At 44.4% G+C, this 288,358-nt stretch overlaps 2 protein-coding genes across 2 annotated transcripts; both read left to right on the forward strand.

Moving 5' to 3' along the window:
• Nucleotides 1-6,941: 6,941 nt before the first annotated feature.
• Nucleotides 6,942-216,184, forward strand: COL26A1 (collagen type XXVI alpha 1 chain). Its single transcript, XM_065418468.1, has 14 exons — nt 6,942-7,093; nt 39,389-39,511; nt 60,995-61,098; nt 166,192-166,253; nt 180,924-181,077; nt 188,005-188,121; nt 190,460-190,612; nt 198,619-198,711; nt 199,657-199,718; nt 203,954-204,016; nt 208,101-208,145; nt 210,087-210,131; nt 211,290-211,374; nt 216,018-216,184. The coding sequence occupies exons 1-14, from the start codon at nt 6,942-6,944 to the stop codon at nt 216,182-216,184; spliced, it is 1,425 nt and encodes a 474-aa protein (XP_065274540.1).
• Nucleotides 216,185-224,757: 8,573 nt separating this feature from the next.
• Nucleotides 224,758-241,326, forward strand: LOC135890698 (3 beta-hydroxysteroid dehydrogenase type 7-like). Its single transcript, XM_065418097.1, has 6 exons — nt 224,758-224,905; nt 228,674-228,829; nt 232,626-232,734; nt 236,791-236,890; nt 238,844-239,006; nt 240,887-241,326. The coding sequence occupies exons 1-6, from the start codon at nt 224,758-224,760 to the stop codon at nt 241,324-241,326; spliced, it is 1,116 nt and encodes a 371-aa protein (XP_065274169.1).
• The last annotated feature ends 47,032 nt before the right edge of the window (nt 241,327-288,358 follow it).

Here is a 288,358-nt window from a genome sequence, read left to right on the forward strand (position 1 = left end):
AAAAATACTAACCAAATCAGTGCCAAAGTCTATATGTAATACATTTTTAAGATCAGAAGGGACCATGATGATCTAGTCTTCACTCAGTGATTCCTGCATCAAGCCCATAACTTCTGGTTGAACTAGAGCAGATTTTTTAGAAAAACAACCAGTCTTGAATTTAAAGATTTCAAGTGACAGAATACGCAACATCCCTAGGTAAATTATTCCAATGTTTAATTACATTCAGTGTTAAAAACATATGCTTTATTTGTACTCTGAATTTGTCCAATTTCAGTTTCCAGCCATTGGATATTTACCTTCAGGTATAAAGAATCTTAATATTAATGAGCGAGAAGTATGCAATACAGCACTGCAGTATTATAAGGAAGTTTAGTACAGTAACACAGCAGGTAATCTTATTTTAAAAGAATGGGAACACAGAAACAGCCACACCCAATGAGACCAGTCATCTTTCTAGTTCAGTATCCTCTCTGACAGGGGCTGGTATCACGTAGTTCAAACAAAGGTGGCTGGATTCCTGTAGTGGACACCTATGGAACAATTTACCCATAACAGAAGTTTCTTCCTAATTGTAGAGAGACAAGGCAGGGGAGGTAATATATTTTATTGGAGCCACTGCTATTTGGTGAAAGAGACAAGCTTTCGAGCTCCAGAGTGCTCGTCTTCTCTCAGTCCTGGTCCTGAAAGGAAACCTGCGCAACACCTTCAAATAGGGTGACCAGACAGCAAATGTGAAAAATCGGGACAGGGGGTGAGGAATAATAGGAGCCTATATAAGAAAAAGACCCAAAAATCGGGACTGTCCCTATAAAATCGGGACATATGGTCACCCTACCTTCAAAAGGCGAGCCTAGGAGCTTAAGTATATAACTCTGCTAGAGACCAGAAATCATGGACCCTGGTTTTAGGTCTCATTACAACAATCTGTAACCCACTAACTCTCCTGTGCCCTATGACTGCAGGGGTATCAATTGTCCACTTCATTTTGAACGGTTTCTTGCAACATGTGTCAACTCCTTATGCTTAACAATCTCTTCCACCTTGTTTTTAGCTGTCACGCTCTGAGTACCCTGTCCAGACCTGAAGAAGAGCGCTGTGGATTTTGAAAGCTTGTCTCTCTCACCAACAGAATTTGGTCCAATAAAAGATATTATCTCACCCACCACATAACTCTCACCTCCTGAGACCAACAGAGGTACAGCATTCCTCATTCCACACAGTTAGTGGCCGGTTTATGACCTGAAACATTAGTTTATAACTTGGGTAGTTGTGCTGCTGAGTTTATGCTGGGAATTGAGAGGGGGTAAATATCCCTAATATACATCCACAGAAATGCTGAAGTCATTGGGACACTTGGGTGTAAGCATTATGCTCTGTTAGTACACATTTGCAGCATTTGATTTTGGCTGTAAGGTTTTCGGGACAGAGACCTCTTGTTCATGTCTACACAAATAATAAATACTCAGAAGCGATGCTATTTAGTACCAGATTCTTAGTCTTAACACAAAGACCAGTTCCACTGTGCTGCAGCTGAGGTAGATTTCAACAGGCAATATTTTGAGGCTTTTCTTCAACCAGTGGAAGGAAGTTTATTGAGACTCGCATTCAACAGCCTTGCCAATGTGCAATAAAATTGTAAGGTGCTTGATCAGAAGCAAATCATGAAGGTGCTTCACAAAAATCTCTATTTTAAACAGGAAAGGACTGTAGAGAAGAAACATTCCAAGTTTCTCAGGCACTTAGATTTTGAAGTAGTGCTTCCCTACCCCAAAAGACAGGCACGGTACAAATGAGCATATCCACCTGAAAAAAACTTACAGCTGGCCATTAATCTCACAATTTTTTGAAGTGTGGATGGAGGGCGTCTAACACCCTGGGACTAGGGCACCTGAGCCACTGAAAATGAGACAGCAGGTCTGGATAAAAGCTGGGTTCTCCCAAGCTCTCAAATCTTGCTTCCTACATGGAGACCAAGTTGAACTACTCCAACTTCACCTAAAAAGCCCAGATCCCAAGGCATCCTGATTCAACAGTGCTGCAAAAACCTTGTTTGATCCCCTGCCTCTGGCAGGTTCCTTGCACCATGATTCATGGGGATTTGGATTATCCTGGTGTGGACAAGGAAAATAATGTTATGGTGGGTGTGTGGGGGGGAGAGGGCTTGCATTCAGAAATTAGCTGGATCCAGCAGGGTACAGATACCAAATCTGAGATCTTGCAGTTTCCTTGTATCCGGGTGTGCTTGGGGTCCTGACCTCTCTGGAGGAATATTAGAAGCAACACTTGCTCTGTACTCTGAGGGCACAAGCTGGGTTTTCAGCTAAAACTTGGCAGGATCCAGGTTCCGAATCAAAGGGATGTGTTTGTTTTTTGCTCTGCTGGGGAGCGTTAGAGTCCAGATGATTAAAGTACAGGACTGGCTACCCTATTCTTCGCTCAGACAGAAGTTTGGACGAAGGACTGTGACCACACATTGTTGGTATCAAGGTGCCAGACCCAGAGTTTTGTGGTTTGGGGTGTGTGTGTGTGCCCATGCACTTGTTCTCTGTTTAAGCATCAGAATTTGGGTACTTGGGGACACAAATTGGCCGGATCTGTGTTTTTGTGATACTGTTGCCGGGGGCGGGGGGGGTAGGTTTTTTGATGCAACAGGGCTAGCTGGGCTTGTTCTCCGTTTAGGCAGTGAAAATGTGAGGGGTTGGGTACAAAAATAATCAGGTCCAAACAGGGGTGAAAGTAACTTAAAGGACTTACCGGTACTCCAGAGTCCTGCAGAGGGGGGCGGGGCCTCAACTGGAAGAGGCGTGGCCTCTACCAGAAGAGGTGGGGCCTTTAAATCCTGGGGCTTTTAAATCAGGATTTAAAGGGCTCGGGGATCCGGCTGAAGCTAGGAGCCCCGGGCCCTTTAAATCACCCCCGGAGCTACCAGTTGCAGAGGCAGCTGGGAGCCCTGGGGTTTGGGCAGGGGTGAAAGTAATTTACATTTCTTACCCATATGGTCCAATCGCAAGCAAGCAACCTACCTCTCCTACGTACTTCATGGATCCCTCCCATTGCATGACATAGATATAGGAAATAAAGCTGCTACTACTACTAAAAATACTGTCTGTAATAAAACTTTAATATTGGAATAAGCCTGAAAAAGTGAAAACTCACTGTCACATTTTTCTCCATGTCTTCCCTCCTTCTCCAGCCAGGCTGCTGACGCTAGGCCGTGCTTTCCCCCTTCCTGGCACTCAGCAGCAGCTGCACGGACTCCCCTCTAGCTTGCAGCAGGGAGCAAGGAGACTGGCTGAGGGAGGGAGAAGCCTGCCTCCTGCATGAGAACAGTTTAAACTCAGCTGTTCCCTGAGCGGTTCAGCCCCCGGGGTTAGGAGCTGTTTCTGGCATCCTTGTTAATTTCACTCACAGTTGTTGCGGGGGCGAGGGTGTGTGTGACCATGGCAGGGGCAGTTCTTTTCTGCCCCCGGGATGAGGGGATCTCCAATACTAATATACACAACAAATACAAGCATTTGGCTGCACAGCTTAAATCCAGAGCTAATAAAAGCAGGTGGAAGGGGAAAACTCACTGTCACCTTGGTTTCTCGTCTCCTCCCTCCTCCTCCAGCCAGGCTGCAGACAGTAAGGCTCTGCGTTCCTCCCCCACCCCCCACTCAGCAGGGGATCTCCTCTAGGCTCTAGCTTGCAGTGAGCAGGGAGACTGGCTGAGAGATGCCTGCTGCTGCTGCCTGCATAAGAATAGTTAAACTCAGCTGTTCCCTGAGCGGTTCAGCCCCCGGGGTTAGGAGCCGTTTCTGGCATCCTTGTTAATTTCACTCCCAGTTGTTGTTGGGGGGGGGGGGGAGGTGTGTGTGACCATGGTAGGGGCAGTTCTTTTCTGCCCCCTGGATGAGGGGATCTCCAATACTACTATAATACAATAGTAGGGGCCAGTTGCTGGGGTCGGGGCAGTCGGTAGCAGGCTGCAGCTGCATTGTTTGTGACACACACATTCATACACATACATACTGTATGTATTACTGTCCTGTGGGGAAGGTGCTAGTGCCCTTTTAAGGGGTGGTGGTGGGGAGACGAGTGTTTCTGGGCTAACACACCTCAGGAACTTCTGCTTAATATGTGCTGCTTAATGGAGTCCGTCCTTCCCCAGGGGGCTGTTTGTTGGTCCAACTCCTACACTGAAGTGCTATCTTTTTTGAGAGCTCCATCCATACTGTACATATACATTTAGAATATACCTGGATCAGAGTAGATTTAGATCTGTGAAGCAAGACAAGAAGATTTTGTTTTCCCAGGAAGACATTCATGTGGCTGTTCCAAAGTTAGCTTTTGAGTGCCATACGGTACCCCCACATGGTAATCGCGCGGGCTTGCTATTTACAACTGCCTCAAACAAAGCCGATCAAAGCACACGTGAAGAAAGGTCTTCCAATTATAAGAACTTAATTAACAATTTGTCAGTTTTGAATCCCGAAAAATGGCAAGAGAATCCAGAGAATCCCCATTTCGGAGAAAAGGAAAGAAGAGCATTGTCTGATCAACTGAGGGATTTGTTGAATTCAAGGCTTTTGGAGGAAAAAAGATTCCTGGTAAACTTAAAAAACTCGTCCTTGCAGTGGACACCCTTGCTGCAAGCGATGCTGACTGCGAAAGGGGATTCAGTGCGATGAACAACATCATTACAGTGAAACGGACTGCACTTACCACTCGGCATGTGGCGGACTTGCTATTCATTTCATGTGTGGGACCTCCTTATACTCAGTGGAATCCCATGCCATATGTGAAATTGTGGCTTGGAAAGGGCCGACGTGCAACACATTCATCTCGAGGTATGGCACGACAACAGGGAGAGCAGCCAGAGCAGCTGTATGGCCCAGTGTGGGAGTTGCTATAAGGATGCTTTGCTCCATCCAGTCCTTCCCATGGATGCCCCTTTCTTGCCCCCGCTGGGCTGGCCCACTCACACCTTCCACGTGCCAGGACTGAGCCGGGGGCTGGGGCGGCTTTGCTGTGGGTAGTGGTTCCCGTTGGAGCTGCAGCCCCCACCTGCCTCCCCCTATTGCTTGTGTTGTTGCTGCCGCATGCCGCCCAGACCTCCGTCTCCTCCCCGGCTCCCTCCCACAGCCTGGAAGAGAGAACAGCAGCTGCTGAGGCTGGAAGTTTTCCTGGGGACACCACTAAGCAGCAACCCAAAAGCTGGGTGCCCACAGATGCGCTGGCAGTGCCCAGCCAGACCTTGCCTCTTACAGAAGTTCCTGAAGTGTGAGCAGCAGAAATACTGTCTCCCCTGTCCCCCCACCCCTCAAAAGGGCACCAGCGCCCTCCCCACGGGATAGTAATACATACAGTATGTATGTGTATGAATGTGTCACAAACAATGCAGCTGCACCCTGCCGCCGACCTGCAGCGACCCCAGCAACCGGCCCCTGTGGGCTGCTGCTGCCTGCAGAGAGCCAGCAGATGCCGCTGGGCTGGGTCTGCCAAGGAGTAAGTAACCAAGGCAAGCACCATAGCCAGCCAGCCAGGGAGGGAGCCAGGGGGGCAAGGGACTGCGTTGCCCCATGCCCACCAGTGCCCCACTTTCCCTAGATCCTCCCTATTTCCTAGCAAGTCAGATATCAAGGATTTTTTAATCTCCCTTCCAGGCACATAAAAGAGTGCAGGGGGCACACCAATGGGTGGCTAGTAGTAGGGGAAGGCAGGGGTGAATGAAGGACAACTGGAATAGCCTTCATGAAATATACAAGATATTTAGAGAAAGTTTTGTCAATTTCAGCCCCTGCACTCTGCAGGCAGGACAAAACAAAAAGAGATCTGAGATTGCGCCCTATGTCCTAGGGACATTTCAGGTGTTTAAATCAATATATAAAGAGGGTGGAATGAAAACTACTATTTCTTTCAAAGGAGGCACAACAATTTCCCTGAATATCCAGTTTTCCCCTCCAATCTCTGTGTGGTTTTGTCTATGGGGGTATTTGCTTTCCCTGTGAATCTTTAGTTGCTTTAGCAAAATTGCTTTGCCCAAAATAAACCCTGATCATCATGACACATCTTCCCACCATGTTCTCCATGTTTTTTTTTTTTTTTTAAACAGTAACATTTCAAAGAGGATCTGCAAGCAGTTTGGACATCACAACCATGTTACTCTGCTGGGGAGGGAATAGGATAGATTTGAACTTGGAAATGGTTCCTGATTTTGATTGTATTTTTGTGTATAGGAGATCCCCTCATCCCGTAAACTGCCCCTGCCATGGTCACACACACCGTTCCCCTCCCCCCAGCAACTGTGAGTGAAATTAACAAGCATGCCAGAAACTGCTCCTAACCCCCAGGGCTCAGGGAACAGCTGAGTTTAAACCTTTCTTATGCAGGGGGCAGGCTTCTCCCTCCCTCAACCAGTCTCCTTTTCTTACCGGTCCTCCGGCCCCTACCGGCTTACTTTCACCTCTGGGTCCAAGTGGATCCATCTGTTCTCTCTTTCCCTTGCAAGGCTCAATTTCACAGTGATCCTCAGCACGTGTGAAGCCCTGCAGCCGTCTCTCACACGGGAAGCGCCGGAGCAGTGGGGGTCTCTGGCCACGTCTTCGAAGGGTTAATAGAGAAACCCCACGCCCCCTTTGACGGAACTGAACCAACCTCACCAAATTTGAAAAGGCATCCGGAGCTGCGTGTGCGCCCCGGGCTCAGAGAGCCAGCGCCGGACACGGGGTCCCCCTTGCTATGGGAGCAGCAGTAGCCAGGGCTTAGCTTGCGGAGAGGACTTGACTTCCCTTTCAAAGCCAAGAGCAGACAGCAATCGGTGCCCTGCAGGGAGATCCTGCCCCTCTAATCCCAAACTCTCACGGGGAACCCCCTCTCGTCTAGTCGCATGTCACTGTGACTCCCAGGCAGCCTCTTGGTGCAGTGTGGTTTCAGCAAAAGTATTTGTAGCTGTAAAGATGAACCGGGCTCTTTTCTCGCTCTGGTGCTGCTGTTTCTATGGATGTACTTTAGGGACCGGTTTCCTCTATCAATTCCCAGCCTCAACTCTACAGCACAACTACCCCGAGCAGAGTTCAGGGTCTCCGGGCAGCGGATTCGCCAACCGCCGGTGAGTAAATCCAGATCCAGTCCGTCTCTTCCAGCATCCAGCCCAGTGGCTTTTGCCTTGTCCCCTACTTAGCAGCAGGACTGTAACAGCCCCCTTATCTCTACCAGTGAAATGTGAGCCCCGTTGGATGGAAACTTTCCCCAGTAACTGTAACCACTACCGTGGGGAAGCGCAGACTTTTATAACGCGTGCACAGTAAGGGATTATCTCCCCTCCCGCTGGTCATTTAGAAATTGCTGCTTTTGGTGTCTTCCCCAGCATGCTGATGAATTGGGAGTAGAAACTCTTGTGTTAAAAAGCCTTTCCCCCCCTCGGACTAGCCAGTAGGAGGCAGCCCATCCCAGAGGGAGCCCGCGAGGTTCCTCTCCTAGTCACTGGAGACCCGAGAAGCCGAGCCATTTAGTTGATCTGATCGGCATCATTCAACATGAACCAGAAAAGCCAAGTTCTTGTTAAAATCAGCCCTGCTAAACTGCCCAAAGAGACCTGGTTTAAATGGCCAAGGAAAACAGGAGATTCTCTAGGGCTAACTTGACTCATCCTGTCCTGCAAAAGCGCATTGTGCATTTGTATGCAACCTAAGAAATGTCATATCGGTTGGAATCCATTAGCCTTTGTTTAGGAAGCACTAATTAAATTGAGGACTTGATCACTGTCAATAAGACTCCCTGCCTTCCTCAAACCAGGTATTGGGGAATTCTGAATGAACACAGAACCCCAAAAGGGTTTGGAACCAACCACAATCTTCTGATATCCCCAGACTGTGTCCACTAGGCTACACAGAACCTTAGCTTTGAAAATGACTGAAATGTAACATGCTATGCCAGTAGAGGGAACCATTATAGTCCAGGGAATGCAACTAAAGGTTGTTCAGCTCAACAAAGAAAAAACCTAATTACAGGTTTTATACAAGGGCTACAGCGTTCAAAAGGGAACCAGTCTCCGGTAAAATCGGTTTCACACGAATTTAATGTAAATCACCCTTAATTTATTACCTCTTGCTGCTTTAACAGAGAAAACAATTTAGATCTGTGTCCCCCTCCCCCTTTCTCCCTGAACTTCTCTAGAAGTAAAACAGCTGTTCAAATGAATGAGTAGCTCTGTACAGTAACACAAAGTGGCTTAGGGGTCTTTCAAAAGTATCTTGATCTTAAATCACTTTTTAAAATTCACTGTTGTATCTATTGACCCCCTTAAAATCAGAGCGTGAGTGGTAAACATTCAGCATTTGTAAACCCTGCTTTTCTCTTTTCTGTGCCAGTGCAAATCCCTAGAGCAGGGGTAGGCAACCTATGGCACATGTGCCAAAAGTGGCACGCGAGCTGATTTTCAGTGGCACTCACACTGCCCGGGTTCTGGCCACTGGTCCGGGGGCTCTGTATTTTAATTTAATTTTAAATGAAGCTTCTTAAACATTTTAAAAACCTTATTTACTTTACATACAACTATAGTTTAGTTATATATTACAGACTTATAGAAAGAGACCTTCTAAAAACATTAAAATGTATGACTGGCACGCAAAACCTTAAATCAGAGTGAATTAATGAAGACGCGGCACACCACTTCTGAAAGGTTGCCGATCCCTGCCTAGTGGATGAGTTAACACCTGTGTAGAAAGGAGCTCATACCAGTGTCTTTTATCCTGGTTTTAAAACAGAGTAGACTGCACCAGTGCAACAATGTCTCTATATTATAGGTTTGCATCAGTGCCCCCCCCCCCAAAGTGTTAACACGCATGACTGTAAGCATGTCAGGGCAGGGAACATGTCTTACTCTGTGTTTGTAAATGTAAAATTACAGGACTAATATTAGGGAACTAATGTAAGAGACATGTTGTTGCTCCACAACATGACCCTCTAATATCATAGGACCAACACGACTGTAACTACAGGGCATAGAACTAATATAAATGTTTCTCAATAATGTTATGTGGGACTGTTCCAGAAATGGAGTATTCATCCAATGAGAAACTTTTACACTTCAAAACTAGTTCCTGTTGGAAATAGGAACAAAGAGTCACAATATCAAACCATTTCATGCATTAAAAAAGTTTCAAATCTGAAATGTCAATTCATTTTGATCGAAAAAAAATGTTGGTTTTTTTCCCCTCGACATTTTGAAATTAGACTTCTCATTTAGCATCTCCCTTTGGAAAATAACTCTCTTGTTGAAATTGACATTGTACTATGGAAAGCGTCCGCTCAGACAAAACTACCTTTTCCAGTGGGAAAAATTCCAATGATCTCTAATGTTGGGGTTGTTTTGGGAGATGATTTCTTAATGTGAAACTTAGGTTGGGATAGCTGTGGTCTAGTGGATCAACATGTTGGGGGGACTTGTGATGTAGGTTCATTCCTGACTGTCAACCCATCTATCTGGGTTTTTATAGTGTCTCCATTGCTGTGTTGTCTGAGACCCTCCAGTCATTCAGCAGTCGGGGTCTCTACTAAGACTGCTACATTTGTGGTGATATGTTTGTAGTCTGAATGCACAGCCACTCAGGGACTGGAGTATAGCCCCCAAGAGCCTTGTGCTGAGCAACTGCAGATCACAGGGACTGCATCTCTCAGGAGGTGGCAAATATCCATCATGTGGCAAGAGCTGTTGGCCACAAACTACTTGGTTGATATTCAAACAAGTAACCAAGCGGTAAAAGGGACCTTTAGCTTATTGCCAAGCAATTAAACCCTCCTGTGCTCAGGGCTGGTGCAAGGAAGTTTCGCGCCCTAGGCGAAACTTCCATCTTGCGCGCCCCCCCCCCCCCCAGCTCCCCACCCCAGCTCATCTCTGCTCCGCCTCCTCCCCGAGCACGCCGCCCCCGCTCTAATTCTCCTCCCCTCCCAGGCTTGCGGCACCAAACAGCTGATTGGCGCCGCAAGCCTGGGAGGTGGGAGAAGTGGAGCGGCGACTGCGCGCTCGGGGAGGGGGCGTAGGAACGCTGTAAAAAAAAAAATTGGGGGCACCGCTTTTTGGCGCCAAATCTTGACGCCCTAGGCAACCGCCTAGTTTGCCTAAATGGTAGCACCGGCCCTGCCTATGCTAGTTTCCTGTATCAGTACAACATAACATGGCAACTTTAGCCTTCCTCTGACTTTTGTATTCCGTGCTGGGGCTTTGTTACGTGGAAGATGACTAAAATGGTCTAACAAATGTAACTGCAAGAGCATGGACATGTAGGAAGGGCATTGAAATTCCAGACATTGTTTTTCCTTTTGTTATTCCACTAAATCATGTTCATTTAGGAAAACTCCTACTGTCTTGGCTTTCTAATTGTTTGATGAATAACTTCCTTCCGTGTACATTTCATTCTCCAGCACTAAGGAAAAGGCATTGGAGCAGCAGAAACACGTATGGGCAGGGGGGGAGGAGATGGGGCACTCCTGCTTTTCTGAACGAAAATAATAGGCCTGTCTTGCCTTTTCAATCACCTTTATTTGTTCGTTTTCTGAAAACTGCATTTGTTGGTATTTGAAGCCTACAAATACTAACAAATGGCATTAGAGATTTAAAAACAGCAGTGATAAGAGAAGTGCTGAGTCACTAGATCATAGCCTAAAATAAAGAACAGTACAACATTAAATAATGTGACTGATGCATTGCTCCAGAATTAGATGTGTGCAAAAGTGCATGGGAGAAAAGCTATATTTAGGTTCCAGTTCGACAGCCATTCAAGCATTTGTCCAAGTCTATCCCTCTTCAATAAAGCACTCAGGCATGTACGTAATCTGTTCAGTTGGGCCTTGCTAGGGTGAAGAAAAAGATAAAAGATGTCTCTTTGGGTCTAACTATCCTTTCAGAATAGGCAATGGAAGGGCGTCTTAAGTGAGTATGGTTTATTAGTTGGTGGTGGGTTTTAGTGGTTAGAGTAGGACACCGGATTCTGGGACTCCTGGGTTCTAGTCCAAGCTCTAGACACATTGTGTCTTGGTAAAGACACTTCAACCTTTTTGTTCCTCAGTTTTCCCCATCTGTCAAATAGCCCTTACCTCATGCACAGGGTGTTGTGACAATTAAGGGACTTCCTCATGAGAGGTGATGAAATCCTCCAACTCTCACTTTTACGTGAGCGGATGGCGCTTAGAGCCTCTTCCGCTCAGGCCTGATGTTTGGGTTGAGCTTCTGGGATAAAGGTGCTAGGCAGTGTGTATATGGATCGTATGAAGCGTCTAACTATCAATACACAGCACAAAATTTTACAACACCTAAAGCTAGCAACCGAGGCCTAGTTATCTCTAAAATCTCAAATCTGGTCTAATCAGCAGGAACTATCTTTTACTACAGATTTACACAATGCCTTGCACAGTGGAGCCACCATCTGATTTAGGGCCTTTAGGTGCTACTATAAACTGAAGATGATGGTTGTGGTTGTTTGTTTTACCATAGCACCTAAGAGTAGCAGTAAAAACACTTCCCCCCCCCCCCCGGGCCAGCTATAGGGGCAGGTGACTGCCTGGAATGCCAGGCCAGGGGGGCACAGACTTGGAGATTTACAGATCCTAGCATGCAAATTTATCATCTTGTATGGCAGATAAATCATGCATGCAAATTGTGCGTTGAAATCATGAAAAGGGCTACAAATGCAATAAAAATAAGATATTCAAAAGTTTAACAAATGGGGGAGGGAGGAGGAGGAGCCTTGCCTGGGGCGCCATTTGGTCTAGGATTGTCCCTGGCTGTCCCTTATCATTTTTTTTATCATAGTAGGAAGAAATTAGCCCTCCTGGTCACAACTTATGAAATTGAATAATGTACTTGAGAAGTTCTGGTTTGATTGGTATTAATTTTTTTCTACTATTAAAATGAATATACACATAGAAGCAAAGGAACAGAACTAGATGAAGGTGTAACTTGTGCAGTGATTTTAGGCCTGAATATCTGAAAGTGGCCACTGATTTTTGGGTGCCTAATGTGAAACACCTTTTGAGCCTACTTTTCAGAGATGTCGAGCATCCCCCAGCTTTAAAAATGAAGGGAAACAATTATTTTCCTTCAAGAAGGACTTTTTCCGCAGAGGCCCACAGGACGGATGGTGTTGAGGCATCTATCGGAGGCAGCTGTGTGATGTTTGGGATAGGCAGATCTCTTTTCCATGTCCCCAGGGTCGGCATTAGACTTGCTGGGGCATAGGGAAGAAACTTAGGAGCTACAGCCCAATCATATAACAGTTTGCAGGCCTCCTGTCATGTGGGGACCCAGGCAATTGCCCTGCTTGCTACCTGCTAATGCCAGCCCTGCATGTCCCATAAACTATTGAATGAAGCCATGGGGCATTAGTTGAAAAGGTTTGAGAAGGTCAGTTTGAATATCCTAACAGCCAGCTTTCAAAACTCATAGTATTCTACCCCTGCAGCAAACTCTTTGAGGGAGACGAACAGATAATCTATAGGCTGAGCACTACTCTTACCATCTATAGACTGCAGCCGGTGTGTGCGTTCTGAGGGAGCTAGACATGACTCAGTTTTGCTGGGGGCAAAGGAATATAGCTGAATAACTATACTTTTTTTTTTTTTTTTTTTTTTTTTAATGTTAGTGTAAAGTACCCTGGGGCTGCTACATGCTATCGTATGGAAATGTATATTTTCAGTTCTAATCTTGGCTATGCACAATCAGGGCTCCAGTGTGTGTGTAACCAGTTCCTAGCTTCTCCTGCTTCCAGGAGACGGGGTTGAGGAGTTATTTCTTTGCAATATTCATACTTGATGCTTCTCTACAGCGCTAGCCTTTCATCAGGCTCTCCAAGCATGTCACAAACAATAGACTGACTATTGCCTAATGGCTGTGAAGTAGGTGAGTAGTACTGGGCATGCATAGAGATTGCATAACCTTCCTTGTAACACGATCACCTGGTGACTCTGTGGCAGGGCCTGGGATAGAACCCAGATCTTCAGAGTCCCATTCTTGTGCGCTTCAGCCCTCGAGTTGTTCTTTCACAGGTAGGGAGAGAGGAACCTTGGGCTTGGTGTCTTTCTTTCTGAATGGGGTCACAAGAATGTCACAAGAAGGATACTATAGAAATTATGAGCCAATAATAAGAGGGAAACACAAATAACCAAGTTACAGGAGCAGCAGAATTAATAACTTTGAGAATGGCTATAGTGTAGGATATTATGATGTTTCAATAACCCTAAAATAGCTGCTAAACACACACCAGTACAAAAATAACTTGTATCTCTGTTGCTGGTATGATATTTTCACCTGCTGTGGTGGACATCTTTTTGGGGACTGAATAGATAATATTGAAGTTCACTTGGTCCTGGGGTGTGTCTGATTGTTCATCCCTGGTCCAAACCCATGGCAGTCCATGTCATTACACTAGGAAGGAACTTGGTTAATTGTTTCTTCTCATGTGAAGAAACTCTGGGCTGGATTCTGCAAACAGGGAGAGGGAGGTATAAGAACAGGGCATACAGGATGTCTACAGGGCTGCTCCACACCATGGGGGTGGTAGGTGATTGTCCACTCCAAGCATCTGGTTATCTGTGGGGTAGCACACTGGCTTTACTTCAGCTTGGGCAGTAGGAACGGACTCCCCTCTCACTCACTTCATAAAATGGCCCCATGGAGTCTTATTTAGATTCTGAGACTAGATGCTGAGCCCCTCAAGGAAGCCGCAGTGACCGCCAACTAAGTAACGTTTGCCCAGAGATTGGAGAGCTCTTGTCACCCAGTACTGCATATCTCTGGGCAAACGTTACTTAGTTGGCGGTCACTACGGGGGAATCTTTACACTGTTGTTTTAACGAATTTAAGGCTGACACTGCAGGGACCCTGTGAACTGAGCTGTCAGCTTGTCTGACACTGACAACATAGGGGGAACATCTGATACACTTAGGCGTCAGTGTTTCAACATGGAAAACCCCACTAACCTAGACACTAATGAGGAGGGAGTTAAATTCCTTGGTTAACCTAATCTCAAATACATTTGTTAGTTTCTAAGGTGCCACAAGTACTCCTGTTCTTTTTGCTAATCTCAGTATTTTGTTTTAACATGCAATACTGCTAAAGTCTAAGAACAGGGCTTAATTTGTGCCAGCGTTGAGCCCTGGCACCTCTAGGCTTGGCAGTTCTTAGCCCCGGACCTCTGGACTTGCTGCATCCGTTGTGAAAGTAAAAAAAAATTGCTTGAGCCCTGGCCCCAGCACCTCTTTCATTACAAATGAAGCGCTGTCTAAGAGGCATTGTGACAATGCCTAGTTGGCCAAATTACCTTGGCTTTTGTGAATGGCGAAGGAGTTTGGATTTTCACACACAAGAGCTAAACTGACCTGAGTCTTTTTTGCCATTTATCCAGTCAACTAGGTGATCAATGAGACTTCACGTTTTTTCTGCCCATCTGGCGGATAATGGGCTCTCATAAATATCCAACACAGTGGCTGTCACAGAAGTCTGGGAATCAGGATTTCCCCTCGGTCTTGGTTACCCCATATATACAATTGGAATCCTTCATTCTAGGCATGGCTATGAGGGTTAATTCATTCAGGTGTCATAAGATTGTTGGCTGGAAGCCATTAGGTCCTAAGGGGTGTGTGTGTGTGTTATATATATATATATATATATATATATATATATATATATATATATATATATATATATATATATATATATATATATATATATAATATAAATTCCATGGTATAATTAATATATTAAACTGTTTCTATAATAGGTGTCAGCATACTCCTTGTTCCCTTTCCTCCATCTGTGCCTGGCAAACTGGAGGACTTGTGGGGGAACCTCTTTTTCTTTCCTCCCCAGTCTCTTGATGTGGTTTATATTTTGGGAGTTAGTCTTTCCAGCTGACCTATGCACAGAAGGCTTCAGTTAGTAGGTCAAGCAGAGAGATCCAGCGGAGAAAGAGGAGAAAAACCAGGAGGTGCTGACTGGGGAGGACTCTGGCTGGAGTGATCCAGGGAAGAGGATGGCACAGGGGAATTTCTGCCAGCTGTGGAAGCGGTACAGAAGCATGAGAACCAGTGTGAGTTGTGGCAATCCTTCTAAAGTCTATCATGCACCTGGGAAACCTCTGTGTTACATGCTGATGGAAGCTGACTCTTGGCAGCAGAGTGCTGAGTGAAAGCGTATCACCTTTGCATTAAAGTATGCCACAAAATGATACGCAGTCCTGCATTGGCTGCCTTAGTTGAATCTGGAACAGATGAGAATTAGTTTTGGTATGTGGAGCCATGTGAAGTCAAACATATTTTTTGCAAGGTTCCCTTGTGTTGTAACATGTTGGGGGGAGGGGGGAAGCACATATGGGGCAATTTGGTCTGGCAGGATGTTGCAGTATTTGGCCCCGTGCTGCTGTAAATTAACATAACTTGCAACAAACTATAGTCTCACTGTAGTGTATTGCAGTATGCAGCATGGCATTGCAGCCAATCAGGTTAATCTGAATTGCAATGCATTGTCTCACTGTCTTGTTGGCTCATGTTACTGTAAATCACTAATGTATATCAAACAGTACTTTTCTATAACTCTAAGTGCAAATCCCTTAGACTTGTAACCCTACAGATATATTTTTGAACGACTATACAGCCCAAATATTTTGGTTCTGTTAGTGTAATTAAAAAGCCTGCTAAAATCTCTTCTGAAGATCTGCAAGGGGTAGACCCGTTGGAAGCTGTTACAAAAACTACAGCAACATATCGATTTGCTTGGGTAAAGCCCTTTGCAACAATCAAAGACTCTATAATTACATCTGTGAGCCCATTCCAAGTGGTTATTGGCATCTGTGAGGCTTTCAAAGCAGCTCCTAGATATGACCATACAATTTGGCTGAAGTTTGATTTCCAGCTCAAAGGTGCAGGGCCAGCTCCAGGCACCAGCTTGTCAAACAGGTGCTTGGGGCGGCCGCTCCGGAGAGGGGCGGCACGTCCAGGTATTCGGCGGCAATTCGGTGGACGGTCCCTCACTCCGCCTCGGAGCGAAGGACTTGCAGCCGCAGATCGTGATCGCGGCTTTTTTTTTTGGCTGCTTGGGGCGGCCAAAACCCTGGAGCCGGCCCTGGAAGGGTGACTGTGGAAGAGCTGACTTTCCTAATGGGAAGGTGGAAATGCTGTAGGAAAAGAACTTGGATACATCCTAGCTTCTCTCTGAATGCCAGTTCATGAGCTGAAAGCAACCAGAAGCCAAGCTGCTTGGTACCAAACGCTTCTGCTAACTTGTGGATTAGGCCAGCCTGAGAATTTGATGTCTTTAATTTAGTACACTTTGGTTTATGTATTTGCTCTGCATCTGAGTTTTCATCCTGTGGGCTCAGGAGCCAAAATCCACTTTGTGGGGGCATTTACATTAGCTGTGCTGTACCTGATGTTGGAAATTAAACACTAGCATTTGGTTTGAATTCCATGTTCCCCACATTGTTTATGAGGCTAGTACTAACAGAGAGCCACAGGAACTGATTATGCTAAAAGAAAGAAAAACCTCTTTCAGCCTGCACCTGTTCTCAGATTTTGTTTGGCAAAGCTTTATTCTATTATGCTTCTACGTATGGGGTCTGCACTATATGATCGGGGAGGGGGCAGGGGAAGAGAAATTTCCCATTTGTTACAGCATAGGCTGTGTTACAGCCTATCACAACCACTAATTTATGTTCAACACTAATATTACTTAGTGACAAATACTAACTCGGCTGTTCTGCAGTTTCAGTTGGGTATGGCAGGCTTTTTCTTTTCCTTTCCTAAACTGCTTGTAGTATTGCTTTGAGCTGTTAAACGGCTGCTCTGTTTGCCATAGAGGTTGCTGAATTTTGCTTCACTCACTACTGATATATATATTCCATGCAAAAAACAACCTCCAAAAACCTACATGAAAAGACTATTAAGGTTTTAAGTGAAGTATTCAAAAGTCAGCAACCTGCATGGCTAAGTTTTCATGTGCAACCTTATCAAAATCCTAGAATATCCTAGAATATCAGGGTTGGAAGGGACTTCAGGAGGTCATCTAGTCCAACCCGTTGCTTAAAGCAGGACCAATCCCCAACTAAATCAAATCTCTGGCCTTGTGCAGCATAGTCTTTAACATGATAGTATTTTATTTCAGAAGGGCTCTGGCTCATTCAGCATGTTGAATGGATCATGCACAGTAAACAGGGCTGGCACCAGCGCAACAAGCAGGTGCTTGGGGCGGCCAACGGAAAGGGGCAGCATGTCCGGCTCTTCGGTGGCAATTCGGCGGCGGGTCCCTCAGTCCCTCTCAGAGGGAAGGACCTGCTGCTGAAAAATGAAGCGGCAGTGGTAAAGCTATCGCCGAATTGCTGCAGATCGCGGCTTTTTATTTTGTTTTTTTCCTGCCTCTTGGGGCGGCAAAAACGCTGGAGCCGGCCCTGACGGTAAATGAGGCAAGGGTGTGACATTTTAAAAACAAACCTGTGGCAAGGCAAAGTGAAGTGGAAGGGTGCACAAAGAAAAATTACTACTTGGCAATCAACGTTAAAATCCAAACTAACTTATTAAATATATTTTTAAAATTCTGTTCTCCTCGCTGTTAAATGAGTGCCCTCATCTCATTCACTGTACACTGTCAAGGCTATTCACTGAAGACTGAATTCTGATTTCAGATACATCAGTGTAAACTTGGAATAAATCCACTGACTTGAATGGATTTACTCTACATTTACAACAGGTGCAATTGCAAATAGTATTTGGCCCAGAATGAGACCTGGATCTCACCCTGCCTCTTTCAGTGTACGTTGTGTCCAGCCAGCCCACAGACTGAGATGGTCTTCTGTGGCAATAACTGTATATGATCATACAGCGGCACCGAGAGGCAGAGTTGAGGGTTCTCTGCAGCCTTTACTTGGACACGTCCTGCAATTTGAATGCTTCACTTTGCAACCTTAATCTTCTTTTAACTTGGTTATTTGTATGGAATTGCCTGCTGTTTTTTAATAAAAAAAAAAAAAAAAAAAAAAAAAAAAGCAAGCAAACTTGAATTCATTATTTGCTAACACAAAAAAGCAGCCTAAAACAATAAAAAAATGTAAAGGGTTTTGTTCCACCTTACAATAGCCCACTGAGTGAGGCAGGGATTCTCTGCTCCACTGCCCTACCTCAACCACTGGTGCCATCTCTTTGGCTCCTTGTTTTTTCCCCTCCCCATCCAGTTGATCACATGAATAATTGGGAGATGTTTCAAAACAGTGTTGTTAAAAAATCTGCTGTGCATGCAGTGGCTACATATTTTTCAACTGTTATCACTTGGCCAAATGAAACTCAGTTTCCACCAGATCTCCTTCCTAAAGACTGACTTCCTCACCCAAACCACTGAGGGTCTCGAGGTGTTTAAAAATTTTTTTTTCTTTTAAATAGTGGAAAAGGTGTTTTTTTTGTTTTTACTCTCTCTTTTCTCAAATGGCTGAACTGGGTTTGCTGCTTTTGTTTGTTTTGTTTTAAAATCACCATTGGCCAGAAACCTGGGCTGGAAAATTTCATCCCAATAGGTTGAAAGTTTTTGGAATAGGGTGACCAGACAGCAAGTGTGAAAAATCGGGACGGGGGTGGGGGGGTAATAGGAGCCTATATAAGAAAAAGACCCAAAAATCAGGACTGTCCCTATAAAATCGGGACATATGGTCACACTATTTTGGAAGCCTATAATCTGAAAAGGCCTTTAATTGCAGCTTTTAGCGAGCCTTATCTGTAACTATCCCAACACCCTCCAGCTATAGGGGATGGATTCTATTTTATTCCCATTCACACCGGGTAAGGGAGTCCACAGATGTCAAGTGTTATGTTGGTATAAATGAAAGGAGACTCAAGCCCCTAATATACAGTATAACTCTGAATCTGATAGCGTGGTAGAAGGGTTTTACTGGCATGAGTTTGGGACTGTTGTAGGTCAGCCCCTCTGAATGCAATTTTTTGTGGAATTATAACCAATGCAGTATCCCAAGGATAAGAGCAGGACTACTCTGTACACAGAGAGGTGAGAAGTGGGCTGCTGGTGGGGTACAGCCACATATGCATCTAATTACTGACAAGTACAAAGGAAGTTGTCGTAATTGCATTACAGTTACATGGCGTTTTGATTGAGGTTTTTTTTTTTCTCGCTGTGGATAAAGGGCTAAATCTTTATTAAAATCACATTTGTAACTCAGTGGCTACTAGACCTCACTCCTTTATTAAAATGGGGTCCTGGAATGAAGTACTTGTGTCAGACAGAGATGCTACAAAAGAGATGGAGTCTCTTAGCCTTCCTCATTGGAGCGGGGACACGGTTGCAAAGGGTGTTGCTGTGATTACTGCAGTAATGCTGCTGCTGTTTGAAAGCATCTGTTCTTGCCACTAGAAATGGATTAACCTCAAAGTTACAGAAACAGCCGTCCCGTTCTTTATAGTAGCTCCCCTACTCTGAGTACTCTGCAGAATGTGGCCCTTGACTTGGGTCAAAACAATGACCGTTCTGTCAGAGGGCAAAACTCTGCTCTGTGATCCTACAACAGATTGCAACCCCGATACTCCAGTTTCCCTGCACATGAAACTCCACTGGGTGTGACTGGAACAAAACTTTGTTTTTTCCAAATTATTACTGTAGCACCTACGGTCCCCACTCATGCACTAGGGACCCCACTGTGCTGGATGCTGCACAAGCACAGACTAAAAAGATGGTCCCTGCCTGCAATGATTATTAAGCTAAGTAGTAAATGATATATAGATCTAGCGTCTCAGGGGTGGCTAGTGATTTTGGGTGCCCAATTTGACACCTACAGGGACACCTGATTGTTCAGAGGGGGTGTTCAGCTCTTTCTAACATTGGACCCTGTAAAGTATCTGAAGTTAGGCACCGACAACACTAGTCACTTCTGGAAAATTTAGGTAACATTGTCTGCTGACAAGAGAGGGAGACTGGGTGTCAGAGCTGGGTTCCATTCCTGGCTGTGCAGCAAATTTACTGTGCTGTTTGGGCAAGTTAATTCTCTGCCTCAGTTGTCCCCGTCTGGAGAAAAGTACTTCACATGACTTTTGCAGGGCTTAATTTATTAATGTATGTAAGCCACATCCACTCAGAGATGGTGCTCTGTGTCCTCTCTTGCTGTTTCGTCCACATATAGAGAGAGACTCAGCTTGCTACAGTCTTGGCTAAGAGAGCTGGCTTTTAGCTTGGCAGTAGAGGCTCATGCTTTTAGATTCAAAAGTCACAGGTTCAGTCCCTTCTGCTGATGGTCGATTCAGGGGTGCTGTATTTGTCTCAATGCTTTATTAATCTTATAGCAATGCAAAGTATTAATTGCTATAGTCATCACAGCAACTGGCAGGTCACTGAAGTGTCCCTTGCACTAGTTTGGGATCTGGCTACGTTTTGGGCCACTGCACTTTGTAAGCAGGGAGCATTATGACAAAGGTTCTGAATATTCATTTGAATTTACAATACATCCTTGCTGGAGATTCATAATTTTCCCTCTTCGCTTGACTCATTGCAAGGATTGCACTCTAGGTCATGTCTTGTTTTTGAACATGTGCTCAGCCTCCTCCTATAATCAAGACCTTATGATACATTGTAACTAGAGCCGGGTGAACTATGTGTAGCAAACAAAGTATTTGTCGAATGCAGCATTTTTCTGATTGTGAATTGTCCAGGAGCAGATCTCTGTGTCAATAGACTTGTTTGCTGTTCACTGTTGTTGAACTGTTTTGACGTGACTCTTTGACATGAGCTTTTGATATTCACAAACTAAAATTCCAGCTGGTCTGATTAGACACATTGGTCACATGGTATATTTGTCTGCCCTGATTGGACCAGTGAGGGATTTGGCTAGCCCATGCAATGGGTGCCTGCTCCCTGGGCACTTCAGAAACCAGGGATGTGGGGGTGGAGAAGGTGGATCTGGCACTCTGTGGTTTGACTGGCCATTCACCCTATGTGGTGGCATGGGTGGACACAGGTGCTGTAGACTTGAGGCTTGAGAGGCACCATGGAACAATACACTGCTCTGCAACCTGGAAGGAGAATTCCTCCCTCCCTTGGTCCCTGAGGAATTCCCCAATCTGCGGCTTGGGGTAGCATTTGGGCTTAATGGCAAATGTAACCCCCTTTTTTGTGTGTGTGCATGTCTGTCCGTCTGTCCCCATCCTTCAGTGCCTGACCCACAGAGGGTTATGGGTCTCTGTTACAGCTTTTACCTACCAAGCCTGGATCCCTAACTCAAGCTATGGAGACTCATGGTTTTAGTTCTGGAGGTCCCTGGTTCAGTCCCTGGAATTCGCCAAAATGGTGGCTATCGTACAAGCATTGCATATTGATGTGGTTTTAAAGTAGACTGAAACAGTCAGGAAGCTCTCCCTGGCCCAAGTGAGGACGAGGAGCTGTAGGGGAGCATTGCTTACTCAAGCCAGGAAGAGGATTTACTCTCTCTGCTTTTAGCAGAAGAAAGAGCTGGGGGTCTACCTCCCCTTTCTGGCTATATGTAAAAGTGAGTGTGAATTCTACACAGATCAACACTCATGTTGCTCAATTTCTCTTTGGTAAGATGTGGCCCCACCTCCATCTTGGACTGTTATGCCACCCGATACAAACCAAACACTGTACTGAGTGCTCAACTAGGGTGGCAATGTTTTAAGAGGCTGATCATCAGGAATGGTAGAATAAATGGGATTTAAAGCCATTTGTCTTTGTTAATTCCACTCTGTTTAGGAGAACTGGATTGTACACATGGACTCACTTTGACATGGAAACTAACCAGTAACTGGTTTCACCAAGCTTCTGAAAATACATTCAGGATTTGGCAAATCAATGTGGTGTTAAACTTAATGTAGAGTTCATCTCTATTGCAGCAGCTTAACTTAATGTCATGGTCCAAATGAAATAGACAATGGATCTTGCCTAAGTCTTGCTGCCTTTATTTTGAACCCGAGAGACATGCCCTTAAAACAAACACACACACTTGGCTCCTATATGTAGCTCAGTGATGCATTTTCCCCTTCATTTTGCATCTAGCCTTATTTATTGGGTAACAATATTAGGTGACTCTCGTAAGTTCTCTAAAACTACACACGGAACAGGTGCTGCATTTCTTTCAGCAGCAGCCATCTTTAGCCAGGGCTTTTCTGGACCTCAGACTGAGGGCTAATTGGACTCTAATTGCCATGCTAAATGCTGCTGGGTAAGTCACTACATAAAAAGGTGAAAGATCACTTGTTCATTAATCAGCACACGCTAAAGTGGATGGAATCCGTCTCGAGAATGGAGATGGACTTTATTTTCAGTGTTTAATTTTCTAGCTGTGGTGCAACAGCCCAGAGCTTTCAGTAGACAGTGCCTCTAAATGTCTGCCATCTGGTGGGATAATTAGCTCCTTGAAGAAGGCAGGTGTGTATGTGAATGCAGGGTGGATGAGATGTATCATTTGGCTGGTGCTATGAAAAACACCAGTGTATTAAGTGCTGGTTAGAAGGCAGCAGGGTTCTCTGTACCACTTGTATTTGATCAAAAGGCAACAATTAAAATACTTCCCTACATATTTCATACGTACTTTGGAACACTTAAAGATCCTGGTGACATACAAGGTATTACCAGACTATTCTGCCAAAGCACAGAAAAGGCACTGAATTACTGTGTGGTTAACATTGTTTCTGATGGTGTTAGCAGTGGTGGGAACATTTGTCATATTTGGAAATCAGGCTTTTCGAATGATCGGGTCATCTCAAGTAGGTCACTGTATGCCGAGAATAAAGATTCTTCACCCCAAGCCCTGAGGACTCAATGTGGAGGAGGAAACCTCACAAACGAAGTCTTGCAATGGGTTTTGCGTAGCAAAATGCCCTTTAATGATGTTGCATGGGGACTAGAGGTTACTACTGTGGCCAGTGTCGTCTTTGTCCACAGTATGAATCTGTAAAAACACTGCTCAGTGTTTTACATTAACACCAAGAACAACCCTTGTGTATTCTTTAAAGTAGATGCGATATTCTCTCCTTGGGATTTCTATTCTTGGAGCCACAGCTTTCGAAGCTGAAATACTGCTGTATATATAAATGGCTCTAACGAGTAGAAACTAGTGAGGTGCTACTTCTTATAAGACCAAACAACTGGGGAGTCCCAATGTAAAATGACTGAATTTTGTTCATTGGGTCAGTTTGTTTACTTGCCCATGAGCTTGGGGAAAGCAATGATTTTACTTTTGTTTCTTTCGCTATTGTAGTCTAGTTTTGATTATTCAGAGGTACTTCGTGAATAGGATTGTGTATGCTGTAGTGCATCTTGTACAGGGAATGGCATCAACCTCACAACAGAGCTCTGCAGTTTTAAACCTCTGCTAAGAAATGGGGACGAGTCCAATAGTTTTGTGTCTTGCTGATAAGAGAAGCTCTGTGGCAGGACTCTCCAGTGTAACCTTTCAAGAGGGTTGTGCTAAATGCAATAGCCAAGATTTTAAAATGGGGGCCTAAAGTTTGGTTCCTAGGGCCATATTTAGGCGCTTAAATATGTGACCTGATTTTAGTGGGTTGTTTTATTTAATAATAATAATAATAAAAAAAAAAGCCCGGAGCACCTCATAGCTGCCTCTGAGTTTAAGGGTAGTATTCAGGATAATTTTTCTGCATATGCAGGCAAAATATATTACATGAAACAGTACAGCCCCCTTCCAGGGCAAAGTTCCACCACTGAACATGATCTCCATTGGCATCAACAGAGGCATAAGCCTTGCATCAGAAGGCAGAACCGGAGTCTCAGTGCTACATGTTAACCTGTGGGGCTACTTGTGTGAGGAAAGAGGCTGCAGGAATAGGCCCTGTATCCTTAATGACTATCTATTAAGGCATACAAATGCAAACCATGTGTTGTAGACTACCAGGTGCCAGATCCTGATCTGAGGGAGGATATTTTACCAGAATCTAATTAAATTCCATTTTAGGATGTTTATACTCCGAGGATTGTGTGCATAGGTAACTGATTAGCAATTCCTATTTTCAGAGGTCAAAGAGATTGCTTTGCTTAGTCTTGTTAGTGCTTTATCGCAGGAGGTGTATTTATAGGTTGGAGACCAAGATATTTCTATTGATAATATCAAATACTGCACAGTACTGTTTAAATTTATATAGCCTGATTCTGATCTCAGTTGCTCTCATGTTAAGTCCAGAGTAAGTCCACTGAAATCAATAGCTACCCTGGTATAAAACTGGTGTGAGAGAGAATTGGGCTCTTTGCATTTAGTTTCAACAGTTCTCGATCATGGATTCTAGAGCAGGAACAAACAGCCAAGTTCAGAGGCAAGTGTTGATTGTGTTCTTCAGAAACAAAAGTATATTTTAAACAAATACTTAAATGGTGTTTTGCCCTCCAGTTCCAGCCCTGCAGCTTTAACCGGTGTCTCTCTAGAAAATCTGACCTTGAAATGAAAAGGGAAAATTCTATGAACGAACAAACCAGTCCTGTGAATGTACTGGAAATATGAAGACAGGAGGCTAGTCTGCAAGTGAGTATCCAACTGTGCAAAAATGTTTAGGCTCAGGTTTTTCTTTCTTTTTAAATGGAGAGCTATCAGGTTTGCAAAAATGACATACTTGGTTGTAATTGTGCGCGATTTCCATACTGCATGGATATCAAATGCCAAATTCCAACCAGTCAGTCAACTTCAGCAAAGTTGAATTCCATGGATATTTTTGTGTTTTCTTCCCTTCCCTCTGCCCCCAAAGTGAATGCCGGAAACCACTGTCCCCTCATTGATTACAACTCTCCCATATTGCTGCAAAGTACTGGAATGCTTATAACAATAAGTCTTCAGGAAGAGGACTCTCAAAGAAATGAAAGCCACTGTCAGCTGTTGAGAACTTAAAGCCATGGAATAGCTCCCTTCATTTTCATGATGATGGACCTGGTTCAGGCAGACAATTGATAGGCTTTGATTCAGTCATAACATGTCACTGGCAAGATGAGGGGAATCAGACATCCTATAGATAAATAACAAGACCCTTCTGGCTCTGCCAGACAAACTCATCCCCCCTCATGTCCTATATCTAATACCCCACACACAAAGCTGCCTTAAAAAGAATGTTGTTAAGATTGCAAAATCAAGCACTGAAAATTTAGGAAATGCCAGATTAAGGTTGCCTGTGCAACCTTAATTCTGCCCTTTTGTGTGTATGCATTATGATCGTCTTTTTAATTACATGATCACATACTATTTTTTCCCCCCACACAGAACCCCTGCCTCATTCACTGCTCTGTCCCAGTGCTCACACAACCTTTAATTCTGGCATTTCTTAACTTTTGAGTGCTTGACTTTTGCAACCTTAAGGTCCTTTCACATATTTTGTGTGTATAATTTTCTAGGGCTTTTAAAAAAGCAAACTGAAAATAGAAATGCCAACAAGTGGCATCATATTGACACCTACATGGCTTATTAGCAGGGTCGAACCCTTCAGATGCACCCCACAGACCACTGCCACTTGAGCGAACAGAGCACATGATAGCAGTAGTAGGTTGGCATCCTCTATGTGGACCAGCACTGAAAGAGGATGAGACACTTTGCCAGTGGGTTTCACAGATATTTACTGACATCACAGGAATGGTGAGACTTGGGAATCTTGGGTTCCATTCCAGGCTCTGGATGGGAGTGTTGGGCAAAGTTCCAATCCTGTCTCTTTCTCACCCCTTGCTCTTTATCCCAGTCCCATTCATTTCACCTAGCCCATCCAGTCTCTGCTCCCAGGCTTCTCATCCCAGTCTCCTTGCCCAGCCAATCCCAGTTTCTCCCATCCCCACAACCCAGCTCCTCATCAGATCTGTCTGCCCTCCAGTCCCAGGCTTCCCTCTGGTTTATCCTCAAATCTCAGTCTCCCCTTTTTCCATCCTGGCTCCCAGTCTCCTCCCCTAGGTCTGGCTCTTGTCTCTTGGGCAGTCAATTCAAGCAATGTTGTCCTCCATGATGCGTTGACCTAATAGACGGGGCGTTGAGAGCACAGGAGAGGCAAGCTCCCTGCTCTAAGTTCTGGTGCCCAGACCTGGATGCAATAAGGCCTGGTGCAGCTGGGAGATGAAATTGCAGGGAAAGTCCTGCTCATGCCCCTGCAGCCCTGAGCTCGAACCTGCTCAGTGCAGGTGGAATCTTCAGGAAAGCGCTGCAAAGCTAAGCATGTCTCTGCTGAGCATGTGCAAACAGCAGCTTTTCCCAAGGCTTATAACTTGACCAAATTTGGGCAGACTTTCACAGGGAAGGCTCAAGCGATAGCTCTGAAACTAAAGCCACCCACCTGCCGAAGTTCAAGTCCCAATCCCAAGGCACGGAGGTGCTAGAGCTTCTCAACGAAAAGGTTGTCCGACTCTGTTAACATGGGCAATACAATGTGTTTGTCCTTGGCCTTGTTCCCGTAACCGTTCCCTGAACTGTTTTGGCTGAAATTTTCCAAAAAGAGCTCTGCCTGAGGGAGAGAGACATCCAGCATGGAAAACTTCACCCTAAATGGTTAGCTTGGCAATGGTACAAGCAGGGAAGTGTAAGGCAACCCTAATAATAGATGTGACCAGCTCTGCCTATAAATTGAGGCTTCCTGTGGATACGTCTGAGCTACTTATGTGCTACTCTTGCTTATTAGAACATCCAGAGCCTATTGAACCAAAGATAAGCTGTCTTCTGCCTTTACAGGAGAGCAGTTCTATTTTATCCATAGAATGGATCCTACTTACTTATTGAGGAACGCCTGCCACTCCCTCTGCCTCTCTGATTTGTTTTCCGAGCATTCAGTCTGTGTTCCTTAGTGCCTGGTACATGGGGCTTGTGCTGTGGAGAACATTCTATATCCAGGTCACATGGAGCAGGAGCAGCTGCAGAATAAAGCTATTGTGGAGACTGTTACCAGATCCTGGCCCACTTTTTGTTTAGCTAGTTAATCTACAGAAGGAATTTGGAACATAATTGGTCAAAACCTGCATCAAATACTTAATTTACACCATTTTAACACAATCATGAAGTTCTCTCTACTGCTGTGTTTCTATACAGAAACTTCTGTCCTCCGAGCAGATATGTTCTGGTGGGATGAAATAAGACTGTAGATGCCACAGTCAGCGCCGTATTATTGCCTAGGCCGGCAAATTTGCAGGGGCGGAAGCTCCCCTCCGCGCCCCGCACCCCTGCTCCAGCTCACCTCCGCCTCCTCTGCAAGCGCGCCGACACGTCCTGTTTCTCTCCCCTCCCAGCGCTTGCGCCGCGAAACACCTGTTTCGCGGGGCAGGGAGGGAGGGGGAGGAGGGGGAACGCCGCACGCTGGGGGAAGAGGCGGTGGCGGGGATTTGGGGAAGGGATCCAATAGGGGAAGGGAGGGGGCGGAGTTGGGGCGGGGACTTTGGGGAGGGGGTTGGAATGGGGGCGGGGAAAGGGCGGAGTCGGGGGCGGGGCCAGGGCGGCAATTATTTCCCGGCCTAGGGGCGGCAAAATTATTAATCCACCACTGGCCACAGTCCAAATGTTGCTGGTGGTGTTAATACCAAAACTTGTGATTAAGGGAGATTAGATCCATTCTTCTTAACATGGTTTTTATTACCCAGGGGCTCATTCTGTTCTCACTGCTAAAGATTGTGCTGTTTCTAGGCTCTTAATTACTATAACGTTTTTTTCCCTTAACTAGGTAATTTCATTTATTGCAGGGGAATAAGGTTCAACTTTGTGTAATTTCTTATGAATGTTAATAAGTTCAACCCTGGGAGTAATGGCGTAGGAAAATCAGCTGCCACATTACAAACCCAGCAAATCACAGTTAAGAACACTTGGCCTCAGGAGCAGCTGAAGAGTACAGCCAGGGTGGAGAGTGAGTTAATTTTCACTGCTAAAGTAGAGGATTCCTCTAGGAGTAATGGCCGTTCTGACAACACACCAGGTGTTGTCAGGCCTGTGCCAAATGTTCTTAATTCTCTGATTGACAAAACAGAGAGAGAGAGTTGAAATCCCTCACTCCTTTCCTCTCCAGATGGCTCCATTCCTTTACCTGGATAAATAATGCTGCTCATCTTCCAAAGGTTTCCTACCGCTCTCGCGGTGCCTGGGCAGCAATTGACTGCTCTGAAGATCTTCTGCCGCTTTTCCTTCCTCCAGAGCTGATATCCATGATCGTAACAGCCTTTTTCTAGGCATAACCTCTTTTCTTCTGAGTATAAATAATAGCTATTCTCTCCCTTGATCAGTTTTGGCCTCCCTTGCCCACCTCAAATGCTAATGCTTAAAGATTAGTTTTTTCACCTTTGCTTTCTGTAGAACAGTTTCATGGTTCCAGTACCCCCAAGGACGGAACTGGTTGTTTTGCCTTTCTGGCTTTCCAATGCACCCATCACTGTAATTTCTAGGCATAGAGCTATGTGAGCTTCGTATGTCATTACAAACAGGACAGCATGTTGCAAGTCTTTATGAAGGTTAGGAAGTATAAACTAGCGGGTAGGCCACTGGGACTGCGGTGATCTGGGTTCAGTGCCTTCACTCAGCCATGTACTTCCTGTGTGACCTTGGGCAAATCCCTTAATTTACTCCGTGCTTCAGTGTCTCATCTGTAAAAATGGTGACCCTGTCTCCTTCCTCACAGGAGTGAAGATACAATCCATTAATGAGTGTGAGGTGCTGGGATGTTGAGGTTGTGATGCAGGCAGACCAAGGCCCCGGGCTCAATCAATGTGTAGCTGGAAACCAGTCTTGCTTACCTGTGTCTTAGCATTATCAAAATAGATATTAGACCTTAAGTTGATAAGAATGTGTTTAGTGTTTCATAAAATGCTTGTGGGAGGCTGCATGTATTGTTCTCACTCAACAATACCCAATGTTCTAAACCGAGAGCAAGCATTTGCCTTGTAAACCTCTGTGACTAGGTAACTCACGAAACCGGGGGAACAAGCCTTGTGGAATGCAAATGATGGTCTCTAACAAGAAGATGTTAAATCCTGTTCGTTAAATGCAAACGAGCCATTGTGCGAGATCAAGGATCAAAGCCTTTAAGTGCATTCCTCCCCTGACCCCATGAAGGAGGGACCTGCATGGAAACTTGCTATCAGCTTTATTTCTGAGGGAAGAACATATAAAAATGCCTCGTAAGGAAAAATGATCATCTCTTTGCTGTTAGAACTCTCTGAGCCAGAGACTCTAAACCAGTGGTCCCCAAACTTTTCCATGGGGTGGGCGCCGGATGACTACCCGCCGAGGACCGTGGCCGCTGGACAAGCAGCCGCCGAAATGCCACCGTGAAGCACCGTCATCAAGAGGCGTCACCGCGGCGGTAGCACTTCTTGCCGTTGCCGCTTCACGGCGGCATTTCGGCGGCTGCTTGTCCGGCGCCCAGTAGGTGGGCACATGTGGATGCTCCAGTGGGCGCCATGGCACCCGTGGGCACCGCATCGGGGACCCCTGCTCTAAACTAAAGCGAAACATCCCCCAGGGATATCCCTGAGTTTGCCCTCAAAGACATTTTGAATTGACAGATCACTACAGCTCTATCACTCTTAGGATTTAGATTGACGCTCCTTTGTGTTTATATGCTTGCTTGCTTTAACCTGTAAATAAGACTGCTTTTTCTTAGTTAATAAAGCTTTAATTAGTTTTTATTGCAGAATTGGCTACAGGTATTGTCTTTGTGAGATCTAAGGTACAAAAGTTATTGGTCTCTTGGGACTGGGAACAACCTGAATATTTTGTGATTTTTTTTTTTTTTTTTTTTTGTGTGTGTGGAAGTGGCCATTTATTGCCAAGTCCAGCTTGCCTGGGTATCCAGATAAACTGGAGCCTGAGGGGACTGACTCCATGGTAAGACTGTTATTAGTGTTTCAGGAGTTCACATTTCTTACTGGGTTGGTGAACACACCACATTATAGAACATACCACCAGTTTGGGATGTCTGCCCTGTTTTGACAGTCTGCCTGGAGGCAGGCATTCACAGTCGCGAGCCACTCCAGATAGCGTGACAGTGGTGGTAAGGGCCAGGTACATATCTACATGCTAGAGATGGACCTAAACAACCCCCCAGATCTGAGCATCCCTGAACTTTGGACAAATTGGCACCCAGTTCTGAACTTTCCTTGAAACAGCTGAACTGTAACCCTGGATCTAGACACCTCTCAACGCGGGGGAAAGTTCAGCTCTGTCTTGTGAATTGTTTAAAGAGGGGATCAAGCTCATCTCTATCCCGCTTAGAACCATTCTCGCTAGTGGAACACGTTGAACTCTTTTCAGTCAGGTCACAGTATTCAAGACAGCAATACAGGCACGGCCTAATGATGGAGGGTAGGGAGAAAGTGTATGTCTGTGAATAAGAGGGGAATAGTGTGTGGCTATGTGTGAAGAGAAATTCTAGGTGCCTGGCAGCCTTCAGGTCAGAGATTTCTTGGCATGCACAGGAGCAGCTTCTGCTGCCAGTCTCGGGGATATATAAATAACTGACTCCTTCCAACTGTAGGCTTTGCAGTGCAATGTATGGATTGCTGTTCTGGCAAGGCAAGTAGGACACTGTGCTATTTACAAAGAGAATAGGGCATGGTTTACTTTCGTTGAGTCAATCAGCATCTTTTTCTCACTAAAAGTCAGCGACCTTTGATTTTTATTGAAATTCCTTTCCAGTATTGCAGGGAAATTGATCGCGCCAGTGAAAAATGTTATGAGGAAAATCGCTCTACTTCTCAAAACACTCCTACTGTTTTCTGCGCCCTAAATGTTGATCTATGCTAAGTATAACATACAGTCTGTTATCCTTATGAAAACAAAAAGATAATTCAGTGCAGTTGTTTACACAGCTAAAAGCTATAGGGCAAACTACAAGCAATAGAAACACCAACTTTGTAGCAGAGTCTCAGTAGGGTGCAATCAACTTTTGTCCAAATTCATGAGACAGGTGTTGGTAAAAACCACCCTTTTAGAACAGCTACAATTCCAAGATAGTTTGCTGCTTTCCTCTGTCTCAGCCCAGTTCAGTCTAGTGGACTGATCACTAGTGACTGACTTCTTGTACTGCATGTGCCATGTATGTGCTGCTTCTGGGTGGGTGGCACAGAAGCCATGATATCTCCTTTCAGTTGGCTCTGCACCAAGGTAAATGGCCTAGCTTCTAGGACTGTTTGAAAGTGCAGTGCATTGGACTAGTGTGAACTTGGCACGGAGCTTGTGTCTACATTATCCAGTTTGCTGAGTACATGAGACAGAAGGTCCTGAATACTGCATACTGTAGTCTTTTTTTCTTTTATTTTTTTTAAAGGGACATGGTACTATTTCAGTTTTCAATTCTGAAATTGAAGCATGGTCCCCCAGCGAAAAGGGGGACTAAGTAAGAATGTAACTGCTTTCATTTCTAAGCTGTAGCCTTTTGACTAAAACCTGAGGCTGGATTAAGCTCAGAGGCTGAGCTCGTATTGTTTCATAGACTAAACCAATCTACATTTGCTGCTGTGGACAGGACTTCTTGTTTGCTTTAGCCATACAGTCTTTAGTTGTGCTTAAAATGGAAAAAGTTAAGTATTTGCAAATATTTATTCTAGGGCAGTGGGTTTAAAAAACTGTATATTTGCAAACCTCCTTGCTTTTTTTTTTTTTTTTTTTTGTATTGTTCATTTGTCTCTCTCCTATCTGTCTTCACTCCCTTTCCCCCAGTGAAATAGCTTTTTGGTTACTCCAAGCCAACACAATTAAACTAGTCGTTAATTTGCTGTTGAGAGCTGGGTATATGGCCTCTTTTGGAGGTTAGAATGTTTTAGACAGCTGCACTTGTGTTACCTCTGATTTCCCCTCCCTCTGTTGTCCCTTCTGTTCTCTCTTATTGCAGGATTGCCGGCTGTGCAGAAATTTTAGGAAGAAATATGACCCTAGAGACTCTTGCTTGAGTTTATTTTCATCCAAATGGGGGTTCTAAAGAGATGGCTTTCCCAACCTGCTCTATGCCAAGGTCAAAAGCTTACCCCCTGCCTAGTGTCTGGCTTTATTAATACAGAAATTGACAATAATGAAGTGCAGCTCAAGCCTTCTGTCCAGGGTTGGCTGCTCTTTGAGTTCCTCCCTCAGGACTGCTCAGCCCACACCCTAGATAGTCAGTCAGCCTCTCTGTCATCTCCCTTATGTCCAGGTGGGGTAATGAGTCATCTGCCTCAGTGAGACAATATAATCCATTTAACCCTTTCTGGACATCTGCTAACAGGGCGTGTTAGGCAAAAGCCTCCAGCCTGTTAACACTGTCATAGTAGCAGTTGCTGAGAACCTCCTAGCAGGTCTCTGCCCAAACAGGCTTGAACAGAGTTGAGTTCGCTACCACTTGACATCCTGGAATGTCCGAGCTAACACGTTTGTAGCCCTCCCTCATCTTCCCACTCTACACCGTAAATCTCCTAAGTATCAGAGGGGTAGCCGTGTTAGTCTGTATCCACAAAAACAACGAGGAGTCCGGTGGCACCTTAAAGACTAACGGATTTATTTGGGCCATAAGCTTTCGTGGGTAAAAAATCCACTTCTTCAAATGCATGGAGTGAAAATTAGATACTGGCATAGATACTGGCACACTTATAGGAGAGTAGGGGAACACTTCAATCTCCCTGGACATTCAATAACAGATTTAAAAGTAGCCATCCTTCAACAAAAAAACTTCAAAAACAGACTTCAAAGAGCAACCGCAGAGCTACAACTCATTTGCAAACTTGACACCATTGATTTGAGCTTGAATAGGGACTGGGAGTGGCTGGCTCACTACAAAAGCAACTTTCCCCTCTTGGTATTGACACCTCCTCATCATTATTGGAAGTGGATCACATCCACCCTGACTGAATTGGCCTTGTCAACACTGGTTCTCCACTTGTAAGGTAACTCCTTTCTCTTCATGTGCTAGTATATCTATGCCTGTATCTGTAATTTTCACTCCATGCATCTGAAGAAGTGGGTTTTTTCCCCACAAAAGTTTATGCCCAAATAAATGTTACATCTTTTTAAGATGTCACCGTGCTTATGGTTGTTTTTTTTGTACATCTCCTAGGATGTCTAATGGCGTCTCTATGTTGTTTCTCAATCCTAGCTGACAACATTACTCTACAGCTCCAAGCTTGAGTTTTCTAATTCAATGGCTAACAAACTACAGTCTGCAGTTCCCCAACGGTCCATGGAAGCCTTCCTGGTGGTCTGCAGAATGGAACATTTTTCAAGAATTAAATTGGGGTGGGTGGAGAGTATTTCTCGTGAAGTGGCGTGCAGAATGGAAAAGCTGGAGAGCCACTTCTCTAAACTATTCAGTGGAGTGTAAATTCTGTAAGGCATTTGCTAAACATCTAGACGATGGACACATTTAAGATCTAGCAGCTCCAACGTTTAAGGAGCTGTAATTTGGGTCATTACATTTACTTGGCTGGAGTCTCCTCCTTGCATAAGCAATAACACGTTCTCTGTCATCCTGGACCTGTGCCAGTAATACTCCTAGACCTTTCTTACTAGCATCTGTCTATAATGTAAAGTTTCATTTATCGTCTGTGTGTAAGCAAAGACGGGGGTCTTTCATCACTTTTAGTCTGAGGCACTGCAATGCCTGCTCACACTCTGGGGACTGTTCCTACTGAGATTGTGGCTTTAGCACATGGCCCCTAAATTCTAGATGTTATCATCCTGGTAGGCCCGACAGTGATCTAGATGGGTTCTTGTCATTTTATCGTGACTCTCTTCTTCTAGTCCACGGTAGAATACTCGGGGATAAACATTTTCTCTTTTTAACTGATACGCTTGAGCCCACCAGGACCGGCTCCAGGCACCAGCAAAGGAAGCAGGTGCTTGGGGTGGCCAATGAAAAGGGGCGGCACATCCAGGTCTTCTGCGGCGGGTCCCTCAGTTCCTCTCTTCCTCTTTGAGCTGCCTCCGAAGTGCCGTGGAAGAGGAAGATTGGGAATGAAGGATGAAGCGGTGGGGGTAGAGCTGCCGCCGAAGTGCCGCCAATCGGGTTTATGGTTTTGTTTTGTTTTTTTCTTCGCCGCTTGGGGCAGCAAAACAGCTGGAGCCGGCCCTGGAACCCACATAGATCAACTTGCTTAATGGGAAAATAATTCTTAATTGAAAAGCTCTTCCAGGCACCAATCCACTTTGCGGTAAGTTAATGCAAGTGATCCCATTCCAATTCCCATGAAAGCACAGGCCTTTATCACTGGAGTTCAATGACTAAGCCGATCAGCTGTAAGCAGTGTCAGGTTACTCTCCCTTTATGTGGGCCGGTCACTAAAGGGGAACAAACACCCTTGCCCAGGTTTTCATGGGCACCAGTGATGATTCAAAGCCAAATTCCCATTGACCTGGGTAAGTACCAAGCTGCCATTCATGCATGAAAATCTCCCCCCAAAAGCAAGCGCGCGCACACACACTATTCTCTCTCCCGTGCGTGTGTGTGTGTGTGTGTGTGTGTGTGTGTGCGCGTGCATGTGTGGGAAACGCACTTTAATTGCAGCCATTTTTGATTCTTCCACAAGAAGTGCCCTGAATACAGACTAGGGCTCTCCACTGTATTCTTAAAGACCTGGCCCATAGAAAACAGCTTTACTTCACAAGACGCATCTAGTAGCGTTTGATGGTGGCAATCCACCCATTGCCACCTAGCTGTGCTAAATATTTTAGTTCCTAAAGTAAGGGGACGATCTTCATTAGAGGGGCCCAAAATGCAGCGTTTGGGTCTGGCTATAAACTAGCCAAAGGCAGAAAGCAATATTGGTTGGTCTTTAATCTCTTTTTAAATGACCGATCCAAATGGCTGCTGTTGCTTTTTGCACCAAGGTGGCCTAGTACCACCTCCTCTCTAGCATGTTATGCATCCATTTCCAGAGCCTGCGTTTTTTTCTCCACCCATGTTGTGCCCTCTGGAATAGCAAGATCCCATGCTGTCATCTGATATATTGGCTTTCAGTGTCCATGAAGTCATGAGCTTGTCTGGTGTGCTACAGAGAAACACTTTGTCCAGGCAAGTGAAAAAGAGAAACAAAGGGAGTTGGATTTGTTTCTCCGAGAGTGAAACAGGAGTAAGTCCACTGAAGTCAGAGTTATAGTAGCATAAAAGCAGTGTGGGGAGAATCAAACTCACTGTAGTTTCAGTTAAACATCTCCGCAGCGTAACAGAAGCATTTTTCTCTTCCAATCTGTTCTTCTGCGCCCATTGAAATCAATAGAAGAAAGTTCTGAGGGAACAGGCTGGGGGCATACGTCTGCAGTTTATAACTATAGGGATATTGCCTATAATGGGGAGTAGTCCATTCAATGAGCCTTTATTGGAAGGGCAAACTAGAAAAGTGTGGTCAAAGTCTAAGGAGAAACCCTGAGCTATGGGAGGTATGTGATAAGTAAGATCTGCCCAGGATAAGGCTACATAGTGTGTTTTGGTTTGTTCCATTTGTCAGTAGTGTCCATTCATCTGTTGCAGATTGCTGCGTCGTTCAATGTCTCCTTTCTCCCAGGGCTAGGAATAATTTTTCCTTGTTGCATATTAATGAGAAGCCTTTTATGGTGCCTGATGATTTGGGGGAAATATATATTTTTTCTTCTTTCGTTCCCTCCTTATATTTTGCACGCTTGGCACTTGCTTTGCATGACATGAAGTGTGTGTGCATATAGTGGTTTGGACAGCTGTGTGTGGGGATTGTACGATTAACTGCAAGTGCTGTGCTAAACATGTACATTGGGGAAGCACTATACAGCCATACCTTTCTTGCACTCAAATGGAAACTCTTGGTGCTTTGCTGTACATGTGATGATAATGCCCCAGAACAGAGAGCCCTATCCTGCAGTCCTTAAGCAAATCCTCCCATTAAGGCTGAGAGCTGAAATGGAGCTAACCACAGTATAATGTGTATTTTCTAGTCCAATCTGAAACCAACTCCTTTCTCCAGTCCTCTCCCCACCCCATCTTTGTTACATTCTCCCTCTCTTTCTCCTTAATCTTAACTCATGGAAGCTGTTTACAGCCCATTAAAGGATCAAATATCTTCAGAGGATGATTTGAGCTTTCACTAACATTTTTCCATCTTGCAGCTCAATTCCCTGACTTAAAGCATGATTCAGAGGGTAGCAATGACATTTGGATATTATGGAGTTTGGATCCAGAGCCCAGATATTAGTATTATGTATTTGTACGAAACAGGATGTCTATTATCCCCAGACATTCACTGGAATTCATTTGGAACATCATCTTTGTAAGCTACATGCTTTGTATCTTTAAACATTACAGCCCAATGTGGTCAAAGCTGAGTTGCTCCTTAATGAGATATGGCATATGAATAAATGACACAGCACTGATAATGTTTTATTGCCATCAAATCTTCATCCTGTGATGTGGGATTGTATAGCATATGGCAATGCAAACAAGTATTATCTCTTCATTTAAATCTTTAACATAGTTTCCTACTTAGCTTCTCCTGATTCCTCTTCCCAAGGTTGCCTGGCAAGAATCCCCCAAAGTGACAGCTGGAGCAGCGAAACCACTCTAGGCCTTTTCCCACAGTGGAGTCCTGCAGCGTCAACCGTTTTCCAGCCTCTAGAGAGAGGGCCCAATGGCACGAGGTCACATTAATACCCATCTGAGTCAAGCGATAAAAATAGGCCTGAAAAATACTGCAGAATATTAATAAACCTCTGAGAGAAATGGCTCTCCAATTCCTGCACATCACTTACAGGCCTGGGAAATACTTGGGGATGTGACTGTAACACGGGGGTGTGATGGGTTGGACCCCTTAAGGTGCCACCTGATGTGTTGGGATATCACTGAGCTCGCCTGTTCTGCCAGCCAGGGCACCCTTTTTACCTGTCTTGCTGAGCCAGGCTATTAAGCCTCCTCCAGCACACATGCAGGCAGGGCCACACCCAGCTGCAGATCGACACAGATACTGAGATCAGTGCTGGGAAGCCTCAGCTTAAGAGACTTGCCCCAGCATTCAGGTGTCCACCTCCCTTGGAGTGCTGCAGACCCAACGGTATATTATGAAATCTGCCTCCTCCCTCAATGTGGAGGAAGGTATGCACAGCCTCTTACCCTCCCCCCCAATTATGAATTGCACAAATGGGGTTATACTATAAACAAGAAATAAGTTTAGACTCTTAAAATTCACCTTTTGTAGTTAATAAAGAGACCCATGTTTCTGCAGGGCTGTAGGAGCCATTACTTGTAGGCTGTCTGGAGCGTCCACAGGAAGATTAAGCTCTTTCACAGTCCATTGTCTTTGCTAATGAGCTGGTTGGGGGTGACACCCAAAGTAGCATAGCTGAAATACAAATACATAGTCTATATTCTTAACTTCAGATACAGAAATGATACAGGCATACACATAGGATAATCACATTCAGTAAATCATAACCTTTCCAATGATCTCTTACATGAACCATCTTGCATAAAGTACATCTCAGTTATGTCATATTCATATCATAAGCATATTTTCATAAAGAATATGGAGTGAAATGTCACAGTGGGTTCCCTTGAGGTGCGGGGAGGGTGACCAGATAGCAAGTGTGGAAAAATTGGGACAGGGATGAAGGGGGGGTAATAGGTGCCTATATGAGACAAAGCCCCGAATATCAGGACTGTCCCTATAAAATCAGGACATCTGGTCACCCTAAGAGGGGGTGGCATGCTAGTCCAGAGTCAATGGGAGCAACATCGACCAGAAAAGCTGCGTGGGTTTTGGATCGCTGCTGTTAATGGGCTCCCATGGCTGCAGGTGAAGCAATGGCAGGTATTTGAAAGCCGCTCCCTTCCTTCCCTGTTCCCGCAGCAGCTGCCAGCCCGGTTTGTAGCTGTGGGGTCAGACGACTGATTCTCTGCTCTGATCCCACAGCACTTGACGTAGCTGTTCGAATGCATTCATCCCAGCCCTGTGGAGCTACAGGTGCGAGTCTCCCCCTCGCTTTGAAGATCATGGAGCCTCCTGGGGAGATGGCAGGAGAATCAACAAAAGGAAATAAATTAGAAAGCAGAGAAGGGGGGGAAAGAACAGAAGCTGAAAAGGACAAAGGAAAGGCAGGCGAGAGAGAATGGCCAGAGAATGGGAACAGGGAAGAGTAGGTTGGAGGAGGGAGTGCACCTATGTGCACAGGGGTAGGGCAATTCAAGCAAATGGGGTTGGGGACCCTTGCCGTACCCACAGAATGAAGGATTGGCTACACTGGGTGTCTTTGCTTTGGTGTAGTTGTACAGGTGCTGATCTTGCACTAGGGTTTGAAACCTGGGTAAGCCATGCTGGGAGAAGTCTCGCTTTACATCAGCGGAGCACATCTACTTTAAGTGTTTGCATCAGTACAACTATGTTGGTGTAGTGACAACACTGCAACCCCCCCAGGGTAAAACATCCGAAGGCACCATCCTTCTTGTTCCTCAAAAGCTGATGGCCGTGAACAATATATTTTCTGAAGGGCACCTGCTACCTTAAATACTGAGGCCCAGGATCCTTTTGTGGGCGTCTTGTGCCTGCAAAGCTCCCTCCTGTATTTTGAGCATGAAGGTTACCTTTAGGCTCAATTTGGATGCCTCCCACTGCTCTCCCTGATTTTTGCACTCCGGACAGGTAGGAACGCCAGGACTCATCCGCTGCCTCTGTTCAGATACAAGAGCAAAAATGTGGGCACAGGTTTGGTGAGTGTAGATTGTGTTTGCAAAAGGGAGGCTGCCTGGTTGGATCTAAACACCCCTTAATGAGTTTTTTTTTTCTTTGAGTGGGGATTATTTGAATAACAATTATATTCACTAAGATTAAAAGCAATTATCTAGAAGACAGGAAGGATGCTCTTATCAAACCACTAGACTGGGACTTGGGAGCCCCGGTTTCAATTCCTGGCTATGCCACAGGCTTTCTATATGACTTAATCTCTCTGTGCCTCAGTTTCCCATCTTTAAAGTGGTATCATGCTACCTTTGTCTTGCCTCTTTAGATTGTACACTCTTTGGGGTCAGCAACAGTGTCTGTACAGCACCTTGCAGAAAGTTATTAATAGTAAACCCACAATTATCTGAAAATGTTAAACACCCGAAGTGTAAGGAATTGTTCAGAGTGGAAGGGAGTCAGGGGGAATAATGCCAGAAGTAATGGGATGAAATTAAGGCAAGTAAAATTTAGGCTGAATCTTTGGGAGACTATTGGAAAGACCGTCCTGAGTCTCATCACTTATGATGTCTGAAAGGAGACCAGATAATGCACTGTAGGAAATTCTGGCCTCTGGGGAACAGACAAGATGGTGTATTAGGTTTCTTCTCTCTCTAATTTCTTTGATTAGCTGGCGCAGAAGATCTCCTTGAGACGACGTTTTGAGGATTGCAAATATTTGGGTAAACATAGCTAGCAGTAGACTGATGTATGCTACTAAGCTTGCTGCACTACTGGGATTTAAAGTGTCCTTTTTCTTTGCAGGCACTGGTGTCACTACACAGTTACACGGACAGTCTCCTGTCAAGTGCAGAATGGCTCGGAGACCGTGATCCAGAGGGTTTATCAGAGCTGCCGGTGGCCAGGACCTTGTGCCAACTTAGTGAGGTAAAAGCCCTTAACATCTCGTGTTGTATATTCAAACTGCGGACTGGGCCTTGCACTTCTGATTCAGTTAATGGGTATCTGGGCTAAGCAAAACATGTAGGATTGGGCCGTATGGGGCTGGATTCTGATCTTAGTTAACCCAGAATAAATTGGAAGTAACTCATTGAAGTTAAAGGAGTTGCTCCTGATTTATACTGGTATAACTGAAATCAGTACCCCACCCTATGTCTGTAGCTTTGCTCTGTGTGGCATTTAGCTGTGCAAGCTTCCTCATACAGTTTTATTGAGGCACCTGGCATTACTGACCTGAAATACCACTACTCTGGCTCTCCAAGAACCCCAAGTGCTCTGACCTGCGGTGGGGCTTTTTGATGTGCACCAGAGCCAATGAGGGACTAAGATAAGGCCACCAAACTCATTGTCACGTGAGACCTGTGCCAGGATTGGATTTCATCCTGGTAGGTTCCCAGAGATTATGGGCTAATGCAGGGATGATAAAAGTACTTGATGCTGGGAGCCAGATCTTGCAAGGTGCTCAGAGTTCTTAATTCCCATTGACTTCAGAGCACCTTACAAATTTGAGCTCTCATAAGGTACTCTTCATCCACAGGTCTCCGTGACCTTTACAGAGGTGTGATGTCCAATATCCCCACTTCACAGATCAGAAACCTCAGCACAGAGGTCGTGACTTGCCTAAGGCTTCTTGACTTCCAGGCCTTTGTCCTACCTGCTTGACAATTCTAGTAATCTATTGTGCTGCCTGGCCATCTGCAGCCTTAAATTAGCCAACAAAGTGAATGGAATTATTTATCGCCACTTTGTTACCAACAGCTACAGAACAGGGTTTGAGATAATCTCAAACTTAGTAAAGAAATGTCTTGATGGTAATGTAGGCAGAATATAGTTCCACCCTCTTCAAAAAGCATCCATCAAATACTGAGCTTCACCGATGATAGTATTCGTTGGGAATTTTAATTTTTCACCTTGCTGTTAATGCTCTTGGTTCTCCGTTTTCATTTGGCCACTGGTCAGTCTTACTCAATTTTCATTTATGTGGTTTGGTGTTTGTTTGGTCTTATTTCAACGACTGCCTTATGTGGGACATTTTATATTTTACATTCTTGTGACCAAACTTCTGCTGAGGTTTTAAAATTTCCCAGACCTACCTTTTTTTTTTTTTTGGTGCTCCATTCCTCTTACGAGTGCATGTTAACCTTTAAATACAGTTTTAAAAAAACTTGCCAAATTCTTGCCCATTCTTTTTAAAATGTGAATGAAGCTACACTGCTAACAAATAATCAATCATGTTATTGGATCAACATCCTATCTACATACTTGTAAAGCTACTAATTAAGTAGGCATATTCACTGAAAAGAAAAATGGTATAAAATTGATGTTTATCTATGAAAATTCTAGCAACTATAAACCCAGAGTTTTTTTGTTTTTGGTTTTTTGGTGTTCAGTTTTGTGACATTCTAACTTGGCTGGATGGTTTTCTGTCTTAAGTAATTTTTCTAATAGCCTGAAGACTATTAGCCTGAATTGTTCTGGCTGCTTTATTTGAGGACAGTGAAGAATAGCAATGGAATGATTGGCAAGAGAAAAGCTTAAATTAAAAATGCATAAATTTAAAAATGAGACAAGGTGGGTGAGGTAATGCCTTTTATTGGACCAACTTCGGTTGGTGAGAGAGACAAGGTTTTGAGCTTACACAGAGCTCTTCTTCATGTCACTAAAGACTGAAGAGACCTGAAGGTCTCTGTGTAAGCTCAAAAGCTTGTCTCTCTCACCAACAGAAGTTGGTCCAATATTACCTCACCCACCTTGTGTCTCTAATGTCCGGGGACCCACACCACTACAACACTACATTTAAAAATGTCAGAAGTCTTGGCACTGAAATAGTTTGAGGTTACTGACACTTAAGGTCTCAGTTGGGAGCTGCCTCTCTGGGATGTAACTGCCCAATAGGATTGCCAGGCATCCGATTTTCGACTGGAACGCCTGGTTGAAAAGGTTAGCACCGCTGACCAGGCCATTAAAAGTCCGGTCGGCGGTGCATCAGGGCTAAGGCAGGCTCCATGCATGCCCTGGCTCCCGGAAGCAGCCGGCATGTCCCTGCGGCCCCTAGGCGCAGGGGCGATCAACGAAACTCCGTGCGCTGCCCACACCCTGAGCACTGGCTCCACAGCTCCCATTGGCTGGGAACCGTGGACAATAGGAGCTGCAGGGGTGGCGCCTGTGGGCTCAGACAGCGTGCACTGTGCAGAGCTACCTGGCTGTCCCTGCGCCTAGGAGCCGGACATGCCATCTGCTTCCGGGAGCCACGCGGAGCCAGGTCAGACAGGGAGCCCGCCTTATCCGTGCGGCGCTGTGGATCGGGAGGCGCCTGAGGTAAGCGCCGCCTGGCTGGAGCCCGAACCCCCTCCTGCACCCCAACCCCCTCCCAAGGTTGGAACCCCTTCCTGCACTCAAACTCCCTCCCAGAGCCTGCACTCCCTCCCACACCCCAATCCCAGCCCTGAGCCCCTTCTTGTACCCAAACTTTCTCCCAGAGCCTGTACTCCCTCCTGCACCCCAACCTCAGCCCTGAGCCCCCTCCTGGAGCCCACACCCCAACCCTCTGCCCCAGCCCTGAGCCCACTCCCACACTCTGAACCCCTCTGCTTCAGCCTGGAGCCCCTTCCTGCACCCCAGAGCCTGCACCCCCAGCCCAGAGCCCCCTCCCGCATCCTAACCCTTCATTTCTGGCCCCACCCTGGAGCCCACAACCCCAGCTGGAGACTCTCACCCCATTCCAACCCCCCGCCCCAGCCCAATGAAAGTGAGTGAGGGTGGGGGAGAGAGAGTGAGTGGGGGTGGGGCCTCGGAGAGGGGGTGGGGCAAGGGCAGGGCCTCAGGGAAGGGGCAGGGCACGGGGGTAGGGTGTCAGTTTTCTGCAATTAGAAAGTTGGTAACCCTACTGCCCAATTGCTGGCCTGTGCTCCCAGGACATGGACTAGAACACAAGAAAACTCTCTGTCCAGATTGGTCTTGAGCCATGCTACCTATTGCTTTTTAATTAAGGCAATTTCATGAAATTGTTATCAGGCAGAGATTCCTCCAGGTAGAAACGGACCAGAAGATATATTCTGACATGAACACTGAAATGCTACCCCCCCATCTCTACTGCAATTTGGGGAGAATGCTAGATTCCAAACTGAGTGGCTGGCATGCTTCTTAGGTCACCGCGATACCCTCTGCACTAGGTCATACATCATACCCACCCAGTTTCAATCATACTGGAGGCACAAAAGACACCTAAATGAACCTGAGGCTGTACCAGGCTCTCTGTTTCTTGAGGACCTCCAGAAGGGGGCTGACAGAAGGGACATGAGCCTACCCAGTTATTGACAATGGAAAAACAGGACTAGCACACACCTGCTCCAGGTGGCACATTGTATTCTCAGTTGAAGAGGTCACTGCAGAAAAGGAACGGTTTTGAGAACAAGTGCCATGTCGGCAAAGCCCCTGAGATTCAGAGATGGTAGCTGATTGAGAGGTATCCATTATCTCCATCCGAGGTGCCTCTATTTATTTAATTGGTTGCATTACTTTGATTTTTTTTTTTTTTTTTTGGTGGAGGGTGGGATGATCTCTTATTTACATTTTGATTTTTCACAAGGAGGTAAAAGTAGCCCCTGGAATCAATGGATGCTGACCATTGCCATGAGACAAGAGTGCAACCTTTTGTAACCCAAGCCCAAGAAATGAAGATCAGCTTCTTACAGCTCTCCCTGGGTCACCTGTGTTACGCTGCCTGTCCCTTCAGTTGACCGGAATTCATGATGTCTATAATAGCACCATCTTGTGACTCCCAATAGCATAATTTCCAAGGCAGTTCTTAGTGCTGGCTGAATTTGTGACCTTTTTAGCTGGACAGCCTCATCAGGCAAACAGGCTGGCCTTTGGCCAGGACGTCTCTCAGATTGGGAGTGCTCAAGTCATATGACTGGCGCATCCATCTCTGGCTATCTTGTATAGACTCAGATTTCCTCTCGAACCCGGCCCTGGTAAACTTCTGTGCATCAGTATTGAGACTACGCAGTTGGAGGGCACTCATTCATCTTCTGGTGGCTCTTGTGTTGTGGAACACTATTTAACATGGGCAGACTCAGGCCCCTGCACACTCGAGCGGCCCCCAAGCCCTTTCTTTGTGGCTTGACAGCTCAGCTTGATTTCACAAAGAGACAGATCTGAATCCCAGAGAAAGCTGCTGTGAAGAGCTGCATGTTTGAGCGTGAGCTTTGCTCGATGCGAAAGTGTCCGGACATCTGGGAGTAGAGTGCAGGCCAGTGGTTTCCAGTTGTTTTTGATGAGATCCCATTTATCCTGGTTGGTGGTCTTTCCAGTAGCGGAGTCTCTCTTAAAGTTGCTCTCTCTCTCTCCATAAAATATCTGAAACAGTTTGATGCCCAAGGACTTAATCAGTAATGATGGCCTTTGCTTCACTGCAGGTTTAATTTGTACGGCGACTGTTTTCTTGAACAGCCCGTGTTGAGTTCCCTATCCCTGTTTGCTTTCTATTGTTCCTGTATCTCTCTGCTGCGTTGATTCTTTCTTTCTTTCTTTCTTTCTTTCTTTCTTTCTTTCTTTCTTTCTTTCTTTCTTTCTTTCTTTCTTTCTTTCTTTCTTTCTTTCTTTCTTTCTTTCTTTCTTTCTTTCTTTCTTTCTTTCTTTCTTTCTTTCTTTCTTTCTTTCTTTCTTTCTTTCTTTCTTTCTTTCTTCCCTCCCTCCCTCCCTCCCTCCCTCCCTCCCTCTGCTATTATTTAACACTGTAATCTGCAGGGTACATTCATCACCCTTAGTGATGCTCCTACTGGAGCAGCACCAGTCCACATTCCTGGCTAATGCATGGGGCTGATCACACTCTGCAGGCTAGCTGTATGGAATCTCAGCAACTAGACTGGCCGCAGTACTGTGTTGTGGGAAGTACTGTGTTGTGTGGGAAGTGTCATTCTTTCGGATGAGACATCAAAGAAAGATCTCTTTTGTTGTGCCTGGCAGGTGTCTAGGTGGGGAGGGGGGGAATAATCTTTCTGATTTAACCACTATTGTAGTGCTAAGAAGATCCTCACATCCATGGTACTGTGTGAAGGATCCTTGTTTGTATTGGCAGCTCAGTTTGGTCTCACGATCGTTGTGCTGCCCATAGAGTGCTTCGAGAGACCTTTTCCAAGAAGGAACTTTTATAAATGAATTAATAATGAACTAAAGGGGGTTAATGTAATTAATGCAAATCATCAGGGGGTTATGGAAAATAGATCCTGTCTAACTAACTTGATTTTTTTTTAATGAGATTACAAGTTTGGTTGATAAAGGTATTGACATAAATATGTAGACTTGGCTAAGGCTTTTGACTTGGTACCATGTGACATTTTAATTTAAAAAAACTAGAATGATCTAAAATTAACATGGCGCACATTAAATGGATTAAAAACTGGCTAACTGATAGGTCTCAAAATGTAACTGTAAAATGGGGAATCCTCATCGAACAGGTCTGTTTCCAGTGGGTCCCGTAGGGATCGGTTCTTGGCCCTGTGCTATTTAACATTTTTATCAATGACCTGAAAGAAAACATAAAGTCATCACTGATAACATTTGCATATGACACACAAATTGGGGGAGTGGTAAATAATGAAGAAAGGCCATGGATTCAGAGCAATCTGGGTTGCTTGATAAACAGGGTGCAAGCAAACGATGTGTTTTAGTACGGCTAAATGTGAACATATACATCTAGGTACAAGGAATAAGGGCCATACTTGCGCGATGGGAGACTCTGACCTGGGAAGCGGTGACTCTGAAAAAGATTTGGGGGTTGTAGCGGCTAATAAGCTGAAAATGAGCTTCCAGTGTGATGCTGTGGCCAAGAGAGCTAATGTGATCCTGGGATGCATAAATAGGGGAATCTCACGTAGGAGTTAAGGGGGGGTTATTTTACCTCTGTATTTGGCACTGGCGCAACCACTGCTGGAATACAGTGTCCAGTTCTGGTGCCCGCAATTCAAAAAGGATGTTGTTAAATTGGAGAGGGGGTCAGAGAAGAGCCAGGAGAATGATTATAAGGCGTGTTTTCTAATCCTTTAGCGATAGACTCAAAAGCTCAATTTATTTAGCTTAAAAAAGAGAAGGTTAAGGGGTGACTTAATTACAGCTTATATGTACCTATATAGGGAATACATATTTAATAATGGGCTCTTCAGTGTAGCAGAGAAAGGTCTAACACAATGCAATGGTTAGAAGTTGAAGCTAGACAAATTCAGACTGGAAATAAGGCGTATATTTTTACACTGAGAATAATTAACCATTTGAACAGCTTGCCAAGGGTCATAGTGGACTCCTCATCACTGACCATTTTAAATCGGGATTGGATGTTTTTCTAACATCCTGCTCTAGGAGTTATTGTGGGGAAGGTCTATGGCCTGTGTTATAAAGGACATCAGACTAGATGATCAGAATGGCCCCTTTTGGTCTGAAAATCTGTGAATCTGACAATACTGGACTCCGTCATTCACACCCCTGCTGACTGACATCTCCTCCTTGGTCTTTCGGCTTCTTCCCAGTGATCCCTGGCTTCAGCCTTGTGCAGTACACCTTAATGGTAGAGACACCTCTGTCTTTGCCCTGTCTGAGACCGTGAGGATGGAATGAGGCTCCAGAAACTCTGTATCCTTTAGTACCATTCTCTGGAGGTTGAGGGATTCTTGTCTCTTTTGGGATGCTCTGTGCAAAATTATCCAATACAGCAGGAGTCTTCTTAAACAGAGAAAACAGTAAAGAAACTGTCTGCATATCACACTACTGTGAATACTAGGCAGAGCCCAGTGAGGTAGGCTCCCCTTAGTTTAGTTACAGAGGAAAAACAAAGGCAATCTAGAAATAAATCCCCTCTGTTTCCTGGTCCGCCTCTCCCTGCTGCGTAGAGAAGTCTCTCTATCCCTCCTCTGACCTGCTTATCCAATTCTAGTTGTCAGAGCTCATTACCCTATCAGTGAGAAGTTATATCATTTCCATAGGAGTATTTGATCAAGAATACCATCTGGGGCAAAGCCCACAGTCTTTGTGCCGCATACAAAGACTATTGTCTCCCGTTACCCCTGGGAGGTTTCCCCACCTCCTGGTCTCAGGCATCTAGCACTTCAGAAGCCATTTTCACCTCCACCTCCCTAGACACGTGTTGCCAGTCAAGGTGACTTGACTCCCGATTTGCATGTACATTGGTTTTGGTTGTAGGAGTTAGATGGTGCCCTCGTGCTGAATTGTATCCAGTTTGTCTCAGTGGCCATAGAGGTAGCATGGATTTATCCATTTTCCCTTGCCATGAATAATAAATTGATGTAAAAGGAGTGTAACAGCAGCCCAAGGAGTGATGGGGACCCATCTCTAGTTATAAGGAGGAAGCATGGGTAGATTTGATTGGAGTGATGATAGGGGAATGGAGAAAACCATTAAGCAGATAGCAGCACAGCTCTGGCTTTTTTTCTATTTCTCACAGCTGTGTCTTGATACAACCATTTCATCTTCTTGTTTACAAGTAATGAGCCAAATCTGGCCAAGCTTTCATTCCCTCTATGTCCATGATGGGGAGGTTCACTAGCAAAAACAACTCCTGCCAAAGAAGAAGGCGTCTCTCAATTCTTCAGTGACAGCTGAGGGGGGCATTTCATTAGCGATCCTGCTTCCAAACAGATGTCAGTGTGGCCAGACGGAGGTTTAATCCGTTTCCTGTCACCCGTTCAGATGCTACATTTCTTTTCCTTCTTGCACAAGTTTGGGACCAGTGCCCAGCATTTGACAGGGAAGTATCTGTAGGATCCCCAGTATAGCAGCTCGGGGCGTGTTGCTTCTTGCTATCTACTCGCTTGCTCCTAGGAAGCTGGCAGCTGTGTTTCTTTTGCGTGAGCGTTGTCATCTTGGCTCGGATGGGATGAGCTACTCTGTTCCCACCTCTACCCTAGACTCTCTATTTAGCTTGGAGGCCTGCATTGCTTTGGTGCTGTCTTTGCTGTTGGCTTTTCTCTCAGCAGAGCTCTCTGCTATAAACTTTCTCCATCTGAGCCATGCCATTTGCATTTATGCGTGTCACTGCGGGTGCCTAGATGTTGTGACACCAAAGGGCAGATGGGCCTGGTGGGCGCACCTGATGTGCATATCCATTAATATCCCATGCATCTCTCTTGAGAAGTGAATAAAGTTGCCTGCTTGGGTTGCGTCAGTAAACGATTCCCTGGGGTCCAGCCATCCCATCAGCTGTGCACAACTCCCATCGAAGCCGGTGGCACCTGATGTTTGGCCCTCCCCCTGTGTGACGCATGTGTTAGGGCTCCAAGGGCTGCACTAGGTTGATCGCTTCAGAGCAGTCAGTGCCCTAACTAGGACAGGCTCTCCCCAAAGGCTGATAGAGAAGGATGGTCTCGTGGTTAAGGCACTGGATGGAGACTTGGGAGATCCTGGCTCTGGCACTGACTTCCTGTGTGACCCTGGGCAAATGGCTTTAACCTCAGTTACTCCATGGTAAAATGGAGTAATACTTCCTGGGTCTTGTTTATGTTGTAAGTAAGAGACAGTCTCAAACCACTATGTGCATGTACAGGGCCAAGTGCAGCAGGGTCCTGATCTCGGTTGGGGCCTCCTTGGGTATATCTACACTGCACTGTAAGCCCTGGTGCTGACTCCGGTTTTAGCCCAAGCCCCTTCCATCCACACAGAAAATAGTTTGACTTGGGCCAAGAACCCCCTGGATTTGGGCCTGCTAAGGGGGAGATTCTGAACCGGGTCAGAACCCAGGCATTTTGCAGTATGGATACAGCTCAACTCTGGGTCGGCAGACTCGGGTCTGGAGAGTCGGCCAATGCTATCCCACAGTCCCTTGGGGCTGTTTCCCAACCTTTCAATTCCAGAACTTGCCACTCACTTCCCAGGATCCGGAAGCAACCAGCGGTGCTAGAACAATGTTTATAGAGGGGAGGGGAGCTGAAGGCGGAAATCATGTACTTGGGCTGTGTAGCGGGGTAAACACCCGCTCCAGCCCTGAAGGGGTTGGAAAAGCCCTGCAGAGGGCTGGGGCTGTGTAAAGGGGCAAAACCCCGGCTGATTGGGGAAGTGGCTGTAGCTGGGGCCACGCCCCAAACTGAGCCACTTAGCCTTATAAGAAAGCCAGGCTAGCCAGAGCAGAGGAGTCTTCCTCTGACAGGAGAGAGAGACAGGCCTGGCTGCAGGGAACTCACCGGGGACCTAGAGTGAGGCAGGCCTGGGGAAAGGCCTTGGGGGCTGGGAAGCCCTAGGCCAGCAACTCCCCAGGCTGCAGGGCCTGGTCCTAGGCCCATATAGATATTGGGGTTGCAGAGGGGCAACCTGAGGGTGGGTAAAGGCAGCCAGTCCAAACCCCTTGTTGCCTGTGATGATTGGCTGATAGACTGCAGTCTGCCCCAGGGCGCGGGGGCTAGATGGTGACTGTCAGTAGCCATGACTGAGGCGACATTGGGATAAGGGGTGGGAGTTCCCCTGGGTGGGGAGACCCAGAGAGAGAGTGGGGTACTGCCAGGGGGTCAGTACCTAAGCCAAGGGCACTGGGGTCCGGGAGGGACACGGGGGGCCAACGACAGGCGGGCCACCTGGCCTGCCGAGGGCGCGCCGGTTGCTGGTGAGCTAATTCCCGAGATGACCAGCAGGAGGCGCCGCAGGGGTGAGTCCACGCCTGATTACAGGCTGTTATTACTACTTCAAGCTGAGGGGTGCTGCTGCACCCCTCGTTCCAGCACCTATGGAAGCAATCCCCTGGTTCAAATGCAGCTGCTCATCATTTAGCCCTTCATTTCAACTGGAAACACAGATGCCACAGTACTGCCACTGCTAAAGCCAAGTGCTTGCAAGGTGGTGAGCGGCACAGAGCAAGTCAAATGACCTCGGAGGCCTGGGCGAATACTGGCGAGGCTGGTGTTTGCTATTGCTCATTCAGCAAGGGATACATCGGCCGTTCTAGCTCTCGAGTAGCGCAGCGTATCCTTGTCAAGTGCACAGCAGATACTGGGGGTATAGTGCATCTGGGAAGCCAAGAGGTTTTAGACAGTGGCAGGACAGTCTGCCTTTCCTACAGCTACTTCACTATCCCAGCAAACGTTTCCAAAATGTACAGTTTAGTCCTACTAGTCCCTCCCCCCATGACTGAGCAGCATCGTCTGTCAGGTGTCCTGCTTCTGGGGAATGCAGTTGCAGCAGCCTTGCATCACAGCAGATCGTATAGCTCAGGCTGAGAAGATGGGCCCTTTGACATTGCAGGGGGCATTTAAGTGCCAGAATGAAAGTACCTGTTTTTTTTAGAGTTTAGCAAGGACCGTGGGGCCCAAGCCCTTGTGAAAAGTGCTGTTAACCCATTGACGAGAGCTTTACTTCTACCTCCGCCCCCCTGCACCGCACCCAACCCTGGGGGCAGGGAAGCACCGCTTCCAACACGATGTCTGGTGATGCCATGCTGGGACATGATTTCAGACTGACCTCTATTGATGCCTTTTCTGTAGCACGTCAGGGGTTTTGTGGGATGTCAAGAACAAATTCTGTCAGGCCAACCGAATATCCTTTTTTGACAGGGTAACAAGCCTTGTGGATGGGGGGGAAGCGATAGATGTGATGTATCTCGACTTGAATAAGACTTTTCATACTATCTCATGTGGCCTTCCCATAAACAAACTAGAAAAATATAGCCTAGATGAACCTACTATAAGGCGGGTGGACCACTGGTTGGAAAAGCATACTCAGAGACTAGTTATCAATGGTTCACAGTCAAGCTGGAAGGGCATATTGAGAAGGGTCCTGCAGGGAGCTGTCGTGGGTCCGATTTGATTCAATACCTTCATAAATGATTTGGATAATGGCAGACAGAGTACGCTTATAAAGTTTGTAGATGATTCCAAGCTGGGAGGGGTTGCTAATACTTGGCAGGACAGGATTAGAATTCAAAATGTTCTTGACAAACTGGAGACAATGCAAAGTACTGTACTTAAGAGGGAATAATCAACTACACAAATACAAACTGGGAAATGACTGCCTACGAAGGAGTACTGCAGAAAAGGATGTGGGGGTTACAGTGGAGCACAAACTTTGAGTCAACGGTGTAATACTGTTTTGGAAAAAAAGCGAACGTAATTTGGTGATGTATTAGCAAGAGTATTGTAAGCAAGACATGAGAAGTAATTCTTCCACTCTACTCGGCACTGATAAGGCCTCAACTGAAGTATGGTGTCCAGTTCTGGGTGCCACACTTCTGGAAAGATGTGGAGAAATTGGAAAAAGTCCAGAGGAGAGCAAAGGTCCAGAAAACATGACCTATGAATAAAGATTGAAAAAATTGAGTTTGCTTAGTCTGGAGAGGAGAAGACTGAGGGGAGGCCGATGACAGTCCTCAAGTATGTAAAAGGTTGTTACAAAGAGGAGGGTGATAAATTTCTCCTTAACCACTGTGGACAGAACAAGAAGTAATAGGCTTAAATAGCAGCTAGGGAGATTTAGGTTCAACATTACGAAAAACTTCCTAACTGTTTAAGGTAGTTAAGCAATGGAACAAATTACCTAGGGAGGTTGTGGAATCTTCATTGTTGGGGTTTTTTTAAGAACGGGTTAGATAAATGCTTGTCAGGGTGGGTCTAGGTAATAGTTAGTCCTGCTGCAGTGCGGGGGACTGGACTAGATGACCTCTTGAGGTTCCTTCCAGTCCTAAGATTCTATAATTCTAGGTCTTCTATTCCGATACAGACACAGACCAGGCCTGACTCTGCTTGTCCCATTGTACATGACATGACCACAGACATAGGCGGTATCTTCAATATCTTACTTTAAATGCAACTTCCATAGCTTGCTGATCAATGCAGATCATTCTTGCTATTCAGTAATCTTGAACTCATGCATTTTTTTTTTTAATGTAGCAACTCCTTTTCCACCCAAAATGGGGGACACCATCTTGGTGAATAACAAGATTATCTATTTTAGATATGTGAGTGTGTGTAGCATGTGCCTCAGTTTCTCCATCTGTAAAATCATAGAATCATAGAATATCAGGGTTGGAAGGGACCTCAGGAGGTCATCTAGTCCAACCCCCTGCTCAAAGCAGGACCAATTTCCAACTAAATCATCCCAGCCAGGGCTTTGTCAAGCCGGGCCTTAAAAACCTCCAAGGAAGGAGATTCCACCACCTCCCTAGATAGCACATTCCAGTGTTTCACCACCCTCCTAGTGAAATAGTGTTTCCTCATATCCAACCTAGACCTCCCCCACTGCAACTTGAGACCATTGCTCCTTGTTCTGTCATCTGCCACCACTGAACAGCTGAGCTCCATCCTCTTTGGAACCCCCCTTCAGGTAGTTGAAAGCAGCTATCAAATCCCCGCTCATTCTTCTCTTCTGGAGACTAAACAATCCCAGTTCCCTCAGCCTCTCCTCATAAGTCATGTGCTCCATGGTGGTGATAATGACACTGACCTCCCTTTGTAAAGTGCTTTCCACTCTATTGATGAAGAGTATAGAACAGCTGGGTATCTATCATTATTTTCTATATAAAGAATCTGTTGCTATGTGATCAATAGAGTTGTGGGTGTACATCACGAAAGAATTTGGCCCATACTTTAGTGCTTATGCTCAGTCAACAATGTTTCTCTAGCTGGCATTGCCTCTTCTGAAACTGGGAACCCCTCTGTCTCCTTTCTTTGCCTGTTCAACTGAATAACTCCTATGGACTGATTCAGTGCTTAGAATTGCTATTTGAAGTCCCTTTAGACAGGAAACGCTGATTATGTGTTAGTCCCATTATTTCTCTGGAGGCTGTTAGGTCACATACTTGGAAATAGACCCCCCCTTTCCCCTCCACATACATGTTACAGCAGGATGAGCAGTTCCCGGAGAGCGCGATCAAGGCTTTGAGTGTCTAAGTGATTAAAGCCCGGACGTAAAGGCATATCCCTGGGTTTGTGAAGGGGGCAGGCTGTCGTGTGGGGAATTGGTCTCTGTGTATTACCACATGCAGTGCTGGCCAGCTGTTTTCAGAGTGAAAGGGCCAGCTGTTACACCTGTGAAAAGCACATAACTATTTAGACCAGTAATTGAGTAAATTATCTTGGGGTCTGCACACTGACTGAGCTGGAGTCTGACTGGGATAGATCTTTTGGCCAACAACAACTGGGAAGAGCAAAGCTGATATACTGTTGTCCCTGGGTTAATTCTAGTCTGAATCTTGCTACAGAGCAGAGAGGAGCTGTGGGAAAGAGCAGATTTGGGGAGCTGGCTGACTTTTCTCTGGGTCTCCGAATGCTTGGGTCCCTTTTTCCTGGGGCTAATAGATATTAAAGCTCTCTAGATGGGTCCCCTACAGAGACTCAGCAATGTAGAGACCCTCATTCTGTGATCTCAGGCCTTCGCTGTGTGGTGCAAGCCAGGCAAGCTCAGCAGGTTAAATGGGGAAGGCAGAGCACGTGCCCGTCTTTCAGGAGAGCCTCTCGCAGCTCCAGCTTTGTTTGACTGGGAATTGTTTGGCCTTTGTGCCAGGTCAGCTGGAGTAAGCAGGGGGGATAGTGAAGCTCGAATGCTTTGTGGAGGGGTGGTTTGTTTTCCAGAAGAGGAGATGAAAACAAAAATGTCCAGCTAGCCCCTGAAACATTCATTAGTGAAAACCACCATCGTAGACTCTCTGACTGGTGTCCACAGTGGCACTGGGGAGGGGGCAGCTCGTTGATGATCCTTCATATAGGGCAGGCTGCCAGGTGGCAATCCGGGCTGTCTGGGTGGGTGGGGGGTTAAACGCATGCTTGGTAGCTCCTGTGGGAAGGGCGACCAGTCATTTCCAAACAAGACCTTCCGATATCATGATTTTCTCTTCAGTCTCCTTTCCCTATCCCACCCATCACCATCCTGGCCAAGCTCTGAAGGCCAACCTTGTTTTTTGGGTGGGGCGCATCTGGAAAATTTAGTCCTGACTTTTTCTTTTCCTCTAATACTTAGCTGAACACTAGTTGTTATAACTAAGGGAGCCAATCATCTCCCAAGTATATCTGATGCGGCTTAATGAGATGGACCAATCGTATCTCAGAAATATGAATGATTGGCAGTCTGATTTGAGTGTTTGATTGTTTCCTAGAGCTTTGCTATGCTCCCAGGAGAAGCTGGACACTAGGAAAACACAACAGCTCCCACAGCGCACATCTGCTTGCTGCGCGTGGTGGGTCTTACAAAGCTACTGACTCTTTCACAAAACACCTGTTTCTGAGCTTGTGGGTTCATCACTGAATTGCCGACTGACTTTTTGCCTTCTTGAATTGTGAGGTTGTAGGGAAGCAGTTTTAAAGAAGCAGATGCAAAGGGAAACTTCCATTGGAAACTACAGTAGAACTTCAGAATTACAAACACCAGAGTTGCGAAATGACCAGTCAACCACACGCCTCATTGGGAACTGGAAGTACACAATCGGGCCACAGCAGAGCCAAAAAAATTTTTCTTCTCCATAATGAAATTTCAAAGCTGTATTAAGTCAATGTTCAGTTGTAAACTTTTGAAAGAACCATCATAATGTTTTGTTCAGAGTTATGAACATTACAGAGTTGCAAACAATCTCCATTCCCGAGGTGTTCGTAACTCTGAGGTTCTATTGTATTGCTCAGTGATGGTCTAATTCTGCCAAGAGCTGAGCCCCATCCACTATGGACTTTTCAGACATTCAACTCCATGGAGACTCGGGCCCTATACTTGTTACTGGAACTTGCAGCTAATCTGTTGGGTCACAGTTGAATCTTTTGACATTTTACTATAGGTCCTTATTTTTCATTCTCTCAGTTCTCCTTACTGATCTACCAATTTCCCTGTCTGGCTGGCTTTAGTGCTGCTGTCTGGTGCATTTGACCATGATCCCCATTGATCCTTCTCTGTTGATAAAGATTTGGCTCTTCCTTGTAGCTTTTGCCCAAAATTTTCAAAAGTGACTAATGAATTTTGATTTTTCAGAAAGGGTAGAGCACCCACCTCTGAAAACCAGGCCCCTTCAATCACTAGTCTCTTCTGAAAAATGTAGGCCTCTGCTCTTAACCACACCGAGAAGCAGCCTGCTGGAAAGGTTTGTTGAAGTCGGGGAAGAATTTCTACCTAGTGCTTGTCAGGGTAATCTAGGGAGAAGGGACAATTACCATGTGGCCATGTTGCCACTGACTGGTGCACGTGTGCTAGCCAAGAGCATGTGCTGCTCTTTATTGCAACAGTGTGTAGTCCCCTGAGCATTCCTCTCCTCCCAACCCTCCCAGTTCAATCCCGCCTGGGATCCTCGGAGCCCAGGACAGAGCAGGCACCATCTGAAGATATAAATGTCCTCTCCTCCTAATAGGGACTTGCTCCTGCCCCTAATCATCCCCTAGGCAAAGAGCAAAATTTGCTATGGTGAGCTCCAGGGATTACAATGCTATGTGGATCTAATTTACCTGTTAGCACATAGGACAATAACTCTGATAGAATAATGCTAGGCAGGTCCCTGCTTCATCTCCCAGCACTTGCTGCGCTAGAATTTGGCTCATCCCTTCTGTATGCAATGTCTGCTACACCTTCATAATGCTGGCAGTCTGGGAAACGTCAATGTTTAAAAAGGGTTATGCTTGCCTGTGGCTGGCTGATTCTTTCTAAAACCACCCCCATCCATCTACTCCATCTTAACTGTTTTGGCCTCTCAGTCCCGTACACCAACTGCTTTGCCAGCCTTAAGTTGTCAAGTTACTTCACATGCTTCCAGCTTCTTCACAGTTCTTGCTTGAAATTCTGTTGTAGGCCAGATTCTGACCTCAGTTAAAGTGGTATAAAACCAAGGAAAAACTGTACCAACTTCATGGGAGTGACCCTGGATTTTCACCAGTGGGACTAAGCAATTTGGGATAGGGACTGTCAATTACCATGCGTCTGTACGGGGCTTAGCACAATGGGGCTCTGACCTGGTTGAAACCTATTGGCCCTACCGCAATGTAGATGTAATGCTAAAGAGAATGGAGTCCTGGATTTCTTGTTTTTTCAGACAGTTTGCTAATTTGAGAAGCTAAGTTAGTTCACATCATTACTTTGAATCTGTCTAGTAAGTGACATTGGAGCCTCTTAGTTTTGGGACTTGAAGATGAATGAATTAGTCCTTGAAGGATTTCTGTGCTCTCCTTTGGCACGACTCAGAATGGCTGAGAAAGTAATGCTAACAAAGACTGCTTAGCTTGTGATATGGAAGCAAGTTTGACCCCCCCCCCCCCCGGCCGGTTAGGCCAGTTATGTACAAACAGTTTTGTTTATATGTGTAAAAAATAAATAAAGCCAAACAAACGGGAAAGGTATTTCCTGTGTGTGAAAGGCTGTTCTGTTTATGCCACAGCAGTGACCGTCACTCCTCTTTGACCCGATTGCTGACGATCAGATTCAAGCAAGTTACACACTCTCCTTTCTTGTGTCATGACTGGCTGTTGTACTCAGCAACGCTTCTTTATGAGCAAGAGGAATGTGCCTGTACTGGGACGTGAGACCTGCTGTGGGAATACTCCACTCGTATCCTCTTAATAGCTTGAACCTCCAGTATTAAGAGCTCCGCTACCCACAGCCAATTGGTTGATCATCCTCCCTGTATTCCCAATCATAATTTTCTTCAGATTCTCTTACTCATGTATCCAGATCCACTGGTTCCCAAACCTCGATCACACACTGGGAAGTGCTGTGGTCTACTAGTAAGAGGTTGACACTGGCCACTCTTGGAGACAGGACAGTGGGCTAGATAGACCACGGGTTTGATCTAGTCTTCCAATTGCTAGCATTGTTAGTCTTTGGGTTCTCTTCCAAATCCTGCCACTAACTTGCTGTGTTATGGACAAGTTGCTAAACTTTGCCCGGTTTACCCTACTATAAGTTACCTGCATCCCTTGCAGGTGAGTTGTGAAGCTTGGCAACTGATTATCTGTAAAGTGCTCTGAGAGCCTTCACTTAAAGGAGTTATGCAAGTGCTATGTTAACGTTTTGATGTTCGCTTGCGTTGGCAGTGCCAATGAATGCTGATGGTGGCACATGCGTTATTGACACATGAGGGCAAAGCTTTTACTGTGCTTTCCTTGAAGCATTCCAGGGGGACGTGGCTGGATTGATGTGGGGAAAACCCACTGTAAATAGCTTACAGCATGGTCTAAGGCAGGGGTCGGCAACCTCTGGCATGCGGCTCGCCAGGGTAAGCACCAGGGCAGGTTTGTTTACCTGCCGCATCCACAGGTTCGGCCGATCGCGGCTCCCACTGGCTGCGGTTCGCTGCTCCAGGCCAATGGGAGCTGTTGGAAGCCGCGGCCAGCACATCTCTCGGCCCGCGCCGCTTCCTGCAGCCCCCATTGGCCTGGAACGGTGAACCGCGGCCAGTGGGAGCCGTGATCGTCTGATCCTGCGGACGCGGCAGGTAAACAAACCTGTGCGGCCCACCAGGGTGCTTACCCTGGCGAGCCGCGTGCCAGAGGTTGCCAACCCCTGGTCTAAGGAATCGTGCATAGGACTGGAACTTGAGACTTGGGTTCCAATCCACTCTGCCACTGACCTGCTGTGTGACCTTGGGCAAGTTCCCCTTCTGTGCCTCCCACCCTTTTGTCTTGTCTATTTCAATGATATGCTCTTCAAGTTTAAGGCAGTCTCTTGTAATGGATACATATATTTCTTAGCACGATGGGGTCTCTATCTTGATTGGTTACCTCTAGTCACTACTGTAATACAAATAACTAGTGCCTATACTGGGTCCTGACTTGCTTACTGTGACAAGGACAGGATTTGACCCAATGTATTCTACTCTCAACTTAAAATAAAGCAGCACTATCTGAGGTTTACCAGTTTGGAGAACACAAGACTTGAGTTGGCATTGAACTGGTGAGCTAGAGGGGAAAGGCTCCCTAGACAATGACCAGTCCCTTAAGCCCCATTGCACTTCCCCCATCTCTCCAATTGATGTTTCTCCACAATTTTCCTCCTCGTCCAACTGGTAAGTAGCCTCCAAGAGTGAAAACTACTCTTCTGTGTCAATTGGCTAGTGAGTGGTTGTAAAGTGATCATTCCCCTCTATTCGACATTAGTGAGGCCTCATCTGGAGTACTGTGTCCAGTTTTGGGCCCCACACTACAAGAAGGAAAAATTGGAAAGAATCCAGCGGAGGCCAACAAAAATGATTAGGGGGCTGGAGCACATGACTTATGAGGAGAGGCTGAGGGAACTGGGATTGTTTAGTCTGCAGAAGAGAAGAGTGAGGGGGGATTTGATAGCAGCCTTCAACTACCTGAAAGGGGGTTCCAAAGAGGATGGATCTAGACTGTTCTCAGTGGTAGCACATGACAGAACAAGGAGCAATGGTCCCAAGTTGCAGTGGGGAGGTTTATGCTGGATATTAGGAAAAACTTTTTCACTAGGAGGGTGGTGAAGCACTGGAATGGGTTACTTAGGGAGGTGGTGGAATCTCCTTCCTTAGAGGTTTTTAAGGCCTGGCTTGACAAAGCCCTGGCTGGGATGATTTAGTTGGGGATTGGTCCTGCTTTGAGCAGGGGGTTGGAGTAGATGACCTTCTGAGGTCCCTTCCAACCCTGATATTCTATGAAAGTACTCTGACAATGGATCCACACCCTGCTCATTCCACTACTCTAGCCACTACTATAGTCTTCACCATCTTGTGATGTAGTGATATAACATCACGTTGTGTGGGACATCAGGCTCTGATGCAGTGTCATGTGACGAAGTTGCAATGTTGTCTTGTGATATCGTGCAAAGTCAGACCGAACTGAGGTCTGCAATCTGTCCAAGGCTTGCTAGCAAGAAACTGGACGGCGCCATGAACATCCAATTCCTTCCAGGAAATTCAGGATGCATGGTAATGCTAACTGAACCCCAAATCTGTCATGTCCCAAGAAGTACCTGACTCCTCTTGTTTTGAGGAGTCAACCTACAGCTAATTCCTGAGTACTGTGGTGACTGCCAAGATTCTAGCCTGGCTCAAGCCACTCTCCGCACTTCATAATGAGGTTTGAGAGAGTTTTAACATCTTGGTGTTGGCAAGGACCACGATTTGAAATTGCTGTGTACTTGGAGACGAGCTGGCTCTGGGCACTGGTAATGGGACAGAGGCTTTCATCTCCAGGTCAAATACAGCTGAGTTGTTAGTGACAAAGTCGTGATCTTCTGACTGCTGGTTCAGGGCTTAAGCCAGGCAAGATGGGCTTTGGGCTGCCAGTACCGGACTCTGAGTCAGGAGGCCTCGGTTCTGTTCCTGACTCTGCAAAAGATGTTCTAGGAGACCCTTAATAAGGCATTTAATGTCGCTGTGCCTTAATTTTGTCATCTGTAAAATAGGACTGTGGGCCTATCTATAGGTTAGGCTTGGTGAGAGGCTTATCTCCTTATTGATACCTGTGGATAGGAAGTGCTGTAGAAGTGTGAAGAACTAGATGAAGTTACTTGGCTATGTTCAGCCCCGATTAGACAAACTTCTTGCTCATAGTTGGCATGCTTGCTGGCAATTCAGCGGCGAGGCCAAGGACTGAATGGTCCAGGGAGACTGAATTATTCTCCCAGGTCAGGGTTGTGGCATGTTGGTGAGGGAACTTGTGCTACTGCTGCTCACGCAGTGCCTGTCCTGTGGATAAATGGAGAAAACTTGTCCGTCTCCAGAGTGGGCAATCGGCATAAATATCGCTTACGTGCTTAGAGTAGCGGAGACCCCAACTTGTGTTCAGTAAACGAAGGGGCACCCCTTGCTGGTTTGCTTGCATTACGGCAGCTGTTAACAAATTAACCTTACCATTTGTATTGCAAGACCTTTTCTGATATGATCCCACACTGAGACCTATAGGAATCAAGGTTGGTTCTCATTATTTAGTGCTCCATTTGGTGACATAAGCTCTTCTTGGTTCACCTTTCTTCCACGCTCAAGCATACAGTTCATCCTCCAATCATGATCATACCAAAAGTGCAAGGGACTTACTTGCTTCCAATGCCGGATTGCCTGTTTAATCAATTCCAGCTCTTGTTCTAAGGCAGAGATCCCCCTCATCCCAGCAGAGGGCAGCCCATGCCAATAGAGGGAGACTGCACATTCCTTCTGAGAATCACTTTCCCTGTAACTGGCCCTGGGTATTGCAGTACACTAGAGTAATACTGGGCTTGGTGACAGAGCTCCACCTACTGGCGTTTCTAGATATTGCAAGTCACAGGCGGTTCCTGATGGAATGCTGTACGTTTTAAGTCTGTCACATGGTGTAAGTTTCCCTAAAAGAATCATAAAGCCACAATGCAGAGTTCCTTAGTCTCCCTCCCCCCTTTAAGTCTCTCCTCCTACTGGCCACGCCCCAGTTCATTGTATCTGAGTATAAATGTGAGAGCAAGTTTATAAAATATAACTTTTACACATGTTAAAACCTTCCACCGTGTTCTCCTGAAGCTTCTTAAAGAGTGACAACAATTACTCCAGCTAATGCAGGGAAACCTAATTTGCTGTGTGTGTGTGTGTGTGTATGTATAATTAATTAATATATATATATATATAAAATTTTTTTTGACAGGGCCAAATTTTCAAAAAAGCTCAGGATTTCCATGTAGTTGCATATATAAATTTGCCTGTGGCAATAACGTGATTGCACATGTGTGTCAGGCGATGGTGTGTGCAAATCACTAATTGTGCATACAAATGGCTATCAAGACTATCACCAAATATATGCACTATGATTTGTATTGTAATAGTGCCTAGATGTCCCTACTGAGATCAAGGCCCTGTTATGTTAGGTGCTGTGAGGGAGAACCTGCCCCAAAGAGCTGCTTATAGATAACTCCTCCTTTCTTTGTCTTCTCCCCATTTAACAGATGAGAAACTGAGGCACAGATTAAATGAGGTCACAAAGGGAGTCAATGGCAGAGCCAGGAATTGAGCCCAAATCTCCTGGATCGCATTCTGGTGTTCTAACCACAAGATGATCCTTGCTCATTTTGGTGTGTGCAGTCATGCTAATTGTATGTCCCAGTGTCGATACACAATTTGTGTGTCCTATCTTTGGCCTCCCTTGTTGTAAACTGATCCTCTGATATTATGGTATGGAGAAATGTAATGTATATGTGGGACTGTGTTTAGTGAATATCTACCAAAAAAAAGGAAGAGGAGTTCTGGGAAATATTGGGTTTGGCGCATGCAGAGTTAAATACACATGCGCTTCTCTTGATCCCTCACCCATTCACGAGCAAAGACATTGAGTTCCGCAGCGAGTAAGCACAGCAGGATCAAACCCACAACGTGCCGATTCCCTCACCCAAACCCACCTGGCAACTTTGTATGTTGTTGGATGTTGGGATAGTCCCATGCGTGGGAAGAAATGGCTCCTCTGTACAGAATGGGTCAAACTGGCAGTGATGCTCTGCAGGATGGAGAGGTGCAGTTTGCTGACTTCTCGTTTGTGTTAGTTACAGGACTCTTATCAGGCCCACGTACAAAATGTCTTACCGAACGGTGACCACCCTGGAGTGGAGGTGCTGTCCTGGGTTCACAGGGAGTAACTGCGAAGAGGGTAAGTCAACTGGAAATCTGTATCTCTTCCCACAGAGTCTTGGTGGGACAGGAGGAATTGGGTTTGGGTGAGTTTATTTTGGCTGAGTTGCTTTTCATTTCCTTAGTTCACCATATGTGGGGTGTTTTTTTTTTTTTTTTTTTTTCTTTCCCCCTTCCAAAAAAACTCCATTAATGTTAATATGAAACCCAAACACAAATTTATGTATTGCAAGCCAAGTTCTAAAAGGAGAGCATGGCAGGTGAGTCTGGAAGCCATGTGTATGCCAAGTGCGCTTTCAGAAACCTGCAGTGGGTAGCAGAGTACCCAGCCGTGACTTGGGCATGGAAGTTTGCTGCTGGTGGATGGCAGTGATGAATTTTTGGTTTGATGCTCCCATTGTGCTCTCCTTCAGAAAACATGAATCCTGCATGCAAGCTTGTCTCATTAGGGGAAATGTCCTTCATGTTAAATGCAGGCCTCTTTCCCCCACGTCCCACATGTATTTTGAGATGTATCTCCATTTTATTACCATCGATTACTGAGGTCAATGAAATTGAATCATGAACCACCACTTATAGGCTATTAAGTTTATGCTAAAGAAATTGAATCATTCATCTTCTAGAGCTTCTTTATTACTGTGTGTTCCATATTTAAGCCTGCGAAGGTTAAGAGGTAGACCTGTCTATCCAAAACAAAGCTGTGTCCCCAGAGACTTAGTAACTGAAATTACTCACTGTCCTCACTACATGTGGATAATTTTTAGCTTATACCATACACAGCACAATTCAGAGTTTCTGCATTTGACATCAGATCTGTCACACTCAAGAAAATTAGTTCCATTTTTTTTTCCAAAGGAAGAAAGGAAAAGGTTTTCCTTTTTCTCACCTCAACTGAAGAGGAGTGTGATTTTTCTCCTTCACTTTCTTTAGCTTATCTGCAGTCTTCAGGGTTTATGAATGTGCTGAGCTTACGCATGTCGTATCTCTGATACAGGATCATCAAAACTCGAGTCTTGCTATGAACGTTGTGTGGATACAAGTGGGGGCAGGCAGACTGGGTAACCTGGGCCCTGGATTGACATGTAATTAAGGTTGGGATTGGAGTGAGGGCCATTGGCTGTCAAACGAGGAGTTATCCAGGAGTGTTCAGTTCATCTCATACCAGGCATTCTGTGACCATGTCCCGCCACAGGCAGCCCTGGTTTGTTTGTGCCATTAGGTCATGGCATTAAGCACACCACCGACCACTCAAGTGAATCTGTAAACTATAAATTGTCCTGTGAAAGTTGCAGTGCTCCTAAGCGGGTCACTTCGTTGCTGTGGAAATAGTAGCCTCCCAAACCTCATGGAAATCTAAACCTAGTAAAGCTACCACAAATCAAGCCCTGCAGCTCGGCTTCTGGTTTCAGCAAGGTACTGAAGAGAATGAGTCAGAAAGAGAGAAGGCCTGGAATGCAGTGAAATAATGGCCAAAGGTCAGTTTGGTTTCTTAACTATTGAATGGAGGCATGGAAGTTTATGCTAGACGTGGCAAAGGACCAGTTATTGGCAACACACCCAGCAACGAAGGTTCAGCCTGGTACAGAGTTCAAATTGAGCTGAGCAACCCCTCAGTAGATCTGCACAGATGTAAGTGATTACAGCTTCGTAAGTAATTCCATAGATGTAAAAAAGAACCCTTCTCCATTCCTCTCTGCCGTATCTGTCTCGGGAGAGTTAACGGGCGTAGAAAGCCATAGACGCTTGTTTGAGAGTCAGCAAATATGACTGAATACTCATGGGAGCAGGTCTGTTGAACGAGGTGACAATTTTATGTAGCCACTTCTCAGTGTAGAATGTCCCTTTCAGGCTTAGATACGGTGTTCCGGAGTGTTGACAAGGGGAAAGTCAGTAGCAGCCCCCCTTTTCCCCATGTTCACTCTCTTTCAAAACATCTGGAGCAATTGATAATCCCAGCTCCTGAAAAACGAACCCCTATCAGTAGAACTGAGAGTTGCCACTTCCTTTCTAGCAATGGTGTTGACCCTAGTGGCTTGTACTGAGAAATAAGAGTGAAAATCATCTGCTAAAAGGGAAATCAATTTAAATTCATTTCTCTTTATCTGCTATTCCAGTAATGTTAGGTGTTAGTCTCGCTAATCTCTTTCAGTTGCAACTTTCTCTGTATTTTCAGTTTTTGCTTAGTACATTTGACAGCACTTGGTAGAGGATCGGTTTCTCAGTTTCCCGTATATAGTCAGTTTCCTATGGGGGGTATATGTGTGTGGGGAACAGCAATCCGGGACAGAGAACGGAAAAGTGATTAGGAAACTGCATGCATAAAAAAACAATTTGAAAAAATGGTAATTTGATGTTCTTCCCCTTCTCCTGATTCCCTTTTGCTTTTATTTTTTTTACTGTCTCTTTAAATCTGTGAATGCATTTTGTGCTTAGAAGTTAGTGTGGCTGCATGAGTATAAATGGGGGCAGAATTTGCGTTTTTTGTTTGTTTGTTTTTTTTAAGGTACATTCTGACCACAATATGAAAGTCCTGTCCCTCAGATAACCACACTGTACTGCTCCATCTGGTCTTATTTAACGTGGATGGTGAACAACAGTGACCACAACTGATGGTCCCAGCCTTCCACTTGCTTAAGAGGAACCTTGTTTTCCTTCTGTGTCTGGAGGCTGCGGTCTCTTCTCCAAGTGGCACAGCTTTTTCACGCCTACAGCTGATTACAACTATAGAAAATTAGGGTCAAGCAAAATAATTGTGAGGCAGTTTGGGGACCATATTGTGGGTGGGTGGCTTGGAGAATGAGATGGTGAAGCGGCATGTTTTAGGGACCTCTCTTTAGGCCCATAGTGCCACTTTTCAGTGCAAGGCTCAGAAAGCCCCGTCGATTTGCTCCTGTCTTAATCCACAGCAAACAACTACAACGCCAATCCCGCTTTTAATGATTCCTGAGCGGTATTTCTGGAGGAGCCAATGTGGCTTCTCCAGTGAATGGATTTTTATTAGCTTCCTTTATAAAAGGATTTTGTCTTTACTGAAATTGGGTCCTCCCATCCTTTAAATGTTAAAGAAATAATGTCTGCAGCACAGCCACCCCACACAAACCCAGGACATGTAGGGGAGCAGTGATGGCTTGTCCTTGTTCTCCTATGGCTGGGCCTGGGTTTCTCTTGCGATGGGGGAGTGTGGGATGGAAGGCTGGTTCGGCAGCACTCTGAATTCCTTGAGGTGCTCTGGTTGTCACAGTCTTCTCTTGTTGGACGTCTGTCCTCCCCCAGGGCGCTCCCTCTCCCCTGCAGTAATGTACTGCACATTGAGGGAATGAACAATTGTTAAACTCAGTAGAGTATTACCAAGTGTCTCGACCTTTAGCTAATAGGTTCAGTTTGAGAAAGTAACCACTTAACTATCACCAGCTGGCGGGCACCAACTTAATGCTGATGGCTGCAGATTGTTTGGATTAAAATTTATCTCTGGAATTTAACTCTTGCATTGCAGCTGTCAAAGAAGAATCTCAGCTTTAGGGAGCCTGGGTGGGTGGTTGCTTTACTCCTTAATCTGCTGAATGGGGGACAGCTGCTTTAATTATCCTCTTTAAATCCCTCTGCCCTTAGAGGGAAGCTGCCCTACGCACACCCCACCTCTTTCTCCTCAGGGCATGTCAGCATTTGAAAAGGCCCAGCTAATTCCTGCACTATTTTGGCAGATCTCTGAACAGCTAGTTCATTAGGTGGTTCGCTAGATGGGTCCCCAGATTGCACCAGACCTTAAACTGCTTCTTGCAACAAACCGCTTGCTCTGCATTGGACAAAGAGGGAGACTTGACAGAAACGAGTCTGGTGAGCTTTACTGTTGGTGGATAATTTTTATTTTTCCTTCTTTTTTTAAAACTGGAGCCCTCGCTAGGACAGGAAATGAATCCACTGAGCCACCCAGTCTGCTGAATGCTGATATAAAGAACATATGGAAGAGGGCAGTGCAGAGGTGAAGTGGTTTAGCTATTGCAATCATGCATCAAGCTGATTGATTTGAATCCAAGATGATGCTGACATTTCAACTCAAGCTTTTTTCTATTCTCCCCCCCCCTTGATGGCTGAAAGTTCAAAGCCAAGAAGAATCTCCTGGGAGAGGAAAAGGATCCCTAGTCTATTTGGGGGCTCAGCACTGCATTACCATTAGCCAGCTAGTGAAGACCTTGTTTTACTTTACAAATCTGACATAGGTTTTGTTTTGTTTTTTAAACTCAGATTTAGGATAGTAGCCAATAAGTATTTACCCTTCAAACAAAGTGATGACAGAGTATTTGGGACTGCTCCCTGCCTAGACTAACCCTCCACTGTTAGTGACACTGTTGTGTCTTTAAAGGTATGTTTTAAAAAAAAATTAATTAAAAAAAAAAAAAAAATTAGGAAGTCTGTGATCCTGGTTCCAGTAATAGTCTGAATGATAATTAACTCTCTCTGGTCCTTTGCATTCTTTTAAATGCTCTTGAGATGAGCATATAACAATTTAATAGTAAAGTGACTTTTGTGTGTGAAGGATTCAAAACATTTATTAGTATTTGTGTTCTAGCACCCAGGAGCAAACAGCCAACCAACGGAGAGTAGAGGAAGTCAGAGAACATGGTAGAGGGGTGTATGAAAGTGAGCAATAGTTTTGTGTGTCTGGGATTTCTAAAGGAGCCTGAAGAAGTTAGGCTCCCAACTCCCTGAATGTATCTGAGAAAAAGGAAAACTCACCTACTGTTGAAACCAAGGCACTGCTGGGCTGGAATGTGAGAACCAATCTGCATCAGCAATGCCACACTGTGGTTCTCACTAGGGGAAGGGAAGACCAATTTATAATTAAACTGGAGGGAGAATTTTAAGCAGGCAGGATATAGTTACATAGGCAGAATTTGGTTAGGACACCAGGATTATTACTCCTTCCCTCCCAGAAAGCTTTGAGATACGGGGTCAACATTTCATTTTTGCATCTCTTCTGTAAAAACACAGATAATTTTTAAAATGCTATGTCTGGGGTTTTTCTCTAATTTCTTCAATTTAGATCTTGGTTTATATGAACCCAGGGCAATTCCTTAATCTGCGCCTCTGTTCCCCATTGGTCAAATGGGGGTAAGAGCACTTTCCTATCTCACAGGTATTGCGAGGATAAATATAGTAAAGATTGTGAGGTGCTTTTGAGATCTACTGATGAAACATGCTATATAAGAGCTAGGGCCAGAGTTCTATACCAACATGTGATGTATTTTATTTAATGGTGTACATAGGTCACAAATTGTTTAACATATGTGGGTAAGCATCATTAGGCACTGAATCACATTGCCTCCTTCCTATGTGCTTTCCTGTGAAAATATTTCTAATGCTCCAATTAATTTGTTTCTCCACACCATTAGCACACAGTGCTTTGGAAATAGGTACGTTAACATGGTGTATCTGATTATTAATGTGGGCAAGGTTTTTTGCCAGCGGTATATAATTGCTGCTATTTCACATTTTTCTTTCTTCATGCTCTTGAAAGATTTACAGTAGTACCCAAAATCTCTGAGATTAATAGTGTGGCTAGGTAAAGGCATGGCCCTGCGTATTCTGTCACTGTTCACTTCTAATACTCTGATGTTTCCCAGTTTGATAAAAAGAATCCAACTGCTGTGTGGATCAAGCAAACCTTCCTTTAGGACAGGGAAATCCTCTCACAGATGTAGACCTCTGAACACTGATTCAGGATTAAGGAAGTTGTACACTACAACTTCTGGACCTGATGCTGATTTTGAATTCACTGGTCTAAATTGGGAGAAATTCAACAGATGTAAAAGTAATGTGTGCGTGAGATCAAAATTGTCTGTCTTCCACAACAGAATGAACACCACAGCCTGTAACAGTTAGAGGGTGTAGGCTAAGGAGGTTAAAGGGTGACTGTTATCTTGTGGCTAAATCAGCGCACTGAGTGTTAACACCTTGGTTTCTATTCCCACCTTTGCTGCTTTCTCACCATGTGACTTCAGGCGAGTCAGTGAACATTATTGTCTTGGTATATTGTGTATATCTGCCTACCGTGCAGTGGCGTTATGGCCCATAACTTATGGGGCTTCATTGATGTGTTTGTATCGTACCATGGGGGTCCCGGTTCGTGACTGGGGCTTCTAGGTGTTACCGCAGTACAAATCATTTGAGAATCCGGTGTGGAAGGGGCCATTTAAGGTAAATTAAGACATTGTGCTTTAAGTTCTGAAGCATCTCAACCAAAATTTTATAAGGAATATTTAACATCTCCTTCAAATATACAGAGTGAGCAGCAGACCCCATTACAGTGAGAACTCAAGATCCTCTTCTCAAAATTATCCATACAGCACATGTAGCTGAGTAACAAGAGGGAAATGGAGGAGATGCCAGGACTAAGTGACCAATAAAAATGTTGATTTTCTTCAGTTACAGTACGTTTAGTTGTAAATTACTCTAAATATTTCACTTAGCTGGTGAGAATCGGTCTTGTCCGTTTTCCTAAGTGACGCGCTGTGTCTAAGTAACACCCTACAAAACTGAAATGCATTGTACTTACAATTGTGTTCCAATAAAAGGAACATTGAAACTTGATCTTGTTTTCCTCAATCTAATTTTGTCTTTTTGATGATTCATAGATTTTTTAAGGTGAGCAGGGACTTTTAAGATGATTTTAGTCTCACCTTCTGCATAGCACAGGGTAGAGAAGCTTACCCAGGAATTCCTGCATCAAGTCCGTAACTTCTATTTGAGCAACATCACATCATCTGAAGTGATGGAGAATCCACCACATCATTTGATAAGTGGTTCTAATAGTTAATTGCCCTCACTATTAAAAATGTTCACCTTATTTGATCAGGGGGCTGGGGCACATGACTTACGAGGAGAGGCTGAGAGAACTGGGCTTGTTTAGTCTGCAGAAGAGACGAGTGAGGGGGGATTTGATAGCAGCCTTCAACTACCTGAAGGGGGGGTTCCAAAGAGGATGGAGCTCGGCTGTTCTCAGTGGTGGCAGATGACAGAACAAGGCACAATGGTCTCAAGTTGCAGTGGGGGAGGTTTAGGTTGGATATTAGGAAACACTATTTCACTAGGAGGGTGGTGAAGCACTGGAATGGGTTACCTAGGGAGGTGGTGGAATCTCCTTCCTTAGAGGTTTTTAAGGCCTGGCTTGACAAAGCCCTGGCTGGGATGATTTAGTTGGTGGTGGTCCTGCTTTGAGCAGGAGGTTGGACTAGATGACCTCCTGAGGTCTCTTCCAATCCTAATCTTCTTTGATTCTAATGCTTCTATTTCTAACCTGGGTTTATCTTGCTTAATTTTCCAGCTATTGGATCTCTCTCTGTCTGCTTCTATTTATGAGAAACCTTTTTTAGATAGATATGAAGTTGTCTCTTAACTTCTTTTTGGTAAGCTAAGTTGAAAAGATTCCTTAGGATAGTTGAACACTTTTTATAACAATAACGTTGGTGTTTTCGGACACTATCAGATTCTGAATGGCAGAGACTTCTAATGTTAGAGCAATGGACTTGGACTCCTACTTCTAGGGCTTGACTCTGAAAAATGCAGATCAGCTATGAGTCCCACTGAAGTCAGTGGAAGCTCTGGATGCTCCGCCCACTTGAAAAGGAGACTCTGGAGTCTCTCCATGGCTCTGCCACTCACTTTGCTGTGCAAGCAAATTAACCTCTCAGCCTTAGTAAAATGGGGCTATCTCTCTACCTCGTGTGAATGTTGGGGGCTTAACATTTGCAAAGCACTTGGTCCTCTTAATGCCCTGCAAAGTATTATCAACAAACATAAATTGGGAGGATGGGTATAAATCATTAGCTCATCCCATAGAGAAAGAAGGCATTTCTAGGTTTGCATTCCTCATAGGATGAAGTGCCAGAGAATGAGTATAAATTGGACCTTGGTTTTTAGAAGGGAATCAAGGCCTTTTAAAATCTGGTGAGACAAGTTTGTCAATGGTGTAGAGAGACCCTGCAGCCTAACTCGTAGTAATAATGCTGTACTTGCTGGGGGAAAGACAATGAAGCTGGAATAGCAGCAGTCCTCAAAGTTTCTTGAACTAATGGGTGGCGGGAGGGAGTGTTTTTTGTGGTTATAATAGGGGGTTGGAATCAGGACACATGGGTTCTGTTTCTGACCATTATGGGCTCACTGAGAGACCTTGAGCAAATCACTTCTGTACCTCAGTTTCACTATTTTTGTAATGGAGATAATACTTCAAAAATATTGACTCTCAATTCAGAATGTTTAAGCATTGAGTTCTTAAGATGAAAGAAAATATGGATTCTTGTTACCATTGTACTCTTTCTAAAAACTTCCATAGGATTTAGGTGACCACTTGAACAAATAGGGACTAGATGATTTCAACAGTTCTTAAATGACCTCTTGCTATGAAAAGTATTTCTCCAAACTATTCGAATATTTACTTCCTCTGAAGAAAACAGGCACTGGTTTAGGGTTAAATCTGAAATCCAGAGTTTGCCCAGATCTAATTAAATCTAAATTGACCATTTGAAGGAGTAAAGAAGGGCATGTATAGCAATGCCCAGCTAGCTGGCTGCATTAGCGAAGGTTAATTAGCTTCCTTGAGGGCATCCGGCATTTGGCCACTGCTGTTGTCTTCCTGGGCTACATTTTCAAAGTTCTCAGGACCTATAACTGGCCAGCTTTTCAAATAAAAAAATAAATCTGTGACCAGCAGTTCCCTTATTTAGGCACCTACGTGAATAGGCTTCCAAGGGAAGTTGGGGAATCTCCATCATTGAAGGTTTTTAAGAACAGGTTAGAGAAACTCCTGTTGGGGATATTCTACGTTTACTAGACCTTCTCTCGCCTCTCTTACCATCCATCCCCATTTATACCCCTCCCTATGAAGCCATTCCCGTACTTCAGCCCCACACGCCTCTCCCTGTATTCCCTCCACTTCTTCTCTCCCCCGAAGCATTCACATATCTAATTTCCTGCCCCCCCCCCCAATACCTTGATTACATTCTCCCCAAAATAAAATTGCCACCCAGGACTCTTCTTTTTAATTTATTTATTTATTTATTTATTTTTATAGCAACCTCCAGCCAATCAGTCCAAAACTCCTTTTTTCCCCCTCTTCTGTGAGGGCTTGTGATTAATGTTAATTGTTGGCTGTGAACTCACCTTCAATCTCAATGAGGTCTGTGAGTCATCCAGTTATTAGCACACCTGGACATTTGAGAGGGGGTTCCAAAGAGGATGGATCTAGACTGTCATCTGGTACCACTGAGGACAGAACAAGGAGTAACGGTCTCAAGTTGCAGTGGGGGAGGTTTAGGTTGGATATTAGGAACAACTTTTTCTCTAGGAGGGTGGTGAAGCACTGGAATGGGTTTCCTAGGGAGGTGGTGGAATCTCCATCCTTAGAGGTTTTTAAGGTCAGGCTTGACGAAGCCCTGGCTGGGATGATTTAGTCTGAGCAGGGGGTTGGACCAGATGACCTCCTGAGGTCCCTTCCAACCCTCATATTCTGTGATCTCACAAACTATTTAAAGGGATACTACTCAATTCCTATACCCAGGTCTCAACTCTGACTGGCCACGCTGACCGCTTGGCAAACTCTGGCTTCAGGCAGCGTGTTGGTGTTGCCCCAATTGGCTCTTCAGTGGAGTTTCTGGAGTGTGGTAACAGTTGGAAGGGGGCGCAGCCTGATGAGAGAGCTTTCTGGCATCTGTGCCTCATGACTACTTAGCCAGGCTCAAAAACGTTACTCTTCTAGCTAGGGAATGTGTCAAAATTCCCGTCAGGTTTCCAAAGATGTTGACACTGTATTCCATCCAGCATCTGAGTTGTTTCATTTTTATTGGACACTTTTTAATCTGGTCAGAGGGAACTTGATTCAGCACCTAATGTCAAAATATTTGGAATGCTAAATATCTACAGATGTTATCTTAAAGTAGTAATAATTAAAAAGCTGCTTATTGTTCTATGGCCTTGTCCACATTTTTTTTTTTTTTTTTTAAGCGACATTCAAATTGAACCGGTATTTACAGAATCTTTATTTTTGGTAGGTTGTTTGCTTCCTCTTGTGAAATGTTTGAGAGCCTCGTGTTTCCCCTGTACTATTTTCAAAACTCTTAAATGACCAAACCTCCCACCTACAATGGATGGGTTTCCTATGTATTGCCTTATTCTTTGTATTGCATTGTGCTAAACACTGTTGAAACAGAGCAAGATATGGAACACACTGTTTCCCTATAGGTACAGACATCACGGCAAAGCTCTTTTTGAACTTCTGACATTTTCATTTGTCTTTGCAATGTATTCCGCGCCTTTCTCATTAGGGTTTGCTCTGCCTCTGGTCCTGTAGTTACTGTCTGAGAGGTGCTGAGCACCTTGGCCTCACCGAGTTCTATCTGTCCAGGGACATTTTTATGGTTCCTCATTGTGACATGGGAGCCCTGGGAAAGGATTTAAAATAAGATTTACCTGGGGCAGTTGGCACCCTGCAGGAATAGTCCTTGAGGAAGCAATCTGGATCCCAGGAGCAGAGCACAGAAAAGATGCCAGGGCTTGAATGGCACCATAGTCTTGCAGCCCAGCAGACATGCCTCCCTTTGGCTGTCTTGTAGCTTTCTCTGATGTATGAAGGGCAGGAGAGCAGTAGTCGTGATCATGTAACCCTCGTAGCTGAAGAATTGCAGAGGACTCAAAAGGCAAGGCCTACAAGATAAAGACGAATTGCTGCTGTAGGTCTTGGTAAAATGCATTAGGAGAGGCTCATGCCAAGCATCTACTTGGTCAATGTCTGGAGTATTATCAGCAATAGTGGCTTCCCTGAGGCTTGTCCTAATTGCATATTTTCTTGTATAGAACTTTAAAGAGTTGAATAGAGCGAATAAAGACCAGTCAGAGAAGCCTTTTAGAACAGAGAGAACTGGGTGCAAAGGTTTATTCTACACAGATCATGGACAAGCAGGCACAACTTAATCTGTGGAATCAGAGTGAAGTTCTCTCGCCTATGCTATGCAGGAGATCAGGCCAGATCACGGTGGTCCTTTTTGGCCTTAAATTGTATGAATCTTTAAGGCGTCCACTCAGGTCAGAGCAGACGCTCGGCTTTGATGGTGAAAGCTAGCTCTTTGGTCAGCAGCAAATGCTGTCATTGTGGCTCTGATATAACCCTTATGTGTTTCTACTGACGTTTTTTACAGCTCATCTGCCTGAGGGGAGAATATTGACCATGAGAATGGGGCCGAGTAGAGGGAGAAATAGCGTATGGAATGTTTGATGTTAAATTGTTTTATTTTGACCAAGAACATTTCCATTAAATTAATTAAAGGTGGGTTTGAGTCACTTAAAAAAAGTAAAAGCATGAATGTAGGTTGTGGTGCAAGTATTGGCTGTTGGGTGTGTTTTAAAAAGCTCGGAGCATGTAAATGTCTTGGGCAGCTTCCTATGTCCGATGCCAAACTTTTTACACAGCTGTCTACACCATCTAGGAGTCAAAATAAAACTAACATTTGGAAAATTAAGAGGAGAATCTTGAGCTAAGTTTATAGCCTGAAAACTTATCTTGGGAGTGGCTTTTCCTTGCTTACCTTCATAGCATGTCCCACTAGATCCTTATACACTGAATAGGTTATTATTTATACATTACATTCACTGCAGGGTTTCTGCAGCCCCGTTAGTGTCACAAGTTTCTCAGTGATTTCCTCCCACCCAGCTTAAAAACTGTTGGCTGACTGGTCTTTCCTGATCACGTGTGGTTTTGTCTCCTTCTAATGGCTAGTTTCTGGTTCAAATGCTGCTTCCTTGCTCTATTTCTGGTACAGCTCGAGGTAAGAACATGCTTCTTGTCGTGTGAGCTTTCAGAGTACTGCACTGAGCAGCACAGGCTGGATTTTACTGGTAAGGCTTTCACTTTGTGTGGGTGATGGAGGAGCCTCTTGGTGCTGAGGTCTAAAGAAATAACAATAAATGAAACTGTTCAAGGCAGGAGGAGACTTCACTGCCTGGTTTTCCAAGATGTCAGCTGGAGAAGACTGGCTAGATAATCCAGTGTGTCCCTCACATTCTACCTAGTCTGTTTACTAATAAAAAAGATATGAGGTTCTGCAAGATAAGGGAATAACCAGATTGAGGCATACAGAGAGGCCTGTGTGCTCTGTAGCAAGCTGGACCTAAGGTTCATGGCAAGATTTCTGTATTCTATGCTGAGGCTGATGGAAATCTTGTTGCATCTTCATTGGAGAATTTCATAAAATGTAGGCGTTTAATTAAATAGAATTATGCATTTGCTACACTAGCATCTGTGTCTTTATAAGAGCAAATACAAATTATTTTATACTTGTGATGGCACGTATGGTCTTGCAAAAAGAATATGGGGGGCAGGGGTAGGCGGGGATCTGATAATCATCTTCAAATATGTTAAGGGCTATTCTAAAGAGGACGGTGATGAATTGTTCTCTATCCAGTGAAGGTAGGACAAGAAGCGATGGTCTTAATCTGCCGCAAGGGAGATTTAGGTTAGATATTAGGAAAAACTTTAACTAGAAGGATAGTTAAGTTCTGGAATAAGCTTCCAAGGGAGGTTGTGGAATCCCTGTCACTGGAGGCTTTTAAGAACAAGTTGGAGTGACGCCTGTCAGAGCCGGTTTCTAAGTTTACGTAGTCCTGCCTCCGTGCAGGGGGGCTGAATCTGATGACTTCTTGAGATCTCTTCCAGCCCTACATTTCTATAATCCTCTGAATTCTGAGCTATTGTTACAGGCTTAGGGAGAGGGCCCTGCATCATTTTATATTTCAAAAGGGTTTTTTGTTCTGTTTTTGCAATGGTAAGAGCTAGGAACATAATTTTAGAAACGAGGGTTCGGATTCTGAAACAGTCCCGTGACAAGGCGCGCAAGCCACAGTGAATTCCTTAACTGCAGAATACACAGGGTGTTCAGTAGAGGTTATGGTGTACAGCAAATATGCACACTATTATAAATTATACATCAAAGATTTTTGGGATCAGTTGATTTTATTTTATTTTTTTACCTAGTTCCTTGCTTCAAATAGTTCAGCTCTTTGAGCAGGACTGAGGCAAGCAGTAAGTTTTCCTCTGAGCTGACATCTTTATCGGCCTGGAGAGCATTGTCATTTCAGAAGATTACACTCCCGTCAATTTGTTTTTACTTGAGATAGACAGTTCCTCTTTAGGTATTTGTTCATCCTGCCAAAAACCAGTGAGTTGTGCCATTCAGCTAAGCACAGCATTAAATGTAAGAAAACAGATCCCTCTCAGATGTAACGGGAAACTCCTGAACAAACCTCGGAAGTCTTACAAATAAAGCCAGCCTTTCTCAAAGGGAATCATGGTGCGTACCATTTCCACGTCCTCTGTGAAAATAAATCTGGTGTTATTGTACAAAACCCCAAAATGTTCTGAACTTGGCAGGTTAGTATTTTTGCTTACAGCTGTGGAGGGTTTCTAAAAAAGCAGCGAGATAGCAGTGCGGTTGCATCAGATGCTTTTAAAGGCCTGGAAATGGAATCCATTTTAGAACGGAGGGGAAAAAATAGCATGATGAGGTAGGGTAGGGGGAGTTTAGCTTAATGGGCTAAGCACAGAGTTTGAAGTATCTAGTGTAGACTCATGACTTCACATCCCAGTAGGGTCTGCTCAGCCCTTCATCATTCTAAGGTACTGAATACTGTGTAGTTTACCAGGTATGGTTCTTTCAGATAAGACTTTGATATAAATGTATGGTATTTAATATCAATTTAAGATCCAGTGACCCCTTTTCATAGGGGTTGGACCCAGTGATCTGACTCCAGTTTTCCCATTCCCCATTGTTGTGTTGTGTACCTGTTGGCTGTTGCTCTCTATCCCAGAGGTGGCTGCCTTTCAGTGGTGGTGTACATACATAGTTTAGGAAATGCTTTGAAAACAGTCTTTTTGTTCTATTTGTACAGCGCCTAACACCATGGGATCCTGGCCCACGATTAGGGCTACTAAGTACTACAAATAATAAATATTTGCATAGTATGTTGCACCTTAAAACATTAACTGATCCCCCCAAATACCCCCACAAGTTAGATATGCTCTCCATTTTAAAGTTGGGGAAAACAAGATAGAGAGGGTAAATTAATACATTAATTCAAATTTTTAAAAGTTATGGCACCAATTCCATAAATTAAAATCACACCCTAAACAAAAGGACTGCCCCTAACTATATCTATCTTGAACAAAGGGGAGAGAGATGGGCTTTGCAGCATACACAAAGATTAACAAATCTAGTGCAAGGAGCGGGTAGCAAGTTCTAAAATTAAGGATCCCTCGCAGTGAGCGCTCTGCCAACATCTCCCTCTTGTTTTATAAAGAGGGAGCTCCAACTTGAATGTCTGCTGATTTCAACTGTGATGGTCTATCACGGGGGGCACTCTTCCAGGTAACCAAATCTCGGACCATTTAGGGCTTTGTAAATGACTTGCTTGAGATTAGAGGAAAAGTCAGTAGCAAAGCTAGCAATCAAATTCAGGAGTTACTGACTGGCTTTTGCCCAGTCCTCTAGATCCAAAGCAGCTATTTATAAATAGGGAAAAAAATGTGACCCAAGAAATCATAGATTATGAAGTTTAATGTCAGTTCAATACCAGGCAAATTGCTGAGCGCTATTAGTCAATAGTTTTATTAAACACGCTGACTTAGTATCTTCACTTTAACTAGTTTAGTGGATAACGGAAGTACAGCAAACCTAGTATATTTCAACTTCAGGAAAGCAATTGTTATGGTTTCACAGGGTTTTCTCATGTGGGAAGCTAGAGGAATGCGTATTAGATGGAACTACTTCAAAATACACACACAGTTTGCCGAAAAGAATAATTAGTTTGGGTCAGTTTGGGTGGAGGTGTCAAGCAGAGTTCGACAGGGGATTGTTCTGGGTCCACTGCTGTTTGATATTTTCATTTACAAGTTGGTGGAAGGGATGGGGAGAGCATGCTACTCAGAGTGGTGCATGATACATTGCTGAGCAGTGCTGGGAATACTGGGTAGGCTAGGATTAAAATGCAGTCGGATGTTGATTAAATTGGAGAATTGGGCAGAAATCCATAAAATTAAGATTCAGTCAAGGACACATGTCCAGCAGTTCACAGAGGAAGGAATAATCAAATGCACAAGTCTAGAATGGAGGGTAACTAGCAAGGCAACAGAACTGCAGGGAAGAGATGGGCTTCAGGGGGGACGACTGAATAAATGAAAAAAGAACAGGAGTACTTGTGGCACCTTAGAGACTAGAAAATTTATTTGGGCATAAACTTTCGTGGGCTAAAACCCACTTCGTTGGATGCATGCAGTGGAAAATACAGTAGGAAGATAGATACACACACACACACACACACACACACCAGGAAAAATGGTTGTTGCCATACCAACTATAACGAGACTAATCAATTAAGGTGGGCTATTATTCTCCTGCTGATAATAGCCCACCTTAATTGATTAGTCTCGTTATAGTTGGTGTGGCAATACCCATTTTTTCCGTGTGTGTGTGTGTGTATCTATCTTCCTACTGTATTTTCCACTGCATGCATCCGATGAACTGGGTTTTAGCCCATGAAAGCTTATGCCCAAATAAATTTAGTCTCTAAGGTGCCACAAGTACTCCTCGTTCTTTTTGCTGATAGACTAACACGGCTACCACTCTGAAACCTGAATAAATGAAGCTGCTGTAAATGAAAGGGTGGAGGGGAATGATACTGGAACCTGATCCAGCAAACACTTACTGCCAGGTATAGTGCTCACTACTGATTAGCCAATGGGGGTGCTCAGGGTAGTTAACATTTTAAGGCCTGATTTTCAGAGCAACAGTTCCCACAAACATCAGCTGGAGTTGTTCGCTCTCAACACCTCTGAAAATCAGGCCTGATTAGTGTTTGCAAAATGGGGTCCTAGGATTCTAAATAGTATAGGAAGGGTGTGTGTATGAGATTAATTCTTTTTAATGAAAATACTGTTGGTGTATATCTCTTAGTAACTAAGAGTCTGCACCTACAGGATGTGGTCAATGCATTTTATAACTGTGTGTTCAAAGGAACAATAGCACAAACTGGCTTTCTTAAAAAATATTTTATACTTGGTAGTCATGAATGGTTAACTGTTGATTTGCAAGAGGCAGGTAAGAAAGAGGCACAGGCTCACTAACTGTTCTGCAAAATATGATATGATTGAGGGTCCATACCAGAGTAATAAACACCTCTAATGCCAAGACAAGTATAAATATTATTGGACAGCTTTGTTATAGGTATGTCAAAAAGGGTATTTGTTGGACTAGTTTAGTAGCGTCCTTAAGTTTTCTAAAACCCCAACAATATCTGGAAAAACTTTGAATTTTTCCTGGACATCAGGTGCACTGGTGAGGTTTGGTTGCAAATAATATTCAAAGGACTTCAACAATGTGGAGGAGAACAAAAGGGGAAGGGCAGAGATAAGAATATCATCGTTCTGAAGTGTCTTGTTAGGTTCCCCAGCCGCGTGAGCAAGAAGTAGCTTAAAGAATGGCTCTGAAATCTCCTGGGCTGAAGTGCTTTAATGTCCAGTTGTATGGTAAATTTGTTCTGGCTCTCGTAGAGTTTGTGTCTAGCCTGATCTCCTGACTTGTCTCTCTCTTGGATAAAACATCCGAATGCTCCAAATATTCAGGTTTGCTTTTCATTTTGAGCCCAGCAGGCATACAGCAATGAGTTTACAGGGCTTTCCAAGTGAGCCTGAAGGGACTTGTTGGCTAGAGTTTGGACTCCTGGCAAGCAACTTGCTCCAGCTCTTTTCTGTTATAAACTCAGGCTTCAATCCCTGGCCTCTTATAGATACTGAGCACTGCTGCGTGTCTTTGGCTGATCTGCTGCTGGAAAAGCACAGATGTTTCAAGATGCGTAACAATGGGCGCAGCATATCAGAAAGGCAGGATCAAGGTCAGGCTACAGATGCAGCAGCTGCTACATAGGCAGCTCTATCTTGATCGGCAAACGCTAGAATATTTTTTTTCATTGGTTGCAAATGTCCCCAAGTGAGGAATGCTAGAGCCACTAATGCCAGTGAAAATAACTTTCTTTTTTTGCTGATTTCCTAAAGCCTTCAAATGTTACCCATGGGTAATGCCTCTAATGCGACCAAATCCAATGGCAGAGCATTGCAGTAGGTTTTGTCCTCACTGAGTATTTGTGAGGTGGGACGGAGTGGCTAGAAAACCGTAGCCTGTATAGAGATTTGAACTGCTGTGGATCTGAGACATTCAGTACAAGCTTCCTCTGTTGGGGACCGTGCAACATCGTTGGCTAAATGTGTTGTGCTCTTGTCTAGTGGCTGATTCACATGGAGAATAAGAGCCTAGGATTGCTATCCGCTAATGTGCTCCTCCTCTACCTTGAGTGGGAGAAGTCTGTGCTTTGGTAATAAAGGTCCTGGGTTTTCTTCTCACTGACCACTCGTGGAGGGGGTTGTTTCATGAGACTCCTGGTACTCCGATGGACATAGCTCCAAATGCTAAAGCTAACTGTGTTGCTGCAGGGCTTCCAGCTGTTGCCATAAAATACTGTAGTTCTTTAAATAAGGGGGAAGAACTTATCCCTCAACTGGTTTATTGATCACTTCAAACTTGTACAGACAACCTCAAACTATTAAGCAAACAGTGGGTATTCCAGCAATCGCCATACTCCATCATGGCCATCCAATTCTATTGTCTGCTGAACAAATCTCCCAAGGTAATTCGCCAAAGCTTCCTTTCAACATTCTCCCTCCGTTTTGAAAAATACAAGTGAAAACATAAATAAGCAGTCCTTTCTAATGCTCCTAGCCTGTCGGGATGGGAGGGAGAGAATTGATGTTGGTTCATAAATATAAATGTATGCTTCTCACTTGTGTTGTAATATTAGGAATCAAATAGCAAGACAGCAGTTTTTTATTAGCCACAAAGGAAAATAAGTTCCACTCAGTATCATGTGAGTAGCTCCAATTCTCTTCCAGCACAATATAGATGTACAAAGGCGGCTTTTTTGCTGTGTGTTTATCTTTAGAAAGTGGCATAAGTGATACCAACCACTTATGTAGCGTGTTTTATCCATAGAACTGAGCGATTTACAAAGGTACATATGTATCATTATCCATTTTATATTTATAGGGAAACTGAGTCAATTTAAACGGCTTGTTTAAAATCACATGGTGAGCCAGTGATAGAATCTGGATTAGCGCCCATGTCTCCCATCACCTACTTCCAAGTTCTACCCACTGGACAACGGTGAAAGCCTTGCAATGTGAAATAGTTATAGGAAACTTAATAGTTTATTGGAGTTGTAGCAGTGCAATTTTTTTTTTTTTTTTTTTTTTTTTAAAAAGTTTTAGGATATTTAATCTGATTGCTATAGGTACAACAGACCAAAAGACTGCTGCCCTCTTCATATGTGTGAATTGCTGGTGAGAGATGGAAAGATGAATTTTTAAAGTACGACAAAAACCTGGTATTACATCCCCTGTCCTCTAACTCCACACTGTGATGGCTACAGTGGAGTAAATAATTGGTGTTTCCTGTTTTTTTTTTTTTTTTTTTTTTTTTTTTTTAATTGAACGGAAAATTAAACTAAAACAGAATTTTTTTTGTTTTTTCTTGCCAAAATGAAAAACTAAAGAGAATATTGGGGGGTTGAATTAAACATTCAACCCGGCTTTTGAAATTAAATGTCCCACTTAGGTTTTTCCAAAAAAACTCCTAATTTTTATTTGGCCGACAGGATTTTCTGAATTTGACCCAAACCTGCATTTTTGACGAGTTTCCTATTTGACTGAAAAATTTCTTCCAGCTCGAGTGATGGCTGTGTTTTTCAGGAGTTAACTTGTAGGTTTTTGGGGGGTGTTTGGGGGCTTTGTTTTGTTTTGTTTTGTTTTTTGGTTGACATGGTTTTGCACCTCCCTGACTTTCACTTTAAATGTTGGGTTTAAGTAAACCTCAAAACTCAGCAGAAACTCTCTGGTTTCACCTGCCTTTACAAATGAAAGTCTGTGTAACTGCAAAATTGAACTTGAGCCGACATTCAACCCTAATTCTGCCTCCGGTCACTGGAAGCTGGGATGGTTTGTAAACCTTAGTGACCCTTTGGCCAAACCCAGGCTGAGTTTGGAGTTTGTAACAAAACCTTACGTCAAGAAAGCTTCATGAGGCTTCAGATTTCATTGGCAACGTTGCACTGAGCTTTACCTAAAGCAACGTTGGGATGGCCGTGTGGCATGATTGTTGCGCCGTTCAGTTAATAGCTTGTTCACTCACTTGGGGCCTGATCCTAGCATCCTACTGACTTAAATAGGTGCTGAGGACAGTCAGCGCCTCGGAGGATTGGGCCCTTATAGCATCTCTTTCTACAGTACCGCTCATGGGTATTCCGCAGACGGGGAACTGAAACAGAGCACATCTATCGCGGCATTTATGCAGAGCTCATTCTTATGGTATCTGAGGGACCACGTCTGTTGAACTAACTCCTCTGAGACCACTGATTCCCTGTTCCTGATGCCCTTTCCTCTCCCGCTTGTATCATGTGATGTGCTATTCAGCATGAGGGAGCCAGCAGGAGAGTTCAGAGGCTCTTCTGGGCTCCAGGATCTGACCATGTGGACCTGATTGGAAGGATTAGGTCCAAAGTCTACAGAAGACTTAAAGGAAGGGAAGGCTCAGTGATTAGAATTCAGGAGACTTTGGTTCAGTTCCTTGCTCTGCCACAGACTTTCCTGTGTGATCTTGGGCAAGTCACTGAGCCCCTCTGTGCCTCAGTCCCCCATGTGTAAAATGGGGATATCACTGGGGTCTTATGAGGATAAATACATTAGAGTATGAGCTTCTGTTACTGTAGTATATTAGATAGTCCATGCGCCAAACATCTGACTGTCTTCCATTTTCTGTTTGTACAGTAGCCAGCACAATGGGTCCCTGCTCCTGACTGGGGCCTCTGAATGCTATTGTAATATAAATAATCACGGAGCTTCTCCTGACTCTACTGAGGGGAGAGGAGTGTGTGTGGTGTGTGTGTGTGTGCACATGTGCTTTAGAAATAATATACAGTGAGAACAAAACTCCAATTCAGATGTCACGTTAGTGAATCCTCAGTTCTCTCTAGGAACCTCTCAAACTGATGTTCCTTTGAGCCCTGCTTCCAGCTGAAGCATTGTGGTTGGCTGTCAGTGATGCTGTGTCCTTGCCCAGAATGCCTAGTAAAAAAAAGTTTTAACACACAGGTTGAGCTTCCCCCCACCCCATTTTTATGTATAAATTCCACTTCATCAACGCAATAAGACACTCCAGGCCATGCACTCCAGGGCAATTATCGTAACCCCTCATGTGATTAAACTCACTTGGCCATCAGCCCTTATCACCGCGGGGTTCATTTCTCTTGTAATAGCGGCTGGTGCATGTTTAAATACATTTTATGGATCCAGAATTCATGGCAGAGAACTTAGATCTCAATAGCTAGAAGACTCTGTAATATTAATTGATGTCCACCTGAGACCCAGGCCCTTATTACACTGTGTTGGGATAACTGGTTTATCACATGGACATGCTGCAGGATCCCCGTGTCTCTAGCTGTCAGTCTCCATGCACACTCACAGTAGATATTTACATTGCCTTTGCATATCTGGCACTCCTTCACCGTTTAATATGAACCATACCAAATAAAGCTGCCTGAGAATTGAAGATTATCTATGGTATTCATCACTTTTAGTAAGGGGTGTTGGTTTAACATTGGTTTTTAGCATTTGTTAGGCCTTGTCTCCTTGACAGAGAACAACAGACTAAAATGATTACCCAGAACAGCTGCTTAGAAGGGGCTGAGGATATTCCCCCTCCTCCCCCTCTTTTGCTGACCTGAACCATGGTAACTAGAAGTTCTGGTTTTTGTAAACTTACCACAAAACACAAGGCATACCTTAAAATGATGTCATGTCTAGACACTTGATTCAGGTATAAATTATAGAGACAAAGTAGCTTGTTCAGTGGTTAAATTGTAAGAAAAAAAAAATTAACCAGATATGTGTGTCTCTAGCATTCCCTCTTGAATATGCATTTCTTTGTCTCTTACTGGGAGAGTTCTGTGACTGCCTCTTAATTCCATCCACCATCCCCAAAATTTCCTCACCCATTTTTCATTTCCTATTTCTGACTTGCTGTATCTCTAGGGAAGGAACGTTGTCTCCTGGTTAGAGGAGGAGGCTTGCAGGGAGGACTTCCATTCTGGACTCCGCCAGCGTCACACAGTGGGTGACGTATGGCCATGTTTTCAAACGTTGGCCTGTAGTTTTGGATGACTGTTTTTGGGGACTCATCTTGAGATGTCCAAGGGGCTGATTTTCAGAGGTGCTGAGGACCAGCTGCTGCCAGAGACCTCACTAGGAGTTTGCATCTTGGGGATAAGGGTGAGTCAGTCCCCGCTTACTACAGCGGTCAATACTTGATTAGACTTAATGAGATTCCTTAAGAGATTCTACAAGGCTGCCCTGCGCAGGAATAATTGGGTATAGCCCACACACCACTGAGCAGGTTGTGTCTGGTGACCAAGGTCTTGCAAGCTGAAAGGATGCAGGTGTTGCCAAGAATAGAACCTACAGCTCCCACACACTTTTTAGGTAGGCAGCTTAAAATCCTTACTTCTGTTATCTGTTACTTGTGCATAACTCGCGTAGGAAATACACCCCTGCATATTCAGGCAGAATTGGGCTCTTAGTTTACACGTGTGTGTGTATATATACACTTCCACCGCACTTGCTGATTAAATTAAACCCAAAGTACATGAAAAATCACAGGTTTACCTACACAATGTAATCTCTGTATAAAGGTTTCATGCCATGAAACAGACATCAGAGATGGAAAAGGCCTATTGAGTTCTCTAGCACATCCCTTGGGTACCAATGCAGGACTGTTCTCTACAGCAGATCTTCTAGTGTTTTGGCCAGTCTCACTAGGAAGTCTCAAGACAAGGATTCAGGGAGACTCTTCTACCACTTCACCTGCTATTCACACTTATTGTTTCCCTTAATAACTTTATCCTGCCACCCCCGCTTGTATCTTTATACCACGCTGGAGAATTCCTTCCTTCTCAGTGCTTGTAGACAGTTGTCATTACTTTCATTCCCCAGGGCCCAATTCTGGCACCTTTGTTCACATGGAGTAGTACTTTATAAATAGTCCCACTGAAATCAAGTGGTAAAAGGCCTATTCAGTGTAAGTGGATCCGAGTCTGGCCCTTAGCCAAGCTCTGCAACTCTTTTTTTTTTTTTTTTTTTTTTTTTTTAATCTTTCCTCCTTTTTTAGTCTCTCTAGCGTGGTTTTATTTTACTCTGGGTTACTTCCACTTGTCTATTGTTCTGGTAACAAAGTGCCCAGATCTGATTTGCTGTCCTCCAAGTGAAATTACCCCAGAGCCATACAGATGCTTTTCCATATGTATCCCAAACTTAGGCTGGCACTCCTGGCTGCCACATTTTGCAAGCTCCTGTGTGAACGTGCGATCTAGTATTGCCCCCAGTTCTCTGGTTTTTGGATGGTTTTCCCTCAGCTGCATCAGTGTCAGTCATTTTTTCCTGGCCCCTCTACCTTTGTACCTCTTCCCCTCCAGCATCACCACATAGTGCAGAATTTAACCCAGATTCTATGAGTTATACCTGCAACCCCATTGGAATCCTGTGCTTGCAGTATGTAATGTACGGTGCAGACTGCCATCAGCAGGCAGACTGCCATCAGCAGGCAGACTGCCATCAGCAGGCAGACTGCCATCAGCAGGCAGACTGCCATCAGCAGGAAGCCTGCTGATACTAACTAATGAACTGCAGTCTGTCGTGTATAACCTCTTCAGGGGTTGATAAATGAACTGAGATTGTGCACAGCGATGCTACAAGGTGGGCACTGCTCATCCAAATAGATTTTGTTGTAATAAAACTACCTCGTCAACTGAAACCTCTAGGCTGAACCCCACCAATCCACCATAAATGCTGAGGTGGCCTTAAGGGCCCTCTTCAGTTTTATGGCACGATTGTATTTTACATGGTCACTTTTGTTAAGTATAGAAGTGCTGCGTTAATATAGCTCCAAAAGGCTCTTTGTAGCCAGAGGTTTTTGTCCTAGATCCCATATCTCAGCTGTCCACCTGGAAATGTCTGATCTTCCCCCTCCCCTCTTTTCACAGTGCGTGGAGCTGCTTTGTCCTCAGGGAGAATCAGTGCAGGCTGAGGACTAACTGGAGGATGGTTGGGCCGGTGCAGAAGGGGGTGTGGAGCAGCCCCACAGGATCTGAAGTGGGTCGGGGAATTCCATCTTACGGGTGGGTGCACAGGTAGTGGGGATGTAGTCAGGAATGATGGGGCCCGGAACAGATGTTGTAAACTCCTCCTTTCTTGGCCCAGGCAAAGGGAAGAAGGCTGCAATCTCGACTCGTCTCTTGGGTTGCCTGCCACCAGCCCTTCCGTGTGCTGTCTGGCAAGGGAGGGGAGGTAACAGAGTCTGCAGGGGCTAGAGGTAGCGTGTGCATGTGTTGCAGGCAGCTTTAAACAAGCTACCACATTGGCTGATGGGGAATGGATCCTGGGGGCCCTGATAAAGTGGGGCCAGAAAAACCATTCACAGCCCCCTCTCTCGAGTCGACGGCCCTGAGGGGGGAATGTGCTCGACCTCTGGTGCAGATGCCTCCAAGACACAAGTTGAGGGTAGTATTTGCAGAAGATTGCTCTCCACTATCAACCTGTCAAGTCTTATTCATCCCCAGCACTGCCAGTGGAAATGCAGTCTTAATGCTGCCCAGTTAATTGGCATGAATCCTGCAGTGGAGGGCCCATTTTCCAGACCTATTCCTTGATCTTTGTGCCTTTCCCATCTTCTGCCTCTCAAGGAAGGCTACTGACAAAGGCCAGCTGTAGTCCTTGTTCTTGTGCTGTGACCTGTTCAGTAGTTGGAACTGTATTGAGACTGCTAGTACAACAGGCCACCAACAGCCATCCAGTAACTTTCTGGTACTGCCCACAGGAGCCTCACTCAAACCAGTGAAAATCTCAGCATCTTTGTAGCCCATTACCAATCGCAGGCCAAAATCAACCAGCCCCAAAGTACTGACGTGATGCAGAAAGCTGCTTCTGACCCTAAGCTCTTGCATGGTATTTCTCTCTGTGTACGTTAGCGCTCATCTGCTTCCAATCCATACTGAGTAACTTACTTTGTCAGCACCCTAAGGCATTCGTGTACATCGAGGGGATGGAAACTGGTAGAAGTACAAAAAAATGAAAATCCAAACCAGAGACCATGCAGCGACTCTGTCCCAAATACCAGATTCTGTTCTGCCCCAGATTCTGCAGCATGTAACATTTCAAGAGCGGGGAGTGAGATGGAAAAGGCATCACCATCCCCATGGAAAATTATGCAGCCCAGACCCATTGAGTCAGAAGGCAAATGGTGGAAATGGTCCAGAAAGCCTATTAAAATAGACTATTAGATGTTCTATTTGTAAAGCTCACTCCACCAGGCTCTCTGGACATCAGTTATAAATACAGACACTGAGTAATTAATGGAAACAGCTCCTTGTAGGAAGAAAAGTTTGGGATGCCGCGAGGTTAGCTGTTTGTTGCTTTTATTGCAGTCCCACGTAGAGACCTCAGCCAGCTCCAGTCTCTGGTTGGGCTAGACATTATATGAACTTAATATGGGCTAGACACCATGTAGACTTAGTAGATAATAGCACCTGCTCTAAAATAGTCTCTTGGGTCACTTAAAAAGAAAAGAAAAAATCCTGATACTCGATGGTTGAACATACTGGAGGCTAGTGTGGTTTTGTGTAGGTAGCGGTGTAATTTTTGCTGTGTATCTACGGTATGGCTTACCCACAAGCAGGGACCATCCTGTACTATGTCTGTGTCATGGCTAGCACAATGGAGCCCTGCTCTGGGTAAGGTCTAAACATTTTTGAGATTGGCCCATCAGTAGTTGCACAACACTAGATCCCCGCTAGTGGGGCCAACCTCATGTGTTTCCTGCCTCGGCTGCTTCTATCAATAAATAAAAGCTGTGAAGCCTGGGCAAACAGATCGGTCAAATTCTGTGCTACTTCCATTGGGGCAAAATGGTGCTTTCAGTCCCACCTCTTTAATACATTTGGAAGCAAATGTAATTTATTTAATCCACTGTCGTCGTCTTCCTTCTAAAGCACAAGCAAATATACCTTAGGGAACCCTCTTGCATTAGGCCAGGAGGTTGGATCAGATGTAGCCTAATCGTCTCATCTTGCCACCTTCGTGTTTTGCTTCTTTTTTCTGTTTTCCTGGATCCATTTTTCTTCTTTCATAACGCTTAAGGGCTGTTGCCACCCGACTCTCCAGAGTCTGTTTTGGATGTTTTCAGAAAGCTCTGAATGAACTCTAATGAATGACATTTCTTGAGCTGTCCCTTCATCTTTTAGCAAATAGCCTTCGATAGCTATCAAATTGCAAAGTCCACAACGGAATGGTGCCCACAGTTGTTCGGTGGCTCTACCTATAATCCCTCTCCAGTTGTTCCTTGTGGCAAGGAACTGGTAGGTAAATGTCTGGGTTTCTCCTCTCCCCTTCCTCAGCCCCATCTTTAGTGCTTTCTGCAGCTGCCCTGCCTGGAGGACTTTATGTAAATACAAAAAACCGCACTGCAGGATGCACCAATGGCTCCTGAGAAGGAATCTGAAACCTTCGTAACTACTAGGCTACAGGGACTAACACTTCAGCTCCCAGAGTTAAATAGCACTGGCTACCTTTCCTGCCATGTACCCTACAACTGGTTGCCCAGCTGCAGCCGAGAGGTTAATGGGCAGAACTCACTTGGTCCACTACGGAGAGGACTTTGGCAGCACACACAGCTGCTCTGCGTTTGAGGGTTTCTAGGAAATCCCGGTTGTGTAGCCGTGAGTGCTAAGGGACCATGCTGCCAGGCCTGTAGTGATCCGAAAGGCCAGAGCATGGACCAAAGTCTGAAAAGGGTGAACACTTTGCTGTCGTGAGTCACTCTGGTTCCCCCCAAGAATCCTTTTCCTAAGCTTGGCAGCCTCGTTGGGTCTGGAATGGGGGTTGCAGTGACAGAATTACTGTCTGCAACAGCATGGCAGTTGTTTTAGATTAGTGTACAAATGGACATTGGTGTAATACATCTGTTGTTAATCCACATCTTGGTGCAAGAGAAATGGCAACACATCATTTATTAGCCACGTCAATCCTATAACGTCCTTTCTTTCACTTCTCTTCTATCTGAGGGGGTAATGGGTTCCAGCATGTCTTTTTTTTATTTCACTGTAGACCACATTTCCTCTTGTCTAACATAGCAGGACATAATGGGTTCCAGGATGTAATTTATGCCCTTTTGGAATCGGACACTGGACTATTAATTCTAAACCTTTCTGACAGTTCTCAGTGAGCCTGTTGTCTTGCTCTGCTCTGTGGTTACTCTTCTCTGATCTGACTGGCAGAGTGGAAATGATACAGGTATTCAGTGACACCAGGGAGACCTACTGGCTGTTCGGTTCTTGACACCACTAGTGAGACAGGCTGCACCGATTACCCACTTAAACTATCTGGGAAAGGTGAGTCTTAGCCTGGCCCGAGGACCCCTCCTTGCCTGCCAGAGGATCCACTGCATGGGAAAGGGATCATAATACCGTCCTTGCTGGATGAGGAGTGGAGACCACACTGAAAATGGGAGAACCAAGCAAGTAGTTGGGGGTGAGCGGAATAGGGCATCTGTCATTGGAGAAAAACCAAACAACCTCTCCCCCAAACTTTAACTCAAGACGATCCACCTTACCTTCAGTCATTGTCTTGCTAGGCAGAACTATACGGTTAACAGGCACTTGGTTGGAATAGTGAGGAGGGCCACATGAGCACTGAGTGAGAGCAGCAGCAAATGCATTCCTCCTAAAAGTGGCGTATTGAAAACTGTTAAAATTGCAAGCTACCACTTTAAATTTTCAGGGGGTTCCTAGTCCTGCATGCAGGCAAGGGAGCTCTGTTGGGAAGCATGCAGTCTACAAAGTGCCAGCCTGTAGCAAGGTGGAGTAAGTTACCCCTTGTTGCCTTAGGGAGCAGCCTGCTTTCTCTCTCTCTGTTTTTGGGTCTTGTGTGTTAGGGTTCTGGACTGTAAGAAACAAAACAGTGTTAATTGCAACCTTCCAGGAAGATAAATATAAAATTCTCTAACTTCTCTTGTGTATGCTGTGAACATAACACTAAATGTGCTGAGTTTATTGCAGAAACTGACAGACAGCAGCCATTGTCTGCATCTCCCTGAGCAATCATTTCAAAAATGCTACAGCTCCACTCCCACTGCTGGGGAAACCACTGATTCGTTTTTCTACCACTCAATTCATCATGTTCACCCTTTGGATGCTCTGGCATGAATTCATACTTAGACTTTGAAGTGCTCCAATGAAACATCTATTTTTTTTTTTAATTCTTTCTTTCATCCCAAGATTTCCAAGGGAGACAGGAAGGTGAATTTACTCCACACTGTCCCCCAATGCCTCTCCCTGCTGCTCCAGACATGTGTCTGGGTTCTGATGCTTTGAGAAATCCAGGATGAGGTGGCAGGATGGGGAGGGTCGGCAATACGGGATGCTAAGAATATCCATTCAGTTCCTTGGTCTGTCAAACTTTTACATTCTCCTTTTAAAAGTTTAATTTTAAGCAGACAAAAAATCTTTGTGGAGTTTGAAGTGGTTGCTAACAGTAACAAAGATCTTAGACCAAAGGGAGTAGTGTTGATAAAATTGTGACTCAGGGTAGCCTGCTAACTCAGACTGGTGAGTTATTAGGTTTGACATCATGTATTCCCCACTCCCTCTCTCCCCCGGTGTTCAGCTGTCTCCTGCTTGTAGGCTGTGGTCCTGTGAAAGAGTTTAGTTAAATTCAATACCATGTCATGCCATTAGCACATTGGTCTTCTATGCTGGGGACCTCTGTTCATCGGCCTCCAAAGAACTGAATATGAAAATCTATAAAGGCAAGCTGTTCTAGTAATGAAAAGCATGTAGAAAGGAATAGTACTATATGGTGATGGGTAACAGGAGACACGATAGAAGTGTATATAAAACTGCACATATAGAGGGTGTCAGTCAAGCACACCTAATTACCCTGTCTCCCCATACTGGCCTGGTGAGATGATTATTGTTTGTATTTCAGTAGCACAGAGCCGCCCTAGTCACGGACTAGGGCCCCATCGCATTAGGTGCTGTACAAACACAGACTAAAAAGATAGTCCATGCCCCAAAGCGCTTACAATCTGCTTGCTGAAATTAAAAGTTCACTGATGTAAAACAGCTAGAAGGAAATACTTTTGTATTGAAATAATTAACCTGTGGGACTTCCTGTCTCAAGATGCTGTTGAGGCCAAAAGCTTTGTGGGACTCAAGAGGACTGAACATTTTACATGGTGCACCTTAGTTCTCCTAGTCTGTCTGTGGCACGTAATAGTCTAGGACTAGATAGTGATACCGTGCTTGTAACTGCACCTTCCATCACAAGAGCTCTGTATTCTTTGCAAACTTTACTTAGCCCTGTGGGGGCGGGTTAGCATTCCAATATAGAGACACTGAGGCATAGACATGAAGTGACTTGTCTAAGGTCCTACAGCAAGTATGTGTCAGAGCTGGGAATAGAGCCCCGTCTCCTACTTTAACCAGCAGGCTGTGCTGCCTTTCCCTAAAACAATCTTTAAAAACGCTGTCGGGTTTTGGTAACTTGTAGGGATAACTGATGTGGTCCCTTCCCTCTTCAGCACCATCCACTTCTTGAGCTGCACTGCCTCCTACAGGACCCTCGTGGACAGAAGGTTGTAGCGGTTTCTGCTGCTGCTTGCCTCTTGTCCCCCAAAGATTTCTTGCTTGCAGGGCTCTTTACGCTCACTCCTGAACGTAAATTATTCCATTATTGATCAATGAATCTCTGAAGGGTTTGGTGGCTTGGTTTGAATAAGCAATAGTTGCAGCCATTCATAAGTTAAAGTAGCCCTGGACAAAGATGCTATAATGCCTCCTCTGCCCTCACTCCTGTAGTTCTGAAATACCCAAAGATCCGTCCCAACAACTTAAAAAATGGGAGGGAGTAGACAGTGATTTAGTTTCTGCTGTAAATGCAATGCTTCAAATTCTACCCTGCTATGAATGGAGAACTGCCATGGAACTCTCTGGGCCAAATTCAGCTGTGCCGTAACAGCGGCATAAATTCCATGCCTGTTGTAAATTGGTTAGGGAATGAGCGTAAGCTGGTGCAGTATGCACTGGCTTGGTATTAGAAAGCCGGAGGAGTGCGATTTAATGCAAAAGGGCAGAGCAATGTGTTTGCAGGGGTGGGGTGGCACAGGAAAAGTAACTAATAGGAAGGAAAGAGAGTGTGCGTATGGGCAGCTTTATCTCTGTCCATTAATTTTTTTTTTCCTGCTATAACCCCATCAGCATGTAAATTGTACCTTTCAGTGCCAAATTGAAGCAAGTTACCCTCCTTTTCCACTGGCACCGCCCTTGACACCCATGCTGATTTTGGTCTAGTGTCAAGTTTCGCTCTTCACTGCATGTGTTCATCCCTGTTGTCAAGGAAGTAGATCAGAATGGTGCATCGAATCGGGAGGAACTCCATTAAAGTCTATGGAGTTACTATGGTTTTATACCAGTGCAACTGACCTCAGAATCTGACTTGACAGAACACTGGCATGCTGTGCATTCAGTCCTAATTTCTGGGGGTGACCGGCATAACTGCAAATCTGTATGCTTCTGTCATTCTAGAGGTGGTCATTTAATAGGATTTGAATTAAGGGGTGTGATGCACAATTTGGGCACTGTTCAGTTATTTTGCTTAATAATTCAAAGATTTAATCTGAGATAATTAAATTGAAGGTGTCATTTCAAAAGCTAACACTGTATGAGCTTTGTTAGGCTTGGCAAGAGCTGTGTCTTGTTTGATACAAAATGGAGGGATTTTCTTGCATGGGGGCAGGCGGAGGGCAGGCAGACAAGCCTAATTTGATCGTATTTACTTCCACCATTTCTTGTTACAAAATACATTGACATAATGCAGAGCAAAAAGAAACCCGAATGACCTCCTCTGGATGAGAGCAAAATACTCCTCTGGAGTCAGGGGTGGCTCCAGGCACCAGCGCACCAAGCGTGTGCCTGGGGCGGCAAGCCACGGGGGGCGGCCTGCCAGTCGCTGTGGGGGCGGCAGTCAGGGAGCCTTCGGCGGCATGCCTGCGGGAGGTCCACTGGTCCCGCGGCTTTGGCGGTAATTCGGCGGCGGGGTGCGCCGAAGCCGCGGGACCGGCGGACCTCCCGCAGGCGCGCTGCCGAAAGCCGCCTGACTGCCGTGCTTGGGGCGGCAAAATACATAGAGCCGCCCCTGTCTGGAGTTGAATGTCTGACAGGAAAGCCTCTTGCATCAAATTCCAACCCTCTGCCCGCTCATCTCACCTTCTGAAGGGGACAAATTGTGCTATTAAAATGGAACCTTTGGGCTTCTCCACACTTGAAAGCCTTTTCTGATTAAGGGGTGTGTGTGACTTTGTAGTGGAATAGCTATTCTGGAATAACTCCATGCGTGGCCATTCTTCTTTTGGCATAAGTGTTAGCTCCATGCATGGACCAGGAACAGCTCCATGTGTTAGACACCTCTTGAGCAAGAGGCGGTGAGGAAATACATAATTCTGGGGAAATTCTGCCAGGGATTTTGCCTCAGGAGACCCAAATAATCCCAAAACACTGGGGGCCTGTGAATGTTGGCACATTCTGTTAGAGCACAGGGAGTACTCATCTCTGTGGCTGCCCTCCTAACCAGCCCCCCTTGTGTTGGTTTGCACTCCACTGGCTGGCACAGTATCTGTTTGGTCTTCTCCCCGCTCCTTCAGTAGAGAAGCAGAGGAGCACATTCATGTATTGTTATCTGCTGATGTCCAGTAACTCTGAAGGGGAAAATTCTCCATCCAGCCATTGGGCTTCCTAGGCAGAGTTTTCTCCGCTAGATAGCGTTAATCATGCACCCTGCAACTGTCTGTTCCAAAACAACATGTGATACAGTGGAGTTAATTGGCTTAATTTTAGCATTTACCCTTCTGGTATGTAACCTATAGGTGGCTGAAACACATGTGCCAAAAAATAGGTGCTGGCTTGAAACACTCTCTTTCCCTTTGACTACAGTACAGTGAACTAGGAACAACATAAGCTGCATCTGTTTGTTCTTGTAATAAAATGTTGCTCCGTTCTTTTTTTTTTTTTTTTTTTAAATAAAATTATAAATGCAGACATGGGTAACCCTTTCTGTGGCCCTCCCCCGACATCACCCGCTTCACCTTTTTTCATGGATGGCCGTATGATGGACACGCATACAAAAGGAGACATGCGGGATGAAATGCAGCAAACTTGTGTCTTGGAGCTGTATTAGGTTAGATTATGCTCTTCCTCCTGCTGTGTTTACCTGCTCTCTCATGGCCCATAGACGTCAATGGTAAGACTCCAGCCCTGATCCTCCACCATCTCTGAGCCTCCCCTGGATGTTGTGGAGAGGGGTGTGTGTGTGTGTGTGTGTGTGTGTGTGTGTGTGCCTCCCTCTTTCAGCAGTAGCAAAAGGAGAACAATTCAGCAATTACAGTTTGCGGGGGAGAGAGGGCTGAGGGGAAATGACTTTTTCAGGCCCTGTCCACACAGAGATTTGAAACCACGTTAGCACCTTTCTGGAGTACTGTTTTGTTTTATAAACACTGTTCTCACCAGAAAGGTGCTAATATGGTTTCAAATCTCCATGTAAACCGCCTGCAGATTTCTGCTCCAGACTTGAATTTAACGCCTGGATGAGATGTTAAGATTTCTAGAAGTCTTTTTTGGGTCACTTTAGTCCACAAAGGAGAATTATTGAGCTGATGGATTTATTGGAGTCACCAAGCCTAATTTTTTTTCCCTCCTTGTCACTTCTAGGAACAACTGGTGAGTTTAATTAAACTTCTTAGTCTGAAACATACCTTCTCAATAGTTCCTGCCTAAACCAGAAGCATTTTATTTAGATCGACTGAAATCAGCTAAATCAGAAGTGCTGTTCACTGAATAGCTGCTATGGAGCATTGTATAAAATATGGAGTAATATATCCATTCCTGTCCCCAAGATCATACAATGTGAAGTGTATAGGTCCTGATTTTGACCTTTCTTTGCTTTAAATCAGAAGTAGGCATTGGGACTACCTCGGTGCAAAACTGGGGCAAGTGAATGTAGCATGGAAACCCAGGCTGCGCCTGTCAACTCATACCGCCAGGCCTTCCTGAGAAATAGTTAAAAAGCTCACTCCCCTCCTTTCCCATTCCCTCCCCACTATAGTGAGGTAAAATAAACAAACACAGTAACTTTCCATTCAGTGATGACAGACACAAGAGTCTCTCTCTTCCTGGAGATTCTATCAATTTCCACTTCCTTGTCAGCAGGTTGTAAATAAAATTATGGCTAGGTTTATTTATTTATTTTTTTGCAAGCTCAGGAATTGAGCCTGCCGCAGAGCGAATGTGTAGGTTTGATTACACGTGTGAGGTGTGCTTCCAACTGTGGCAGGCCCAGAAGGGAACAGCCCAGTATTCTTAAAATTAAAGTTTAGTTGGGAACCCCAACGTGCACTGTTGCAACACTCTCTCACTTAAGACTTTTGAATTTACAATAGTTTTATTAACACAGTTAGCGAAGTTACAAACACTCCCATCCAGCTCGGAGTGTTGCAGGGAGATACTACAGAATGTGTGTCTGACCATCCCTAGACTCATGTCATCCCTTGCAAAAGGACCTAAAGTGCTAGGCATCCTCCCCATTTTCACCACCAGTGGCTGTCTTACTGATATCTGCCAAGAGTTGCATCTCCCAAGGCGCACAGGCCAGGATATAACTTTTATAATGTGATATGCAGATGCCACTATGCCTAATGCATGTTCAGTAGGAGTCTCTCCCTTTTCCATGTTTGTATTTCCTCACCCTACTAATGTTGGGGTGCCCTTCTCCCATAGGTCTCTGGCCTATTTACCTCAAGCTTATTGGCACATACTTAAATTAGTTACCATGGCACTCTTGTAGTCAGACATCTGCTGATGTTCCTAACTTAAAATATCCCAAGCTGGTATTAAACTAGTATCTTGTGGTTACTTGTCAGCAGTTCAGTCATTACGGAATTCTCTTTTCTGATATCTTATGATCTAGGGTTATTCCTGGTTAGCTGCTTATGCTGAGGCTTTTGGGCCTTATGCCTTGTTTAGCTAAGCTATTGTCTTCAGGCCTTGTAGGCTCATTATATTACTGCCTTAATTTATACCCAGGCCTTACCTAGCAAATACCTATACCGGGGTGGCCAACCTGGGGCTCTAGAGCCACATGCGGCTCTTCAGGGGTTAGTATGCGGCTCCTTGCATAGGTGCTGACTCCGAGGCTGGAGCTACAGATGCTAACATTCCAATGTGCTGTGGGGTGCTCACTGCTCAACCCCGGCTCTGCCCAAGGCCCCTGCCCCTTCCCCCGAGCCTGCCATGTCCTCGCTCCTCCCCCTTCCCACCAGAGCCTCCTGCGTGATGCAAAACAGCTGATTGCGGTGGGAGGGAGGGGGAGGCGCTGATTGCCAGGGCTGCCGGTGGGCGGGAGGTGCTGGGGGCTGGAGGGGGGTAGCGGATGGGGGCTGCTGACCTATTCCTGTGGCTCTTTGGCAATGTTCATTGGTAAATTCTGGCTCCTCCTCAGGCTCAGGTTGGCCACCCCTGACCTATACCTATAGGCTACAGGGGTGCTGTGAGGACTAACTACTGAAATTTGCTTGTAAAAGGAGTCTTGTATATCTGGTTTCCAAGACTGTGGCTATTGTCCTCTCTGTCTAGAGGGCAAAGGTGTCCTGTGACTATCTGATCTAGGCCAACTTAAAACCTGACTTGTCAGCTGGTCATATAAGAGATACTCCAAAGAGCTAAACTGAAGTTACCTTTTAGTTCTGAATGCATCCGGGGTGGTTAGTTCTGGCAGTAATTTCCACAGTATGGCTCTGACTCTTGTGAGTTCTGTCCTCTATGGATATGGGAAACCCTGTTGATCGACAGTTGTATTCTAGCGGAGTGAAGCTACATGCGAGGGCCTCATTGCAGAAGGTGCTGATCTCTCAGGGGAGTTAAGGTTAGTACCAAGCAGGGCTTTGAATATCAATGTAATGACCTGGAACTGGACTGGGTTCACTGGTGAATTGGGTGATGTGTTCCCAGGAACCTGTGGTGTTCATTGGGATGAAATGGCAACCTGAAGTTACCCCCAAAAATGACATGCAGGACAGAGATTTTTTTTTTTTTTTTTTTCCAGACAGCTCAGGGATTTTGATACCCAATTCCTATTAATTTTAATGGGGGTTGTGCATCCAGTTCTTAGGCGACTTTGAACATAGCCTAGATTTAGAGAGTGCAAATAAAAATGCAAATCATATGAATTGTGATAAATCACAGGGCATTGTTGTCTCCTCTTGCCCAGAGAACTATTGATTTGGCTCTGTAACTTTAGCTGTTTGGTGTCTAGTCAATTACACAACACTTAAAGAGGAGGAAGCCCAGAGGTAGCCTTTCCAGGTCTGTCTTTAATTGATCTGTGAGAGTCTTAACTGGCAATTTTGATGGGAGCTTTGTCTTTCCCCCTGAAAGTTTGGTGCATGTTTTTATTTTCTTTGGGGCCCGAATTGGCTTCTCCTGCCTTTCGTTTGGAGGCTCCAATGATCAATGCCTTTAGTTGTGGGAATTGTTGCAGCAAGGCTAGTTCTGTCATCATTTATGGGGCACGGCAAAAACAGATGAAGTAGAGAGAAAATGTATTATATGCCAAACCGCGTCCTCTGAGCTCTTCTTATCTGATATCTACAGCTGTACTTGCTTAGTGTTAATATTATTTTGCTTAGCTTGACCTTTTGATATAGAAAAACAAAATGTATGGGGTCCTCTGAATGAAATTAGACATCTTTGTTTGGCAACCAGAATTATCTCTAATGGTATTTATAATGGCTCTGCCCAAGAATATGTTTGATTCATTTTTATTGTATCAGGACCAAGTCTATAATAATCAACTGGATTTTCCAAAACCACCTCCTGGTGAAAGCCATCTGAAGGAGTTTTTGTGGCTTTGGAAACTAATGGGACTGTCTTTATTGGTTGCCTCCATAAAAGGTATCAAATGTTCTTTAAGCCAGCATTACTCTATCGGTTTAGAATGTAAGCCCATCAGGGGAGTGTACCCTTGAAAAGGAGAATAACAAAACATAGACGATAGCACAGAATATTAATGCAGGGGGTAGATCCTCAGCTGGTATAGCTCTTCAAATCAATGGGGTTTGACAATCTATCCCAAATATGTAAGGTTAGCTGGATAATTCCTTCGGGGCTGAATGTTCATCCAATGAAGTCCTATGGTTACTTTTGGATCGGTCTCTTAATAGAGCTCAATATCAGGCAGTGGGTTCAGTATAAATCCCAAGATGGATAAAGTGTGCGACACTAAGACTGTCTTACTGTAGGACTAACCTATTCCGCATAGCGCATTAATGGGGTATGCACGCTCACACACACATGCATCTCTCTAAGGAAATTGGCTATTCTTCTGGTAGCACAGACTGATATTTCAACCTTATCTCCTAGTGCTGCCCTGTAATGGAACAGCACAAGACTGAGAGGGCAGTGGAGTCTCTTAAACACATAGGACCAAGATGCAAATCGTGCTTATTTAAATAATAAAAAAGGGGGGTGGGGAAGTGAAAAGCTTGAATAATTTCCCCAGAAAGCCAGTTTGTAACTTCAGCCTTCCTAGGGAGTGATCCAATGTGCAGTCTAATCATTTTATGTGACTGTTTAATCTACTGTTTCACAAACAAAAATACTTCCAGTACCATAGCAACTACTGCACGGTTTGGTGCCTGTGGGGGACAGAGCAGTTTCTTGATCCAAAGCAAACCTGCCTGCTTCATGCGTTAACGTACATTTTAGGGTAGCCTTGCAAAATTTTCAGTCCAGGCACAAAAATAGACTCGCCTGCCCTTTAACGTGATGACTGAGGAGAATGGGAGAATTAGAAGATGTTTTACTCACCAGTCCAAAAACATTCCTGGCCCCGGGCAAGTGGGTGAGTTGTATTTTGTAAGTCTTCATGGATACGAAGGTGTCTTTTTCAGTACGCAGCTGAGCTAGAGGCAGAAGTTGCCATTATATGTGTGAAGCCTGTGCGTGTCAGGAGGAGAAATGGCCCATAGGAAGTCTGGGCCGTCTGGACATTTTGTACTGCCACTCATCACTGTTGTAGCTGAGAATTCCATGTAAAAATACATTGACAACCATGAACTCCCTGATCACTTCTCCCGTTTCAAGATGTAAAAGCCTCTTTGGAGTAGACTGGTGTAGGGAGAAGACAAGGGTTGATGTGTCTCTCATTCTGGTTATGGTGGAAAAGATTTATAAAAGAGGAAGGTTTTCCTGTGTTTCCTAAAGCTCTGTATTTTGGCTCCTCAAGCTCCTGACTCTCTGGATTGATCTCATCTCCTCTTGAAGTTTGTTCCACAGCTGGATTTCCTCAGCTGAGAAGGCTTTGTCCCTAGCTCTCACAGGCTTCATTCTGGGCTTTGTGATCGGTGTTGCTCCAGAGGAGTTTAGCTGTCTTGACTGCTGTACCACTTTAAATATACAGTCCTTGGGTGGTTAAAGTCTGCTGCCAGTTACTCATGCCACCCCACTGGCCTCTCCTTGATTTCAGTGGATTTGTACAGTGGGCAGAATTTGGCCATTTTTCAGTGTAGCGTAGGACTTTCCTTGTTCCAGTATTTGTGAACAGTTCCTAATTTTGATCACCGTCTTTGTCATTAGAGCTGGTTGAAAATTTTCTGATGGAACAGTTTCCTGTTGGAAATGCTGACTTGATAGCATGGAAACATTTTGTTGGGAACATGCTGATTCGTCGAAACTTTCTATGGAAACCAAACAAGCAGGGTAGCTGGCTTGTCTTCTGCCTGGCTTGCGGGTGGGCTTCCCAGCTTCCTAGCCCGTTCATCTGAGGGTGTTAAAGCAGCTCATTCTGTTGTGCTGGAAATTCCACCACTTCAACATTTCTTTCCAATGTGGAACAAAACAAAATGTCGGCAACCCAGAATTTCCCACAAAATGGAAATTCTCTTCTCCGGCCAGCTCTCTTCTTTATCTGTAAGTGTTTGAGTAGCAGTTCATCTGAATAAACTGCCAAACTGTGGGCTGTTCACAACTGTTCACTGTGTATTTGCCACTTGCTAGATGTGATTGCTCACATGGTATGTTTTCTGCTCTCTCATTGGGTGACTGAAATATTTAAATAGAAGAACAACTTCTATCTAGGAAAAACTGAAATGTTTGTGATTTACTAGTGTTTTTATGAATGCTTAGTGGCCACGGGAGTATTTGTGAATAACAGACCATGTGATCCTCCAGGTATAGTAGTGTATTGAAGGAGTCATTTATTCACAAAGATAATAAAAAAAAAAAATCAGATTTGACATTATCAGCAGTCAACTCTTGTTCCTGCTTTACCCATCTTCTGAGTTTTTTTCCCTCTCTGAAAGAAAGCTGTTGAATGTTGCCCTAAGAGAAGGAACCTTTTTGGTTTGAGAACATCAGTAAAATGTTAAGTAACCGCAGTCCTAAAACAATATGCTGTACTTCATCTAAAAAGAATCTGTTCCACATTGCAAGATCTCTGGGCACTCTATGTAAAATGATACCCCACAAAGAAATAGAACTTATTAATGAAAGTTTTGACAGAGAAGATTTCATTTTGAAAATAACGTTCCCCATAGCTTTTATAATAATTAGGTTTGAAACCAGGCCATGCAGACACAATAATTTCCAGATTGGGCAATCAGATATCGTTCCCCCACCCCCAGCCTTTTTTTCTTTTTCCAGTGGAGTACGGGACTCACAGGGCACTTTATACTGGAAGCAGCTGATGTTGTCTTACACAGGCAAATGGGAAGAAAAGAAAAAAGATGTTACTACCGCCCCTCCCTGCCCCAAAACGACTCTAGGGCCCAATTCTGCTCTCATTGATGCTTTTGTAACCCCAATAAACTTTGTTCAGGGCCCTTCACTCACTGATTCCCTCCATCGCATCTATGTTCTTATACAGCGCTCATCACTGTAGCATCTGAGTGCTGTACATCTCCTTTATCTTGTCCATCTCACAGTGTACCCCCCAACTGCTAAAAATAGTGGTAGTTACTAGTGTGTGTGTGTGTGTGTGTGTGTGTGTGTGTGTGTGTGTGTGTGTGTGTGTGTGTGTGTGTGTGTATATCCATCCATCCACAGGAACCCCTAAGGACTTGAAGCATGTACAGCCAGAAAAAGCAACCACATGCTGCATAGGGCTTGCTAATCAGCATCAGACCTGTCATTCATTTAGTTTAACATCCTGTTTCCAACAGTGGCTGGTACCAGCAACTTTAGAGGAAGCTACAAGAAACCCTGCACCATGCAGTTACCTAATAATCTTCCCACAGTACTGTTTTTCCTTACCCTCAATAGCTAGAGATTGGTTTATGCTCTGAAGCATGGAAGCTTATAGATCTTTCAAAAACCTTTTAAAAAAAAAAAAAAAAAAAATTCCCTACTGTTGTAACTCAGGTTATCTGTTCTGTATAGCTCCAGAAAGATCAAAATCCTTGCTGCAGGGGTTTGAGCTTTCTTCTAATTCTGGATCACCAGCATGTACTCTGTGAACCAGTGATGGTGTGCTAACCCATGCTGCAGTTGCACCTTCGTTTGCGGTGTAGACTTACCCAGTATTTTTGTAGTGTTCTACAAGGTTTTATGCATTTGACTCTCATTGGTTCTAAAGGCTGCCTTGCATCACACCCAGCTCCCCTTCTTGGCTTTGGAATGGTGGGTGGGGGATGCAGGTAGGGGCCTGCTTTAGAAAAGGCAAGATGCCCCACCATCTATCCAACCAAATGTTTGCTCATTTTAAAACCATTTGGATAGGGTCTTGTCCTGTCTGGATGCAAAGAAGCCAAAACGGGGCCCCAAATTCCATTCCCTTGTTACTTGCATTCATGACCGGGAAGAAGGGGTGCCAGAAATCTTATGCCAAAGCATTTATCACAATTTTTGTGTGCCTTGACACATTGGCTTGCAGTGACTGGAGGGTATTGACCTGGGAAGAAACAATTGGTAACCCAAGGTCAATGGAAAATGTTTGTTTTTACTCCTTTACCTACACTTTGTCACTGTCTGCATTAAGGAAATTTGCCCCAGTGTTGCATCAAACTAGCCGGTTCCTAATTCAGACCTGCTGCAAAGTGGAGCTAGCATCAGTCCTGCTTGACCCAGTAATGTACAAAGATACACCAACGGGAAGCCTGCTTTGCACCAGTGCAACACATCAACATTGGAGATTTGTACTGGTGTAGTGATATGGATGAAAATATCCTTAATGTAGACAGGTTCATTATCTAATAATTTTCTAGGGACACAGGTAACGTCTCTCCGCAGGAGATTCTGCCATAGGTATGCTCAGTGGGGGCTATATAGCTAGACCCACCTTTGTTTCTAAAAGAAGGGGCAGCTGGCATGCCGCTCTGTAGGAAGGGCCCTCAACTTTGGAAATAATCCTTAACTTGGTCTAAAATAGCATGAATTTATTGCTCTTACACAAAGCGTGGTCAAATATTCCAGCAAGAATGTTCTGATTTAGACCGTGTCCAACTTTCTTTTTTTTTTTAGTACTTCACTTTGCTTTATTCGGAGATAGAATAACTCAGTTAAGTATCTTTTTTTGGAATTAGGTATAAATCTCTATCTAAGACGAAGCCTATAAAGGCTTATTCTCTTTTGTTCGTGTTCTAATAATGAGTGCTTTAAAATATTTGACCATTTTTGATATTGTCTGACAAAACTTGACTAGTCGGTTGACCAGTTATTTTTGGACTGGTCGAATGCCTAACCCTAACTTTCAGTTGTTTGGCTGGTTGATTTAATTATGCTGTGAATTTGATTTGACCTGAGTGATTTGGTTTTTATAGCCTAGTTTGTCTCTCAAAATTTTTCAAAGTGCCTGGGTCCTGGGATAAGTTTCCCCCTTATGTACATATATCAAAATAAATTGAGAACACCTTCTATTTAAGGAACCCAAAGTTCTTTACAAACATTAGCTTCCTAACATGCAGGAGAGGCAGGTGGGTAGCAATAGTAGTAGTAATAATTGAAAAGAGGGGTAAATTGAGGCACAGATAAGTGACTTCAAGATCCCACAGTCTGAGTCAGGAATACAAGTCTAGACCTGACTCCTAGACCACTGCTCTCCTCACAGACCACCCTTCCCTACTATGCACATGCGTTTCAGAACTCGTCTCTTTGCAGGCACTCACACTTAGTAATTTGCAGTGTTCCCATTATCAACAACATCTCTCTTTAATTTATTATCATGCGGAAGATCTAAGCTTTTACAAAGCTGTGCTCTGGCTGTGTTCCTTCATGCATTATTTACGGTAGTATTTCTGGTCCTCAGTCATCCAGTTCTGGCGAAAACTCTTCTTCCTCCAGTTTCCTGCCATTTATCCTTCAAGCCCTAAGCCAAATGCCTAGATGTTCCAATTACCACACCTCGGGCACTGTCATTAACCTCTGCCTTGGAACTAGGAACATTTGTCAAGTATATTTTCTCAGCATAGCTTAGGGTGAGGGTAACAGATCCCCTTTTTTAAAGGAACAGTGTCAGATTAAAAATGATGTGTATTTAAAAAAAAATTCCTTCCTTGTAATACAAATGCCCCATAGACTTATAAAGTTGAAAGAAATTTTAAACAGTTGAAATTTTCTGTATTTATTTTGTTGTTGTTTTTGCGCTTCTTTCAGTTTGGACAAGGAAAATATTCTAGTCCATTGTAGCTAAATCTAGTAGTCCAAACACAGCCCCTCCTCAAGCAAAATTTGAATTTTTAATCCTGAGTAAGGGTGGCAAAGGATCCGATCCTTTCATTCTTTCTTTATACTGCAATTTCACTTTCAAGTTCTTGTGCTGTGATGTCTGAGTTGAATAATGAACATTTGCTGGGGAGCATTTTTTGTTTTTAATAAAGCGCCATGAAAATCTTTCAAATAGAATTTAAAAAGCCCCACATTTCTATTGGTTTTAAGCTTTGAGAAAACTTGTTTGTAGAAAAGCTAAATTTTGGGGGCAAAATTGACTCGTCCCTTTAATTATGGTGATGACAAAGAGCAACTGGATTCAGTGGAAGACAGCGGGAGAAGAGTCTTCTACTGTTCTACAGTTGTTAAATAATTTTTGACCTGCTGCTTGATATGGTGATGGATGCTTTTTGAAGGCAAGAGAGAGAAACCACCTAATCTAATGTGCAGACTTACTGTGGATGCATGGTTCCAGATTCAGAGGTCACTGAGTAGGAATGTTGAACTGAGTGCAGGAGAATCTGAATCTCATTTACACGTTAAGGGCTGGGAAGAGAAGGTGGGGGGTGGGGGGGTGTATGTGCGCACTACTTTACTTACACTGTCTTTTGTGCTTCAGCAAACAAGTTGCATCAACTTAGATTCCCTTGTATTTATTTAGTGTAAGCTGAACTATTACTTCACGCATCACCTCTGCATTTGTCTCCGGGGCGGCAGCATCATTACAGATGATGGATTGTGGTGCATGTTCTCTATCATCTTAAGAGCCAAAGAATGGAAATCTTTCCTAGGAATTTGTTTTCTGCAATATAGTGTCGTTTCTCTCGCCGCCGCCGCCTCCTCCTCCTCCTCCTGCAATTGCTAAGGATGAGAAAGTTTGTTTGACAACAGTATCTTTGTTTCTTAGGAGTTTATCTGCTCCTGCTGTCTGTTCCCTCACCTGGAGCCATAATATTTGACCTGTGACGACATACTACGGTGACCAGATGTCCCAATTTTATAGGGACAGTCATGATTTTGGCATCTTTTTCTTATATAGGCTCCTATTACCCCCCCCCCCCCCCACACACACACACACTCCCGTCCTGATTTTTCACATTTGCTGTCTGGTCACCCTACTACATCATACAGTTGCATCCATGGTAACCAGCTGGGATGTCATATCCTGTGGATTAGAACTTCAGGTGTAGGGGAGTACGCAGCAGAAGAAAATGTGTCCACATTTTCCCTGAGGCACTCTATGCTCCGTACACAGCACAAATAGGGTTTCTCAGCCTTATTCACCTTGTGGACTACACTTTAAAATATCTTGTAGATGAACTCTCCTTCTCTTTCCCTTCTGTCCCATTCCCATCTCCACACCTCTTCTGTGCAAGCTATAGTGCTTGGATACATTAAGTAACAGTGGGAGATTATAAAGGAGACCAGGTGAAAATGAGCTTTTTAGTGAGATAAGTGTAGCTCAGGGGTAGGCAACCTATGGCACATGTGCCGAAGGCGGCATGCGAGCTGATTTTCAGTGGCACTCACACTGCCTGGGTCCTGGCCACCGGTCTGGGGGGCTCTGCATTTTAATTTAATTTTTAAATGAAGCTTCTTAAACATTTTAAAAACCTTATTTACTTTACATACAACAATAGTTTAGTTATATATTCTAGACTTATAGAAAGAGACTATCTAAAAACGTTAAAATGTATGACTGGCACGCGAAACCTTAAATTAGCGTGAATAAATGAAGACTCGGCACACCACTTCTGAAAGTTTGCCAACCCCTTGTCTAGCTGCTCAGTTATGTCCGTGGTGTTTATTTCCTCTTCCTGGGTTTAATGTCTTATGTTTACCACCATAACATCTCATCTTGCTGAGCTGAATATTCCAGCCCCTAACTGAGCAAAACTCCCATTGACTTCAAAGTGAGCTTTACTCAACTAATGGCCAAAGAATCCGGCTCATTTTCTTCTGTTATAGCCCCAGGTCGCTTTGTAGTTTTGTTTTGTCCTCCTGCATGTTTTGCTGCCCTCTGTGTCACTGGCAAATTTGATCATTGTTGAATTTACACCAAATAAACACCCAACAAAGAAAGAGACTTGTTAATGGACTTTATGTGCAGCAAGCCAAATGGGAAGACGTACATGTATGTGTGAGGAGGCGTGGGTGTGCTACTCTGAAGCTGAGGGTCTAGGCATATACTATTGAAACTTTCAAGGAAGAAGAAGAAGAAACTCTTGTCTTAATTGTGCGTGCTTTATTGCTTTGTTAGAAACCGCTCTATAGACCTCTAGTGGTCCATGGATCACAGCCTGTGAACCATTGGCAATGCGTAGTACAGGGCTGTAATGGATCACAGAAGTTCTCAGGCAGTGTTGTAAATATGAACATTTTATATAAGTAATCTTACTGATGGAATGTTCTATTCTGCTTTATGAGGTTCGTATTTAAAATGTCTAAAGCTGAGCTAATTTTAAAAAGCCAACCAAAAAAATTACCCAGCCAAAAGAGGGGGGGGAAAATTTCCAAAAATGAAAATGAAATACAGACCTAGAGAAACATTGTCAGGTCAAATTTAACCCCATATTTAGTTCTTTGTTTTTATAAAAACAATTGTGAAGCATTTCTCTCAGTCTTACGTTTGGTAAAAGTGTCTAATTTTTTTTTTAAATATTAAAAAAAGTTTGTATGTAGATGGGGGGGGGTGTAATATAAAATCTTGCATCCTTTGCAACCCAAACACTACAGCATTGTTCTAATTCATTAGCAACTGGTCAGTGAAACTGGCTAGAAGCTGGCAGCTGAAATTAACAACTCCTTTTAAATTGTCCTAACAGAGAAGCAAAAACTAAAACAAACAGCGTAATACATGGTGAAGAGTGAATCATTTTAAAAGTTCTTTCAGCTTTAATAGTCTCAGGCGATCTAAAATAGTTGTTTGCAATATTGTTTTAAATGATAACGTCTCTGTACAATTTCAGTGGTGCTGTGGAGAAATATGCAGTCTGTGTACCATCGAGTCTGCACTTGGCTTCTTGTGCTTGCTTAGAGACAGACAAAATGTTAGGAGACCTTTAGGGAGCAGAACCACTTGTATTTTACAGTGCACCATCCCAAATAGTTAATAAAACAAACTGTCTCAAAAAAGGCAAGTCAATCTTGACACAAGGTCCTTGTGTAGCAAATGACCTCTTATTTGTGTGTGTGTGTGTTTGCTTTTTATTACTACGGTTACTACAGAACACCAGAAAGCATTCAGACAAATGGAAAGAGACTTGTTTGTGATTCGTATGTGCCACAGCCAGGAAGGGGGGAAATTCAGTTAATTCTGCACTGAAACACCTGCTGCAGATGAAGGAAATGCAGCAAGGACATCTGCCAGCAACACCATTATTGAAGTCTGGGCCTAGATCATGTGCCATTGTGGTAACTTTGGGAAGGTGCAAAGGCAACCATCAATCAGAACTATGCAGTACAAACTTTCAAATTAACATCAAGTTGACTGAGCCCCTGTTAAAAAGAAATACTGTGTAGTTGGATTCTTTTTATTTACCTTCTTATCTTTAAGGCTTTAGGGTTCACATGAGGAGGGGTGACACACACACCCCTTGCTGCCCCCCACCCAGGGAGAGGTCTCGGTCTCTCTCTCTCTCTCTCTCTCTGACACACACACACACACACACACACACACACACACACACACACACACACACACACACACACACACACCCTCTGTCACATGAGGGGGTGACCCACCCACCTGCCCCGCCCTGCCCTGTGCTCTCATAGACTTTAAGGTCAGAAGGGACCATTATGATCATCTAGTCTGACCTGCACAACGCAGGCCACAGAATCTCACCTACTCACTCCTGTAACAAACCCCTAACCTATGTCTGAGTTATTGAAGTCCTCAAATCGTGGTTTAAAGACCCTCCATGCCTGACTGGGCCCCGGGACAGACCCGCCTCTCCTGGTACCTGGTGCCGTGTCTTCCCAAGGCAACATGGGGGCGACACTCAGTCACATGCGGGCCCCCCCCCTAGATTTCTGCCAGGGTTCACACCATAAGGTGGCCAGCAGCAGCCTTTTGGCACTGTGCATGAGGGAAGGGATGGGAGCTGCTTCCAGCCGTGGGTGGGAGGGGGGGCAGGGATGATCTGGCCTGTGTCTTTGCAGAAGTCATCTCTTCTCCCCTTCCTTCCCCCCCCCCACCCCTCCGTGTGGCTTGTCCCTTCCTGCCCGCACGGTGTCAAAAGGCAGCTAACACCTCCAGGCTGCTGCTGGCCACTGGCGTAACCACCCAGCCGCCTCCAGCTACAGCGCGGGCAGGAAGGGGTTAAGCTCTAAGGATGCATTGTGCACCAGGGCCCAGGGAACCGGACTTCAGGGGCTTCAGCGGACTGGCCAGAGAGGTGGCTCAGCAGGGGAGGGTCCCTACTGGACGGAGCAGCTCCCTGGGGACAGGACCTGTGTGTGTGTGTGTGTGTGTGTGTGTGTGAAGGGAGTGCTGAGCCTCTGCCCTGAGGGCTGCTATGGAGCCTGCAGGTTCGGGGCGGGAACAGGCTGGAAATCACTTCCCTCCTCCCACCACCACTCCACTGCTTAGTTGAGGGGCTGAGAGGCTTCCCCGTGCCAGTGCTGTGCAGGGCAGGGCTTGGCTCCTCCTGGCCAGTGTCCCGGGGCTGAATCCAATAGGGAGCAGTGTGCTCCCCATTATAGGCCCATCTCTAGTTTTGTGTCTTAATGTTTCTCGGCTAAGTGGTTTGCCATTAAGTGAGAGGTTGGTGTGGGATAGACAGGATGAGCTGAGTGGTAAGGTGCCACTCTGTAATTTAAAAAAAAATAAAAAGGGGGGGGGGGGAAATAAAGATCTAACTTGGGAATTATTTCCAATAGGAAAGTGGGCCTTTGCCCGTGGGACAGTTTTATGGGCATAAAGCCCATCGTGCACATTTTGAGCAGCCATCTTCTCAAATGAGCTCATTTCTCCTGAAATACAAATACTCTGGGAATATTATTGCTAAGGACGAATGCAATTCATTTCCCCCTCTTTCTGACTGATTCATGGGGTGTTTTCTTGCCATTTGCAAAAGCACTTCGTGAATCACTTAAGCAGAAATTATAAAATTAAACGTGTGTGTATCCTTTTGACTCTAACCCTTGGAGCCGGACGATCTGGGGGAGGTGTCAGAAAAGGGCGTGCGAATGTGTGCACGATAGAACATGGCATCAGAGGAATTCCGTAGTTGTGTCGCCAGCAGCACCTCTTTCCCCGACTGCTTAGTCCAGGACTTCGGAGACACTGTGTGGCGAAATCAAGCCATGCAGGCTGTGTTTAGTTAAATTCATGCATGTTGGAGAAGGTTGAATTTTGCCCTAAAACCCTGAAGGTCTGTAGGCTATACAAGAGGGTGTCCATTTCGTATCATCTTCTCTACTGTTTGTGGTTGATTACTATGCCATGTATCACCTGGTTGGAGCTGTTGAAGTTTCCTACCAGCTTTTGAACCAAACTAAAGACTGATTACAGCCACATTTCCAGAATTATTCATTCATTTTGTGTGCCGTGATTTTTTTTTGGGGGGGGGGGGATATTTCAGAAGTGCCAAACACACACAGCTCCTGTTGCCCCAGCTCCCACTGGCCTCTACTCCGTACCATGGAAGGGATGTTCAATACCTTGCTCTAACATTCCATCTGGATTAGATCAGGGGCTAACTTGGATCCAGAGACCCCATCTATGGACAGTCCAACTCCCTCCCGCCTTCACGTGTCTTAAGAATTCCTTATTGGCTGCCTTCAAGGTATCATGCAAAGTCAGTTTATTTTTTTTACCATTGTTTTCCTTCCTCTGGGCTTGATCCTCCACCACTGGAGTCAACAGAGTTTTACTTTACCATTGACTTCAGTGGCAACAGGATCAGACCCTTTGCCACTAGCTCATATGTCTCATAAATTACTTTTTCTTTGCTCTTCTTGTCCCTCTCTCTTCCTGTCTGGGCCATTGATCCCAGTTTAAATTTAGTATATTGTTTCTAATTTTTGTTCAGCCCTGAAATTATTTTGTGATGGGTGTTACAGATTGGGTCCCTGTAAGGTGCTGCGCTTCCCAGCTGGCATCAGAGGAGTGAATAGGAAAAAGAATTAGAAAATGTTTAATACATAAGTTTTTTTTTGTTTTGTTTTTGTTTTTTATTTAGAGTTTGTGAACGGGCAGCTTTCCTAATCTGCTGTGAAATCACAGCCCATGTACAATGTAAAGTACAAACTTACCCCTTCCCTGAGTCGGGATTTGGCTTTATTAACCCCAAACAGCAGTAATATGACATGCATCAGCTCACACTTTCTCCTCAGGCATTGCTGTTCCAAGAGTTCCTCCCTCAGGACTGCTCAGCCTAACCCTGGATCCTCTCACCCTAGTGGACCACTTCCATCTTCATTGTATCCAAGTAGGTTAAAGAGAGACATACCTCAGTGAGTCAGCGAAACACTTTAACACTTTCACAGCAGGATTGACACCTGCTAACAGGGTGTTTGTTTCTGGTAGAGCTGGATAGGAATAGGTTTTCTGGCATGCGAAGATTTTTCAAGATTTAAAAAATTTGCCCATTACATATCAGGGTGAAACCGAGACCTTTCAATGTTTTTTGGGGAGAGGGTGAGAGACCCTGCCACAATAGCCTAGTGGTAAAGACACCTGTCTGTGGTGTGGGAGACCCAAATTGAAGTCCTTGCTCTGCCTGATTCAGAGAGATTTGAACCTGGAATGTACCACTTTGAGGGCACAACAATCTAAGAACCCCTGGTGGAAGTCAGTAGCCCTTCAGGATTTGCCAGAGCCTATTACTGTGTGACACAGTTGTTCAATGCTCTGCCTGATTCAGAGGACTTGAACTTCAGTCACGCACATCCCAGGTGAGTGCCCTCACCACAGGGCTATTGTGTGTGTGGGGGGGGGGGGGAAGGGGGAGGGGGGGAGGGGTGTCTCTGTCACACACAGACACCCCCCTCTCCAAAATTCCATCCTGGTGCTAAGAAATCTTTCCCGTTGAAACCAGCGCATTCCTGCGCAAGTCAATATTTTCAGATGAAGAACCGTTTTTGTCAGTAACTTTCTGACCAGCTGTAGTTTAAAAACAATTTTTCAACCTGTTAGAGTTGCAGAGATTCCACTGTTCTAACCTAAGATTTTGTGTAATGCCAAGAAATAGAGTAGTTTGGTGAATCTGGTCAATGAATAGCTCCACCTGAGAGGTCAACATAGCTGCTGTAGAGAGCTCAGGAGAGATGGGGAACATCAGTGATACTCTAGGTAGGTTCTCTCTTTTTCTTTCAAGGGCACACTGTATCTTTAAAGCTCAGAATGTTAAACATATTGCAGGCATATGCTCTCCATGCAGAAAACCACGTAACAATAAACCTAATGCTGAAAACCACATTAAAATGAGGAAAAATCACTTTGCTAATGTTTTGTTTTATTCAATTTCTTTTAGACTTGGAACAGAGTACAGTCTGCTTTTTGGCTGCTTACCAGAGAGCTGGCATGCTCTGCATGGCAGAAATGTAAACTTCAGGGGGCCATTGCTTTTTCTTTCAATGCCCTCTTCAGACAGTGGTTTTTTGGATTAAAAAATGTTAGCCAATTGCAGCCTTATGGGGAAGCCAGTATGATTGGTGTCTGAGTGGCTGACTTTTCTGTCCTGTTGGGAATAATGTCATTGACCTGGAGTCATTTAGATCTTGTTAGCCCAATGATTAGGGCTGTTGAGTTTTCAGCATGTCATCATTTTTGTAACCTTTTAAGGAAATAAACAGTATTTACAAAGGGAAATAAATGAGCGTGGAGTCCACATTTATTTGCAGTCACGACTCCCTAAATCAAGATGCTTTATTTGGATTTGCAGGAGAGCTGCAGTGCTTGTCAAAGGCTGATTGATTTGGAATTTTCTGTGCCTTCATCTGGGTCGTATTCCCTATCAGACTGACTAACAGCAGAAGCAGCTGTTAAAAGGGTGGGTTTTTTGTTTGTTTTGTTTTTTTTTTTTTTTTTGCATGGAGTCAATCATATCTTTATTTGTAAATTCTAGCCTGAGTTTGAATAGGGAAAGGTGATTTAGTAAAAAGTACTTGGACCAATAAACTCCATGCTTCTTAATTTTAGCTGAACCTCACCTGATTACTTCAACGTGAATGACATTATATATTATCTCTCTCTATTCATAAACCTGTCTACCAGCCTCTCGAGCTCAATTGCATTGCTTGCTTTCATCACCATATTTATCTGTCTTCTAGGGGTTTCAATAAAATTCAGTGATGGGTAAAGGTCTGATCCTGATCCCACGCTGTTTATACGCTTGTGTAAGTCTGGAGACTCCAGCGGAGATCCCCATGATTCACACTGTTGTGGGAGTCCAGAAAAGGTTCCCAAGCGAGTTTACTGCATAGGTAATTTCAGAAGAAGAGGAGAACATGAAGTTTGTCATATCTGATCAGACCAATGGCCATGTAGCCTGGTATCCCCTGCCCTCTTGTATCTGCCAATGGCTCATACCCGATGCTTGACAGGAAGGCACAATCCCATGTCATATGCTTAGCCAGTGCTATGCACAGAGGACTTCTTGCCTGCAGTGGTGGTCAGCTTGCTCACTGATGCTGCAATTCACCCCAGGATAGAGGATCTGCACAAGACCATTTTACAGTTAAGTTAAAGGCTTAAATGGGGCTTGTGAGCCTAATACTGATTTGATTTATTGTCCTTAATGTAATTTAATGCAGATATGTTAAACATGGCTTTATCAGTCCAGCCAGTTCAGTAGAGGGCTCAATTCTGACCAATGCTACTAAGCATTGCACGCCTTCACCTTGCACTGATATCAGCGGACGTTGAGGCTATTTCACACGCTGCACACCTATTCCCTAGCCCTGGTATTGTATCTGCCTGCCTTATGTGTCTCCAGTGTTCTCTCCAGGCAGTCTCTTGGTAGCTCTTCTCTGTGGTGAAATCTGATCACTCCCTTAGGCAATACCCCCTTCTGGGTACCAGCAAAAGCAAAACCAATGAGCGCACACATCTTCAATTCTGTCTCTTGTGTTACCAAATACCAGGCTTCCTCCCTTTCATCTCGCCTGCTGCAACATTTGAAGAGCACTGTGCTTCAGATCAGTTCTATAATGAATGCTGAATAACTTTCATCTCCTGCTATTATTCTTTGCAAATTCTCCTGCTTATTTTATAGATCTCCCAGTCCTCCCCACTCTCAGATTATATCTGTATATCTGTAATAATATACATGTATTTTTTTAAAAAAATCTGGTTTTTGGTTTCTCGTGGAGCTCTTTCTTCCTGTTTTGACTTTAAACCTGGCTAGGTTTCATTTTCAGCCACTCCTGCTGTTCCGTAAATATCTCCCACTTCTCTGTTGCTGATTTTCCTACACCCACTATAGAATCCCAATCAAAATTCCTGAGGGTGTGTTGCACCTAGATCTCCATAAGGAAATAATGTGTGCGCTCCTTTCTGTAGTACATGCATTACTCTCAAGTGCTCTTTACCTCTAATGGTAAGGTCACAAGCCCTTCAGTGCTCCGAAACATTTGATGTATGGAATCCTGTGTAGCACAGTTTTTAAGATGTGGAGCAACCCACTGCGTTTGTTCATGCTAGCTATTCAGCAAGCCACATGAGAGAGGTGGTCCTCTCCTAGACACATGTTCACCCCCTGCCTCACTTTGTGTAAATATTATACCAACCACTAGCTGAGTCATTTGGAATTCCTGATTGATCTGATTCCTGGATTTTGCCTCTATTTACTCTGGAGATCTGCAGTGACCTCCAGAATCCTTTCCCTAACTTACTGAATCTCTACCCCAACAAATGTCAGACAAATCTTTAAGTAATTTTCTTCTTTCTGCAAACTCTATTATATCATCTCCCCCCACGCCCCCAGTGATTGGTAGCAAACTCCCTCTGTTCTTAGGTGCCCACCCATCAATATGGGGAAAGTCCAGACAGTGTTGGGATGTTACTGCTGCCTTTCAGTGCATGCATTCAGCTGGTATGCAGCAGTATGGCATGCTGGCACCTCTCTGACTATCTTACTCTGCAAAATCTCAGTTGTCACTAAAAACAACAAACAGCTGTAGCTTTTTTGATTGTGAAGAAACCTTCAAAGAGTGAACTGTGTGTAACTACCACCGAGATGTCCCTGGGACTCTGTTCCAGGTTCTCTGCAATGGTTCCGAGAGGTTTTTATAGCCTCTTTCATCTCAGTGAGGTGTTAACTCAGCTGCCCACTGATGATTTAAATGTGAAAGGTGTTAATTGTTTATTTCTCTGTGCAATACAGGAGAGGGAGGATCACAGAGCTGCACAATTTATTGCGAGTGACCTCTCATTTTGGTGCCACGGTTTGGTAAGCACCATCATTTATTTTCCCTAGTCAAGTAGGACCCAAACCGGCTAGCAGTGGCCTGGGCATATTAAAGCCCCATGGAGGGGAGCCAAGCTCAATGACCTGAGTGGAGCTCGGAGTGCATACACCATCCTAGTTTGAACATCTGCACAATCTGCTGTGAACAGGGTCTCATTTCTGACTCACATGGGCGGAGCTTATTTTGTAGGTGGTGCTTGGAAAAGTACCTCGTACCAGGTAATACAAACAGCATAAAGCACTAGGGACACCCACATCATTGCAAGAGCAAAACAAAACCTCTCCAAAGGGCCGTCTTCAACATACAGAGTACTTGGTCACGTCACAGGCGACCCACAAGGCGATCTTACCTAGGAGGAGAGGGACATTAGGACAGTCGTAATGCTGCAGGAACAGCTACCAAATAGCAGTGGGGCTGATCAGAGGTGACAGACAGCGGCCGAAGGAAACTGCAAGAGTTTAAATGAGTAACAGCGATGAATCCTGGCACTGTGATCAGAGAAGAAAAGATGCATTTTCACTGGCACGTGGAGGTGAGAGAACAAGGACTCGCAAGAGAACAGAGTAACACGAAAGGCGTGAATGAAATTCAATCCGGAAATCAGTCAAAACATCTGCAGCCTGGAAACAGAGACCAGGGCTCAGTCCAGAAACTGGCTGCAGTGGTGAAAGAGCTGCCGGGAATGGAACACCCTTAGTTCATTTATTGTGGCATTTAGACAAGACCTATTTGACTGTGGCCATTGATCTATTTCAGCTAGATAGAAATTCCCCTGCTGTCATTATTATCACCTCTCTCTGGAGCTCACTGTTTACACAGCCAGTGATATCCCATCCTTAAGCCCCTTCGTTTTCAGTTTAAACCGATTTTTACCAAAAAAATCCCGGGTTTTACAAAAAGTATTATTCATTTCTCCCCCCCCGCCCCGATTTTCACCCTACTTTTGTATCATTCAAATAGATAAAAAATAACTTGTTTTAGTAGGAAAATACAATACATTGCATGAGATATATGTAGTACGATAACACATTTGTCTGTGTGTATATGAAAAGCTGCCTGTTGAAGGAAGGCTATGAATTAGTCTAGAACACACACACACACACACTCTCTCTCTCTCTCTCTCTCTAAACAAACAGGAGCACACGCAAGCTCTGAAGTGTGTGCATCTGAACGTACGGATGAATCTCATGCCCACCACGTACACATTTCAAGCTGCTAGCAGATAACCGTTTAAAGATTTGACACCCTAAAATGGGAAAATGAAAGTCTGTTTCAGAATACGGTTCAGAACACAAGGAAGTATTCAAAAGTTTAAAACAAAAACAGGAGAAAAGGATGAAGCTGAGTGTACACGCTGCAAATGGTGTGGCCCAATTATTAAATGTAAATATTTATAGGCTAATAGTTCTAAGTCTACAACAGTAAACTGTTTATTCAAATGAAAAGTTTTATTTGGGGATTAGAGAGAGAGTGTTTTCTTAAACTCAGAGGTGGCATTGTGTTTTCAGTTCTGTTTTAGTTCTGCAGCAAACCACGCTGAATTCAATTAATCAGAGCATTAATCTACTAAATACTATTTTCCCTGTCCTTTCACCCATCAAAATAAACCCCGATATTTACCCAGAAAAATTAAGTTTTTTTCCACCAATTTTCACCTGTTTTTATTCCTACAACAAACACCAATAAATTCCTGGGAAAAATTAAACAAAATAAAAACTAAAAAGGAAAGCCCTACCCATCCTGCAGCCAGCCAATTAGAAGGCAAATCATCATCTATACATACACAAACTTCCTTCACCAAGAAATTACTGTAATTTATGGTCAAATTAATTTGACCAAATTTCTTTTTTCCAAAAAAAGGTCCTGTGATCTGGATTCACATAAGATTCTGCCACCCTTATTCACTATTGAAATCAATGGAGCTACTTAATGAGAGCAGAAGTATTAGAACTGGGATTTAATCATATCCCTTGTGTTATTTTCCCTTGATTTGGGGATCTTTCCTCTATAAGAACTATAACTTTTTTATTTTATTTTTTTAAACATAAAGCTACACTTCAGCAGAACAGTGACCAGGAACAATTAATGTTTGGAAGTAGTTAATTGCCAGACCTGGAAATCAAAATAAATTAAGACTACCTTCAATAAACTTCCCGGTAAGAGGAAAGTGTCACGCACAGGCAAGACTAACAGGGAATCTTGGGGAGTATAATTTTTCCCATTGCTGTTTCTATGCAGATACGACTTAAACATACAAACAAACCTTTAAGAAAGGAGACAAACCTGAAGGAGACCTAAAAGGAATAAGCAAAATAACTACAGAGATTAAGATTCTCTATACTAAGTTATTCAGATGTGTTACAAAAGGCATGATGTACTGTATCCAGCTCATCCAATAAAGTGGCTTCAAAACGTACCTACAATCAAGTGCCTGGATAATACAGACTAATTGAAATGAATGAAACTGCATATACTTAGCATTATCTGTGTAGCAACTGGACACATTGGTGAATATCCCTCTATCTACACATCTCAACGGACAGGACCGCAGGATCCTCGCTTAATACAATTTAACAGATCTGAAATGGAGGGAATGCCAACAAACATTTCCAACTCCAGCCACTAAATGAGGAAACATACACAGAAATTACAGATAAAAAAAATCTAAAGAGACTTTAGGGAATGTTCTCCTTTTTGTCCAAAAAGCAATAAATGTGACACAAGTAACAAATCATCCAAAACAAAGTAGCTTACTATGCATATTGTCAAGGCAAAGATGCTGAGGTCACTGAAACAATTTGATGTTATTTTGGAAATGAGGAGTTTAAAAAAAAAAAAAACCCTCAAGAAGTGCAAGTGGATAAATTGCCCTTTCTTCTTTGCTAACAGTGGGCATGACTCTCAGCCAGGGTAAATCTGCCTAGCTCCACTGAAACCGATCCCATTATTTTATGTTTTGCTTTACGTTTCATTTTGTTACTTTCCCAATATAGTGAAGGTCTGGCATTGCTTAAGCCCTCCCCTGCAATCCATTAAGATAGCCAAATGCGCTTAGGCTGGCATGGCTTGGCTTACAGAGGTTCTGAGTATCTGTGTCTGTCACTGAATTCAGTGGGTGTTATGGGTGCTCAACAATCTCTGAAAATAGAGGTCACCAAAACCACACTTCAACAAGCGCTCCGCGTGCCCAGCTCTCCTCGAATATTAGGCCACTTATTTAGGAGCCTAATTACAATTTTATATTCCTAAACTTTAGGCACCCACGATAGGAAAATTTTGGCTTGACTGCTTTTAATAATTCAGAGGAGAAAAATTAGCAAAGCAACGTCACATCTTGAAATGTCAGACGGACAAGGTATTGTACATCAATCAGCAACTCAAACAGACTGCCTGACAGGGTATGAGGGACTGCTATTGTTCTGTACAATACAGTTACAAGATATAAACCGTACCCTTACAGCTGCTTCCAATGTCTGACAGCATTTACTTACTTATTTCCCATTCATCTGTCCAGGAACCCAGGGCAGGCAGTGGGGGAGCTGGAAAGGAGGCGGGACGCCATACTATATCCTGCACATGTGTGGACATTATACACAGCTGGGATGGTAATTCAAATGCTTTCTATAAAGTATTGTGATGGGAAGCTAATTGTTTTTCCTTCTAAGCCAGCTTGAAGGTCTAGGCCTCATCTGGAACATGCTGAGTCAATGCCGAATATGACAATGGGGCAATATACTGTCCAGGCTTCTACAAGGGATTTCCTTGTACTTGGGAGGGGAACTAGCAGAATGCAGGCCTGCTGTCCAATTTGTGCACAGTCTATTCATTTCAGACATCTGGATTCTGGGTTATACAATTGGATACACCTCTGGAGAGAGAGGCACTCCAACAAGCAGGAGAGAGTGGAATTAAAGAAGGGCCTGACCCAAACCAGCAACAATGGGAAAATTCACTGTATGGAAAATGTCCAAATCTTTCTACATGCCTGGTGCGCAAGTTACGTCTAAAGACAAGCCCAAGCTCCACCATTTGGATCAGGATCTGAACTTTTAAGTGTAGACAAGCCTTTAGTGCAGAACGCAGAGCCAGCCGTTCTGTGTTTACTGGCTTGTGCCATACTGAACTGATTGAGCTTTTTTAACCTTCAAAATAATTATATAAAACCCCCAAAATAAAAAGTGCTTAGAAATGAAAGATGGTTTTTAATCACTGACTTGGAAACAACAAGATAGGTCAGTCATTAGCCACAATAGTGTTCCAAATAAGATGATACAAAAACCAAACGCAGACTTGAAAGGACAAATCAGGTTTGCCTTCTGCTGAGATATCAAATGAAATGTAAGACCATAACATCTTCCTTGTGCAGAGTCCCCAGTTGCATTCCCAAAGCTTTTTAGATCTAAATATTAGAGAAAACAGTGTTGTAAGTAGTGTGGAGGAGTGTGGTCCATTTGTTGCAAAAGGGACCTAGGCACCAAGACTCCTGGGTTCTGCGTTCTGCTCCATCATTGACTCAGTGTATCTCCCTTGGCAAGTCACTGAGCTTCTCTTTATTTCAGTGTAACCCAATAACAAAATGAGGATAATGCTACTTCCTTACCTTACAGGAGAGTTTTTAGGCCTACGGTAATCTGTTACCGAGATCCTTGCAAGAAAGACGCTGTGATGCCTGATAGGGCCAGAAGTTTCATTAAGGCTCATCACGTGCAGTTCGGGCTAAATTTTCAAAAGAGCTCAGCTCCCGTTCAGGCATCCTGGAGGTCAGATTTGCAAAAGAGTTTAGTACACTGGGTGGTGAGATGTCTTGAAAACCTGGCCCCAGCTGTAGGTGCTGAGTGATTGAAAACTTGGCCACCTCTTCAATGATGTTAATTGTTTACTTCTTGCTAGTAAAGTAGTAGTAAACCTCTTCCCACTGAACATCAACCTATTGTGCCTCTAGCTGCCACTGTCATATTTAGGGTCTTCAAATTAAAAGTGAACTAAAGTTCAAATGGATAAAACGCTTGAGAAAATATGGTTACTGGCAGAAGGATGCAGCTAGGTCTATTTCATCTCTAATTTTATGTTTCTGTGATCTCTTGAAGATGCCTCTCCTTGACTGCATTCCCAATATGTTAAATTTTGCTCTTTGTTGTACTATAAGGTGGAATGATAACTCTGGTTAACTTGGTTTTGGGGATGTCTCTTCCCCCAATCTTTCCTACATGCCTTATGTTTGGAATATGAATAAGACTGAGGTAGACAAAATGTATCAAACATTGGAGGTTTGGCCAGGTCTGGAAGATCCAAGGTCCAAGATATTGAACATCTCCTTTAAAAAATGGTTCTGTTGAGGAGGAAAGCATTATTTCCATTTATGTCCCAACACTATATTTCAGTTGGAAACATAACTAGATAAACATTCTTTCCTTCCTCTTCCTCTAGGCTGGATGTTCTGCTTTGCGTTTAACAACGGTAATAAGAATAACAAAGCTTCTTCAAGCAGACATCAGTAAAAAGCTGTTGCAAAGTTCTATTCTTGGTTAATTTCATTGCATATGTGTGCGCGCGCGCTCCATTCTTCTATGGATTTGTCTCTTGCTCTGTGAACAGCACGAGGGGGGGACTTTGGCTGGAGCATGCCCATCGTGTCTGGTATTTTTCTTAACCACCAGTGGCTTTGTGCATTCTGCAGCCTTTGACGATGGCATCATGAAGTGAGTGGTCTGTTTCATCATCACCATTAAGTGGCTGAATGATGCGGGGAAATGCAAAGCCCCTGAGGTTAAGAATCCCGCAATATATAAATAGTTTTGGATGAGGGCAGGCATTAAAGTGAATGCAGATGGGTCTGTGGACTATTGCAAATTGCTCGCTTAAGAATGTCTGCGCTGTACATCAACCATTCATTCATCTTGGTTACAGCTTCAGTGATTTTTAGCAGGGCTGGATTAAGGCAGTCTGGGGTCCTTGGAACACCTCAAAACAGAGCCCTTCTCCCCCCCCCCCCCCCCATTGTCCACTTCCCACTAGCAGTGATGGTGGAAAGGGCTCCCTCCCCATCCAGAGATACATGGGCTGTCCCCTAAGGAATGACAACAAGGGCCCACTTCCTCTCAGGAGTGGCAACAGGAGGGTCCTCTCTACTTCCACTCCCAAACCCGAGAGTCGGGGTGGTAGCAGGGGCACTCCCCAATACCTAGAGATGCATGGGAAAGTTCACACTTCTCAGAGGTTTCGGGCTCTCAGTATGAAATATCTACCATGCAAGTTGCTTGAGTTTAACATTCCCCTGTGGTTAGCAGCAAAGTTTATTCAAAAAAGCGAAGGGCTTTTTTTTTTTTTTTTTTTTTAAATATACTTTTGGTCTTGTGGCTTGCTTTAAAGTCTTATGGAAGTCTTGGGTACCAATTTTCATTCTCAGTATATTTCCATACGGTGTAATTTTTATGGCTAAACTAGAATTACTTGTGTTTGTACTTACTAAGTTATTTAAATATCCTGGTGACTCAGCCCAAAATGCACACAATCTCTCTCTCTCTCTCTCTGCCTGCTACCCACACAGAGTTTACTCGTGGTACATACTGCAAAGCAGTTTTAAAGTAGACAAGCTGAGAAGAGAGGCTTAGACTGAGTGACTAATATAAATTACAAAAGTTGTTATTTCTCAGCCTACATACAGGAAACTCTGAAGTCAGTGAACCCTGGGAAAGAACAACAAATGCAATATTTGCTTTGCATTTTCCTCCCAGTATTTTGTTTTCCTATTTGTTCTTTTTGGGGGGGGGGGGGAAATGGAGTTGCTTTTCTTCTCCCCCCCTCCCCCCGCCCTCCCTTTTTAGCTGTGTTTCTTCACTCTTCAGAGCCAGAGGCAACAACCAAGCAAGCACTATTGTGAGGTCATATCTGCAGATATAAGGTTGGGGTGATAGACTGTGCTGAATTTTCATTGACACTGTTCTTTCTAGTCCTCTTTATTTTATGTCTGAAGACACTAGTTCTATTAAGTAGGCGCACATGAACAATCTCTCCTAAAAACAGAAACCAAGTCATCTTTTGATTTAACAGAGGAGTGTTGATTTATGCATCACAGGGTGGCTGGCCCTTTAAGGAGAGATGGGCTCAGCCTCACTTGTGACTGATCAGTTACCAGATGAAACTGATTAAGAGATTATAAAAGCCAGCCAGTGGCTCAGTTGAAAAGGGGAGCTGTGGGAACTAGATGGGCTTCTGTCGCAGGCCCTAGAGAGATGCAAGGGGAAAGGCCGCTGGGTCTGTGCTGCCCGCTTTGTTCAGGGAATAGCTTTATTTTGGTTTTGCTTTATGAGTTTTATATGTGAAGAATAAAACTGTGCCCTGAAGGAAGGGCCTGAATAGACTTTGAACCTGGCTTTGTCCTTCCTGGGCTGATGGAGTCAGGCTAGCATCCTACGCAGGGGTTATGAACCTCACTCAAGAAAAAAGAGAGTGTTAGCGATTCTCAGCAATGCCAATGTTTTTAATTAGCGTAGAGATGCAAGAGTCCTGAGTCCACTTCAGTGCTTAGAACTCCTGCATGGGAGCACACAGATTCATTACTAGAGGGAAACGGTTGAATTATCCACAATGATGCAGAAAAGGCAGAAGTGTTCAGTAAATATTTCTGTTCTGTATTTAGGGAAAAACAGATGATAGCTCATCATGTGGTGGTGATCTATAGTTCTTGGTGGGTCCCTTGTTTATTTTGAATGTTTTGTGTTACAAGCTCAGACTTGCAGTAGCAATTGTGTTGACAAATGAAACTTAAATATGCGCAACTAACAGAGCTAGATGAGAAATCTGTCCCCTTCTTTCATCGACAAACTTACACATTCCGAAAAATGTCAGACAGATATATTGTAATAAGTGACCTCCTAATGGCACTGGGAAACATTGCTTTTCAATTTCATTTGATACAAGATATCGCTTCTGTTACGAGAGGGACCTGGCTAATACCTGTGACTTTTTTGCGGGAGAAGTCAGGGGAATTTCATGCTACAGCTGGGATTTTCAAAGACGCCCAAGGAACTTTGAACCCTAGACTCTCGGTTTAAAGGTGCTCACCAGCTGAGCCAGTCCACAGGGATATTTTCCCGTGGTGCAGTAGTTTGTGTCAATATTGCATTAGATTTCACCTTCCAAACCCACTGTGATGAAGCTGCTCTCCAGTACTGAACTTTTTCCAGGGTGCATCTGCACTGCATACAACTCCCTTTAGTTTTTGATAACTGCTTATCTGGAAACCAGTGACTGTGGGTGAGAAAGCATTAAAAAATAAATCAGTATCTTCTCTTAGAGTCAGCGGAATCCCTGACTAATCTATTAAGCCGTTCGGCCCTTAGAACTTGACCCCTCGCCTGGAAGCTTGTTAAACAGAATTCTTTCCCAGTGAAATGTTGATAGGAGAGTAAATTTACAACTTGCTCAGGAACAAGGAGACTTTACAAGTTATGTTTGGTGTCATCTTTCAGAATAAGAAGCCTCTCCATGCCTGACCGTGCTGGACCATCTCATTATATTTATGATTTTTTGTTTTGGATGAGGGGAAGGGATAACATATATCTCCAAACAATAATTTAAACTTAACAGCCATGAAACTGAAAACCCAGCCTAAGAAAAACGGCTGAAGTTACTGAACCTTTAAAGACAAAACATATGTAGGGCTAATCTGCCTAGTATTCTCTGTCTTCCTAACTGCAACTGAAACAGTACCCCTGCTTTCTGTTACAGCGAAATTCTCTGGAATTCCCAAACGGCCTTCCTGGAAGACTGGTAATCCCTTAACTGGAGCAAATTGTAACATATTTTCCCTTGACCAAACATCCGCACCTTCTCTGTTGCGTTGTGGTTCTCTCTCTCTCTTTCTGTTTTGGAAAAGGAGTGTGTTAGGTCATGAAGTCATCCAAAAACCATTAAGATTGCTGATGTCTTTGAAAGCCTTGTCCACAATAACCACATTTCATGCACACCTGAATGTATAGTACATTTTGTTGTGGCGTTACTACAAATAACTTTAGTAATGCAAACAATTAATGTATAATATAGACTCATACGGTGTCTTTCATCTAGAAAGTTCCCTATGTGCTTTGCAAATTCATGTTTAGAACCGCAGTTTTACAAAGTGATATGTGAGATGCACCGTGCACCTGTAATTGTGAACCTCCATTATGGCATCTAATGACCATGGATTGCATATGCAGTTGTGGTAACTGCATGGGCAAATCTAGGCACTCACATACTATATTTGTTTTGTATGTCGAACCCTAGCCTCCCTATTGCTAAGTCTGATCCTCAGAAGGGATCAATCACTATTGAAAAACAGTGGCCTCAGGTGGAACACAGCAGCCATACTGTTAGCAACACTCTAAAAATATATTTTTAAGGATGGTAGAAACTACAAGGTGAAGGTTTTCTGTAGATCAGCATAACATTAATGATTGCAGTTGGAATTTGGGTAGGACGTGGTCATGATGAAGAGGATGGCTTTGTGGCCTAAAGTATAGGTATGGGAGTTGGGAGATCTGAATCGTACACTTAATCCTGCACAGTCGGTCTGTCTCTGACCTATGAGCAAGTCATTTAAACTCAGTGCTTTGGTCCAGTTTCCTAAACTGGAATGAAAATACTGAACTACTTTGCAGGAGAGTTGAGGATTAATTCAGTGATGCTTGTCCAATGCTTAGGTGGAAGGTGATCTAGAAATGCAAAGTATTACTGTTTATTATTGTTACTTCTGCAAACATCACTATGGGATCTTTACTGACCACAAATGCTGAAGGCCTTCAAACGATTGCTTACCAGAAATATGGAACCACTACCCTTGCAAAATCCCTGGACCTCCTATTACGCATTTCTTAAGTACTGACTTGGAGGGAAGAACAAAACCAGAATGATCTTTTGGCCTACAAAAGACAAGTTGGTCCAAGGAGAGAATAGACCAGGGAAAAGACATCCACTTTTGTGACACGTCGAGGAAGTTTTATACCCTTGCACCACGTTTTCCTTAATGGATTGCTTCAATTTCTCTATCACGGTGATTTTTCTCCTCCTTCGTGTATTTTAGCCTGGTCATGAACAAACTACTAATACCCACTTCATGAATGACCCGTCCAAGTGGTGACTCTCACCTTGGTGAGGAGAATTAGTGAGTTGCCATCCCAAGGGCACGATGTTGCAATCTCTGTGCACTCCCACTGACTTCGGTGCTAGTTCATTTCTATCTGCGCTCTCTATCAAAAGTGTTTTCAGATTTGCTCATCAACCAGATGGATTCCTTAGCCATGTACCAGGCTCTTTATGTAGACTACGTCCTGGCTGCTTCGAAACAAAACTACCACCTCCCCTCCATTTGAATCTTTATATGATGCCCAAATATATTCGTAAACCTGATAATTTTCTGTATGGCCTAAGAGGTGAGTTCCAGGGGTCATCTGCTGTCTAGGAAGCACTTGTCTAACTGGATCAGGAGACGTATTGCAATGTTCAGAGTTGGCTACGATCCCAGTCCCTTATGGTCTTTAAGCCCATCTGACCAGAACAGCTGCGCTTGCAGCTTCCACTAGGTGTCTAGATTTGAAATTTGTCATATTGCCACTTGGCAACCAGGCCATATCGTTCGCAAATGTTATAGCCTAGATAAAGCAGCCAAGGCAGACTCCTGCTATTACAGAGAGACTTTCCAGGTTCTCTTTCCTTTATTCCTCAGTCTGTCTTCCCTACCCCATGGAATGGGGAAATCATGATAAAAGTCTAATGGGAAAACATGGGCTTGTTTACTGTAGCTGCGTGTGAATTCCTTGCAACCATTTCTTCAAAAGATACACACTCCCCAGCACTCCTGACCATTTCAGAGGTCAAGGTTGAGGTGCAGGGGACCCATGCATTACCACTCTCCATGCTGTGTCTGCTTGTTGGGCGCATGAGGACTCCCATCTCCAAAGCTGTCAGCCTGGCTCTTTTCACAAGTACTGAATTATTTTTCTTCTTTTTTTTTAAGTGGGCTAAACAACACACACGCATCTCAAAGAAGAAGGGTCTTGTGGTTAAAGCACTGGAGTGGGTGTCAGCAGATCTGGGTGGACTTGAGTCTTGGCTCTGTCACAGGCTGTGTGTGACCTTGGTCAAGTCAATTAAGGTAATTCTGCCTTGAATCTTCCTGTTTGTAAAATGGGGATAATATACCGCTCTTCACAGGGGCATTGTCAGGGATGATGTTTGTGAGATGCTCAGATACTATAGGGATGGGTTCCATAGAAATGTCTATCATAAATTCAAGCAAACGCTGGTTAAAGAGCAATATTGAAATGCGGTTTGATTCCTACTCTGGTCCCCCTCTGTCCCCAGTAGACAAAGCCTTGGAAACATTGGTGCCTTTGCGTTTTAGCTTCCCTGTTCTCACGCTGAAGACTAGAAAGTACGGGTGAAAAAGACCTCTGTCTTGCATATCTCCCCAGTCGTCCATGCAGAATGTACTCTCTCCAGTATATTCTCCAGTATTTTGTACAATCTAGTTCTTAAATGTAAACCATTGTTGTACTTTTCCGAGGCATCAATGTGAACTGCAGCGGGATGCGGAATTTCAGCCCTGGGAGAGGGAACATCCCAGCGTGGCCCCACCCATGCACCGCCCGCCCAATGCTCCGGGGCTGGGGGTGCTCCGCCAGCCCAGCTCAGATGGCTTGGTGCCGGGGAGCCGGCGGCTGCTGTGGGGGTGCTCTGGGCTCCATTGGGGAGGTGGGGCAGAAGGGAAGGTGGAGGGGCAGTGCCTCCCCCAAGGGCCACCCATGTTTGGAATGTAACTATAGAACAAGGTAGCACTATTTATTTTAAAGACTAGAATGAGTCCTGTATCCTCTCAGCCAGAGGTAGGGATAATTTGCCATAAATGAGTGATCATTAGAGGTTGTCCTGTGATAAATGTGCCCATTGGATGATATGTTCTGACTTCAGTGGAAGCCTTTATCTCTCATTAGCAGAGACCTCTGCCCACCTAGTCCAGAAGGGGTTGGGAAATTTGGTCTAAATTAATAGATTGCAGTTCTTTTGCAGCATCTGTCTTACAGTGGCCAGCACCAAATGCTGCAGAGAAAAGTCATAGTCAACACCTATGGAAAAAACTGTCTATGGGGTAGTTTCTTCCTAACTTCAGGCAATTAGTGTTTTGCTTGCACCCTGAAGCACGAGGGTCTCTCTCTCTCTTTTTTTTATAATAAGAAGGCTTTGGTAAGTCTCTGGACCATTTTCTTTACTCCACTATGACTTCTAACTTGACTGTGCTCTTCAGTTACTGTGTCACGTTTGAATGTGATGCTTTGTGGTAAGATGGAAACAAATATGGAAACATTTAAATTTAAATTTTATATCTCTTGGCATCACCCTGGCGACATCCCATACACCCAGCTCTATCAGCGGAAAGGGTGGAGACCAACTTTTCATTCCTTGCAAATCAAGAACGAAGGAGCCTGGGAATGGGGAAGGAGACTCTCAAGGGCAATGATTGAAGTCGGGCCAAGCATGGCAAAGGAGAGGTCATGGGTTATATCCACTAGGGTCCCAGCTCAGCAATAACAGTGCGAATCAGCGGATATCCTCCTTATTAATTTTGTGCTTAATGTTTGGGTTTAGTGGATTCTTTTTACTGCATTGCTTTAGAACAATAGTTGCTGCAGAACGTATTAACTTTCTCAAACTGATCCAAATACTTTTACCAGATGACTTGATCTCTCATGCCAAAGTGCACTACACTTGCAACTCTTTGCTGTAGGCAATTTCCCTTTGAAAAAATGCCCAGTCCTTCATGATAGTGGCTGAAGATGCAGAATAATTTGATAAAAATTCCCAGACATCTCGAGGGATCTGAGATTGTCCCACCAAGAAAGAAAAGATCCGTTTGTTGCCCCCCCAACCAAACAACTAATTATCTCCATTTAGAAACTGAACGTTCCTTTCAAAATCCTTTCTGTCCCAGCCAAATCTGAAACCCAAGCCAACAGCTGAAAGTTGTACCATCGATTTCCATGTAAATGTTCTTCAGATAATTACCTGAGGGAGCATGTTCCAAACCGCAATGCCTGGCATGCTGCCAGAATGATAAAGATCTGGCATCGTCTGGGAAGAAGGGTCAGTGCAAATCAAACACAAGCCCCATTTCCAAATGAAAAGGAAATAAAACCTCCACATGCAGGCATGTATATAGGCCAGTCATTAAACATAACTGAGCAGGAAAAATAACTCTGGCAAGAAAAGGCAAGTGTGTTTATTAGCCATTCAGGTCACACACTCTCCAGCACTGCATTTTGTTAGTGTTGCACTGGAAGAATTCAGATTGCTCATTCATTTTTAGATCTGGAAATATTGTTACATGGCTGGTGGCCTGGCTAGACAGCTAGTGGCAATGGACCAGAATAGAATAAGGGTCCTGCAGATAATACTACTGTGATCTCTTCATGTCCCCATAGTCAAGAGCAGATGGCACAACTCGGAATGGCCTTAAGGGGGATTGTGCTACTGGAAGTGTCCTCTTTTGCCCGAGATGTAAAACCCAGGTCCTGACTACTTGTGGTCATTTAAAAACCCTATGTTTTATTTCTGCCAGAGCAAAGGTGTAAACCCAATTTTCTTGCATCAGTTCCAATGTTGATGTTTACATCCTGGTTTGGTAGTATCCCCTGTAGTTTCAGTTCACGTCCTGTCCTAAATTCTTCTGTAGTGTGACTGTGCTCTTCTAAGAGCTGCCTTATTCTGCCAAGAAGAGGTCACATATCAGTGGATGAGGAGTAGTTCTTCAGTATAACTGAAGCCTGCAGGTCTGGTTGTAGAAATGAGACTGTGTTCAAAGAGTGCAGGAGAGCTGGAGCTTGAGAAAGAGGCTGCTTCCTGTGGCATGTAACTTGCTTACTGTCCATGTATGGTACATTCAGATTTCCAGGAAGCGGAGTTATGGATTCTAACTAACTTAGCAGAGGCTCCATAAGAGTGAGGTGAGAATTCATCTCAGGAGAGGGGATAGGGAAGGGAAAAATGCTTCTCTGAGATAAAAATCCCAGACTATTTAATGTAAATCGATCCAATTAGATCTCACTGAATGCCCCAGGTGAACAAAAGGAGTGTGGGGAAGTAGCACAATATTTATCCTACTTGGGAACAGAATAACTGTCATCGCCAATATCTTGACCTACTTTCTCTGCTGGGCCTTTCCCCCTTGGAGAATCAATGATCAGATGGATTTACTGTCGGAGTTAAATTTCTTGGATGGAGATTACAACTGGCTGGAAAACTATTCCATTTCATGAAAAAAGTTGAGGTTTTTTGTGTTTTTTGTTTTAATGTGGAACAAAAATTTGAAAAAACTTTGGCTGAAAAATTAGATTTAGTAGTATTAGTATTTTATTAGACTAGGTTTTTTATTTATCTATCTATCTTAGTGGCCTAGAGGTCACACTGAAATAACTATCTCGGTTCCAAAATTCCATGCCAGGCAAAAAAGCTCTTTCCTTTTGGAGTGATTTGTATTCTTACTCATAAATGCAGGTTGTCTGGCCTTTAGTTCAGTGTTATCTGTTTAATCCCTTTGGGGAATGATTAAATCAATTGAATGTTTAGTGAATTTAGTAACTGCCAATTGTATCTGTGGCATGCACTCACCACTCCCTCTATTTCATTCATTCCTGAAGTTCTATGCACCCTAATCTATCCTCACTAAGGGCAGGTTTACACTTACTTCCTGGTCCGGCCGTAAGCAATCGATCTTCTGGGATCGATTTATCGCGTCTTGTCTAGACGCGATGGATCGATCCCGGAAGTGCTCGCCGTCGACGCCGGTACTCCAGCTCGGCGAGAGGAGTACGCGGCATCGACGGGGGAGCCTGCCTGCCGCGTCTGGACCCGCGGTAAGTTCAAACTAAGGTACTTCGAATTCCGTAGCTGAATTTGCGTACCTTAGTTCGAAGTGGGGGGGTTAGTGTGGACTAGGCCTTAGAAACTTTAAGCCATTTTTGTTCTGCGCTATGTCCTATAGGGGGCAGCATCACAAAAGTCAAATTGCCAGCTATTTGTAGTAGTCCTAGAATGTTTTATCGGGTTACTTCTATTGTGCTCTGCTGCTTTTGTGAATGTGTACAATGGGCACAGGTGTGTTCCGGTAGTTACAGCGCTGGGAAGGGAATCAGGACTCCTGGGTTCTCTTTCGGCCTTTGTTACTTTCTTGTGTACGCTTTGACGAGTCACAAAGGCCAAAATTCTCTGACCTGTTTTTGAGATACCGAGACTCTGATTTTTTTTCAGAGGTGCTGAACACCCATAATTACACTCTGAAGATAGCAGGCGCCGCAGCTGCTCAGCACCTTGGAAAATCAGGCCTCTGATCAGTGGACACTGCTGAAAATGTGTGTCTTGGCTTCCCTGTGCCTAAATTTTCCATTCAGTAAAATAATAATAATAATAATAATACTTGCCTCTCTCATAAAAGCTCTATGGGACTGAGTATTTGGGTGCTTTAAGAGCCGTGGATGGCAGGCCCAGCTGAACTGAAAATTATTACATTGCTTGTTTTCATTCAGTAGCCCATCTAGCAGACTCTTTGCTCAGAGCCTTTGTTGTTGTTCCGTGTACGCTTAACATGTCAAGTCATGAGAGGTTTTCTAGTACTGGCGATTGAGCTGAGGTTGTCCATTCTAGGATAAAATTCAGATTGTGAGGTCCCGTGGATTGACCATGGAAGTGGGATGGGAGTCCAGGGTTCTGTTCCTGATTTCTGCCACTTTCTGCCTCCATTTCTCTCCCACCTTCTGTTTTTTTCCTATTTATTTAGATAGTAAACTTTTCAGAGCAGGAACTCTGTGTTTTACAGTGCCCTGATCTCATCTGGGGCCTCCTAGGCATTATTGTACTATTTACTCTTCAGTAGATTTTTTTTTTTTTTTTTTTTTTTCTCTTTTGCAGATACCAATGATAAGTCTCAGCTGTAAAAGCCTGTGGAATTTTACGCTGCATCTTAGTAGCACAGCCAAGTTACTATTATCCCTAATGGGCAGAGACTCCCATGATCTGCAGAGCCTTTTTTGGTCACTAATAAATCAAAGCTCTTGTAATAACAGACAGAAGGGTTTTTAATTTTTTATTTAAAAATTTTAATTCTTTCTCTGCTGACTGCAGAAAACGTGATTAATTTCAGGTGCAGATTTTTTGGAAATATTTTCTAGCCTCTTCCCATTTGTTTCATGAAAAATTCACATACAGAGTGAGATGCTCATGAGCTCTTCTGAGATAAGAACTTAATTTATTTACACTTCATCATTCCAGAGATGGCCTAGAGACTGGCTGGGAATTGGCTGTTCCAGCTTTAACAGGTCACAGCCTGGAGAGAAGCAGCTGGATTTTCCTCAAGAGCAGCCGTCAGCTGTTGGAAATCTCTTGAGACTTCCCTGGCTTCTCCAGATTCGGCATTAACTTTTCTTTCCTGTAAGGAATTATGTTACATGCTGAAGACTCTTTAACGAAAAGGAGTAAAGTGTAGATTGCTGTTTTCTAGTGTTTATGGAGCTTACAGAGAACGAGTAATTGGTTAGACCCTATCTTACTTTCACAAAGACAGCGTAAAGGAAAAGGACCATTTCCTACTCCAGTGTGAAAAAGCATCTTGATACATTTGTAAAGGATCTTTTAGCTTCTGAGGCTCAGACAGATAATAGAAGCAGTGAATTCAAAGTCACGTCTCTTTCCCCCATCATGTCTCTTTTCCTTCCCCTATCTCCTTTCTTTAAGAAACACTTTTACATTGGATGAATGTAGATACTTTAATGTTATATCGTTAAAATACGAGGTCAGCCAGCCTGGCTCTCATCTTATACTGATTTTACAGTTGTGTAACTCGGTTGACTTTAGTGGAGTTACTCTTGATTTACACTGATATCACAGAGCCATGTTAAATACGTACTATAAAATATTCAGGATGGGCAATATCGCAAAGTAGCATTGCAGTAAAAACGTTTAACATCTGCATTTCCTGACCCTCTTTAATATACAACTCTGCAAACCTGGCATTGTATTAAGTGATGTTTACTTACTAATAGGTATCTAAATAAGGAACTTGGGTCCCTTAGCTCTTTGATCAAGCAGTCCTGCTTAGGTCTAATCCAGATTTCAGTGACTTGCCCCTTTACTGGCAGATGTTGAGTTTACGCCTGTATTTCCAATGGGCACAATAGTGATCACTGAAATTTCCCCCTCTGAATGGGGGGAAAATGTAATAATGATTGCCTGTAGTATCTTTCTTTCAAGTCCTTCTGATTTAGAACACTCAGCTTAGTGCTGTCCACTGTAAACTCCACATTACATGATGTTGCCCATGAGCTTTGTGGGTAAGACCACAATACTTTAACCATAAAAAGCCAGAATGTCCCCAGGACATACCACTGTAGAACATCATTAATTTATCATGGGTGGATTGCACTGTAGCTTGAACCATGGGCATTTTGGATATAAGCTTACTTAATTTTTTCCCATGCAGAACAACTACAACTCTCTGGGAGAAGGAGAGGAAAGTGGGAGGGAGAAATAGAAAGAAAAAAAATTAACAATGCTGTTTAGTGGCATTTAAAATTTATGGTCTGTGAAAAGTATAGAGAAATAATTGAGTTAGGAGGGAAGAGTTACTAGCCAGGAAATAATTAACCCAGTTAATATAAGGCTTCATGTTATACCTTCACAATGGGAGTACTGTCCATTTAATCATGGCAGGAAGGGGCAGCTCTTCAGCTGGGGTTAATCGCCACAGCTCAAGTCAATGGATCTGCTCTGGAACACTTGTTTCCTCTTGGAGGTGTTGATATATTTTCATGTATGTGGGTGTGTCACGGTTAGGTAAGCCATGGTTGAGTGCTGACCCTGTCCAGTCCTCAAGGTTGAGATGCGAGAGCCACACCACCTAATTTGTTGCAAGCAATCTCAACAAGCTCAAGAGAGTTTTCTGTGATCTCTAGATGCATCATTGACCATGGGTATGTCTTCACTACCCGCCGTATCGGGTAGTGAAGGGATGTGTGCTCAACGACATGGGGCTGGTCTACACTGGGGGGGGATCGATCCAAGATACGCAACTTCGTATCTGAAGTCGAAGTATCTTGGATCGAATTACCTGGGGTCCACACGGCACGGGATCGACGGCCGCGGCTCCCCCGTCGACTGCGCTACCGCCGCTCGCTCTGGTGGAGTTCCGGAGTCGACCGTGAGTGCGTTCGGGGATCGATATATCGCGTCTTAACGAGACGTGATATATCGATCCCGGATAAATCGATTGCTACCCGCCGATACGGCGGGTAGTGAAGACGTACCCCAAGGGTTACTTTAGTTCCTCAGGCTAATCAGCCTCCCTTGCCTTAATGCACACTTAAGCGGTGCATTAAAAAATCAATTTCTTCTAGTTATGGTGCTTAATCATATTTCCAAAAATACACAATAGCATCAGAACTTAAGCGATGCATTTTCCTGAATTGCTTATTAGGGGATCTTTGCTCACACATGTAGCTTCCATTATCAATGGGATTATCTGAGGAAAAGACTCTTGTGCATCTGTGGAAGTAGAACTATGATTCTTCTGCCTATGGTATTAGGCTCCACTTCCTTCCCAAAAGAAAACAACTGAACTAAAATGCGAGGGGACCAGGTTTTCTATAGTGGAAGTATTAAACCTTTCTAGCAAACTGCTGACAGCTTGGGCAGCACTTCATGGTTTGTCTTTTGAGTCTGAGGTGTTGTTGGTCCCCGTTTGTCATGAAAGATGTTTTGAATAAGATTGCCTTTAAGATTTATGTTGCCAGCAGCTGTGTGACCTGTGATGCCGTGGTACGAGTTCCCTTTCTGAGTATTAAGCAGAATGCTGAGACGGTCCCATTTTTCTGGTCAATGCTAAATGTAATAACTCACTAATTGAAAAATGCGGAGGGAAATTAGTAGTTTCTCGACAGAATTAAATAATCCACATACATCTGGAGTCAGATACATATTTCCAAGGGGTGGGGAATGGCAGAGCAATGCTCCGTGCTCTCTAGGGACTGTAACACTGTAAATATTATTTCTTACCCTGAGAAACTGGCAAACAGAAGGGTGCTTGGACGTCTCTCTCTAAATGTACCGACAATACTAATGCTACATAAGTATTTGAATGGATTCCTGTGCCTACCCTGAGAGCAAATGAGATTGAAGCCAAATTATCTTGCTCAAAGGAAATTATAAACAGTGAAATGTCTCCTGTCCAAATTTCACAGGAGATGCCTGGACAGATGTATCTCGGCCACTGGCTAAATGCAACATCAGCAGAGCGTTGGAGATTAGAAAAATGTAATTTTACCTTCTATTAAGCAGAATGAGAAATCCATATGCTTTCCCATCCTATGATTTTGAATTAATCTTCCACAAGGCTTGTCATTTCTGGTGAGCTATAGATTGAATCCAGGCATGCTCGCTCCCTGAGCCTAATTTACAAGTCATTATTTAAAAAAAAAAAAAATTCCTTCAATACCAAAGGACACAAACAGATTCTCAACAGTTATTTAATAAATAAATAAATATAATAATAAAGGAAAAAAAACTCCCTAGACTGTGTTTTAGCTGCCAAAAGTTGAGAATCAGGAACAATGAAAGATGAAACCAACCTACTTGGCAAATGTGATAGAGGCAAATATTCCAAAGGTCATTTGTCTCACGTCAATTTGAAATTTGCTTCCTTGGAGATTCTGCTGTGGTAAAGTTTGCCTTTTAGATGTTATCAAGGAAACAGTGGAATTTCTTAGTAATTGAAATTAAAGAATTTTAGGATGTGTGATCTGGATAGCAAAGCTGGGTTCCTTCTCACCCATCTCCTGCTGTTCTCATCAGCTTCATTAGTCGTACTGGTGTTTACTGTTTAAAGTTTAACTTTTTAATTCTAATGTTTCTCAATTTTACGTGAAACACTGCGAGTTCGAAACAATTAAATTACCTCCCGTTCTCTGATAATATTATAGACAGAATAGTGCCCTTTTGTATTTGGGGCACCCATCACTACTTGACCACGCTTGTAAAGTAAAACATCTACTTTTCTTGTGCAATAACTGATTTTACAAGATGTCTGGTGATCTGTTTGTTGTTGTTTAATAGCTATATTTCAATAGCGCCTCAAGACCAATCAGATTGAGCCTCCATTGTACAAGGAGATGAACAAATCTTTTGTTATGGTAGGAATCAGCAGATGGCACTGTTGCAGTCTTAAAGTTTTTTCTTAGTGTATAAGCAGTGGACAGCTCTGGATGAAATGCTTTCTTGATGAATTTTTTTATGGGTGGAACTGTTGCAAATAGCAAAAGTTTGCTCACTACCTTACTTAGTCTTTCTAACTAGAGGTCATTTTTGGGGCAGAGTTGCTCCTTGGTAACTGGGCATTGGTGTTATGGAGAGATTCCCTAAAGAAGGCATTGCCTATATGCTCTTTGACCACCAGTGCTCAAGGACTGGTGTATATATTGTTGTTAAAACTAATTACACTAAGAAAATACACAGACTCTGTTACTGCTTTCTCCTTTAATGGGAAACAGACTTGCCAGGCCCCAAAATCTGCTTCCACTCATCAAAGGGGCGACAGTATAGAAAATAGTCTCTGCCCCAGTCCATCTTTAGGGGAAGATGAGGCTCTATTAATGGTATAGAATAACCTTTTAACAGAGCAAACCTGTTGCCACTCTTTAGTTGTAACCAAGGGACAGTTAGAATCGTAGAATATCAGGGTTGGAAGGGACCTCAGGAGGTCATCTAGTCCAACCCCCTGCTCGGAGCAGGACCAATCCCCAGACAGATTTTTTTGCCCCAGATCCCTAAATGGCCCCCTCAAGGATTGAACTCAAAACCCTGGGTTTAGCAGGCCAATGCTCAAACCACTGAGCTATCCCTCCCCCATATTCACTGGATCTAACATAGGTTTATTGTGTGTGGAGAAAGGATTTGAAACACTGGTTAGTAGGAATTCTATTTAGACTTGATAACACAGCTTTGTGCAGCGACCTTGAACTCAACCATCTTTGTGGGAGGCAGTTTCACGAGACCTTTTCTTGGTTAGTGCGCAACGCTACTGCATTTCCCTCTCTCCCCACTGGGGGACATTGTGTCTTTCTGAGGGAAAATATGTTCTTTCCACAAAAACGGAGTCTTCATGACACAAGCTTCCCCGGTGAAGAGAGGGCCTCTGTGAGAGTTTTATCCCAAACGGTGGCCATTTGCAGCAGTCAATGAGTGAGACTACTGCACAGTGGCTGTTTGCAATAGCTGTTTAGCAGATAATAACTTGCGCATTAGGATGGAGAGCGTACGTTCCTCTGACCACATGAAAGTAACTGTAACCACGTTGATGGCCAACTTCACAGAGAGCTGAATGCCTCTTTTCCTAGTCCCTCTAGAACTCTGGGTCACCATGTTCTCATTTAATCATGGCACAGATAGGGGGGCACAGATAGGGGAGCCCAGCGTAGTAAACTGCAATCAAGCTTCCATTGTGACTTTGATACAAAGAATTTTAGGGCCCTGGCCTCCATTTTTTATGCCTGCAGTTTCTGGAGGCAAACAATTGCCGGTAGACTTTAGGACAACAAACTGATTTGCAGGTGCAAATCAGGTAGTTAGACCTTCAGGTAGCTTAAATGCCCCTCTCGTTAATAACAAATGCATAAATGGGGGCCTGGCTGAAAATGGGGCCGATGATGTTTAAAAGTTAAGTGTTGATTGCTTAAATATTTAGTCATTTTTGATCCAGTTTAAAACCGGTTTCTAGTCTCTCCAAACTGCAGTCTCCCTTTTCAGCAAGGTGACAATCGCAAGTCAGGTAGAAATCTCCTGGCTTGGGACTTTTAAACTAGGTTGGAAGGAGTATTAGAACATGTACAGGGACTGGATGATCTAATACAGCTTTTCCATCTGTGACTTTTTATATGAATCAGAGTGAAAAGAGGTTCTAGGGTCTGGATGAATGGTCATGTGTTGAATGGTCCTATTAATGAGCCAGAGAGAGGAGGAAAATAATAGTTTAGTGGGATGTTATAGATATTTTACCTTGCCTTGTAGCTTCTTTCTTGTTTAAGAAAGGGACATGTGGGGGGGAGGTTCACCTTACCCAGAAACTGTCAGACTCACTAAGAATATATTTGACTAGTATTTAAAAGAAAACAATTTTGCAATAATAGTCTAGCGTGGTTTGGTGATGGTTACTGCCAGGTGTACCATTCTTGTCACAGACAGTTTGACTCCTTTGTACTTAAGTGTATATGGCAAATCTCTGAAGTCCACAAGCTGATTGGTACTTGCAGTGCATCCTCTCAAGAGTTAAACATGGGTTCAGGAAGCAACATGGGACTCTTGCTTCTCTAACAGCTGGCAGCTAATGAAAACTGTAGAAGAAGCTGCCGATTTTAATCTGGAAAACCAAGTCAGCGATAGCCTAAGCACAGCCTCTATACTCCATTTAGTTGACTTAGGAGTTGGTGTCAGTGAAAACCAAAAGGAATTAGATGGAAACAGAACAGCCGGAAAGAATGTAGCATGGGAAAGGTGGAGGTTTAAAGGTGACTCCATCATCTGATAAACGATTGATGATTCATCCTTGGAATATTCCACAGTACACGGTGATACTTTAAGAGAAAAATCAAATGTGAAGCATGGGCCAGAGACACTTCTGAGAGGCTTTTCTAAACTAAGTTTGAAGAGAGAAAAATATTTATGCAGGAAGGTCTTTTATTCTCTGTGCATACACCATACACATGTGTGGGAGTGCTTAGTCCCGATTTCAGTCTGAACTACACTTGCAAATCAGCTTGACAGGATAGTGACAGCGTGTCAGCCTTTGAAACAGACGCGTTCTGCTGCAGGAGACAGACGAAAAAGGTGTTTCGGATATGCCACATTGCCATGACGAAAACTTTTATTTTTGGCACAAAGGTAACTTCCCTTCCACACTTTTTTTTTTTTTTTTATTCGTGTCACATTTTACACGCTTGCAGTTTCCTGCTTGTGTGTTTTGGCTTTTTACCAACACTCAAGCCTGTGTGTGATCATATGGTTTTGATAAAACATTGAACTTAGACAATACATCTTCTTGGACATGTCTTCCTGTTAGATTCAAGTGTGATACAAAGCAACCAGTGTTTGATCGGTAGCAGATTCTATTTGTATCAAGCGCTATTAGATATTCATTAGCCATGAAAGTGTTGTAGACATAACATGCTACAACACAGGCCACCACAGGTAAAGTGGTATTTTCTTTTCCGGTCTCCTCTTGTTGCTACTTTACCAAGGAAAGGATCACTGTACAGCTTGACAGCTGAGCTGGATATTCTTTGATGACCTCATTTAATTAGTGAAAGAGCTAAAGCTAGTGCACCTAAGCTATAAGGCTGGAGTTTATCTAGCTTCTTTTATAGGCTCATTAGTCTGGTAACAGAGAGAAGATGATGGTGAGACATTGAATAGTGGCAGTATGAATGGGGATAGGAAATCCATTTATAATCTACTAATGCTGACATTTTAGATTTCCATTTTTTAAAAAATGAGTTGTACAAAATGCAAAAAGTATGTTGTCTGGTTAAACAGCTGGATAAAATTTGCATTTCCCATAATCTGAGGGACTTGCATGGCCCCCAATGCTGTAGTATCTGACTGAATCCAACTCTTTGAATCTATTCTCCCAAGATCCCTGTGAGGCAGGGAAATACTTTTATCCTCATTGTACAGCTGGAGAACTAAGACACAGACTCAGGCCTTGTCTACACTATGGGGGGAGATTGATCTAAGTTACGCAACTTCAGCTACATGAATAATGTAGCTGAAGTCAACATACTTGGATCTACTTACCGCGGGGTCCACACTGCGCTATGTCGACAGGAGACACTCTCCCATTAACTCCCCTTGCGTTTCTTGTTCTGGTGGAGTACAGGAGTCGATGGGAGAGCGATCTGCAGTCGATTTAGGGGGACCGCCGATGCATCGATCACCACATGTTGATTCCTTGGTAAGTGTAGACAAGCCCTAAGTGACAAGCCCTAAGTGACTTGCCCAAGATCACAAAGGAAGGTCTGCGGCAGAGCAGGGAACTGAACTCAGGTCTCTAACCACTGGAAGTCCTTTCTCTTAATGTGCCATGTATTTGTATATTGTCAGATACGTTACCCATGTAAGACTTCAATGGTGCAACCCTCACTCAAACTGGTAACCATTTACTCACAGTTCATCCTGTTGACTTCAAAAGAATGATTTGTGTAAGCATGCATCAGTGGGTGAAATAAACTGCTTTGTATGATTAAGAACACTTAAATCATATTGTAAGGGCCTAAGAGGTGCATTTCATCCCAACATGCAGGAAGGTTACACCATTGGGCCAGCACTATATAAAATATACAGCAGTGCAACAATATATACAGCCTACTGAAACATTACATGACTGTCCAGATTACAAGCAATGGCCTGACACCATCTTAAATTTAAATGCATTTAACTATAATTATTGCTTTTAAACTTAATTAGCTAGCTGTAAGCTTTTCCAAGGGAGCTGCATAATAATTTATAACATTTACAGACACTTCTTATACAGCCCAAGGAACATGGAATAAAAATGGAATGTGCAGAAACTACACTGGATTTGTTCAATTAGGCTTTTTCTTGTACTAGTGGACGGCTGAGTTTCAGAGAAAGATAAGACATTAGAACTTACAGAACTCCATTGGCGGAGGTTCTAGCCTGACTTCCGTTTTTAGGATCTGACAGTCATGGGTGTGGGTCCCTTTCTTCTTAGCTTTTATCTCGTTATGCTTAGACCCTCTTCCTTCATCGGGAGGACTGAGATGAAGGTTGCCTCCATCCCTCTGTATTGTTCCTGATAGTTCCGATTAAAATACATCGTTGTTAAAGCTTATGTGAGAGTTGAGCCAGTAACTCAACACTTGCTTGGGGAGTTTGCATCATAGGTCTTTCTCTGTGCTGGTGCTGCGATGACAAATGACTGATGCTGAGGTTAGTCAACCTTTATGGAAAAGTCCAATAGAATTTAATAGACGATAACCTTTCTATAGATTTTTTTTTTTTAAACCATTAAATGGAATTTATTCTCTAGACTGGCTTAAAAGCATATAGAGAAAGTTAATGTTGTCTATTAAATTGTAAAGATTTTTAGAGTAATATGTACAGAATTCCAGTATGCTTTTATTGGTTGCATCCCTATAAAATTGTCTAGCACCTAGCTTATTTGCACAGTTGACAAGCCAAAAGGTGACTCTTCTGTCTTGCCTGCTGGGCTAACTCAACCTTGGTTCTGAAAACACACAATTTGTGTTGTGCATTTTCTCCCTCTTACAACGTTACCAGTAATAAAGATTCTGTGACTGGAAGGCAGTTGACAATTTTGTTAATGATGCATGGGGCAGAACAGAATCCTGCTCACTCTACTCACATTGTGTTGACTGAAACATTGACAGTATTTGATGGTAAAATACGTACATGTGGCTTGATGAAACAGTGCAGATCTACTGAGTGAGTTGGTGCCACTTTTACATAGTCACTCTTTTAACTACACCTGCAACTTAAAAACTGAAGTCGCGCTTACAGGAACTATACGAAAAAGCTTGTGTGAAATACTGCAGTGTCCTGATAACATCTTAGAAATCTTCTCGGTATCCTGAAGCCTAAAGTTAGGAAAGAGCTTTGAAATTCACCTTCAGTTTTAGGGCAAAAAGCAAAACATGTGGCTCTGTTTAGGAGCTATTTTTGTTAAAACTTGACAATGAAGGATAAGATGCAGCTGTATTTTTTAAACTTTGTTTAATTTCTGGTTTGGAGCCAGCCTGTTTCATTAATATGGCACCATTTGTTTCAAAACAACATCTTTGCAGAGTCCCCCTTACTCATATTATTGATCGAAAGCGCCAAAGTGCTAAAATATAATCTCCATCAGTTTTCTGGCCTGTTTGTATAATTTTGATAGTTGTCAAGTTTACAATCTGGGTAACTTTCCACAACAATTTGCCAAAGTTTTGATTGCCATGCCATTCGAACTAACTAGTGCTTGAGTTTTCAGGACACAATAGATGTGCAAAGAAAACACATACACGTCATCCGGGATGAAATAGCCATTTGACTACAATACCTTCTGCAGTTCTCTTTCACCAAAACACGCACATCCCTTAGAGCTATGCTGCAGCTACTTTGGGGTGCTGTATTACTGCTAAGCTCTCTACTGTTAATTCAATAAATAACACTGTAATTGCACTGCCTTGCTGCAAACACGTTCAGGAGCCACTTGTGAAACATTAACAAACTGCATAAGAAAAAGGAATCCTTGAATAATCCTCACCAGAGGTCTGTTTAATTAGAACTCTTAATGAGAAGACTGTAAAATTACCAACTTTTTTTCCTTCACTGGTGTTTTGAAACCTTTAAAATGGGCCAAATCATTTTTAAATGTCTACATAACCTGACTAGAGCTATAACATCTCTTATCATTCTAATAATCTAGACCCTGATTCAACAAAGCCCTTAAGAACATGCTTAAGTCCCCTTTTTGGTCTTTCTTGGTTTTTAAAGTTAAGTACGTGTTTAAGATCCTTGCTGAGTCGAGGCACTCTTCTCTTCTTAGACAATAACCTGAAAACCAACGTATAGCTGGGGAAAAGTTACAGCGCCTTTGAAAAAACTGATAAGACCTTTTAAAGGGATCGTACCTACTTTTATATTGATGTGTTCAAATCACTAAGGGCATGATCCTTAGCTCATAGAAATCAATGAGAGAGATTTTTTTTCTATTGACTTCAGTAAGCTTTATATCAGACCCTAACTATAAAGTGGCTACTTCTAAAATTATCCATGGGTTTCAGAGGTGCTGCATACATCTTAGGTTCAATCTGAGATTCCACAGCCTGCCACTTCATATGGAACATATATACGTAGTGTGTCTCTCTCTCTCTCTCACAAACATTTGTGTGTCCATACTTGACACATGCACGCATTCCAGAACACAGATATGAAACAAGGCTTCATTGATACTGAATCCAAGTGCTCCAAAGCCCCAGTCTTGCAGAAAAATTTCCCTTGGGAAAAACTTCATAACTGATTCTGTTTCAATTAAATCGACTTAAATTAATTGTCAGCTAATAAAAGAATGCTGTCCAGCTCATAAAATATAAATCAAGATTACAAAAGTAGTTGCCATGAAAAGGTGGTAACTCTGTTTCCAAGTCAGACCGCATTCCTTCTTTGGCACGGATTCCCCAAGAATACCTCATATTCCCGTTAAAAAATATTTATGAAACTTATAAAACATAGGGCTTGTTTTACAACCCATTTTCTATCTCACCTGCCAAGTGTAGTGGGGGTTGAGCCAGAGCATAGTGCTTGCAGGGGGTTAGGAAGCTTTCCAGAAATGGGTTCTCTGTGCGGGTCTGTGGAATACATTTCTTCCTTTGATCCAACTCTCTTTTGCAATTAGAGTGCTTTTCTGTCCCATAAAAGACATTGTTAACATTTTTGTTTGTGATCTTTTAGCTGGGCTGGCTTTGGTTGTGTCATGGAGGAGATTAACCATGTATGCAGACTCTGGGCAGGTCTCTAGTTAATAAGTCTCTTTGGATTCAGCCATTGGTATTGCTGACTCTGCGGATCTCAAATCCTTTTTCTCGGGGCGGGGAATGGGGAGATGGACTAAGCTGGAATTTTTATTGACTCCCAGCATGGGATGCAGAATTAAGGTGTTTCTGGCTGCCGCAAAAGCTGGAATAATCAAAGCTAATTCATTAGATCGTGGTGGTATTTCATTATTCAGTTGATGTTACAGAATGTACGTTTGGGCCATCTAATTCCGAGACTGTTCCACCAAATTGTAAGTCTCAACAATTCTGTATTAGCCCATTTTGCAATGATAAAATGTTGGCTGTGTTAGAAAGGCCTTGTGCAGAGAATGGACTTATTTCATTAGCTGTGAGTTAATTTTAGGCCCACTCATTCCCACAGACCTTGGATGGATTCCTATGACCTCCTGCTACATTGTCCCTCCCTGCACTGCACACAGGAATAATTCCCTTAAACTTGAGCTGTCTTAATTTTTTTTGAATGAAGCCCTTTCTGTAACGAGGAGCTGTCTTTATGGGGAAGGCCTGGGGCAAAACCCATTCATGAGCCCAGGGCCATCCCTAGGGGAGTGTGGGGCCCGGGACAAATCAGCCTGTATGGGCCCCCTTAACATTTTTTATACATATGAAATCTGATTAGAGTGAACTTCAAGGGCAACTGCAGGTTAAATATTGGTAGCGCCCAGCGGTATAATTATATTGTAGTTCTTATGTATAATGAAGTTCATATAATTAAAAAAAAAACTCACCGTGAGTCAGCCCCACCCCAGGACTGAGCTGTGCATGGACCCTCTAGCTGGGAGCCAGTGTCCGAGCCGCTCTGCACCCCTGCGGGGAGCTCATGGGCCAGGGCCCGGCGGGCCGGACCAGCCTCCTGCCCCGCACAGAAATAACCAGCCGCAAAGGGGCCTCTCACAGGGTCCCAGAGCCGGGGCCTTCCCGCGACCCTGCTGCTGGCAGGCTGGGCCGGGGACCCCAGGAGGGCAGCACTGACCCCCGTGAGATGGGGCTGGGAGGTCCTGGCCTGTGGGACGCCCCCGCCCGGCTGCGCTCCCCCCACCCCAGCCCCGCACTCACCCCCCGTGCTGGCTCCTGCCTCTGATCCCGGGCAACACACACACACTCTCTGATGGGTGAGTGCCAAGTATTGCATCCGACACCGTGATGTTGAAGCACAGGGCCCCCCAAAGCACGGGGTCCGGAGCAGTCACCCCGATTCGCCCTACCCAAGGGATGGCTCTGTGTGAGCCATTGGAACCACGACAGGGAGAACACAAAAGGGGGTCCAGAGTTCTTCACTGGTGATCCCATGAGATCTGCAGGTCCTAGGGCCTGGACCCCAGGCTGCTTCTGTACTTGACAGATTGTCTGCCCGGTCCAGTATGGAAAATGCAACGTTCCTCTAAGAAAATATCAAGCTTTGTCTGCAGCAACGTTTTCCATTGTCAATTTAAACGCAGCTTGTTGGCTGACATTTGCCTTAATGACAGAGGGAGACGTCGGAGCTGCTATATAAAGAGAGCTAAATATAAACAAAACAACTCTCCCCCCTCTCCCCCAACTGTTTCTATATAGTCCCGCCTAGAAATAATAATACCCAGAACAGGGTGTTGACAATACAGTGCCCGATGCACTAAAAGTCGCATCCACGTTATTCTTGTTGCAAAGAGCCTTTAGGGCTCCTTCTGTCTTTGTTCCATATATAGAATTCCCGCTGAGGTGATTAGGAGGGAAAAGGGCCAAACTAGGAGAAGAATGCGGGCTTCTGTCTTAGCAGTCCTTCTAAAGCAGGTAAGGGGTCTTCCGCCTTATATGGTGGGTAGTCGCTGTGGCCGCTCTGTGAACCCATTTCCCCGAAATTTGAATGCATCTAGTTGGGATAAGGAACTTCTCTGTTGAAAGGAATCATTCCGTTCGCTTATTGAAGCCAGTTAGGTGCGTATATTGCAGCGGAGGAAGGCACTGAAGGTGGATTCCTTTGACCTCTTCCTAAAGTGTCACTCTGCGTTGTCCTGTGCTAGAGGTCAGGCCAGCAGATGATTAAAGCACAATATTCTCCAAGTGAGAAACCCAGTCCTGATGTTGACTCCGAGCCCTGAGGTGGTTTTTCAGTGTATCCGGTTTGGCGTTGGATCCTGCTTTTGCTTTGGGAAACTGGGCAGCGTCCACAGCTGCTAAAACAAGGATTGAAGCAAATGACCCTAGACATGGCTTGACCCTGTTAAGGTGCCCAGTTCAACACTGTATGGTAGTCATGTCAGTATTTCTCATGCAGAATTTTTGGGGGTGGGGAAGAGGCTCTGATAGCTCTTGGAAGGCAGCAGCAATGGATTTAGAGAATTCGGATCTGCATTTTTTATATAGTCCATTTCATGATTTGTATTGTATTTATTTTTGAGCCTGACTCATGATTTTTGAATGAGGTGTGTGTGTGTGTGGGGGGGGGGGGGTGTGCTAATATTGAAATTGGGCCTTTGGGCTAGATGTATCAAGAGAACAGGCTTTCTTATGAGATCTCATTACTGCTGGTTGTTGGCTGGAGATGCTGTCAGAACAGCCATTGTGGTGACAGTTTGGTGCTTTCCGCTTCCAAAACCTGGCCAGAACTTGGAAGCAAAGAGGCTATTGAAACTATTAAGAGGTTCTTTCGCCAGTCTGTTCCCAAACTCCTGTCTGCCGTGTCCTTTGCAAAACCCAGCTCTGCTATAGCTTAAGAGATTCTCCCTATGCACCAGCTCTGCAGTCATCTTCCCCTTTATAAGTGGAATCTTCTTGCTTTCCCTGCTTGGACCTGCTCAGATCATACCACTTGTGCAACAGAAAGTGAATCCAGCAAGACAAAGTGCCATTCCTGCTAGGGTTGTTTTTGTCCCAACAATATCTGAACTGCACGACAGCAGTCAAGCTTTATATTTAGCTCCATTGAAGGCTATACGTAGACGTAATGGAAGAATTCAAAATATGGGACCAGTGCTGACCCCTTATCAGTGGGGTTTTTTGTTTTGTTTTTTGTTTTGTTTTGAAAATACAAGATGATTCAAAATGTAGCAATGTACAACCGTGTCATCCACCCCGATTACTCAGAGCAGTTTGTGTTTAGCGTACAATGGGCTTGTTTCTGATCTTGCTTGCACAGGACTCTATTGACTTCCACAGTTACTTACAGTGGTCTAAATCAAGAGCACTAGGGGAATTCACACCCACTGCTTTGTGTGTGTGTGTGTGTGTGTGTGTGTGTGTGTGTGTGTGTGTGTGTGTGTAAAAACATCTAAGGTCCTAAATTAACAGAAACCATATTCAAAGCGGTTACAGAACCTTGTTTTAAAAAAAAAAAGTTTCTAGACAAGGGTAAAACAAACACAGGGTAAAATCTTAATCTTGTTTGGCTTGAGTGATCTGGAAGTTGCCATTCTGTACACTGGTCAGGTTTACTCTGTCAGTTAAATCTGGTCCTCATCCCTTCGTATTGGGAAGTTTCTGGTCCCAAGATGCTTGTGTCCTCAGACTGCTTGGCTACGTTTTTAACCTTATGTGAGAGGGAATGATAATAACAAATGATATGTGCGTCCATTGTGCCTTCCAACTAAAAGTGTCTAAGGAATGTACAATTATTAATGAATTAATAATAATACCTATGACTTATCTAGTGCTTGTCAGCAGATCTCGAGAGCTTTACAAAGGAGGTCAGCATCATTATCTCCATTGTACAGATGGGGAAAGTGAGGCACAGAGAGGGGAAGTGACTTGACTTGTCCATGGTTACCTAGCAGGTCAATGGCAGAGCCAGCAATAGAACGCAGGTCACCAAGTCCCAGCCCAGTGCTCTACCTACTAGGCCAGGCTGCCTCTCATTCACACACCGCTCTCTTTGTGACAGGACAATATTAACCTTTCTGTGTCGCCGTTTTGGGGATTTAGGTGGAGCATTGGCCTTGTACTGCTGTAACCCACTGGTGAATGTGTGTTACAGGTCCTCCCAGGTGCTCAATCCACAGAGGAGAGGAGTCTGTTACACTCCAAGCTAAGGAGCCTTCACTCCAACTCAAGCTGTAGCAGCTCATGTTTTTAGCTCTGGAGGTCCCCGGTTTAATCCCCTATGTGTCAGCCAAGAGGGCGCCCATCATGCTGGAGTGCTGCACTTCTAGGGTGACCAGATGTCCTGATTTTATAGGGACAGTCCCGATATTTGGTGCTTTGTCTTATATAAGCGCCTATTACCCCCCCACCCCCGTCCCGATTTTTCACACTTGCTATCTGGTCAGCCTATGCACTTCCCCCAGCGCCTCACCGATCTAGAATTCACTCCATGGTGATAATTCCCCATAGAACATCCATTGCATTGGACCAAAATAGAATTGCCCAACCTGGTCTGTTGAATATATTTTTCTCTGGTCGTATGGGTCAGATATGGCATTTTTAATGGACACACCTAGGCGTTGACAGGCATGATTAGCATTTTGCAAGTACGTCGGGGGCTGTATGTCTCAGGGGAAAACTGACAAGTGTACAACAGAAACGAGAGGGGAGACTGACAGTGCTTTAATTCGGTTCTAAATATCGCGCCACAAGCTGAGCGAACCTCCTGTTGAACAAGTTCTGTGAGAGGCAAAGATTTTTACGTTTTGCCGCGAAACAATCCCCGTGACGATTGCCCGTGTCCCCCTCATTTTCAGCTGGCAGGCAGCAAAGTTACATTTCCAACCATCCTCTTAAGTGGGCAACTAAATAAAATAAACTGCAATAAATGCATCTCATATCCTCAGGCTGCAGAAAAAAGTTGAGCTGAACTTCAGAGAACAAATTCAGACAAGAATTTATAAATTCGGGGGAGGAGAAATGTATAGCTCAAGCTGTATAACTAGTACTAGTGTCTTCATTAAAGGCAAGGTCTAATTCTCCTCTTGGACAAGCATAAATCAGAAGTAATTCCACTGGAGCTAGCAGGCCCCATTGTCGATTTCAGCCAAGCTCTGAAATGGAAATGGGATTTGCCTTTAGGATTATAGCCGAGGAAGAGAGATTTTTGGCACTGGCAACCTGCCAGGTTTAGGTTTAGCTGGGCATGCACAAAACAAAACAGGTGAAGCCCTCAGGCAGACTTCTGCAACTTGCGTCACATGTAGCAGGAGAGAGGGTTGGCAGCTGGGGACTGGGCACTTGCCATCACTGTGGAGGGGTTTGTCAGGAGGGCTTTAGTAGCCTAGAGGGGATGGTCATCCAGGGGGCAGGGGGAAGGGGCTGGGGTTGTAGGTGCAGCCCTGGATGCAAAAGCATGCAGGGCCTTTGGTTGCTGAATCCCTGACACATGCACAAGACCAGCCCAGGTGACTCTTGATGTTCGGCACGTGCTATGTTTGAAATGGTAGAAATCCTGCTCCAGGAAAGGCTAACCCTTTTCTCGCTGGGCTTGAAGGAAGTGAGGGTAGCGCCGACCATTGTGTACCCTGCAGCTCTTGCTCTTTCTAGTGGAGACGGCCTCTCTTGCCTGCATAGGCTTACAAGACAGCAGTGCGATGAAACGGAAAAGGTCTGGCTGGTTCTTCCAGTGTCTTTCCCTGTGATCAGATTTCCTTTAATGGATTTTTAAATGCCCACTAGATGGCGCAATTTCTCTTTCAGCAACATCAGGTCTGGCATAGGACAACTTTACTTCTGTTGTAATGGGAAAAAGTTCATGAAACTACCTGACCCCAAACATGGGGGTGAGGGTGGGCAGGGGGAGTAGCTGCAAAACATTTTGATTAGTGAGGGGGTGGGGGCAATGACATTCCCCCATTTCCCCTACCCCCATTTTTAAAAGCTTCTGGAAAATGATTTCTACAGGTTTGGGGGGGATTTGAAAAGTTATTCGGGGGGACGAGTCAGAGAAGGGAGAGGCATGAGGAAAGGGGTCTTTTCCAAAGCCCAGCTGTCTTGTTTTTGTATTAGGAAGGAGGAAGGGGAAAAACTAGGCAGAGACCAGGTCCAATTTTGCAGCCCTCCCTTAGCTCCATATCCATTGGAGCCAATGGCACATTCAGGCTGACAGAAGGCTTATAACTGTGGTGGGCAAATTGACTTGGACTTTGGGTTTGGCTAAACACCCAAAAGTTCTCTGCTGCAAGCCCTGGCTTCCAGGGGCTCCTCAGGTTGAGTGCTTGGTGTGTTATCCAGAGGATGTACGAAACCAAAGCCCAGTAAATACAGCAGGCCAGGCTCAAAGCTGGGTACTGATGGGCCCAGACACAACCCCCTGATGTAAACACCCCACTTTTGGGAGGCATCTGGATCCAGAACAGAATGTAATAGCTGGGACTTCATCTTGAGTGGGCTGGTCCGAACCCCCAGATCCCATCACCCAGGCGGCTAAATCTGAACTTTTGCAGCTCAGACTAGAGTGACCAGATAGCAAGTGTGAAAAATCGGGAGACGGGGTGAGGGGCAATAGGTGCATATTTTATTTGTTGTTTTATACAACAAAGCCCGAAATTTCGGACTGTCCCTGTAAAATCGGGACATCTGATCACCTGAGCTCAGACCCATCTTTAATTTGTGGCAAGGAGAGGGTCAACGTGTAGGACTCAATTAAGAGCCATTTGATGGTTCACACTGCAGTCAAACCGTACTTTGTGAGGGTTTGGGTCACTTTATTAGAACAGCATTTGTTTCCCATTGGAGCAGCACTCTGCGCTTCTGGCTGTGACTGCAAGCAGAACATCCCAATGGCAAGTTTGCCTGAACCAACATATCACCCAACACTGGTTGGGACCTGTGTATGTCATGGTCCAGCTGTAGATAAAAGCCGATTTGGAATCCAGAGACTTGTGGTCTGTATCCAGTTCTGACCTTTTATGTGACCGTTGGCAAGTCACTTTCCCTCTCTGTGCCTCAGTTTCCCCATTGGTACAATGTGGATAATGATTCTTGATCACTTGTGAAGCACTTTGAGATCTACTAATAAGTGCTATAGTTCTGTAATTAGAACCATTTCCCAGAAAATGGCACTTGCCTCCTTTGTAAAGCACTTTGAGATCTGCTGATGAAGTGCACTAAGTAAGAGCTATATATTGTTATAAGTACCAAACATTATGAATTGAATGAGCTGGGTTCCTGTGTAGAAAATACTTGTTATCTTGTTTGTAATTGAAGATTGTATCATAATGAGCCAGGGGACGGAATTGAGATTGCACGGACAACCTGAATTCTAGCAATCCCTAATATTTGAGTGCTTGACTTTGCAACCTCAATGTTGTTTTAACTGTGTGTGTGTGTGTGTGTGTGTGTGTGTGTGTGTGTGTGTGTAATTCTTGTGTTAGATAAAGTAATTTAGTATATGTGTAATTGTTTTTTTTACAGGGTGAAGCAGCACAATTTGTTTCCCTAGTCTGGGCAGGAGCTGTGCTGTTTTCAAGCTGGTGTTTAACAGCTTGAAAGCACTTTGGTGCATGTACAAAAGTTTTAGAGTAAATCGTACGTCTCTGACGATGGCTAATTAGTAAGCACCAGGGATTTACAGTGGTGGTAAGGGCTGCTTAGGAAGAGCCTTTGTACCTGATAGCCATCTGCAGATTTGCTGTAAATGAAAACCTTGGGACTCTGGAAACAGCACATCTGCTGAGCAGATGAGCTCCCCAAACACAGAGTGGTTTTGTGAAAGCAGTGGCAGAACAGCTCTGCCAGGTTTGTATTGGGATGCCTGTTTGCCATCCTTACTGAAAGCAAACTCAGCAGAAAAATAACACCAAGTCCCTGGAGCCCAAACGCCTCTGATGAAGTGTTGAACCAGGAGGTGCCTCTGTTTATCTGCCTCTCTCTCATTTCTATAGGACAGAAGCATTTTCCTTTTGTTGTAGTTCATGGTCTCCTTGAGGGATGCTTTGCTTCCTCTGCTCATGTGAGTTACAGAATGGATCTCTGGGGTGTAACTTGCACAGAATCCTTAGTCATGGTTACCCAGTTCACAATGGGAGATTTGTCTCATGCATAGCTGGAACGGGTACTAGCCAAATGGGGGTCAGGGGGATGGAGGGAAGAGAGGAATAGCTCCAGATCGTGACACCAATCCCTGTCGCGCAGCAGGTCCTGCTCCTGGCACCAGTCACCCCGGCACAGGTCAGCGTCCCCGCACAGATCCCGATCTTGGCACTGCTTCCCAGCCTTGTAGCGCTGCTCCCCGTCTTCGGACTTAGAGACAGGGTCTAGATACTCAGTGGGGCTGGCGCTCTTGCTCTGCATTGGAGCTCCCCACCAGTATCACCCCTTGCCTATGCTCCCCTCCGCAGACCACTGCCACCAAAATTGTCTGCAAGTTGGTACAGACACTTCTTCTACCGAGTCCCACTACGCTTAAAGGGGCAATATTTTATTTCTGAAAATGGATCTTTAGAACCGTCTAAAGGGTTATTTTCCCCAAAGTAAGAGCCAAGTGCTTCATTGACTTACACCAACTGAGGTGTAAAGTAGGAGCTTCCTTACTCTTTATTTCAATCTCTACTTCCCTTTTCTTGTGGGTGAGGCACTGGACTGGGAATCAGAGATTGGGTCCGGTGCCAGTTCTGCCACTCACTGGCTCTATGGGCTTGGCCAAGTCACTTTCCCACTCTGTGGCTCAGTGTCCCCACATTAAAATGAGATGATCCTCCCCCACCTTTGTAACGTCCTTTGAGATCCAGTGAGGTAACGTGCTATATGAACGCTGAGGATTGCTGGGTTTTGTTGCTCACATGCTGGTTTCTGATTTCCGGCAGCCAAAGGACATTGGCATTCTTTTGACACTCACATGCACTCCCATGCAGCTTCTCTTGCTTCTCTCCTTCCAGGTTCCCTCTCTCATAATCTGTGCTGTGGTAACCAGGGTGGCGTCACCCTAAAAAGTGGTGCCGTGTCTGTCTCTGAGCTGTGAGCTTCATTTGCTAGGCTTTCTCATTGGCGAATGATTGACTGTAATTGCAATACGTTTCCGAAAGTCAGGTTAGTCCCTGCATCTAGTGGTGGTTTTTTTTTTTTTTTTTTTTAATATTAAGAATCAGCGTCGCCTAATCCAAAGGCATTTTCTATAAGTATGATCCTCTAGATGTAATAACACTGAATTATACTGTTATTGGCAAGATCTGATAGTTTGCGTAGATAAAAGTGTTTTTCCTTCGCACTGGAAACCAAAGCTGAGAATAATTTGATTAATGTGAGTCCAGCAGCCCCTGGAATTGCCTCTGTGCACGGTTTTAGCATGACCATTCCCCAGTCAATGGGCAACTCATGCTGAGATAGTATAGGGAGCATGTCTCCTCGCGTACTGCACACCTGATGATGATGGAATGGACCTTGCTGCAGCCCATCCAACAGCACGAGTCGCATCTCTGCTCCCAGGACACGCTTTCACCCTGATCCTTCCTCTCTTTGCACCATCACTGCTGTGCTTGTCATCTGCCTCCTCATCCCCACCCTCCTCTGCACTTGCTTCTCCCCTCCTCTCTGTTAGTACAGAGGGAAAGATTTGCTCCCGGTCATGTGAGCTCTCCAGAACAGAGCTCCTTCTTTCCCCTCCTTAGTCCCTCCCCATCTTGATCACTATTGAGGACTCCGCTCCTCTCTCTCATCTCCATTTTGCACCTGGCTCTGAACATCTCGGACAGGCTGCTGGACTGGATTGGTCTGATTCCTATGGTAATTCGCATCAAAGGAAGTGTGTGGTTTCCTACATTGCTTATTTTCCTCGGGCAACCCAAATCCAGCAATAAAGGCAAAGGAATAGATTTCAGCTTTTAATTTAACGTATTGAACGAGCTTATTCTTCCAGTTCAGAATAACTTGTAGCACCTGTAGGTCCTTGTCTGTTCCCAGGGCTGTCAAGCGTGTGTTCTTCCCCTTTGGTCCCCACTTAGTTATGGTTAATGTTGTCGTTTCTGCCAGCTGGTGCTCAGACACTAGAAGGGGCTTAACTGTTGGAGTCTCCCATCCTGGGCCTGCGTCCTGCAAACAGCTGTGACCAAGCCTCAGACAAGGACCGCTGTGGTCCATAGGCAAAAGGGAAGTCTCTGGCTTACCTGGGGAATACAGGCTAGGTCTTCTGAACCCCTGTCCTGTAAATCAGTCTAGCTCCATTGAAGTCACTGAAGCTCTGACAACTTACAACAGCAAAGACCCTGGCCCTTCCTCTTGAATTGTCATTCACTAAGGAGCCTTCCTTCTTGAGGACACCGTGGGAGTTTTCATAATAGCAGGGGTGTTAATCTTTGTCTTCCTTGCCAATCTGGGTAACTACCACCTCCCTTAAATTCACCCTGCAGTTTCTACAGGATGCAGAGTTGGCTGGCGTTGGTTTTTCACTTCATGTTCTAATCTGGTGTGTGCTGTCACTCTGCCCTGTTGAATTGCTATCACATTCCAGCCCCACTCCATTTTCATTTAGGAGCAGAAGCAGTTCCTCCTCTTGCTTGTTTTAGGATCCTGGGGGAAGATGGCTATTAAATGAATGTAAAGTAGGTCGGGCCCCATTCACTCACGTACATCCTTTGGACATCAATGGGGTTGTACAGGGCAACCAAGGACAGAATGTGGCTCAGAGGATATTAGTTCATCAGGGTTTTTTTTGGGGTCTGAGAAAGGAATCCACCTTATCAAGGATTCATTCTAGGATTTGGTATCTCCCCAGCTATCTGAGGTTTAAAGACATTTCCTTCTATGGTTGCACTTAGCCTCTAATTGACACATTGTTTTCTAGGCTGTAGACTAAACTATCTGGAAATATAGACAGCTAGCAAGGCACAGATGTGGTGCTGCTGTTGCTGCAGATTGGGGTCTTATCTCAGATATGTGTGAAGAGAGATTTAAGTGGGAACAGGAGACAGAGATTAAATCCTTAAAGGAGTATTGAAATGTGCTGGAGCAATGCCACGGCTTCTCCTGAGACTTGGGTAAATAGATTTGGGCAGTGTAGGATGTATACTTGGCCCTGCACTCTCGAGAGATTATTATTATTTCTTTTTTAAAAGGAAAGGCGCCAGATACAGTAGAGAACAGGTACAATAGGGACAGCAGCATTGCCAATTTAACTCCCCATCAGTTTTGACGTGGTAAATACCAAAGTGGGGAAGTGAGATCTGTCTTACAGAGGAACGTATGTCTGGCTACAAATGCACTGCTCCCACGTCAAGTTGAAGATGTTAGAGTTCTAGAGTGGAAGTATTTGAATTGCTTGAGTTTTGTAACTCGCATTTCCCATTGAGGATTTGTATCCGAAGCCTTGAGAGTAGTGGGCTTGGCAGCTGATGATGTAGTCTTGGGCAAGACATTGTGAAGGTAACATCATGGGTATACGTTGCTTGCGCCTCGTAAGTGTGGACTGCTGCTGGAATAGGCTGGCCGTTCTCCATGATACTGTGATGTTCAGTACAGAAGTCTAAGCATTGTAATGTATGGAAATGAACAGACACTTTGTGTCACTTCGAATGTTTTATTAAAATGACTGATGCTTTGAAAAAGAGTTCAGCTTTAGTGATGATGTGAGTATTGCTGGGGGGAGATGGTTTTTCCATTGCATGAAAATTTTCAAGATTTCAAATATTTTCCCATTCCACATTGGGGGGGAACCCAAGAGCTTTTGAAAATTTTTATGAGAAAAATGGAGAGCGAGAGAAAGAGAGACCCATCCCAGAATAACCAGGACATTCACCTGGTATACGGGAGACCCAGAAAGAGCAGGGACTTAATCTAGGTCTTCCATGTACCAAGTGAGTGCCCTAACCACTGGGCTATAGGATATTTTGGGATGGGTTTCAATATAGACATTTTCCAACGAAATAACATTTCATCAGAAAATTCGTCATCAGCTGTAGTCATGAGGGCCAGCGGAGAAGGGACTTCCCTGGGGCACCGAGGTGGGGGTGGTGGGTTATGTAAACGATGTGGAACTAAAAGACCTGGGTAACAGGTTCTACTCAGAAAGGTGTTCCGGAAAGGGTCTTGCCCAAACAAACAGGGAGACATGGAGTGCTACTGGAAAACAAACAATAATCCTTCCTTCAGCTGTAACTGGTCCATTGTCTAACCTTAAGCAAATGACTTAACCTCTCCAGGCCTCACTTTCCCCATCTGTAAAATCTGGCTAATGGCACCCACTATTTGTAAACTGCTGTTAGATCTGCAGAGGAAGTGCATTATAGGTTCTAAGTAGTAGTGTTAATTATTCCGTAGTGTACTATAGAGTAATGTAAAATGGGTGCACAACAGAGAAGAGCAGATAACCTGATTATTTTGCAGATACGACTGTCTTCATCTGCAAGTTTGCAAAGCCCAAACTGGATAGTCTGGAGCAATACTATTTGTGCTAACATAAGGTATTGCTGGACTGATAAGTTGTCACTATTAAAGTCCTCATTCACCAGTGGTTATCCTATAGTGGTATCTGAGATATCGCCATTCTTGCTTATTGAAAATATAGGGGGAGATTGTATTGTCTCATATCATTAATATAGCCAAATTTGACATTTTTATGGCGCTTTCTGAACTCACACTTGTGGGAAGGGAATGTTCCATTTTTCCCTTTGTTCTTTTAAATGTGCATTTTGTTTATACCCTGATAACGTTTAACGTTTTTGTGCTTGGAATTTTTTGAGTATGTTCTCTCAGTGCGGAGTAATTCCCATGACCATTCGTGGGTGTTACATACACAGAAATCCCCATTCGTTGATGAGAGAACCGTTGCCAGTACTGAAGTGGTATTTGACATCTCAATATTTCTACGTGAATTTTCTAAGTTTAAAGGGTTTGGGTTGGGTGATTTACTTGTTTGACATGAGTGGGAATGCCTTTCAGAATATATTTTATAGGAACGGTGAACCTAAAAAAGCTCAGTGGTTAGGTGTGCTCTGGGGCACTTACTTTCACCCTGCCACTTGAATACTGATAGTTTTCTGACTGTATAGTCTGGGCCAGAAACTTCACCTGGTATAAATCAACAAAGCTCCATTGACTTAGGTGGAATTATGATAATTGATACCAGCTGAAATCTGGACCTGGAAGTGTGTGAAAGTGAAAGGTGCCATGTTGGGCAATGTGCATGCCACTAATGTGCTTACTTCTGACCTAGAGAGACCGTTTCTGGTTAGTTCAGTCTTGGCACCCGCTCTGTAGCCACATGGTTTTAAAGCCCTGGCCTGAGCTTATTTCATTTCCATCAACCTTTTGCTCGTTATTGTCCATTGTCCAGAAATACCTAGTGGGGATGTGGAGTGGGATTCCTTTCTCCAAATTCTGCCTGGGTTATGGCAGATAAGCGGCGCTGCTGTGCTGTATTATTTCATTTTGGACCCATAAGCCTCTGGCTACTCTCCCCACTCCTCATCAATGCACAGAGCTCAGAGGAAGGGTAAAAATTCATTGACAAACCCTCCACAGCTGTAACAGTAACATAATATCCGAGCTGAGCACATCAGGCAACTGCCCAAGGGGTTGTGTTGGCTGAGGTGCAGCCTTACTTTATTCTTGCCCCATTCCAAGAGAAATTCCTGGAGCTGCAATAAATTTTGCCGAAGCCCTGTTTAAGGAGGATGCTAAGTGTTTTTTTTAAGACATGAGGATTTCAGTAATGAAGCAACTGTAACCTTGGAACAGATCCCTCATATGACCACTCATGCAGTGTCCATTGGGATGCTGTTCCTAGACAGTGCTCTGTCATAAATCGGAGGAAGTATTTGCTCTGAGAAAATGCTGATGTTTAAACTAGCGAGTAAGGGCCAGATTCTCAGCTAATGTAAATGGGCATAACTGTATTATTGGTGTGGTAGTAGCACCCAGGAGCCACAGTGATGGATGAGGACCCAGCTAGGCAAACGCAGAACAAAAAGAGGGTCTCGGCCCCAAAGAACGTGCAGTGTAAGTAACCAAGGGAACTATGCCCATTTACACCAGTTGGAGTTTTGGCCCTATATCTATACAATTGAATTAAAGAAAGCAAGATGGCTTGCATGTTAAGACAGATTTGTTATAATCTAAGACAGTGGTTCCCAAACTTTAACAACCCGTGAACCCCTTTCACTAAAATGTCAAGTCTCGCAAACCCCCTCCTAAAAATGAATATTTCCAGGGATTTTCTCCTTTACCTGAGTATAAATTAGAAAAGCAGTGATCTTGGAAATATAAAATTGGTTTTTAGGACATGCTGATTACACACTATGTATTATTAATTATTATTTATCATGACAGTATTTTTATTACATTATGAAAACGGCAACACTCTTCCAAGATCTCACTTTCGTCACTTGTATCACTTTGAATAAGCCTGTTATAATAAAAGGCTCGTAGGCTTCATCAAGGAGTATCAGATGTGAAACAGCAGGAAGGGATTTAAGAAGCCAACTCAGAGTTCCTCCTACACAAGCATTCAGGTCTTGAACAGTCCAGGCAAACAACGCACATTACAACAAAGCGTAAACTTATTATTCATAATAATTTTAAGAACAACACTAGCTGCCTAGTTAATTTTAAAAACAGCAAAAAATATCCACCTCCCTTTGCATTTCTTATAAAGAGTCTTGAAGTTTAAATCTCAGTGTGATCGATCTGCTTGCTTTGATCTGTTTAGCTCTTGGAAGTCCAGGGGCTCCAGGCTGCTGGCCCCAGTGTCTCTAGGCACAGCTCTGTCCGCCATTAGGGAATTTTTTCCCGAGAACCCCCTGTAACATTTTGCGAACCCCCAGGGGTTCACGAACCCCAGTTTGGGAACCACTGATCTAAGATGATTGACTGTGCTCCCTTGTTCTTCATGACTCGGATGAAATCATAGTACCTCAGGAGTACCTTAAACACAGATCAGAGATAATGCCGGGAATCCTAGACCGAGGATTTGTCTACATGGAGAAATAGCCTGGAATAGCTACTGCAGAATAGCTGTTCCACGCTAGCTCCCCGTGTGTGCACCCTTATTCTGCACTGAGAGTGTCCACACGGAGCTAGAGCACTTTAAATTTACACCCTCACTTAGTTTGCAATAGCTTCGGCATCTCAATAGGCCTGATTCATTACTGCTGTACCTCTGTTGCCTTATGTCTTAGTTTACTGGGGAGTCCATTGACTTCGTGGAGAAGGGCCCCAGGGATGAGACGGAGTCTGAACTGAGACCACTGTCTCTTGTGTACATTTTAGTTTCTTCTCTGAGGGTGCATGGACACAACTGAATACTTCTCATAACTGGGAGCATTTTGCAGAGTGAATAGGACAGAGCATTGTCCTGGCTTTTACAATGGGGTTGAGGAAACGGACAAAGCTGTTCATAGGTGTCTGGGGAAGACGGTTTGGGAAGTAGGTACTTTATGGCAGCGCTGAGTACTGTTGTATTAAAATCTGAAGATGAGATTGTCAAGGGCAACTAGGTGCCTCACACCCAGTGAAAATCAGTGGAAGAGAGGCCCCCTTCTCTCATCCGTGTCTCACCCAGAATCTCAAGAGACTTACACCTCCCCCTGGGTCCTTCTCAAGGCAGCCAGGGTTTTGAACTGGCAACATTACATTATGCCTTTCTAGCTGCTGCTGAAAACTGGCCCTGAGCACACACCGGTGCCTCCCCGCCTTTCTGGAGTCACCCACCAGCCTCCACTGACATTTACTTTGCCGTAAGCCATATCTGCAGTGCCCTGGGGAAATCCGGCACTTCGGAACAGCCAAGTCTACCCCCAGACATTTCATTCCCTGGTTTGACACTGGGTGCTGGGTGCATTGCTGGGACAGCACTTTGGGAGATGAGGGAGGGAATTGTGTGTACATAGTGATGCAGTGCAGGCATGTCCAATAAAGTTTATAGCTCAGTCCCCTTCCTCTTCTGGTACAGAACAGAAGCCAACATAATAGGCCACCAACAGCAGTGGAGCCAAGAGACAATTGATTCCTTGGATAGCTAGAACCCACGCCATATAGGAATGCTGCAATATTAATGGCCACTGTGATGATGAGAAGGAATTGGGATAGAGGTCAGCTAAGGGCAAATAGATTTGAAGAATTATGAGGACAAGTGACTATGTGGCCGATTCTGAAATGCCTGTAGCCTTGGAGCAATTGAGTCAGGTAGCCTCAGGAACTGTGAATTACAATAATCCGTCTTCTATGATGCCACACTTTGCATTGTATGGACAAGGTTCGCAGCATCTGGTACAGAAAGACAGGGCTGAATCCTTACCAGGAGTCTGAAGATGACAGAAGAAAAACCTCAGTGATGTTTTGAATGTGAAGCTCAAATAGCCAGCTCGGGAAACGAACGGAGCATCAAAGCTGGTGTTGGGCGCAGACTTTGGTTACAGTTAAATCATCAAAAATATTAACCACTGCAGTAGACAATAGTATTATGTAGTTCAGCTCTGTGAGTTACAGATGGGTGGACCTCGTTGGAACCTTGCAACAAACCTGCAAACTACATTGGGGGGGGGGAGGGGGAAGGGGTGTAAAAATTCTTTTGAATTCCCAGACTTCCTCCTTCCCACCAGTAACGTAAACCATTATTTTCCCCACGAGTCATTCGACTGATTTTTTTCCCCCAGCTACAGGGAAGCCTGTTCTATGTGTTATGGAGGAAGAATCCTCAAAGCTAGACTGTGTTCACCTTATGTAGAAAGATAAGGTGGGTGAGGTAATATCTTTTATTGGACCAACTTCTGTTGGTGAGAGAGACAAGCTTTTGAGCCACACGGAGCTCTTCTTCAGGTCTGGGAAAGGAACTCTGAGCATCACCGCTAAATGCAAGGCGGAACAGATTGTTTAGCATAAGTAGTTAGCTTGTCTCTCTCACCAACCTCATGTTGATTCCTAAATAACTAGGGAAGTTCTAGAGAACTGGAAAAAAGCCAACGTTGTTCTGAAATCCTTGGATGGACAGTGCAATAGAAGGGAAAAGCATGCTAGGGACATGATAAATTAGAACAATAATACATTGTCCCAAGGAAAGAGGCAAGCTAACAGCTTCTAGATTCAACATTTGTAATGTGCTACTATACAAGGGACCCTCAAGTGATACACAGCCAGCAACTTCCTTTTTGGAAGGCTGTGTGTGTCACCTCTGCATCGCATCTTCACATTCAGTGGTCTAGGGAACATGACTCCAAAATTACCCAAGGCCTGTTTTTCTCAGCCCAGCAGCCCAAAGCAGTAAGGCCCAGATTTTTTTTTTTTTAATATATTCAGCTGCCTAATAGGATTTTCAAAAGCACGTAGGCACCTAGTTCCCATTGGGTGTTAGGCATCTAGGTGCTTCTGGAAATCCTAATAGGTATCTAAATGCCTTTAAACATCTGAGCCTAAGTCATAAAAACAAAGAAACTTGCCCAGAATAACAAAACCCCCCACACCCCTGCAGCTACTCGGGTGCATTTGGAAAGAGGGGAAGCAGTATCCTGCTTTGTTCCAGCCCGCCACAGCCCCTGGTGCAAATCAAGAACATTCTTTGTGCACTTTTTCCCCTGCTTGGAAAAATCTTGCTCTGTTAACAAATCTGTACTTTCCTGTTTAAAAACGGCATCTATTCCTGTGCAAGTATTTTGGCTAGTCTCCATTGACATTTGTGTTTATCAAATGCAGGATTTCTGTAAACTGTTTGCATTTTTTTAAAAGTAATTCAGTAAAAGCAGAATCTGCTTAGAAAAGGTGTGTGTGTGTGTGTGTGTGTGTGTGTGTGTGTGTGTGTGTCCTTTAATTATACTGTCGGGTGTCTGTCTTCAAACCACCATGCAGCCAAGAGCTCTAGACTCTGTAGTTTCTTATTCTGACCTTTGTCATGGACTCCTTGTGTGATGGGCAAATCAGTAAAGGCGAAATGCTGATGTCCTCACACAGGTTTTATTCCATCTTGCTATGGGAGTTTGCCTGAGTAAAGAGAAGTAACAATTTAAGTAAGGACTTCAGGAATTGTTCCTTAATTTCTCTGGGCCTCCGTTTTCTTACCTGCAAAACACCTTAGTTATAATAATATTTAAGTGGGGAGAGGAGTTGTGAGGCATCATTAATATGTGTAATTAGCTCCTATTGATTTTCAGTGCGATTTTAGGTGCCTTTGAAAATCTATCCTACTATGACTTTTTTTTTTTTTTTAAACCCTTTGGTCATCTTGGTCCCTTTAGTGTGTGGCTTTACTAAAGGCTGAAAATCTAGGACATAAAATAGTAAAGCTAGCCCACTGACAGGTAGCTAATAGCACGTCTTTAAATAAAGAGCACTTAGCAACACAGTCCTGATAATCTCTAACTAAAAGGAAATTGCATTCAACAATAACCCTCCAAATAAATGTTCAAGATCCTTAGTGTGGAACGCTCCTCACTGAAATCTACCAGGTTCTTGTCTTACTCTTGGAGTGTCTTATGTTTATTAGAGTGGGCTCCCTACTGACTGTCCCTTCCCCCGTTCCTCTGACCTCTTAGCTGATTTTTTTTTTTTTTTTTTTGAGACAACCAGACGCGGCCAGCTCTGTAGCACTCCTATCCACTGACGCTGTCAGCCCTTCACCTTTCACATGCTCAGGCTCCATTACAGAGCTAGAGACATGACTGATATTGAATAACAAGCATAATTAATAAAGTCGATCTAGCCAACATCTGACTCTCATTAAGGGGAAAGTGTTGAAAAAACACATCCCAGGTTGGTCATGATTTATAGCCTGGGTCTGCTATTCTTCATGAGCACTGGGGAAAGCTTTTGAGAAGGACCAGACCACGGACTACTTAAGGAAACTGTGTATGGACACACAAAGACTGAAAGGGTCAAATCAGACAAATTAAAAGGAGATGGGGAAGGGCCCTTTATTCATCGACTCCCTGTTGTAGGCCACCTAGGCAGGCATGGTGGGGATGCATGTTTATATTCCATTGAAACTGTTGACTGTGTCTGAAAAAGAATTGACAGCTATTGGCTAGACAGTGGGAAAACATATCATATTAAGGAGGTTTATGTCCCAGTAGTTTGTCTTAAGGGAGATCTGGCATTTTAGATCTAGTAGGTTTCAGGCTGGAGGTGATAATAGAAGGCAATAACTCAACAAGGAACTAGGGTCTGGGCCGGCTCCAGCATTTCTGCCGCCCCAAGCGCAAAAAAAAAAAAAAAAAAAAGGCCGCGATCGGTGGCGGCAGTTCAGCGGCAGGTCCTTCGCTCCTAGAGGGAGTGAGGGACCTGCCGCCCCCGAATTGCCGCAGGTGCCGCCCCTCTCCCTTGGCCGCCCCAAGCACCTGCTTGTTAAGCTGGTACTTGTTAAGCCGGCCCTGACTATGGTTTAGCAGAGAGATGACAAAGGTACCGTTGTTACTTCAAGGAATAATCTAGCGGTTTGCCACTGGACTGTAGCAGATGTGGGGATCTCTCTTTCAGTTCTCCTTCCCCATCCACTCACCAGGGAGGGAGGGCAACATGTATGTATGTCCATTCTAATGGAGTAAGTTCTGCTTTCACATCATTTTGCTGCTGCAAATTTTAATAATGGGACTTCCAGGCTTACACGTATTAAAAGGGTTGCTTCTGCTTCCAGAAGAGTATGGATCCAGTTTCCAATCTCTTTCGCACCAGTGTACGCACTTGAGTGACTTGACTGGGTCCCTCCAGATTTGTACCAGTGTAACTATGTTCAGGAGCTGTTCCATGTTCTTATTGGAGATCTGAAGAAAGGAGTTGGTCCTGTTGACTAACAGGAGCATTATTTCTTCCACTTCATTTGGAAATGGAAATTCTCTTAAACCTCTTAATAATGGGCATTCATAGTTTATCTTTTACTACCATCTTTATAAATCCCAATGCCTCAAATAAGAACAGCATTATTTGTTGAAAGTGTAAGACTATTAAGGCTGATCACACACCAGCTGTGGTCTGAATCAAAGCAGTTAATAATCCTTTCATACTGTAGTAAAAGCCAGTGGAGTCCTGGTTCTATTCCCAGACCTGTTCACACTGACACTCTGGGGCCTTCCAGTGGCTCAGGCTTGCCATCTCTAAATTGGGGATAATTATTCTTTCCATCCTTTGAAGAGCGCTGTGAGAGCTATGAAAAGCACGGTGTACATGGTGAGTATAATTATCTAGAGACCGATCCTTACTCCTGGAAGTAGTACAACTGAAGCCAAGAGACTAATTATGTGAAGAGGAATACTTTGCACTTGTAGAGCACTTTCCATCCACAGGTTTTAAAGCACTTTAGAAGGGTGGTCAGTATTGTTACCCTGATTTTACAGATGGTGACACTGAGGCACAGAGATGGGAAGTGACTTGGCCAGGGCCCTATAACAGATTGGAGACAGGTTGGGAACTGCCTAGGTCTCCTGGCACACACACACTCCCACCCCATCAGCCGTCCCCCCGACTGGTGTGCAATGCACTGGACCATACTGAAATTTTGGAAACCGAGGTCTGCAACTTTGGAGCTGCTGCTTGTTGAGAGATAGAATCTTCTTATTTCCTGTTCTCTCAAGACTATTTGTTTTAAATTAAGAGTCCATGGCTCTGGGATTTTCTCACCCTCCATTTACTGTAGCCCAAATATCAGCTTTGGAGTAACCTTCAGGGCAGAAACCCAGAGCCTTGATCCACGGACTTCAAAGGACTTATGCCGATTTGCACTTGGCCTTTAGTTTCCCTTCTATTTTTGAGCCTAGAGTCTCTCTGTGTCCTGTGTCTGTCTGTGCACGTGCGCACGCTGTAGGGACCGAAAAGTGGGCAGAGACATTGGGACGTTTTCTTTTTGCACAATTGTGGTTTATTGGTGACATGTGGCCCTTTTGTAAACACTGGCCTGACTGTCCTCTCACTTCCACTGGTGTAAAGCATGGGTTGAAACCAGTCGTAACCAAGAGGGAAGAATCATGTCCACTGTGCTTGCTTTTAGTGAGGTGAGGAGCTCTCAGATTTTCGAGGCTGGAAGCACCGAACAGTTAAAATGTGTAATATTTTTAAATAATCATTATAAAATTAGGCTGATGCTTATGCTGTCTGAGGTGTGTAAAGAGGGAATAACATCACAAGGCATAACTCCATTGAAATTGAGAGGGACACCAGTCTACACTAGCTGAAGGTCTGGCCCACGCCCTTTTAATCTAGGATCAAGTGTAGCAATCTTTTAGATCAAAACCAGCAGGGTTATATCTTGCCCCAGGGATACAGATTCTGTGATCTGTTACATTTCCGTTTCTTGAGAAATGCTGATCCTATCCTGCATCTGATAGGTCATGTCATTTCTTTCCATCGTGTAGCATTATTTTGCACGGCACATATACAGCGAGAGAGGGGAGAGAATGGTGCATAAGGAGTGGTATTGGGATAATCATGTTGAGACATTATGGAGACAGACTGGGTGTCATGTGATACTCTGGTACAGTATAATGTTCATTATCTCAATTATTTATCCTCCCTCCTGGAATATTTCTAAAACAAATCCGACCATGTGTTTTGAAGTTGGGTTTTGTAGAGTGAAATCACAACTCCTTACTCAAGATTTAGTTGGAAAAAAACTCCACCTAATGCACCAACTAGGAATACAAGAGAAATAAACGATGGTGCCACGCTGCAACAGATGATGAATTTATGCAGACCTGGAAGGAGTCTCTTCAGGGATTCCAGTTCAGAGAGCATGTAAGATTTGCCACAATGAATTCAGTGTTGAATGTGAAATGATGATGTGAGATCCTCCTAGTTGGCTTTAATAATGCAAAAGGCATTCTCCCTGATCAGAAAACTTGACCTTATGGGCTCCATTTTTGGATTCAATGAGGTTTTTTTTTGGATCAGATCTCTAAATACTTAATTTCATAGTAAGTGGATACAGAAAATATGTATTTGCTTGTTTCCTCCCGTTCCCCCCCCCCACCCTAAGGACCGGATATAGTCCCCTGGTAGTAAACAGATTCAACATTAGACTAGAGTACTAGAAGCTGTCTTGCTGTTTTGTTTCATCTAAGTATGTTTTGAGTGTACATGTAGTAATAATACTTAGCATTTATCTAGCCCAGGGATCAGCAACCTTTGGCCCGCGGCCCGCCAGGGTAAGCACCCTGGCGGGCCGGGCCGGCTTGTTTATCTGCCGCGTCCGCAGGTTTGGCCGATCGCGGCTCCCACTGGCCGCGGTTCGCTGCTCCAGGCCAATGGGGGTGCCGGAAGCGGCGCGGGCCGAGGGTTGTGCTGGCCACCGCTTCCTGCAGCCCCCATTGGCCTGGAGCGGCGAACCGTGGCCAGTGGGAGCCGCGATCGGCCAAACCTGCGGACGCGGCAGGTAAACAAACCGGCCCGGCCCGCCTGGGTGCTTACCCTGGTGAGCCGTGGGCCAAAGGTTGCCGATCCCTGATCTAGCACTTCATTTTTTGAAACCACTGTCTGTAGGTTGATGAACTAAACATCACTGCTAAGTTATAACACAAGGGTTTGCCATTTTGCATTTGTAGAACAATTTGCTTTTGCAGCATAGGTTGCTGCTTTGTGCATCCTGAGAAGTGGGTCGGAGGTAAAAAGTTCACACATAGATCTGAACTTTCGTACAGTTCAGGGGGGGTTCAGACCCATGTCAAGCTCCCTCTCAGCAACCTATGACCTAAGAGTTGCTGACCTTCCCTTGCTCCTTTGTAAGAACAGCTCAAGCTCCTCTGCGCCAAAGTAAAGTAACTATTAAGTTTAACAAATAACACCGTATTCTTTGAGCACTACGTACTGTACTGTAAATCTTTCTTGATTTGTCCTTGTTTTCATTAATTAACATTACATTTCTTTGGTGGGCGCGTCGGTGGGCGCAAACCATAAACAAATGCCTGCATGATCTTATTACTGTGACTCTTCTGCTTCCTCATCCCCATCCCACCATATTGTTAATTATCACTCCTTGTGTCAGTTTGAAAATGAACCTCATGCCCTGCAAATAGACGTGCTAATGTGGAGTCAGAGAGGCTCCGTGAGCGCGTAGGGCTCTGCACGGAACATAGTTAATTGCAGAATCAGGACCATAGTTTGTAAACTCCGTCTGGCACAGATTATAGATCTGATTCTCCCCCGTCAATTTGGTGAAATTGAACCATGCGCAGAGGGGCAGTACGAGCCCCATGTACCAGATGAGTTCTCAGGTGGTACATCCATCTCCTACTCTGCACAGGAGTGAATTTCAGACAGTACAAGTCAGTCCCACTGAAATCAATGGGAGTTAATAGTATCTTTGGACAGGGAAAGGGGAGAACAGGGCTCCTTATTTTATTTGTTCTGTAATGCATCTGGTACCCTTTTTGGCTCTGTGAAATGATGGATTTGTTCAATCTTTTCTTCCTGGGCGGATGAGCAAGATCAAAAGCCAATCTACACACAGATCATTCCGGCTTTACACGCCACAAACAGTTCCGAACCAAACAAGCCTTACCCGTTCTGTTCCATTTTGTGATAACACACGTAAGGCATTCGCATATGCATGAGCCAGTTTGTTCTAGGGGGAAAAAAAGTGTTGCCCAAGATTTATTGCTGAGAAGAAAAAATTAAAAAGGTATTTCCTGTTGACAACCACCCCCCCAAAAAAAAAAAAAAAAAAGTCCCTTTCAGTACTAGCTTGGAATGAAATTCTTGAAACCACATCTGCCTGAGGAGTCAGATGCTCAGTTTGCAGGTGGCCATTAGAAATTAAGGGGCCAATGGGAGTTTAAGCAGCTCTAAAAAATCCCACTGCAGAATTTCAGTGACACTGATAGACCAAAGAGGAAGAACTTCTTAGGACGCTTTGTGTGCGTTTGGAGATTCATTGCTGTTAGGACCTGATGCATCTGCTTAGATTGTAAGCTCTTTGGAGCAGGGATCAGTTTTTGTTCTGTGTTGTATACAGCACCTAGCACCGGGGGGTTCTGCTCCATAACTGAGGTTTCTTCATGCTACCGCAATACAAGTAATAAATAATAATAAATAATAATAATAATCCAGTGGACGTCAATGGATCAGGCCCTTAGTGAGCCGAAAACTGCAGATTTATTTCTGTATTTGTTTTGGAATGAGGGATATGAGAGTAGCAACCGATTCATAACAATCAACTGGTTTCTGTACCTTATCTATAATATTCCACATTGCTTGGCTCATTTTTTCCTTTTAAAACTGCTGCATCGTAGAAGCTGACACATGTGAATGAGCTAATCTGTTCTCCAGAGGGAGTGGGAGACTTTCTAGTAGCCTGTAATGTAAAACAAAGAGTTGCTGCCAACCTGTGGGAAAGTGGGTGACCGAGGATAAAACACTGGCCAAAGACATTCTCAGCTGAAGAAGAGAACCCCATGGATACACCTGAAACAATAGCTCTGAGGGGTGTGAACTGCTTTGTTCATCTCAGTGGGTGTTCTCATTTGCCCCTCTCCCCATTTAGTACACCCGCTTACACACAGGATCAGGGAGAGGGGCTCAGACCTCCCCCATTCCCTACCCTTTAGGGGCAGAGTCTCCCCAGATCCCAGCTCACCCAGGGGCGGGAAGGAGAGCCTTAGAGCACTTCAAATAGTCACCGTTTCAACAGAAAGCATTTCTCAGCAAAACAAAACCAAAAATTCTAAGAAATTGTTGAAATGAAAACCAGGGGTAAATGCAGTCACGAAGTTTAGATAAGTGATAAGTTGTATCAGGCAATCATTATAAACCACACTTGCAGCCCCTTACGTTTCTGTTTGTTCTTTAGAATGGACGCAGTAGAAAATCTGGTGGTTGTCATCAAGTATCTAGTGGCTCCTGTATAGTAAAGTGAAATATGAATCGCTTTGTGACTGCTACCTACGGCTGCTTCAGATCTGGTGCCTGACCCAGCATCTGCTGAAGGCAATGAGAATATTTCCACTGGCTTCATGGACATTGAAGTAGGCCCAGATGAGTGTGTGTGTACATACAGTGTGTAGTAAGTGAAGGCCCTGATAAAGGCCCAGTATGAGGCTTGAGGCCTGCACTAAAGAAATGGTCAAGACTTTGCTAACATAAAGCAAAGTTAAGCTGTGAGCCAAAGGCAGGCCCTGCTCACAGAAGCTGGCAAGGAAAGGGCTGATGCTGCAAAAAGAGACATACCTAAAAGGTACTGGACACCAGATATCAGAACATACACTATACTGGAACATTCCACAGATAACATGGAACAGGCCGACCCATCCCAATGACAGGGGCAAAAGGGTAAAATGATGGATAGAGTTGTTTTGATCGAACCAACATGTACAAGGTGCGAGGCGGCACCTTACTACGTAGAGGGGTTGTACCTTGCTGTGTAAAGGGGTTGCACCTCAATACGTCAGGAGTGATGTGTAACTTGTTTGTACCCGTGTATAAGAATGTATCCCTGGGGTGGTGTCTTTGTCCAGCCACGGGGGCAGTGGAAAGTCCCGCCACTGAGCCGGGTCCTTGCCAAGAGGCACTTTCTCGTAGTATGCCCGGTAGACTAAGTAATCTACGGGGAACTGCCATTGTGTCCGAGATCGCAATAAACCTAGTCGAAGTGACTTTGCATCTTACTAGGCTCTGTGGTTATTGGGGGTTCTCGTCGGGTTTGCTGTGTCAGCTATCTGCGCAGAGCTGGGGCAGCACACAGAGGGAACATACGCACGTAGCCGAGTGATATCAACAGGAGAAAGCAGAAGCACCACACCGGTAGCATCTCACAACACAGTGGTCTCACTTTTTCATGGAATCATAGAAATGAGGCTGGATTTCTTCCAGGTGGAGGGGGATTCCCTGTACTTAAAATGGGGAATGCCCCTAAAATCATCGATCTCTCTCAAAACAGAAGAAGCTTTTGAAGTGTGAGCAGTGTATGCTTGCAACACTGTAGATATTTGATAGCAGCAGGTGGTATATGTAGTCTATGTGCTGGTGCCAGCCATGTAATACACTGTGAAACCATGTGACTATTTATCATGCACCATTGACCGCCTCATCTACAGTCTGCCTATTTCTACATCTCAGGAACTAATTCGAACATTCCAAACCTCTTAGCAGCTTCAGATCTTACGTAGATTTCATTTACGTTTAGCCTGGCTGTGGCCACTAACTTGTCAATGGCGTTTAATATTTACATTTTTTGGTCTATAATTGCGCCATAAGCATTATTTCTTAGTCTTGTGAAATCAACACGTTTGCATGGACACAGAGTGACGGGAGACTGCAGATTAAGAGGTGTTCAAATAAATTAATAAAACACTTGTTGTACCCCTTCTCTTTTCTAGAATGCATGAACTGCACCAGACTAACTGATATGACTGAGAGGCTAAACACTCTGGAAGCCAAGGTAAGCACATGGAACGTGTTTTAAAGGAAAAAATAGTGACTTTAGTGCTGGGGAAGAGGTGCTGAAAAGACAATCCACCAAACAGGTGCAGCATGAGCAAAAACAACACATGCATTACTTCACCAAACTGCCCCACTCATATCACGCAACCCTGTTTTGTAATGACCACCTCTTAGAGCAGAGGTGGGCAAACTACGGCCCGCAGGCCACATCTGGCCCACGGGACCCTCCTGCCCAGCCCCTGAGCTCCTGCCCTGGGAAGCTCGCCCCGGCCCCTCCCCCGCTGTTCCCCCCCTCCGCAGCCTCAGCTCACTCTGCCGCCAGCGCAATGCTCTGGGTGGGGGGGCTGTGAGCTCCTGGGGCAGCGCAGATGCAGAGCCGGGGCCTGAGCTGGTCTCTGTGCTGCGTGGTAGCGGCGGCGGTGTGGCCCAGCTCCAGCCGGGCAGCACGGCTGGAGCGCCGCCAGCCACCAGTGCTCCAGGCAGCGCGGTAAGGGGGCAGGGAGCAGGTGGGGTTGGATAGAGGGCAGGGGAGTTCGGCGTGGTGGTCAGGGGGCAGGGGTGTGGATAGGGGTCAGGGCAGTCAGAGGGCAGGGAACAGGGTGGTTGAATGGGGGCAGTCAGGAAGGAGGGGGGGTTGGATGGGGCAGTGGTGGGCAGTCGGGGTAGGGGTTCCAGAGGTGGTCAGGGAGAAGGGGTGGTTGGATGGGACAGGAGTCCCGGTGGGGTGGGGGGAGAAGGTCAGGAATGAAAGGAAGGGTTGGATGGGGTGGCAGGGGGCCGTCAGGGGTGGAGGTTCTGGGGGCGGTCAGGGGACAGGGAGCGGGGGGGTAGATGGGGCAGGGGTCCTGGGGGGGGGCAGTAGAGGGGGGGATGGGGGCGGGGGCCGGGCCACGCCTGGCTGTTTGAGGAGGCACAGCCTCCCCTAACCAGCCCTCCATACAATTTCCAAAACCCGATGTGGCCCTCAGGCCAAAAAGTTTGCCCGCCCCTGTCTTAGAGTATGTCTACACTGCAATTGGGACAGTGTGTGTATGCATACCTGAGCTAGCTCACTACAAATATGCGGAGCTGCAGCACCATTGTTTTCAGCAAGAAGCTTGATCAATGCTAGTTGGGTATGCCCACCCATGCTGCAGTTGTACCTCCCTATTGCTTTGTAGACATACCTTCAGATGGGAGGTTAGTTCAGTTTCCATTGTTTAGCATCTCTGCTGAGGCTGATAACACTTGCCACTAGAACAGAACCAAAGATCAGCCGATGTAATCAGACTGTATGTGATACCCTTAAGGACAAAAAGCCTAAAGCAAACTTCCACATTCAACCCATAGTTGGACTGTGTCTGTATTTGTAAACGATGGTTAATGTTAGCGGAAATAGCAGCGCATTACTCTTGATCAGAAAGTGTCCATGTGAACCCCTAGGGTTTAATTCTTTGCATTCAAGAAATATGAGGGCAAATTTATACTGGATTCAGCTCTATAACAATGGGATGTAAATCAGCAGAGAATTAAACCTCTGAAGGCAAATAGGTTCTGAGTGTGAGCTCCAATATTAAAACACAGAAGAAACTCCATCCATACCATCAGTATACAAGATGGAGGAACAGCTTGTGTATTTCCTGTGTTATAAAATCTAAATCAGAGGCAATCCAGCTCAATGAAAAAGGGCAGAGATCTGAGATTTGAGGCTGTCCTTTTGTAATTGTCTCCCATAATTCTTCTCTTTAGTCTTTCAATTCTTTTTACTACTTCTCTGCTGCTCCCATCTCTCCAAATCCCTCTTTCACTTTGCTGCTTCAACAACAGCAAATAGAAGAGTGTATGGGCTATTCCAGTTAGAATGTACACATCTCTTACTCATTGGTCTAGGCACCATATAGGTCTCTCTTCACTTTTAAAAATAAGCCTTAATTGAGACTTAACGTGGTGCATGTCTGCTGGCCCGCTGCACAAGAGTGAATTTTGCTCAGGACGAGTGGCAGCTTCTGTTTGCAGATTTGCCTATTAGGGATTGTCGACACTTGAAGGTAATTCAGATTAAGGTAGTGTGTGAATTTGAAGTGCGCTAGCTATTCCAGAATAACTCCATGTATTAGCAAGCCCTAAGTCTCGCATTATATTTGCCGATGTAACTGGATGAAAACTCCTGTGCAACAGTGTTAGGCTCTTCACCTACTTTGCATTGATCTGGTGTTCCATATTTTTCATCCACTGTGCTAATGCACAATCGTTCGTGCTTGTGTTGTTCAAATCTGCATTCCTCCTTTTATCCTTTTCCAAATGTTAGGAGGATTTGATGCACCACACACTGTTGAAAACCTTTCACAGGTGGAATTCAGTATTGTGGTTTTTGTTAAATTGTTTTAATGTGTACCCCACCAAGCGTCATAAAGATAGCTCCCATAAGCAGAGTCAGTTAATTCCCTTTGATCTTCGATTCCTTCTGTGACAGCCCATTCCTGTTTGTCAGATATAGCGCTTGGATCTCCTTAATGCTTGTGCAGCTAATGGTTATCAGTGATCTGTCATAGGAATTCAGGGAATCTCCTGGGGAGTGGGGGAGGAGGATAGGATTGCAGACAACACATGATTTGCTGATAATTGGGGAATTGTGTCTGACGTGAAGTGAAATGAGTGACGTTTTCTGGAACTCCCTCAAAGACATGTGGGGTTGTATATCACCATGAGAAAAAATAAGAAAAACATTCCAGGGAGTTGAATTCCTCAAGTGAAAACAATGGTTATGGTGTAAGGGAAGATTTTGTTTTCAATTCAAAGATGAGCTGAATATTTTTTTGACGCAGTAAGTCCAGGCAGGCTGTGTGTTCCTTGGCAGTGAAGAGCAGGAGGTGTTATAAGAGGAAAGATGACTCTCCTCTTTTAACTACCCACAATGGGTGTGATCCAAAGCTCAAAGAAACCAAATGACAGACGCCCACTGACTTCGTTTGGCTTTTGCATCCGTTGCAGCCAGCACTGTCAGGAGTTTGTATACCTCACTCACCAGAAAATAAAAATCTAGGACTCACTTAAGGCACTTGCAGCAAAAGCACCATTAGAATAGCAAGGAAGGTGGAGTGCCTGAGCAGAGGTGGTTTGTGCCGTTATGCTAACGGACTGAATGAGCCAGGTGCTGGGCTCAGTTAAACTACTGTAAATCAAGGCTGGGATTTTCAAAGGAGGAGTTGGGTGCCTAACTCCCTTAGGATCCTTTGGAAGTCCCTGCCCAAGAGCGCAACTGCATTGGAGTCAGGCCTTGGCTACACTTGCGAGTTACAGCGCAATAAAGCAGCCCCGGGCGCACTAGCTCACTCCCTGTCCACACTGGCAAGACACGTAGAGCGCTCTGACGCCGCAGCTACAGCGCTGCTGGTTTCCACCTCGGCGAGTGAACTAACGTTTGCTGCGCCCCCGCTGGAGCGCCGCGGCATCAGTGTGAACGAGGTGTTGCTTTACTGCGCTCTGATCGGCCTCCGGAAACATCCCATAATCCTCTTAAGTCAAGTGGCCACTCTTGTCATTGCTGGGAAATCGGCTGTAGGAATGCGGAAATACCCTTTCAAAGCTCCGTTTTGGAGAAGCCGGCTGCTTATCAGCTCAGAGAAAAGCAAACATTTACAGTTTGCTTTGAGTGAGTGAGAGAGGCGGGGGGGTGGGGGTGGGTCTGAACTTACAAGACAGCATGCTGACACACTCAGCACCCCAAAAACCCACTCTCTCTCCCCCCACATACACACAACACACTCCCTGTCTCACTCCACCCCACCCCCATTTGAAAAGCACATTGCATGCTGGGATAGCTGCCCATAATGCACCACTCTCAATGCCGCTGCAAGTGCTGCAAATGTGGCCACGCCAGTGCGCTTGAAGCTGTCAGTGTGGACAGACTGCAGCGCTTTCCCTACTGCGCTCTATGAAGGCGGCTTTAACTCACAGCGCTCTACATCTGCAAGTGTAGCCATGCCCTCAATGTTGATAGGCAGATGTGAAACTGGATTAAGACAGAGGAGATTTTCAGTGCCTTCATGGACAAAGGTGGCAGTGAGTTCACATGTAGCAGCACTAACAGCTCAGCGCACAGATGTTTAGTAAGTGCTGGTAGCAGCATTGTATTTGCCTCCTGCATGAGAGCACTAGTGAGAGAAGGAGCTGCCAGGGTCCCTTTCCACCCCTTGTAAGCTTGGCTGTAATTTGTCTATAGATGGACAAAACTGTCATGCTGTCCCATTAGAGAACTCTTGGACTTGAATCCTTCAGGCTGTGACCTGAACTGAAGTTAAGAGGGATGAGTTGAGATTTCAGCCAAAGTATATAGTATGCTAATGGCTAGCCCTGTGGATCGTCTGACATTGTTAACATGGAGGTGGATGCATGAGAAGTCCAGTGCCAAGGTGTAGCCTGCTGTCCCATTTAGAAGGTATTCAAATGAATTTGGGAATATCTGAGTCCCAACCAAAGCCATCAGAAGAACACCTTCCTTCCCCTTTCCTCTTGAGTGCTGAGTTTTGGATAGTTCAGAGTCATAGATGATAAAATAACAGCGTCCTGCCAAAAGAACTGCATTCTTGTTTTGGAATCTTGAGGAAAGCTGTGACCTGTAGCTGGACAGTCTGTTGAATAAACAGAAAAAACAAAACACTTGACTAACTGGGGGAGTCGGTGACATTTCAGCAGCGTTGATTCATCTCAGCTCTGTTGATCTTGGGCATCACACATTGCATCTTTGTGTATTTTGGTGCTACAGTGTTTTGCAGTCCCGGGCACCGTGTAATGTTGAGCAAACTCTGCCTTTCAAGGCTTGTCTAGCCTGGAGGAGGAGCGCGATCATTCTCTATTTTAGCCGCATGGTTTTAAAGTGAGCATTTACGTGTGACATCTCTTCACACTGGTTGGAAGACTTGAGTTTTCAGCACAGTGCTCCTGTAACTAGATCTTAACTCAGTTATATTTTACTGGATTGTGAAAGCAAAGGAAACCTGGGTACTTTGGACAGTTTGGAGAGACTATTTATTTTATGTGAATGGTTTCTTTCAGATTTTTCACCATTTCACCACAATGACAGCTTGAAGCAACATCGCCACGTATTGATGTAACACAATGGCCTTGTGTTAAAATATTACATTCCATCATGACATTGTGACACAACAGGAAAATGGCTGAAGGAAACCCCATCCCAATGGCAAAGGGAGACCGAGAAATGGGGAATAAACCCTGATTTTGGTTAATCTCTGTGAATGTTATTCCTTTGCTCTTTGCGTCTGTTCACTCTCCAGGAGTGGTGACTTGGCACCTAATCCACCTACCGTGGGCCTGATTCTGCTTTTACTTATGCTGATTTTACACCAGTTTAACTTCATTGATTTCAGTGGCGTTATTCCAGATTTACACTGCTAGGAGAGCAGAATCACATCGCATACGAGGAGCCCAATCCAAAGCCTCTTGAAGTCAGTGGATGGGTCCCCATCGAGTCCAACGCTAGACGAAAGAAGAAGTTGATAAACTATTCTGGAGACAAGCCAAGAGATGCTATGTGTCAACATAGACAGCACTGCAAAAGGTCACTTGCCCAGCACTACAAAAAGTAGAAGTCTTTTGGCAGCAGGCTTTTAATAGTGGAATGATGTAGAAGTCTGAGCTAGTCTGAGTTTTGCTATGTACTCCTGAAAGGGGTTTGCAAAAGATGAGGCGACTTTTTATATTCCTATGAATAGGGCTCAGCCGGTTATCTTCCTGGACTTGGCCCCGCTCTTCCTGTTAGAGATGGCAGAACTGAATCAAAAGAAGTAAAAACCTCTCTGAACCTCCATTCCCTGCTGAATCTGAAATGAACTTCTGTTGCGGTTCAGAAAAATTGGGGTTAAGTGTTTATTTTTGTGTCCCTCTGAACTTGGTTTTGGCCAGAAACAGAAGCACCCAAGTACTACAAAAGAGGCTGGTGTCGCTGTATTTTTGCTAGTGCAGAGGCAGAGATAACAGGACGTCTCTCAAAAGGCTGTTCTGAGATTTTTAGCTTGATTTGAATGATCTTTGGGGCTTGGGTGGCTTGGCACGGGAGCCAGACTTCTGTTTTAGCCTCAGGCTTAAGGGAGATTAGCTCAGTGCTCGGGGAGGGGGGAACTGTCCGGGATTGGCTGAGATCTGGAATTTATCTGCTGCTTTGCTTTCCCCCTATATTCTGCCCAGATCTTCTCTTCCTCACCCCTGACTCTGCCTGCAGTGTAGGAGAGCTGCTTATTGCCGGTATGCCCGTCTCACTCATGATTAGTGCTCCCTTCTCTGTCTGACATGTGGCCAGAGATGGGAGGGAATATGTACGTACTGTGTTACACACACACACACACACACACACACACACACACACACACACACACACACACACACACACACACACACACACACACACACACACACACACCCACTCCCCTGACCAGCATTTGGCTCCCTTCTCTAGCCATGTGTCCCTGGCAGAGAAGAGCAATGAGGATTCGAGTGACTAATAGAGAGGAGTGGACTGGTGATGTGGACACACCCACACCACTGACAGGACCTGGAGGAACTGCGGGCAGCAATTCCTCTATCACTCACACCTCTGTCTCTTTCCTTCACTTCCACCATGCTTCACCATGCCCACCTCTCATTTCATCTTTATCTTTCCCCACTCCCCTTGGGTCCCCAGAAATCTCCTTTCACCAGCATTGGCTTTAGGGAGCTCCCTCTGATGCTCTGATTCCTTCTCTTCCCTCACTTTTTCACTGCCTGCATAGCACGTGAAACATACTGAGTGGAAGCACAGCTGGGTGCCAGGCAAAGCAAAACTCGCCAACGTAGGAAGTTTTGCTTTACAACCGAACTATGCAAGAAAATATCATGAGTTGGAAAGCAGAGGGAGTTGCCGGAGCCAGTGTGGGAGAGACGACACACGGGCAGCAAAAAGGTCACTTTGACCTGACTCCTCTCTTTCAGACTTATCAGGAACAAAAGAGGAATGTCTTAAATCTTTGGGAGTCACTTATTGCTAACTGCAGCATTTGCAAGGTGGGCGACATCTCCTCAGGAGGAGGAATCGCCGTTCACAGCCATAAATCTTATATGGCTAGATCTCCAAGCAGCTTTAGAAGTTACTCCATTGCTGTGTATATGCTATAGCTGAAGGACTATTTTGTGTGTGTGTGTGTGTGTGTGTGTGTGTGTGTGTGCTGAAAACTTTGGGATAATTAATTAGGTTATTTGTGACAAACCAAAATCAACAAATATCTGGGCGTTGCATTGGCACAAGGGAGACACTTGCAATGAAACAATGACTGTAAATCAAGTAAAGGTCACTCATGAATAACTGCTGATTTTGGTTCCCGTTAGAGTTTCAGCACAGCATGGCTGCTGTGAGCTCATGGAATGGGAATGGATAAGATCAGCTGTCTTAAATTGGCCGGTGCTTCAGAGACCCAAAGGGGTGAGGCCCCTGACCTCTACTGTTTCTAATTTCCGTAAATGGCCAAGATGCACAGAGCCAAGGTCAAGTGAAAGAACTAGTGTGCAGCAAGCTGGCTTTGAATGCTCTGTGTACTTGGGTGGATGCTTATTGGATGGGCTGTGATAACCACTAATGTGCTAGTCACATGAGCAAAAAACCACTTTCTTGACCATGTCCAGGTAATGGGGAGAAGCCACAAAAAAGCCCAACAGAGCATTATGGGTATGGAAAGATGGTTTATTCCCCACTCACTTCATTTATCAGACGGTAAGTGAAGGGACTTGTGGTCAGCAGTAGAGCAACGTTCTGTGGGTCTGCAGAACCTATAAAAGGGGGATGTAACTAAAGTTTATCTTTCACTTTGTAAGAGATATGTTCAATTCACCCCGCATGTTGGATTGATGTTAGAGGTAGCAAAAATATCCCACTGATTCTGTAATGAGGGATGTGTGGATTGGCACCAGGTGTAAATAACCAAGAAACAAACACAGGAGTCATTAAGGCAAAATGGTTAGATGCTATCTGAGGGTGAGAGAGAGCATGAAATAGACGTCGCTCATTTTCTCAAAATGCCTTATGCTCTCAGTGGCACTAGTCCAGAATTGTCATGTTTAGCATTGTGACCATGCAGAGGAAGAGTTGTGTAACATGATGTCAGGTTAGGTTGCTTTCCTAACTTTCCTACTTCAGCTCTAATTTATGTTGTGTGTGGTCTAGAGATGGGTGACCACCTCACTTTGCTAACTCTTAGCCCACTCAAATGGAAGGCTGTATGGCCGAGAGTATTAGAACACTGGATTGGAACTCCGCACACCTGGGTTCTATTTCTTGTCTCTGCCATTGGCCTGTTGGATGACCTTGGGCCTGTAAAATGGGGATAATGATACTTACCTTCCTTTGTAAACCACTTTGTGTTCTACTGATGGAAAAACACTATATCAGAGGTAGGTGGTATTCCTTTTTTTTAATGTGTTGTAGGTTTGAAAGTTTGACTCATGCTCAGGTATCGTGTTCCCGATCTGTTTAGTGCAGATTAAAGAAGGATCCAGGGAAGAGGAGAAAAAGCAGGGTGAAGGAGAATCAAAAAGGGGGCAAGGTGTACAATTGCAGAATGGGTGGTGAAAGGAAGCAGAGAGGGGAGAATATGGTAAAACTAACAGATGCAGTAGGCCTGGCTTCGCTTAACTCATTTTTAATCTGGTTTTACACCATTGTGGGACCATTTGACCTCAGCAGAGGTACTCGTACTTTACATCGGTATGAGAGCAGATTCCAATTGTGTCAGACCAGCCTTTTGGGAGTGGGGTTTCTTTTACCCCTAACACATAGTACAGGCTTTCCACTAGCTAGAAAAACATTGAGCCGGAATGCTGCCGTCAACTGCACCAGTGTAAATCTTGATTAAATCTCTTAAGTCTAAAGGGTGTAAACCTGGAGTGAGAGAGAGCAGAATCCAGCTCTATGCAGTCTTATTGCCTCCTTTGAGTATTCTCTTCTTGTAAGACATGAATACAGTATTCTCTTCTTGTAAGGCATGCAGACAACTTACATCTGTATTATCGCATAAAAGGATCCCATTTGTTTTATTCTGTTATACACCCATATCTTTTCACAAACTCTATCCAAGGGTTACAGATCATGTGATATTAATCTCATCTTTTGGTAATTGTTCAAATGCAATATTTGATCCCAGTCGATATAACCCATTCTTATCTCCTGACGCTACTTTTAAGAAGTCTGTGGCGTTTCACGGTGATTTAAATGCAAAGAGATACATTACAAATCCTGTGTCTGACTGATTCATTGTGTGATTGATAAATGATCTGCATATTTTCTGCATGAAAACAGTCCTCGTAAGGCGATACCCTGCCCAGAAGTCTGCGAAAGGTTAAAGGAAATTTTTTAAACATGTATAGACTTTAGACCAATACACTGTTGTTTTTTTTCTGCTACATGAAATCCACCCTATTTATTTAGAATATAATATCACACTCCACTTTTATAACCCTATCTTTTTTTAATTACTAGGTACAATTATGTGGAACCATAGTAACAAAAAGACGACAATTGCAATACAGATGTTAAAGTGCTCTTGACCTGTTCCGAGGGGGGATAGATTTAAGAAATGCATATGACAATTATGTTTTATGGGGTTCACCTCTTCCCTTGAAGGATATAAAATGAAACTAGCTCCCACAGTGACACAGCAGTAGTCATAAATACTAGAGATTGAATATTCCCATATAGTACTATAACAGTGCTCACAAGTCCTCAAGAATGGAAATTCCTGTTCCTCTGTTGTATGGCAATGATACTTACAGGTACTGTAGAGTGGGTGCTACTGTTATTAAGTGGTGATGTTTCGTGGTCTTGTATGTCGCTCACACTGGTGGTGAACATTTCATCATGTGCCTGGTATGCCACCCCACAAAGAGGTAGTTAAGTAAATCCCTTAGATTTCTGTTGCTCGGGTCCGGTTCCAGAGCCCACATTTCTATTTCTAACAATGCCGTGACTTTTAAGAATGTTTTAGGCAACTTGCCAGTCAGCAGTTCATTTAATATCTTGCCGATTGCTACTCACCAGAATGAAAATCAGGATGAGGTTTGAAACCATCTTTGTACAAATCTTAAAACGGGAGTTTCTGAGGTTTCTGCAGCTCAATTAATGTAAAACAAATGACCAGGAGGGTAAAGGACAATTTCATGACTAATTTTAACTGGGGGGGGCCTGAACCAAAACCTAGTTCTGAACAACCCAAACTTTGGATCAAGAGCCATGTGTGAATGTCAAAACTGGCTCCTGTGGTCTTGCTAATGAGCGGAATTTATCCTCCAGATCGGGACACTTGGGGAAGTTCAGATCTGGCCTACCTCTCATTCTTACATACTACTATAATTAAGAATGACAATTAAAAACCTCTCATCCTACAGCCTAATAATTCCCAGCCCTCACTTCTTATAGATATCAGGCTTGATGAGAAATCCTTTCCCTGAGCCTGTGACCCTCAGACTGGCCCACGTGGCTGGCAAATGTTGCGCTTCACTTTCTGTAACCAGACATGCACTGTAAAATATCTCCCTGCCCTCCTCCCCCCCAAATATATATATATTTAAATTTCTCTAAAGTAACGTTGAACATTTCTATTCACCCACAACAACATGCAACTTATTTTTGCCAAGGAAATTCTGTGCCTAGGATGGTAGATGCTTTTGCAAGGCTGTTCTATGGGAATGATAAATACACACACAATTTTTTATGGCAGAGGAATATTTTCACAGACAAATTCCAGCTTGATTTAGGTAAAAGGTGCCATGGGAGGGATTTCCGAAGGCAGTTAGAGGAGTTAGGCACCCAAATCCTTTGACTATCCCAGCCCATGTGTGCAAATATTCACTCTAATCCCTGGGGTGAAATTCCAATGGAATTTCTCCTGATTTACATTGGTGTAAGAGGAAAATCAGGCCCATTGACTTCAATGAAGTTACCCCTGAGCTACATCATGCTAAGTAAGAGATGACTGCAGTAGTTTTGAGCCTTTATGTGCGGCATTGATTTTTACATAATAAAATCATGGTGTAATTCTAAAGGAGAATGATGCTTTTTTTTTTTTTAAACTTACAAAAAGGATGAAGTGTGTAATTTATGTAGTACAATGCATGGCGGAGCCAATAATGCGACAAAGCCAGAAATGACGAACGTTCTGCGGAACACATTAGTCTGACAAGGGCACAGCAGAGATTAATTAAACTGGGAGCTAGGTTAAGTGCGAAGGAACTGAATCTCTGCTGGCGCGAACTAGTCGAACTCCCTCCTTGACTTCAAGGTCGTTATTCACAGGGCCTGGTGTCTTGCTTTCTGAACACTAGGTTGATGAAGAGTGAGGCAGGAAACCACCATCAAGAAACGAGGCCACACTGACCCCTAATTTAACTCCAAAGCCTGCAGTTACGTTAGCCCTGGGGTGAATTTAGTTCAGTGGGCCCGATGCACTCTTTTTCTTCCATCCAATTATTTTCTTGTTCCAGTTTTGAAGGAACTATGGTCTCAGTTTAGAAAAAAACACACTTAAACACACACAAGTCCCATTGACTTGTGACTTAAGTACGTGCTTAAGTGCTTTCCTGAATCAGCGTTTATCCTAGTACTTCCCTTCCAAAACTGTTGGATAATGTTGAATTATAACCGTTTCTGCCTCTCAATGCCCAGGAGGCTGCATTTCAGCATTGGGGGAAATGATGCGATCTCTACACAAACTAAGTGCTCTGATGCTTGTTAGAGGTGCTATGTTAAAGGAACACATTTAATCAAGGAGAACAACAGTTTTAGGGGGGTATGCAGAACACAGCGAAAGGCAGGCATCTAGGGCCCTGTACCATTGCATTATTAGCGGAGCTGATGGAGTTCCACCAAAGTTCACGTCTGGAATGGAACAGTTCCGAGTCATTTTTGTGGGTGATAATAAAAACGTGTTACCACATAATCAACACAGAACAGTGGCAATGGAGTCTTTTGCATTAAAACAACCTGTTTTAAATGAGTGCTCTGCTGATAAATGCTGTAAAGGATTTAAAGGTGCGTAGCGCAATAATCCAGAACACACTGTTCCACATTGACTGCATATATTTAACAGTCACTAAGATGTGCACTGTAGTTCTAAGTACATTTTCCAAAACTGGTTTGGGCTCAGAGGACTCAACAGCTTAGAAGTCCCAAGCAGTTCTAAGGTTGGATAGCAAAGACTTGAGCCGGTTGAATAGTACTCATTGAATAACTTGGACAGATTGTATCATATTCTCTGAGCAAATTATTCCGTGTAATCTTTGATCCAGCTATAGGGCTGAGCTGGCAGTCGTACAGAATTTGATGGAGAATAGTGTCCTTGCTATAGAAGTTTGAAACCAACCCGTGGAATTCTCTAGCAAGGATACAGTTCTCTGTTCAGTTCCATAGCTCGGTTTCAAAATCCTAAAGAAAATCAGTGACTTTTTTTTTTTGTGGCCAGGTCTACACTACCGCGGTAGTTCGACGACTGGCAATCGAAGTTCCGGGTTCGATTTATCGCGTCTGGTCTGGACGCGATAAATCGATCCCGGAAGCGCTCGCCGTCGACTGCGGTACTCCAGCTCGGCGAGAGGAGTACCGCGGAGTCGACGGGGAGCCTGCCTGCCGCGTGTGGACCGCGTCTGAACCGCGGTAAGTTCGAACTAAGGTATGTCGACTTCAGCTACGTTATTCACGTAGCTGAAGTTGCGTACCTTAATTCGAATTTGGGGGTTAGTGTAGACCAGGCCTAAATTCTGTAGATGCCCAGAGTGACTTCTATGGGACCCTATTGGTTTCATGCCTATTAAGTTCCAGAGGACTTTCCCCTGAGGGGACAACATAATTAGTATGATCACAAATAATTTCAGAGATTTCATTACAGTTTTAAAATATAAATTACTTTTGTGAACAATAGTTGATGGCAACTTTTGACCCAAGGCAGCTCTGAAGAAAAAGGTTTCTTGCCTTGCCCTTCAATTATTTGCAATCTCGTTAGCTGTTCTTGGGAGACAGAACCCTGAACAAAGGTCGCAGGCAAACTATGAGATAAAGTCTATCCCTGTTCAGCAAAGCACTTAAGCATATGGTTAACTTTATAACTTCTATTGCAGGGATATAATTCTCTATTCAATTCTATAGGCTGGTTCAAAAAAAGACTTGCAGGAAGGATACCATTTACTACAAAACCAATGGTATCGCATGAGGGGAAGTCGGGACAGAATAAAACCTGAGCTAATGAGCTGGTTTGGGTGCAAAACCAGACAAAGCTCGGTGGGGTAGGAAACTAGCCAGGTTTAGATTGAGACACTTAACCCCTATGAACCTAAAGCACCACATCTCACAGAACTCTGTACAGGGACATTGGAACAATTTGCCTAGTGAGGGTGCTGAAAGCCAATGAACCAAATTGTAAACCCTGTATATGATGGAAACCACTTCAAGCCGAGGGTGCTGCCACAGCCCCAGCACCCCGGTACTGGAGCCATTAAACTACTGGCGGGGGTGGTTTCAGCCGCAACTTTTCAAAGCGCTGTCTACACAGCTATTTCCAGGGCACTAGCGCAAGCCCAAGTCTGGGAGGCTTGCTGACATCCCCTATATGGTTAGGAGACTTACAGGGGAAAATGTGGTGCTATAGGGAAGGGCACTTGCGTTGCTTTGTGGGACTTTTCTCAGGTCAGCACTGAGCCATTGCCTCAACATGGTATTTCAAGAGAAAATTCTGCTGGAGATATAATCTTGTGGATTGACACCCCTCCCCCCCCAGGAAATTAGGTCCTGATTCTGCCAGATGCTAAGTGCTCTGAATTCCTGCTGACTCTGTGGCCCTCCTCTTGGCCTCTGTTTATAGTGCCATAGAGGAATAATAGTAATATTGTATTTACAGTGATGTCAGTGTACTTGGCACTGTATAATGCACAGAGGGAGATATGGTCCCCTTTCCCAAGGAGCCTACATTCTAAATAGCCCAAACAGTTCAAACCCAGAAAACATCAGATTGTTAATTATTTGGAAGTGGTGTCCCATAACTCAGATACAGCTGGCATTTTGAGTAATATGACTTACTATTGAGCAGAGCTGTGTGGAGAAAAGAGGAAAAATTGCCACCATTTAAAAAATTCTTTGTTCTCCCCACCTCCCCTGCACCCCCCACTTTTTTTTTTTTAATTCCATAATTGAGCTGTGTCTGAACATCAGGGAAAATGTTGTCCAAATTCCCCTCTTCAAATTTCAAAATTTTGTCAGAATTTTGAAAATTGCCACTGGTGCCAGTTCTCCGGCCCCGAAATTCATTTCATACAGGCTGCCAAGCTTCCCTTCAACAAGTTGTTACTGACCTGAGCTGCATTTATACAAGCGACCTAGAGAGGTGAAAGGCTCCGTTCCCTAATACTAATGATGCTCAGCACCTCCCTGCAAACACCTCAATACACTGAAGCCCATTGGGGTTCAGGGCACACAGTAGAGTCCCTGGAGTGCAGTAATTGGACCTAGTCACTTATAGACTTGACCCTGAGAGGTTCGATTGCCCAGCATCTCTCATTGACTTCAATGGGAGCTTCCGGAGCCAAGTTCCTCTCGGAATCCAGCGTTATGGAGTATGGAGCCATCTTTCCCAATTACGTTTTTCTTCCTGTGACTTGTGTCTAGATTCTTCTGCTCGAGTCTGCAGAGCGTGCCCCCACTTCAGAGAATGACCTGCCAATCGCCAGGACGACAGCCACATGGTACGACGACTTGCTCCCAGATGCTATTCCCCTGGTAAATCCTGGGACCGTGTTGAGGAAGCCGGTGGGACCAGCTGGTAAGCATATAGCCAGGCATTCGCTCTGACTGCCTTCTGTAGTGTCAGATTCCCAGTACAAATCCAAATGTGAGTTATGCATGATAACTAATGAATAAGGTGCTTCAATGCAACTTGAACATAAGAATGGCCGTACTGGGTCAGAACAAAGGTCCATCTAGCCCAGTATCTACTGACAGTGGCCAATGCCAGGTGCCCCAGAGGGAGTGAACCTAGCAGGTAATGATCAAGTGATCTCTCGCCTGCCGTCCATCTCCACCCTCTGACAAACAGAGACTAGGGACACCATTCCTTACCCGTCCTGGCTAATAGCCATTAATGGACTTAACCTCCATGAATTTATCCAGTTCTCTTTTAAACCCTGTTGTAGTCCTAGCCTTCACAACCTCCTCAGGCAAGGAGTTCCACAAGTTGACTGTGCGCTGTGTGAAGAACAACTTGCTTTTATTTGTTTTTACTTGGTCTTAGAAACTGCCTTGGGTTTGAGCACATCCATGACTCGCAGTGAAATATTTCCTGTTCTTTCTAGCTGTCGGGTCAGACAGTGGGAGTTGTAGGAGAAGGTTTTCAGATGGGCAGATGTAAGTTGCACCCATGACATTTGTGCCCATGTTTTTGAGCCTACAGGGAACTGCATGTGCCAGTCCCAGCACTTGTGCCTCCAGCTACCTTAGGGCAGTTGCACACTGGAGGGTTATTGGCCCAGGTCATCAGATTTGCCTCTGCAGTTATCTTTGCACCTGCAGCAAAGCGGTGGGAGCTTCAGCCTGGTTGAAAATATACATTACAAAGAGAAAACAAACCCCACAGAGATGTGTTTTCAGAAGTCTTAGCCTAACTTGGAGGGATGGAGTAGAACCAGGGCTGGCTCTGGCTTTTTTGCCGCCCCAAGCGGGGGGGAGAGAGCAGGGGGGAGAGAGAGAAGGGGGGCAGCCAGGGCTTCAGTGGGGCGCTCGCCACGCGGCCCCAACGGCCGTGCCGCCTGCTGGGAGGGCTCCAAGCCGCTCCGGTCGGCTGGGAGGGAAGGACGCGGGCTGCCCTGCTGGGCTTGCTGCAGGGCGCTCCCCTCCTCCGCGCCGCCGCCCCCTACAGGGTGGCCGGAGAGGAACAACAACAACAACAAAAAGTGGCCGTGCCGCCTAGGATTGGGCGGAATGCTGCCTCGTACAATCTGCTGCCCCAAGCACGAGCTTGCTCGGCTGGTGCCTGGAGCCGGCCCTGAGTAGAACCAATGATGGTGAGATTTGGAGCCACACTTCCCCACAGCTGGAGGCTATTCAGATGTGGGAGTTTGATTTGACCTGTCATAGCTGTAAGGACCATTTGTGAATCTTGTCTTCCCAGAGCTCAGGGTCTCTCTCTGCTAAATTGTGAACACAGATCTCGTGTTCACCCCCCCAAAAGGGTATACTTGGGTGCAGCTACCTGTCACTAGTAGAACGTGGGATTCGCGTGCACAGTTTAGGCGGTTCGCTGGTGCAGCACAGCTCTGTGGACTGCATTTTTCCTTCTCTCTGAAAGAAGAGATCTGTGAGTTACAGATGAACTGCATAACGTAAAAATGAAACTAAATCCTGTACCGTTTTCTGGAACGTTGCAGGATCACCTCCTATTTCTCCTCTTTAATCCTTCCCTCAAGCCATCCTTCCAGTCAAGGGGAGCTGGATATGATTTCCTCAAAGCCCATTAGTGCTGTTCTTGCATTGGTGAGGATGCTATTCTATAAAGTGAGGAGCTTTTTGCTTCTTTTCATGCTCCTCAGCCTCCGCAGGGTAGAGCAACTGCATCCCAGGAAGAAAGCGGCCAACCTCAGGGGGAAAAAAAAAACATTCCAGCCCCATTTTGCCAGCTTTACTGGTCTGTTCTTAAACTGTTTGTTTGTTTTGGCCCAAGAAATCACTAAGAGCTGACTCCTGGTTCCCTTGACGCTAAGCTCCCATTAGGAGCAGTAGGTATTCCTGTGTCTTGTAAGGAAAATGTTTACACCCAATGGATGGGGATTTTCACTATGAAACATTCCTGAAAAATCGAGACACCCTGGGGGTACTCTAGAAAGGACAATTAATGCTCATCTATTGTAGTCAGAATGTAGCACTTCTCTGGCAGCGAGCCCGGGGCTGGAAGGCTATTGATGTATTAACAGGAAAGATGTTCTGTTAATGATAAATTAGTGGCACTAGACAATATATTTTTTTTAAATTGATCATAAACAGATTTGGGCTGTTTTATGATCCCTCCTGTGGTGTGCAAAAAAAAAAAAAAAAAAGTTACAACAAATCTTCAGCTCAGCCGTCTTGGCTAGACAGATCTCCTAGCGTGTGTTTCTTTGACCTTGGCACGCTCACGTCAAGATCCTCGCTTTCTGCTTCCAAGGCCCTGTCTGACAATTGCTTTCCCGGCTCCCAGCGTTCTTCTGTATCTTCCACCGGGCCTAGAGTTGGTTTTTGTTTTCCTTTTTTGCCAGAGCAGTTTATTATGGCAGCCCTTCACGGCTGCAGCCGGCTCGGTGCACGGATGCAGCCAACGCAGACCAGATGTAATCCTTGTTTATAATTGGACAGGATGCCACAACAGGGAAGGGAGGCTTTCTAACGATATGTGCTGCAAAGTATTTTTAGCACAACAACTACGGTTGCCAATAACTGAATTAAAGCAGCGTTTCCCCAAGCGTCCATTAGATGCTCATTCCTTCTTCCCCATGTCATTTATTTTTGCTCTTGAGGTCTCTCTGCACCTGCACTTCATCTCATCAGTGTCTGCCCAGGAACAAGATTGAAGACTCCACCCATCTGACTTAAATTTCCTTACTCCACTTCAGGGGTCCATGGGCATGATATTTTCCCTTGTTCTCTCACAGTGTTGGGAAGTTACCTCCTGCCTAGGCCACTGCCATTGTTGTTCCAAGGGTGGTTCCCATTAGAAGTGGGTTTGGGTTTGAAGCTTTGAACGGTGGGAATGGTTCAGAATGCCCTTGTAGTGTTGACTGGCTGAGACCTTTCCAGGCTAAGATCCAGAAAAACTTGCTACTGTTTACTAGGGTTGATCTTTCTTCCCTGACTGACAGGAGTTAGAATAGACAGTCCTTTAAAAGCAATTAGAACTGTTGAGACAGCTGCATCACTGGCCTTTCTGATCAGCTCGTTAATCAACAGGCCTGTATTTAACTGAGGATTAAAAAAAAAGACTCAGATTTTAGCTAGTGGGTAATGGGAGACGTATTTTTCATCTACATTTCCTCTCCACCCTTCTGCTCTTTTAATTAGAGTCTAAGGCATCTGAGTAGCCAGTGCCAAAGAGAAAGTGATTGGTGTATCTATTTTTTCTCTTTCAAAGCACAAAATGTTGTTTCTGTATCTATGGTGCCTCCAGGAATGCAGTACAGCCCAGATCCTGAGCTTCAGATGAAAGAGTCCTCCTATAATTTGGGGTGGGGGAAGTACCGGAGAGGGATGTGTGGGGATGTGGTGCCCTGTAGGTGCAGAGAAGTTGGGTTTCTTCTTTGGGTTTTACCTCTCCCTTGCTGGCATGGCATTAACTCCCCAGGGCAGACTTTCCTCTGTCCTCAGATGTTGGGGAATTTAGAATACCAGCTGCACAAGGAGGGATAAAATTGCTGCTCCAGATGGATAGTTGGAGGCAAAAGGGGCTAGCAAATGTGTTACTCAGTGAAAAAAGCAACCCACATCTGATGATGATGATTTACCTGTATTACAAATAGCTAGGTGCCTAGAAACGCTGACTGAGATCAGGGCATCGTTGTTCTAGGCACCGTACAAACAAACAGCTCGTGAGAGACAGTCCCTGTCCCAAAGAGTTTCCAATCAAAATAGACAAGCCAGACAAAGGATGGGAAAGGAAAGAGGCACAGAGAGTTGGCCAAGATCACGTGGCAGAACCATGAGTAGAACCCAGATCTTCTAAGTCCTAGTCTGGTGCCCTAGCCAATATGCCACAATGTTCCTCTCCCTCGCCGGCTCTCCTCATTTTCAAGGATATATACATTGAGCCAGAGTCTCAGCTGGTGTAAATCAACACCGAAAGATTTCACTGGAGCTACGCTGACTTATACTAGCTACAGACCTGACCCACCGGTTTTGTTTTCTCTTTTCTTGTATCCTATTTTTTTTGCATTTGTCTCTTTTGAGCCGGTAACACCATTTGTCACCAGTCTGAGCATTTGTCTGACACATTACTCAGTGTTGCAGCTCCTGGTCCTTCCATTAGCACATTCTACCTGCAGGGAAATAAGTGCCATCTCCTTTAAATCTCTTCTGTAACAGCACGATTGAGGCTGTTGGCAGCAAATGATGGCTCTTAGTCTGTACAAGTTAACAGGGTTGAATTATAATGGTTGAACTTGATGATTGAGGCCATTTTATATGATCAAGGGCATATTTTGACCCAAGCTCAGTGCGTTGTGCTTGAAAACAGTCAATTTTTTTTTTTTTTTATTCCTCCCTCTGTGCAGGAAGGAATTCTCAGTGACGACAATTCCGAATTTTGTGTGTGTGTGCGCGTGCTTGCTTTGGTACATGGTCTAGTGGCTGCTTACAGTGCCCTGCTTGGATGGCCTTCTTTCCTTAAAGGGACCAAGGCACACCTACCTGAGCTTGCCAAATCTATCATCTTGTCATGTTAGATGACTCCCATACCAGATCCACGAGGCTGGCCCTGTTAGACATTGAAAAGCCTTTGTGTTCTGTGGATGAACACTCTTGTTTGGGAAAAATGAAAAACCTTCCATGACACTTTGCTCTGCACTCAAATCAAATCAGAACTCTGTTTGATGGCATAAAATAGTCTAATTTTTAAAAAACCCTTCAAATCCGATCCAATCGTTTTCGTTTCCAGATCCAGCTGGGATAAGCAGTGGACGTTCCAAAACATTGTGAGAAAAATACTTGTGTCAATATTTACAAACCAGAAGGAAGGACTAGGGATCTGTTCTCTTGTGGTTAACATCTCCAAGATATGCAGATAGTTTGGATGAGCATTTGGGGCGTGAGCTCTGTACCCCAAGTATGCTCTGCGTACCTAGAATGGGAATCAGATCCACATCTGCCAAAAAGGTAACTCAGGCTTGGTCTACGCTTAAACATTAGGTCAACATAGCTACGTCGGTCAGAGGTGTGAAAAAACCACAACCCCAGCCGACCCAACCACCAACGTAGATGCAGCTGCTATTCAACTGAAAAATGCCTCCCTTGACATCACTGGGGGAAGTGGTGTATCTTCACCGACAGAAAAACACCTTTTATCAGCGTAGGCTGCATCTACACTATGGGGTTGTGTCAGTATAGCTACAGCAACTTAGCTATGATGCTATAGTCTCCATAGTGTAGACATACCCTAAGGATTTGGTCTCCAATGCTTATCTGAAGCTCTTGGAGCTGCAGATCTCATGTGTTCAGCATTTATTGCAAGATCTTCAATCCCTTGCGCACAGGCTGTGAAGCTGGTACCTGGCCAGCCAATGTAACCCACCCCTCCAGAGGCAGCTGGGAGCGATGTCCGAGGGGCTGGTGCCTCTCCTGATATCTAGCTGTGGTGGAGAGGAGAGAAAGGGTGGCATTTCCCTATCTGACAGTTTAAAAGTGTATGAAAATGAAACCTGCCCTCTGTGTGTTTTGAGAGTTACGTTTTCCATTCGCTACATTTACGAGTAAAGTTGGGCCTGAACAAATACCCCAAATCTGAACATTCAGAACTAAACTTCCCCAAAGTTGTGGCTTGCAGCTCTCTCTCTTTCTGACTATTCTAAAGTCCCTGGTAGCACAGATCTAGGAGCCAGGAATTCCTGAGTTTTTCTAACCCTGTCTCTGACACTGACTTGCTCAGTGCCCTTAGGCAAGTCACTTTTCATTGGGGCCAAAACCATTTACCTACCTTTCAGGATTAAGCAGTGTTTGGTCAGTGAGTGAGAGAGAGAGAGAGAGAGCCACAGCACGTATTACCTGTGTGTGCAAGAACAGTCATAGTGTTTAAAGCACGAGGCTATATAAGTGATAAACATTATTATTATTATTAGTCAGCCCAAAAGAAACAGCAGAGATGTTTAAACCATTCAACCTTTCCTCAACTTAGAGCCTGCAGGAAGAGCTGCCTTCCTGCTTGCGTACAATGTACACCCTGCTCTCTGTGCCTTCTGTCTGCTTACCCAGGGTTTCCGAGGAATTGCTCTGTAACTCACTTAACTGGGGTCACTGTGTTGCAAGTATCTCCATGTATTTTTGTTCAGCACGCTCCTCAATGGTACAAACGGGTAACATCTAGCTGCCACGCTGGGTTTGGTTCAATCATGTGTGTTTCTTGACATGGGCAATGCTTGTATTAACTGGGACATATATTAGATGTAATGAAGTACTAAGTGCATGGAGGAGACATACCACTCCTTTGATGTGTAATAGACAATCTCTTTGTGGTAGTGGAAGTCAGTGTAGTACCTGCTTTCACATAGGTACCAACTGGATCATGTCATATTAGGCTTGTATGGGACTAAAGGCTGGGTCTGGGTTAAGCAGGCGAAGGAGGGAGTGGGGGACTTCTGTAAACCCCTGCCTTGTGCCATGTCAGTGTACTGGTTTGGGAAGGGGGCCATGCCAATTTTAGATTAACACAAGGATGGAGGCACTGGCTAGCATGCTGCCCTGTGAATCAACACTCCAATGGGCATGATCTGCTGACTAGCATAGATGCTGCTGTCTGCAGCATGTGATCGGTGAGCGGAGCTTTCCTGCCCCGTGTTCTGGTAGGCTGGCACTCACGGGGTCAACACCACTCTCCTCTGCTCCAGCCAAACAGAGCAGGGACTCCCCCTGAGTCAGCTGTACCTTTCAAAATCTCTTTGGGTTGCTTTCTGATGTGTAAGCACGTATAACAACTCCAGTGTGCTAAGCTCCAACGAGTTTCCTATTTGAATGTTTGCAGGGCTACCAGGGCAGATTGGGCCCCCAGGCCCAATTGGACCAGTTGGACTTCCAGGACCACCGGGACCAAAAGGAGACAGGGGACAAACTGGCGAGAGAGGGCCAGCAGGGCCACCAGGTGAGTCTCTGAGAGGAACTCATGCTAGGAAGCTCATCTTACTCTGGACAAACTCCTCTGCACAGAAAGGCCCTGATCACATGACGTGCTGAGCATCTTTAGGTCCCATTGAATCAACTCCCACAGATCAGTGAGTGCTGAGGACATTCAGCCCCTCCCAGGACTGGGCCGAAAGTTTTAAATTAACGTAGACACCCTCTTAGCCCCTCCATGTAGCTGAAGAGTGATTATTCTGGGATGCCAGCAGCATCCAATAGGAGATGTAAAACCAGTCATTGTCCAGCTAGTAAGCAGAGAAGAGCTTTTTTCCTGTTTAGCCCATTCATTGCTGCGTCCTGCTATAGGGGAGCATGCCTAGTTCATGGGGAGGAATTTTGCTTCTCTCATCAGGTACATCAAGCAATCAGATGGTTAACATTGAAACAATAATGCTGTCTACATTAAAAGAAAGTGTTATAGATAGGGCCCTCCCTTCTGAGTACAACCTATCCCTGAGCTAGGAGACTTAACTGTTACTAAATCTTGTGATGGAGACAATGCTACGTCAAGTGCCAGACAAGCGGCGTTCGTGTTTCATACGTACTGATTAGCAGTGCTTCATAAATCTCCAAGCCAGGGAAACATTTGAAACCCAGAGTGTGCCTTAAATGTGAGAGTGGCCCCAGAGACGTCTTGGCATTTGCTGCGGTCCTGAAAATGGCTGAGGTCTAGTCCAGGATGTCTGACTCTGGTTCCTCAGAAACAAGAGATCCCTCCAACCCCAAAGAGAGACGCATTAATCTGCCCATTGCACGACTGGGTTCCTGACCTGCTTGAGAGGGTCGCTCAGAATAATACTTTGCATTTCTTCGCTGCCTTCCATCGGAGGAACTCAAAGCCCTTTGAACATTAGGGTGATTTCTTCCCCTCCCCGCAGAATTGCAGCGTGAGGCCTATGTAGAACTCCAGCCCATGTGCGGACCCTCTGCACAGGGGTGAGTTTCATCCTTAAGTTGTTAAACCTCACAATGCCCTTGAGCCGGTCAGTCCTTATGATCTTTGTTTTGCAGATGGGGAAACTGAAGCAAAATAGGCTCAACCCCAAATTATCCATATTTAGGTCCGCTAAATAAGAGTGAGCTGACTTTCAGGGGTGACTAATGCCCACCCCACACCTCTAACAAAAGTTTAAAATCCTCTGCATTTTGCTAATCGGGACTGTATTGCTGTCCTTGTCAGGTGCCTGATGAAATTTCAAGCCAAGTGAAAGGGCTTTTATTTCACTTAACAGATGTGGTTCTGAGACAAAACTACTGCTTTTCATTCTCTTTCTCTGCCCCCCCCCCCCCCATTTCCTACCAGTTCGGTCGATAATGAATATTTTTTTCAAGTAGAAATCTTCAAACTCTTCCCCAGAGAAGCTGTTCTGTCCTGCGCATCCTGTGGAGTTTATTGAAAAGAATCACTCATTTAAAACTAGTAAACAAGGGGTTTTCAGTGGAAAATTGGGTTTTTTGCTACAAGTGTTTGATTTTCACCAAACACCCCAAAATTGGAATATTTTCACTGAAAACCAAAATTTTTTAGTATTCAAATTTCTGTTAAAAAATGAAAAATTTCCATACAAATTTATTTTTTGGACCAGCTCTATTAATAACTGCCTGTTTTCATCTCTGACCTGGCAGGAATCAATGTGTGATGGGCTCAGCAAAAGGCTGGGAGCCAGGCAGTGCTAAACTGTGATGCCAGGTCTGCCCTTGGCTTGCTTTGTGGCTTTGGGGAAATCATTTAATCCTTCCATGCCTCAGTTTCCCCATCTATAAAAGCAGGGAGAGGGAGATAATGATGCGGACTTAGCTGCCTCTCACGGGTGTCATGGAAGTTTCCTGAAGGCTTGTGTGGTGCTCTGAAAATGGAAGCTGCAAAGTATTACTATTAATATACTATTAATATTAACCCTTTTTCTGTGTAGCTTCCACTGCTCCATTCCACACTGAATAGTAGCAGTTTCTAGAATCATTTTAAATGGTACACTTCATCCCTCACCAGCAGCAGAAGCCCAGAACATTCCATCCTTCAAGAGCAGAGACTTTTCCTTTTACTGGGATTTTTGCCAATGTAAGGGTTGTGACTGGCCACAGACTTCACCAGCACAGCCCGAGCCCTGCAACTGGATCCAAGGGTGAAGAGATGCTCATCTCAGCCCTTCTGACAGCTCCTGTTATTGGGCAACAGCATTTCTAGACTTAGACTAAATTCTTTCCAGCAGCTTGGTGGGCTTTGTACTTACTCTTTGCCCCAGTACATCTGCTAATGTGTCTCCAACTTGTCAGAAATCTCCTCTTCTATTTCTTTGCAGGGCTTCTGGGACCTCCAGGACCAAGAGGACTTCCAGGAGAAACTGGGATCCCAGGACCTCCGGGACCTCCGGGGCCACCTGCCACCCCAGGCCTTCCGCTCCCTGTCCAACAAGGGGTTCTCTACTCTCTGCAGCCCACAGCAGAAAAAGAAAGTAGGTTTCTTTCAGTGTCCACATCTTTCCGGGTGCATCTGTGAGTGACAGGCTGGTAGCCTGTGCAGAGGAAATTAGATGTTTTCTTCCCCTCCCTGCCCAGTGCTGCCATGTCCCAGCTTTCACTGGAGGAGACCAGATGACCTGCATCTCTTATGGATCCTGCTGGGTATTTAGGCAGAGGAACAAGTTTTGGGGGAGGAAAGAAGTCAAATTGTCCCATCTCTCCCTGCTGATGAACCTGAACTCTTCATTCAGGTTGTTACTTGAGTCTGGATTAAGAAGCGTAGCTGGGTAGTTTATGGGACTGGGGTTATGGGGGAGGGTTTATGGCTGCCACATGTCCTAGTTTTTCTGGGATTGTCCCAATTTTAAAGAGGCAACTACCGCACGCAAGCCTAGTTTGCTGGACGTTCATCGGGTTCCAAATCAAACTGAGGCTGCATCCTGATGATGCAACCCGTGTGATGTTAGGTGATAACACGATGATGGGGCACTACAATGAGCTGAGAGCCTGACATCACAGAGCAACTGTCACAATGTCAGGACGCTCGTGTTTGACCCACCAAACTACCTCTCAAAAGTGGCAGCCCTAGAATATTCTAGTTGTAAGGGTGGAAAGTTGCAATGAGAACCTCAGCGGTTTAGTACAAGTTGGAATAACAAAGGAGCATACTTCTTGAGTGGCTTCCTTGTACCCTTCCGAACCTGACAGTATCATCTGCTTGTTTCTTTCATTGTATTGCCTGTCAGTGCTCCTGCCATGTTTGTAGACTCTTTATTTAGCCTGCAAATGGCTCCCCCTGCTGACTCTGCTTCGCTAGTCTTGCATTGGGATTGTCTTCTACATCAGGGGAAGGGGGGAGGCTGTGTGGCCTAGTGGCTAGAGCACTGGACTAGGACTCAGGAGACCTGGGTTCTGTTCCAGGTCAGCCACGGGCCTATTGGGTGACCCTTGTGCTAGTCATTTCATCTCTCTGTGCCCCAGATTAGCCCCATCAGTACATCTACTTTGTGATCTACTGATAAGAGGGTGGGGGTGGTATTGTGGTGTCAAAACTGACCCTTCTTTTCTCCAATCTTCTCAATCAGGGAAAGGGAAAATCTTCCTGTTTGAACCATAATGCTCTGAGCCAAATTCTGTTCTAAAATCTGCTTTGGGATTTCAGTGGGACACCTGGGATAACTGAAAGCAAGAGTCAGGACATGGGGGTACAAATCAGAACTAATGCAACTAGGCTTAAAACATAGGCACACAATAAATACAGATCTAGTTTCCTGCTGCCCCTCCCTCCCCCCATCTGTCTGTCTAGCAGTTGCTTGAACATAGCACCTAATACTATGGATGCTTTAATATACTCTAGTTCAAACAGGAATTAATTCAGGGAAGTCTTATGGCTTGTATTACACAGGTCAGAGTAGATGATCCCAGTGGTCCCTTCCGGCTTTATAAACAGTGAATCTATAAACCCTAGCATCTATGTACTGCACAGAATTAAAAAACCTGACAGCCCAAGATAAGAAAGTGTTTTGCTCCTTCCCTTCCTGTAGGCAGAGGGGCATGGATTTTGGTGCACTGGCTGGCTTTTTAAAATATTGTACTTGTTTGTTTAGTTATATTTTTAAGAGCATGGAAAGGCATTCTAGTAAAGGTACTTTTTACACACCAGTCTGCGCACTGTCAGGTTTGGGCTTGTTCTGGTCACTTCTGGCAGGGAGTTCTACTACTCGGGTCCAGTAGTGATACTTTGAAACTCAGCAATATTTTCCCTTTGGCTAGTAAAGTGCTGGAAAACTAATGCAATACCCACCCTACCCCTAAACAGTGCCAGCTGTTCTCCTCACCTCCGGCTTCAGAGACAAAATATTGTAATTACAGCCACAGGATTAGTAAGTGTCTTTGTGTCTGATAATGATCTATGGATTTCCTTCCCCTCCACCTACCTCCCACTTCACCCTCCTTTTCCTGAAGGAAAGTGGATGTATTTTTAATTTGTTAAAGATTTTAGCAGCATCGCTCTGTCTTAAATTATTTAGAGTATTATGGGCAGGATTAAATTCATTGTGGTTCAGTACCCAGGCTTTTAGCAAAATGTAGAGTGAACCATTGTATTTACTATCACTAGGAGATTTTGCATTAAATTCACGCCGGCTTCTTAGAGGATCATACCAATTACTGTGTGTTGATGCAATCATAACATTGTGTATTTCCATAGTCTTTCATCCCAATGGATCCCAAAGCACTTTGAAAATGACAGATACAGAACCACTGAAACACCGCCTGTTCTTGGAGGGCAGCAATCAGCCAGCATGAAAGAGTGGTAGGGAAAAAATGAACTTTGACAAACATATGTACTTGTGAAAAGTGCCATGTTCTCCTGGGTAGCCCTGAAAAGCAGCCAGGACCCTAGTCTCATGAAAGAGACATACTGCATGGGACCCCATTTCTCTGCCTTGGAAGAATGATTTTACCCAGTCATTCCGTCCAGGAATGTTTCAAAGCTGAGGCGTAATCCTGTACTCAGTGATGCCAATGGGAGTATTGCCACTGATTTCAAATTGGCACAGAAACTAGCCTGGATGCTTGGCCCATTGAGCAATCTCCCCTTGAATTATAGACTCTACCCTTTTATTTTTTTAAAAAAGTTATAAAATCCCTGGCATTTCCTACTAATATGAGTACTTTGATCAGACAGAACAATGGCAATTTTAAAATCAAGATTGGATGTTTTTCTAAAAAAAAAATCTGTTCTAGTTCAACCATGAATTTTCCCTGGCTTCTGTTATACAGGAGGTCAGACTAGATGGTCACTGTGGCCCCATCTGGCTTTGAATCTATGAATGTGTTACTTCCAATTGATTGAAGACGATAGTCTGTAGGCCTAAACTAAATTTGTGGGGACCTGAGCAGAAGAAGGCTCGTGGGAACCGCAACGTAGTCATGGTATGCGAACTTGAACAGAATAGATAGCATAGAATGTTTCACCTAGTGCAGACACAGTAAGTTTTGAAGACCATATACTGCTTTATCTTGACTTCTTGTCTTGGTCTCACAATATCAGAATTCCCTCTCTCCATCCCCATAATCCTCAAAAGGAAAATTGTTACTCACTGCCCCTTTATGTAGGTGACTACATTGTATGAGAAATTTTGCATCCTCAACTTTTTCAGTCAGATGAAATCTTTGAGACTGGAAATTGGCAAGAATCATGGCATTCGGCTGATTTCTATAGATGTACATTCAGTATACATGTTGGTCTAGTTTCCACAAATGTTCAGTAGCACTGAAATTCAATCCAGTGTATGGCCTTGCAAGATTTCTACCCACTGTTGAAATCCTGGCTCTACTGATGTTAATAGGTTTAGAATCTCACCTAGGTGCAGAGAGTGATGCTAAGCATTTTAGAGTTTTGGTCTATATCTGATCCAGACCCTATCTGTCTAATATAGATTTTCATAGAGCCTCCATCATTGTTGTAGCTAAGTGTTAAACTCTAAACAATCCCTACTTATTTTTTCTTCTTGTGATTAATACAAGGCTCACTAATAGGATAGGTCACTAATATGGCATGATGATCTTACTGTAATCATTCTATATGATTTGCCCTTTCATTCTTGTTAGCTGATTTGTGCTGCCGCGGATTGGTGGAAAGCTAATTCTCAACAGGCAGTAGAATCTGGCTCGGTAAATGCCAGACAGGATTTTTTTTTTTTTTTTTTAAATGGAGCACATCTGAAAACCATAACCATAAGATCCCATCTGCTGACAGCAGAGGGAAGCATACCCCAGCTAATGAGCATGTGTACCCACATTGTGGGAGAAAGCTGTATCCGATTATTATTAACCCGTGTTCGGGTTCTGCCTGATCATGGTTAATGTCAGTGTTTTATTAATCACAACAAGTTCCTGTTGGCAGCATTTATCAGCAGGCAAAAGCCAAAAAGGGGGGAGACAAGCATTTTCTCACGGTTTCGCTGCACTGCGGTAGAGAAATGGGTCCCAGTTGTCTCTCTCCAGATCAGGTAGCGGGCAGAAATTAAGGCAGGATTACTTCATTTCCATCCTGTCTCAACAAATCAAGCCTTTAATGGGGAGAATTTATCCTTAACACGGAATCATTTGAGAGGGGCCAGATTCTAAACAAGACCTGGTATTGCCACTGTGTCTGTAGGTGAATGGGCAACTTGTGTGCTCTGGCACTTAAAGATGGGAGGGGCAGGCTTTGGGTACATTATCTTAGAGCCCTCATCAAAAGGGCTATGAAATGAAAGGAGTCTTTTCTGGGGAGAGGGAGGGGGAAATAATACCTTGCTCTGATCAGAGGGTGTTATACTGTCTTATATCTGTTGTGAGCTGCTTTAAGATAGAAACCCATCCTGGTACAGAGCAAGGAAGGGACATGCCAGAGGTCAGCCAGCAGTTCAGTGGCAGGGTAGGGAACAGAACGCTGATCTCCTGGCTCCCCATCCAGTGCTTGATCCACTGGCCTTTCTGAAAAGAGCAGAGTGGGAGGGAACGGAGCAGGAGGAATGAGGGGGGGGGGGCGGGGAGGGGAAAGCGAGGAGAGAGATTGAGGCTGGCATTTAGAAAACTGTTCCAGTGGCTGTGAAAATTGTGCACATCCAGGTACCCGGGATGCCTGTGGCTGCTACACAGGTGAACAAGCTTCACTGCCTCTCAGGATAGATTTCAGCCACTTTTTAAGTTTCCCCCTTCCTACGTGCTCAAATCCCTAGCCCTGCCCATATCGAACAGTTGGCTTGTTAGAGCACTTTTGGGCCAGCTGGGAGTTTGGAAAGTCTGGAGCAACTTGTACATCAGGGTGGTTTAAATGGGAAAGATACTCCCCTGCCTCCAAGGGCAGAATTTGGCCTGTTACGTCGACAAGCCAGGGTAGCTGGACTTGCTGCAGGCAGCTCAGTGAGAGCCACGCTGGGGGGGAGGGGATCCTCCATCTCTTTGCTGTTGAATGACCCTGAAGCTACTCTGTGGTTGCTACTGTAGCCCTGAGCTGCATAAGTCCCAGGGTCTCCTTTGACCCCAATGTGGATGGAGAGGGAAAGACCGGAGGATGCAGGTAGCCACTGGATCTCCCAGATTGACCTGCTGCTTTGTGGGGATACAGAGGGACTGCAGGAGGGGGATGTGGACTCCCCAAATCCCACCCCCATGTATGGTGGATATGCACTAGGTGTGTTGTAATTGGAGCCCTATATGACAAGGGAGGAGAGGGACAGGATTCTCCCCATAGAAGGAATTTAGGAAACATTGTGCTGGTCCTCTTGAGCCAGCCAGTACTTCGGTGAGTTTTTCATGGCTGCGCTACCAAGGAGCGATAATAGAGTTTCACCCCAGCATGCTGCACGGCCCAAATGCTGAGCTATTGAGCTCGAGGGCTCCCCAGCAGAGTCTCCCCCCTCCCCCCCGTGTGTCACAATTAGAGAAGCACCTTTCATAAATAACTTTGAGTCGAATTGATCTAATGTCAAGATGGGTGGATTTGTGAGGAGTAACTCTGTTTGTCATCATCCTAATATCCTCTTTGCCTGGAATTTTCTGCAACACACATTCACTCCCCTTAGCAATAATTAAATCCTATTAGTTTGCAACCCCACTACCCCATCCCACCTCCCCTAAGGATGTTTAATTTTGTTGACTGCTTGTTTTTTTTTAAAAAAAAATCCCCTGAAATGGTTAATGCATTCTCTGCTGTTCGATGCTCATTTTCCGATTCCGTCTCACTCACAAACCCTGATGGATTTTGACATGGTCAAATAAAACTCAGATTAATTGGATTACACACTTCACTTGGGTACCTTTCCCTTTGAACATGAAAGCATTCTCAGACGTTTTGTTTCTGGGCCGCAAAGAAGGAAAGATGGCTACGGTCAAAAACGGTGGTCAAGGAATTACCTGTTTGAGTTCAGCCCTTGTGTGTTTGACTCTGCCCCAGAAGAGACCTAGGTTCAGTGTTCAAGGCATGCTGGTTCCCTTCCTGGACTCCAGTGCAGAGATGCCCTGTCCCTGAGGGCATCTGGAATTATGGCTGTTCCCTAGCGTATGTCACGCTGGATCAGATCACTGATCTATCATCACTACTGTACCCCTATCCGTGACCAACATCCATTGCTTCACCAAAGGTGAAAATCCTCCAAAATGTCTATACTAGACTCATCTCCTTTTTTTGGGCCAAATTCTGCTCTCATTTATGCCAGTGCAGAGTACGCAACACCACCATTGATCTTTGATGTAAATATAGAGCAACCCCTCTATGTACCACTGTAGAATTTGCCCCTCTATGCCTGGAAAGAATCCCATCTAATGGTAGCCCAGTGAGCTAAAAATCTGGGGGGAATGGACGTGTGGAGGTTTGAGATCACAGGCATGAGGAAATGGAAGTTTCTAGATTGTGGGGGGCAGTAGCTGGGGAAAATCTGGCTTTTCAGAAGGCCTTCTGTCATGGGTAACTGTGCTATGCAGTATCCATTGATCAGACCCTGGTAGAGCCCCATGGTTGGGGAGTCTGCAGCAAAGATGCAGTTATTTTTAAGTGATAGATTATATATAAATTGTTTCTTCAAGCAATAGTTAGCACTTCCATCCCATTTCTCCCAAAAGGAACTGCTGAAGTAGCATGGCTTGTATTATTGTAGTGTTTAATTGAAGGGTTTTGTTACATTTTTCTTTTCAAGTTTTGAAGATGCCTGTGAGTCTCTTCTCACCTGGTCCTTCACTGCCCCTGTTTATGAATCCAAAGGAAGGTCAGAAGACTAGAGAAATGTTGATTACAGTTAAGGCCAACAGCAACAAAGCCAGCAGAGGAATAAATTCTTGAGGCTATGGAATTGGTTAGGATCAAGTGGCTAGAGCAGTGCACTGTGAATCGTCACTTAAGTCAGGATACCTGGATTCTATTCCTACCTATGTGGCATTGGGCAAGTTACTTAACTTCTGTGTCTTAGTCTCTCCATCTGTAAAATTACATACATCTCTACCCCGATAAAACACGAATTCGGATATAACATGGTAAAACAGTGCTCGGGGGGGGGGGGGGGGGGCTGCACGCTCCGGCGGATCAAAGCAAGTTTGATATAACGCGGTTTCACCTATAATGCGGTAAGATATTTTGGCTCCCGAGGACAGCGTTATATCGGGGTAGAGGTGTATTGTCTACAGTGCTTTTGTATCTTCAAATGAAAGGTGCTACCCTAGTAGACTGCAAAATATTTGTATAATAGCATATGGGTCCATAGCTAGTGTGTTGGGCTGATATGCTGGACCCAGGCACTTAACCTGGTGGCTGCATATTGGCTACCACATCGGTTTGGTGGCAGTGCTTCGGGCTGCTATAATGGTGCAGTCGCTCAGCACCATTGACACCAGTGCGTTGGGCAGCCACATGGAGACTCAGAGTTCATACATGACTTCTTGGATCATTGGAAACCAGATGTCTTAGAGATGACATCTAGGCTTTCAAAAAAACCCTATTGCTATACAATGCAGTAGCAGCCTTTTGCCACTCAGCTCCCTGAAGGGGGCGCTATCCAGTCTGCTTTGGTGACTGGCAGCAGGATTCAGTAATTAAGCAAGAACACGGATTTGGAACGAGGGGAAAATTCTTTGGGGCAATTGGAAGAAACAGGGTGGAGGGATGAACAAGAGGCGTGTCTGCGACTGAGAGACTAAATGCAAACGCACTTGATCCGGAGCCAGTCTGTGCACATGATGGCCTAATGTATAGAGCCTGAAGAATGAGAGGATTGCTTTGGAGCCTCTGGTAGAAAAATCACAGCTTTTTATTTTTCAATGAGCTTCTGGATGAGTTCCCCTCAGAACGGTCAGGGAAATTGTTCTAATGGTCAAAATTCCACCTAATTAAACACTCGCTCTCTCCTTGGCCAACAGCTAGCTCGAGCTTTCAAACAGCCCAGTGTGAAATCCTGACTGACTGGACGCTGCAGTTGATAATTTTCTCAATCATTAATTCCTCTGCTCTTTACCACAGATGGAGAATCCCAGCTGGCTTCCACCATCATCGACACGATCCTGGCTGGCTTGCCAGGCCCACGCGGCGCACCAGGGCCTGTTGGGCCACCAGGTAACAGACTCAATCGAACTGGACAGCTTTAATGAGGAGAAACCAAACCGAAGATTCTTCTCAGGGGTGTGTGTGTGTGTGTGTGTGTGTGTGTGTGTGAGAGAAAGATCTAGTGGCATAGTTTACGCCGACGTAGGGTGACCAGATGTTCCGATTTTATAGGGACAGTCCCGATTTTGGGGTCTTTTTCTTATATAGGCTCCTATTACCCCCTGTCCCGACTTTTCACGTTTGCTGTCTGGTCACCCTACGCCGACGGGAAGCCTGCCAGGAAAAGCAAGTGGGCCTGGCTGCAAGAGTTTGGGCTCACAGGCCTTGGACTAGTAGAGGCAAAGCTTTGTTAAAGGGGTATGCGGTCTTCAGAGTGATGGAAAAGCCAGTCTGTAACTGTTTGCCTCAGCAGGAGCAGAGTTGACATCAGCCGCGAAGAGGCATTTTATATAGTCATGTCAACCCCTCCATTTTAGCTGTGGCTAAATACAACCCCCTTCCTGCAGTCATGTATCCTCAGAATACTGTGGGTCCGGTGCCATGTGAGGCCCAGCTATCTCTTCACTCAGTATTGCACTCATTCTCTTTCAGAAACCCCAGGTGCAGTACCTCACTTTGTGGATCCTGATCTAAGATTTCTCTTAGGACCAAGGAAGAATAGTCATTTAAAAGGAAACTGAAATTTTGCTGCATTTCTTACTACTTACATTATTTAAATGTTGTATATAGCTCTAAAGTAATTCCAGTACGGAAGGATGCTTTACATCAGAAAGTGCATCTATCTTCTGTCTGATATCCGTGCTTACGCCATGTCCTGATGATCAAGCAAGATTTTTGTAGAGAGAGTGAGAGACGCTCATCAGGAGTAATGAAAGGAAATGAGTGTGATTGAAATTGAGGTTCCTTCTTTCTAAATGTCTCTAAAACTGTCTCAGATTATGATTTTATCGCCAGGACCCCCAGGCACTTCAGGACCCAAAGGACCCCCCGGACCTATTGGAGTTCCTGGATCACAAGTAAGTAATTTTATCCCAGGCCTTGGCAGGGGCGGAGGTGGGGATGGGGGAAGGAGAGGAGTGGAGCATGGAGTTACATGCAAAGCGACTTATTTCTGTAGAAAGGAGATGAAATGTTTAATTAGTAGAGCTGAGTGGAAATCGGAATTTGCATCCAGCAAGAAATGCCAATATTTCAATACTTTGTTTTTATCTCAAATCAGGACAAAAAGCTGAAAGTGAAATTTTTCTCAGAACAAAATGTTCTGAAAAATTTTGATTTGGAAATGGCAAAATGCTTCATTTTTGGTGTTCTTAATCTAAACAAAACATTTTGATATCCCCAGGCAAAATGTTTTGGGTCAGTTCAATAAACCAAAACTTGAGTCAGAACAATATTAAACTGCATCTCCCTATAGGGTTGCATTGCCTCTTGGGAGTTTTAGTTGGGTGCCTGATGCCCCCTCTCTCCTGGGCTCCCTGGGCCAGGCTGGCTGGTTGGATTAAATCTCCCATGATGCACCATGCGGTTCAGTCAGAGGGGAGACAGTGTTGTATCATGGGATACGTAGTCTGGCTAGGGATGCTAGCCCATATGAGAAAATGGGCCCAGGAGATATCTGAACTATTGCTCCCATGAAGCAATGCAGCATCATAGGGAAATGCAGTTCAACAAACCAAAATATTTTTATGTGTATTGATCCAAGCTGCGACAAAATATTTCATTGCATTTTTCAGAATGGAAAAATCAAAAAAGCTTTGGGAAAAATCAGAATTTCCCCCAAACTGCATTTTCAGTCAAAAAACATTTGGATGGAAACATTCCTGACCAGCCCTATTAATTATATGTGGATAAAAAAAAGATTTGTGTAATTGGGTAGATCATACATTTTTGACAAGGTCCCTCATAAAAGGTTACTATGGAAAACTACAGAAAGAGGGGCTAAATCTGTTCACAGATTGAAAATTGGGTAAAGAAAAAAATTAAGTGATGATGAATAGTTGACTAGTCAAAGTGGTAATTAGTTAGGAACCCCCGGAGACCTATTTTTGGAACAGCGTTACAGAATGTGTAGTCCAGCTGCCAATCCAAACTCTTTCAAGGACATAAAACATGGATAAAATGATGATAGAGAATTAGGAAAATTGGGGGATATATATGGGTACGTGATTTATGTTACGGGACATAACCTCAGTTCGGATAAGGAGGATGTAGGGATTGCAGGGAATTGGAGAAATGGGATTTTACTGTGTATTTATTAATCACTTGGAAGAAGAAATGGACAGCAAGTTGGTGAACTTTGCCAATGATGCAGAATTGTTTCAATTATCAAATGCTATGGAGAACTGTGGGAAATTTCAGATGAATATAAACACACTGGGAGATTTGGCCGCAAAATGACGGATGCAATTTCACATGATTAAATGTAAAGTAATGCACAAGGGCAAAACAAACAGAAGCTTCTCTTAAACTCTGGCCTGTGAACTTGCAGGATGTACACGGGGGAGAAAAAAGCCTTAGTCGTGGTAGGTAGCTTGTAAAGATGGACTGAAACTTCAGCTGGTGGAAACTTGTCTAATTCTATTGTTTTCAAGGGAGCTATGCTGATTTCCCTCCGCTGACGGTCTGCCCCATCTTTACTAACTACAGAAGTGCAGCCTGTACTTTTCTTTAAAAAGTGCTAATGTAATGTTACAAATTTCACTACTCAGAGTCAAACATGCAAAAGTTAAGGATGCCCATCTGCTCTTATGAAATTATGAGTCTTATAATTACATGATCTCATGATTTCTTGCTTCCCCCTCTCTCCTCATGTGGAGCTTCTGAGCTGTACACAAGAGTCTTCCAACTCCTATGGAGCAATTTAGCTGCACACGAGTGAGACACCTTCCTACAGCAGAGCTTAGATCAAGGTTTCAGTGCAGAGCTCCAGCGACAGAGAAGCTAGGCTACATGAAAAAATTAACACATTCGCACAAAACTTTAACAAACGTTGTCCGAGGCACCCTGCCCCTTGCCCATCTTTCCATATGCCTCAGATGCTGCACTCCTGCCCCCTTTTTTTAAGCTCCCACGTCTTTCTCCCACGAGGTCTGCAAACTTTGTAAGGAAATGGGAGAACTGGATTATGGATAGGTATCCTAGATTTATATCGTTCCATATAGATCAAAAGACGAGACTAGTTAGTTTCCTATTAAGTACCAAATGAGTATTTCACCCTGTTTAATTATGAACGTCCTTAGCCAGATGACTAATGCGGGCCTAGTCATGCACTATGGCTAAGATTTTCATAAGTGATTGGAGTGTGCCTCACTTTTGGGGTGCAATTTGAGACTCCCTAAAAAGGCTTGATTTTCAGAAAGTGCTGAAACTTCCAACTGCTGATAACTGGGTCCCTCCCTTTGAGGCCTCTCAATTTGTGCCTCCAAAATCAATCATCGCTTCTGACAGTCGTGGGGTATCTGTTTAGCTAGGATAGCTTCAAACTACCATCTTCCTTTAGATTCTGGAGGCTACGGTAAAGCCGTTTGCTGAAGCTTTGCAGCACCCCATAAAAGTTTGGCAAAGGCCATCCCTAAGGAATGAAAGCATCCCAGCAGGATGGCCGGAGTGAGCAAACAGACCTAACATTAATTGGATTGTACATTTGAAACCATTTTGATGAGATTCACTCACCCAAATAAACAATTTTCAAATTAAGCCCAATGTGTGCTAATAATTTTGCTCCCTGGGTTGAATAAATCTATAAAACAGTCACCAATGGAGAAGAATGGCTTTGTCTCAAGACTTCTGGTAATTAAACTCCTTTGCAGATATTGATCTTAACCCTTTAAACACCAAACAAAGCCATGATAGTGTTGCAAACAAGATAGGAAGAGAAGACTGTTTGTTGATACTCTGCGTTCTATCCTCCAACTCTTGGTAACTATTTGTGAGGTGTTAGTACCCACCCTAATGACTACTGCAAGGGACTGCTGCAAACAAGGTCTAAAGACATCTTGGTCTGTTATTCCTTTGCATAGTTAAGGATATGCCGGATAACATAAGAACCCAGCCCTGTGAAAGTATCTCACTCCTAACCTGCCAGGAATGTTTCTAGGATCTTTAAGCCCCCATTCCCATTCAGTCCTTGGCCTTCTGCAGAGGCTGATAACAAGGGACCAAGTAATGCCTGCAATATGCACCACTGTCCATCCTGAAGTGGACTGAGTCCACTGTCTATTTCAAAGAACCCATGCCGAACAGCTATCAGCACTAAGTTTACTACCAACCTGGGCTAGACATGAACCAGTAACCTAGAGGTTAATCCTATTTTTCAGTATCCCATTACCAGTGCCCTCGAGACAACTGCCCCCCAGTCTTTGCAGCCCTGAATACCTTGTCATCAGCTTTTAGCAACAAATGCCAGTTATTATAGTTCAATCTGTTTTTAAACAAAAAACGTAGGCACTTCTAAAAGAGCCTAGCATGAGGGGTCCTGGCCCATGACTCGTGCTCGTAGATGTTATGGTAATGCAACTAATAAAGAATAATAATATATGTGCATATGCACTGGGATGCAGCTGAGAGGGCTGTAAGTGCACAAAACTGCCGAAGGCCCTTTATGATGCATCTTTTCCTTGATTCCCTGTAAGACTGCATGGACTTCATAAATCATCCCCTGCAGGCCTTGTTATTCAGATGCACCATTTCCTTGAAAGGGCCACGTGACAGGCTACTCCCCATGTTCAACTATCCTGAATGTGCAAAATGTAATTGTAGAGCTCCCCAGACCATTGGAAGGTGGGTGTGTTGTATCTGTGTGGTCCATGATGGCTGACGGTCCCTGCCTTGAACCTTGTGAAGTCATTTACACCTGTGCAAAGAGTATGCAAAATGCTATCATCGGATGCTTCGCCACATACTTCCTGTGTGACCTTCGGCAAGTCACTTATCTTCTCTGTGCCTCCGTTTCCCATCTGTACAATAGGGATAATAGCACTGCCCTGCCTCACAGGGTTGTTATGAGGATAAGTGCATTAAAGATGCTATGATGATCGGGGCCACAGAAGTACCTTATAAGATAGAAAGACAAAGTCACATTTTACACTCACGTCACTCGGGGTAAGTCACTACGCAGGCTCTCGGGCCGCAGAGAATCTAGCCCAGCATCTTTAACAATAACAGCAAGATGTTAATTGGAGACTTCGTTTACTGTTCCATTAAACATACATAATGGAAACTAATGTCCTCTTATCCTGCATCTGCCCTCTAGGGTGTACCGGGCTCTCCAGGACAGCCTGGACCGAAAGGTTCCAAAGGAGATCGAGGAGAAAGAGTAAGTTAAAACTTTTTATCACATGTAAAGATTCACAACCAATTCTGGGCCAGCTCCTCAGATGGTGGAAATCAACATAGGTCCACTGAAGTCAGTGGACCATCTCTGACTAGGTGAACGTAAGTTCAGAATATTATGCAAGAATCAGTAAGGGAGACCATTGCACAGGCAGAGGGGACATGTTATTTTCACAGGGTATAAGTTACCTCTGAAAGTTTCAGAGTAGTGAACACTTGGTCCATAATGTCTATTGGGAACAGATTTTACTATAAACACTTTCGTACCTAGCATTTTAGATGGTTTAGCTCAGTTATCATGTTGCGACTGGAAAAGAAGGGCAAAGCATGTTAGAGAGAATAAGAACTATTCTGAAATGGAGCCATTTTTCAGGGTCAAATGATGTTCTTAAAATGTTTGCTTTTACTTCACATTTTGTCATGTTCTCGCTATCCTTGCTTATTTTGTCTAGGACATAGAAGTGTTAATGCCCAAAATACAGCAAGAGGAGTTTGCGGAGTGTTGTTTCCAAGCTGGCCAAGATTAGGAAATACCAAAAAAAATAAAACCCCAAAACCACATGCGAGAGCCTCTTCTCACCAGGTTACCAGCCCAGTGTCCAGGCAGACTAAAGAGGTTCAAAGCAGTATTTAAACTTTTGGATGCTTCTGCTATCCCAGTCCTCCAAAACTCTTCAGGACTGCCCGTCACTTACTGTGCCAGACTATGGCCTGTGGACCATTGGAGGCTTGCGGAGACCCTTCTAGGAGGGGCTGTAGAATGAAATCTTTTAAGAACTTAGCACTGGGGGAACTGGATTGATGAGAGAGAATCCTTGTGAGGAGATTTTGTCCACAAAGTGGAGCTACAGAATGAAAAAGTTACCATTAATGGTGTTTGCAGCATGTTCTGGAAAGGAAAGAAAGCTGCATAAAAGTTTTAGTGCTAAGTTTCCAGTATGTGCCCATAGCAGGAGTCAGGTGGCTGCAGTCTTAATGTATTTCCTTTCTTTAAAGAGGCATTACCTGCATATAGATTTAGGTGGAGCTCATTACTGGCAAATCAGGTAAACAAATCATCTGCATTTGCCAATTTCTCTCCCATCTTCCACCTTCTGTTTGCTTTTTTCAGTCTGAAGGGCAGAACAATGTTTGTGAGGGCTTAGAAACGCAAATGCCAAATGCAGTTTGATTAGTTTCAGATGAGCTTGGAGACTCTCCAAGCCCATGAGCATAACTAGTGACAGGCTTAACCTGCATCGCTCCAGATTTTACATTAGGGCAACAACAATTCAAACTAGATTGTACAGTACACACACTGAAAGCAAATAAGACACAGAGGTTGCTGATAAATGTAGTGGTCTTTCAGACCTAGCTACCAAATACTGCTTATCTCTATTAGATGTTTATTTCAGTTTTCAGTGAAGGCCACTTTTATTTATGAAGAGAGCTCTGTATGTAACTAGACATTTGACTTTTTTATAGGTGGCTTAATTCCATAGTTTACGCCATTGCTAAATATTACAGATTAGAGCTGGCTGAAAAATTTTCAGTGGAACAGTTGTGTTGAAACTGAAATATTTGACGTGAAAATGTCTATATTTTGATGAAGTTTGATGGGAAAACATCTAAAAAATTCTTTTAGACTCATTTCATTTGGAAAAATATCAGATGTTTTGTTTCATTTCATTTTGACTATTTATATATAATAAATATAACAACATTTCAACATTAGAGAAAAACTGTTTTGTTTTGATAAATAGAAATTGTTTAATTTCCATTCTATAAGTTAGTTTGAAATTTCTACTTTTTGTTTTGTTTTGGAACAAAACCACAATTTTGGAATTTCCTGGGGAATGGGAACTCCATTTTCCAACTAGCTCTGTTATAGATGAATGGCAAAGCAGTAGTTAAAGCTGTCATTGGCAGAAGAAAATAACATTTCTATATAGGATGGTGTGTATGACATGGTATTGAGAAAGTAAATAGGAAAGTGTTTTTTACCCTTTCACACAGCACAAGAACTAGGGGTTACTTGATGAAATTAATAGGTATCAGGTTTAAAACAAACAAAAGGAACTATTTCTTCACACAATGCACAGTCAACCTGTGCAACTTGTTGCCATGGGATGTTGTGAAGGCCAGAAGTACAATTGGGTTCAAAAGAGAATTAGATGAGTTCATGGAGAATAGGGCTATCAATGGCTATTAGCCAAGATAGTCAGGGATGCAATCCTATGCTCTGGGTGACCCTAAACCTCCAACTGCTAGAAGCTGGGCCTGTATGACTGGGACTGGATCACTCAAAATTACCCTGTTCTGTTCATTCCCTCTGAAGCATCTGGCACTGGCCAGTCAGAAGACAGGACACTGGGCTAGATGGACCATTGATTTGAACCAGTATGGCCGTTCTTATGTTCTTACCTATTGTTCACCCATATAAATGTTCTTTCCAAGTCAATGAAAGATCAATCTAGACATTGTGCAGGCTTTTTAACACAGATAATATCTGCTGGTTTATGGTCATGAAATCCCTGGTCACCCACGCTGCTTTTATCATCAGTCTGTAGGGGGAAGTGCATGCTGCACCTTTGAATTAGTGTTGGCATCACATGGACAAAGTGCAGAGACTGTGTAAGCTGATGAAGGCCAGAGCAGAACAACTGGGAGGGGCCCATCTTACTATCAATATTTGAGAATAAACAAGATGGTTTGATTCATAGATTCCAAGGCCAGGAGGGAACATTGTGATCATCTAGTCTGACCTCCTCTATAACACAGACCGTACAACTTCCCCAACATAATGACTAGAGCAGAACTGTTAGAAGAAGCATCCAATCTCAATTTAAAAATTGTCAACGATGGAAAATCCACAATGACCCTTGGTAAATTGTTCCAACGATGTATCTCCTGCCACCTTAGTTCAGTGAATTGCTACGGCCTGATTCACCCAATGCAGGATCTAAGCAACTCATATCCTTTCAGTGGGGACAGTTGGGCCTTATTATATTTTCTCCTTCTCGTCAGTATATAGTTCTGCCAGCAGTTGTCACCAAGTGTCGCACAGGTCTCTCTAATGCAGTGTTTTTGATATAGTATCTTGTTCCGAATTGGTTCTTCATATAAAACCAGTGAAGCAACAGTTGGGGAAAAAAATATATATATGAAAAGGCAGCTCTAATTTTCTGGCAAATGCAAAATCCTACATCCTACATCCAGCTGGACGGTTCATAGCAGCCCCCCCCCCCCCAAAAAAGGGGGATGAAATGAAAGTTTTTTTTCAATTCGTTTGAAAATTTTGAGCCAATTTGAAATCAATCTAAATTTTAAAAAAATTCATGTTAGGGGTACTTCCCTCTTTTCCAGCGGGGAAAAAGAGGGGAAAGGGAGGAAAAGGCAGTGGAGGAAAGGAAATACAAAAATGGCCATTTTGATTCTTTATTTGAATCAAAACAAATATTTTTTCAAATGGGTTTGAAACTGTTGTTTTGAATCATTTCACCCAAAACTGCCCCAGAAAATTTAGAATATGAAAATTATGAAAAAAAATTGTACAATTCAAAAAGCCATTTTTCATCAAAAAGATCTATGCAGAGAAATTTAGTAGTTCTAGTTGTGGATAAGAGGGTGAGCATGTGTGCAGAAGACAACTAAAAGGGTATGTGATGGAGTTTTAAGGGAAAATCATAATTAGATATTGCAGTCTTTTGTTCAATGGCGCAGTCTTAGCCTATCCATTATACTATATGGAAGAATGTTGTATTTGGGGGGAAAACTCAAGGGCCAAATTTCTCCCCGCTTTAACTTAGTTGACGTCTCTGAAGTTCAAGAGGCTGCAACTCCATTTTACAAAGATCGGCCTGAGATCCTGAACCAAACTTCCCCAAATGTTGAGAGGATTCAGAACTAGTGCTTGAGAGAGATTACCCATTTTGCTGCTTGCTTGAATGCTGAAAGCAATAAAATTGAGGGAAAAGAATTTCCACGCTGTCTCATGAGTTTATTTGTTAAGCCATTTTAATTCCACTGGTAAAATTAAATTTTGTTATCAAATGGGGAAAAAATGACACTTGCTTTATTTCCAACAGGGGCAAGCAGGTCTGTCTGGAGAGAGGGGCAATAAGGGACTGCCTGTAAGTGAAGTGTGTGTGTGCGCGCATGCGTGACAGAGAGACAGACACACACACAGAAACGGGGTGCGGGTGTATGTCATGTCCAGCACCTTAAATACCACCTGGCTGGACTATGGCTGGTACAACAAGTTCTCTCTGGATGCTAATACAACATCCAGGTCAGGAGACAGCATCTCCGAGATCTGTGGAAATGAAACACTGCATTTTAGTGCTACGCTTTAGAGTCAAGTGGACAAAGCAGTAGAAAATACCCTGTACCTGCCTGGGGTTGAGGAGCTCGACTGCATGATCTCCTAGGTCGTCTCTCTCTCTTTGCTGGATCTAGGAGTGGGGCTAGTAGTCTAGCAAAAAGAGCCTGTTAAGAAGAGAAGTGCTCCACCAACCATAGTTCTTCCCTCAGGAGTGAAAAATTGGTAGCAAAAGATTTGTGCAGAAGATAGATCTGACGTACCACCTCTGCTTTACCCTGATGAGGCCAGATTTGCTCTAGCGTCTAGACTTGTTATCTGTATTGTGGTAGTGCCTAGTGGACCCAGTCATGGATCACAACTCCGGTGTGCTGGGTGCTGTACGAACCGTCTTTTTGTTCGGTCTCTGCTGCAAAGTGCTTACAGGCTCAGCAGAAGCCAGCCGGGTAACCTCCTGCTGGCACGGAGAGGGTTGAGAGGGGCTGTGGCAAGGTGGATGAAACCTTCCTATTGCCGGGGAGGGGGCACAGGTGGGCAGCAATGATCATGAAGGGGTCATGGCCAGTGAAGCAGGAAGGACATGCTAATTCAGCGCAGCCCCCCAGGAGCTGCCTCCTACCAGGTCTCCTGTTGACAGGACTCTAAAGCTGCCTCCCATGTTGGAACTCTGGACAGACCATCTGCCCTGTGGCTAAGCCATCGAAATTCCACCAGCAAGCCTGCTCTCTCCAAACCTCCTTTATCTGCAAGACTGGGCTGGAAGCCTGTTCTCGAGAGATTTTTCTCCCACTAGTTCTGGGACTACCAGCTTCTGGCCAGGCTGGGAATCCTCTGGAACAACATCTCTCAAGCTAAGACCACATTTACACGTGCAGTTCTGGTAAAAACAAAAAATATTAGGGAGAAGCGAGTGAATCCAACCAAGAGTTGGGTTCAGTTTGAGTGGAAATGTTGTGGGGCGGGGGAGGTAAGAGGGCTCTTGTTTTGCCTGACATGGTTCTCTCCCATCTCTACTACTATCTTGCTCTGCTTTAAATATCTCTGCCAGGCCCAACGTTGCTGAGGAGCCAAGCTCTAATCCCAGCCACCTTACTCAGCAGTTCGTGGACCTTTCCATTGCTCTTTATTTAGCTTGTGGTTTACTCTGTGTATGCCATCTGCTGCTTGGGAAATGCAGACACTTCCTGATTAGATGAGTGGGCAGCAGGGGAATGTCAGACAAACTGTCGCAATAACTAGGGATCTTTCTTCAGTAGAAATGTAATGAGCATCTTGTAGAGAGGTGGAGGGTGATGTGGCTAATTAACGGGACTCTTGCGTAGTGGATATGGATTTTTCTGGAAAAATAAACGTAGAGGCAAAGTGTGCCTGTTTGGAGGTGGTTCTAGTTAACTCCCTACTGGTTTTAGTGTAAAGCGTTGCTTACGGGGAAAGCCTCACGATACGCACATGGTTTTGGTCGAGGTCTCTGGCCGCAGCCATCAGACAATGGTTCATTGCAATGCAAACATCATATAGCTCAGGTCGCTCTGGGCCAAGTTCAGCTGTGGTGTAAATGGGTAGACACTCCACCCCCCCCCCCCCCCCGCCCAGCCAGCAGGAGCTGAATTTGACCCTGTCTAAACGAACAGATGACATACATCGTGATTTCAATTTGCTTTCTGCTGATGGGGCTTTTTTGAGGGAGGGGATTTGAATGACTTTGGATAGCAAATCTCCTTGTTTACATGGAAATTTGTTTCTCTCATCTTAGGGTGAACCAGGCAAGAAGGGTGAAGAAGGAGATAAAGGGGCTGATGTAAGAAAACACTTTTACTGCTGCCTGGTTTTTCTCTTGGTAAAAAGAGTGTTTACTCCCCTTGGGACCATACCCTGTCCTTGTTCTGTGTGCAGGACTCCCGGTAATGTAAATGGAGGAGGGGGGGGATTGCAAAGATAAAAGGGCAGATGATGCAGGTGGCATTAACCTTGGCTTCAAATATCCATGGGCATTGGCATGTTCAAAATCTGGATCCAGATGTTTTTGGCTTGATCAGTGTCTGAGTGCCACACAAGTATTAATGGATATATATCCTTACCGCACCCCTGTGAGAGACAGAGAGAGGGCAGTGCTATTATCCCTATTTTACAGATGGGGAACTGTGGCCCAGGGTAGATTAAGAGACTTGCCCAAGGTGACAAGGAAGGCAGTGACTGAGCTGGGAATCTTGCGTCATTGCCCAGTGCTTTATCAACTAGACCATCCTTCCTACCTAGCTGATCCCATATCTAGTAGAATATGGCCCCTTGACAAGATCTGATTTTGTTTTTTCAACAGCATGCTCCTGCTTGCCTGCTGATAATCAAGAGTAAGATATTTGAGACCCAGACAACACTCTTCCCCAAACCCACACTACTACCAAGATAATTTCACAAAATAGCAGCGAAAGGGTTTATTGCGACATTTTTGAGTTTGGTGGTACAATGTCAGTGCAGGGAAAGCCAGGCCCACCCAAGTGATGCTCAGAACAAATGTCAGATCTGCTTAGCAAGGAATATTTTAATTGTAAAGTAAATAGTGCAGTGGACTGTGGAAACGGGCACAAGCCACAGAGTTTGAATCCAAGCCTCACAGTTTGACAATGTTCAGATTTGCACGGCGATTGGTTTGGCCCATTATGGAAATAGGAGCCAGCTGAAAATTTTGGATCTGGCTCCAAACCTCTCCAAAATTTTAGAGATGCCAGAATTTGGGTTTATAATTGAGGCTTTTTGCCTCATTGCTTTCCTTTGGATGTTTATAGAGGCATCTCCCTATTCTCCACAGATTTGCAACCTGGTTTTGTTTTATGAAATCATTAGCAGTTTCAGGGGCTACATTAGCATTGTAGCTTTGGGGGATTGCATTATAAACTTAAATAAATAATGTACCTATGCTGTAGACACATACAGAGGTTTTGTTTTTTCCTTCTTGCAGGGAGAAGGAGTTCAGCAACTTCGAGAAGCCCTGAAGATTTTAGCCGAGAGGGTGTTAATTCTCGAGCATATGATAGGAATTCATGGTGAGTGTGTCTCAGCCTGTGGCTAAACGTTGCTTTTCTGGAGAAGTTAGATGGATGTCACTCTGTTCCCACACTAACAGCTCTAGAATTGGCTAGTTCTAGACTCCTAGAATATGACTCTTCTTTTCACCTGCTCTCTCAATGAGCTGCTGGATGCGAGGGCTCACTGCTGGTTCAGCACAGTAGCTGATTTTAAAAGTAGGTGACTAAAGTTAGGCTCCAAATCCATAATGAGGTGACTAAAGTGGCTGAGTTTTACACATTGAGCACCTGCAGCTGTCAGCTTCATTGGAGTTACTCTGTCTTTACACTAGTGCAGGGGTAGGCAACCTATGGCACACGTGCCAAAGGCGGCACGTGAGCTGATTTTCAGTGGCACTCACACTGCCCGGGTCCTGGCCACCGGTCTGGGGGGGCTCTCCATTTTAATTTAATTTTAAATGAAGCTTCTTAAACATTTTAAAAAACTTATTTACTTTACATACAACCATAGTTTAGTTATATATTATAGATTTATAGAAAGAAAGAGACCTTCTAAAAACATTAAAATGTATGACTGGCGCGCAAAACCTTAAATTAGAGTGAATAAATGAAGACTCGGCACACCACTTCTGAAAGGTTGCCCACCCCTGCACTAGTGCATAATACGCCCCACCGACACATTTGTATTATAATCAGTAGTACAGAGCCAGCTCAGCAGCAGATCAAGCCGTGTTGTGTTCTGCTTCATGGAACCGCTACAAAAATGTTCTCCTTGCAGAGTCTTTGGACCAGACCCTCAGCTGCTATCAATCGAAAGTCCCCTGTTCACTTACATCAGCTGAGGGTCTGGCCGCCTTAGTATTCGTCATCTCTGACGGACCCTAGAACGGGCCAGGCCTGCAAATCCATAATCCAGGCAGCTCCCCTGATTAAAATTCAGAGAACACTGATTTTGGGAAACTCTTAGTGTCCCACGTGTTCCTACTATTTAAAATGAAGCACTCAATATTTTGAGTGATTCAGTTGGAGCCATTTCCCTCCCCACCAGTGCAGCAGGCCTTTCGTCAGAGGAAAGCGGGTTTTCTGATTCTCACACAGCAGAGTTTTCTCTGCTGCTGATGCAACAAAGAGAAATCACTTGCTTTGGGGCAGGGGCTCCAATGCCTTGACAGATGCATAGCTTGCTCTGCATAATTGTTTCCTACAGAAACGGTCGGAGCAAGGGGGAAATGTTTTGGATCTGTTCATGATTATGTTCTCTCTGTGCCTTTCAGAGGTTGATTGGGGTTTTTGGCACCAACACAAATGCTTCTTGGCCAAGCACCATTTACTTCCTTCAGTGCTGCTGGCACCCTTGTCCTCGCCTCGTCCATAAAGCGAGGCACTGCTTTGCCCTCTTTCAAATCTCTCTGCAAGATCCACTCCCACGGGGCCGTCTTTGTGAAACTGGCAACAGATAACAGCCCGTGGGGACTTCTGATAGTTATATGGCTTCTGTGAAATTTTCAAATGTACCAAAGTGACTTAGGCACTTAAAGCATGTGTCTTATTGAAAGTCAATGAAACTCAGGCTGCTAAATCCCTGTCACTTTCTAAAATAGGACTTTGGAAATGTAACCCATGAATGTATTGGTTTGCCTTGTCCCCACCCCCCTTTCTCCTGACTTGTTACTCACATTTTTTGCCTCTCTTCTGGACAGGGACTGTTTTTCACCCTGTATTTGAATAGCACAGTCAGGGCCCTGTCATTAGAGCTTCTAGGTGCAACCATAATACAAAGAACTCAGAAAAGGGGGGAGGGGGAATGTAGGGTTCAAGCACCAGGGAGGCGAGCAAGAGATTATGCGGGAGGAAATCCACTGTATTGACGTTTGTGCTCTTCCTGGGGCCACACAAAGTCAAGAAGGTAGCCAGAAAATGTAGGGCTTGATATAGGCCTGTTATTCTCTCAACATAATAAGATTTAAAATTAATTTGATAACAACTGCCTTAAAGCTGAGGACATTAAGATGTTCTAAGCCAATCTGACAGCAGGAATAGTTACTCGCCCTCCCAGCTGGTCAGCACGCTGGGGAATGTACTTGATAGTTCAGCGAGAAAAGGAATTTGCAAAATATTTACAGCACGGCTAGAACATGAGCACTTAACAACCTCAGCATTACCAGTGATCGCATCACCTCATGACTTGCATAGGCCTGCACTAGCACAATCCAGCATGCTTTGTACGGCCACTTTCCTTTTGAAGAATATGCAGGCAGCCTAAAGCTCCAAGCACTTTGCATTGGGTGTGACTCTCCAGTGCCCTTTACCTTGTGCATCCATTTATACTAGCGTAAAGTACTATGAAAGGGGAATGGCAGCATTTTAACACCCGCTTGGCATTGGTGTAAATGACTTGAAGGTGCAGGGCAATGGAAAACTGGGCGCAGCAAGTTGAGTGAATTGCTTAACGTTTTGGCTTGGTCTGCTCCACCCAGATTTTATAGCAGTGTAATGGTGTCGGTTAACGGGTGATTTACCAGTATAGGAATTGTATTTATATTTAATTTCCAAACTTTGCCTCAGTCTCTGTTTATGTACAATTTAAAAACATAAATACATCACAAAATAGACCCTGCGTCAATTAAAGGCTGCCACCCGCCCCCACGCCAACTCAATGGGAAAGCATACACGCTGTCTGATCGAAGAGGGGAAAGCAAGGTCTAGAGTTGAGGGCCACTCACGGAGGATGTCCTGCTCCCAGCCATTTAAATTAATTAGCTCAAGCACCACCATTGATCTCAACTGCTGGGAGACAGTTAAGGTTAGTAGGACCTAGAGCAATGTAGGCTTTATAGATTAAGACCAATAACGTAAATTGCATCTAAAACTGGACTGGAAGCCAGATCTGGTTATTGCACAGAATTTGCCATTCATGCTGCAATACAAAGCTTTGTGTTACAGTGACAAAGGGATTTAATTCATCTTAAATTTCCCAACTAACTAATCTATTTTTATAAAGAATTGGTATTGTAGACCCTTCTTGTCCACTCTTTCAGGCCAAAGAAAAGGTTGAATCAGGACCGGCTCTAGGCACCAGCAAACCAAGCACGTGCTTGGGACAGCACAATTCCAGGGATGGCATTCCGGGAGGTTGTTGGTTTTTTTTTTGTTTGGGGCGGCAAAAAAACCTAGAGCCGGCCCTGGGTTGAATGCTGGAAGCTGCGTAGGGTCAAAACCGGAGTCTTTCATTACATTAGTACAACCACAGAGTGCAAAGAAAGATATGTTTGCATGCAGCGGTTCCATTGTAGTGAAATTGATTTTTATTGAGCAGACAGAGCCCCCAAGCTGTGAGGCCACCCCACAATTTTAATCGGCTGGCGCTAAGGATCCGACCCTGCTCCCGCTGTGGGCACTGAGATTTTTGCCATGACTTCTGTGCAGGAGCCCCAAGCCGAAATGCCAATTGCATGCTATCATTGTCAGACAAAGCGCCAGAATCCACGTGGTTTTGGAAACCAAAACCACCACCCAAGCAACAAAGCAAAACATACCAACAAAAACCTTTCCCCACGCAATAGGATGGAAGCTTGAGATAATCAGAGCGGATTAACCAGCCCTACAGAACAGAACAGCAGGACACAGGAAAAGCCCACTTTTGGCAATGCTTATTTCCAGCTAGCGCAGCACAAATCCCTCTGCACTGGGGTACTCGCTTGAATCAGAAATACTGCGTGATGTGAGCAGCCCAGTGCTGGAGGTCTGGCTAGGAAGGCTGGGCTCTTGGCAGTGAAACAAACAAGTGTCCATTACTGAGTGCAAAAGGAAAAGAAACAGGGGCATTAACATTGAAGAGTCAGCATTATGAATTTGCGTGTCTAAGCACTTGAAAAGGACGGTGGCCATAGACCACGTGTACAATTAGCTTTATGGGGCAGGATCATTGTAGAAAGGCTCCTTGCCATAAGAGGAAGCCTGGGCCGGTGTCTAAGGTGCTGGGAGACCAGACTGCTGGGATTTATTGCCAGTGGTCGCTAATTAGCTGTGTGACCTGGGGTAAGTCACATAGAATCATAGACTATCAGGGTTGGAAGGGACCTCAGGAGGTCATCTAGGCCATCACCGCTCTGTGCCTTGGTTTCCCCATCTATAACGTGTGTGGTGATACTTGGTAACTCCTCAGGAGTGTTGAATCTTAATGTTTGCTCAATGAATGTTTAAATGACCTTTGGCACTTCTATAACTGCTGACAACTAAGGACCACAAGGCATTGCTGTTAGGATTAATTGTGTTTATTATGGAGCTGCCTATGGATCAGCTGAGAACAAACCCCATTGTGCTAAGTGCTGTACAAACAGAGTAGTAGGCAGTCCCTTTCCCAGAGAGCTTACAATCTACAAAGAAACAGGGGAAGGGGTATGCTACACAAGCGGCGTGAGCAAGGGGATAGTGGCAAAGGTCATGTTAGTTCCCTTTTTTTGTTTTGGGAAGTGAGGAGTTAGGTAGGAGCACACCAGCTAAATGGAAAGAAAAGTGAAGGGAGAGGGGACATTGAAAGGAAGGACAAGGACTTTGGTACCTATTAAAGAGAAAACACTCAGGCCTTCAGCACTGTACATTTGCTCCTTACCCTGCCCCTCCTATTAAATAAACTCTCCCTTGGCTTGATCTCCTTTCAGATTCTTTATCTTCCATGGAACCGGGCTCAGGGCAGGAAGTGATCCTAGGCTCCTCTCTACGAAGGAGCATCAAGATCAAACGTGGTGGTCCCGAGCAGCGGCCCCAGCCCTATCAGATCCTCGCTTCGCTGCTGGAGGACACCGAAGCCAAAAGGAAAAGCAACTGAATGAAAGAGGAGCATTTGTGCATTCTAAAGCCCATTCACTGATTAAAGATACAGTATCCTAGTGCGTAATCACCGTGTGCAGAAGGAAGTGGGTAGGAGGCTGCTGGGTTAGCAGTAGGGTTTCCTTGCTTGGACACTGCTAAACCATTATTGCAGGGAATGTCTTAACTGTAGCTCAAAGATTCTTATGAAGAGCAATTCCTCTTCCCCCCTACTTCAGAATACACCAAATGGCAGGTATTCTTAAAAACAATCCCTGGAAATGGATACCCCCCAGCCCTCTTCAAGGGGCTTGATCCTCCCCCTCACAAATTATTTGTTTAAAAGACTGCATAGCTGGCTCAGACATCATTCAGTTCTACCCTAGCTCAGAGCAAAAGCCCTGAGCAACATTATACTATTATGTTTAAAAATAACCAGATGGCACCAAGTTTTTTGTTTTCACACTATAATTTCCAGTTGAAGATACCCTTTTCAGAACTCCACTAAAGCCATGGAAATGTTTCTTTTTAAAGAGTAGAGTGAAAAATTAAGAACTAATCACTTATTTGACAAATTTCATCTCTCTTTATGGTGTGTCTTTCAACAGATCATGATTTGTCTCAGATGTGCTGGCTATTCACAATCTTTGGCAAATTTCATTTACTCTTGGGCTTTCTGACTGAAATTTAAAATCAGGGAGTTGAGCTGTGTTGACTGGTTGTGTGAATGGTGTCATATAGACCTTCTGGTATTCCTTCTGTTCCCTGATAGTAAGCTGTTCGTGCAATCAGGTTTCTGGTATAAATAATTACAGAATGTAAAATTTGCTTTTCATGCATATTCAAGATCAACATTCTTTTTGCAAACATTCATAGCAAGCAAGACAAAATTGTATGAAAGTTTGCATAAAGTGAACACAAAATAGGTATAAACATAGCCAAGAAAAATTAATTTCTTATTAGGAACAAATATGCACTAAAAATGTTTTGCAGTATTTACCCAGCTTTAGATCATAAGCTGGCACTATTGATATAGCTTTCTTTCTATTGTGGGTATTTTTAAAAGTATCCACCATCTCCTACTGGTTTGAATCCGGAGGCGGTGTGTTGGCAAAACACAGTAGAAGGATTAGACTCTTGCCAGTGGTTTGTCTTGTGATCTTGCAGTGAAATGCTCAATCATTTTACTTTTTGCAATAGCTCTTATTGTTGGGGGAACAGAAATTTCACACCTGCTGTCCAATCAAATTGGACAAGTTAATGTTATTCATGTAGACAATTAATTTACTTTTTTTTTTAATAGCGGGATTGAATGACCAAAGCAACGGATAACAGGTTACAGAATTTTTCACTGTTCAGTCACTGGTTCAAATCCTCTCCAAGGCACTAGTGAACAAATGTTGTTGTGTCTCTATTTGGTGGCTTAAGTAAATTCATAGCATCACTCGGGCTCGTTCCTAGTGCAAACTGTATCTACATCAAAAAGCCACCATTGCAATTTATTAGCCCCTTTGTTGGCAACCTCAACAGAGAGAGCTGAATGGCCCATAGAGACAGAAGTACCCTCTTACTGCTAAAGGTGGTCCTCCCAGGTCAGGATGGAGGCATGTGGAATGCTGAAAACTGGAATCCTGCACTGCCCGTGGATGTAGTCTGTGCCTAGAATAAGGGGTTCAGGCTCTGGTGCTTTCAGTCTGGCTTAGCCGAACACTAATTTTAAAAAATGTGAGATATTTATGTATGTACATGTGCACACACAATCTGTCTAAAACGATACCAATAACTATATCAAAACATCCATATCCGGCCTCTAGACAGTATTGCATCACCAGCCACAAATAATTTAAAACCCACCCCAAGTGAATAGATTTATATCTTTAAACTACCACCATTTTACAAAGAATAGGTGAAGGGGGAGGCTGATAGCATATGTTCCTAACAAACAAAAAGCAACATCTTGAGCTGATAATGGGGTCCTCTTAGAGAAATCTCCCCATGCGGTACAGTTAAACAATATAAACAGCCACTGAAGGACCAAAAGCTGCAGTAAATTTATTTCCTTAACGTACTTTTGAATTCTGGCACAGACTAGGAATTGGGGATAACAACTAAGGCTGCATTCCATTGTCAAGGGGTATAGTTATGTCCTTGCTTGGATCCATTTAAGGTAGTCATTAGGCAAGCCAAATCAGCCCAAAATGTGGAGGACTGCTGGGGAGGCAAAGCAAAATACAATCAGGTGCTATTCCCCATAAGCCATGAGAGACTTCAAAGAACTTTAAAGTCAATGCAACACTTTAGGAGATGCAACCATAAAGAGCAGATGTTTCAGTCTCCTGTGCAGCTGTGTACATTACATTCTGGGGGAGTTGTATCTTTGATATTGCTCCCTGTTTACCTGCATCATAACCCAGCCTGGAGAGAATAAAATGGGTTGTCAATATCAGTAAGGCATTGATCGAGAGCAATGGTCACATCCTGGTATGACTTCTAGGACAATAAAATAAGGCCTTCAGAAGAGATGTTAGTTGTAAGCCCCAGGCTACATCCAGTGACTGTGTGTATATAAACAATTCTGAATGAGATCCGTATCTTTTAGAAATAGTTGGCAGCCATCTCTCAGTCTAAATGCAAATACGAATGCAAAGAGCACAACTATACCAAGACATCTGGTAGACAAACAACAAAAGCCCTGTGAACATTTTCTTCCATTCACTGATGGAGGTGGAATGGAGTTGTATAAAGGGAATTTAGACCATGAAGTCTTGTTGAGGGACAGCTGTTTTATAACACAGCCATGCCATATTTGCACTAGTTTTGTTCTTGGACTGGTCTCCTGTTTCCTTTTAAGAAAAACTTGACGACTACAACACGCTTTTATAAGTCACCCAGTGGTTAGAAATTTACAAGAGGTGCCTGGTCACTTCTGTTGATAGATAATCTGGGGTCCCATCCTGCAAGTATTACCAGGCAGAATGCTAACTAACTACCCTCATGTCTAGTAGTAAGTGTTCTGGAAATTGGTTCCTGAGACATGATGAGAAATCACAGTTTGGTCAAAAGATTTAAGCTGGTCATGCTGGTTTGAGTTGCATTTCATCTGATCACTAGGAAAGAGTTTTCCCATAGCAGGACCCAGAGGCAAAGCCAAACAACCCTCCAACCTGATATTTAAAAGGGGAAATATCAATATTCTGTTTTGACAATCCCATGGCTGTTGGATGGAATTTGGGAAGGGGGAGAGATATTATGCAGTATGGGTTCAATTAGTAGTTCCTTGAATTTTTGGAGTCCCCCAAATGAGTTAAAGGGGACAGTTTTTGTTCCCACAATTTAGTATTTGGGAATTAAAAAACAATTGCATTAGCTTGATGAGTAATCCCTTTAGTTGATTCGCATTTGACTAGCGTGCTGGGTTTTAATTAAATTATTCAGAACAACTTAGTGGTAAAATGAAAAAGTTAATTGAAATGGTTTGCAATTAATCCTAGCAGATTGACTGTCAGAAGGCAGGTTTAGGTTCAGATTGCAACATCATTTTAATTACCAACTTTCACAGATTTCTATGAAGACCTATGTAATTCTTTGCTCCCAACACTCCTTGTTTGCTAAGGGTATGTCTACACTACCTGCCGGATCGGCGGGCAGCGATCGATCCAGCGGGGGTCGATTTATCGCGTCTAGTCTAGATGCGATAAATCGACCCCCGAGCGCTCTCCCGTCGACTCCTGTACTCCACCGCTGCGAGAGGCGCAGGCAGAGTCAACGAGGGAGCGGCAGCAGTCGACTCACCGCAGTGAAGACATTGTGGTGAGTAGGTCTAAGTACGTCGACTTCAGCTACGTTATTCACGTAGCTGAAGTTGCTTAACTAAGATAGATTCCTTCCCCCCCCCCCCCTAGTGTAGACCAGGCCTTAGCTACATCTATCTATTAATGTGGTACTGTATCTTTAATCTGGGTAATGATAGGACCATATAGTGTGGACATTGTCACTGGACTAGGGTTTAATTCCTCACTAGTAAATCAATTAGACCACATTGTGGTGCAGTCTTAGTTTAAAAAAAAAAGTTATAAAGGTGAACATAACCTCATATGTTGACATTAATGATATTTGTGACTAAATAAACCACTCCAACCACATTTTCCATCTTAGGCGGGATACTAAGATTCATTTTAGTCTGGGCATATGCATTTTACCATCTCTGTGTAATATAGGGGGTGGACATATTTCAAATGCGTGCTCATTTAGAAGTATACTTTAATTGAAATGTTAGTGCTTTATCTTACATACATACTGTGCAATACCATAGTGTGTTCTTTTGCCTTTGTTAAGACTTCTTTGGGATTTTTAAAGTACTTCTCTAAACTCCAATACTTTTCAACTTGGATTGGTTCTGGTAGTAGAAAAACAATTTTCCTTGCCTTGAGCTAACCAAAAGCAATGGCTGCATATTGCACAGTATAATACATTGTAGTTTATGCACCCCAACTTTCACTAGTGCTCTGGAATCCTCTTGAGAAATAGAGAATGCTTCACTCCAGAGTATCCAATATGCACTTTTTCTAAAGACTTGACAGCAAGAATAGGCCACACGTTCAGATCCAGATCTTCAGTTGGTGTAAATTGGGACAGGTCCAGTGATGTCAGTGGACCTATGACTATTTACACTAGATCTGGCTCACAAACGTTGGCACTGAACGAAAATCCCAGCTCCAATCTATAGAATAAACTTCGTTAAAGCAGAAACCCATCCACTACCCCTATGGCTTCAGGAAGACAGAAACTAATTCTAGAACAGGGGTTGGCAACCTTTCAGAAGTGGTGGGCCGAGTCTTCATTTATTCACTCCAATTTAAGGTTTCGTGTGCCAGTAATACATTTTAACGTTTTTAGAAGGTCTCTTTCTATAAGTCTATAATATATAACTAAACTGTTGTTGTATGTAAAGTAAATAAGGTTTTTAAAATGTTTAAGAAGCTTCATTTAAAATTACATTAAAATGCAGAGCCCCCCCCGGACCAGTGGCCAGAACCCAGGTAGTATGAGTGCCACTGAAAATCAACTCGTGTGCCGCCTTTGGCACGTGTGCCATAGGTTGCCTACCCCTGTTCTAGAATTACATGAAGGTAGGTTCTTGATTGACTAATTGGAAATCCTTTCTAGTCCACAATTATGACCTCTGTATTATTCAAGATTACATTCTATTCTGCTCCAGCACTGGGGGGGGGGGGGGGGGGGGGATTAAACTACTTCTGAAATCACGTGAATCAAAGGTGCTATAAATGTCCATGAAACACATTCCCAATCATAGAAGAAAATGTTAAACTTTTTTCACGTTATTTTACACAGTATTTTTTTTATTTATAGCCGTGTGTTGTGTGCGCGCAAGGGGTCCCAGCTTCCCTAATTGTAATAAGTTCTACAATCATTTGATCTTTTATAGTGAAGTTAGATACAGTATCTTATGATTGTGTGTAATTTTTAATAGAACAATAACAAATCTCCTCTGACATGATGAACTCATTTCTGACAGGCTCCAACGTTTGTCATCAGACTTCACTAAAGGACAAAAAAAAAAAAAAAAAAAAAACCCACCAACCTGTTAGCTCCAGATCTTGCATGGTTACTTCTCTGTTTTCATATTGCTGTATTATTGTTCATGATATCTATTTCTCTTTATTTGCTATGGGGTTTGTTACTGTATATGGAATGTTTTGTATTCAGCATTTTTTTTTTTTAAACCAAGCAGAGTGGGAACAATATTCAAGAACCCACAAATACCAAAGACCTTTCATGTAATGCACTGAGAAATAAACATACTGTAAGTGAACATGGCATGTTGTAGCCTGTATTTGGAGGTCTTTGGCTGATTCAGGCAGATTCTCTTCCCAAAGGCCTAAATCTCTCTTTCTTGCCACCTTCACTTTCTTTCACTGCCTTTAGGAGTATTATACAAGGTTGTAAGAACCTCTGTCTCCTTGTAACAGGGACACGAATGAAGGACTCAGCCCAGTTCTCAGTTTCTTGACTGAGATCAAGATGACAAATTTACAGATTCCACGTGTCACCTTTAGTAGCAGTGTCACAGTGTGGTGTTCATGGAGGCCCTTGGTAACTAAAGGCAGGTTGGTGTGATTTCTTTGCCTCAGATGGAGTTAACCCCCTCTCTGGATGATGCTAAATCATCCCAGTCAGATCCAACGTCCCTGGGGCTTGTACAAATAATGTTGGAGAGCAAAATGTTCGTTCTCTGGAAGAGAGCAGATTACGCCCACTATTGCAGCTATTGCAAAGAAAAAAAGGGTTCTCACTCCCCCCTCTCCATTTGCAGCTCTAACTGAACACGGCTATGCTCTATTGTGTACTCCTCCAGCCAAGTCATTCATACAGACAGTGCCGACTTCACACATGCGTAAACCTGACTGGCTCAAATCCCATATTGCACTATGCGCGCAAAGCAGCCCTAACCCCAGCACAGCCAGCGACCAGAGGCACCCTGGTGTAGCAGAATCCTCCCGTGGTGTACAAGTGACACAGCTATTCCTACACCTCTTGCCCTCCCTGCTGCTGAAATAGAGGGTGTGGCTAAGGGAAGCCACACAAACCCCACCGCTTCCTGGCTGCGGTATCAGCCTGTTGGAGACCTTGTGTCTGAGTGACACTAGCACCCAGCTGACACTGGGGTTTGGAGAGTGTAAAACTCTCCATTGTCTCTCTCCTCTCTTGCTCTGCACTCTGTGGTCTTTGGCTAGAGCGAAGGTTCTGGGTCATTGATTTCAGTGGAGTTACTGCTCATTTATGCTGGTGGGAGTGAGGCTGGCAGTGTTTACATCTTGTTCTCCAGACAGGGCTGCCAATTTTGGTTGGCCGTATTCCTGGAGGATTCATCACATGACAATCTTTAATTCCTGGAGTCTCCAGGACAATCCTGGAGGCTTGTCATCCCTCTCTCCAGACCATTCACCACATTCAAAACAGCAATTGGCGGGTTTCCTGGCCTGGCGCCGGCATGATTACATTGCAGCTATCGAGAGCCCCGTCCTGCAGTTAGGGCTGAGCATATCATGTAAACAAAGGAAAATGTCAATGAACCCAAACTCAAGGCCTCTACCGCATCACATTCTTCCTTGCAACACTGATAAGGACATGATCAAGGCTGCCTGATGTAACAGCCCCCGCTCATGCAGCACTTGTGTGGCTGTCTCACTGTAGTAGCTGGTGTCACCAGGGTATGTCTACACTGCAGTGTAACACTCACAGCTGGCCTGGGTCAGCTGACTCGGGCTTGTGGGACTACCAAATTGCAGTGTAGACATTTGAGCTTGATCTGGAGCCTGGACTGTGAGACCCTCCTGCCTCGGGTGTTTTAATGCAGTGTAGACATATCCTTAGACTATAAATCCTTGTGACAGGCCTGTGAGACAGCATAGTGCTATTATCATAGAATATCAGGGTTGGAAGGGACCTCAGGAGGTCATCTAGTCCAACCCCCTGCTCAAAGCAGAACCAATCCTCAACTAAATCATCCCAGCCAGGGCTTCGTCAAGCCTGACCTTAAAAACCTCTAAGGAAGGAGATTCCACCACTTCCCTAGGTAACCCATTCCAGTGCTTCACCACCCTCCTAGTGAAAAAGTTTTTCCTAATATTCAACCTAAACCTCCCCCACTGCAACTTGAGACCATTACTCCTTGTTCTGTCATCTGCCACCACTGAGAACAGCTGAGCTCCATCCTTTTGTTACATGTTACAGATGGGGAAGAGAAAGACTAAGGGTGATATTCACAAGAGGGACTTAGGCATTGCAATGCTCAGAATCTCCTATCAGGTAGAGGGTCTCCTGCATCCTGGGTGAGTGCTCTAACTGCTGGGCTAAAAGTGATAAAGAGGTCCACTGGCACCACCACCATCTCCATTTTGGGCTAGGCCTGATCCAGTAGGTGTTCTCTGAGCAGGCCAGATAGGCAAGGGAATGCTTAGTTTAAGGATCCCACTGGGGCTTCACCCATGTCCAGTGTGGCAGAAATTTAGGCACCAGGGAGACTTTACCAGCAGAAATTTAGGCACCTACAGGGTTAGGTGGCAGCTGGGGGTGCGGGGGAAGTTAATCTAAATTTTGGATTTAGGTGACTAATGTGGTAGTTACATGTTTAATTCCCTTTGTGGATCTAGTCCAGAGTGACTCAGAATCAGGCCCACAGGGCAGATCTGCCTCCAGTGGAAAAGCCTGTGAAAGTGTTTAGAATTTAAGACTTTTCTGCATGCAGAAAACCTGTCTCCTTCCAACACGAAGTGGGGAGACAGCACAGGAGCACATCATGGGGTATCCCTGTGAGAGGGACAGACTGAGCCCTATGGCCCAGTGCTTGTCTGGACATAGTACTGCAGCATCTGAGGGGGTTCTGTGACTCTGCGCTGTGGTTCAGATTTTCATCTGCACACAACTTTGAGGTTAATGTTCAGTCCAACTCTAGATAATGATTAAACCTTAGACTTGTTCTCTAAACGAATTTGCCAAGAGGGAGAGCCCAGTCAGCGTTTGAGAGGATCTTGGAAGCACCTCTCTACCGCAACCACTCCTCTCTCCAAGATGGGTGAAGCGCTGGTATACCTGGTGACAGGAGGATGTGGTTTCATTGGGGAGCACATTGTGGAGCTGCTGTGCAAGGAGGACTATGTCAGTGAAGTCCGGGTCTTTGACTCAGTGGCAGGCGAGGAAGTGAAGAAGTTTGCCACAGGTAAGGAAATATCACGTACTAGCAATAGCCTCTCTTCCTTTCAAGGAAGCAGTTGTTCCACTTATGCTGGAGATAGCTTGGTGGTGGGCATAGTATAAGATACCATACCACAGCGACAGGCATGTTGTAAGAACCTGAACAGAATAGACTACAGATAGTAACTTCCTGCTAAGAAAAGGATAGCACGGGACTGAAACTATACAGAGAGAGGACCTGTATTGACTTATCTACTAGACGTGCTGTCAGGGGACCGGGAGAGTCCTGGATCAAGGGTCAGTTATGATGATATGTAAGATGTGCACTCCCTGAGCCCAGCCATCAGCTGGAGGACACAATGTACTGGTTACATCTGCCCTAGTGGCCTGGTGACCAGCTGGAACGCACAACAGCGAGATAAATCCAGCCTGTCAAACAGCTCCATCCCAAACAAGGTTCTATCCCAAGTACAAAAAATTGACAGGACTACAGATGCGCGCTCAGTTGCTGGTACGCAGAACGAAATAATTGGAAGGAACCTTCTATCAGCGTCCTGAGCTTTGCCCGAGGAACTAGAGATGTCTTTTAGTGAACAGGTGTATAATTAAACTAATCCACCCCGAGCATTGTTGCATAGCTGCCTTTTCTCTTTAACCAGAGTTTATTACCATATGGCGCATTGGAAAAACAGCACCTTTTACTGGAGTCATAACATCCATCCATCCATCCATCCATCCATCCAGAGCAATACGCCCAGCAACCAGTGCTCTGTATCAGTCTGTACTGGGCGTAACCCTGGGAGTTTCTGAGCTCCACTCGCTTTTTTGGGGGAGGGAGGAGAGTCGTCTTGTTGTTTCATCTAGACGCCGACAGAATGAATGCTCCGAACAAGAGGAGATTCCAGGGGGTACCCAAGGGAAGGATTCCCATGCATGGCTTATGGGTTCTGGAGTAGGAGTTTGTTAGTAGCACATGGGCATCTGCTGGCTGACATGACTGCCGTGAAGCACGGTTACTGGAACTACAGTGCAAATCCCCATGGAAGTAGGAGTTGATGGCCTGTCTACACTTAATATTTAGGTCGACATAGCCGCGGTGCTCAGAGGTGGGAAAAATCATCTGCCGACCTAACTTCGGGTGTAGATGCAGGTAGGTCGATGGAAGAATGCTTCCATGGACCTAGCTACCATCATTCAGGGAAGTAGAGTTCCTACAGCAAAGGAAAAACCCCTTCGGTGCTGTGCACTATGGGATTCCAACAGCGTAGCTATGCATCGTAGTTGTGCTGCTGTAGCGGCTAGACTGTAGGCCTGGCCTAAGGCCGTTAGACAACAGGAATCCATGGAGTTGCATCTTGGTCTGAATTTGACTCCTTTTGTTTCAGACCAGATTTTCAGCTGTCACTAGTATGGTAACCAAAGTTGCTGACCGTGTCAGAGATCCCTTCCAGGCACTGAGTCCTGGTTCAGGGGATTCCTAAGCTGCGTGGCAGATCTGACCAAAACAGACCAGTAACAGCATTAGAAATAATTCTGGGCCACTGAGAAAAATAAATCCCAAGAGCCCAGGCTTTCTAGCACAGTTGATTCCTTGCCCCAGCCTTTTAGAATTGCCTTACTTGGGGCCTGATCCTGACAGGGGTGAGCACCTACAATTCCAGTTAAGTCACCGGAGTTGTGGGTGTTCTGGACCTCTCAGGAGTGAGGCATTAGGGTCACAATCAACTTAGTTCCCCTGCAGCACTTGCCAACGCAGACACACACACGCACGTACGTTTGCAGTGGCGAGAGTGAAAGAATATAGGGGAGCTCTGCAGGCTTTAAAGACCTCACTCCTCAAGCTGTGCTAAATAGAGAGGAAAAAAAGGTCCCTTTATTGGTGCAACGTAGGAGATCTGATCTCACTCCAGGGGGCCAGTGAGGTGGTAAGAGACTCTAGCCACCTGGGCATTTCTGTATCTCTCCTGCACTGTTTGATCCTCAAACTCTCTGGCTGCTGCATTTGCAGGGACATTGGCTTTCCTGTCTCTTACTTGATTGCTGAAATATTCATGATGATTAAGTAGGTCACAGCTGAGTCAGTGGGACTTCGTAAAGCCTTGGAATTGGATCAAAACCATGGAGGATGGCAGTTCCTAAACTTTTCCATAGGGTGAGCCATGTCTTAATAGAGGGGACATCTCAGGGTCTCCCAACCATGTAATCCACCTACCCTCCCAATCTCCTAACATCCTTGTGGCAAATACAGCCTGTAACCCACTGGTGAGTGGGTCTGGCAGGTCCCCTCTGCCCTAGACACACCCTCACCAGTGGGCTGCAATTGCTAACTGAGAAAAATGAGGGGAGGATTCAATGTTTTCGTAGCTTCCTTTAGTGCAAGTTAACTGCTTGAAACTAGTGGAGCGTCACCTTTCAGGAGGCCTGTAGCAAGTGCCGTGGGGAGCACCAGCAATCCACACACTACAGCTTGGGAACGGCGGATGTAGAAGACCCATGTCTTTCACAGGGTCTTCTCCAGGCTGAGTTTTACTGAAGGGACAATTATGGTGGTATAGGAGTACAGTGCATAGGAGTAGCCTGTAACTGCAGGCCCTGAACCTCTGCCTAGAGGCCAGGCCTAATCCAGCTAGGAGTAGAGGCACTCGCCCACCAACTGTAATGGCCAGAAAGCTGCTGTCTTGGCCACCATCCTGTGGAGGCTGCCATTCCGCACTCTTGGGAGACAGGACTGTTGTGTCCTCTAAGCCCCATATCCCCAAGCTAAGACGACAGCACTGTTCCATGCCAAACCGACCCTTATCACCTTTCACTCACGTTAGAGAAAGTCCAGGAAATACAGTGAGCCAACCTCTAGCCAGGTATTCTGAACTACAGCGCAGGAGAATGGGCTAAATCCACCACAACACCCTGGTGAAGTAAGGAAATAACTAGTAGTAGCTGCAGAAGTAGGCAGGTACAGTATAGCTGGGCCAACGAGAAGGGAGAGCCCAGAAGCAAGCCCCGGCCTTGTGGAAAAAAATCCTTACAGAATGTAATAGGAAAGGAGAACTTCCCTAGGCCATTTTTAAACCAACCTATAGTTCTCTATTTTATTCTGTGTTTTTAAACAATTTGCATAGAACCCTGTTTAATTTCTACTGGACTCTCGTGGTTTCGTCCCTGCTAAATTCTATAGGGCTTCCTCTGTAGTGAAGTTCTGCTCCCCCATCACCAGCAACTGGGCCAATTCTCTGCTCACTTGCATCTCTGTGGCCCTGTTGGCTTCAATTAATTAGTTCAGGTTTGTTCAGTACTATACTGCGTATGAGTGCTAGGCATTTATAATGACAGACCCTTGCCCCAATCCAGAGCGCGTAAGCCAGCATAGTTCCATTGGAGCGAAGGACATACACCAGCTGAGGATCTAGGTCTCTGGGTGTAAAAGATACAGGGCCATATTCTGCCTTAATGCAACAGATTCAGTGGAGTGGCAGTGTAATACCGACAGATCCTGGTTGTCAGTAGGCAGGATTAAACCTGGGACCTCTAAAGCTAAATGAATGAGCCTCTACTGCATGAGCTAAAAGCCACATGGCCCTTGGCTAAGGCTGTAGAGCAGACTCATTAATCTCTCTAAGTGGTCTCGGTTCCAGTAGATGGGACAGAACCCCACACCCAGGAGGTGTGTGGGTTACAGTAACAAATTGCACTGGGTTTGAATTTGTCCCATGCAGAACAGGGTTTTATGTGCAGGATTCTCCTTCTGCAGGAAGATGTTTTTATTTCTGCATCTGGAGTTAAACATTTTTTCCAGCTACCACTTGTGTGACAGTGATGAAAGGAGACATCCGAGACTACGCTCTGCTCCTCTCTGCCATGCGGGGAGTCCATGTGGTTATTCACACAGCTGCTATTGTGGACTACACAGATACTGTACCCTTTCGGGAAATGAAAGCTGTCAATGTTGCTGGTAAGCGCTTTAAAGCAAGGAATTAAGTACAGACTAATAGTCACACATCATCTGTGTGTGGAGTCGTGTAAGAGAACATAACACGTATCCTCTTTGATGTAGTGCTTTTCTACTTCCTGTAGTTCAGAAGCAGCACTCAGATGGTGGATTAGAAAAGTGACCTTTTCTTCATTAGCAAGAAAGTTTCTCTCTTGGCCCCCTGACCCTAGTTGAGACCAGGCAATGACATTTGCTGCCAGTTCTACAAAGCGTTTATATGTGCAATGCCAAGTTACATGGAGAGGGAGCAAAATACAGCCCTGGCAAATAAGGCCTGAGCTACACACAGATTTTGCACTGGGAAAATTATGTTGGTTAGGGGGGTGATTTGTTTTACCAATATAGTTATAGGGGTATAAACCCCTGGTGCAGATGTAATTATACTCTTATGCATTATGATTTATTAGTTATACTGCAATAGCATCTAGAAGCCCACTCATGGACCAAGAGAACATAGTGCTAGGGCCTGTACAAGCACAGAACAAAAAGATGGTCCCTGCTCCAAGTAGCTTACAATTACAAGAATTAAGAAGACAAGGGAATAAAGCTAATGCAATCCTTGGATGCATGACCAGGGGACTCTCGAGGAGGAGTAGAGAAGTTATCTTGTCTCTGTATTTGGCACTGTGCAACCCACTGCTGGAATACTGTGTCCAGTTCTGCTTTCCACAATTCAAGGACGATGTTGATAAATTGGAAAGGGTTCAGAGAAGAGCCATGAGAATGATTAAAGGATTAGAAAACCTGCCTTATAGCGATAGACTCAAAGAGCTCAATCTATTTAGTTCAACAAAGAGAAGGTTAAGGGGTGACTTGATCACAGTCTGTAAGTACCTACCTCTGGAATATACAGGGGCGGCTCTATGTTTTTTGCCGCCCCAAGCATGGCAGTCAGGCGGCCTTCGGTGGCACGCCTGTGGGCGGTCCGCTGGTCACATGGATTCGGCGGTGGTTCTGTGGGTGATCTGCCGGTCCCGCGCCTTTGGCGTACCCGCCGCCGAATTACCACCGAAGCCACGGGACTGGCGGACCTCCCGCAGGCGCGCCGCCGAAGGCTGCCTGACTGCTGCCCTCACAGCGACCGGTAGCCCACCCCCCGTGGCTTGCTGCCCCAGGCACGCGCTTGGTGCGCTGGTGCCTGGAGCCACCTCTGGGAATATATATATTGAATAATGGGCTCCTCAATCTAGCGGAGAAAGGTATAATACAATCCAATGGCTGGAAATTGAAGATAGACAAATTCAGATTGGAAACAAGGTATAATTTTTTTTAAACAGTGAGTAATTAACCATTGGAACAAACTGTCCTGGAGGATTCTCCATCACTGACCATTTTTAAATCAAGATTGGATGTTTGTCTAACAGATCTGTTCTAGGTAGGAATTATTTTGGGGCAGTTCTTTGCCCTGTGTCATACACAAGGTCAGATTAAGATGATCACAATGGTCCCTTCTGGCCTTGGAATCTATGGGTGGGGGGGGAGGGGAGCGATACTGATATAAGTACATTTATGCCAGTATAAGTGCGTCCACACTGGTACCCCTTTAATTATACCAGTCTAGTTAAAGCCCTACCATTGTGTGTGTATTCAAGGCCTTACATACATGCGAGATTGTCCTTGATGTTTTCTCCCTGTCACTACCTACACAGATTTCCTTTCCATCTTAGTTACAAATCTGCTTAAATAAAATTGGTTCATAAATCCAGTGAATGAGCACTGTTATTAAAAAAAAAAAATGAAATCCCCATTACAGCAAGAATTTCTAATGCATGTCAGGCCACTAGCTGATATAATAGTTAACTGCAATGATGATCTTTATATTTTTCTTCCTACTTGGTTAATGCTTAAGGCACCTGCGATTTACTGATGCATTCAAAGCCAACATCCATTTCTCTATTTTTGTTGCTTTCAAGATTGATGCTTAAAAAAAAAAAAAAAAAGTGGCTGTATTTTGTGAGTGCAGGTAAATATTCAGAGCGAGACCTCAGGGCTCTGTTTTCTAATGGCTTTGTGAGATCCTCTCTTCATTGTCTGCTTGAAATCAGCAGTTTATTAGAAAGGGTCTTACAGATCTCTGTGAACTTGGAGGACTTTCCAGTTGAACAGAGAAGGCCTCTGAAACTAGCCCAAAGAACTAGGTCCAGGCTAAGATTTTCAGAAGTGACTAGTGATTGTGCCTCCCTCTGCTTTTTGGGGAGTTCAATTTTCGACCTTTAAAACGTTTCTCATTTTCATAGGGTAGCTGCTCAGCACCTCTGAAAAATCAGGCTCTATTTAGATGAATACTATCTGAAGCCAAAGAATGCCCATCCCAAGTAAGCAAGCAAACAAACATATATAAAAATTAAATGTAACATGCATCCAAGCAGGATCTGCAAATTCAAGAACAGAAGCTGAATATCAAGGTAGGGATATTACAGATATTTTAGGGACCCAGACATATGAGATGCTGAATTCCTTCAGCTTCCATTGACTTCAGTAGGAAGTCACCCCTAGTTCTGGCATTGCCATACACATTTTCCTAGAAGAGCCCAAACTGAAGATCATCACAATGAATGCAACTATCCTATCCAGAAGTGCCATAGAATCATAACTAATGCCACGTCTTCAAAATTTTGTCAGAGCTGACATAGGTATTGTCCACAAACAGGCCTGCCACAATAGTGGCTTAATATAATCCACTATCTGTCCCAGGACGGTTGTAAGCAGTGCCTGTCACAAACTCCGTGGGAGTCAACAGAAATGGAGCAATCCCCATTTTAATTATTTTTTTGGCCCTTTGTTGTTGATTTTGTAACAAATGAAAACCAACTGCTGTTCCCAGGGGCTGATAAAGACCTTTTTCCTCTCTGTTCACCCTTTGTGAAAGCGGACTCCGGGCCTGGTCTGAATCACTACAAACTGACTACAAGGCCAGACTGACCATCCTTGCTCATGCTGCATAGCCCCTTAACTCCATTGTGTAGGGTTACCTCTGGAGTAGGGCAATGCTCAGTGTGAGAGAAGGTGGCAAAATTTGGCCTTGTGCTTGGACCATTGGTATAAAATATTACTGTTGTGGTTTTTTTCAAATGCATATAGCTCAGGACTCTTCCCATCAGGGCTAGAACCATGTGTGGAATTGCCACCTTTGAGCTATAAAACCGCCCCCAGGAGATCCAGGATGATCCTAAGTCAATAAAACATGACAGCTGGCAGGGTGTACTGAGCATCCTTACAGATTTCCTGGGACAGCTACCTCAAAAAAAAGGATGATCCTGGGAAAACCTAAACAGGTGGCAATCCTAACCACCTGGGGATTTTTTTTACCTGCACTGCCAGTGTACACAAAGTCAACCATAGTTTGTATTCAGTGTTGGCTTGCAAACTACCAAGGTGGTGGACACAAAATTTTAAACACACAGTGTCTAATGAGAAGGTTTTTGCTTGTCTAGATATCTGCAAACCACCCAAGGCTGCTGTTTGGTGGTAAAATTTGAGCTTCCGAATAGTAGCCACGCGAGTCAAGTCACATTAAATTTTCAAGAGTAGCCAACAGTCCCATATCTGGTGAGCTGCCGAGATGGAGTGATCTTGCCTAAATATCTGAACGTGGTGAACCCAGACCTTGTTGTGGCTTTGCAATGAGCTCCACCCGTGGGAAAACAGTCCTAGTTCAAATCCGAACCTTGACTCTGCAAATCTATTTCTGCGAATAGATCAGGAACCAAACCAATGAAGGTTATTAATTATTTTTCATTCCTGACATGCTCCTCAGGTACTGAAAATGTGCTGAAGGCCTGCTGCACCCTGAGCGTCCCATATGTTGTCTATACAAGCTCCATTGCTGCCGTAGGACCCAACACTCGACAAGAACCCATGCTGAGGTGAGCCTAAGCGGATCCGTTGCATTTGTCTGGTTTGTCCGATGATTGAAAGAAGAGCTTTGGAGCTGAAGCCAGCTTGGGGATTTTTGCTTGGACACGAGGGAAAGGCGTTTTTCCCTCCACAGTGATTCCCTTTTGTGCTGGTCCTTCCCTGCTACCATTCTCCTTGAGCAATTACAGCCTCAAACGTGGCCTAAATGCGAACGCTAGTGGATAAAACTCCAGGATAAAAAGTTTACCAAGTGGCATATGACCCAGCTGCATATGACCTATGTATCAGTCAGATTATCAGCCCTTCCCATTGGCCACCTATCCCTGGCCTCAAGGCCCCGTTCCCCTAGATCCCTTGACCATATCTGAGCAGCTGCTAAGGGCTTGATTCTGATTCCATTGAAATCAACAGTCGTTTTGGATCAGGACCAAAGGGTAAAATGTTCAAATGTGCCGAAGTTACGTAAGAGCCTACGCCCCATTTTCAGCAGTGATCGGCACTTAGGTTCCTAAGTTCCACTGACTTTCAATGACACGGGCCAACAAGTTTCAAAAGTGCCCAAGTGACTTAGGAGCTCAAGTCCCATTCGTTGACTTTCAGTAGGACTTAAGCGCTTTTGCAAATGTTACCCCAAATCTTCTCTAAGGGGGGTGGCCTAGTGGCATGTAACTGTGCCCCAAACGGAACAGAGCAACAGTCCATCTCGTCTGTTCTCCTGAGCACTTGAAACGTTATTTGCCTCAAAATAAACACACAACCCAAAACAGGGTGAAAAAAAGATCCCAGCAGCCAGAGACCCTAATTAATTTAACTTCGTACCCTCTGGCTCATGTCCCATGCGGGTAGGGCAAATAGGAAATCCTTTTGAAAATATGGGCCCGATTCCCCTGTATCTGGTTGAAATCCAGAGTAAGTCAATGGATGCAAAGTGGTGTCAAGCGAGACAAGAACGAGGCCCATGGTCTGAAAATGCCCCAGTTGCCTCTTAATGGAGCCCAGCTGGGAGGACTGGCAAACTGCACAATATGGCCATGGTCACCACACTGAAAATACATGCAATGCGGCTTCCCCCCGCTCTGTGCTTCTCTCTTGCAGCTCATGCGCCAGCTCTTCTTTCCTCTCCTCTGCCCCCCTCTCCCCATCATTCATTGTGTAATTATATTCAACTCACTTTTACATCCTGGTGAACTGACACAGACAAAGCCCGATTAGTCTCTGGACAGGGTGATGGGTGCTGGGATAATGCTAACACCTCAGCATCCAACAATAATAGAAAATGCCTCTGTCAGTCTCAATCCCTCTGAGAGAGCTACCGCTGAGATACCTTCTGACAATGCCGCTCCAGTCTCATTAGTGTTCAGTTATCTGTGATCATTTTGAAAAGCAAGAGCATTACGCTGAGCTCTTTGTTACGGGCAAGCTTTAAAGGGTGGGGGGGATGAGAACTCCCAACAGCGCACTGCAGTCCAAGAATCACATGCACGTTAGTTACCCTTGGTGGAGCAGTTTCTTTTAAAGAGAAAAAGATCTGAAGATACAGAAAGAAAGTAATTAAAACTAGAACTTCTAGATAAACCTCCTAATTGTCTTGGGCCTCCAGAGGCTCCTAAGGGTGGAATGAACCATGCCCCACACGTGTGTTTTCTAGTTTGTTTGTCCTATGCATCACCCACAGACAGGGAGTGGGGAGGACGGCCTTGTAATAAAAGCACAGGGCAGAAGGAGAGTTGAGTTTTTAATTCCTGACTCTTATTATTTATTTGTATTACTGCGGCGTCTAGCGGTCCCCATTGAAATCGGGGGCCCATTGCGCTAGACACTGTACTACTACATAGACAAAGGGTGGGGAGAGAGGAAGTATTACCACTCCATTTTACAGGTGGAGATCTGAGGCACAAAAAGATCAAGTAACTTTGTCCAGGTCACACAGGGCATCTGTGGCAAAGCCACAAACTGAACCCAGATCTCCTGAGGCCCAATCCAATGCCTTAATCAGATCATCCTTCCTATGGCCAGAGACTTAGTGAGAGAACTTGTGGCAAGTCCTTAACCTCTTGGCCTCACTTTCCCCATCTGTGAATGGGGGACAATAATACTGTACCGCAGAGGGATGTGGTGACACTTCACTCATTATTAGGCGAATGTCCTCTAGCAGCTCATGCTTTTTGTTCTGGGCATCCCTAATTCAGTCCCCACTGTTGTGGGCAAAATGGTGGCTGCCACCCATGAATAGGGTGACCAGATGTCCCGATTTTATAGGGACAGTCTCAATATTTGGGACTTTTTCTTACATAGGCTCCTATTACCCCCCCACCCCCTGTCCCAATTTTTCACATTTGCTATCTGGTCACCCTACCTGTGAACTTCAATATCTGCTTAACCTCCACTGGCTCAGAGAATGTTCATGCCAGCAAACTCGTCTGCTAGACGATCCATGGAGGGTGGAATTCACTCCTGTGCACAAGGGCAGTGCAAGACTTAAGGCCTCTAGAGGACTCCAAGTCCCCTGGAGCCATGCATGGGTCTTCTGCAGGCACTCTGCCAGCAGGAGGGGGAAGGGGTGACTTTCACGCAGAGAGCAAAACACAAAAGGGAATTCATTAAAAACCTGCAGGAAGTTTCACTGACATTTTTTGCAGCATTTGCACACTGCTAAAGGGGACATAGACACACAGCAGGTAGGAAGATCGGAAGAACCAAAGCCTAGCTTCCTGGTAATTACAGGAAGTACAGTGTGTGTCCATATACACTTGATCCTAATGGATGATCCCTGCTGAGTGCTCCAGAGGAAAGCAGATTTTCCCTGCTCCCCCATCTCTCAAGATCTCTTCCCCCTGCTGAAATTCCTTCCAGATTCCACACTGAGCTAGACCCGACATTGTTAGCATCTATGGTTTATTCACTAACCAAGCCAGGTAACTATGGACAAAATTCCAGGGTTCTGTCAAGAGGCAATCCTCTGGTATGCTTGCTCTGTCCTCCCTTTCTGTAGCTGATTATTGCAGGTGTCTGTGTTGCTGATTATTCTATAGCTCTTCCATCCCCCCCATGCTGTGGGCCTCCCCCTCCTTCACTCAGTAGTAAGTTAAGATCCACAGCTAGCCTGGGGCATGTGCTGCTCCTTTTAGAGCAGCAGCAAAGTGCTCCCCGCACTGCATCCATCTGGGCCTGCTCCCTGCAACTACAGAAAAGGTCCTTGTGATAGCCAGACAGCTGGAACGTCTTTGCTTGCCTCCTAAGAACAGGATTTGCCCATAATATAATATAATTATAATGTAATATAAACCAACTGGTATTAACACTTCCATGCGATCACCTAATACTGTATGCAGCCCTTTTACGTATCTACTATGCTTGCAAATGCCTTATAATGAATAGTATTGGAAAATTAAACAGCAACTGCTCCTTCTAATTTATGCCAGGTAATGGGCCTGTCTCTCTCTTTTAGCGGTGAGTGCTTTTATTCTTTCTACCCTTTATCTTCCTGGGCCACATTCAGCCATTTGTGGGTTGCTAGAAAAGCCGAGTCTATTGTTTTCAGAGGTGCCTACTTCTTTTGAAATATTATTTGCTTCAGTCATTGTATGTCATGTGGCAGTGAGTTACACAGGTTAATTAGACATAGGCAAACCCCACTAAACAAAAACGAGAACAAACCAGCAATAATACAGCCCAGTGAATATGTTTTGCAGTGTTGAAAACAGTTCATACTCTGGGCTGTTGAGACCTCAGACTCTCCCAGTATTTATCAGGGCCTCATTCTCCCAGACTCCCAAGACCAGGAGTGCCGCCAGCTTTTCTGCCGCCCTAGGCAGCGGAAGGTCCCCCCCCCCGAAATGCCGCCCCCCCACAGAGGCTGCGGAAGGTCCCGCCGCCAAAATACCGCCGCGGTCGCCGCCCCCCAAATTGTAGTGCCCTAAGCGACCGCCTAGGTCGCCTAATGGGTTGCGCCGGCCCTGCCCAAGACATGTAATTCGTAGCCAAAGGTGAGATGTTGCCTAGCAGCTTTGTGGCAGTCTCTTGTGGTACCCTGATCACTTACTGCTTCTTTTCATTTATCTCAGCGGAACAGAAGACACCAAGTACAGTGGGGAAGTGGAACTGCCTTATGGGAAGACTAAGGCCATGGCAGAAAAATTGGTACTTGAAGCCAATGGAAAAGAGGTACAAAAGTCCGACGGCAGCCTCAGTACCATAACACAGGATTTACGGAAGGCAAGAGCCCATGATTCTCTTAATACAATCCCGCCACTCAAAGCTGATCAACTACAAACAGCTGCAGTTTTGATTTCCCATAGAAAAGCCTTAAATTGATTTATGCTGGGTGTTCCCACAGCATCATAAAGCAGACCGTAACGCTCCAAGGCCCAGATTTGGCAAAGCACTTTAAGCACATGCTTAAATTCCATTGTAGTGAATGCCACTTATGAGTCTTAAAAACTTACACTTGGTCTGTGTTAAATTATGGCTGTGAAACATGGACATTCAAGCAATCAATTATAAAGAAACTACAATCCTTCGAATTAGGGTGTGTTAGAAGAATTCTGAAAATATCATGGATAGACCACGTAACCAGTGAATGAGTACTAGAGAGATTTGAAACTCAGAAAATGCTAGTTAAAGATCTTATGAAAAGAAAGATTTGATTTAGAAGGTATATTTTAAGAGGTTTAGTGGGTAATGCATGTTTATGGGCACTGGAAGGGAAACTTGATGGCAGAAGAACACGAGACAGAAAAAGATCTTGGATAGACAATGTGGTACCCTGGATGGATCAACAGGACTATTTATTCGCAAAGAAATAAGCAGAGGAGTGTATAGAATGGGCTACCAGGGTTGCAAACCTCCAGTAATGGAGCTGCCTCATAGGAACAGAATATTACTTAAGCATGAGCTCAAGTGCTTTGCTGAATCAGGGCCCACATTGACCTTAATATCCCATGTAAGTGGATATTCAAAAGTGCCTAAGTGAGTTAGGAGTCTAAGTCCCAATTTCAAAAGGGATGTCCACACTGCATAGTACACCTGAGCTCTGACTCAGGTTCAAGCTCAAGTCCCTCTTCTGTCCATACAAATCAGGCTGACTCGGGTTCTCAGACCTCACTAGGAGGGTTGGGTGAGAGCCAGAGTCCTGCTGTGAGTGGGGTCCAAGCCCTGTCATTTTGCAGTCTGGATGCAGCTCAAGTCACAGACCCAAGTCAGAAAGTCTTCCCAGTGCAGTATGGACGCATAGAATGGCTGAGAGGCCCAGGTGCAGCAATTGTAAATCCAGGTTTACAATGCATTGTGGATGCTCAAGCACAGGCTTGAAAACACTGAGTCCACAAGCCCGAGTGCCACAGAACTGGGCTTAGTGTGCTGTGTAGACCAGGGTTCGGCAACCTTTCAGAAGTGGTGCGCCGAGTCTTCATTTATTCACTCTAATTTAAGGTTTCGTGTGCCAGTCATACATTTTAACATTTTTAGAAGGTCTCTTTCGATAAGTCTAATATATATAACTAAACTATTGTTGTATGTAAAGTAAATAAGGTTTTTAAAATGTTTAAGAAGCTTCATTTAAAATTAAATTAAAATGCAGAGTACCCCAGACAGGTGGCCAGGACCCGGGCAGTGTGAGTGCCACTGACAATCAGCTCACGTGCCGCCTTTGGCACATGTGCCATAGGCTGCCTACCCCTGGTAGACATTCCTTAGGCACTTAGGTTCCTAAGTCCAATTGACTTTCAAAGAGACTTGGGCATTTCAATGGGAGTTAGGCACCTTGGCACTTTTGAAAATCCCACTAGGATGCAACCTTAGGCACCTGAATATCTTTGAAAATCTGGCCCCAAGTGCCTAAATCATTTCTGAAAACGGGACTTCACAGTGTTTTTTCAAAAGTGCCTAAGCAGTTTAGTAGTCCCTTTATTTCCACATGACATGCTTTTTATTTAACAAACACAAAAATACCATGGAAGATCTCATCCTCGAATCCATAGCCTGCTAACATTCTGTGTGACCTGAAGAACAACCCTGTGTAAGCATGAAAGCTTGTCTCTCTCACCAACAGAAGTTGGTCCAATAAAAGGTATTACTCCACCCACCTTGTCTGTCAAACATTCGGTTTTGATTTTACAGCTAAGCAATGGTGGCAAACTTGCAACATGCATCATCTGTCCAAATACAATTTATGGGGAGAAGTATCTGGTTCTAAAGGACTTGCATACCTTGGCCAAAGCCAAAGGGGGTGTGTTGGACTACCTGGAACCCGAAGATACAGAACGTAATTGCACGTACGTAGGTGAGTATGTTGCTTTGATTCCTTTACAGGTTTTTACCAGATTATTTTTTAAAGGGTCAGTCTGCTTTTTGGCCATAAGACTATTATACACCCTGGATAATGTTCCGACAGTGAGCAAGGAATGTAAAGAATGAACACAGAAATAATTTTAAAAACTCTAAATAGGGCCGGCTGGAAAAAAAAATTAAGGGTTTTCTGGGAAAAAAATTAAAAAACAACTTTATTATTTTGTTCTAATTTTTTGTATGGAATTTTACTCTTTTTTTAAACAAAATGAAAAATCCTTTAGAACACGGAAAAAAATTGCAATGGAAAAAAAAAGGGGGGGGGGGAAGGTGGCAGAAATGTATTTTTTCTTCCAGGGATGGGCGGGTGGGGAATATTCCAGGAAGGGAAAAAAGCAAAACCCCCAGAATTTGAAAACGTACTGGTTTTCAAAACAAAATTTTTCATCTCCTAGAAACAAAATTTCAAACCAAATGAAAATTTTTGTTTTGTTTGAAAATTCCTGCCTCTTCTTTTTAAACCCTGTGTTAGATTGGGGGAGGGAGACACGAAGGCAGGAAGAGACCAACCAGTTCTATTTGTAAAGTTTGGAAAACGTTCCTTGTGGAAGGAAGAGAGCGACTGAATTTAATAGGGATTAAACCAACAGGATTCTATGGAAATTTAAGATGATTCTGTACAAAAACCTATAGAATTTAATACAGAAGAGATCCTTTTATCGGTATGTTGAACCGTACTGTAGCAGGGATAGAATTATCCAGTAAATCTTCCAGATTTAAAAATAGAGTAATCTCCAAGGATGGAATTACAGGGGTTTGAAACCACTGTTAGAGGAGAGTCAGGCCAAATAGGTTAAATGACTTGTCCAAAGACATGCAGGAGAGCCAGGAATAAAACCATTGAGTCCAATCTGTCTCTGACTATGAAATATTGCCCCTTCATTTCCCATGAACCAAAGTCACAATGGACACTTGTTGGCCATCTCAAAAGGGGAACTAGAGATTGAATGGACCTTGCAGAGGCGGCTCTAGCTTTTTGGCTGCCCCAAGCATGGCAGACAGGCTGCCTTCAGCGGCATGCCTGCGGGAGGTCCGCTGGTAACGCGGATTCGGCGTACCCGCTGCTGAATTGCTGCCGAATCCGCGGGACCGGCGGACCTCCCGCAGGCAAGCCGCCGAAGGCTGCCTGACTGCCGCCCTCGCAGGGACTGGCAGGGCGCCCCCCGCGGCTTGCCCCCCCAGGCACGCGCTTGGAGCGCTGGTAGGGTGACCAGACAGCAAATGTGAAAAATCGGGATGGGAGTGGGAGGGGGGTAATAGGAGCCTATATAAAAAAAAAAGACCCAAAAATCGGGACTGTCCCTATAACATCAGGACATCTGGGCACCCTAAGCGCTGGTGCCTGGAGCCGCCACTGGACCTTGGATATTTTGGGCAACGACCAGGTCCCTCCAGACAGGGCCGGCTCCAGGGTTTTTGCCGATCCAAGCAGCAAAAAAAAAAAAAAAAAAAAAAAAAAAAAGCCGCGATCGGGATCAGCTGTACCACCGCCATTTCAGTCTTCAGCAGCAATTCGGCGACTGGTCCTTCGCTCCGAGAGGGAGTGAGGGACCCTCTGCCGAATTGCCGCCGAAGAGCCGGACGTGCCGCCCCTCTCCGTTGGCCGCCCCAAGCACCTGCTTGCTGGGCTGGTGCCTGGAGCCGGTCCTGCCTCCAGACTAAGGTTGGGTGACAAAGGTGAGGCAAGATGGAAAAAGATGCTCTGCCTACGAAACATGCAGAGGTGGGGGATGCATTCAATCTAGTGTAAGCTCTTGTAATACATGGACCAAGCTGGCTCCTCCTCCATTCCTACTCTCCCTTCTCCTTCTCCAGGGAATGTTGCATGGATGCATGTGCTTGCAGCCCGGATCTTGCAGCTGAAACCAGACGTACTTGCTGGGCAGGTGTATTATTCCTACGATGACACCCCAACGAGGAAAGGCTTCCTAGTGAGATATCAGCTGTTGTCAGGGATGGACCCCTCAATAAGGCTAGGCTCACGCATACCTTACCGGAAGCTATGGTTACAAATATACATTTATAGGATAATCAGGATCCTTTTGTACCCCTTTTGGAAACCACAGCCCTTCCTAAACTTGCCTCTGCTGAATACAATAACCACCACCTTCTCCTATGAGACAGACAAAGCCTTCAGGCATTTTGGGTACACCCCCCTCTACAGCTGGGGAGAGAGTAAACGCCGAACTACGGCGTGGTTAAAGTCAGCTACAAAGAACTCGAGATCCCATCAGCACCATGGGAAGGAGACCTAGATGGCACTTTTAACACAAAGAGAGCTTATCCCCTTCAGTGAATTCCATCTGAATTTGGTCATGTGCATAACTTTCCCACTAGGAACCAAGCAGAGACCCTCAACTCATTACACCTAGACTAACACAGAGCAATGACTTCCACCTACTATTATGTATCACTTCTCCACTCCCCAGGAGCCATAAACTTAATATGCATTTTCCATTTGACAATATCTACTTGCAGCAGCAGACATATGAGGGGCCATGTCCCACAGCCTTTACTCACTTCAGTAGCCCCATTGGCTTCGTGGCATTTCATCGGAGGAAGGAATGCAGGGTCAGACCTGTGATTTGTGAGGCTGAATTGAATCTTTGTACAAAATTATTTTTGGTAACCAATTTAATTCCACATCCTGAATAAGCTACATCCTTTTCCAACAGCAGGACTGGCACTTTTAAAGTGATCTCGAACAGCCATTTTTTAGTTAGTGGACTGTCTTTATTTCACTTATACACTCAAGAGGTCTTTAATGGATAATTCTTAGGGGGATGAGGAGAACTCAGGAAATCCCCTTTCAATTTTCGGGTTTTAGATATATATATAGCTATAGGCTTTCATCACTATCCTTAGAAGCAGCTTTCACATCTACCTTTTTCCAAAATCCTTTCTGCCACTCAGCTTGTACATTTTACCTTTAAAAAAAACCCCAAAACCTAACATTGTAACAAACATAAAAGTTACCTTACAATATCTCGAGGTGACAATTTGTCAGTTTAGTTACATTCTTATTTCTATGGTTTGATAATTGATGTCAGAGTGTTGGATGCATTTTGCAACTTGAATAAAAATTATACTGGATCGGAGTCTCATTTGCACAGAGATTATTTTTCACGGCTCTAGCAGTACAAAACAACCTTAAAGTGGGCGCAAATGTAATTTAGTCCCACATGAAGCCCCTTTCCACTGCCAGAATGGTGTAAAGGAGAATCAGGCCCTAAGGGCCTGACTTGCATTAAATGAAGCCCTGACATTCAGAGTTTGGAGAGGGAGGGGGTCATTTTAACCCATCTCACTGTTGAGATGTACTATGCAGTACATATAGTAATATAACATGAGGCACAGCTTGGAAAATTTTGCAATAACTAGGGCACAAATGGGGCAGGCAGTCGTATGAAATTTAGAGCTGAAACTGAATCTCTGTTGTGCTTTATGTCAGCTTACCAAACCCTCACCATATTTTGTACATTAGCTGAGTGAACAGCAGAAAATTTCCCACCAATATTCAAGTACAAATTAATTTCTACTAGAATTGATCTGGTTCACAACACTTCCGTGGGCTGTGAACTTTCAAGCTTTACTTTAGTGCAAGCATTCATAGAAGGCTAATTTTAATTTCAATTGCTCAAATATTCACAAAACACAAATTTTGTTGGTGCAGTATATTTGATCAGACTAGTGGCTAGTGGTCAGTTACATTAATCATCCAGTCAGGAAACAGAAGCAAGACCACGTGACTGACTTAAATCAAGTTAGTAGGAATTTCCTCAATCACCTCTTTGCAAAATGATCTGCCTAAGCAGAATTGTTTGCTAAAGAAATATGTAAAGAATTTCACACAACAAATAGGTCTGGAGAAATTTGCAATCTGTTCACACAATATGCAAAGGTGAAATTCATTGAATAAATTATCAGTTGCAGATTTTTTCCACTCAGCTCTGCTGTGTCTATAGCGTCTTTCATTTCATTATGTTACCCTTTTTTACAGATATTGGGGTTTTTAACTCAGCAGCAGATGGCAGCTTGCTAGGATTTTCACAAAGGAAAAAATATACATTGTCGGAACATCTCCAGGTTCTAGCAAATATTGTCCAGCAGTGGTTTTTAAAGCTTTGGAAATGCTTAGTATTCTGTTGCCACTGGATGGAGCTACAAGTCCAGTTGTAGGGCACTTTTCCTTCTGATTTAAATGTGTGGTAACAACTTTTGCTTTAACTGGCTTCTAAAGGCACTGAAGTCTTCCCTTGCTGGTCAGGCGAACTGGTTTATGCTCCATCTTGGTTTTTAAGAGTCTTCGGCCCCTGGCATTCTGAATTTTTTTTTTTGAATCAGTAAATTAACTAAGTGTTTCTATAGGCTGCCTGGATGAAGCAACCTTCTCATTGACTTATACTGATTTATTCAAAGCCACCTAAAGAGAGATTTTCAAACCCAAATTCCTATAAGAGAGTGGGAATTGGGTATTCAAATCCCATTGGCAGCTTTGAAGATCTCAGCCTGGGTGCATATGCTAATGATTTCCGATGTGCCAAGCAGCCCTTGATACAGCTCACTGTGGGATTTTGTGAAGATACTAGTTGGGGGAAATGAGGTTGCTTTTGTCAGGCCGCATTCTCTTATCACAGAGCATGATTGATGCTGGGCAATTGCTTATCTGCTCTCTGATTTCCCTCATGCAAAGATCCACTTGGTGATTTTCTGGCTCTCCTCCTGCTCAACATGCATGCAAGGCCACTGGGGAGATAGTGAGAGGATCTGGGCTGCCATCAGCATGCAGATGATATGCAGCACCACGGACCAGGTTTTCAAAGGTATTTAGGTGCCTAAAGATGCAGATGGGGGCCGAGCAGGGTTTTCTAAAGTTCCTCAACAGGGTAGGCGCCCAACTCCAGAAGAATCACTGATTCAGAGTGATCCAGATCGCCTGATAAACTGATATCAAACAAACAATGTGTGTTCCTATATGGCTAAATGTAAATGTACACATCTAGGAACAAAGAATGTAGGCCATACTTACGTGATGGGGGGGGGGGGGGGGGGCTCTCTATCCTAGGAAGCAGTGACTGGAAAAGATTTTGGGGTCATGATGGATAATCAGCTGAACACAAGCTCCCAATGCGATGCTGTGGCCAAAAGAGAGAATGTGATCCGGGGATGCATAAACAGGGGAATCTCGAGTAGGAGCAGAGAAGTTATTTTACTCTGTATTTGGCAGTGGTGCGACCATTGTTGGAATCCGGTGTTCAGCTCTGGTGCCCACAATTCAAGAAGGATGAATTGAAGAGGGTTCAGAGAAGAGCCCTGAGAATGATTAAAGGATTAGAAAACCTGCCTTATAGCGATAGACTCAAAGAGCTCCCTCTGTTTAGCTTAACAAAGAAAAGGAGAAGTGGTGACTTGATTACCGTCGGTCTCTACATGGGGAACAATTATTTAATAATGGGCTCTTCTAACAAAGAAAGCTATAACATGACCCAATGGCTGGAAGTTGAAGCTAGACAAATTCAGAGCAGAAATAAGGCGTACATTTTTGACTGTGAGAGAATTAACCATTGGAGCAGTTCATGGTGGTCTCTCCATCGCTGACCATTTTAAAACGGAGATTGAATGTTTCCTCTAAAAGATCTGCTCTAGGCATTACTTTGGGCAAGTTCTCTGGCCTGTTGTACAGGAAGTCAGACTAGATGACCACAATGGTCCCTCCTGGCCTTGGAATCTACGCCGTTTACATCCCCTCCTTGTACCTTTCCAGCTTTGACAAAAGGGAGGAGAGGATTCCCTTTCTCTGATCATGATATGGGAAAAAAGCACTCAGCAAAGTCTCATTGCTGTTTTCCAAAGGGATGAGTAAGCTTCCTTTGGCTGTGCTGCAAGCAATTTGCATTTTGGCTCCTCTGAGTCAATGCTACTGCAGATTTCCTGTTAGATATTTGATTTATCAGATTATAACTTGTTTTCTCTTGGCAATCCTTTAATTCCTTCCCTGCATTGGGCTTCATTCTCTTCTCCTTCCAGGGTCCCAACCCTATTATGTAACACACATTAAAAAAATGTCTGTTTCTCCTTCTGGAGAAGAGCCTTTGTGTGTAATTATTCATCCAAAAGATTCAGCAGGTATAACTGCTTCCCCTGGGGGCTCCATTGTATAATTGGATTTCATCCATACAAATTAAATCCGATCTTTACCCCTTAGTTAAGCCAAGCAGTAAGTATTTAATGCTAATATCCCTGACAACTACTGCAGAAAGAAAAGAAGAAGAAATATAGAAAGGAATACAAAGTGTTCTCCGCCAGAGAAATAAATGGCACAGTAAAAAGAGGTGCTAGCACAGGGAGAGCTGCCATCTTTTTGCCATGGCAGCTGTCAAAGCTACCAATACAAGCCCTGTTTGAGGAGTTAATTTATCTCCGGTCTTGATGTCCCATTCATCTCATCCTCTCTCTCCCCCATGCTGCCACTTACACACTGAATACACTTCCCCGAACTACATGCCCTACCCTCATTCAAGTTCCCATGCAAGACAATCATCTTCAGCGATGCCTATGAGAAGTGATCTAAACACATTAGTTATTCCCTCTTCTGGGTTTCCCAGTGCATTCAGTCTTTACTAGGTGGGCCTTTTTAGACAGGAAGCCCTTTGGGCAGTGACCATCACCCTTTGCGGCCTGTACATCAATCCAATTGTTACTGCATAATCATTAATAATAAAAGAAAATAGCTCATCACCATGTGACTGGCGTTAAACTGGCGAAGTCTGGAACAGTCTCATATTGACAGGTTTTAAGCCAGGATATACAGGAAAAGAATGGCATGAATCTGGTCCCCAGCCACACACAGATACCGGAGAGATGCTTTATATACCTGGCTACACTACTCTTCTCCGCCACATCTATCGTCTGTTTGACACTTTGCTTCACAACAGGATTCGCCGTCACCACAAAATTATTGAGAAGGATGATGCCGCCTCATTTTCCAGTAGTTTTTGTATTTCTCCCTACTCCCCCGGGAGTTCAGGAGCGAGGGTCTCATTGATTTTCAATGGGACATGTGCCCCTCAATCCTTCAGATGCTTTTGAAAGCCTCCCCTTAAAGCAGAGTGCTATCCAAGATGCACATCTGAATCCCGATGCAGACTTCAAAGTCTACGTGTGTTCAGAGCTGGAGCAATGGTTTATTCCATTATAGAGAGAACCTAGAGCCACAAGGCTGTCATCTGGTGAGCACTTCAGTGGTTCCATTGCACTCAATATGAACACTGTGCTCATAAATGTGACAAAGGTTTGCACCCTAGTCTAACTCAAAAGTATTTCACAAAGACAATAACTGGAGGGAAAGCACTTCCATATTAAATATGTATCTTAAAAGAATACAAGAAAGAGATGTAGGGAAGAGACACTATAGTATAGCAGTGGCTATTTATATGGGGGAAATGCACCGAAATACCCATGTTCTGGAAGACAGTCATCGGAAGTTTTATATTGATTTCCTGCTGTTTAAGCAATTAATTGCCATTAAGCAATTGAAAGTGGACTGCTTCATTATAATTCACAAGTTTTATGTATTATATAAATACAATTGCACATATGTTTTTGTGATTTTTCATTTAATTGAATTCCAAGGAGATTCATCTCCTATGTTATTAATATATCTTAAATGGCCTATAACATGCAATTGATACTTAATTAACCTGCAGTAACCGCTTTGTAAAATGTAAATTAAATGCTTTATTTTTTCCAGGCGTATAATGTTAAATAAAATGTAACACTTTATTCTACCAGCAGAGCCACAATAAAAGATTCCAAACTACAAAATGACTTAAGTGGAAAACGGATTTGGCCAAAAATTAAGGGTGTGATTTTTCCAAAAGTGCTGAGCATTGACACCACTCTGCTCCCCATAGAAGTCCAGGCCACTTTTCCCGTTGACTTTAATATGAGCAGCGATAGACCAATTCGGAAGACCTTTGAATATCCCACTCTAAATAGCCACTGTGTAAGGGACGTATGAACAACCTAGTTCCTCCTTAAAAAGAACAGGAGTACTTGTGCCACCTTAGAGACTAACAAATTTATTAGAGCATAAGCTTTCGTGGACTACAGCCCACTTCTTCGGATGCATATCCTCCTTGTCCACCACAAACATGCTGGCCCGGGTCTTAATCAGGTTTTAATCTTTACTAATGTGAACGTTTCCTCTCTGGCCTACTCATTGCTCCCTAGTCCATAATTCACCTGTAAAATCATCTACCAACCCTTCATTCATCTTACGCACACTTCCCTGGCTCCCTGTTGCCTCCCAGGTCTAATTCAATCTCCTTGCTCTCCCCTTCAGGTCAGTCCATCGCTTAGATCCTTCCTGAGCTTCTCTCCTTTTACTCCCCACCATGCTCTAGTCACTTAACCAAAGCAGTTCATCGGAATGGCTCCTTCATATCCCTTTCCCACACCGACCTCTGCATGTTCATTCCTGCTATGCCCCATGCCAGGAACACCCCTCCTTTTCCCTATTTGCTCCCACACGTCTCTCTTCAAATCCCATCTCAAAGCTCCTTGTCGACAAGGAAGTTCATAGACTATAAATTACTGACATTTATATAGATTATAAATACAACACAGCCCCCCTACCTTCTGTATGTAACTGTCAAGGTGATAAATTCAATGGGAACGAAGCCAACTCGCCACCTGGCAGGGTCAAGTCCACAAAGAACAGATTTTAAAACACGCAAGCAACTATCAGAGGGTGCAGGGTCCTGTTCCCACTGATGCCACCAATGGAAATTTCCCATTGACTTGCCCGGAGGCAGGATTGGGCCCTGAAAGAGAAGACCTACCTAGTATTCAGCAGCCACTTGCAGAGACTGATTCAAGGGTTAGGGACGCTCAACAACACTGGGGCCCTGCCCCGTAGCCATGATGCTTACGAGATCTGCCTTGCTCAGAATATAAGCTGCCAATAATCAGCCCAACCCATCACTGAGCGTGTGCATATAACTCACACACTGTTGCATTTTCAGATTATTAATACAATTTACATAGCAAAGTACATTTGCACTGGCTGGCACAAACATGGAGCACCATCCATTGCCTGCCTTGAAGAGTGAAAGGTTTCCAAAGCACCTCAAGGCAGGTAGGTGCCTCATTCGCATTGAATTACAATGGGATTTGGGAGTCTCAGTCCTTTGAAAACCCCAGCCACCCAACCTAAGAGAGACAGAGCACACACAGAAGGGGACACTGGATATAATCAGCGGGTAAGGGAGGAAGTGTCAATCTTTGACCATGAGGAGGAGGGTTTAAAGAGGGATTTGAAGGAGGAGAAAAGCACAGAGGGAGGCTGCTCCAGACTCTGGGAGTAGCATAATAGAAGGCTGGAAGCTAAAAGCAAAAGAAGAATAAAGGGATCTGTAAGGAAAGAGCATAGGGAGGAGGAGAAAAGTACTTGTGCGCGAGGAAGAGGAGAACAGCTACAAGACATACCGGAAGCTGGTGAAAGGACTCAGAGAAGGGGTGAAGCAGCGGGAGGGATGGGAGGGGAAGAGACCCATCTGTAGGATTTTTGCCAGGCTGGAGGAGAGAGTGGCAAAGCAGAAAAGCCAGGCAGGAGGACGTTACTGTAATCAGGGTAAGAGATAGACACCTTGTAGCCCCAGTATAGTAAGCCAAGGATAGATTTTAGTGATATTAACAAAAGTGACAGAACTTAGTGAGAGACTGGGTGTAGGGAAGATAGATGAGTAAAAGAAAAAAAAATGGGGAGACAATATATAAGGTACCCTCCTTTAGAAGAGACCATTCATTGCCATGTTACACACTGATGCTTCAGGTAAGCTAATTCACTAGACACAAAGTCTAAACCCAGCAAAGAAATGGGAGCTGCTAAGAAGGGACAACCAGACATGCAAGCTGATCTCTTTCTCTCTCCTAGCTGGTTACAGCCATTTGACAGCACTGAAGTGGAGGGAGTTCGTAGGGATTGTGAGTTGAGCCGCTCAAGTCATCATGACAATTCCCCATGGACAGAAAATACAGGAAACTTCTATCAGTTCCAGGGAGAGGCTCAGAGAAAGCAGTTGAAGTACAGCCGGCAGACATCTAAGCCCAGATTGCATGATCCAGCAGAGTTGAGAAAGGAGGAGGGATGGGAAGGAACAGAAAGTTAAGGGAGAGAAGGCTTGGAAGAGAGATAGTTGAGTTTGGGCTTAAAGTTAAACCGGTGCAACTGTGTGTGTGGACGCTTATAATAACTTTAAAACTGATTTACAGCATTTTAGCTTGACCCTGTTAATGGATGCAACCAGGCATGCAGACCAAGCTGTTACTGTGTTGGGAGATACTAACGAAGACAATTAACTACTGCATGCTGATTCTCAGATAGATGAAAGTTGCATAAGTGCTGCTCTGAAGAGCAAAGCAGCGGAGGGGCTGCGGCTAATTTCAATAGCTGCTATCACAAAGTCAAGTCAACAACTTGCATCCAAAAGATAACCAGAAGAAAGAGATTCAGTATCCTGGGTGAGGCTGGATGCAAACCAATAGCAGTAATGCTACTATTAGAACAGTAAGCAGGTTAGTGACTCTAAAGCTACTGTCTCAGCCAAGGCACTTGCAAAATACATGAAAACATGGCTAAGTCAGTGCAGGCCCAAGTTACCAGCCCAATTAATAACTTTTTATAATCGGCTTGTAAACTCACCATTCTCCTTAATCACATGCAAGCCACAAATTCATGTTAATAAGATGTACAAGTTTCTTAGCATCCCCGTTAATGTCATTTTGGGCAGCGCTGGGGTACAAAGTGGGTAATACGGAAGGCTGGAACTTAGAAGACTGTGCCCTATTCTGGTCTCTGCCACTGAAATCACTGTGAGACTTGGGAAAGTCACCTGGCCTTTCTTTGCCTCCGTTGCTCCATCTGTAAAATTAGGATAATGACTTTTACACGCACAGCAGCAATGTTATGAGGACTTAACTCATAATGTTTAACTGCTCTAAGCCACTCAGCAGAGGTGTGCTATTGAAGCACACAGCATCATTTCAATTTTCTCAGGGCCTCCATGAATTATGATTTTAACTAAGTTTTTATTAGCTTCTTTCTACCACAAAATGTCGCACTTGAGATATGCAGAAAACCTGGGGGGGGGGGGGGGGGGGGATGGTTAATCACCCTAAAGCCAAACTTCTCCTGATGCCAGTTACATTGAAACCTAAAATACTCCCCTCCATTTTGGAACAATGTCACATAACCTCATTTCCTCAGCTTAAGAAAAAGCCTTGAATTTTATGTGTTGCACTAAAATGTGTCACCCTAGTTAGGTTTATAAACAGCGCTAAATCAAAGCGGGCCTCAGTTCGTAGATTATGTGAGCCATGTCAAAACACTAGGGAATGATGCAATATAGGAAAAGAAATGGACAGCCTCCTTAGTCTGACAGTTGTGGCAGTAGGAGAGAAAAACCTGCTGTTCGGTCACTTTTCTGTCAAGCAATTCCTTATTGTTTTGGTTTTTTTTCCCAGGGGTGAAGTTACCTTCCTTATGTCTCAAACCCTGGACTCTCCTGGTGTACTGGCAGGTTTTCACATGGCAATGCATAGACCTGACCGCAGGGTTACAAGACCAGCCAAACGGAGAATTTTTAATATATACTGGGCCAAATCCTCAGCTGGTTTAAAACAGTGTAGCTCATTGACATCAGTGGCTGCATTGATTTACACCAGGAGAAGTCTGGCCTATGTATTTTAACTTTTCATTGTTTCTCCTACTCTTAGAATCATTAAAATATGATTTTAAATTTTCTTCCCAGTTTTGTCCTTTTCCACGTGGCAAACACCGATCGAGACAACCTACCCATCTCTCTTACCCTTGTCACCTCAACATCTGGCTGGCTTTATAGAGGCACCTTACCCCTGGGTAACTGAACCTGGTAAGTTGCAGCCCTGTCATCGATTGAGGGAGGTTGTACTGTCCTCCATGTTCAGAGAACCAGTACAACCTCCTAAGTGCAATGCAGAGAAAGTCAGGCAGCTTCCCAGAGTTCAACCACATTCCTTAAACCTGGGGCACAGAGAGCAGCAGAATGGAGGTCAGCTTTGCAGGGCAACCATCTTGCAAAGGACCTCCCTAGTTAGACTACACTACTTTAAATCTGGGCAGCATCCTCTAAACCTGGGAGAGAGCCAGCCAGGAGTTTGGATTAATAAATACACGAGTTTATCCAGGGCTTCTGGGTGTCCTTGAGATCTTCCAAGAATCAGGATTACCTGCCTATATATGGAGGCCACCATAAAGAAGAGACCATTTACCCTGTATTGGTATCTGGAACACTGCAGTGCTAGCCAAGGCACAGACAAATCAGTAATGGTGGAAAGGAAATTTTCCATTTCTTTTGAAATTTTCAAATTTCTCAATTTTCAAGGAAAATGAAACAAGTTTTCATATATTCTTTGGGGAAAAAAAAAACAAAAACAGAAAATGTCCAAAAAAAAAAAAAAGATGAACCTGTTTTGTTTCTTCCATACGTTTTCATGGAAAAACACTTATTTTCTCACCAGCTCTAATTATTAGTTATGCCGTCACTCCTAGAGGCAATAGCTGAGATCCGGTGCCCCATTGGGTGAGAACGTACAAACACACCATAAGAGACCATCCCTGCCCCAAATAATTTCAGGTGAAATCCTGCCTAGGAGCCAGGATTTCACCCCTATAATCTAAACAGACAAGGAATTGAGTCACAGAGAGAAAGTGACTTGTTCATGATGACGCAGCAGAGTTGAGAACTGGTTTGAGTCCCAATCCATTGGTCTAACCATTAGGCTATCCTTCCTCTCAAGACATGCATATGGCAAGCTCTTCAGGGAAACCACTGTAGATGTGCCATCCGGGAGGACGATGGACAAACCGTTGCCTATGAAGAAACTATAAAATATAATAAATTCTAAACTATGCCAATAGCAACTGTTGTACTATGAATGCAGTAATGTTTATGCGTGCATTTATGTGTTATGCGTGTCGGCACCTGTTAGTATTTATGTAATACATAAGTCGGCAAATCTGTATAGGTTTATGATTTGCAACAGATCAACCTTAATATTGTTATCGCACATGTTCAAGCAAATTGCTACACTTATTTTTGGCTTCTCCGTGTACAAAATGTGCAGCGCTCCACAGTATTTTATGCCTATGTTGCAAATAATGGCTTTTTCGGTGCAAGTAGTAACAAGGTCAAGAGATCGGGGGCAGCAGAGGTAAAAGAAGAGACAAAAGGAGAAAGCGAAGGAACTAAAGGCGTTTGATGTCCAGAACAGGGAACTGGAGGAGGAGGAGATGGGGTGACGACAAAGACTGACATGTCAAAAACCAGAGACGGAAAACGAGCCAAGTGAAAACCTCCCTCAAGCCGGAAGAGAGAGAAGAAATACAGCCCTCAGCAACGGTCCAGCAGATAGAAGGGGAAAATCATTTGGAAACCAAGAAATGGTCAGTCAGGGCCAAGGTTTCTGTTGAAAATGTGCTGTGGAGAATTAAATTACAATACAGCCAATTGGACTGACTTCACTTCGTCGGGCTCCCTCCTGGCACTGTCCTCATTTGAAGCCCTACCCTTTGAACCTATGTCCACGCTTTCCTTCCCCCCCAGCACTGAAAACAGTGGCTGGAGCTAAGGAGGTAAAAATATGTAATTAAGAGAGTTGCCACTTGTTAAAGCTAGAGACGGTCTGGGGAAGAGAAAGGGTTTGCGGCTAAAGTGTGGGACCCAACCAATTGTTCCCAATGATTAGAGCCTGTGATCTCAGTACCACCCATGCAAAATTAGCCGGGCGGCAAGTTAGTTATTGCAAAAGGAATCTCGGCACCACACCTCTCCCTCCTGCGAGTAGATATGGGAGGCCCCTGTTTGCAGGACAATCTCTATCGCGGCTGGCTAAGAGGATGCAAGGAGGTTTCTATGCGTTTGTGCCTGATCTAGCTACTCTGTGTAGCCACCTGTCACTGGGAGACCTGAGCACCTTGTAAATACCAAGCAGGTGTTAAAGTAGAGCAAGAATGGGAGGCCATAGGAGCAGCCGTAGCAGGGGATGAAAGGGACATTTACTATCCCTGTTGATGTTCCTTCAGTGCAGCTCCAAGACTCAGGGACTGGTCCTGCCTCTTGCCAACATTTCCCCCCTTTCCATGTGATTGTCGAGGGGCATTTGCAACAGGTGGCTCTCTCAGCTGCCAACTCCTCTTGTACCCTGCTCAGCGTGCTACGATCTAGTCTCTGAAATATGAAGAGATGCAAAGTGGGTCCCCTCCGGCCGAGCTGACCTGATCACAGCTCCTCCTAGCTTAGGCACAGGAAGACCGTTTGCTAGGACGACAACCTACCAGCATCACAACGGTCTAGGTTTCAAACCTCAGCTGCTGTAAAGGGCAAAACGCAAATTCTAGCTGCTCGAGGCAAGACTCCACCATCTGATAAAGGCAGTGTTGGTGCCCGACATCTTTCTAGCAGACACAACAACCTCACGCAGAGCTCTCAAGGTTCAGAGGCTGCCCCTGATTACGACGACAAGGCCCACTGAAATTCCCCAAAACGCAGGGACAACCTACAGTGATAGCATATCAACATGTGTGCGCGCACACATGTCCATCCCATTAGGCAGGATTCACAGAAAGCAGAGAGCTAAGGGATTTAAATCGGGTAATTTTCCCTCTCAATCCACCAAAGATAAATATATCGGAATATGACACACTAATGTAAGAGCATACATCTTTGACTCAGGCTATAAGGAGTTGGGATGTTTGACATTGGTATAATATGCTTGCTGATTAGCAGGCCATCAAACATAGGACCCCTTTGAATAATAATAGTAAGGGAGATATTTTAAAATGCAGTTCATAGGACTAACAAGTTGCCATTCTGATAAAGTCAGAATTTCCAGCATGAGCCAATCCCTCCATGGCCACAGGTGCAGATGGCTGCTGCAGCTCAGACAAGCTAAAGTTGATCACATTTTCCATGTAAAAGGGCACAGTAATTACAACTGATGGAGGGAACTGGCGCCAAAACTCGGAGTCTTGGTAGGAAAAACAACCAGATTCAAAATCAAACAGGGGTAGCTGCTGCAGATGATTTAAGGTCCTAATCTAATAACATTTAGCAGTAGCATACTCTGCTCCTCCAACAGCGATTGGGTACCAGCGTGTCAGGAGACTGGTAAAACTCCTGGAAATAGGGTACACGGTTACTATGCTGGAAATAGTATACAGTGGTATTCAGCTTGATACTTTATTAGGATCACTATTGTTAGCATGTGTGAAACACTTGTGCACATTCCATTTTGGATAGCAAGGCTCAGGGCATTTTATTGTGTCTCCACGATGATGGGGGACAGAGGTTGTGATTTAAATTAAGCTTTAAGGACTGGAGTCAGTCTGTATTGGGATAGTAGCTGTAAATCTCTGCCCTGATTAGAGATAAGGCGTGCTTTGGAGATAGAAACTGCACTGCTTATAACATGTCTCTCTCTCTTTAAATAGAGGGGTAGTGAAGAGGAGGTAAAGTCCCTATCCCTTTTAAGGATTGAAAGAATAGGTAAAGCGATGATACGCAAGGGTCAGATTTTCAAAAGAGCTCAGTATTTGGCTGTTTTTTGGTGTCTGTCTGGGAGCTGGGTTCTTTGGAAAATGTGGTCCATGGAAGCCTCATGCCAACTATTTTGCCTTGTCTGGATACTCACTAAGTCATGAGCCAAGGGTCATTTGCTGTGTTCTCTGACCCTATGCAGGTTTGTTGGAGCAGGGCACATGGAGTAAGCGGTGGCTGACCAGGGATGTGTGCGATAAGCCGACCTCTAGGATCAAACTGGAGTTTAACCAATTCAACAGAGGCTGTTTTCATTGTGCTTTTAAGAAGAGAGGCTGAGGTCTTCAGCTCGGGAGGGTAGGGGGTATCATGCAAAAGCCATCTCTGTGGATCCTCCCACGGCCACCTACACCGGTTTTTAAGGCTGCATTGTGTTGGTGGTGCAATCTTAACATAGGAGAGAACCTGGGCCAAAACTCTTTTCCTCCGAGCCACTATGTCTGTCTAATTCCAGCTGGCAGTGGTTGAGTACATTATTACCTTCTGTAATTCCCTAAGTTATTTAGGACTGTCTCCTTATTATCTTGATATCTTGGCTCCCATCATAATTACAGCCCCAGTTTTACAAGGGGAAATTATTTTTTCTTGTCTTATTTCCAGGGTTCTGTTCTTGCATCAGAGCTGAACTAGTTTTTGTGTGTTCCTGAGAGACGTCTGCATGCGCCTTCTGCAATTCCCCCAGCTCGTGGGAATGGTCTAGGGCAGGACTTCAAGGAAACAAAGGACAATGCTATGAAAACTATGGGAAAGAGCTATTTTTAAAGGGACATCTTTCCACCATATTTATATTCATGGCACAAAAACGTAAGTGCCTTACAGTGTATGGTCCTTTACACAAGGATTCCTTGAAAACCTACCTTTTATCTGATCAAACCCTTTAACCAGCTGAGCAACACCCCTTTAGTGGACACTAGCTGTGGGGCAGGAGGCAACAAATAAGGGATGTCCCTTAAAATGCAGGTTGGGTGGCTACTCTAGCACAGTGTCACTGTGATTTTGTATTCTGGCTTAGAGTTATCTCCCAGGTTTAGAGGAGACATTTCCTCACGTTCAGTGCTCTCTTTGTGCTTCAGAAATGAAGCCTTGTGCCTGGAGGATTCTTTGCAAAACCTTCAACATTAACTTCTAAAATCCGCCATCACTCTCGTACATTTCATCTTGCACATCTCTCTTCTAGACCAGAATTAGATGGGGGAAAAGTGGTTTCCTTGAGGTCAGTGTTCCATGGTTGCATCAGAATTGAGGCCTAGTCCTCATTCTAGTTCCAACAAACCCATGCAAGCAGCACGAACTATCGGACTTACACCTTAGCTCATATCAATATCTCATCGCGCACAAGCCCTGTCAGTTCAGTTGATTGCCTTTGAGAACGTCTGAACTTGCAAATCCGTGCACAGCAGGTGAGTCTCTCACATACTCGCAAATCCCTTTTGAACTGAGCTTGGAAAAGTTTGCACTGCTCGACAACAAACCTCTAAAAAAATACACAATTCAGGCAAGCGTTCTTGCCTTTGTTTCACCACCTCTCACTCATGAGTGTCTTTATGCTGTGGTAGACTGGCTCAAAGTAGGAGTTGCTAGCATTGCAAATAGCCCCATGATGCAAACCGTTCTTTGTGTATCTGAGCTGCACCAATTCTACCTATGAAACCAGCATTGAAGTTTTTAGTTTTAGGTGAAAAACATTGAGCTCACAGTAAAATATTAGGTTTCAGAAAAATATTAAGCTCTTGTAACAGACAGTGGAAAAGGAGCGACTGACTATGGAACACACTTTTCAAAGCAACGTTCCCCAGAATCATCCCACACCAAGAATATGATACTTTGAGTCCATTGCTCCTTAACTCTATCTGTCAGGATATACAGCGTTATGTGATGAACATACTATAGGGAACATTCCTTTATTGCATGAGGATGACGAATAGGATGGCCGAACAGGTCTTTGCCATATCTAATTTCTGTAGCTCTATGAATACTACTACTACTAATCATACATAGCACTTTTCATCCATCGATCTGAAAGCACTTTGCAAATGAAGGTCAGTGTAATGATCCTCATTTTACATATGGGGAAACTGAGGCAGAGGCAGATGAAGAGACTTGCCTTCAGTTTGAGTTTGGAGTAAAGATTCAGGCTGGTTCTTATTTAATCAGAGACCCTTTCCCCAATCTTAAGTTTCAGTCAATGCTCTGGCTGTCAGTGCCACAAGCTTGGTTCTGAATGCACTACGTTTGCACTCTGGGGAAGCAACTGCTCATGCCCTCACCTTGGGAGTGTTTGTTTGTTCTTGGCAAATTCACAGCATAATGCCTCTTAATGGTAACAAAAATAATAATTATTTTTATTACAGTCGTGGCTAGAGGCCTTACAGAGATTGGCATCCCATCGCGCTGACTGCTGTACAAATACACAATGAGACAGCCCCTGCCCTGAAGAGCTACAGTCTAGGTATACAAGACAAACAAAGGGTGGGGAGCAGGTTTGGAGAGGCGAAATAACTGGCGCAATGGCACAAGGCTGAAGAGTTGGGAATAGATCATTAGACTCACAGTTCAGTATCCTGTCCCCTAGACCACACTGGCCCCCACAAAATGCAACATGTCCTAGAAAAGTGTTAGGAGTTCATGATCAGAGTCTTTTCTGGTACTTCCTCGGAAGTATGATTTTGGCCACTGCCAGGGACACGATATCGGACTTGCTGGACAAATAGAAACACAGAAGTGTAGGGCTGGAAGGGACTTCGTTCCTGTGTGGAAAAGACCCGGAGATGGGAGGGTCAGAATCTGTCAGGTAAATCACCCATTTGTTCCAGAACCATACAAGAAAATACAATTAGAGATTAGTCTACTGAGTGCATAACTGGTGATATATCATCTACAAATCATTTTAAAAGCATGTACTGACCTAAGCTCCTTAATTCCTTGAGTTGTTGATTCCAATTATCAAGCAGCCATGTAGCAAAAGGCTTTTTATCCCATAAGATTTCTTACGTTTGGATACAATAAAAGTCAATTTATTCTGCAATCACAAGGACATGGACAGTTAATAGGTTGCACCATTTCTCTCTCCCCTCAAATGCTTCAGAGTGGATCCGTTAACATGTTTACATACTAGACTTAAACAATAGTAGTGCTTCTTCTTCTCTAGGGGTAACAAATTCAACCCATTTTTTGTACATGTCACTGGGAGGTTCTTTATTATTACAGCTCAAAAGGAATCTACATAATTGGTTATGAATAATTTGTAACTTGTCTCAAACCCTCCATGTAGCTATCTGATTTACTAAGTCTTCATACTCCAGAAGTAGAAGAAAATTTTCATACAGTTTTTAATTGCGAGATCATAATTTAAGCGCATCACTCTTCCTTAATACAGTAGGTACATGGGACAAAACTCCTCTCCAAACCTGCTCCGTGTACCTGTTACGGGCCTATGGGACAGTTAGCGTGCCGGGAGATCATTGCAGTTGAGTTTCTCTGCAGGGGGATGCAGCAAGCGCAAGAGGTTAGACAACAGGAATTTCTGTACCTCGGTTTGTCTTTGAATCTGCATTCTACCTGAAGAAACAGTGATATTGTGGTTCAAGCACTGCACATGGACCTTGGCCAACTCACTAAATCTGAAAATGGGAATAATAATGTTTCCCCCTACCGTGCATGTCAGGATGCTACAAGAAGTTTAGTTACTACAGTGAGCGGGTCCATCGGCATACAAAGCTCCCCTCATCCAAGAGAAAAAAGGGATGCCTGATATAATGTGGTTTTGGTCTTGAAAAAGCCACCTCTACTTGTGCACATACACCACACAACTACGGGCATTCCTTGTGTGTGCTCTCCCTTGGGTGCTGTGGTGAGAGCGTCAGTCACTGGCATGCAGAGGGGAGTTTTCACGCGAAATCTGTAAATGTTCCCTCTCGTGCACGTATGTGATGATTTGGGTAATCAGGCATGCTTTTTGTGCACTAACAAGTGGAAGTCAAGCTGAGCACCAGTTTTTTAAAAAAAATCATCCCCTGTATTTTCATTTGATTGGAAGAACTACATCTTCAGTACAGTTTCTGCAATTAACTTTGTTCTATTTCTTGTATTTCTCCTTTTGCCTCATATAATGTTCCTATTTCAGCAACTACACAAGAAGCCTTCAGATTACCCTTTTGCCTACATATTTCCATGGGTGGGCTCTAGAGGGCTCTCATTTCTAGAGGGCTCTCGGCATGAGCTAACACTACTATCTCTGCCTTTGACACCCAGATTCTTTCACCATCTCCAGCCCCAATTCAACAAAACATTGTTAAGCAGAAGAGCACTTAAGCACATGCGTAACTTTACACAAGGGCTGAAGTCCCATTGATCTCATTTCATATTAAATCAAATAAAGCATGTGGTTACATGCTTTCCAGAAGTTAAGCATATACCTAAGTCTATATTGTGTGTGTGTGTGTGTGTGTGTATGTATGTATATATATATATATATATATATATATATATTTTTTTTTTTTTTTTTTTCAGGAAAGCATACGCTTAACTAAGACATGACTTCATTTGGATTTAACTATAAGCATGTGCTTAAGTACTTGCTGAAAACAGATGACTTAAGCATATGCTTAAAGGCTCTCTCTGAATTGGGGCCTCTAATTAATTTGTCTTTGCTGCACTTGGATCTTGTTAACGATGTAATGGCATTTGTTCTATTTTGTCTTCAATTAAATTTGCCTGAAAAAACCCCTCACAACTTCAAAATGTTTAAAAGACCCTCTCTAAATCCTTTGAGTCCCCTTCTCCCCCCCTCCCCGAGTATTTGGGAAAAAAAGTTATTGTCTTGAAACCAAACCCGGGCCTGTCTGACAAAATCTTTCTGTGGGCAGCAACTAGCTGAATAATACATTTTGCATTAAATTACACAACTCTGTCATCAGCAGAACATTTTGAAAGGTAAGTCATTAATAAAAAGGGAAAATAAAGTGGTCCTTAATTATGTAAGACATTAAAAGGCTGAGTGTTTGGCTTCTGCGGCACATTCACTTTGTGAGAATAAATGTTTTAAGCCAGGGTGAGCATTTCTCTGCGGAAATCACAGCTTGAAGAGGATTCCTTACACCTTCAAGTGCAGTTGATCATTTTGAGACTTGCCCTCATGCACTTTTTGACTTCTTGGTTCTAGCTCTACAGAGAGGGGTGGAGGTTTCCAGCCTCTGGTTTGCATTCACCCTGGTTTTTGCTCTTTTATTTACAGAGCAAAATACAGGCTAGGAGGGTTCAGAACGCTATGCAGTGGGCATCCCAACACCCCGCACACATGCCCGTTCAGATGACACAACTAGAGTACAGGCCCGTACCATCAATATCTTGTGCACTCCGTCAATGTCTCCACTCTGCTTCTCTCTGCAGTCTGCCTCCCACTCCTAGCATACCCTATCATATCCTATATACTTCAGTCTTTGGGGGGGGGGGGGAGAGTCCCCCATTAAAGTAACAGCAGCGTTTCAGATTCACTCCCTTCCCCGCCCCTGCATTGAAACACTAATGTGATTCCCTTGCAGTGTCTAGGATTTTTTTATGCAAGTCATATTCCTATCCGTCTGGAGTTGCTGTCTGACAGTTTCCAAGTGATACTGGAATTATTGTATATTTTTTGAAAAACGAGCAAAAGGGAGGTTTTTACTGCTAGGCATGCTCTAATGGGGTGGGGGAGGAACTGGCGCCCGCGGTCATTATGAAGAGCAACAGGTTTTGAGCCTAGGGCTTTCCTGTAAATCAGGCATCACTGTGTGACAGTCGCTACTGTGATGGAAATCAGGCTTTGGAAACAGAGGAAATCATCTAGGCCCTGACTGAGCATTGACACTGGGCAGAGTCTGAATGGAGCTCTCGGGGCTGAACACTGAGTGTACCACTGCCAGGGGAACAAGGAGTCTCCATTACTGCTTCGCCTGTAAAGCAACACTGGAGCCTGCACTAGTGCCAAGTGACCAATGGAGCGTCACTAGAGTCTCTACGACGAGTGGCTGATCAATGGAGTAGCACTCCAGTCTGTATCCCTGCCAGATGATTACTGGAGCAGCACTAGTCAGTGTTACTGCAAGCTGTTCTCTGGAGCGGCACGGGTATTTATATTGCTGCCACTACTTCAGTGGAGAAGCTCTGGCATCTAGATCACTCTCAGCTGATCAATGGTGGAGAATAGAATAATGATGATGTGGAGTTTTACAGTGTAGTGGCCTTGAATCAGAGGATCTCCAAACTCTTTACAGACTAGGGTGACCAGATGTCCCGATTTTATAGGGACAGTATAGATGGGGCTTTTTCTTACATAGGCGCCTATTACCCCCCAACCCCGTCCCGATTTTTCACACTTTCTATCTGGTCACCCTATTACAGACATTCATTAAGCCACAAATCCCTCCTGTGAGGTAGCATAGGCTTTTTACCATCCCTTTTTACAGGTGTGTAAATGAAGAGAGGAAAGTTAAGGGCCCAATTTGACTTATATTGACTCCCGTGGAACATGCCTTCAGGACAGAAGGACTGAGCACCCATTACCGGGGCCAGCTTTTCACAAGAGCTCAGCATGAAACATGCACCCAACAGGCTTGAGCGCTCTTGAAAATTTGGCCACTGGTATCCGAGCGGGAGCTCTTTGGACAAACTGATCCCACAAGTCTTGCTCCATGTCTCACAAGCCAATGGCAGAACTGGCGTGGAGCCCAGGAGTCTAAGACTCCCTGGTGTTGGGAGCGAAGGCATATTTAAGCCCGATAGAAGCCTGCTGTGAATTTTAAGAGTCTGTTCTGATAACATTTAAGCAGCATAAGCAGAACTGCGCATGTTTAAGAAATGGCAGCGTAACCATGTTTCTGAGAAAAAGAAGAGATAAAGTAACTAAAGAGCCAATAACGTCTGTTTTGAACTAGCGCTAAACATGTACTGACAAGGGAGGAGAGTTAACATGGAAATGAGAGACTAATCTATATGTATAAGAAAAAGATATATACATGTTTGTGTAACAAAGGGAGGGTGAAGCTGTATTGTCTGGTGCTGGAAGTGACTGTGATGAGATCATCCTGATGAGCTTCCCACTCGTAACCGATCAACATTTGCCAAGTGTTTTACTTTAATAAAAATGTTAGACCCATCAAGTGAGTCTCGAGCCAGCCAGCAGGGTGAAATCCTGCTCCACTGATGTCAAGCAGAGTTTCCATGGGGCCAGGATTTCACCCCCATATCTTCTCTAACCCCTCCCCCCCCCAAAACACCCTCCCTCTCAGAGCTGGAAAGAGAACCCAGAAGCCTTTATTCCCAGTCCCCTGTTCTAGCCCCCTAAACTAGAAGTTACAGAGGCCAAGCCTGGCTAGTCTTGTTTCAGAATTCATTTTCTAAATTCCTGAATAATTCTGGTTGCCCTGTACCTCCTCACCTGTTCTCACATTTGCAGTATCTTTTCTATGACAAAGTAACTAAAACCTCAGACAACATCCTGTATGTTCTGGTTCGAGTTCCCCACTGATTCATGCTGAATGCCTCCATCCTGTACATCCTCGTGCTTCACACTTCATGCTTCTATACATACAGTGCAATAACTTTGTTGCTTTGATACTTTTGCAGATGCCTTTAAATGTATTAGTCACCAACATTCCCTTTCCCCCACCCAACACACACACCCATGGTCATTTTCTTGATACCTTGAAAGGAAGCATCATGTGAAATAAAGATCTATACTTATTTTTGGTCCCTAGCTTCACTGTGTTAAAACACAATGAGACAGATCCTCAGCTGGTGTAAATCGGCATAGCCCCATTTAAAGCTATGTCTACACTTAAACCATTGCACCTATAGCGCTTCAGTGTAGACACTCACTGCAGCAACAGGAGGGGTTCTCCCATCGATGTCGGGAGACGTACTGAGAGGCAGTAGCTAGATTGACGGAATAATTCTTCTGTTGACCAAGCGCTATCTACACCAGGGACTAGGTCAGTTTAACTACGTCGCTCGGTGGCTGGATTTTTCACACCCATGAGGGATGTAGTTGGGTTGAAGTAGCTTTTTAAAGTAGACCTGGCCTAAGTCAATGGAGCTACGCCAATTCACATGAATTAAGAATATACCTCCATAAATCAGCGATTAACCCAATACATTACGGCCATCTATTTAAACTGCTTCTGCTTTGTTGTTACTTATTTACAGCATCCCTCACTATGTGCAAGAATGAGGGTCCCTGCTCCACTAAGCCCACAAACTGAGTGCTGACAGACAAGCAGACAGAGGCTAGGGAAAGAGGAACAACAGACAGTATATGTACCAGTCAACTCAATTCACCATTCTGCTTGCTCTCTTCTCATAGACATCAATGAGCTCCCTCTTATGTCCCATCTTGTCTCACTAGCAAATGTATTTCAATCCCACCCTTTTCAAGGTCATTTTATATATCAGGGAAACAAAAGTTTGGCTAAAACTGACCCTTGCTACACCTCTCCACCCTGAACAGTTTCCTCTCTGTAAAAAGAACAGGAGTACTTGTGGCACCTTAGAGACTAACAAATTTATTAGAGCATAAGCTTTCGTGGGCTACAACCCACTTCTTCGGATGCATATCCAGAAAAGTTTCCAGACAGTGAGATCTATTATTCTGTGGAATAATCTTCCAAGGGAAGTAAGTGGTGGAAACATCTTCACTTGGCACATTTAAAACGAAGCTGGACAAACACTAATAAACATACAATCCCTCACTGGCAGGGAAAGAGTCTAGTCGAGGTAATAGTTCTTATCTATCTCCACATTCTAATATAAATCAGGTCAAATCTTTTGCTCTAGTCTAAAAACTGAAGAATGCACTTAATTCATGCAATTTTAATCAGCCATAATCTCCCTTTTATGAATCCACATGGATTGCCCCTTATTAAATTAGATATTTCTAAAGTGTTTCTTTTTAATCATTTAATCTTTTTAATCCGAGGTGGCATTGCCTTGTGAATTGGGCACGGCCCTGGGAGTTCCTAACTCCTTGAGCTCTGATCTTGGCTCTACTGCAGACTCACTCCATACCGTTGGGCCACTGACTTAGATCCAGATTTTCAAATGCACCCACTAATTTTGGGAGCCTCATTTTTGCATGCCCAAATTGGGACAGCTTGGGCCTTGTTTTCAGAGATACCGAGCACCCATACCTCTGACTGACGTCAATGGGGAAGTTTTTGAGGTCTTGGTAGCAGACAGTTGAAAGAGGAAGTAATTCTTATCCAGGTTACTCAATGGCTCTTGAGTCAACCTCCCAAATACTACAGCAATGGATGCAATATCCTGAATAGAATGGCCACAAGGCAGGCAGATTTAAATCAGCCCGCACCTGGGCAAAGCTCTCACTGACAGCTAGGAGAGTTTTGCCTACAAGAGGACTACTAACCAAATAAAGCTAATAAAGAGCAACGCTTGGTAAACAATAGCTGGGTTCATGTTACACGTTTCTCGTTTCAAAACCAACACAAGTAAGGGAGAATTGCTAACGTCTTCCTTCTTGTGCTTCCATTCCAATTCAACATTACTCACCCAATCTAGTTCAGCTATACGTACTATGTAGCCACACATTTTATTAAGGCTGCGGGTGGCAACTTCCTGTTTCTCTGGAAGTCATAAGTAGCCCATTCCTGGGGATTTTCTTGTGGTCGAGACACTGGATAGTGTCTCAGGAAATCAGCATTCAGTACTTGACCCTGCCACAGATTCTCTATGTGACCGGGGACAAGTCATTTCATCTCTCTGTAAAATAATTCCTACTGCAAAGATGTGTTGTAAGGATGGAGCCATAAAATCTTGGGAGGTGCCCAGATCCTTTTTTGTGGGGGTGGGATGCATGTGTACGTGTATGTACAGTGCCTAGCACAATGGGGTCCTGGTCTATGACCTGGGTTTCTATGCGCTATCACAATACAACTAATAAATAGTACGGTAATGGGTGTGGTCCAACTGGTGGCCCACAGGCCGGATCTGTCCAGCCCCCGAACGCATCCATCCCCACGCCATTTTGCTCTACAAAATGGCATCCTCCATGTGGTATGACCTCACATGCACAGTGTGTGTGAGGTCATGCTGTCCTGAGAGCATTCTGCTCTCAAAACATCCCAGGCATCCCCCACACAGAATGTCCTTCTATCTGCAAGGTCATGCCACATGAAGGATGCCAGTTTGTTTCTGTATGTTGCCTGAGGAAGTGCCACACAACTATGCATGCAGCCCACATCACTGAGAAGGTTGGACCATCCTTTTCTCCCCTAGGCACCTTTAAAAATCTTACCCTCCATAGATAAAACTTCAGCTAGGAGGTTACTTGAAATTTCTTTTGACTGTTCCTTATCGTATTTAACTATTCCTCAGGCTCTTTGGATATAATTTTCTTTGTGACTCAACACTAGATGCAATAAACATGCAGTCAGAGGAGAGTAAAGAATAATAAATATGATACCGAGCAGCCACTTGACCAACCATAAATTTAGCCATATTTTCCTTTATTATGCCTTCAAATCAGATCTTATCTTCTGCAGGGGACTCGTTTGTTTCTCCCACATCCCAAATACACATCTATTGTTTTTCCAAGTGAAATGTCTGACAGTAAAACAGTGTGTCCTTAGCAGAATGCCCTCAGATGTCAGCGACTCATATAGAAAAATTCCATACCGGTGCTGTGAAGGTCTGCTCCATAGTATTTAGTCTTTCATTCCTGCCTCAGATAACTACTCCATTCTCCATAAATCTGCCTTTGTCTTCTATTCAACCCATTGGCTTTTCTATACTTTTAGAAAGTAGATCTCTTTGTTCTGTTACGCCGATGTAAATCATTCTAACTCCAATGAAGTCAGTGGCGTAACTCAGGATTTCCACTGGTATAACTGAGATCAGAGTCTGACTCATTGGGCCTGATACACGAGGGGGATAAATGGGGGGATGTTTGTTAAAATTCTAAAAAAATCAATCCCATTTGTAGTCATCATTTATTTACTTTGAATTGCTTGGTTACAATTTCAGTGAATATCAAATTTGGATATTTATAAAGTACTCTAAAATTAAGCATATTAGAAATTGAACATAGATTTTTTTAAAAACCCAACCATATATAGGAATATCATTCACAATTCTACTCTACAGTCCTTTCTCATTCATTCCATTCCTAATTGTTAATTCACTTCCATTCCTAACCAAACTCTCTTAAAAAAAAAATTCTTACTGCGTTTTGCAAGCATAACATAGCTGTTCCTATTTTCATATCACAAGCATTACACATTACATTAAACTACGGAGTTTAACCCAATTCATTTATCCCCGAAGGGATACATATAGATCTTAAAGTTTTCTGCAAAGCCAAATGCTAGAGGGCTTCCTGAACTACTTGTTATCTGTTTGAAACATCTGGCTCATGGTCAGCTGTTTCATGTTATTAACTTCCACTTTTGTTTCTGAAGAAATTAACACTGTTCTCCTGAATTCAGAGAGCTGGCTGGTTCTGCAGTGGTTTTGGATTTGACTGTAACTTCTTGTCATTCATCCTGAAATCAAAGTAATTTATGGATCCTGCAGAATTTTAATATTCCTCAGACTCTAAAGTGTTTGTTTAATCAACAGCAGACAGGAGATGATTAAGAAAGACTGTCTACTTGTGCTTTAGTGGGACCAGATTTTCAAAAGAGCTCATCACCCAAAGTTCCCTTCCAGTGCGCTAACTTTTTTGGAAAGGCTGCATACTTCTTTTGGTGCCTACCTGGGAATTTATTCTCATGAAAATCAGCCTCAATTGTGGGTGCTAGCTGAGCATATTTGAAAAATCTGGCCATAGTGACTGACCTGGACAGTTAATAAGCACCCAACTTCTTTGGCTTATATTTTTGTCCATAGGTTTTTTTTATCCATGTGATTCAAATGAGGCTTTCATTTCTCACAGTTCTATCAAGCACCAGGAAAGCATACACAGACCACTGGAAGTCTCTGAGCCATAGTTTAATATCACTGCCCACTACTATACCATATAATTACATGCAGAATAGAAGCAGAAAGGATTGATGTTTATGCTTTGTTACGCTAGTTTCTATTACGTATAGATTCACAGAACAGACACAGAGTGCGGAGGGGAAGTAAGAGGGATTGAATCTGTCTGATATTGATATAGTGTACTCCTCGTGGTCAACCACTCTTCATTTTACACTGGCTGATGCTTCCAATTGGTTTTCAAAGATAATCCCATCCAGAGCTCACTGCAAGAACTGGAGGAGACAAACCCACATTTCTAGGCTGAGATATTCAAAGCTGCCTACAGAATTGGATGCTCCACTCCCATTGGCTTTAATGGGAATGGGCAGCCACATCTCTTAGATGTGGTGTATTGAAAACTGCATTAAAATTGTAAGCGGTCACTTTAAATGTTAGGGTTTTTCCCCCTCGTTCTGCTTGCAAGCTATGGAGCTGTGTAGGGAAACATGCAATCTGGGTCTAGCAGCAGTCAGACAGCCAAGCTAGAGTAAGGTGGGGTGAACTGTGCCATGCTGCTCTGTTTTAGGGAGCAGCCTGCTTTTTCTCTCTCTGTTTCTGGGTTATTGTGTTTTATCATTCTGAACTTTAAGAAATAACGTAGTGTTACACTGCAACCTTCCAGCAAAAGTATTTAGGTTTTTATCTAGCTTCTCTATCCATATGCCATGATAATAAAACTTGAAAACTCAGCCTCAATCACCAAAGCAACCTAGGATTCTATGAGCAAGGAGGGGTTGAGAAGTCCACTTAAATTAAGAACCTCATTGACAAAGGAATCAACCCCCCTAAAAAAAAACCTCTCATTGCTTTCCCTAACCAATTAGCATCACCTCTGGAATGGCGCTGGGAGAGTAGAGACATTGCATCATCTACATCGGAAGAAAATGACACACACAAGTTCATGTCATCTGCACACTGATGACATCACTGCCCAGACCGCCTCACTGTCTACTGCAAGTGTCTCATACGCACATTAGACAGGAAGAAGGGACAGAACAGTATCTTGTCAGAGAGTCAGGTAGATGAGACGTTACCCAGCACTACTCTTTGGAATCCCCTGGGTGAAATTCACCCCTGTGCAGGCAGACAGCAGAAGGCATATGGACCAATTAAGTCCTACCTAAGCCCTGTTTTATGCACCACTTCTATCCCACTTAAAAAGGGGCAGGGGGTTGGAGAAGGGGGCTTAGACAGGGGACTTAATTTGTGTACATGCCTTGGGCTGGCTTTTTGCACAGGCATGTATTTCACCAGTAATAATTTCGATGCCACTTTTATCAGCTATAGCCTTGCACACCTGCATTGCATTTCGGGCCCCCAGGGCCGGCGCAACCCATTAGGTGACCTAGGCGGTCGCCGAGGACACTACAGTTTGGGGGGCGGCAACCGTGGCAGCATTTCGGGGCGGGACCTTCTGCCGCCTAGGGAGGCGGAAAAGCTGGCGGCGCTCCTGCTGCCCCCTCCTCCATTTTCTCCCCCCCCACACACACACACCAAAATCCCTCACTCTTTTGTGTACACAGCCTCAGTGAAGTCAGCCAGATTGCACGGGGGATAAAAGAAGGCAGAATTCAGCTCTTCTAAATCAGTATCCTTCCCTTCTTAAAACAAACTCTTCACACTCTACCCATTGCTAAATCTTTTGCCATGGCTATACTAAAGAGCTGCTCAGCTAATCCTCTGACTCCATGCTATGCTGACAGGTATAGCAAAGCCTAAGGCACCAAGTAGAGCATCAAAAGGAAAATGAATGTCTTCGAACAGCAATTAGAAGAAATTATTGAGATATAAATCTTGTTTTATATCTTCTCATACTTGTTTTTCAATCTTTCCCCTTTGATTTTTTTTCCTTTCAGGCTTTTCAGAAAGAAACATTTAAAATCCCTCCTGTAAACCACTGGCATAATTAGCTGCATGTTACACCTGGTATTTTACTCTTCTATAGAGTAATTCCTTTGAGCTTTCTTTTTCACTAAGCCCCCGAGGTCTCCAGAAACTGACTCTACTTGTTGTCTCAGCTGCATGCTGACAGAGGTGACAGAGGAACCAAAACACACACACACACACACACACACACACACACACACACACACACACACAGATTTAAGACCGTCCTCACGCATTCTGACTGACCCACCCTCTTCGCTTCCTCTGGCTGCAGCAGCAAGAGACCCACTGTCCCGACGGAAAGCAGGTCTTGGATTTCCAAGTGAGCACACCTCACGTTCATCCACAGTTGGCCCAGACCACAAAGCAACGCACATTACCTAATTGCTCAGATAACATCAAACAAACTCTCTCTGATCCAGCATCTGGCAATCCGCCATCATATCTAGGGTCTGATCTGACAAGCTTGTTGATTGATCAAATAATTATCTAGTAGTTTAGGTGTATTGCCTAACAAGATCCAAGTTCCTTCAGTGCCCTCTTCCTTTTCCTTGCGAAAATATAAGATACCAACATGGTATAGTATTGCTGGCTATGATAGCCCCTTTTATACAACGGTGAATAATGACTTACATTCATATTATGTCTTTCATTTCTAAAAGGATCTTTGCTACGCACAGGAATCGCTTTGCCCACCATTGTACTATTGCTAACTCTGAGGAGGGTGTTTAACAGTGTACAGGAACATTGCACATTAGTTTGGGACAAGAATGCAAGATGACCATATTCAATTGAATTTGCTGAGAGTAGGCAAAAATGTAAATACCCCCAGTGGGGAATTTGACCAGAACACAAAAGTAACAAGTGAAGAATACCAGGGAAATTTTGGGAGTACATTTTCACTCAGGGTAAAGCCCTGAGTCCCATTTTGTGGGCAAATCTGCACCCTGTATTTTGCCACTAATGGACTAGACTAGCACTCACAGTTGAGTTTTTACACATCTACGTATCTGATTTGATTGTGCTATTCTGTACTGAGATCTGCACCGGCAAAAGGGCATAGATTCTACTGAAAATGCATCCCCCTTAGCAGCCACAAAGGCCATGACCTCGCTTTTATGTCTCATTCAGAGTCATGGACTCTCAAATTTCACACAAATGATTTGGGGGTGAGTGGTTTCCTTTGGAGGTGGGTTGCCCAACTTCGGCCAACTGAGAAAGCTGTGCTGGCAATGTGCCAGGAGCCCAAGGGCTATACCCAATTTTCCTAAACACAGTAGACTGAGGCCACCTAAATGTATACAGAGGCACAACCCACAGAGACTACACATCCCAGCATGCAATGCTTCACCTGGATCAGAGCAAAAAGCATCTCAGAATAAGATGGAGCCTGGCATACTGGGATTTGAAGTCTCTGCAGTCCACTCCTCAGAGACAAGGCTGGATGCCAGCTGCATCGCCAAACACCGCAAGCCTCATTTGTCCTAGCGGTTGTACTTCGGTCATCCTTTTTCTAACAGATTACCCCTATTTCTCAGCCCCAAAGGAGTGGCGAATAGATGTCTGAGGAGAATTTTCATAGTAGCGCTCCTCCTGCTGCTTTGGAATCTTCAATCACTGGTCTAGAGAAAGGGGAGATAGGGTCCTCTCGTTTTACCACCACCAATTCAGGCCAGATACTCATTGGGCCACCTGGGCATAGGTGCTGGAACTCGGGATGATGGGGGTGCTACCACAACCCCTGGCTTGAAGTGGTTTCCATTATATACAGGGTTTACAGTTTGATTCAATGGCTCTGAGCACCCCCAACGCCCCGGCACCTGGTGCCACTTCCCTAGGTCCTATTTCAAAGTAAACCATCCAAGGTAATATGTTTGGTCATATACTTTGTTTTATCCACATAAATAACTAAACAAAATCCATGGGGAGCAGGCACTCCATACTTATCATAATATGTAACTTAGTTCCCTGGAGACGGTCTGTGTACAGAACAGCTAATAAATGGTTCAAAAAAACCCAACCCTGGGTCATTAAATCTTGTTTCATATCTTCTTGTTTCCATCCAAAGTATGCAGAAGTGGAAATTCTCTTTCTAAAACAGGCTCCTACTTTTTGCAGCCAACTGGGAATGGAGCCAGTTGAAAAAGAGAGAACCCCACATACAGCACTGACAGCTGTGCGCAAAATTCATGAGCTCAGGAGACAGCCTGCTGCAGAGACAGGTGTCCGAGATCTAAGTTTAGCTTGAAAGATTAAAACGGCATCTACAAAGAATGTATTTATTGTAATCCTCTCTGCACTAGAAACGACACATACATCACTGATGTGTATGTCCTGGAAACATTTGAGAGATGTCTTTCTTCTGTCTTGTGTTGGATTTCATCCTATTGTGTTCAGGGATAAAACAGGTTACAACGTTAAGACCACAAAAATGCATGAACACAGCTGAGAGGGATGATCTGGTTGTCTGAAGAAGAGTTTTAAGTGGTCAGAATCTGTTTATGGACTAGGCAGAATTTGGGTTTATTTTAGTAAGAGATGCTGCCCATCCCAGAGGTTGCAACCCCACTCCAGACATTCTCAACGCAATGAAGATGGCTTATGCAAATAAGAGCCGCAAGGCAGCATCGGGTGTGGTTATTGCGAGACTAATGAACTCAGTAATTAGACTTGCACCACACACGATTCTGATTGTAGTGACATTGGTGCAAATCTAGAGTAATTCAGAGAGTGGGGTAGATTTTAGAGTGCTGTTGCTCTGAATTTACCCCAGCCACACGATCTTACCCTTTATGCTAAAATGATCCAAATGGAGGTCTGTAAAGTAAACTATTAGCTGGGTAAAGAGTCACATGAAGGAATGCAGTTGTGTGTAATCATCCATAGATAGAACCTTGTCAGATATTAATGCTTATATAATAATTCTGTAGTCATGGGGCATCAGATTATGACCCAGATACCAAAGATGTCATAAGAACGTAAGAAAAGCCATACTGTATCAGACCAATGGTCCATCTAGCTCAGTAATCTGTCTTCCAACAGTGGCCAGTGCAGATGCGTCAGAGGGAAATGGACAGAACAGAACAATTTCAGACGATCCATCTCCTGTTATCCAGTCCCAGCATCTAGCAGACAGAGGTTTATGGACACCCAGCGCATGGGGTTGTGTCCTTGACCATCGTGGCTAACAACCATCAATGGACCTATCCTCCATGAACTTGTCTAATTCTTTTTTGAACCCAGTGTGGTAAGGTACCTCTTTTGTCTCGCCAGACTTAGCACTTCACACGATGGCGGGCCTGGGGTAATCAGCCCCACTCAAGGTAGGGTTTGTCTTCCCTCTCCTGTGCTCCTTTGGTCGTATTTTCAGGGTCAGCCTAAGGGGTGATCCTCCACCAAACAAAAAGGAAACAGTCTCTGAAACACAAAAACCCAGGGGGTACCTTTCGCTGCCTCCTCGCTGGTGCAGGGAGTCGTCCCGTTGCCCTGGTGTGTCAGTCCTTCCCCTACCAGGCACTCAGGTTTGGCTGTTTCCCTTATGGGAAGGAGCACAGCCTCTCAGCCTGGAGCAGCTTATTTCCCTGCTGCCACGAGCCTGGCAGGAGCTTGTCTCTCTCTCTTCCCCCTTTCTCTCACAAAGGAGGGGGTTTAAAAGGTCTCAGGCAGCCCATAATTGGATTCAGGTGTCCCCAACTGACCTGAGGTAACCTCTTCTCAGCTAGTAGGGAAGAGGGACTTTAACATTCTAGGGCTAACACATCTGCCTTCCAGCACCCTCTTGCACCTATTGAGGGTGAGGGAGCCCAGTGGGCCAGCCTATACTCCACCCTAGTCCCACAGCCCACCGGGGATAGCAGCTGGCAGCTCCTTCACGGAGCCAGGAGCACGAGCATGTATCTGACGTGGTTCACCCCTGTCCCCGACGCCTGCCCCTTTTGTGGTGTGAGGGAGATCCTGGCGCACGCCTATCTTGAGCGCACCAGATTGCAGCCCCTTTTCTGGCTCCTCCTAGACTACTGTTGCGGTTTTGACCGCAATTCTCCCCCCACCGTCTTACATACGCACGTCCTATCCGTGGCCCCACAAAGTCGCGGGACCTCCTTGTCTACTTCCTCTTAGCAATGGCCAAAGTGGCCATCTACAACACCAAGGAGAGAATGTTGGCTGAGGGGCCTGCAACTGTGGGGCCTGCTTCCGTTCCTCTCTCCGCTCACGTATCCGGGCAGAGTTCCTCTGGGCAGCGTCCGCTAGCTCCCTTGACACCTCCGAGGAGCAGTGAGCACTGTCCAGGGTTCTCTGCTCAGTGTCCCCTTCAGGTTTCCTACTTTTGACCCTTTGACCCTCACACCTGTCATTTTTTCTGTTGTCCCCTGTAATCACTTGAATCCCGGGCCCAGTGGATCCTCCCTATAGGCTGGGGGAGGGTCCTTTAGCCGTGGGTGGGCTTCTGCCCGCCCACTTCCCAGAACCCAATAGGAGCACCCTCTTGTAGCCGTCCGGCCTGACTTTGTCACACCTGTTACACTTTTGGCCTTCACAACATCCCTTGGCAACAAGTCCCATATGCTGACTGTGCACTGTGTGAAGAAGTACTTCCTTATTTTTGTTTTAAACCTGCAGCCTATTCATTTCATTGGGTGACACCTGGTTCCTGTGTTATATAAAGGGGTAAATAACACTTCCCTATTCACTTTCTCCACACCATTCATGATTTTATAGATCTCGATCATACATCCCCTTAGCCGTCTCTTTTCTAAGATGAGCAGTCCCAGTCTTTTTAGTCTCTCCTCCTATGGAAGTTCTATATTCTTAATCATTTTTGTTGCCCTTCTCTGTACTTTTCCCTCCAATTTTTTGGGATGGGGAGACCAGAACTGTATAGGATATTCAAGGTGTGGGCATACCATGGATTTATATAGTGGCATTATGACCTTTTCTGTCTTATTGTCTACCTTACCTAATGGTTCCTATCATTCTGTTCGCTTTTTTGACTGCCGCTGCACATTAAGCAGATGTTTGTATCACTTTGCCACCACATTGTTTATCCCCTTTTCCAGATCATTAATGAATGTATTGAATAGCATTGGTCCCAGTACAGATCCTGGGGGGACCCCACTTTTTACCTCTCTCCATTGTGAAAACTGACCCTTTATTCCTACCCTTTGTGTCTTATCTTTTAACCAGTTATTGATTCATGAGAGGACCTTCCCTCTTATCCCATGACTGCTTACTTTACTTAAGAGCCTTTGGTGAGGGACCTTGTCAAAGGCTTTCTGAAAGTCCAAGTACACTATATCCACGTTTGTTTATATCCTCAAAGAATTCTAGGAGGTTTGTAAAGGGAAACCAGGCCTTACTAACACCCTGAACATCCCTCAAGGTCTATGGGATTTAGAGTATAACCTCTGCCCATTGGGGAATAACCACTCACCCCTCCACCTTCTCCCCACCCCTCTAAATACTTCGGTGCTCCTGCCCCTAATCACTGTCATGCCCGAGTGCCTCACAAACAGTTAATTTATCCCTGCAACACCAGTGCTGCTAAGGTCTCCCTGGAAGTACAAGCAGAGCTGGGAATTGAACTCAGATATAGTGTTGCTGCATCCCAGTGAGTTAGCCACAGACCATCCTTCCACCCTAGGTAACGGCCTGAGGGGAAACTCCAAGAACTGAATGTCAAGGAGCGTTCCTCCCCCCGGGCCCTCCTCCAGTGGTTTGACTCACAAGCAAGATTGCCCCCAAATTAGCAAATCATCACAAAATGAAATATAAAGGTTGTCCCAGTTCATTTCCCCTTCTCCACGGCTTTCCCTCCCCTTGCCATTCTGTGTGGTCTCATGCATACGCTGTCCTGATTAGCATTCAGGATCCTTGGGACAGGGCCCTTGTTTTCTCAGATGTTAGCCTACACACAATCATAACCACTCAGAATGAGGCCAGAGAGATTAAATGAACCTGCCCAAGGTCACAGAGGAAGTCAGTGGCAGAGTCAGGGATAGGCATACTGTTATATAACTATATCTACAAGGACTGTACCCGGTGTGAAGTTTTTATATCTTCATAGCATCATCGGTAGTTGCTGCAGGACTGCTTTACTAGGTGTGCGGGTGAGACAGTATATTCACTAAATAAGAGAGATTGTCATCTTTCTAGATAGACTAGCATAGTTTTAGCTCAACGGCCTTGATCTTTGTCTGTGTCCCTAGCGAGTAATAAGTAGCTCATTGGCTAAAGGCCAGCACTCTCCAAACTGCTCTTGGGACAGTCTAATCGGAGCTCTGATCTCTTCTGCACTCATTTGTTTAGCCACATTGCAATTTTTTCCCTATTAGAATATGTGAACGTGTCATTTTCTAAGTGCAGTAGCTCACCTCAGGCTCTCCTGTTGTGTAAATGTAGAGGCAAAAGGGTGGTCATTGTGCCCAAGGGGGCAAATACCTCCCTGGCACAACTGTACGGGAATCAACGGAGTTGCACCAAATAGCTGTATGTTTTGCCACACGTGCGTGCAGCGATAGCGGTTTTAAGAATTGTTCTATGCCAAGTGACTGGCAGTTCAGTTGAGATCTTGAAACAAAACTGAGCCCCATGCACTGGGAGGGCTTTTTTGGAATAGGTCTAAAAAACCAAGGCCCTTTCTGCTCGGCATGGAAACTGAAGACCCTCCTGGCACTTTCTGTGAGGTTCTGCCCCACTCCGCCTACCCACCTACTTCTGCACAGTGCAACAATCTTTCTGGCTGCTGCTCTCCATCTTCAAGTTGGGTGAACTTGGGTGGTGCTGTACATACACTGTGTGTGAGGCATGTTCAGATGTGAACCATAAAACATGGTTTTTCACAGGTACTCTGTATCCTCTGCTGCACAGAATATGTTCTATGCCAGTGCACACAACAGCATGTCCAAAGGTGGATAAATTAAATGTTTTACTTTCTTTCCTGTGTACAGTTAAGACTTAGGGCCAACATTTGCTCCTCTTTGTGCTACAAGATCACAACTAAGCTGCCAGTCATCTGTCCAAGAGGGTTACGCAACAGTCAGGTTTACAGAGAAGTTGTACAAATTTTCTAGCACCACAAACACTTTAACTACCAGGATGCTTAAAGCTCAAGAGCCTTTGGAGAACAAGGAGGGTTATTCAAGTGCTGCAGCACTTCGGCTGCATGTTTTCCAGGTGTATGATTTCACCACATGGAAAAACAGAGACATGGCCAACGTGAACTCATAAAAACCTTTGATGAGTAACGTTTGGATAAGCACAAATCATCTGAACCGACAGTTGGTCGAATTCGCAAAGGGGTTTGGCAGACATAATATAATTCGTGGTTTCACACACAGGCCTTTTTTTGCTAATCTTCACAATCCGGAAGATGTTGTTCTGGAAGATGCGTTGGGCTGGGTTTGTTGCTTTTTCCCCTGTAGGGTTAGGCACCGAACTACTGCACCTGAAAGTCATTTGGGGCTGCGAGCTAGACCAGCAAACAGGTTTTCCAGAACGGTGATTAGGTAGTTGTATGATCTGCCTAATGCACACAAAAAAAAACTATTAAAACTTGGTTCTCTCACCACCCATTTGCTAGCAGGCAGGTAATATAAGGCAAACGCTTTAACATCTCTCCTTCTGACACATTTGGACATGTTATTTCAGGGTAATAGCATCATTGTCGGCTGTGCCATGAGATAACGCAACATTTATTTCTCCAAGCTGGGAGCAATACTGCTACAGCTTTTAGATAAGATTGAGAAAATATTTTGCTAGATGATTTCTCAACAGATTTATCCAACAAAGTCATCACTGATTTAATGTTACGGGCTTAATATTCCAACAGGGACCTATCGGTAATAGAAATATTATTATTTAAAGAGCACCACCACCATCTTCTTGATGCATGAGCACAGGGTCCATCGACACTGCATTCACGGGGTGTGACTGCAGCTCATGTAGGCATACCTGAGCTAGCTTTAGTCAAACTAGTTTGGGTACTGGAGCAGCGCCACTGCGGCAGCCTGGGTTTCAGCATGGGCTAGCCACACAAGTATTTATCCAGGGTCCCAGGCAGGCTCGTATAGCCTGCCCTGAAGCTGTGCTGCCGTGATTTCACCACTACCAGTCCCCAAGTCACCTAGATTAAAGCTAGCTCAGGTATATCTCCATGAGCTGAAGTCACCCCCTGTGATTGCAGGACATACGTACGCACAGATGAAGACAGACTCCTAGCTCAGGCAGATTATACTATCTCAGCCACAGACAATAAAGTTCAGATGTTTATTTGGTGCTTGATTCTCCTTTCGTTTACACAAGGATAATTCAGGAGTAACTCCACTGAAGTCAATAGTGTTTCACCTGGGTATAAATAAAATAAAGAAAGAAATGAAGCTTCTACCCCTTTAAATAGTAACTTGCACTTTCCAGGTAGTTAACCATCATTGAAATACACAATGTGAAACTTTTTTGGACCATCAGGGCTCTTCTATCCTGTAATGGGTAGAGAGGAGTCTTTGAGCTCAGTTTCTAGAATATGAGGCACGTAATTTCCAACAAACTTAACACTAGCGGCTGAACTTTGTGATGGTGATCCCTTCCAGGTCCACCCATCGTTTGCCATTAAATCTGGGTGAGTAATTCACAGTAAACACAGTATTCAATTAATTTTACCACTTTTTCTGTTTGCGATTTACGCTTGGTATTCGCTATTCAAAACTTCTTGCAAACTCATTTCAGTTATTTAATGTCTTGGTTTATATATTGACCAGGAAATGGTCAAACGGTTTGAGAACAAAGTTTCAGTGGTCACATGATGCATCTCTGTTCACCAATTGGTTGAGTACCTTAGAATCACTTTCCATTACATTTTCTGTAATATTTGCTTAAAATTCTCTTTTTTGATGGACACTCCTATCTGTACACTCACTGGAATATTCATGGAAAGCAAATATGAAGAGAGAGAGACAAACAAACAGTGAATTAGTTATAATTTTCACAAGTGTTTTTCCTGGTGTTCACCCTGTTTGTCATAATTCTCTTCTGAGTTACACACGAAAGTACAATATTTACATTTCTTCTTGTTTACATCTGCATATGTAATTGGAATTGCATCAGCACAAGTCCTAAGCAAAAAGAGAATCAAACTATGAGTGTTGGTAACAATCACGGAGTATTGGTCTGTCATCATGTCCAATTTTTTAAAAACCACCACAATAGTTTGTTTTGTTGCTTTGCTGATTTAGATCAATTTTTTCCTTAGGTCCATGGGCTCTGGTGCAGAACGAACTTACAGGCCTCAAGTTTGTTGCTTTGAAATTTGCATTAGATTCTTTGCTCCAAATTCTGCCATGACTGACACACCACATCCCCTCATTTAAGTTGATGAGGCTGTAACACATCTAGGCCTTCACCCTTTCCAGTGGGCCTCATTCCTACATACTCCTATTGACTTCAGTAGGCGCAGAATCAAGCCCTTCATCTGTAACCTGCTTCCATGTTCAGCGCTTCCCCTCTTGGTTTGTTTGTAAGTGCTCAAGCTCACACAAGCCTAACGATTCCCTTGAATTTTACAGGCATCTTCATGTTTGCTGTCAAACGCATGAGTTAGTTTTCTGGAGGCTATTGCAAGAGAGAAACCATTAATTACTGCAACTGCACAAAATGTCTCTTGTTTAGAGACATATTTCAAAATGTTTTCAGCTGTTACACTGTCGTTTTCACAAACAGGGAGTAGCTAGTATACCATTCAGCTATCTTGGATTTGCAAAAGGTTGGTGGTATTTAAATTTCCTGCAGGCTAATCCTCTCTGTGAACTGCTTTTTACCCCTTTTTAGGATTCTGTGCCTTCAGGGGCTTAACGAGAAGATTTGCCCATTCAAGGAACTGCCTTTATAGGATGGTAGAAATGCACATTGACTTATTGCTGAAGCTTCACAATACAATTTATTTTGATGCAGACAACCTCAAAAAGCATGGTTCCCAAGCAGATCCTGTGGATAAAGGCCTTGGGAAAGATGCCCCCTCCTTTATGTATTCCTAATGATATCATGGATTCTTCAACATTTTACATTTCCAGGTGGATACCTTATGGGTGGAGTTTTCAGAAGGGCACAGCACACACTGTTACAGCCAGATTTTCAAAAGTGCTCAGCCCCCAGCACCTCCTATTGCAACACCCAATGAGCTGAGCACTTTTAAAAATCTGATCTTCATTTAGGTGTCTAGATGGTGGCCAAGCTCTTCTGAAAAATCTGACCCCGTGTCTAACCTTGGAAAGTCGCCCTTTTTATGGAACTGAGCAAATGAACATTTAGTTCCAAGTACTTTTGTCCCATTTTTATTGACTTAAATTTTTAGCTCCAGCAGAAACTCTCTCCCACACACCCCTCTGCTATGAAATGTTCTCTCTTCAGAATTTAGGCCCACACATTTACTCTTGCTAATGAACGCTACTGACGTCAGCAAGTTTACTCGGATAAATAAGGCATGCCCATGTTAACAAGGATTTACAGGATCAACTGATGAATGACTCCAGAAGTCAAGATTCATAGGAGACTCAGAAACAAAATAATAAATCAGTGTTTCGTAATATTAGTTGGCCAGATTGGCAGCAGTTGCCAAAAAGTGAGTGATCTTAAAACAAACAAAACCAAAACTTTGCCTCTCTCTTTGATTATTAATGTTGGAAATATTTCCTCTTGCTTTTTGGGATGGAGGAGGAAATTAGTTATTGACACTACCAGTGAAAACCGAGACCTTCCAAGCATAGCTATGTCTGTTCATAGAATGAAGGACACCTTCACCTTAGCTACGCAGGGTCAAAATCTCTCTGGGTGCTGTGAATTTGAAAAACGGCTATTAAAAAGTCAAGGCAGAGATTTTACCACTTTGTTCCAAAACTGGCAGTTCTCTGCCTTATTACTGGCCTGGCAATCTTCCAAAAGATGATTAGTACTTGCCACAACTAGTATCACTCTCACAGATGAGGTCATATCCTTAAAGATCCCCACTTATCTCCACCATCAAAAGAGAGTTTGAGGAACATCTTTGGAAGTTCTGAACAGACAGCAAGGGAACAGCCTAGAACTTGCAGCTTCAACGTACCAGCTTTTCCGAACTTTGAAGTACTTGACTCAGACCATCTCACAAGCAGGGATCCACAGAGACAAGGGAAAGAAGGATGTCAACAGTGCATTAGATCCTTGGATTCTGAGGCCAGGAAGGACCATTGGGATCATCCAGTCTGATCTGCTGCATAACCCAGGCTATAAAGCTTCAGCAAAAGAATTCCTGGAGTAGATCTTTTAGAAACATGTCCAAGCTTGATTTTAAAATGGCCAGTAATGGAGAATCTACCACAACCCTTGGTAAATTGTTCCAATAGTAAATTCTGGTCCTCCGTCCCCACCCTAGGCCAAGGGCTAGCCAGCCTCAGTCACCATCCAGGAGTTTTGTTCCTTCCTAGCACTTGCTGGGTACCACTGCACATTCATACGGGGTTTGTGTACAAGCATCCATGCTGCAAATGAAACGTCTAATGTTATTTCACTGCGAGGCAGAGCATTAGAATGCTTGTTGGGGGCGGCAGGCAGGATCCCACACTGGGAGGCAGCTGAGGTTGCTCAGGGGGTTGTGCAGGGATTAGAAACAAAGAGACCTAGCTCTTATATAATGCTTTCCATCCGTAGATCTCCAAGGGCTGTAAAAGGTCAGTATCATTACCCAATGTACTGAAGGTGAAACAGGCACAGAAAGGTGAAGTGACTTGCCCAAGGTCACCCAGCAGGCCAGTGGCCAAGCTAGGAATAGAACCCAGGTTTTTTGAGTCCCAGTCAAGTGCCTGCACTGCTCTAGACTAGACAAGCTAGAAGAGAGTGACTGGATCTGTAGCTCTTTTGTGGGAGGGCCAGTTCACAGAGGACTATACTCATCTGTAGCATTATACAGCAGTTTACTCACTGGCAATGTCCCAAGGGCTAATTAGCCAGACCAGCAAATGAACTTTTTGTGTTATGCTATCAGGCTTATGAATGCGAATTCACCTGGAGGTGCTAAAATAAGTAGCCGGGCACATGGACAATTCAGGATGCAGACCATGGACAGGGAACATAAAACCACATCACATGCTCCTCAGAAAGCTCTCATCTGGCAGTTGACAACATTAGCTCTCTCTGCAGTGGGTAATTTAACTAGATTCATGGGGAAGAAGGGAGGCGTTGTTGTTCCTGCATCTTTGCCAGGATGCTCCAGAAATATAATTAAGTTTTCATGCTCAGACTAGTCAGCTAATCAATATATGGCTTTTTCTTACTTAACACAAACAACACATCCCTCTTTTACTGGCTAACTCCCATGGGAGTGGCCGGAGGATATGGATCGCTTTAGTTTTATTTCCATCCTTAACAAGGATTTCAATATCTTTATGGCTTTTGCGCTTCAAGGGGAGACTCCATACAGGCCTTTTTCTCTTTAGGCCCTTGGAAGTCATTATATGGCCTGCAAGCCACTTGCAATACTATGATTTATCCTCATGCCTGTGACCGAATGGCAGTTTTTCAGACCTATATGACGATGTAGAGCTACAGCTGCTGACTCACCTTGAGAACCATACCCAGTTTGTCTCATTAGCTACAATGGAGGCATATAAAGGGTTGACAGTCTCTCTCTAAAGCAAGAGAGAAACGGGAAACCCTGCAGGAGAAATCCTAGAAACAGGCAGCTCAGCAAAAAGTTCAATTTTATGCACACCATTAAGAAAATTCAGAATAAAAGGAAAGCCCTAAGAAAAATAAGGTAGGGACAAGTGTGTACATGTGCCCCATGCCCCATTTAGAGTCCCCTGCTGCTATTCACCAACAGAGCAAGACTACATATATTAGCTTGTTTCAAGCAGTTGCAATCTCACGGACAGGTATTTCAGAGACATCACAAGCTGGGATGCTCATTATGTCAAGACACTGCATGCCCAGAGGATTGTCAAACCAATCAAAATAGCCACGTGTTTCCTGTATACGATGTCATTAACACATCCGTTGAAACTGACCCCACGGCTGAAATTTTAATCCTACAGTCCAACCGTTTCGACTGAATTCTAATACTACCACCATCAACTTATTCTTACATAGCGTTTTTCATCTATAGATCTCAATGGCCTCCTTTGTAAAGTGCTTTATCAATATCTCCATTTTACAGATGGACAAACTGAGGCACAGAACGGGGAAGTGGCTTGCCCAAGGTTGCCTAGCAGGCCAGTGGCCAAGTCGGGAACAGAACCCAGGCCTCCCTAGTTCCAGACCAGTGCTGCATCCACTAGGCCACATTGCTCTATTCCCATAAGGTTCACATGAGATTCTCCACCTTGAAAACTTTACACTCCCGTCACAGGCGTCATTGTCATCAGGCTATTTGTCTTCAGGCAATTTAATGGACAACGAATGGTCCTTAGGCATGCGATGCCATCCAGACACATTATGCCCTCTGAGGGGGCTGGGAACAGTAATAACCACCAACATTTATACAGCATTCTTCCTCTCCAAACATTCAATTCATTTACAATCCATGTACATGCAGCTTCGCTGAAAAACAGCCACCCCTGCAGTGGAACTTGGAAACCAACTGGTACACAACGTACTGAACAACAAAGGATGGAAACTTTAATCAAGGACACCCTCCCTCCCCCCAGGGCGAGTCTCATTAAAATTGCCATTTGCATTCTTAGCAGACAAGACCTCCCTTTTTAAAGAAAGAATCTTCTCTGAAAGGATGGCAGCCTCTGGTCAAGGCCTGACACAATACCTTCGTTCAGACCCCTGGAGCACAACATGGGAACACTGCGCGAATAGTCCCAGGTGTCCAACGTGAACCAGGTTCAGTGTCACCTCTTTGTGCCAGTAGCCCGACAGCCTGTAGGCAGAGTTCCCTTGGTGTATGGTCCAGGCAGGCCCTTGAGTATTGGAGTCAGGCTTGTAAGGAAGCCTGCTGGTGTCGATAACATCTCAACAGTGAGTTTTCAAACAGCTCCTCCAAGCAGAAACCGAGAGTCAGCATTTCCTCCTTACCCCGGAGCTAGATTGTACCATGTAGAGACAGCGGCAGAGGGGCTGCTGTAGAGCAGTGATGCCCCAAGGGTCACCCCAGAAGTTGATGTATCTCAGCAGGAAAAACCACCCCATCACACCCTGCAGCTCCCAAGGAGAACATATTTTCAGCCATCTCCTGGGATTCTTTAGCAAGGTCTCTCTCATCCAGACTTTCCATTCCTCCATTCCCTCTTTGGGGCGATGTGTGCCTTGCAGGTTTCAAGGAGTACTTCACATAATCCCCCAAGCACAGGGCCTGCCGTTCTTGCTGGTGCTTGTGTGGTGTGCACAAGGGCAGTGGGAAAGGCGCCTGTCACTAGCTTCAGGAACAATCTAGCCCCTGAAAAGTTTGTCGGGGTCAACCAGCCAGCAGAGCTGGACCTCCTGCTGAAGCCAGGAAGCAAAGGCATATCAGGGTGATGGATCATTACATGATAATAAAACCTGTTAAAGACTTTCATTGCACAATGGCATCACCCTGGTTTAAAACTGGAGTAACACAGAGGTGAATCAATCCCCGCACACGCACACACTAAAATGTGCTACTTAAAAAAACACACCTTCAGACATTGGAATTAATTTACATATGATTTGTAAATTAAAACAAAGTTACCATTTTGCAAGATCAGTAGCACACCCACAATCAGGAGGCAGCAATGGAGAGCTATGCAAACACTTTGCACTCTGCTCCTCGCATATAAAGGTGTATCTTTATGACGACATGCTGCCTTTAGTAACCAATGCACCGTGTTGCAGGCAGCACTGGCCGATTGAGAAGTCAATAGATGGTGCTACAGAGCTGCTGCTCTGGTGTTCTCCAAGGTGCAGGGTGTTTTGGAAGTGTCTCTAGACTGTTATAAGCACAGCAGGAACCTGTTGCATGCATATCCTCATTACACACACACACATTCAAAAGGTCAGCTCCCCCAGAGCCACAGTCACCCAAGGGTCAGAAACTACTTAAAAAAAAATCTGAAAGAGTGTAATGGCCTGTAATGACAGATACAGAGACCCTCTAGCAGGATGTCACAAAAATCAGAATAAACACTTTAAAAGGAATTATGGGAAGAGGAATCCCTTTTGTGATTCTTCTACTAGACTGCCGCTAATGGCAGCATAGAAGGATGCTAATATGCTCAGAAGGCCTTGGCTGGGCAATGAAGATTTGTGGTGGGAAGTTAATACACTCTCTGTGAGGACTTGGGGAATGGATTAAATGCTTCTCCATGTGCTCCCTATTCTGTTTCACACCGGGGCTGAGTCACTCAGCCAACACCAGTTGCTACCTTCTCCCCATCCGTTGGGTCACTTTGTGATGTCCCCTGGACCTCTCAAGCTGCATCATGAACCTCAGGTGAATCCCCTGCTCCCTGCATCCCATGATGGCAGCAAATGGCTGGCCAGCACCACTCAGCTTTGCATTCCGGCTCCTGCCGCTCACTGGCTCACTACTGTTATGTCAGGGTCTCCTCAGACTGCGGGGTTTGGGCCTCTCTCCTCCTCTGTGCAGCTACATAATCCTGGCACTGCCAGCTGGTAACCAGACATTAAAGCAGCCCTCACCAACTGGCAGAGATCCCATGCAGTGACAAGGCCCACTGGGCGCGAGCCCTGTGCACAGACTCTCCACGAGGCTGGTTTCCTGATCTATAGGCTGCAGCTCTGTTGTGCTAGTGCACATGGAGCCTTCTCCTCACGCCTACCCGCTCCGTGACTGAGCCAGAAGGAGCTGGTCTAACTTTGGCTTGGCCAACTCCCACTCTTGGATGCACAGCTGCGAGGGCCACATGTGCATGTCTGAACAGCATTTGGCCTTTAGGGAGTCTGGAAGGAGAGGGAGGTTGGGATTCTTCTCAATCCATCTGCAATGTTCTGTAGAAGGGAGCAGGACCAGGGCCGCTCAGAGGATTCAGGGGGCCTGAGGCAAAGCGGGGGACCAGACATACTCACCAGGCGGCGCTCCGAGTCTGCGGCAGTGGCGGGTCTTTCAGTCACTCCGTATCTTCGGCAGCACTGAAGGACCCGCCGCCGAAATGCCACCGAAGACCCGGAGCGACTGAAGGGCCCCCCGCTTCCGAAATGCTGCCAAAGACCCAGACCGCCTCCGGGTAAGTAAAAAGGAGCCTCTAGCCAGGAAAGGGATTCTTGGCCAGGGCTCGTGGGGCCCCTGCGGGGCCCGGGGCCTGGGGCAAATTGCCCCACTGGCCCCCCCTTCCCCCGGGCGGCCCTGAGCAGGACTCTAATTGTCCAGAGAGGTGGAGGGGACATCATGCAAGGGGCCTTTCTCCTGCATAGCTGCCACTATCTCCAGTAGAGCAGACAAGAGGGGGAATATTCAGCTTGCAGGAATCTAACTGGCATGTTCCCCTCCTGCACTGCGCGGTGACTGCCTTCAAACTAACAAATAAAGAGTTCGTTAAAGTTGCCCAGAGTGGCATGAATTATCTCGTTGTGCTCTGTGACCACAGGGGAGGGCTCCCAAGGAACAGCTGCAGCCCAATCCAGCCGAGGTGCATTCACCTGGGTTTGACCCTGACAGGAGCACAGCCGGATGATTTTCTGCATTTCCAGCAGAGTTTCCTGAACATCTCTGATCTACATGGGCACTCTAGGTCCTTGTCCCTGCCAATCACCTCTCAGGGGCAGGAGATGCATCTGTTTAATGTAGAAGGTAGCTTGGGGTTAGTGTCACTCACCATCCCACCCCAACCATCATTATGGCCAGACCATTATTCTAAACCCACTGCTAGCTTGCAAGGCTGCATTCCACCGTGCCTTGTTTGATCACAATATACTGTGACTGAGGGTTCAACAAAGCCCCATGACGTATAAATATTTTAAGCTCTCACTGTGAGAGTGTTTTGAGAATTAAAATGTACAGCCTCACAAAATTACAGTGAGCTGCTCTGTTCGGGACCACGCCTAAAGACACCTGAACCAAGGCACCTCATCATGACAAAGCCGGACAGCAGGAAACGACTACAATCTCTATCACACTGAAGCCACAAGTCAGAGTTTAACCTGCATAACAAGCTCATCCGCCCTGCACTGACAACATAAATCTAATACCATCCCTGGAACCTGTACCCTCAAGACTATGATCTTTGGCCAATAGCAACTATTGCACATCTCAGGTGAAACCAGAAATAGCTCTTTCAAAATTGATCTTGGCACAAGTATAGATGTTTAAAGTGGAGACTGGTAATTTATTGGGATAGTTTGGAAACCATACATACAGGAACACCCATGACATAACAAAACTCACTTCAATGTATTCATAGGGGGATGAAGTCAAATCTCAGCTACATTGGTGTAAATCCTGAATAGCTCCAGTGGAGTCACTCAAGATTCACACCAATGTAAATGTGAACAGGATTTAGCCAAGGGGCAGGAATAGCATTACTGCCATCGCTAGAGGTGCCTTGGACTCATGCTAGCCCTCAGCGCCGGGGTGAATTTCACCAGCCGTGCTTAGTTCTGAAGCCCTCCTTGCTCTTTTCTTACTTAGGTAAAACTTCCATTAAACTCAAAGAGTTTTATTGGAGTAAGGAGCGAGTCAGGACTAAGTCCAGAATACACTGTTCTGTTCTTTAAAAAGTTCACTCATTTTTAAAAAAACATTTGGAGCAACCAAATCAATTGAAAAGAAACAAATTTTAAAATGAGAAAAGGAAATGTTTTAAAATACAAAGTATAGTTAACTTGTGGAACTCATTGCCACAAGATACCGAGGCCATGAGTTTAATGGAATTCAAAAAAAGATTATCCCTATAAAGGTGTAGCGAGAATGTTCACTGTTACATTATATAAGCTAAAATGTATAAGGGGTATAAACCTTCATGCTACTAGACATAAGCCAATATCTAACTGACTGGGATTACAAAGAAACCTCCTCCAATAGGCAGGTTATTGCCTTCCTGTTCATTACCGTGGGGTTCTTTCATCTTCCTATGAAGCATCTGTTTATTGGCTGCATTGGAAACAGGTTAGTCTGGTCACTATGGAGCTGTCTCTATGTTCTGTATTAGAACTGAATGGCCATGACAGGGAAAGCAACATAAATAAGTGTCAAATCGTCTTGAATTTCTCTGGAATTCCGATACCCTGCAGTAGCACTTAGCCCTATATTGGTGTCATGCGACCTGAAAGGAAGCTTATAGTAAATTCCCATAAAGCACCACCCATAAATCGGTATACATTCCCTGTAGATCTAATATGGTACAATACCCACAAAGATGAGACTGGGCAAACATGAGACAGGTGGCTGAAAAAGAAAAGTATTTCCAAATACACACGACTAGTCATGCTATATAGACCTAAGAATCGACCTAAGAAGCAACTTCAGCTATGAGAATAGCGTAGCTGAAGTCGACGTATCTTAGTTCGACTTACCTCGCGTCCTCACGGCACGGGATCAACTGCCGCCGCTCCCACGTCAACTCCACTGCCGCCTCTTGCCGCGGTGGAGTTCCGGAGTTGACGGCAGAGCGATCGGGGATCGATTTGTCGCGTCTACACTAGACGCGATAAATCGATCCCCAATAGATCGATCACTACCCGCTGATCCAGCAGGTAGTGCAGACGTACCCTTAGAAACTTCAGTGGAATGGATAAGTTTATAAACCAGGGATCCAGGCAGTATCTAGTGAGTTGGTCTGGCTCAAAGATTCCTGATGCATTGATAACCCAAAACTAAACTAATTAATGTTACTTGTTAAAATGTTCATGCTCACCACTTGGCCATGTCCCTCTTCACTAGCGAATCGAAAGCAGGTGAGCTAGGACCACAAATACTGTTGGATTGAAAATTATACTGAGCCAGGGTAGACTGCAAGAATAGACTTGCCCACAATCCAAAGGGCCTGGTTTACCTCTCTGGGGTAAATCAGGAGCAGCTCCAATGAAATCAATAGTTTACACCAGCATGAAGACTGGGTGTAACTGAGAGGAGAATCAGGCCCGTAGAGTTTGGTTTTGCATGTCACCCGTGCCAGCTTGATATGGCGCTCGGTCCCCCTCGGTGGCGCCTGGGCCACACAGAAGTTGATGAGCCTGCTGCAGCTTTGGCGCACAGGCAGCTGTGTGAATTAATAAAATTAGTGTTTGTAAAGTACTCTGAGCTCCTCAGGGGAAAGGAGCTGTATGAATTCTTCCATTAACTAATAACAAAAGTATATTAGATCTGATGACGACAGAGAAGAGACTTCATATCCAACCCCTCCCGCAACTTAGGAATGTTCAAACTCTGGATTCAAATTTTGTAGCATGAGCTCATCTTAGACGTATATGTACATTCATCTCTCAAAGGAAATTCACCCCTGTGCTGAGGGTCTACTTGAGGCCCGTGGGACTTAAATTATGCATAATCCTTTTACAAGCCCTCTGCACAGAACGGTAGGGAACAATCCTGCATTGGCAGGAAATGATATATGGGATGGTCTAGTTAGGAGATCTTCTCCATCTCTAACTTCTTTTAGTTTTACACTAGTGTTTAGGACCCCCATTGTGCCAGGTGCTGTACATAGACACAGTAAGAGAGAGCCCCTTCCCAAAGACCTTACAATGTAAATAGACAAGACAGACAAGGGGGCAGAAAGGAAATGTTATCCCTTTACTTTTCTTTTTTTTTTTAAATCTATTTTGGAATTTTTAAACAGGCTAAGAAATCATTGCCATGTAAGTTTCAGAG

Source organism: Emys orbicularis, chromosome 17 (genome assembly GCF_028017835.1).
Source record: "Emys orbicularis isolate rEmyOrb1 chromosome 17, rEmyOrb1.hap1, whole genome shotgun sequence".
Classification (NCBI taxonomy): Eukaryota; Metazoa; Chordata; order Testudines; family Emydidae; genus Emys; species Emys orbicularis.

Excerpts from the sequence above, each read along its gene's own strand:
- COL26A1 (XM_065418468.1), top strand. The coding sequence starts at position 6,942 with ATGAACCGGGCTCTTTTCTCGCTCTGGTGCTGCTGTTTCTATGGATGT. Across the intron at positions 166,254-180,923 it reads TAAACACTCTGGAAGCCAAG|ATTCTTCTGCTCGAGTCTGC; the intron begins GTAAGCACATGG and ends ACTTGTGTCTAG. Across the intron at positions 198,712-199,656 it reads AGGGCCTGTTGGGCCACCAG|GACCCCCAGGCACTTCAGGA; the intron begins GTAACAGACTCA and ends TTTTATCGCCAG.
- LOC135890698 (XM_065418097.1), top strand. The coding sequence starts at position 224,758 with ATGGGTGAAGCGCTGGTATACCTGGTGACAGGAGGATGTGGTTTCATT. Across the intron at positions 232,735-236,790 it reads CGACAAGAACCCATGCTGAG|CGGAACAGAAGACACCAAGT; the intron begins GTGAGCCTAAGC and ends CATTTATCTCAG. Across the intron at positions 236,891-238,843 it reads TTGAAGCCAATGGAAAAGAG|CTAAGCAATGGTGGCAAACT; the intron begins GTACAAAAGTCC and ends TTGATTTTACAG.